This window comes from Clarias gariepinus, chromosome 1 (genome assembly GCF_024256425.1).
Source record: "Clarias gariepinus isolate MV-2021 ecotype Netherlands chromosome 1, CGAR_prim_01v2, whole genome shotgun sequence".
In the NCBI taxonomy this organism is placed as follows: Eukaryota; Metazoa; Chordata; class Actinopteri; order Siluriformes; family Clariidae; genus Clarias; species Clarias gariepinus.
Genome location: NC_071100.1, coordinates 23815318 through 24086721, shown reverse-complemented (window position 1 = coordinate 24086721; position 271404 = coordinate 23815318). Strand labels below are relative to the sequence as shown.

Sequence of the window (271404 nt, the reverse complement as noted above, 5' to 3'; positions counted from 1 at the left end):
TTACAGTTAAATCACAGTGAAGTGGCACAAGCATAAACAGACAGCAGAAGCGATTCAGCTCATTTCCTTCTCTAGGCCTCAAGACCAAATGGTGTGTGAGTGTGTGTGTCACAGCCAGGCAGGATATACAGACAGCACTGAGTCAGCTAATGATGAACTAACAACGTGTGATGATGTCATACCTGCAAAAAACACAGATGGTTCAAATCATTCCATTCTGACTTTCTACTTATGAAAGCAGGTTGCCATTCATCTCCATGGGAGGGGGAACTTTCCTCAAAAAAAGTGACGATTTATACGATTTTATATCATTTTTAGGAAATTATTGGTGTTCAAGCTTTCAAAAAAAATGGCAGACAAAGTGAATGTTTAGGTTCTTTTACTAGCTGTGGATATTAACATCACTCTCCAAAAACAATGGCTTGAATGACAATGAGCTCCAAGACCGTGTTAATGCTCCAACTCGCTGCATCCATTTAATTTCCACTTAGTGGCAGGGTACACACATCACATGTCTCAAGACCTTCCTAAGATATCCCTCCCCCGTTTCTGTAATGCTGGCTTTCACTATTACATGTCTCAAATTGGTAACTCTGTCTGCCGCTAGAGCCGCAACAGTAATCAACTTCCACAAATGTCCAACCCTGATTAACAGTGGCATGACTCAAAATCAATGTTTGGCCAATTAAAAAGATCTCTGGCCTAAATTAAAGAGGATGCATAATCACAAACCTAACAACATCAAATAACCAGAAAAACACACACACACACACATATACTGTATATATGCACTTGCAAATTTCTTTGTTTTTGTTTAGTGATTTATTTTCTACATTCTACAACAATACTGGGGATTTCAAAACTATAAAATAACACATATGGAATTAGGTAATTACGTAACAACAGTTGTTATTTTAAGACACAGAGGTCAGCCTTTCTGTAATAGTTCTTGCAAGAACAGTATTGTCAAGTGCATTTTCAAAAATCAGTCAAGCACCATAATGAAACTGGCTCTCATAAAGGCCATCCCAGGAGGGCGAGACCAAAACCTACCTCTGCCACAGACGAGAAGTTCATTTAGAGTTATCAGCCTGAAAAATGACCAATTAACAGCACCTCAGATTAGACGCGTTCAGCATTCCTTTACAATGTAGAAAGAAATAAAAATCAGGAACGATCATGGAGTTAGAAAGTGACCCCAATCTTTTGAACGGTACTGTATATATAACGGTAGTATTATATATATATGAGGCATCTTGCTTGGGCATATGTAACCAAGACAGCAAGTGATGTATGAAGCTTGTGATGTATCAAGAGCCAGAATAATGTCAGCATACCACCAAGAAGGACGAACCACATCCAACAGGTGTAACTGTGGATGCAAGAAGAAGCTGTCTAAAAGGGATGTCCGGTTGCTAACCCAGATTGTATCCAAAAAACATAAAACTACAGCTTTCCAAATCACTGCAGAATTAAATGTAATTCTCAACTCTCTTGTTTCCACCCAAAACTGTTCGTCAGGAGCTCCACAGGGTCAATGTACATGTTCGGGCTGCTATAGCCAAACCTTTGGTCACTCGTGCCAATGCCAAAGGTCGGTTTCAATGGTGCCAGCAGCGAAAATCTTAGGCTGTGGACCCAAGATTTGAAACATGTGAAAACATGTATTGTTCTCTGATGAATCCACCTTCACTGTCTTACCCACATCTGGGAGAGTTACGGTGTGGAGAAGCACCAAAGAAGCAAACCACCCAGACTGTTGCATGCCCAGAGTGAAGCATGGGGGGGATCAGTGATGGCTTGGTCTGCAATATCATGGCATTCCCTAGACCTAATACTTGTGCTAGATGGGTGCGTCACTGCCAAGGACTACCAAACCATTCTGGAGGACCATGTGCATCAGGATGATAATGCACCAATACATACAGCAAGACTGGTGACAGGGTGATTTGATGAACATGAAAGTGAAGTCTAACATCTCTCATGGCCTGCAGAGTCACCAGATCTAAATATTATTCAGCCACTTTGGGGTGTTTTGGGGGAGCGTGTCAGGAAATGTTTTCCTCCACCAGCATCACGTAGAGACCTGGCCACTATTCTGCAAGAAGAATGGCTCAAAATCCCTCTGGTCACTGTGCAGAACTTGTATCTGTCATTCCCAAGACAAACTGATGCTGTATTAGCTGCAAAAGGGGGCACTACACCATACTAACGAATTATTGTGGTCTAAAAACAGGAATTTCAGTTTCATTGTCCAACCACCATATATATGTTCTTCTGTTTGTTTCATGTTCTCAGGTTTGTGATTCTGCATCCTATAGCAATATGTTGAGCTTAATGCATTAATGAAAAGTATATGAAAAGTATATATATACAGTATATATTTGTGTGTGTGTGTTTGTGTGTTTGGCTAATTCCTGTAACTCCTTTACTTCTGCTAAGGTGTGTGATAACTATTTAGGACAGAGGACACCCTGGCACAGAGTCCTTGTTGCCTCACACACTCATCTCTTTATCGAGTGTAGGAGGATTTCTCACCCAGTGAGTCATCGATACTGCAAGTGTGTGGGTGTTCACAAGAGTATGTGTGTGTGTGTCCATTTTCTGGTTTGTGGGGACGCATTTTGCTCCATAATGCATAATGTTGAATATATGTGACAATTATGACCTTGTGCCTGGTTGCCAAGAAACAAATGCTGTCTCAATGAATGCATGAATGGGCTTAGTGCAAGTAAAAGGAAATACTGTACAATATCACTGTGTGTCAGGAGGTGGCGCGCTCTTTCTCTCTCGGTCTCTCTCTCGGTCTCTCTCCCTCTCCTTTTCCCTCTCGCTCACAAGGCTCAGTGCAGAGCTCATCTCTCTGTAGTCCTCTCTCTCACTAACATGATGACACTTCAGCGGGGGTAGCGCCAGCAGCAACTGTTTGTATGGTTGCTACAAATTGAAGTGATAAAGCACTTACTTTAAAGGGCTTTTTTAAACACCTGATGGACACTTCACTTTTAAGATTCCTTACGCTGTTTTTATGAAGATGTAAAAACTGTCTAACTGGGACTTTTGATGAAATTTCTTCTGAATGAAGGCATAAACCTGATGGGAATCTTAGCCGCAATAAAGTGAAACACTGGGATAAGTGTATTAGTGTCTAATGGGATTATAAAGCGAGTTTTTACTCTTATAACTGTTTATCCTGATTTTGATTGTGTTAGTCTGAGCGTATGCTGTTAGGTGTTAGATAAGGTACAGTAACATTTCAGGTGTTTTGTTAAAGACTCATTCTGCTGCATTTTCACAGTAATGACTGAACCACCTCTGAAATTTTTGTAAATAATTCGATCATTTCCTGTGCATAGAGGATCACTGGCTCGTCACTTACGATATCATTTTAAAATGTAAGCACACTCAATAAAACAATGGAAAGTTGTGGCACAGTTTATTGTTTATTGTTATCTAAAGTGAATTCCCAGAGCTTGTGCTTTTTTTTCTCTACAAATGTGCAAAATCAATGCTCTGTGTGAGCGGTAAATGCTGGTATTTTATTGGTCCGAGCAGTTCTTACTAAAAAGAGAATAATCTGTTGGGATAGTTTATTATTGAGATAAGCACAACATACCAGCAACATGTAAAAAAGTCAACATTGCTTTCTCCAGTGATACTTTTATCTATTAACAGTGATAATTATAGTATCATTTCTACTTTTTCTGACCTTCTGATTTAAGCACCTGTTGTTACACTATTTTGTCAAAACACAGTATTGGTGTTGATTTTTTTATGTTATACATATAAGACAAAAAAGTTAACACATACTGTACTGTATCACGTTGCTAACTTTAACTGCTTTGGATGTATGATTTGATATGTTCCCCAAAAATGATCATTTTTCAGTGTTATACAGTCTCGCTTTAAATGCTTTAAAAAATTGAAATATTCATATTTGAAATTGAGTATTGATACTAAAATTGGTGTAAGCTTCTAGAAGCATATGACCTGTAAAAAAGCTTGAAAATAAAAGTAAAAAAAACCTGTAGTGTCCGTAACTCTCAAATTCATGTTGCAATATCTTAACGTTTTTTCGCATTTATTATTAAAAAATGTTTCATTTTAGAATAATACTTTTTTTCAGGTTTATGTCTTTTCATGTGAAATCTAAATCGGTCAAATTTCATCTAAATGACAATTAAGATCGTTGAACGATTTGAATTCAAAAAAGTTACAGACACTACATAAAAGGGCATGAAATTGTATTTAGTAATGTTTTGGGTATTAGGTTTCTTGAAATGTTACACTGCTAGGTTCCTTGTTCCTTAAACTTGAGGCATGAACCAGTGAGAAACAGGTGCAGGTGATGACAGATGATCAGGCTGGTGATTAGTATACTGGTGATCCTGAATGCTAAGTGGTTGGAACAGACGAGAGGGAAATCGAGGCTGCTGCTGAGATTTTTACATAAACAACCATTTTTTTTTTTATCTTTAGGCACTTGTCAGTAAAACATGGCGATAGAAATTGTGCAATAAATTCATTAAATTTAATATCAAGAAATAAGGGGTGTCCCAAGACTTATACACAGTACTGCATTTTCAACACACTCCTCTGTAAGTCGAGAGATTTATAAAATGAAACCATGTTATGCATTGCACATTTTAAAATGCTAAAGCAGTCGTCTCAGGAGGATACAGCACATTTTGGACACAGCTTGTGGATTTGGTAGACGTTAAGGTCGTGAGCACTGAAGGTGGAGTTGCGTAGGAGTTTTGGTGAATCGTTACCCACAGTGCGGGTTACATAAACCGGAACACTTTAATTATTCATGTGTGGACCTTTTAAGCTCAACCTGAGCTAGGGTGTGAATAAATCTCTCTCTCTCTTTCTCTCTCTCTCTCCACACTTATACACCAATCGTCCATAACATTCAAAGCACCTAGGTATTAGGTTCCCTTTGTGTCATTAGGACAGCTCTGGCTCCCCAGGGCATGAACCACAAGACGTTTAAATGGTGCCTTTCACTAGGACGTTGGCAGTGGATCCTTTGGGTCCTGAGGTGTTTGGCTTTGTGGTTTAGACTTGCTCCCATTGCTGATTGGGATACGGGGAATTTAGAGGCTGGGTCAGCAGGCTTGAATTCTTTGATTCTGGCATCAGGTCACCTCTTAGTGGTCATAATGTTATGGCTGATGAGTGTACATAACCACACAGTCTTTAATTATTTTATAATTTACACCACTATGCTAGTAAATTATTAAATATGATCAGTGAGAAAATGGAAGGAGTCTTCAGTGTCAGGGCTTTGTCAGGAGTTTTACACCATGAGAATACATGGGAATTTTTAGGACAAGCTGCAATTTTTGAACCGAAACTTGTTTCTCTGATGTTCCACACCTACTGTAAATAAAATTTTAAAAAAAAGGATCGTTCATTAATAAATTAAAAGCTGTAATCGTTGGCACAGATGGCTTCAGTATAAGAGGAGTAGCACATACATATGACATACCTCATGGTGGTAACAGTGCTGTACCTCTTTCACCTTATTGACTGTTATACTGTAACAGCATCCTCAAAGTGTTTGGTCTAATTGCATGTAGTCTTCAGTTACATCTTAATTACACATAACCAATTAACCATAACCACATTTTAAAATAGTACCCCTAACACCTAACACTAGAGTTCCAAACTGTATAACCCACCATGTTGAACAGGATATAAATCGTATATCACACACAGTCCCCATGTCCACAACACCATAAAACACAGAGATTGCAGGTGGTTGTTGAGTTTTATTTCGCAAAGTATTTTCTTCATGTACGTTTTTCATCATATATGTACAGTATTAAAAAATAAATCCTTTTTCGTTGAGGGATACATTCCACATGTACAGTGCAATGTGGAGCATGTCCCGCTCATAAAGTGCATCGTACTTGTCATCAGATTTAAATTCACAATACAAAGAAAGAAACAACAACAACAACAACAGAAAAGAATACAGACAGTAACTGATAGTTTACATCACAGTATTGTTTAAACCAGTGAGCGTCCTCAGCCGGCCACTTGTTTATCCTGTATGACATACAATTTTCAATCAAAACAGATGCCTGAATTGTGCTGATTATTTTTTACGGTTTCTATTTTCACTCCATGCATGTGGAAGAGTGAAAAGAAACGAAAAAAAGTTGCTGGCTATTAAGGGGCATCAGTCACCAAAAGGACTAATGTGCATATCAATGAGTCGCATTGGACGTATGTTTATTTCTAGTAGACTAATGATTCACTCTTTCTGGAAGTCCTCTCCCTCTAATGTCGCTCTCTGAAGAAGAAGAAAGAAGATGAGCTCTGCTTAATGGCCCAGAAAAAGGATTTCAAGTGCTGCGGGATAAATTTAACATTACGCGCCCTGCAATTCTTTGAGACGCTATTTTTAGAACGGCCAGATTTAGGTGTAATAAAGCACCCATGTGGTCGGGTGCTGTCTTTCAGCCGTCCTTTCTTCCTGTTTGGAGATGCAAGTGGCAGCGTCATCCAGCCAGCCCACAAACCACGAGTCTGAGGTATACAAAGCTATTTCTTTCCCTGCCCCTTTGTCTATCTTTAGGCTAGACTGTAGTGCCTCATATTTACACCTCCTTGTGAGATGAAAAAGCTAGAAAACCTAGACAGGTCAGGGTTGAGCAGGTGGCAGGAGGTGGACATCCATCTGCCCAGTGTCTGACTCAGAGAGGACACTCCAGATTGAGGGATGAAGCCAGTAGGACACTGTGTGGAAAGAAAGCGGCCGAATCACGCGCGAAGGCTATTCCCGGTTTCCAGAGGGTGTCTTGATTTATTCAACCAGAATGTAGATTCACGAGATCATGATGGGACAACATTATCAGTTCTGTCGGAGGATCGATTATAGAAATGAATCTCAATGACGATCATTGGGTATTTGGGTGCAGCGTTGATGAATAAATACGAATTGATGGGAGTCTGATCTAAGATCATCACAGTTGAGCAAGTCTTGGGTTGTATCCCAAAACGTACATTCTTTAATCTAACACTATAAAGGGATAATTGGCCAGACTTTAAGCTATTTTTGGAAAGTGTGCTAGTTTTCTATGTAAAGCTGCTTTGCGGCAATGAAAATTGCTAAAAGCGCTATACAAATAAAATTGAATTGAATTGAATTGAATAGTTTTCATCATCACTTAACATGGCCAGTATTCTTACTTTCACAATATGAGGCAATGTAACATGACAAACGAATGGATTTAATTCAACAATATCTTCAATCTCTTACATCTCCACACGTCTAGAGAATGCCACCTTAAAGGCTGTACGTAGGACACGATTAACCCCTTTAAAGACCCTTTTGTAAAGAGCGCACCAAGTATCAACAGACTTTTAAAAAAAGATTTTTGTTCCATATACAGTGGTCCAAAAGTCTGAGAGCAGGAGTGAAAATGCTTCCGGTTTGCTTTCTAATCTAATCTAATCCAACAGTTTTCATTACAAAGTCCAATATGTACAGCAACTTGAGTGAAAGTAAAAGCGTTCAAGTGTGCACCAGTGCTGTCATGGCCTCCACAAGTTTGTGGAAAACCTGATGAATCATTTAAGATTCATGTGTCATCTGAACATGTGCTTCAGTAGAAGAGATTACCCATGAGGAAATTCTGACCTTTTGTACAAAGAAGTTAGCAACATGGTCAATCTACCTACATTTAAATAAAAACCTAGAAATAGTGCAGAATCTTTACAGTTCTTGAACATTTACTTTATTTGTTGTAAGTTTTCTAAAAATTTTAAACTTTCTGTTTATTTCCCATTTTAAGTCCCAGATTTTCAACATGGTCTCAGACTTTTGAACCACTCTCAACATGTAGATATTACAACATAGACTTAAAAATAAATAAATAAATAAATAAATAAATAAATAATAAACAGTTTCTAAAATGGGTCATTAAATAATTCAGTATTCTTAGATTCCATAATAGTTTTGATTTTCTAATGGAAAGATCTTCTGAAGATTTTCCATTTTGTTTTGTTCCTCATAGTCTATAATAGAGGTGTTGATTAAAAAATATAATCCTTGCTTGTATTCTTTTCTAATAGTTAAGTAAGTAAGACACTAATAAAATTATGGCACTTTTTGCATCAGCGAGACTCATTTTGCTTGTTTTTTTTTTTTTTAAGAAACCATTTACAAGAAAACGGATAATATATACATACAGACACATTGACACCACCATGTTGTAAAACTCATGCCCTGATGTGTATAAAAATAGAATGTATCTATACAGCATTGCATATGAAAAATAACCCTTAGTGCCCCTGAAGAAAATCAATCTATGGCATTCCCATTAAGTATACTTTTGGAAATATGATATCAAACAATAGAGACTGGCATCAAAACATTAAGATTTCAAGCGGAATTGGACACTGATGCCCATTCAAGATACATGTGAGTGAAACATACAATTAGCTTTTTCTTTTCACACACGTTAAAAAAATTTAATGAAATAAAAAATCAAACTGAATGTTTCTTCTGAGCATTCAGATTGTAGGACAGCTCTGAAATAAAGTCCATCAGATAAGGTGTAGGTCACTATGTGTCTGAGGTTAATCAGTGTGTGCGTGTGTGTGTGTGTGTGTGTGTGTGTGTGTGTGTGTGTGTGTGTGTGTGTGTGTGTGTGTGTATTTTATAGGGCTTTCACCAATCTTCAGCCCTCCAAACTTTCATAGCTCTGATTTTAATAGCAGAAACTTGTTCGCTGACCTGTTTGGCATCTTCAAGTGTCAGGGTTCAATTAGCTCTGTTCAGGATTCATTTAAAGTTCAATTAGCTCTAGTTAAGTTCAGTTCAAGGTTAAATTCGCTTTGCTCAAGGATAAATTAGCTCTGTTCATGGTCGGTTTGATGTTGAATTAGCTCTGTCGATGGCCTCCTTGAGATTAGCATTATCAATGGACAGCGCACATTGATAGATTATTGCAGTTAATAAAAATTAAGGCCCAAAACAACATCATATTATTTTTTAGACTTAGGAGTGAAAAGGCTTTTGTTCTCCCTTCTCGTTCCAAAATGAAATGTTTTTACACCTATTTCCATGCAACTTGTTGACAACAAAGTGTACACTTTACTATTTGAACAAAAAAAAGCACTAAAAGTTAAAATGCACAATACATACATGTATGTTCTATTAATAATTTATACATATGATGAACTGAGATCGGTGAGCTGATCGGGCAGCTGTAATGGCATCTGAAGTTTAAGGGGATGAAGGTTCCAGTGCCGTAAGTTGTTGTTTTGTTTTGTTTTGTTTTGTTGTTGGTTTTTTTTTCGATTTTTTTGTCCTTTTTTCACATGGGAAACCATTTTAAATGGCTAAATCTTTAGCTAGTTGACTACATGTCTTACAGCTCTGGGTAGATTTAAGACACAGCCGCAATTTTGAATGACAGCACATGGTCCATTTTCATTAACCTCAATTCAGGAACATTCAGTCCAGTGCCTGCTGCCCCAGTTACCTGATACCAATATAAGCTATTAATATATTTATATCTACACTATGCTCATGGTTTGTGTGTGTCAGAGTTTCCATGGTTTCATAAGACAGCTGTCTTATTTATTGATGATCTACACTCGTAAGAGCCTGATTTAATGCAGAGCTGTAAACTCACAATTACGATAAAAAGTTTAAATTAAAAAGGTAGGACAGGCTTTCTTGTACGGTAGTTGAACAGAAATCCAATAACTTAGTTCATTGTAATACTTGTAAATACTTTTGTGTCAGCTTGAATTAGACTGCTGGACGAAAGATGGTTTTGCATGTTTTTATCAGTCTAATTTGAGCCTAATTTTCAATTCCAATTTTAGAATTAATAAATAAATGAAGCAGCATATTCATTCTACACTTATGGTATCTGCTATGGTTTTTCAAATATACTGTTAAACATTTATATTTCGTATCAAGCTCTGCACTTTTGGAAAACAGATTTAGTCTAGAATCTTGAAGGGTTCCACAGACTGTCCCTATGGGAAAACCCTTCAAGATTACAGTGATAAAACACTGTAGCATACATTTTCCCTTTTCAAACAGGGTTCTACATTGGGGACATTGTGACTTGGTGGATAATGCCTTCAAATACTGATACTGGATAGATGTCAGTACAAATCCCAAGACTACTGGGCTGCCATTGTTGACCCTTTACTCATAACTGCTCAGTTGTTTTCTGTGACAATTTTTAGACACTTTAGCTAAAAGCACTGGCCAACAGAGTGCAACAGTAAATGTAAATGTGAATATTGAATAAAAATGAACCATCAGCTACAGAACACCGAAAACCACAGAAAAAGCAGATTAACTTAACCTGCCCTGTCTTTATCTGATCCTAATAAAGCAATGGAATTAACATCTGGACTAAATAGAGATTGCAAAGTGTGTGCTGAGTTTGCACATTCCTACATTACACTGGTGAGTGCACTGGTTGCTCTCCATGGTGCTGAAGGCAGTGCATATACATATACTGCATCTATGGCAGTGTGTTTATACTATGATCATACCAAGACATTTCCATGGATTCTAAACCGACGAGCAAAGTTAACACATGGATATTAAAATATCTGTTAAGACAGTTACAAAGTTGGTCTCAAATGCCAGTTTCTTTAATCTTTAGTGCCTTTCATTTCGCTATAAAGCTATTCTTCATATGAAGGCCATTCGAAGGCACAGAGACCAACTCTGCTGTCAACTAATAAAGAAAAAACATTCAAAACAGACTTTCTGGTGCACCTTATTTGATTGATATCTAGCGCTAGATGTGTGTGTTTAGGGTGCCAAAATTTAGGCTTTTGATTGAATATATAAAGAATTTGTCTTCTCTGTGAACCTTGCCTACTGGCTAGATATGATGAAGTTTACCACACCAAAAACATAGGTTTATACTACAGTGACACTGATCTTCACATGATATTTCACCCCAGTAGCCATATAGCATGATCAAATAGGTACCTTCTGTTTTCTGTATTTATCTTGTTCTTTTTGTTTTTGGTGGGTGGATAATTTCCATCACCTACTATGAAAGTGAAAGGTTATATAATCATACGGGGTCTGACCTATACATCACTTGATGTCCTTGGGCGTTGAGAGAAATTGGCTGGGACACATCCGCAGCAGGCCAGCCACAGGGATTTCTGAATGTCTGGGTTTCTAAAGGCATAAATGATTGGGTTTATGACTGAATTGCATGTCGCTGGCAGTACTGTGGCATATGTGTAGATCATTGGGTAGCTAGAATCTGCTACAATCGAATACATGGCGAAGGGCATCCAGCACACAGCGAAAGTGCACAGAATGGCAGAAAGTGTTGAGACCCCTTTAGTGGTGGAAATAGCCATGAACTGGTGCTGTACGGCAATCTGCTGCGCGTGACGAAAGGCAATCTTACAGATCTGCAGATAGAGCTGCATTATGAGCGCGAAAACGAGCAGGAAAGTCACTGCGAGGACCACAGCGTTGTTCTTGGTAACCGGCCGACAGATGCTGCAGTGGACCTCGTCCTGGAGACAGTTCCAACCGAGCACAGGCAGCAGACCAAGTGTGATGCACACCAGCCAGATGAACACCACCATCACGTAGGTGAAAGTCATTGTGCGTTCCGTGTTGTAGGTTAGTGCATTATAGAGGGACAGGTAGCGGTCCACTGTGATGGCCAGGATGTTGAGCACAGAGGCAGAGAAGGCAGCAATGAGCAGCCCGACTGACACCAGCGTCACAAACTCCGTGTTAAACATGTAGATGAAGATAAAGTTTAGAATCAAGCCGAGGCCCGCGAGAAGGTCCGCGAAAGCGAGGCTCCCTATCAGGACGAACATGGGCGCCCGCAGGGTGGGCGTGTAGAACAGGATGGCTATCACGATCGCATTCTCGCAGGAAATGAGTGTCCCAGTCACACACAACGCAATGTCCCAAGGGCTAACAGTAAGTGGCTGCAGGTCTGCAGTGTGCACAGGAGACGAGTTGTGTGCATCCTGGAAATTCCACACGCCGACTGGGTTGAGAGAGGAGCTGTTTTGAAGTTGGTTGCTCATTGCTGCTGCAAGAGAGTGAATCATAGCTGAGAGAGAGAAAAAGAGAGAGAGAGAAAGAGAGAGAGAGAGCATATCAGAATGACCTGTTTAGGACAACCTCCAAAAATGACCAAAATAATGATCAGACTAAAACTACATTCACTATTTGCATCATCATCATCATCGTGTGCTATAGCTGAATACAAGAATCAACAATTTTTGTAAATCATCCCATCATGACCCATGAGTGGCACACAAAGCGACCTCCACCCTTCCCGAGCAAACACGTCGTATCCACACAGTATGGAAATGACATCACTTAGAGGTCACAATCGCTCTCGTCGGGGCTCGTTTCTCTTAAATCTGCGTCAAGACCTTGAGGAGGTCTTTCAAAAATGCACCGTTCTCACTCCGGGACTATTTTTAGAAATCGTCTAAAAATAACCAGGGTCTCCTGTGCAGCAGGCGTCGTGCATTGCGCCTCCACGATCTGACACGGCGCGCGGCGCACCACTCCGTCCATTCATAAATTCTGTTCCCAGTGACCCGTAAAGAAAAAAAAAAAAAAAAGAAACCTTCTCCAGTAAAAGAGACTGGGGAGGACAGGACGGAGGACAAGCCTCCTGCGTTAGAGTTAAACGAGACAGAAGGAAGAGCATGCACAGAAGAAACATCACCTCGTACCTCAGTGCCATGAAGCTGCAGTGTGGTTCCCGCTCATGAGCGCGCGCGCCTCACACCACTCACACACAGAGAGAGAGAGAGAGAGACAGAGGGGGGACAGAGGACACAGGACAGAGACGAGGGGAATAAACTCATCAGCTCCTTATCCCGTCCTGTCCATACTGCACTCTGCGATCGTGGCGCTTCTTCTCAGTGCGAGTCCTCGGCAGAGGTGCAGCAGCCGCTCCACGCGCAGCATCGCGATCAGTGCGTGAAGCTGAGCCGCGGCGCTGCCTGGCTTTGATATGACCCCGCCCCTACACAGGCCACGCCCACGATTCTCCCGCTTTGACGTCAAGCCGCTTCACTACAGTCATGATCGAGTTTGTGAATCAGACAAACCTCTAATATTAATGTAATATATACCGACATCACGAGTCCGCAAGCCTTCTGTTCGGACACAAATCCCAGCTCACCTCTAACATTAATATATATAAATTATTATTATTATTATTATTATTATTATTATTATTGTATGGGCTATAATAAAGTGGCAGTCCCCTTTTAACACTGTTATATAGATTCATATTATTTTGGTTATTATGATGATTATAATGATCCTCCTTCTTCTTATTCTTATGATGATGATGATGATGATGATGATGAGATTTATTATTATTATTATTATTATATAGGCTATAACAAGGTGTCAGTTCACATCTAATATATAATAATAATAATAACAATAATAATAATAATAATAATAATAATATATTATTATTATATAAGCTTTAATATGGTGGTAGTTCACATCTAACATTATTATTTCTAGATTATAATAATAATAATAATAATAATAATAATAATAATTATTATTATTATTATTATTATTATAGGCTATAATAAGGTGGCAGTTCACATTTAACATTATTATATATATTAGTATTTTTATTATGATTATTAATGTTATGATGATGATGATGATGATAATATAATAATAATAATCATTATTATCATCATCATCATCATTATTATTATTATAGACTATAACAAGGTAGTACTGTGGTCCCGCACCTTTAGGGTCCGAGTTCGATTCCTGCCTTGGGTCTGTGTGCATGGAGTTTGCATGTTCTCCCCATGCTTGGTGGCTTTCCTCCGGGTACTCCTGTTTCCTCCCACAGCCCAAAGCCTAATTCGGTTAACTTGTGTCTCTACAATTGTTTGTGAGCATGAGTGTGTGTATGTGTGATGGATTGTCACCCTGTCCAGTGTGTACCCCGCACATGCCCTATATCTTCTGGGTTATAGTCTCCAAGCCCCCTGTGACCCTGCTTACAGGATAATTAGATGATGATGAGTGAGTGAGTGAGTGAGTGAGTGAGTGAGTGAGTGAGTGAGTAAGTGAGTGAGTGAGTCTTTAATATAAAAATATTATACCCAGGTCTCTCACACACACTGACAGCAGAAGGTGTCCTCTCAGAGATGTCTTTAACACCTCCACATATGCTTTTCTTTTCTTTTCCACATTTACTTTTCAACAATGACACACCATTGCCTCATTATTGATGCTTGTCTTCCGGGATTCCCAGATGCCTACTCTTCCTGTGGCATTTCATCAGTGACTTGAGATCCTTCCCGCTCTCATTTAGCATGTCCTCAACAACTTGTTTGCTTTAATATTCTCTTTCCCCATCTGTTTTTGTCTGGGTGAATCCTCTCCTGTGTTTTATTATGCAGCAGCTTGGCTCTACCCTAATGTGTCCGTATGACTATTGTCCTTAGTGAGAAGTGAGGAAGAGGCAGGTGCGTGTGTGTGTGTGTGTGTCCTTCACACTCTGTTCTGAAATCCCTCGAATTTCCCCTGTGGGTGTAGTTCACTCACTGCTACTCTAGTCTCATTACACTGAAGTTAACTGTGTACTGTGGGTGATGCAGCTGATTTGTCACCTTTTGTTCTTTTACGCTGTATCTTTTTTACATAGAACAGTGGATGTAGGGGCCCATTATGTACCTCAAGGCATTTTAAAGTTACATTATATTCACAACAGGTGGCATTGTCATCTCACAGGTTCAGGGTCCCCAATTCAATCCCAAACTTAATTTAAGGAGATAGTTTTGTTTTTGCCTTAAATTAAAAGTGATGGCAAAATGAATGTATAAGTACATTAGCATAGGTCTTAGAAATTATAGGTTTTCCTGCTCTGCACACTGACTGTGAAGTTTGTCATGCTGAAAGTGAGCACAATGTAAGTAATTGGGGCCAAATTCTGCAACCCTTGTTCCATGCAAAAATTCATTCCAAAGTTCTGATGAGTCTCTATATGAAGCTTTGGCAGTCTCACTGATCTAAATTGACTTCTTTTAAAGTTATTGTGCATTTAGTACAAATATAACACTTCATGACACAGAACAAGGATTTTGGAATTCGGCTTCATAAATAGGAATTTTCCAGGAAAATCTGCAACAAACATAACCTATTGTAATGTAATAAAAAAAATCCTCGTAAAGTATGTGTGGAGTTCCACATGTTATTCCTATAGTCTTGATAAGTTCCTTTTACATTCCCCGGTTTCCTCCACCAGTAGGTGGATTTGTGACAGTCTGGCCCCAGCATGTGAATGTGTAAGTATATACTATACTGTATCTTGACCTGCAATAAACCAGTGTTTTACAAATGAATGCATTTGTACATACAGAGATTTATAGTTTTTTTATATTCAGTCATTACTTTGAGTAATTAGAGGCATTACTTATTCTCTAATTATAATATTGATAATCTCTCTTAAAGAAGTGAGATTTTATAGATAGTGGCAGAAACAGAGAAGGTGGAAGAAGCGTGGAGGACGAATAGATAGTGGGAGAGTGCTGGACAGACATGGAAGGAGAAAGTGAGAGAAAGTGAGTGGGAGAAGAATAAAGGTGGGAGACGGCGTGAGAGACATGGACCGAGGATGAAAGAGAAAGAAGGAAGAGATAAGGCAAGGAGGGTGAAAGAGAAAAAATGGTGAGAAAGAAAAATATGATAGAGTGAGAGGGAGAGAAAGAGAAAGCAGAGGTAGAGGAAGACAGGGAAAGCGAGACTTCGCATTGAGCTGTCTACAGGAATGCTGTTTTATTGCTTTCTCCCTGGCGGCTGCTGTTATGAATCACACAACCTGATCAGAATGACAATGAGTCTGAGCCCCAATTCATTGATGAAGCTCCCGCCAATCGCCCTCGCTCACACTCCTCCATTCATCTTCAGCGCATGGCACTGTGGGTAAACCTATTACATCACCTCCTTCACCGTGCATTCACATATGCACGTGACTGCACAGTTATACAACAGTAAAGCTACACTCATACACACAAATATGGCACTGAGGGCTGCAGGAGCATATGTTGGATGTGAATATATAAAAAATGCATGCACATAACAGACATTGTGCTGAAGCATTATAAATTATTTTAATAAAGGCTGCTCTTCTCAGTCTGTTTGCCATGCTCTGTATTTTGTCAGGACTTGTACAGTCCTGTGAACAGAGATTGCAGAGACTGTCACACTTCCTTCAGCCAAGGATCTCTTTTTTCTTAATTCCAGAAATGCTTCAATACATTTGTTTTTACTTTAGATGTACAAATAACAGATTACCTATGTAAACACCTGCAGTAATAATGTGGATATTTATTTGATCAATTTTAAAAATCAGACGTTTTTATTGTCACGGTGTTGACAATAAAATACTCTATCATTCGTTTACTCACCAACTTTATATACTGAACCATTTTGATTTTACTAAAGTAAACGGTCAAACCTGCTGATGTGTATATGAACTCAAAGAGGAATATAATCCCTGTGATAAGGATAGGTTGGGATTTCCACCACTGTAACATAACCACAAAAACCCTTGTCTATGATTTATAGACCTCTGTGAGAACCATCTGTGAAAATGTTGTGTTGCACTGTGATCCTGCAGACATGATTGCATCCTTCTATATTACAGTAGATGATATGGATAAGCGGTCAAAAAAAATCTATTTCACTATGGGCAGACAATTCATTTCCCTTACATAAAGTGCAGCATGCAATTTTCATGATGAATGCTTGCCATGGATTAAACAAACAAAAAAAAAATGCAGTGTGCATATTTATAAATGTATTTTTTGCACAAATCACTTTAAATAAGACACTTTGCGAAGTCACTTTTTATGCATATTTGCACACCCCAGCCATTTCAAACTTCTAAATTTCTGTTTTTGACAAATTTCTATTTCTATTTTCTTTTCTATATTTCTGTATTTGTTATATTGATATTTTGTTCTATATTGATATTCCGTTCTTATTTGTAAAGTATATTTTACCTTGTACAGTACATTTCACCAGTTAATCTTATTTTCAAAGTATTTTTTAAGGCCACTGGCAGTCGTGTAAGCATTTCCCTGCATATCGTATTGTGTGTGACGTTGTATGTAACAAATACAATTTGAATTTTGAATTTGAATATTCCTAGACCTATTTTTCCCTTTGCTTTTTTCTCTTTATTATTGAAGTCACCACAGTGGATCACTTGATCCACAAGATTTGGAACAGGTTTCACACTGGATACCCTTTCTGTTCTAACCTTTCCAATTTCTATGTGCTTGGGACTGGAACTGAATGCATTTGAGCTGTTAAGGGGTTAAGGTCGTTTCTCAGAGGCCCAATAGTGGTGACCCGGCGATATTTGGGCTTGAACCCATGACTCTCCAATCAGCAGCTCAGACCCTCTAAGCCACTACTGTGCCCCCCAGTACCTCTTACAGTATATTTTAAGGAAAACTCCTTGTCTTTTATTCAGCATTGCGTGAGTTGGCTCCAGATCCCACAACCCTGATCAGAATAAAGGGCTTGCTGAAAGTGTTTAGTAAAAGTGTGTAATAAAACTATTTTATTCATTGTGAGTACAGTATCTGCTTAAGGCAGCTCAATGATGTGATGGATCTAAAGCCTATTCTGGAAACATACGGTAGTGTGTATCAGGAAGGAACACACCCTAGGTGGGACACCATTCTATTGCAGTATTTGTGCACTAGGGGCAATTTAGAGTCACTAATCCAATTACTGGCATGGTTTTATAGGAGGTGGAGGAAAACCAGAGATGCAGAGAACATGTGAAATTATACACACAAATCATACAGTTACTGTCTCATAGAACATCATTAAACCGGGAGGGCAGTTCTACACTGTCACCGAGAGACACTACATCTTATACACACAGGATTGTGTTTGTATTAAAAGTTAACTTTATGTAAAATATTATGTTAAAATGATTATTTAATGTCTGCTTAACATGCTTAGCATGCTTAATGTGCTTTATGTAGCAGTTTAGTTAAGAAAATACATTATACTGTAGCTTCTGAAACCTGAAACATGCATAGAGGTAAAATTTATTGTCCAGTTAAAGGTTGGAAAAGGACCAGGTGATGGTTTAACTGTTCGCTGAGTCATTCTATATTTTGTATTACAGTACATATACGCTAATGATAAGTATATCGGTATCGGTCATGGCCCGGGTTAACAATACCCACCACCGGTGCTGTTGCCCTACTGACCTTCCACCTGCTGGTGGAAATTGGACTACTGTTCAAAAAGGAGAGGAGGAAGGCATGTTTGTAAGCAGAAAGAAGAGGAAAGGCAAGAGTTTAGGAGTGACAGTAGAGACTTCCAATGTTGGGACCATAACAGGGAAGGGAAGAGAGTTGGTTGACATGATGCAGAGAAGGAAGGTGGATATATTGTGTGTCCAGGAGACCAGGTGGAAAGGTAGCAAGGCTAGAAGCTTAGGATCAGGGTTCACGTTGTTTTACCATGGTGTGGATAGGAAAAGAAATGGAGTAGGAGTTATCCTGAAAAAGGGGTTTGTAAGGAACATTCTAGAGGTGAAGAGAGTATCAGATAGGGTGATGAGTCTGAAGCTGGAAATTGAAGGGGTGATGTTCAATGTTGTTAGTGATTATGCCCGACAGGTAGGATGTGAGTTAGAAAGAAGGAGAAATTCTGGAGTGAGTTAGATGAAGTGATGCAGAGCATCCCCAGAGGTGAAAAAGTGGTGATTGGTGCAGACTTCAATAGACATGTTGGGGAAGGGAACAGAGGTGATGAAAATGTGATGGGCAGGTTTGGTCTTCAGGACAGGAATGTAGAAGGGCAGATGGTGGTGGACTTTGCGAAGAGGATGGAAATGGCAGTAGTAAATATTTTCTTCCAGAAGAGGCAGGAACATAGGGTGACATATAAGAGTGGAGGCAGAAGCACTCAGGTCGATTACATCTTGTGTCGACGTTGTAATCTGAAAGAGATTAGTGACTGCAAAGTGTTGGTAGGGGAGAGTGCAGCCAGACAACACAGAATGGTGGTGTGTAAAATAACCCTGGTGGTGAGGAAGGTGAAGAGGACAAAGGCAGAGCAGAGGACAAAGTGGTGGAAGCTGAGAAAGGAAGAATGTTGTGAAGTCTTTAGGGAGGAGATGAGACAGGCTATGGGTGGTCAGGAGGTGCTTTAAGTTGACTGGACAACTACAGCCAATGTGATCAGGGAGACAGGTAGGAGGGTACTTGGTTTATCATCAGGTAAGGGGAAAGTGGACAAGGAGACTTGGTGGTGGAATGAGGAAGTCCAGGAGTGTATACAGGGAAAGAGGCTAGCTAAGAAGAAGTGGAAAACTAAGAGGACTGAAGAGATTAAACAGGATCTGTACAGGTTGGCGAGGCAAAGAGATAGAGAAGGAAAGGAAGTGATTAAAGATAGAGATGGAAATGTACTGACAGGTGCCATAAGGGTGATGGGAAAATGGAAGGAGTACTTTGAAAAGTTGATGAATGAGAGAAATGAAAGAAAATGAAGAGTAGAAGACGTGACTGTTGTGGAGCAGGACGTAGCAAAAATCAGTAAGAGTGAGGTGAGGAGGGCATTAAAGAGGAAAAGGAGTGGAAAGGCAGTTGGTCCTGATGACATACCTGTGGAGGTATGGAAGTGCTTAGGAGAGGTTGCAGTAGAGTTTCTAACTAGTCTGTTTAACAAGATTTTGGAGAGTGAAAGAATCCCAGAGGAATGACGGAGAAGTGTATTAGTGCCAATCTTCAAGAACAAGGGGGATGTGCAGAACTGTGGCAACTACAGAGGAATAAAGTTGATAAGCCATACAGTGAAGCTGTGGGAAAGAGTAGTGGAAGCTAGGTTAAGGGCAGAGGTGAGCATTTGTAAGCAGCAATATGGTTTCATGCCTGGAAAGTGTACAATGGATGCAGTATTTGCTTTGAGGATGCTGATGAAGAAGTACAGAGAAGGTAACAAGGAGTCGCATTGTGTTTTTGTGGATTTAGAGAAAGCATATGACAGGGTGCCAAGAAAGGAGCTGTGGTATTATATGAGAAAGTCTGGAGTAGCAGAGAAGTATGTTAGAGTGGTGCAAGACATGTATGAGAGCTGTAAGACATTGATGAGGTGTATTGTAGGTGTTCAAGGTAGAGGTGGGTCTGCATCAAGGATCGGCTCCAAGCCCCTTATGTTTGCTCTGGTGATGGACAGGATGACAGATGAGGTAAAACAGGAGTCTCCATGGACTATGATGTTTACAGATGACATTGTGCTCTGTAGCGAGAGCAGGGAACAGGTGGAGGAAAATTTGGAGAGGTGGAGGTATGCTCTGGAAAGCAGAGGAATGAAGGTTAGCCGCAGCAAGACGGAATACATGTGTGTAAATGAAAGGAACCAAAGTGGAACGGTGAGGCTACAGGGAGCAGAGGTAAAGAGGGTGCAGGACTTTAAGTACTTAAGGTCAACAGTCCAAAGCAGAGTGTTCAAAGGTGGTGAAGAGGCGGGTACAGGCAGGTTGGAATGGGTGGAAAAAAGTGTCAGGTGTGTTATGTGACAAAAGAGTATCAGCGAGAGTGAAAGGAAAGGTGTACAGGACAGTGGTGAGACCAGCAATGCTCTACGGCTTAGAGACAGTGGCGCTGAAAAAAAAGACAGGAGGCAGAGTTGGAGGTAGCAGAGATGAAGATGTTGAGGTTCTCCTTGGGAGTGACAAGGATGGATAGGATCAAGAATGAGTTCATCAGAGGGAGAACCCATGTTAGATGTTTTGGAGATAAAGTCAGAGAGGCCAGATTGAGGTGGTTTGGACATGTTCAGAGGAGAGATGGTGAATATATCGGTAGAAGGATGCTGGGGTTGGAACTGCCAGGCAGTAGGTCTAGAGGAAGACCAAAGAGGAGATTTATGGATGCAGTGAGAGAGGACATGAAGTTAGTTGCGGTGAGAGAAGAGGAAGCAGAGGATACTGTATGGTTAGATGGCGGCAGATGATTTGCTGTGGAACAGCTGAAAGACAAAGAAGAAAATGTTATAATGTCAAACAAACATTCTCTACATCCTGTTCTTCACTTGGCTTGAAAATTCTCTTCATTTTGCCAAATTGACCATTTTTGCTTTAAATAATAGAATGACTCAGCTGTCTGGGTTTGGTAAGTCTGTATGTGAGTGGTTAACTATGTTACCACTTCTAGTGATTTAGTGGTAGCACTGTTAGCTTGCAACTAGGGATTTAAATCTTTATTTATGTCTTCATTTTGTATGTGTGTCCTCCCTATGTTTGCTTGGCTTTTTTCCCCAAACGCAGTGCAAAAACATGCATTGTGAGATGACTGGCATTTCCAAATTGTTCATACTGGATGTGTGAGTATATGTATGCCTGGTGGTCCTCAGTCACATAACCTCCCCATAAAGTAATGGCCGCTGGAGTGAAGTCACAAGTCATTGCAGCCACCCATTGAATGATGACGGTTTACGTTTTCTTATTATCAGGTTGATTCTGCTTGATTTCTCTCAATAACAAACACTATGTACACATTACAAGGAACATTGTTCAATTCAGATTTTTTTAATCAGAGCTGATTTGCACACCATGATGGTTTGCTTTCATTATCTGAGTCTAATGTAGATGCGTCTGTCCTCTAAAACGTTGTGCATGTGCACATCATTACATCTTTGCTCAAGCAAAGATCCATTGTTTGCATTCAAACAATGAATGCAATTTTAGCAGAAATGTGCTTAGGATTTTGGTCAGGATGGCAAGAAGTTATCTGGCAATTTTACTTGGTATCTGGTGAGATCCAGAAGTAGGAAGAAAGCCAGACACCTCCCTTTAGCTGTTTTAGCAGCTGCTGCTAGCTCTGCTGAAATCCCAGCGCTGCCGTCGCCGACCGTCAGCGAGCCCCCATGCGTGTGCAGGGGCAAAAAAGTTGCATGTAATCAGGTTAGCATGATCACGTATCTGATAAATAGCCAATCTTGCACCATATACAGTATAAAAATGATTCAGATCGAATTTTTAAAACATCTGATTTGTGCATTGAGACAGTCTGAAAGAGTCAGATCTGTGTCATATTAGGGAAAAAACATTGTTTTTTTCACCATTCTGTCTAAACTTCAAAGACTATTTGAGAAAGTCATTGAGATAACATATCTTTTGTATTATTCTGAATTTTCTAATTAAAATTGTTTTTTTATGTTTTGTCAGGTGTTAACCATGCTTATTTAAAACCTGGTGTCAATCATCAGCACTCTAACATTTGAATAAATACAAATAATTAATGTAAGCAGTTTTGACATATCGGTGCCTAAATTCTCATTTTCAACTGTACTATTTTTTATATGAAGAGGAAGAAAATGATCTACAGTAGATACAGTAGATACAATTCTATTTAGTCCCAAAAATGGTGAATTCTCCTATACCCACCTGCTTAGATGATCTCCTTGTTTATTTTAATGCGATGAAGCTTAAATTTAATAAGGAGGTGATGGCTCTGTTGTGGCGTGTGATCATGTGTTTTCTCTAACTAAGCGGTTTACCTATCTGATTGTCTGTATTGATGAATACATTGCAATCATGCATGCAGCCAAGTAAGCAATTCTACTTCCATAAATTCAACAGGCAAGTCCTGCTGACACTAATTCAGCAGAGGAACTCTCTTGTCAGCATTGTGTCGAAGTGTGCAGAGGCGTTTGTGTGTTGAGATATTTTTGTTTAACAGGAATAAGAATGTATTTCTAGGAACTAGTTGCTTGACAAAGCTGGTTTGAGTACAGGACTATAAAACTGTATAATAATCCAGGTCTATTGAGTTTCTCTCCATTGCTTTGTATCCCTGATCATCAGCTGAAAGCAGGTTTATGTAGTGACACATGATGCCTGGCACTAAAGTGTTATTGATTATTGGAGGGATTTATTGTGATGGGTTTACAAATTGCTATACACACATAATCAAATTGGAGAGTGTAATTTTTTCACACACCTTGGCATAATTTTAAATACCTCGGTCTTACTTTTTTTCTTCTACTGTACAGTACTGTATGATAAATGAAGTTGTTTTTAGACAAATCCTGTTCAGTAGTTAAAGAAGAAAATGTATAGTAATTGCAATTTTTTTTATTTGTTCTTGTTTTAACAACCCTACCTTTAACATCACAGCCCTGTTTTTAATAAATAATTGTATAAAATTTTGTCCAATATCTTGTATTGATGATGGAAGAGTCGAAACACTCTATGAAGCAGATTCCCAAGACTTTCAGTGAAGAATAAGTGGTGGCATGTCTCATGCTCCCAGAATGACTCTTTCACAGTTTGAGTCCTGAAATATGTCTGTGACATCAGGAAAGAAAAGTTTCATAAACGTGATAACCGGCTCATTCAGTACATTCAGGTCGTCAGCTGACTTTATTTTATTGCCACATACCATTACAGAGTCTGGATCTGACCAACTGAAGCAACTCCAGATCATAACCCTGCCAGAGGCTTGTACAGTTCACACTATGCATGATGGGTGCATCACCTCATGTGCTTGGACTCTGGACTCATTAGACCACATGACCTTTCCCTATTGCTTCAAAGCCTAATCTTTATGCTCCCTAGCAAATTGTTACCTTTTTACTTTTTTCTGATGAGTCTCACTAACAAGTGGTTTTCTTATGGCCACACAGCTGTTTAGTCCCAGTCCTTTGAGTTCTCTTACATTGACATGATCTTACTTTCACTATTAAACATAGCTATGATTTCTACTGTGATTATTATTATTATTATTATTATTATTATTATTATTACTGTTATTATTATTATTATTATTATTATTAATATTATTATTATTATTACTGTTAATTAACTACGCTTAGCCTTTAAGTTATCTCCAATCACACAAAATCATGATTTTTTTTTCTGATTAAATTTCTTTGGCAAGCTTGATGATTCAGCAATATTTACAGTTTTAATAATGTCTTGGATAATCTCTTAACCCAATTCAAGTAATTTCAAATCTCCTTAGCAGTTTTTATTGCTTGATGCAGGATAATAATTTGGCCCTTCTGGAACACCTTAACATTTTTTCTATGACCATGGATTACATATTAATCATTGAAATAATTATCCAATCAAAGGCTATTAAGTGTTTATTTACACAGTGATATTTTTATGGCCATGCAGTGTATATGATATACACTATTTACATCCCATCTGATGTTTAAGTCCACCTTTCTTCATTGTTACACTTTGATGCATCTCTAGGCTCTGATACTGATGCGACTCTAGTCCATGTTTCCTCCTAAATAATGTTCTAAGTTTCTGTGTATGGGCATGGCTGCTTTTCTGTTTAACTCCATAGGATGTATTGTGTGCTCAGCAGGAGCCTTGGAATAGCAGAAATAGCCTTGAGGGTTTTCTATTAGTTCTAGCCGAAGAGTGCGACATGGCTATGCTGCTTTAGCACGAAGGTCTTCCGACTGACGGGAGCACGTCATATCATATTAGCAATCCTTGGGTGACAACAGAGCCATGGAGAGTATAAATAGATGTGGGATATTTGTGGAACAAGTGATGCTGAGAGGGATGGAGAATAGCTATGTGGAAATATATTGACCAGAAAAGGTGAGTGACGACAGGAAAGGGGGGGGGGATTAGGGGGGTATACGAGAAAGTTGTTTTCGGTCAATTTGGTCTCTTAGGACACAAAGGTTCTGTTGTTGATGTTAAGAATGATAAAAAAAGAGCTGTGTGTGTGATGGTTTTAAATCCACTAGCCAGTGCAACAATGAAAGGCTCCTTTTCATTCTCAATCACGCTGCACTAAAAGCCTTCAGTCGTGCTGCACAAAGAGCAGCAGCTTCATGCCAAACCTTTCATCTAGAGAAGAGTTGCTTTCTGTGGAGCAAAATATGGCTCGTAGAAAATATAATGAGTTCATAATGCGAATGCTCACTTACTCTGTGAACCCAGCAGTGCTCCATCTAAAAGTCAACTGCATTCCAGCTTTCCAGAGGTGCAGAGTGTGGCTCAACTACAGTATCAGATTCCCCTTTCTTCTATTTATAAACTACCTTCACATTTCCCTTGGGGCTATTCCTAACAGCATCACACATACTGTACGGTCTGTGATTTATTACATTAAGCCGAGGTTATTTTTAAAGTTTAACATACAGCACAGGGAAAGGCTGTACTGTACATCATTCAGGTCATCTTTCAAAGCCATGGTCTTAAAACAAATGTCTGGCCTGGGAGTCCACTTTTTTTTTTTTTTTTTTTTTGCTTTTGCTTAATTTATTTACTCATTATTAAGGTATTCTGCAACCATTATGCTTGTCCTAGATTCAAGACAAATTAAGTCCAGCACCTGCAGCACTTTCCTCATACACTTTGTGTTGTCTGCTGTTATGCAGTGTGATCGCAAAAACAGGATATTTGCATAGATGGGATACCAGGGAATTATTTCTGTCTGAGGAAATATGGTGGTTGTTTAGAAAGTTATGGCTTTGAAGGGAACGGGTTATAACACTGTGGTAACAAATTAATATTTCCAAGTGTCTCGTGGTGAAGAATATGATGTTGTGACTCAGAAGCCTGTTAAACTGCACTTATAGCCGAACATGTTGTGGGGACGTCATCGATCCATCATCTTCATGCTCAGGCTTCTGCACCCACAGTGGTCTAGTACACTTTATTTAGTTGTTTCCTGGGCATTTTGAAATCCAATACTTTTGACAGGTTTAGTGTTTTGGGATATGAATATGTGTCTTATTTAAACACATACCCAGCAGTGGATTGTTATACATGTGCTGGTGGGGACGTCCAGCAAACCAAGGCAGCTGTACTAAACACAAGTGAGCAAAAGTACATTCAAACTCAAAACTCTCATTACTTCATAGTTGCTTCCAAAGAGCCAGACCTTTTATTGTAGTCTGAAGGAAAAGTTCTCAAGGCTTCCTAAAGGATGTTTTTGGCCTTTATTTTCATTCCAGCCCCTGCACCTGAGCAGTTTCAGAAAAATGATTGTTGTTTTTAAGCCACACAGTGACCTATGAATCATCAAGCATTAAAAACATCTAATAAGGCATGAACCAGTGAGAAACTGGAGCAGGTGATGACAGATGATCAGGCTGGTGATTAGTATCCTGGTGATGCTGAATGCTGAGTGGTTGGAACAGACGAGAGGGGAAATGAGGTTGCCGTTAAATTTGTTACATAAACACGCAGTTATTAAATTGTATATGTATATGCACTTTCTAGAATGTCACAGCAAAACATTTGTTTCCATTTCCTTAATTTCATCCACATAGTTTCCTTTAGTTTAACATGAAGACATGAGAGGTAGCTCAAGACCTTTGCACAGTACTGCATATCTAAAATTGGTTGCTAGGTTATGCAGTGGATATGTTATACAACTACTTATCACATGGTTACTTTAAAAAAAGTCACTAGATAGTGGCTGTCTCAGTGCTCAAGTGTGACATTTTATTTGAGGCTATGTCACTGTTATGTCGCCCTGTTTTACCAAAATCTATCTCATGGGGTGGTGCAAATTGGCTCAATACTGTCTTTCTTCTACTTACCTTTCAGCAATTCTTCCTTCTCCATGAGAGAGAGGGAAAGAGTGAGAGAGCGAGAGAGGGATCGAGAGCGAGAGAGAATTGGTCTGCATTTGTCATCCCATATAAATACATTTGTGACATTAACTTGTGTGACATACTGTAGCAATGACTGAAAGCTGATTATAGTTTTGGCTACTGTTTAAATTTACATATATATTAATAATTACATAAATGTTGCATTACTTTAAATTTTTATAATTTCTAAGACTGTGTGGTTTTTTTTGTTGTTGTTTTTTTTTGTGCTGGATGATTTAAAAATAGCTATTGAGTTTTCATGCATTTCACAGGCCTTCCTAGTGTTTTCCAAAAAGGTCTCAATGGCTTAAAAATGAATCACTAGTCACTCAGTCAGTGAGAGTCTCCGTAAGCATGTTCTCATGGTAACCAGAATCTCAATACCTAAATTATTCTTCTGCATAAATCATCTGATTGTGGATTGTGAATGAAAAGTGCTTGTTTATGCAGCTAATTGATTTGACATAATAAGCAGGCAACTGTAAAACATTTATGAAAATAACCTGACAAATAACATATCCTTGTAAACATGCAATATTAAAATGAAATCAATGTATTTATTAATAAGCCTACATTTTTACCTATTTACAATATTGGAATTTGTTTGCTACTTTCAGTATAAAGGCGATACTCTTACACATACTTAATCTACACATGCTAGCCTGAGTTTCCGCTGTTTATCTAAGTAAGGAGTGTTAGTTTCTGCCTTTATATTCCTCAGATAACCAATACTGGGAAAAGGGGCGGGGGAGGGGGGCATCCGGCTAGTCTTGACTTTTGCTCCTATTAATATTTACATTTAGGCATTTGGCAGACTCTCTTATCCAGAGCGACTTACATTTTTATCTCATTACACATCTGAGCAGTTGAGGGTTAAGGGCCTTGCTCAAGGGCCCAACAGTGGCAACTTGGGGGTTGTGGGGTTTGAACCTGGGATCTTCCGAACTGTAGTCCAATGCCTTAACCACTGAGCTACCCCTGTATATTACTGTAGTAATTGAATTCTGTTAGTTCTTTAGTTATTGAATGTTAAGTTCTAACATTACATAAACCTTCTTTATGTTCTGTAGCTGTTTAAACACATTATAAATTGTCAATTCCCAGAGCTGGATTTAAACATGGTGTTTATTGTAAATCACTGCAAGCAAAATCGCAAGCAAAACCAGACATGTGGTCAGGTGATCAAAGGAATACTGAAATATATTGAACAGGATGTTAATGAAAGAATGTGATTAATGCTTTGACTTGGGCAACTTTTTTGCAAATTGTATGCAGGTTATTTCAGGGTGTTTGTAAATAGGAGATAAGTGTTCATTATTAGTACACAGTAGTAAGAATAAAATGTATAAAGAACTTAACTTTAGCTTAGCTAATATACTGAGGTTGATAACAGTCATTTTCTATACAAACCTTACTTCGCATTTGATTGAACTTCATCATCACTACCCTACATGTTGTCCCATGCCAACTCCTACTTTTCTTGTGGTAAGTTAAACTACTATGATTCCAGTTATCTGGTTAGCTAAAGTGATGCATAGCAGACAGTAAGACTTGCAATGCAGCTGTTACTCAAATCGGCCATGCCCTTAATGATGCATAATTTCATGGATTGATATCATTTCAACTGATGCGTAACATAACATAAAATCGCCCTATACAGTTGTCATGAAGGGTAAATCTAGCGATGAAGACGAAAAACATTTAAAGTTTCAATTTTTAACTGATTCCTTCCTACCAGGCTGCAAACATTGATTTGTTGGTTTTGACTCACTTTTTTCGAGACTGTTGGTCATTTGAGAAACTGCATGTTTTGACTGTGAGTGAACGGAGTCATGTGACTTTGGGAACTGGCCACCCAGTGAGGTTCACTGACCTTGTACTTGTACTAAGTGAAATCTTTAAATACAGACAATAATGTAGAATAGAATGTATGATTGCCTGGACAGTAATAGAGGAATTGACTAGTTCATACAGAATCCCACAGAATTCATGCAAAGCTGTTTCAGAGGGACTGAAGGCAGGAGATAACGGAATATGACCGTGACCTGGTTTAGTCCTTTGTAATGAATACGCGCCCTGGAAAGAACCTAGCCAAGGCAGATGGAAGGATATACCCCTGCAAGATGGCCTCGGTGTGGTACTCATCCATGGCCTTGTTTTTTGATGCTCAATAGACCATGAATCTATAAATCTATGTAGGGTTGTATTGGAGGGTAGGTTTCTTGAACAGTCTGTGTGTATACTTCTTGGTTATTTAAAAAAACTCAGCATATTTAGTTAAACAAGTAGGCACTTGGGACAAGGACACAATCTTACAGTTTCCTATATTAGGTGAGGCTAGAGTGTAGGACACTAGATAATGTCAGGTAATGCTTTTATCATGGACACAGGAGATGTAGGAGTCCTTCTCTCACAGACATTGAAAGAAATGGAGTAAAGGAAACTCAATGAGGGCTGGTATTGGCCTCCTTGGGATTCTGGGAGTTTGAGGAAAAGTAGACAAACGCCAGACATAATACAGGTAGTTAATAAACTACATAGTAGCTCAACTTGCAACAACTTTGTGCTTAGAGAATTTTTTATTCTGATAGTTTGGCAAAAATTTATTTGGAAAATTTGATCACCTAATAAAAGTGGTATTATTCTTGCATTTTAAAAACATGAAGAAAAAAAAAACCTCTGAACAATTATTAGAGCCAATAGTCGCATGTCACCAAACTCAGGAATGAGGAGTGATCTAAATTGGTTCCCATACCCTGTTTACAAGTTCACTCACTCTCACTCATCTTCTACTGTATACCGCTTTATCCTGTATTCAGGGTCGCAGGGGACTGGAGCCTGGAGACTGGAGCCACACACATACACACACTCACACCCATTCACACACTACGGGAAATTTGGGAACGCCAATTAGCCTAACCTGCATATCTTTGGACTGTGGGAGAAAACTGGAGTACCCAGAGTAAACCGACCAAGCACGTGGAGGACATGCAAACTCCATGCACACAGAAATGGGAATCAAGCCTGGCTGGGAATCGAACTGACAGTGCTAGCCACTACACCACTGTGCCGCCGTTTACAAGTTCAATGGTATGTAAATGTCATACTGTGCGCACAAATTTCAAATACAAAGAAAAATAGGTGTTCATTCAGCATGAAGCTTTTGCTGTGTGTGATCGCACTGAGGCCCTGTTTCATAACTGCTTTAAAAAAATACTGGTTGCCTTGCCCTAGTTTATCCCCCTTAAGGGAATACCTGATGCCATGTTGAGGGGCTGTTCTATTAGCCCATTTTATATTCCTAAGTCTGTGTGTATCCAATTCTATAGCAACTATGAAGCCAGTGCACTAATGTTATAATGTGGCCACTCATTTAGGATGTTCTGTGTAAAAATTGCACTAGTTTGATCTTTAAATGGATTCTCCATATACAGTGTACATATGTATAGTATACAGTATCCGCTCCAAATAATCACCTTTGTGTCTGTTAGTTAGATTTCAACCTAAAATAATTATAGACTAGGTGTAAGAATTCTGGATCCTCAACCTCAGCTATTCTCAAGCTATTCGGTCCCATTTAGTCACTTGCTGTCCCATGTGTATCATATGCCAGCTACAGTACCAACCTGGGAAGGTGAAGGCTATACACATATGAGGCTTGCCAACGGCATTTTTAAAACTGTTGTTCACAGAGCAACTTACTTATTTACAACACACTCAGAGGAAAGTGCTATCTACCCTCTTTTGCAGACATCAGCTGACAGGTGCTGATGAGAGTATGCCATATAAACCAGAGAGGGCAAAAGCTACCACACTTTTCAAACTGCTGCCCTTGCATGTCACTATGCATCCCTCTCCACCTGCATGAGCTCACAGACACCCATGATTGGCTAACATTGCCATGATAGATGCAGGAGTCCAAGTATGCCACCCCTCCCCCCTGAGAGCACAGCTAATTTTGCTCCATATGACTTCTAACCATGGGTGGCTATAGCATAATCAGACTACGCTCAGGAGGTCTGTAACACCTGCCAACATAATAGTCCACAAACACAATAAACCACAAATAACACAAATTTGCAGCTTCTAATGTAATAATCTCACAAACTAGGGTTAGGGTTAGGGTTAGTATACATTTTACTTTACATTTCTCTCAATCTCAATAGTGCTTATCCGGAAGCCTGAGGCCTATCCAAGGAGACAAAGGTGGGATGGAGTGCCAGTCCATCACAGGGTACAGACGCACATACTCACACACTGCGGGTAATTTGCATGAACACTCTGTCTGTCTTTGGACTGTTACAGGAAACCAGATGGAAAATGCCATGGACACAGACCTGAGGAGGGAATCAAACCCTTGATCCTGGAGGTGCGAGGCCACAGTGCTAACCACTATGCCACCATGCCACCCATATTACATTCGTGGGAAGTTATTACACTTTTAAAAGCTAAAGATTTGCACCATCCCACAAAGGTAACAAATCACTGCAAATCTGGAAATTTTGGAAATCTGGAATTTCTTTTTTCTATCTATCTATCTATCTATCTATCTATCTATTATTTTGTGGGAAGTTTATTTAGCTTTTCTGGGGTTATTACAATAACAGCTGCAAATTTGTTTTATGTTTCTGATGAAGAACTGCAGAACTGCACATTTCTGTTAACAAGCCACAAGTAAAAAAAAAAAAAAAAAAAAAGTAAAAAAAAAGTCTAATTTGTTTTTGAAGCACAGTTAACACAATACAGTTGACCAAAGTATGCTGTACAGTCCTAACATAGCTGCCAAAATGGAAACAGACTATAAAAACAGACAATAATAAGAAAAATAAAATGAAATAAAATCCAAATAAAACATTAAACACATTACGAGCAAACAATCTATTCCAAACAGATATGAATAGAAGAGTTTGTTTTTTATACTTTTACAAGGCTGGGAGTCTCACATGGCATATGGTTGAGACTTGAGGTGGTCACTCTTGGGGACAGACATGGCCCCTCTTTGCATTTGACCAGTTCATAATACCTTGATGAAATAAAAATCTTGTACTTGTATAATCTTTTTGTGTGTGTGTGTCCAGTGAAATCCCGGTCCCAGTTCACACCTCTTGCCTCAACCATACGCCACGTGAGCCTCTCAGTCTGTCCTATTTGTATCTGTATTTAAATCAGTTTGGAACAGATTGTTTGTCCATTCTGAATAATGTGTTACATCAGTATTCTATGAATGCAATGCTCTGCCCTCTAGATAATCAGGTCAGCACTTAGTGTGCTCTTGTCCAGCTTTTTGCTGTCCCACTGGGGTTTTCTCACTTTGTACACACGAGGATACTAATCAGCACATTATTAGGCTGTGTTTTGGGTATTAAAAATAAGTAAATTTAAAAAACAAATAAATAATTAAATAAACCCTAACTCTGCAGTTCTTTTGCCCTGCAGCTTCGTGCCTCTGCATGCGCGTGCCCTGCCAGCAGCAGCAGCGTGGGCTGAAGGGTGATGCCGGCGATGACGTCATCCCGGAGTGACGTCAGCCGGACAGCGCAGTGACTGTTCATCCGAGACGCGCATAAACTGCCATTGATTCATAGAGCGGGTTATTAACACGCATTCCTCTTACTAATGCACTGATGAAGCCTTGTGCTGGATGCATACGCGTTGCGTGCGTGTGAGTGTGTGTGAGTGAGTGAAGATTTCCAAGTGCACAAGTCGTTTGCAGGAATCATGCGTCTCGCAAGTGTAATGAGCCAATGTGAAGAGACACGGCCGCTGGGTGGCAGCAGAGAGCCGCACGCTTCCCGCGCTGAAGCCTGCGCATGGCAAAGTGAGGAGGCTGAAATGCCCTCCATGCTTTTCACCAGCCACAGGTGGTCCATGTTATACAACTGGGGAATGAGTCACACACACTAAGAAGTACAGGGAGCACATTAACAACCCTTTCCCAAAATCTGCACTCTTTTCACTGACACTTGATTATTGAGCTTCTCAAAAACACATGTTATGGAAACAAGTGCAGGAAACCCCAAGAGTGGAACTGAGAACCACTAGATTACTGGTCTACTTTACTAAGCACTTGTTTATCTGCATGTGTGTGGGTGTATGGGGTATGATATTATATCTTGACGGATACCAAATATACCAAATAAGGATAGGAACATCTGACAGTTTAGATCTTGAACTGACTGACATATGGCTAGGACCCGTGAGAAGAAAAAAAAAAACGTAAAGACATATTGGTATCATTAATGATGGTTAGATTTAAGTGTAGCGCAGCCTTACATTTGTCAGTGAAAGGTCTTGGCAGGTGTAGTAAGACAGTGTGTACATGTTTGTGTTGGGAGGCATGAGACCAGGTGAGTGAGAGTAATCTGTAAATAAATGCCATATTAAATATAGATCTGTTGGCTCAGCAGTCAATACTTCAGCTCTTGACGCACCTTCTAATAAGGCCCATCGAACCATGAAAACACCCTGCAATTCGTTGCAATTTTGCTCTCCCCTGGCAGTGTGGAATAATAACTGCTTACTGTCACAAAGCGAATATTGTGAAAGATCATTTGGATGGTAAAAGCCCATTGAGGTTATTAAAGCGGACGATGTCTGGCGGTCCTTAATGCACCCCGGATGAGTTGCAGCTTCAGCTTGAAGAACTTGCATCGAAAATGAGGAAAAGCATTCGACGTGAGCTTAAAAGCTTCTGAAATGAAATGTGGAGAGAGCGAGGAGCTAAAACATACAGTGAATCTTTCCCTTCGATTGCAGCACTGGCAAGGGTTATCGTTCTGCTGAGAGAGGAGACTGTACACTGATCCAAATGTAGCTTCGTCGGCCGTATGCATGTAGAACCAGTAAGAGAGGTACTGTACAAAAATGCTCCCAGGTCAGCAGGAAAAGACCTGATTGCCTTGTGCTTTTTTATAGCATTTGGTGAGTGGAGGTGTGCGTGGCGAGGGGGGCGGGGGAGCATGCGATGCCTCCAGCCATCTGCAGTTAGTGCGTCGGAGGAAGAATGGAGGAGAGGAGAAAGAACAACAGCAGAGTGACTGGGAAAAATGGAAGAAATACTGGATCCGCTCACTTACTTGTAATGAAAAGGCCTGGGGAAAGGCAGGTGAATTTGCCAGGGCTAAATTAACACCTACTGGGCTCAATTTAGTTCTGCACAGTTAAACAGCTTCCATTTAACTCAGTAGGGGTTTATTTAGTGCTGCTGATTTTGTTCTGGAAACCTGTGGCATGAAAAGGGGAGAAATGGGTTTACAGAGGCACAACACAACAACGCTTGTGAGGCATCTTTCTTCGAACAAACCTGGTATAAGCGTCCCGTCCAGACTTGATACTTCATATCTAAAGAATCATGAGATTTCCAGCATAGTAGAATGGAAATCTTATTCTTAGTGATCAAGGGGTTCATCACTGCATAAAACAAACGCCGGCTAAAAGAATGAATATAATAAATAATGTAAGGATAGGTATTCATAACCACAATGAAAATTGTTAGTAGCTGGTTAATACAATGCTGACACAATGGATAACATTTCAGATCCTTATACCCTAAGTCTCCTGGGATAGGCTCTACGATAAGTGTATGAAAGTGAAAGTGCTAGACAAACATTTAACAGTGTTTTTAAATACATACTCAACATGTAGCTAATGTATATGTAAATAATTTGAATATAGCATAGTGCTTTATGCTGAACATCTTATGCTGGCTGTCAGCAGGTGGGTAAATAAACAAGTAAATTAAACTACACATAAATGGATATGAAAAAAATATTATATACTGGTTAATATTGGGAACTGCCTTTTTTTTCTCACTCCTTTTCTTTTTCTTTTCTACCACTGTGGTAGCATGCCTAATACAGTCCAAGCGGGGAACACAAGAAATAAGCCCAGACAACTCTTAATCTAAAGATGACCTCAGTGTGGCTTGTATATTGTTCTTTTGTGGTTTACTTGATTTGTGTTATGTGAAAAGAAAAGTTTGCTTCCAGTTTGCTTCACATTTTTCTTTAAGGCTGTAAAACTGTCTTATGTGGCTGAAGATTTCTATCATTTATACTACTTAAGTATTTAATAATTATAATAATAATAGTAATGTTAAAAATACAATCTTTTGCTGCTGTAGCTCATGTTTTCAGAGATATTTGTGTCTATGCTGAGATGCTTTTACGCTCACCACAGTTGTAAAGTGTGATCATATGAGTTGCTTCAGCTCGACCTCTCTTTACAAGAAGGCATTTCCACTGACAGAACTTTCACTCTCACTCAGTGTTTTTTTGGTTTTCACAACATTCTGTTTAAACTCTAGAGACAGCTGTGTGTAAAATTCCTGACAGAGCATCAGTTTCTAAAACACTCACAGCAGTTCCTCTGCTATCGACAGCCATACCAGGGTTAAATTAACTGAGATCAGATTTTTCTCCATTCTGATGTTTGATGCGAAATTTAATTAAAGCTTGTAACCTGATTTTATGCACTGTACTGCCACCATGTGATTGGCTATTTGGCTAAATGTGTAGGCGTGCATGTTTCCTGTTAAAGCGGATAGTGGGTGTATGTAGGTGTATGGATTTTGTCCTTGCTAGCAACTTACGTAAGAGTCTCAAGCAGAACCGTGTTATTAAGCTTGATTTGCTGGTGATAAATCTATAACAGAATTCCCTTTGCTTACTCTTTCTGTTATTTAACTTCTGCTTCATTGGTCTATTTTGCATCCATAATAAAATTTAACCATTGTGTAAAATAACCACTTTGATTGACAAAACAGCTGCATTCTGGTGAGTCGGTGTGAAAAACAAGTGGTCTACTGTACTGTTTTATCAGTGGTAAAAAAAAATTTATAAAGAGAACTGAGTCCCTTTTTGATTCCACTTCTATTGTGGTCGCCATGTATTATTGTATTGTATGTATTATTTCTGGATATTTCCCTTTTGGGTCCACTTTAACACACCTGATTCTGGATTTTTACAGTATATATATATATATATATATATTTATTTTTTTAAGGAATTTTATGTGATAAAATCCAGTAAATCACTCACTCTCTCACTAATTCCTTATACTGCTTATCCTGTACTACAGGGTCATAGGAGGCCTAAAGTTTATCTGGGGCACTAGGTGGTGCGCATCCTGGATGGGGTGTCAATCCATCTCAGGGCACAATCATGCACACACTCACTCACTATGAGTGATTTAGAAACACCAATTAGTCTCATCTGCATGTCTTTGGACGATGGAAAGAAATCCGAGTACCCAGAGAAAAACCATCATGCAAGAGGAGAACATGCCAAAACACCAAGGAAACAGAAAGTAGGACTTAAACCCTGCTGCAAGGCCATAGTGCTAACCACACTGCCACCAGGCCACTTCCAGTGAATCAGTTACATTATATTGCACCAGTTCTATATTGAATTAGCGCTCTCGCATTGATACTGTACAGTATGTATTTTTACGCTTTGTACTGTGCACTGTGTGACACAGTGGTATAGGAGGTGGTGTTGCCATCCCATACAGCCAAAAATCCTAGGTTTGATCTTGTGCTGAGTTTCTTATGTTGTGCTCCCTCCTCCCAAAAAAAAACCCAGCTGGGTTTATGCTCTTGGTATAACTGTGTGTGTGTGTGTGTGTGTGCGTATGCGTGTGTGTGTTGGGGTGTGGGTGCATGGTCCCTTATGATGGATTGGTGGAATCTCATCACGATAATATCCCTGCATCATGTTCCTGGCATACACTCCGGAACCCACACAACCCTTCCCAGGAAAAAGCGTTTACTGAAGATGATTGAATTTAACAGCACGAACTTGACTTAATAGCAGATTTGCTTAAACACTGTGTAGAAGCTGATCCTGAATAAGATACTGGTTCTTTGTAGGCTATTGTGTGTATCATGCGTGTATCATGTGTGCGTACTATTTAACCAGTTAACTACGGTACATACTATAGTTAAACATATGACCTTGATTACATTTTTTTTCACATTTAATATCAAATCTCAGGTCATTGATGTATGTAGATGTGTATAGAGCAGTATGAGACTGGGATTCCTGTACAATAACCTGAAAGCTTCATACCCAACTATACATCCATGCATCTGAGAACCTCTGTAGTCCTACTAGCAACAGTTGAGACCAATGGTGACCATTGTATTTATTCCTCTTTTTACAACAGTGGTAGGACTTTCATACACACATTCACACACTATGGGCAATTCAGAAACGCCAATAAGCCTATTCTGCATGTCTTTGGACCGTAAAAGGAAACTTGAGTACCCAGAGAAAATATCCTACCAAGCACGAGAAGAACATGCAGAATAGGCTTATTACAAACTGACCACAAGGCAGGAACCGAACTTATACCCTGCAGTTGCTTCTGCACTGAGAGCAAAACGCATGTTTACTCACAGCTCTCTAAAGGTGATAGACACAAATCTAGTCTCAGTTCAGCCAAGACACGCAGTGGCATGTTTTCTTTTTCACCCATTAGACAGTTTCTCATTGTGGTTAAAAGAGTTTAATAGGGGAAGCTGCTCCTCTAACACTTCTCCATGTGACTTTCATTCTTGTGCAGTTTTTTTTTCTTTAATAAATGCAGAAAATGTGCATTATGATGTTGGATGGTACTGTTTCACTGTAGCTTGGTGAATGTAATTGCAGAGGATTTTTTTTGTAAAGTGGTGAAGCAGATGTGTGTGTAAATCAAAGTGGCACTACTATTTCATGCCATGCAAACACGTGGGTTAGACTGCACAAAATGAAAACGTGCATTAAACAAACATTCCTAAGAATTCAACTTTGCTGTAATCATAACCATCTCTCTCTCTCTCTCTCTCTCTTTACCCCTCCCATTAGTTTCAAATCCGATCCGAGGCTATGCGTGCGCGCCCGCGCGCCTGTCTGTCTGTGTGTGTGTCGGAGATTTTCACACTGTCCATCAGCACGGCCGCGCGCGCAGCCTCACGAGCGACCGAGAGCAGCACAGAGCGCGAGCGCGAGCCACGGCGCGGGGAACGCTACACGCCGAAGGTAAACGCGGAACCGTTCAGCGGGGTGACCCGATGTTTTCCTTTTTTTCCCTCGTTTAAGTCGCGTTAGTCGAGGCTTCACACAGTAACCGGCAGTGAGTGTGTGTGTGTGTGTGTGAGCGAGCTGTGCACGCGCGATTCCGCGAAATCCGCTCCGCCAGTGCAGCGTCGTTCATGTTGGCGCGGTGAGATCTCGCTGAACGTCGTGCGCGAGCGTGTGATCCAGTCGGCAGACGTGAAAGCGGATGCTGAGTCAGAGAGATGCTTTAGACAACAATGTGCAGTGTGTGTACACTCACACACACACACTCACATATACGTACGCATGAGCTTTTTTTTTTTTTTTTTTTAATTCCAGGAGCGTTGAATAGCGCGCGCGCGATCGCATCCTGTGCCATGTGCTGATTAACGCAGGGGGGAAAATCCGCGCAGGTCAGACATGATGGTGTGTGTCTCTATGTAGGAGTGAGACTGCTGTAGGACTGCTGACAGGACAGCGCGAGTGTATCAGGATCAGAGCGCTGGTGTACAGCGCGCGCTGGTGAACGCCTGTTGCTTTCGACAGACCTTCTGTGTGTGTGTGTGTGTGTGTGTGTTCCTCTAACCCAAACCCTCTGAACACGTGAGACAGCTCAGCACCGCGCGCGCCTCTCCATCAGGCGTGTGCAGGTAGAGACACGTGCAGATTCGGACGCAGCACGCAGGCTTTTTAATTTATTTTATATTAAAAAAAAATATTTCCTGCCCTTGCGCATGTGTCTGTGTGTTTGCAGAGCAGAGGACCGGGCGGTGCAGGAAGGCGCGGAGTGAACAGCAGGGTGCCTCTCGGTGCCCGCGTGCGTCCATGGCGGCGAAGCTGAACCCGAACACACTGTACGTGCGCGAGCCGGAGCGCGCCGACGCGGGGGACGAGTCATCCGACAGCGACGGCGAGCCGGAGGAGAGCTCCCACAAACTCATCCGCAAAGTGTCCACCTCAGGCCAGATCCGCGCCAAGGTAGGCCACTGTGCATGCTCTCTCTCTCTCTCTCTCTCACACACACACACACACACACAGTCAGAGAGAGAGAGAGAGAAAACCATAATTTATTGCTACAGGATAATAAGCACTTTGCAATGCTTTTTATTGAAGCCCTGCTGTGCAAAATAAATCAACAAGCAATAAACAAACAAACTTTAAAGCAATTCAGAGACCGAGACTCATTCAACACCTTCAGGGTTGGGGTTCGAAAATCTTTTCCCTGTGCTGTCTGGGTTTCCTCTGGGTCCTCTGGTGTCCTCCAACAGTCCAAAAACTTGGTGTAAAAGAAAAGGTGAAAGGATCCATCTGCGGGAAATTCGGGAAATCCGGAGACATAGTATGAGATGAGGAAATATACAAACATTAATATATTATAACGAAACTGGACTCTATTGTAACTTAAACATGTCTCCTGTTGTACTGAACTTCCTGCCGAATAACACACAGTATGACTGCAAACCAATCCGTGCTATTCATTATCACACAAAGATGACGTGTTGCCTGTTGAGTCTGGTTCATAGTTTTTCCTATGCATCGGGGCTTGAACTGGGGACGTCTTAATCAGCAGTTCAGCACTGTAACCACTGAGCTACCCCTGCTCCTTTTGTAGGGTGTAGGTGTTTCCAAATACAGCATAGTGTATGATTAGGAGTGTGAGTACCTGTTCAATGCTATGGGTTGGCACCCTGTCCAAGTTCCACTCTGTGGAATACACAGGGTAAACAAGATGTAAATAATGAATGAATATAACATGTTGTTGTTTCTTCTCACATATTAACAAGCCACTAGCTAAAACGGTAAATGCAAGGAAAAAAGTGTGTAAGAAGAACCTGGTTTGCCTCTCCATCGCATACACTGTGGACGATCTAACAGAAAAAGTTTTGAATATAATGTGTTTTTTTTCTGTGTTGCACTTTTATTGTGTTCCACTTTAGTGTCTTTTCCTCATTTTGTGTGTGCATGTGTAAAATGCATCTAGCACAAATGAACTCTTTTGTGCGTCCTTATGATATACAGTATAATGTTTACTGAATAAAGCACAAAGCCGTTCTTTGAGCGCGAACAACAGAACAGATTATAACACCAGTTGCTGTATAAGTTATAAATAAGTATTTTAATATATTATCTAAAGCAAAAATGTAAATAAAGTTGTCCCAATAGCTTGATAGATATTGTTTAGAACCGACTCGATTCACTTATCCAGGCTATATTTCTACGACTCCGAGGGCAGAGAGGTGATTCAGCGGTCATATAAATATATAAATGATTCATTAGTGGAAAATAATAAGTGGAAGAACAGCAAGGCTGCGCAGCGCGTCACAACCCACAACATGCAAATAGGTGCAAAGCACAAACACTCATGGGCCACTTCTATAATTAAAAGTTTGTTCAGTTCTGAGCTAGAAATATCAGCTCGTGGCTTTGAATTGCTGTTGTAGTTATAGATCCGTTTTCTAAAAGCAATTCCCCTGCATCTGTGCTTCAAGGGGTATTATTTTTACGTTTACAATGAATGCACGCGTCTCTCAATCAACAACGTCATTTTAAAAGACTCAAAACGTGCAAACAGGAAACATGTTTCCTTGAGCAAGCACATTTTCAAGCAAAATCCCCAGTGATTAAAAAAACAACAACTCATATGATGTGTACTGTAAGTGACTCAAATAAGACTAAACTTATATATGACTCGCTCTGATGTGCCAGAGATTTCTTTTTGTACATTTAAGATGACTTGCACATTTATTTCTTACAACTGAAAAACGGTCCGGCTCTGAGCGCTTGCAACACTAGCTTGTGTAACATACGTTCGCTTGCAACACTGAGCTTCTTCTTCCCTGAACGCAACCCGATCCGCAGATGGACGAGAATTAGCGTTGTAGTTATGGGGGAAATATGATACACATTGATTCGGAAGATGCACACATCAATACCTGGCCTGCCGAAATCAGCTCGCGTGTGTGCGTGTATATGTGTGTGCAGTGTGCCGTGTGCTGTGTCATTATCACTGCAGGTCAGTGTTTGTCTGAGAGTCATTAGATGAGCGATTAAGCTGCACATGAAATCAGATATGAAGAGCGGGTGTGCAAACGGTCTTAATTAGCCTCACAGTAATGAGGGAAGGGTTCTGTTCACTAGCTGCGTCTACGCTGGAGACGGCTCTTTTAGGTGGCAGCAGTGTGTGTGTGTGTGTTGTCTGTGTGTGAGACCTAAGGCACTTTTCAGTTTTGATATCTTCAAACCTCATACCCCTGTTTGCATGTACATGTTTACTTAGATAGTTTGGTTGTGTGTTAGATGAACCTGTTTAAGCGCAGCATGAGGACGATCACACACTGTTTTTCTTTTAGCATCCATGATAACGTTTTTACTCACTAACTGAGTGCACAGAGACATACAAGCACTCACGTCTACAACATATCTGCTCCACCCAGTATGATCGGACGGAAGCTTCAAACCCTCTCTCACTGTTACACATGTACGCCCCCACACACACCCACACACGCACGACTGCACACACAAACATACACAGGCACACATGCACGCTCGAGTGTTCGTCATTATTAAAATGCTATTAAAATGCTTGACTTTTTCAAAACTGCCTGATATATTTTCCTGACATGAATTTCCCAGGTCTGGAAAACGTAATATATCAATTTTTTAACATGATGGTAATTAATAGGACTTTCTATTTTTTAATACGATAGGATAAGATGGGAAAGCACCAGTGGCAGTCTGATACAATTCTATCACGATATTTAGGGCTGATTATATAAGTATTTAGATTTTATACATATCTTGATTTTATATCAATTTTACAAGAATGTTACAATGTTAAACAATCTTAGTCTATGATTTGCTCCTACCAATGTGTAAAAATGTAAAAATTAATAAACTACCAGCAGGATTATATTGGAACTGCAACATTTCACCACCTCAAAAGCAAACATAAAGTACATAAATAAAAAAATCCATTTTTGAGTCAGCGTAGCGATACATGTATTGACACACAAATGAATCATGATACAGCACTGAATCGATCCCGCCCCACCGACCCCCACCCACCGCCTCCTCTACTCCGGGATATGGTATTAACGTCCAAGCTTAGTGTGACAGCGCGGAAATCACTTCACTTCTGTTGCTGGTAATCCATAGTCTCATGTCGGTGTTTGTCTACACAGCACTTTCAGAAACACTCAACGCTGGGTGCGGTGCGTTTCTTAAGAGGGAAGCTCAGGTTTAGTACTGGTTCTGCAGCTTAATGCTAATTGCACTATCAAGACCAAATATTACAGAATTGATACTAATAGTATTTATTATGCACTATGTAAAAAAAAAAGAAAACAATACTTATGGTCTGTTGTGGTTAACATTTTTTGTGGTTTAACTATTTAAGAATGAAATAAAGTAGACTGAAGTGGCTTTTTGTTATTTTTATCTTAAATGTGAGGCTTGTTCTAATCATTAGAGTAAAGACTTCCTTTATTTCGCTATATAATCTCCTGCTACACTTATCCCAGTGTTTCACTAGTGCCTAGAGACCATCAAGAAAACAAATTCTCAGTACGCCGGAGCCATTATACGCTGGCCTCCCAGGAGCTCCTTTAATGGCTCAAACATGTGGAAATGGTTTGAAGTGAGGTCAGGACTGTACAGCAGATGTGTCAATCAAGAGTTTCTGTAACGTGCAAGTGGTGTTTGTGAGTGATTGTATGTACAGTTTCCCAAGAAAGATGCGTCTCTTCGGCAAGTTGCTGACAAGTTATCTGTTGATTTTTAAGGAGCAGACGTTCTCCTCGCTGAATGTTCACAGGAACGACTCCAGTGAGCTCTAAGCCACCAATGCCAGGATACTCATCTGCAGTTTAAAGTCTCATCCTGTGTTTGAAGTCTTTTGTAAAAGACAATCGCTTGTACAGCTTCATTCACAAGAAATTTCATCACAAGTCCCAGTTTGACTCGAACGCCCCTTGTACTAGCATTATAAATATGATTATCCATTATAAAATAGTAAATCATTCGAACAAATTTTTATTAAAATATATTGCCCAGACAGTTAGTCATTTCACACACACGCCTATCCAGATGGCAAACAGTTAAAGGAGCAGCGATAGAAAGATAAAAGATAATAAAACTGAAGCTATAAACCAGCGGGATGTTGGGTATAGACGAGTCTAAATTCTAGTTTAAGACTTTTCCTGTTTTGACGTGAAAGAAGAAAAAAAAAGCCTGTTTAAACTTATTTAACACCTTGAAAGGCTCTTATTAGCATCTCTTTATAGTCTGTTTAAGTCCTGATTAAACTACAGTGGCACCGTGTTGGAAAATAGAAGAAGCTACCATGAAGATTACACAGGAGCTGCCTCCTGCATTGATAGACTGCATGTCTATCTTTAGTTTTCCTTTGAACCTCTTTGACATTCCTTTCCTTAGTGCCAGATGACCTTTCACCTTTGACTCTCATCAGATCCCAGGAATAGAGGGTTGTTTCGAAATTACAGGAGCTGTGTTTTCCCCAGGCTGTACATTCTGACCGTTACTGTGTTGTGTAACGTGGGATCTTTTCTGATCTACATGAATGAAGTTAGAGGCAGGATGTACAATAGTGTTAAAACCCTGGACGCAGTTTGCTCAGATCTTTACTGTGTTTGATTCTATGACGAGGACCAGAGGTTTTGTGGAACATTTTTTCCATGATTTGCATAATTTATAGTTTGCTTTTATGAGTGTCTGAGACCATGTTCAAATCTGGGATTTTTTTTTTTTTACATTTTTATATAATATTGGAAATAATCTGAAGTTTTTAGAATTTTTAAACATTTTAAACAAAGGAAGTGAAAGTTTAATATGTTTAAAAAAAATTTTTTCAAGGCCCTGCACTATTTCTAGGTCTCTTTTTGAATGTGAGCAGATGTATGATATTGATCATGTTGTTAACTGCTTTGTACAAAAGGTCAGAGTTTCCTCATGTCTAATCCCCTCTGTTGAAGCATGTGTTCAGATGACACTCTGATGAAAAATGGACCATCAGGTATTATATAAACATTGAGGCTGTGACAGGTCGAGAGCACACCCTCACACATTAAAGCTAAAGGGAACACACCAAGTACTAAAACTAACCTTATAATTCAAAACTTAATATTCTACTTTCAAGATTCTACTTTACACTCAACTTGAGTTCAATCGTATAATTTGTAAAATGTAAAAAATTCTGGATTAAACTTGAAAATACCGCAAAATAGAATAGAAAATAAAAGTCTCGTACAATCTCCCAACGATTCCCTTTCCCTTAGGTTTATCTCCTGCGCTAGAGACCTACCATAAGGCTGTAAAACGACATCATCGGTGAACAACACTTTGATCTGATAGACTGCAGTCTGATCACGAGAGACCAAATTGTGCATGCTAAGGAAGAGGGTCATTGCGAGAAAGTCCTTCTTATCATAGCAGCGAAAAGTTTTTGTCACCACTTATTGCGCAATCCTGATGTCTTTACTGTAAATCTATTAATAGATAGAAGAATTAAGCCCTCCCTCCTAACATCTTGACCACTTGTCAAAAAGGAAGCAGCACACCAAAAGAAACTTTTTTTTTTTTTCTTTTTGCCTGACAGTTTGATGATGAACTGGCACTCACTGGTACTTTAGAAACAAATTGCCTCGCTCTCATTAAAGCCCTAAAGAGAGCGCGGATTTCATCCTGCTGATGAGATGCTCATGTAATGGGGTTAACGGTCAGCTCAGATTCTGCACCACTTACAAGGCACTTTGGATAAAACGTTAGCTTCAGAAAAGGAATGTACATTTAAATGAATATTACCTAACATCAGTATCATAGTAACATCATTCAGTAATGATAAGTTATGGATTAAGGAAGTCTGACCAGGCAGTTAGTTGTGTCCGGTCCATACAGGCGTACTACTGTACTTACTGGTAGGTTGTGTTGAGCTGTATGATGTGTTCTGCAAATCAGAAATGTGTGAAATTGACAGGCTTGTAATAGACAGAAATAGACACAATGGACTGTAAACGAGTGCCAAGGTTTATAGGCATCTTCATAGCCAGGTATTGTGTTTCAGTTTTGCAGACAGTTGTAGAAGTGCTTGACATTTGCAGATTGTCTGGTTTTGATCTCGTATCTGATCTGTAATTTCTTCAATAGCAACAGGCGTCATGTAGACTTGCGCTTCTCACTTTGCTGCTTGTCTTACAGAGGCTCACATCACATTGAAAAAGAAAACAGGAATTGGCTCGAAGAGAATTTATCTAAACTGAATTTGAGCATTGCATTTTTTTTTATTTAAGGCAAATCACAGGATTAGATTAAGTGCTTTTGTAATATGTTATCATTCCTATAATAACTTACACAGAGCCTTGTGTTACTCCATAACATGATTAAAATACACTAAAAAGACTTATTCATGTATCACTGTTTTAATTAAGGGCAGAATTTTCACTCAATGGAAATTCCACTTAGTTTATCTATTATGCATGTTAAATAAAGTGGCGTGTTTAGGTTAAACCAATTAAATAGAAATTCATTAATAATTTAATTAAAAACGCAGTATCTTTTAGGATCCTTTTCTGTGTATGATAAAGCTTTCACTAAGGAGATGAATATAGTACTTTGGAAGGAGTCTCCAGTGTCAGTGCTCAGTAACTTGTACCTGTACCATGACAAGCTTTAAGAGAAGGAAATAAGGGAGTAAATGGATAAAATCTTTTTAAAACTTCAGAACTGTAACTCTTGGCACAGGGCTGCCTCGCACCGTCAGCCTATACCACACCACACTGGAGATGTGTGATTTAATCGTGTGATTGTGTGATTATGCAATTTTTTTTTTATTCAAGATCGATTCAGGTTGTCAATTATTCAGGTAAACTTTTAAAGGTTAAATGGCTTATAATTGAAAAATTACTTAAAAATATAGCACACCTTTTAAAATATGATATAGAATTTAAAACCGCTTTACAATAGTATTGCTTCTTCTTCTTTTGAGTTTATGTGCGGTTAGTTCGATACCGCTGCCTACTGAACTGTAGTGGGGAGCGTGATTGTCAGGAAATGATATTTATGGCCCGAGTTGGGGTACATCCTGGACAGGGCGCCAATCCATCGCAGGGTACACACACATACACACACTCACATGTTCATTTACAAAATACGGGCAATTTGGAAATGCTAATTAGTCTAATCTGCATGTGTTGGGTTCATGGGAGGAAACCCACCACACACGGGTTCCTTAATTACCCTAGTTACTGTTACCTGTGTTTTAGTCAAACAGGGACTTTTGATTGAGAAGAATAACAGAAAACAGTTATTCCAAACAGTTAGTCCTGGTTTGACTCGAACGGCCTTCAACGGCTTGAGACAGTAAACGTTAGTGCTGCTGAATTGAATCACAATGATCAAATATAAAATAAAATGTACTCTCCAGTTTAGCTTTCATATACAGCTCTGGACCACATCACACATGTCACACCCTCCAGCATTTTAGTTCTAACATACTGACTGCAATAACATGAACGTCACTGACTGTAGAATCATTTCCAGTTCATTTTGTGGTGTTTGTCTGTCTCGGTGTTGTTAGATGTACCTTAAAACTAAGGAGGTACCAAAACCGAGTAAGTAGAACCTTAGTTACTATGAAAAAAAACTATTCTGGTGCCAGAAGATCTGGTTCTTTTTTTAGGAAGAACCCTACAGATGTGATGGTTATCAGATGTGATATTAATCAGCATTAGCGTAGTAACGAGGCTGAATTTATTAACTCAGGTTATTACATTACAGATGGCAATTATGTGAACTCTTTGGTACTGCAACGCACGTTCATTAACACATCAGAGCGCTTAGTGACAGTTACACAGTTGGAGATTTCACTGGTCTTAGAGGAAGTAAAGGGAATAATGTGTTGTACGTGGTGTATGCCCGTGTGTGTTGTCAGAGCTGGGGTTCTCTCATTATAATCCAATAGTCGAGCTGTGTGCGAGCTGAATACAGTGCAGGCTCGTGCTGCTTTGTAGAGTTTGACCTTTCGACAATTGCTTGGATATATTGCATTATGGGTGTGTGTGTGTGTGTGTGTGCCATTCTGTTAGTGTGTGTGTGTGTGTGTGTGTGTGTGTGAGACAGAGTTGGTGTAACAGATTAATACGTGAAAAAAAAGAACACATTTCCACCTCCTGTTCGTTAGTGATTTTCCCTTCATTTGCATCCTCATTAATACCGCTCTAAATGTTATCAAGTGTGACATGCCACTGAAGCATTATTTAATTAGTTCATTCATTGTTTAATTAGTTCAAGTTACAGTTCAGATTATGTTAGATGACGACAGGACAGGTTGGTGTGACGTCTAAGGGGGAGCAGATGGAAAACGTTTGAGTATGTCTGTGTGTGTGTGTGTGTGTGTGTGTATGTATGCAAAGAGGCATGTACGTCATTTATATGTGCTTACAATTAAAATGAAAGTGATTGAGAATAGGAGGATTGGCAGTTGTGTGTTATATGAGATCTCTCTAAAGATCATCTCTCTCTCTCTCTCTCTCTCTCTCTCTCCCCCTCTCTGTTGTCTCTACTGTGAATGTGAGGCAGAGGACAGAGAAAGCCGGCGTGCACATGCTCCTCAGAGGGTTAATATAAAAGTCAGCGAGGCTTAATTAGCTGCCGTCCAGCTAAGAGCAGCACAAATAAAGGAAGTAACCCTGCTACGAGTTGTGACAGGAAGCCAAAAGACCAGCGTGAACATCCCTGTAATCAACACGACAGAAACGAGAGATGTGCAGGAGGATAGCAGAATGTTGGCAAACGTGACCATGACTCTGCTGAAGCTGAAGACGTCTATAAAAACACTGATAGAAAAGAGTTGTATAATCAGAATGAGCTCACAAGCCCGGTGATGTCATAGGTTATACTTATTCTGAGTCTCTGCAAGCTAGTCCAATTGAATTATCTCTAGTAAATTACAAACCCATATATGACTTCAAACCAGTGAATAAGTACATAATAAGTAACAATGTAACCCATGATTAGAATTTTTACTTTTTTTCATGTCCTTGACATGGACGTGCAGGACACTCATTCAGCTGCACTGGTGAAAAGAGAGAAACAGAAAGACAGACTGAGAGAAGGTGAATGTGAATAAGTAATAGGTTTGCTAAGCACAAAGAGAGATAATATAATAATGAACATGCATGAGTTCTGGAATATTTCATATGCTTTGCATATCAGGGAGCTTCTATAAATATGCGGGAGGCTCCTGGAACTTCTGGGAGGGGTGGGATTTTTAATTATGCGACAGTATTAGGTTGTTAAGGACGTTTTATATGTTTGGGTATCAAGTATTTATTTATTAAGTATTTATCAATTTTATGTTAACCTTGTCATAATTAATTTGACTAAATCATCAGAAAAACCCAAATCTTTAAGGTATTCTAAATGGAAGCATGAAGCCACACTCTCTGGAAAGCGTCACTGCTGCATTCAAGCAGCTGTTCCTACACTGTATGGATCAAAGCATTTGGCCAAACCTGCAATGACGTTGTATCCAAATACACATACTTCAATATGGAATAAGCTCAATTCTCTTTTGCCGCTATAACAGCTTCCACTTTTTTTGGTTGGCTGTGCCTATTTATTCTGCAGAGCTTTTATAAGGTCAGGCACTAATGTTGGACGAGAAGGCCTGGCTCGTAGTCTCCAGTTTTTCCCAAAGGTCCTCGATGGGGTTGAGGTTAGGGATGAGTATCAGGCGATACCGATAACAGTCTGATATCAGTGGGGGTATTTTAGCCTCAAAACTAAGGAATGTAGATAATTCACTTTGTCATTAAAATGTATTTGTTTTAGGTATAGAAAGAAATACCAAATCTAACTGCATATTGTTGGATGAAAAAGAGTAAACAAAACGAGATACATGATATGCAATCTACAGTATGGTAGACAAGATCACATGCATTTTGGATATAGGAATTTTCCATCCATCAAGCATTTATTTGACTCTAAAGTCGCCCTGCTGGTGTGTGACCCTCTTATTTCCTTTACATGTAGCACAGCGCTCTGCAAATCGCAAAGCTTATAGCACCTAGTATTCCCAGGCGTTCTCCCATCCAAGTACTAATCACGAGATCCGACGCTCTCAGACTGGTATGGTCGTAAGCATACGGCCTTAGACGGGACATGGGGCACATGTCGGAGCTCCAAATATCTATGGTAAAGCTGAAGGACCGAACGTCTTTTAATTGGTCTGCAATATGTAAGGAAACTCTGAAATACAGCTTAGTCAAAGCGCTCTCAGTAACGTGTGTTCGAGATGGCAAACCATATCGCGGTTCCAGATGCTCCATGAGGCCACGGAAACCAGTGTTTTCGACAACAGAGAGAGGCTGGTCATCTAGAACAATGACTTCAAGTACCTTTTCTGTTACTTTTACAGCTTTAGGGTACTGATGTGAAAGTTTCTCTTGCCTCTAAAACGCATCTGTCAGGGTCAGCTGCTTTGACTCATCCTTTTTCCGTTTGATTTGCGCGAACTCCTCGTGTTCTTTTGTGTGATACTTCTGAAGATGCTTGAGGTATTGTAATTTGAAACACTACTTCCACCTCTTGAAACTTTCGTGCAAATATTTCAATTTGCAGTGCTACTAGCTGCTGTATGGAGAGTAAAATATTTCCATATCAGGCACATGTTTAACGTGAACAATAATTAACAGGTTTAGCCAAATACTTCTTGTCCATATAATGTAACTAAATCATCAGGATTACTGTAATATCATTATTAAGTGTTATTTATTGTAGTTCAATAATGTTGAATGTTAAAGTACAGTCTATGTATATTTCTGTATATATTTATATATATATATATATATATATATATATATAAATAAGTGTCTTGTTTAAATGTGTGGAAAATGAGCAGAGCATTAACTAAGACCTAACTGGGGGTAAACACCCTTGCAAAAAAGGAAGCGTGTTAAAACAGATAAAAAAGAAGCAGAGAGCAAGGAGGACACGCTGCACCCACTGAAGGGTGGTGCAATGGACAGACGTGTAAAAACAGCTTCCCCTGAACGATGTGTTTGTTCTGGACTTGCTTCACATACCAGCTCGTTCAATAGGATCAGGTTCATTTATCCAGAACATGTTTATTTAAGATATACTTTACTAAAGGTACTGTATGTTGCACCAGGGTAGTTATGGTAATGTTGTTTTATTTATTCCAGTGAGAATCCAGTGGGAGCTCACATACAGCTGGTATTTATAGAGAGGTTGTAAATCAGATACTCTTCTGGATGAGCTTTTTAGGGCAGCTAGTGGGGTCCATATGAAGAGGTCAAAGGGCAAAACTGCTTTGTTGGATGTAACTGGTAATACCTGCTCAGCGGGAAAGCTGCAGGTCAGAGCGGGTCAGAAAAGCTGTGGCAAAAAAGGCTGCATTCTCGGGTTTCACGCTTTACACGGTGTCAGTGCTGTTATTCTCCTCTTTTCTTGATGTGTACGTACCTAAAAAGATATTGTAACAGGTAGTTAGGTCAGTAATAGACGATTATTACGATTTTTGTTTTATTCAGTTATTTTTGCTAACATGAAGTGATCTGATTGTGAAATAACTGGATTCTCTGTGTGCATTTTCTTCCTTGTTATTTGAGTTGAAATTTTATTTTTATATTCATATGATTTGACTTAAGCATCTTTTCCACAATTACAAATTTAATCCCCAACCACTATGATTTCAAGATCATCAGAAAGTTCTTAGAGTAATGCAGTTGCCAACTAAAAAAAAATACATAATATCTGTTTTTTGATAGTTATTCAGAAAGTAATACTTTCGAAATTATTCGAGAGTAGATCTTCGATGCATACTGTAGCTGGATTGTAGACTTTGCATGTGGCTTGTGCCCTCTCATAATGAATCACTAATATGCCAAATTCTTTCTTTAGCGCTGACAGAGACAGCTGAGCTGTGACTATCGGAGCGCTTATAAAAACTCCTATACAAGGGGTGGAGCAAATCCACTTACAGTAAATGGTCAAATCCAGTCATGTGTACTAAACCATGAAACTAAATAAATGCCAACACGGCTGTAATATATGTCAGGCATGTTGGCATTTATTTTGGAAGCGCATGGCAGGTTCACAGCTTCCGAGGCCACAAATGTCCAAAGCATGTTGCCATTGTTACCAGGTCAGAAATCCCAGCAGCTCTTGAGCAGCTGAAGTCAGCATGAGTTCTAACACGGTTCGTAGTTCACAGTTCATAGCAACATAGTCAAGGGTGATTACATTGTAATTCTAAGAACATCATTAATACATTGTACCATTGTGTAGCTAATGAGGAGTTAATTTTTAGGTGGTAGTAACATGTCACTGAAAGTACCAAAAGTAATGCGAAAGTGGGCATGAACTGATATACAGTAGGTTTAAATTGCCCCTCTTTATTTCAGTTTGCACATGTTGGCGGTTGATGTTCTCCCACTGTGTGGTTAAGCATTAAGGCTGCCTTCCTCCTCTTCATCCATCTGTGCACATTGCTGTTGTAAATGGGGTCATCTCCATGAACATTCTTTAGTGCAGTGGTGGAGGATGATCAACTGGGACAAAGGGAATTGGGTTCATTGATGGTGTAAATGCACACTAGAAATTATGTTGAGTCGTACCTTTATATACTGTAGATGAATAGTTACTCTACCAATATGTGCAATTGGAACAATCTATGTCAGTTAATAAAACAGTTATGCCCATTTTTGTGTTACTTTTGGTACTTTCTGTGACATCACGTGAACTCCTCATCGGCTGTGTCAAGTATTAACCAGTTATGCACATTTTTGCATTACTTTTAGAACAGACATTGCATGATAATAATAATAATAATGATGTAATATGACATATAATAACAAAACATAAATTTTTTTTTTTTTACTTTTATGGTGCCTGCAGGATCAAGAACATATTTTATATGATATTAATGTGAAAAATATTATAGTAGTCAATTAGCTTAAATTGTAATGTATGTTTTTTTTTCCATTAAATCAGCTTCGAAAGCATTCGATATTACATAACATAAAATAATATCCCGACATTACTGTAGGACATTTCTACATATATCTTTGTGTGTGTGTTTTAAGATTCAAGTGTTCTTATTCAATATTTCTTATATTTGAGCTTATAAAATGCCATTAATTTCATGAGCGCCCAATGTCCTCATATAATAGAAATGTGGTTCCTCTGTATTATAATGGGTGAATGTATGTAATGTTTTGTCTTTATCTTTGTATATAGGAGATTCTCCTATGTCAGGTACACTTTTACCAGATTTCTTCCATTTTGAACATACTGATCAGTTTCAGTAGTTATTACCAGGTATGTAACATTAGCGTTTGTGTCTGGGCAGGGTACAGCAGTCAGAAGCAATTATGATGATCATAAGAAATACTCCAAGCAGCCAATGTTTCAGTTGATGTCTAAAACTGTAGCTTATCCATGTGAAACATGCTGCGTAATTGTTCTGGCAGTAATATAAAGAAAACACGCGCGAGAAAGAAAACTTTAAGGCCAAATTCAATTGTCAGGCTTTATCTCTTTCTCTCTAACTTAGAAAACCGATATACAATTTCTGTTGATGCGATGTCTGACTGGAGCCTGCTGATCTGCAGCTGAGTCTGCCTGACCCACACACACACACACACACACACACACACACACACCATGTTCATTGTTTTTTCTTGCGATGTGTGTTCTTTTCTTATTCTTACTGTCTTCTTACAGTAAATAATACCGTTCTTTGTCCAAACTCACCTTTGCTATTCCTCTCATCCCTTTTTTATGTCCTTCACTCCTTTTTCCCCATTGATCTATCTCTTTTGTCCTTTCCTTTCATCGCTCATGCCTCAGTTATCCTCTGTCTCTCTCTTTCTCTCTCTATCTCTTTCTCTCTGGACTGAACTTGAAAACCTAATTAGAGAAGTGTCGTCCATCATTGCCTTCTTGGGCCATTAAGGCAATGGAGTGTAGCACAGGAGAAAAGAGGAGATGAATAGAGGAGAGAAAGCTAGGGGAGAAAGGGGAAAAAGGGATGAAGATATAGTAGTGTGGGTGGGATCCGCTTGGTCCCGTCTGTACTCCAGGCCAGTGTGGGTGACAGAAAGAGAGTGAACTTTTAAAGAACAGGACAAAGTGTTAGGTCTGGGTTTAATCACAGATGTAGTGTTGAGGTAAGTGTTTGCGTGTGTGTGTGTGGATGTGGCTTTGCATGTATGCATGGTGTGTCAGTATGTATGAATGGGGTGTATGAAGTTTTCAGCTGAGTTTCTTTACCGCTTTTGAGCTTTCACTTTTCAGACAATAAGAGTGAGCAGGTTGGTCATGTTACAACCTCAGATTGTGGTCAAGTTAAACTCTTTGTAAATTCACAAGTGGGCATGAGGGCGTTTAAGGCATTAGCTGCAGCCCTCTTACTCTCAGTAGGCATATTGTGTTTCTGTTCACCTACACACACTCTTAGCTTTTTTAAGCAGCAGTAGTGAGAGTGCACGGTGCAGTAACAAAAAAAAATCGAAATCTTTCCATTGCATTTGTTATGATGAAGCAATTACTGTCGACAACTATTTTTCCAGTGATTCCCTATACTGGTACAAAAAAACAATGAATTCTGTCAATAAATCCTTACAGGAAGTATGTGAATTGTTATGTTTGGTGAATTGTTTAGCCTGAGGTATTTTTTCAAGGCCCATTTTTAAATCATATGATATGATAAGTTTTGTCTATTTAAATTTCAAATTAGCATATCTTCTCTTCCCGTGGGCCGACTGCGCTGAAACAACGCCCATATGTTACTTCAAGCTTGGCCAAATACACCTGTAGAAACCCTGTTAAAATTCATTCAGTAGTTTTTACATGATGCGTGCACAAATAAACAGACTAAAATTCAGTAAAACATCCTGATGTGTTCTATTACTCATCTCACGTCCCCTAACTTATTTTTTCACAAATATCTTTAATGTACAGACATGCCAACTTTAGTTTTGTTTGTCTATTTAACCTCTTTATATATTCAACTCATTTTTAAGCTGAAAGGATTTGCCATTGTGTTACCAACTTATTACAAAGTTCCACCAGAGTACTTTCACAATTACTGTAGACCTCGATATACTGTATTAACTGCAGAGATGTGAGTCTGTTGTAAGAAATCGACATGGTTTTAGAGAAATTGTCTTCAGATGTTGTGCGCAGGCTTATTTCGCTGTGTCATGCAGACGGCAGCTGCAGCGGGGTGAACTCACTCGTCACAATGATAGTTATAAGATTGTGAACCCAGGGTTTTGGATTCTCAGAAGCATTATCGCACTGAAACAGCACGGAGACCTTGTTAGAGTTACTGTTAGAGTTAGGGCCATGCACTTAAATCGGTTCGATATATGAAATCGATGGATTTTAGATTTTGAATCTAATCCCAATTTTTAACTTGCAGATGTTAAACAGTCTAAAGGTGAGTAACTCCTTAAAAAATTACAACAGCTTACAAACAACAAGACTGACATCTTCTGAAAATACTCGTTTTGTGAGACTATGACAGCTTCTTCTTTTGGGTTTATGTGCGGTTGGTGTAATAGCACCACCTAGAGGTCTGGAGCATCAAGCAGTTTTGGTATATATATATATATATATATTTAGAAAATATACAATGCCCATAAATTGAATTGAATTAATAGTGTACCTTTAATTCACAGCTCCAGTTAGAGTGTAACTTTGCAGAAACATCAATAGAAAAACAAGCATTGATGTGTGTTAGAGAAAGCGTGTAAACCATCAATCTCCCCTCTCCCACTCGGACAAGAAAAGTGTAAATTTGGCAAAAAAAAAAAAAGATTAAATTGATGCAGGTGAGTGTAAAAAGTGGTATTGATTTTCATTGTTGTATTGTAAATGGTTATTGACAGGTAACAGCTGTCCCTTGACGACTTGCATTATAAACAAGCCTTTTCACAAGTACACACGATAGAGCTTATGCTGAAGTATTCCTTCAAGAGGTCACATATTGCTTTCTGCATCTGCTTGAGCGATATATCATTAACGAGATCAAAGCACATGTCATGTTAAGAATTTCCTTCAACATTCTCCACTGAGTGCTGGGCTTAGATCCTCGGCTAGCTTTATGCTCATAATGCAACCTCTACCAACCAGATGAAAGTGCTCGCTAATGAGAAGGACATGTCCATAAATACACCGGGAGAGAAAAAAGGAAAAAAGTGACGGGAAGACGTCACAGCAACAAACACACACACAAAAAAAGCATTTGAACTAAACAGGAGTCTAAAGGAGCATTAGTGGCATTAGTGGCTTTAGCATCACGAAGCCAAAAAGCTCAGAGCATTACCCATTGACTGGGACAACTAAACAGACAGTCATTAAATGCGAACGTGTCAGCATGAGTGAGAGAGAGGAAGAGAGAGAAGGAGAAAGGGTCATGGGTATGCAGTAAGATAAACGCTATCCTCTGTAGGCCAGTCTTCCTCTTTCCTCTAATGGAGATTGATAGCACAGGTAGAAGCACTGAATATTTCCCTAAACTGAGCTGCAAATACGCTCACATTAGTTCTTCCTTCTCTTCTTTTTTCTTTTTTGTTTTAAGAGCAAAGCTGAACTGTATTTTTCTTCTTTTAGACTGAGGTTTTCCACTAAGCTTTTCTTTTTTTGTTTTCAGAAAGCCAAAGCACCGGCCCTTTAGACAGAAAAATGGCTCCATAGGCGACACCAACACTCTGCTCGGCCAGAACAAAGAACCGCTTACAACAGGGTCTGGAGGGCAGGATTATGACTAAAAAGTTTGTGACCCAGTCAAAATGAACTCAATATGTGATGGGCAGCTCAAATGCTTTCTAGTGATGATAAAGCTCCTTAAAATTAGCCATTTTTGTTGTTGTGCCTGCAGCTAGCATGTTTTTGCCACTAGCATTCTCACTAGCATTGATGCTAGCACTAGTATCGCCACTAACTTTGCTGTAAAAGTAGAGACGTACACAGATGATGTATACAGTGATGTAATGATGTGACTCTCTACCCATGGAAAAGAAAAGCTAGTTCTTAGGAGTTTTGCTATTAAAACGACTATGAACTAGACATGAACTAGCACCTGGTGAAGGAGAGGGCTTTAGACTGATTACCTCAAGAGATGAATATTTTACCCTACAGCTCTACAGAGGTATAATATGTGGCATGCAGGAGGAAAAAAATAGCATGATGTCACATGTCAGTACTTGTGAAGCTGAACCTTTCTTTCATTTATTAATCAACACCGGCTCATTTCTTTTGCATAAATCATCATTACACACAACTAAAAATAAACATTTCTCTGTGCGCTTTCATTTCACGTAGTCAGGACGTCTCGTCCTCTCTCGTCTATTTCTATCTCTCAGAGTTTAAAAGAAGAAAACAGAAACAGGAAGGAACTCTTGTTCTGTGTTTCCTCTTTTGCGCCTGCTTTATTTCTCGGTATATTGTGTGACACCAAAAATATCCCCTCTGCGTGTGTTGTTGTTGTATTTTTTTGACACGAGCTCGGCCGCAAAACAGGAAGCAACCGCAGTTCTGCTTCACCATAGACATGAGAAAAAGCGCAACATGATTGTAGTGTGTCATTTAATCTGCTGTGCCACCTGCACATAAAGTGCAGGTGGCACTTTTTCTTCACCTTTTTCTTTACCTTTTTCTTCAAATCTGAGCAGTAAAGATGGATTCCCCAAAAACTGACTCATATAGGAGGTTCTGTGTAGCTTCCGGGTCAGTTGTTAACACCGCTTTGGGTGGAACGTTGTGTAGTCAGATCAGCAGACCACAGTGATGACGATGGTGAAGTGAAGTGAAGGGTCTGGATGCTCTAACCCAACCCCCCCCGCTGCTGTATAAAAAAGGGCTATTGATAAAAAAAGAGAGAGATGGGGAGAGATGCCGCATCTGTTCATGACAGTTCGAGATAGACAGGGTGGAGATAGAGAAAGACTCATCCCAGTGCCAGCTGTGTCTCCCATACACACTCCAGCAGATAAAGGCGAGATCTACAGACAGACTCTTCTGTGTAATCAGAAGCCATTGTTGTGTTCAGCTCTAGCAGGAAGCGCAAATAGGATTGTGTCAGGCGTTTTTCAGATGCAGCCACTTGCACTGTCAGAGGAGCAGACCACAGAATAACAATAGCATTGTGCTGATACACACACAAAGACACAGCAACAGGCATATGTGCAAAACCACATGCAACACACACACACAAACACACACACAGACAAAATGAGATCCTGGTTCCGGTTTTTGATTGTGAAATTTTCATATATGAAATAGGGAAAACAAGAAACCAGTTATAGAAATTAAACAATAAATTCAATTAATTACACATATGAAATAAATTATTTGAAAATGACGTATATTTTGACTCTTGTTGTTTTTAAATTCTTCCTACTTGATTCACCACACATTGCATAGAAATCAAATATTCATGAATCCAAAAATAAAATTGCAGTGCATTGCAGTATATTTCAGCATGAAGAGAGTCATTCTGGATGTGCAGATGATGTGGTTATTGTGTGGTTATGATGTGCACTCTTGAGCTTTTTTCTTTTTTTAGAAAAGTTCGACTAAATATAGTTCTCATCTCCACACTATGTGTCCATTCATATACAAACTTCTGACTGATACTGTATATGTATGTATTCTTCTGAACATCACAAGTGAACAATGCTGTTGTTATTTTTGCTCACACTGCAGTTACAAAAAAAAAATATATGTCAGTTCATCAATCACAAATTGACATATATTCTTTTTGACTCCCCCTCATACTGTATACTGTATGTAGACACACACCAGTCAGCCATAACATTAACGCATTAACTTTGACAGGCTTGTGGGCACCCAAGGCTCTCCCATGTGAGCGGGTACCGTAGGCCAGCATGTTCAGTCAGAGGTCACGGAAAAGCCACAATGTTCTACAATGTTGCAAAAAAAAGAACTCCCATTCCAAAGATAAAAGAAAGCATAATTTGCAACATTTTCATCCAGAACCTCTTGCTACTTTTTTTCTGGCCCAGAAATAGGCTCCACCCACTTTCAGAGCATGGAGCTTCTCAGCTTATCCTTAAAAGTAACTCCACATAAAGAGAATGTTTAAACTGCATAGATATAAAATAAAAAACTTGACATTGGTTATGTCACTATCATCACTATTAGAGTTCATTTCTCATGCCGTGCTAAAAATATCATCTTTAATCTAGATGAAATAAATGACACTGGAGGTGATGCTGCATGATAAACTTTGAGCACGAGTGCATGATGGTTGGTTACTGTGCACTACAGTTTGTAGAGCGACTTTATTTGATAACTTTTGATCATCAGCTTAGCGTTTGAAGCCAAATTTAGAAACATGTCTACAAGCTATGAGTAAAGATCTAAACAAGATTAAGATGTGAAACTGGAAAGGTCTTACTTTGACTTCCTTAAGGTCGTTTGCATGCTTCTTTTACGTTCATTACCAGACTGACTAGTGAAGGAAGTGGTTTCTAGAGCAGTTTCAGATTATGTGTCTCCACCTCTCTCTCTCTCCCGCTGCCTCTTTCTCTGTCTCACTTTGCAGTTTCGGTAAACCTCAGTGACGGTTTGTCCATTTTTAGGTCACCTCAACTCTATTTTAGGCTGCGGTTAGATGTGTAGAACGATTGCACGAAACATTTTCTTCGCTACCTCAGCAGCGGAAAACAAAGTTAAGGGTGAGACTTTATTGAAAGCTGCCATCCCTCAGGCTGAGTGAACCAGACCCACACCCGCTCTGCAGATGGATTAAAAATGAATGACATTCGCTTCTTTTTTAAACAACTGCGGGGTTTGCAGAGAGTGTGTCCTTATAAAGAAATATCACAAAGTGGCCTAGAACTTTCAGCCTGCAGGAGGGAGAAGAGATGCTCTGTCAGGGAGAAAGAGAAAAGGAGGAACAGATGGTTAGAGGGAGAAAGAGTTGCACAGACAGAGTGACTTACCCTTATTCTTGCAGGGTCAGCACTACCAGAGCAGATTGTGTGTGTGTGTGTGTGTGTGTATATGTGTGTGTGTGTGTGCTCATCCTGTGGGCATATAGGTCCTTGGGCAGGGTTTTAAGATTGGCCCCTTCCAGCATGATGTTACCCCAGTAAGTGCCAAAAGAACAGTTTATATCTGCTATAATGTAATATTTAGGCAATAACAGGAGCTGACCTCCTCGTGGATGTCCCACAGCATGAAATATACTTATAAATAGTTAAATTATGTTCTGGTGCATGCTGTGATAGGGAAGTAATCTACCTTTTTAGCAACAATTTGTGGAGTATTCTCCTACAACAGTACTCCCTGTTGTGTTTTATTGCTTATTCGTTCCAACTTTTGCACTGACCCATAACATACTAGTATAATTTTAGCAAACTTATGCAATAATTGGATAAAAATAAATAAAAAAACAACAACTAAGATGTCCTCTCATTGTCAAACCATTCTTATATATATATATATATATATATATATATATATATATATAACTGTGTTAAGACAGGAAGTAAGTTCGATTTGATAATAAAGGTATAAAAAGTGGTTTAATCCAATATTATTCATGTCAAGTTCAACAGTTCTCTTGTCACGGCCCTCTATGAGTCTATTCTGTACAAGCTAAAAAAGCTACATCTGGTGATCACAGCATGACAGACTGTTAATGGTAAATTCCAGCCAGTCATCTATAGGTGGCGTTCAGGCTTGTGTACAGGATAGGGGGAAGAGGAGAGATTAAAGGGGGGGTGGGGTGCTATATGCTGGATATGTAGCTGGGCGGGATATTGTCAGTGTAATTTGGCAACCCTGAACATGGCAGTGCAAGTGTTTTTAGTTGCTTGGAAGGAAGTGAGATTATTACATTTACTGTACATTTAGGCATTTGATAGACGCTATCCAGAGCAACTTACCGTACATAAGTGCTTTAAAGATTTAATCATTGAATATATCTAAAACACTGATTCACTAGGTTATGAACTCGATGTACCACCAGTCAAACACTGATAGGACTGATTTATTTAACCCAAAAACCTAATAAACATATAGGTCAATGAATGGCGCAGGTTAAAGTTAGGCAGAGAAGAATGCTGCTTTAACATGTAATTATTTAACAAAATAATTATTTATTTAAATAATAAAATAAAGTGTTACAATTTACAATTTAAAAATAATCTAAATTAAATTACGTTCATTTGTATTCGTGTACACGGGGCATTGGACAAACTAGTGTTTAAAAAGCATGTGACTTGAGGCTGAGCTCTAATTGGATTTTTTCAAATCATCCTTGGGCGCAGCACTGTGCGCACCGAACCCTCCCACTTTTGTTTTTACATATTTGGGCTCATGTGATTGGACCATTTTCAACGAGTCTTATTAACTCAGCAGTTTGTTAGTTATGTTTTGAATAGTGATTAATGTGGAATCCAGCTAAATATGAGAGAAAATTCTGTAATTTCTTTGCTAAAATACCAAGTCGATCGGTCGAAGAAAGAAAAAAAGTTAAAAAGCTTGGACCAGATCGACCTGATCTTCTAATTAAGCAGCAGTTACGTGATCACGGCCGAGCTTACACTCTGTACTTTTCCAGCACTTCTTATGGCAAGCGGAGCTGCGGACTGGTTGGGATCTGAGTCATGCCTTTATTTTATGCTAGTAGTAATGATGTTTAATCACCTGATAAATTCCTATTTACAGACGTTTATTTAATGTTTCATTTCGATTTTTGTTTGCGCCCCTCCAAACATTTTTTGCCCCAGCCACCACTGCTAGGTGCATGTCCTTCTAAATCCCTAAGACATACTGCTGTGGGTCCAGTAGAGCAGTGCTGGATTGACGTGTAATTCCTAAAAGCCTGTGCTGGGTAATTGAACCTCCCATCTTAGCTTAACTACAAACTCATCGATCACTGTAGGTAGGCAGTGTGAAATTATTCACTTGCTGGTTTTTACTTCCTCTTTGTCTAATTATAAGATCCTTGATGGGTTGGTTTGTAGTTGATGAGCACCAGAGCTTATTCCCGAGAACCAACAATCTCTGTTTAAACATGCTGTTTTCCTGTCCATTAAACTTTCTAGCAATTTACCATCCCATGGATGCTTCTAATTCCCCAATTATCCCACAGTTTAAATAGTTTGTGTGCTTCAACACTTCTTTGTCATTAAAGCTAACATAGCTTAAAAAAGTGGCAGGACATGGATCACAGTGCAAGGATGACTTCCCATTAAAAAGACTACTGTTTGCAATTTGTAACTATTTCTTAAAAGTATCAAATGTTCAATCAAGAGATTTAATAGGATCCATTAAACCTAAACAACAGGAGGTTCATTTACTTAATTTATTGTAGTAACATAGACATTTGATCAATATGGAAACGTAACACAATATGCAAACGTAACCATAATCACTTCTGGGTGTATGATTACAGCGCAACCAAAACCAATGATAATAATAATAATAATAATACCAAAGACTCTGACAGTGCTACTGTAGGCTACATACTGACAGTGTGGATCTCAGATGAGCTGATTTTTCGACATTTTCTGAAATTCATTCTGACCTCCGACAGCTCAGTGGAATACATTTATTTACCCTCTCACGCCGCGCGATTCACGCATGACTTAGCCCTGATTACAAATTTGCGATGACAGTGATGGGAAAATTGTGTCCAAATCATGGCAACACGCTGTCCTGCAGAGAGCAGCTAGGTCTTCCCACTGCTGACAGAGATAGAGTGTGTTTTCTGCACGGTCCCTGTTAGCCATCAGCCTTCTACACACCCCGTGGAATAGTGTTACGAGTCACCCAGCCTTGTGTTTACAGATTAATAGTGTATCTCAGTACTATATTGTTTTTATTGATTGTTGATCTGTATGTTGCTGTCGCTTGTGTAGCTCAGGATTGCTGTTCTTTCCATTCGAAATTGAAATTCATTGTTGTTGTTGGTTTTTTTATTTGATGCACAGACAGGCAGGAAAGAAGAAATGAGAAAGACAATGCTGGTCTCTTAATGTACCATCTGGAGCCTGGCCGAAAAGAGAGTGAGCAAGACTGTATTATTAGACTAGATATACTGTAGAGCTGTGTAGAGTAAGTGGCTTTGCTCCTCATAAACACGGAATTAATATATTTCTTTAATTTTATCGTGGTAAAACAAACTGTGTACATCATCCTCTTACTTTCCTTTATTCTTTATAGACCCGTGAGTCACGACTGGCAGCTATAACAGGAAATATTGGAAAGCATTTTAGTGTAAACGCCTGGACACAGATTTATTTTTAATTATATAAGACCTAATGTCTACTGTATATATTTATTATTTCTTTCCATACTGTATCTGTCTTGTTCCCGCCATCCATCTGTTTTTCTCCTTCTTTCTGTAGGCACAATCCACACAGGCCTACAGTTTAACTTAATAGCTATTTCATCATCAACACATGTACACTGATGTGTATTTACAGTGGAACTGTTTAATGCTGTTATTAAACTATTAAGGAACTGAAACAGTGCTGTAGTGAGGGTGTGGGTGTGACAAAATTAGGAATGCAAAAACAGACAACTTCTCATACCCTCGGTATAAACGGCGGACGAGCCAATCACGTATGAATCTTCGATGATTCGCAAAAATGTTTCGAGCGCTCAGATATTAACCGATATCGCTTGGAAACCATCTTCCTGCCCCCCTTTCCTCATATCAAATAACTGATGAATTGACTAATGCTCTTGTTTTGACTCAGTTTTTCCTCTTGAACTTTCTCTCATTCACTTTCTGTCAAGGCGGATCAAATTACTGGGGCTGCAACAAGGTGAATATTCTTGGATCTTTAAAATTACTCAAACTTGATTTAGAACTGTCGAGCACATTATGAAAACCTGGAAGGACAGCGCTAACCTGGCAACTCATTAATAAATGATGAATGGAGATCATTTAAACTTGGTTTAGTTGCATGGTAAAAAAAATAATAAACAGTAAAAAGCATACTGTAGCTATGTTTAATAGTGAAAGTAAGAGCATTTCCATACTTACACACGCACACACACGGTGTGATGAGAACTCATATTTCTAGCCAAAAAATGTTTCATTCAGTCACCTGAAAAGATAGAAACATAATCACAGCGCCAAAACTCGCGGTGAATCATGATGAATCGTACTTACATCCACCGCGTAGGTGAGATAGGGGTATTAGTAGATAACAGATTATGAGCCAAACTTCACTGAGTGATGATGGTAGAATAATTATAAAGGCCCTGACTAAAACAACATGCATGAGGAATCACGAAGGAGTTTTCATTTTCTGCAATGGAAAAGTACTCGAACTAGTTACTTTTATCAGAAAGTAACGCTGTAATGTAACTGATTACTTTTTAATGACAGTAATTTTATAACGTAATTAGTTACTGTAAAAAGCAACAAGTGTGTTTTTTTATGTTTTTTTCCAACAAAACAGCTGTGTGGCCGTATAATCAAAGGTGTGTGGTCTGATGAGTTCAGACTGACCAACATTACTGCATGTGGCAACATCAACTTTTTGTGGCAGTATAATTAAGTTAGCTGATGACATAAAAATACTGTATCACCAAACGTGATTGAACAGAGGTTGATGAATTTTCTACAACTGCAACACTCTCACGAGGCAGTGAGGGAATGATTAGCAGTGTAATTAACAACATGAAGAACAAAACAAGTTAGCTTGTTTAGGGGCTGTTCCTTAACATTGAAGCAAACTATAAACAGATAAAAAGTACTTTTCTAACAGATGGTACCAGATTGTAACAGATTGCACCACTTCGCTGAAGAAAATTCTCCCGTATTAACAGAAATCCTCAATCCTGAAGTGTTTTCTTTTTTGATCCCATTTGAGGTAGTAAGAATTGCCACATAGTACACAAAATGCGCGGTATATAATTTTATATCACGGTATAATTAAATAAATTGATACATATCAAGGTGTAATTAAATAAAATGACTGTGGAAAGCGCTACATGTAATTGCACAGTTCTGTATTGTGTTCTTTTTGTCATGATCATCAGGTTTCGCTGCTCGTGGTTACCAGTCATGCCGTGTAGTCTTATAGGCCTGATGACAGGATCTTATGTACACACACATGACGGGTGCTGGGAATCGACGTTTGGGGGGATGTGGTCTGAACAATACAGAGGTTGTAATTAATTTCTTACCAAAAGAGGAAACAGATAAGCGTGTGTGTGTGTGTGTGTGTGTGTGTGTGTTTAAAATGGGGTGTCTCAGGTGTAGTAATCTGCTGAATACACCAAGGTATGTCTTTTTTTAGAATAGATAAGCCTTTGTTTTTAAACAATAGAGGTGTGGAATAACGGTGTGTGAGAGAAAGAAAGAGACAGAGAGAGAAAGAGACAGAGAGAGAGAGAGAGAGAGAGAGAGAGAGAGAGAAGAGCATGAAAAACCAGTATTCTGTTTCATGGACGGAGTATTAAGTGAACTTGTGTATGTACAGTGCGGTATATATTATTTAGGTCAGTGAGAGGAGATTACAGTGTGATGTGTGTTGTTAGAGGAAAGTCCACATCTGGAATGATTATCTCTCCAGCTGTAGAGCTCCAATGATTTTCAGTAAGATGATGAAGGACACAGCGCTATCTTATCTATACGGAAATCACATTTAATTAGCCTCGGTTAATTCACAAGACAGATGAGACGTGATGGTGCAGGGATGATAAGAAAGAACACATGTTTAGGGACGTAGACTCGAGTTAACCCAAAAACACAATTTTGGGCTGGCATGGATCTGAATTGCCTGCCTATGAATTTCCTTTTATTAGTTTTTGTCACTGGATCGTTGATCAAATCAGAGAAGATGAAATGAAACCATCATTGATCTTTGTGTGTGAATTAAAATATAACTTGGTCATTATTGCTATAAACAACCTGGAAGTGTGTGGTGACTTAAGTGTTCCCTCTTCACATGCACCCAATCAGCCATAACATTAAAGCATTTAAACATAATGCGCAATATTGTGTAGGTTAACATTGTAGCACCAAAACAGGCTCTGACCCCTCGAGACAAGACCGCTGAAGGTGTGCATTGCAGCTTGTAACAATATCTTCTACTATGCAATCTACTGTAAAATGCAATCTGTATCTTCTGTTGTGCAACCTACTGAGAATGGTTCCACTTAGAAAACAAAATGAAAACCTAGAAAAGCATGAAAATGGCTTTGGGTTGCATGTTATTAAAACAGTTTTGCCGTGATGGCTCCATCTTCTCTGAGAATTTTAACTGAGCGGTGAGTAACTTTAACATACTGTATTGGACGTCATGCTAACTAAAATCAAAGTTCTTATTTTACAATTGCACTTTTTGACTATGCTGTATATCAGTATATAAATAAGTGGGAATTTATTTATAGTCATGCTATGTGGCGTCACCAAGGTGAGTATGGGTTCCCATTTTAAATCTGGTTCCTCTCAAGGTTTCTCCTTTATGTTCATCATTAGAAATAAGTATATATATATATATATAGTGTATATATTAATTCATTTATTTATTCATTTTTTAATCAAGAGTCTTAGGCACCATATTATATGCTGTACCTATTTAGTTATAGTATATATGTTCATCATAATTGTGTACAAAATCATTCAGTATTTCTTAAAATATAAGAATATAACTAAGTATATAACTTAAAAATGAATAAATAAAAAACATTACAGGAAAATATATGCATGGCTGTAAAGAAACAAATATATAGTACAAGACGGACCAGTTTTTTAGATGGAAACAAAAAACCTAATGTACGCTCCTGGGATTTAGATAAAAATAGAAAGGAGCGAGTGTGACAAAGTTACCAGAAGAACTCGTATTCTCCAGCAAGCTCAGTAAAACCTAACAGCTGTTTTTCTTTTAGTCCTGTGCAAAAGTCTTGGGCACATACAAAAATAGGGCATAAGCAAAAGATGCTTTTAAAAACATTTCTGTATAAAAGAAACTTCTATAAAGAGCAATAAAGAGCAATAAAATAAACAGTCAGTATTTGGAGTGAAAACTCATTGTTTACTGTAAATCAGTAAAGTTTTAGACACAGATTTGTGCAGTTTTATAAGAAAACAGCTGTTAGGTTTTCCTTTGCTTTTTTAAAGGCTACTTTGCATCGATGTCTATTGTTGAAAGTGGTACACAAATACATGTCAGTCATGATTTGAACCTATATCTAAATCAATATAAGGATTTTCCTTTACGTATCTCAGTTATCAGAGTTATTAATTAATTATGAATCAGAATGCTCTGTCACTGAGCTATTTCCTTTACAAGGGCCTAATAAATATTTAATTCATGTCTCCTTTTACATCCTAACTATGTTTTGTGGTGTAACTAAATATTAAGTCATGCAGATGGCTGGATGCTGTGCCTTGACTTTTATGGCTACTTATTTTCTTGGCTTTTCTCTGCACTATTAAACAACAATGGAAATGCAAATGTGCTGACTACATCGCCTGACATAATAAAAATACTATCATTTAGACCTACCTAGAGATTTAATAAGAATTTTATCACTTGTCCTGATTTCATTACCTACGTTGTTATTTATGGCCCTCCTTGATCGTCTGGTGCCTGTTTTTAAAAACGTCATTTAAGGCAAATATCAAACAGAGCAGAAATGAAATCACACATCACACCCCCCTGTCACTGATTATTTTCTCATAAGAGAAAATGTAATTTATGTAAATAGACAGGAAGGCAATGTATGTCTAGAATCTTTGCAAACCAGCTCTAGAGTTTCCATGCTTTCATCAGACCTACAGGGGAAATGTACACATCGACTGTTAAAAACAGCTTGTAATTAAGTAGTCATATTTTTATAACAGTAATTGTGGAAAAAAAAAAAACTTTTTGAATAACTGGTCTATGAAAAGCCAGTATAGTGACGAACCCTGCTATACCTCGCCAGTGAACTCTGCAGTCCTGTAGTGTAATGTGAAGCTGCTTGGTGTGATCTGATCCTTCTACAAGAGAGTTGTGTGCATCCTGAGATGCTGTAAATAAGCTCTGAATTGGGGTTATACAGGCATGTTTTTTATAACATTAGTCAGATGAAAATAATTGCATGCTCAGGGATCCTAAGTACGGTTTTTATTCTGGGGAAACAAACAGAGCCAGGATTTAAAAAAAAAAAAAAAACATGTAAAAAAGGATAGTGGAGTAGTGTAAGATTTTGAATACACTGTATAATCTCTTGTGCAATGCTTACTAAAGCATAAAGAGGAGAAAAACATTATAGAAAAGACTATACAGTATGTTAGCTTCTGGTTCTTATAATTACTTTAGTTTTTCCTGCTTTAGTGTCTTTAGAATTAATACATGGTGCTTTGTGTGTAGTAAGCAGGGGTGAAAAGAGTAATAAGATTTTGTACTGAAGTAAAAGTACTGTTACCTCAGTAGGTTTTTACTGAAGTACAAGTAAAGTTACCATTACAAAAATCTACTTAAGTAAGAGTAAAAAGTAGCTCATTAAAGATTTACTCAGAGTAAAAGTTACTGAGTTACTTTTTTAACAGCGGGGGGTGGGATGGGGGATTCTAGTGTAGTTCAAAAAAGACACGCGGATATAAATCTCAAACTAGTTGTTGTTTTTAACTGAAGGAACACATGACATAATAAAGCTGTTGCCTTTCTCGCGCTTAAAATCAAAGTGATCGCTTAAATATGACCAGGGCTTTGCCTTATGAGAATTCTTTGGCATTTCACTTTTAGCTGTGTCTGTATCACTGGCATCTGTTTTGTCCGTCTCCATCGGTCTCGTGAATTTAGCGCGTTTGTTCTCCATCGGTCAATCAGTGCAGTGGTTTCCTGGATGCAATTTTTTTCCTACCTCGTTGCATTATTTTTATTATTTTTTATTTTCGTCCATTAATTTTTTACTCAGTAGCGAATATGATTTAAAATGTAGCGAAGTACAATACTTCAGACAAAACATACTTAAGTAAAAGTAAAACTTAAAAAAAAGTAGAAGTACACAAAAAATTTTTATTACATTAACGCGAGTACGTGAATACTGTTTGATTCGTTACTAATTAATGAATGACTAAAATACTAATGATTCGTTACTTTCTACCTCTGGTACTAAGACTACTGTATGTTGACACATTATTAAAAAGTCTTTACTTTAAAAAGTATTTACAGTATACCTTAATATCAATGCACAATGGCTTAGTCATAAGTGATGTCGCATTGCACCTCCAGGGTCTGGGTTCGATTCCCGCCTCAGTGTGCATGGGATTTGTATGTTCTCCCTGCGTTTAGTGGCTTTCCTCTGGGTGTTGTCTAAAAACACGCAGCTTAGATTAATTGTCGTTTTCAAATTTCCGAAATTATTAGTTTTAGTGAGTGTGTGTATGTATATGTGTGTTCCCTGCGATGGATTGGCACCCTGTCCAGGGTGTACCCCCCTTGCATCTGTAAAATAAACATTGGACCGCTGCTGTCAACTTAAAGCATGTCATATGCACCTTCCATTATAAAAGGTACAGTATAGAGAAGTACCCTTGATGGTATCAGCTCAGTGAGGGAGTGTTGTAGAAAATCCATTTTGTCATTCCAAAAGTCATGAAACATGAATTTCTTGCATTTTGGAACTTAAGAACCTATGAACGAAAAAAACATTTCAGCACTATTACTGATGCACCTTGATGTTCTGTTTTTGCAAAAGGGTGAGTTTTCAGCTCAAGCTTGCATGAATTTCTTTAGAAGGTGACAATAGAGGTGTAATTCAGGGCCAGGCCTCACATCCGGTTGCGGCCTGTGTTTCCCAGAATGCAGATCATCATATCGTGCTTCACGAAGTTCCGATCTCATTCGTTAGAGAAGACGCAGTCAATTCGAGATGTTTATTATGGAGCTGAGATCTTCGGGTTTTACGCCCCAGTTTCGGAGGAGAGCTCTGCAAAAAACAACAAGGCAAAGAGAGAGAGAGAGAGAGAGAGAGCACCCGGAGCCATGGTCGCTGCTTTTTTTAGACTCCTTTTGTGCATTCTGAGATCTTCGTGTAAGAGGGAGCCCACATGTACACTTACACACATACACACACATACTGAATACACACACACACACCACAACAAGAACAAAACGTGCAGGTGCAAGCAGGAGAGGGGTGGGACTTTGTGTCACCCTGAGATGAAAGCTCAGATCAATCCTCGAACACACAGACGTGTGTGTTAGCGGTGTGTGCGTATGTGTGTGTTTGAATTGTGGTGGAAACAGAGACTGTACAGAGATGACAAGAGCGATATAGAGACAAAAAGAAAGAAAAGAGAGAAAAAAAAAGAGAGCAGAAGGGAGTGTTAACCCCAAAAGATGTGAAGAGATAAGGGTTTTGTTCCTCGCCGTATCAATTGTGTGTGTGTGTATATATATATGTGAGTGTGTGTGCTTGTAGCCTTACTTCACATCGACTCACCGCATCCCTGCTCCCTTGTCTTGAATTACACCCTCTTTTCTCTGTCTATAGCGCAATCTGAGCCGGCCTCGTCTCATTTTAGAACGTTTCTACACAATCCAGTGTCTGTATTGTAATCTGTAAAGTCGACAACTTTGTATTCGATATATTTTAGTGACTGTAAGTTTCTATGCGGCTTAGTTATGACGCATTCGTCAGCGTGCTAGATTAAGACCATTCGGACTAGTGAAGCTAAGGAGAGAAGGACACAGGTTGGTTATTACTCAGAGTGTGCTCACTTTAGGCCTAGTGCCCTTCTGCCCACTACAGCAGTCTGATATCACAGCCTCTTAAAAGACACTTGCTTAAGAAACATGCTGCGTGAAGCAGATATTACTGTCTGTACCATGTCTCGCATGTTGCAACAGGTCTTTCTCCACCACTGGACCCGTGGGAAACTCGACCACTTCATCATAGCTGGGATTTTTCATCCTGTTCTTCCTTTTTATATTTAATAACGTAGATCACATTCAGAATGAATGGTGCTTATGGACTGATACAGGACATCAGTGAAGCGGGACATGCTAATTTTTCTCCTTCTGCGCAGTACTTTTCATTTTCATGTTGTTCTACATGTAGTGTCCTGTACAGTTCGTCCCGATTTCTCAATTGTCATCACCCCCGACAGCTCACACTCAAATCTTGCGCCCAGTCAGGCTTGTACCAGTGAACTTACGTTTTCTTTTTCATTTCCCAAACGCTTACAGGATAGCATGTAAGCGTTCGTTGTCTTGGTTTCTATGGTTACCAGGAAGTGTGACTCTGAGATTTTTTTGACCATCATGGGAATGAGCTGTGTCGTGAGCTTTGTGTGTGTGGCTTTGAAGACAGAACATAACTGCAATCCTGATTCACTGGTTAATGCAGTTCAAATAAATGTTAAATTTAATAATTGTTTATATGAAAAACTAATTATATATTTGACACTCACAGGCACAGAGGACACGCCTCCATCACTGGGCCTGACAGATACAGAGATGTTATAACAGAATCTGGGTTTTAAGTGTGGCTAATGCATGAGTGTGCGTATGCATGTGTGTGTACATGTGTGTGTGTGTGTGTGTGTGTGTTGCCGCATTACGGCAGTTGCACAATAGTGCAGGCTGAGGGGGCGGCCACACATAGAAGCCACTCATACTGACCCGAGCAATCTGTGGGGGAGAGAACACGCACACACACACACACACACATACACGCACACAGTTTGACAGTGTGGTTTCGGGCTGCGCTTATTTTAACACGCTTTCTGGAAACTTTCTCATAGTGAAAATGGATTTTTTCCTCTTTCAGCAGAGTTCATGTGAAAATCTGTCCTCGTGTATAAGAGCCCACCTGCGCTCTCCAACCCTAATCTCCCAGCTCACTCTCCAGCCCCAATCTCCTACCTCAATCTCCTACCTTAATCTCCTACCTCACTCTCCTACCTCACTCTTAAACCCCAATCTCCTACCTCACTCTCCAGCCCCAATCTCCTACCCCAATCTCCTACCTCACTCTCCTACCTCACTCTCCTACCCCAATCTCCTACCTCACTCTCCTACCTCACTCTCCTACCTCAATCTCCTACCTCAATCTCCTACCTCACTCTCCTACCTCAATCTCCTACCTCAATCTCCTACCTCACTCTCCTACCTTAATCTCCTACCTCACTCTCCTACCTCACTCTTAAACCCCAATCTCCTACCTCAATCTCCTACCTCACTCTCCTACCTCAATCTCCTACCTCACTCTCCTACCTTACTCTCCTACCTCAATCTCCTACCTCACTCTCCAGCCCCAATCTCCTACCTCAATCTCCTACCTCACTCTCCTACCTCAATCTCCTACCTCACTCTCCTACCTTACTCTCCTACCTCAATCTCCTACCTCACTCTCCAGCCCCAATCTCCTACCTCAATCTCCTACCTTATTCTCACACCTTACTCTCATACCTCATACAGTATATATACATTACTACTCACTCACACACACATGGATGGACCCAAAAATATATACACACCTCAACAGTTATCTATGCCCTTTTTGATGATCGGTAGTTTCCAGCATTTAAAAAAAAAAAAAAAAGGATATTCTTATTTCAGTTTTGATTTTTGCAACACCATAATTTCATGGTAAGCATGTGCCTTGGGGACACATTTCAGTCGCTGGGTTTTTCTTTTTCCCTCGATTTCATCACTGAGTGTGTTATTATTAGAAACCAGACACGTGCTTTTGTTGTGTAAGCGTTACGTTAAGAATATTCCCACACACTCATCGTTTTCTAACAGCCACCATTTTCTAAACTCCAACTCTTCACATCAGTGTGGCATGGAGAAATAGAAATACTGTAAAAACACCATTGTTTTATCATTTATTTTTTGTTAATACGCCTATTTGTACAATATTTCCCCTCTCGAGAAATCCAAAGACAAAGCATGAGGCGTGTGTGCTCTCTGCTCATTTGTCACATCTTGCAACTGTCTCTGTAATTGAAATTTGACTGGCAAATTGATCTGGTTTGCATGTTGAGGTACAAACAACAAGCAAGAGCAGCTTATCGTTCATCATTACTACACTATGCATGCCGAGAAGAGTTATATTTAGAAAAGTCACACACAACTGACCACAGATATTCAAATGCCCCAGCCATGATTTGAATATCACAGGGATTGATGAGATGTGTGTATGTGTTTCTGAGGCGTTGATGGTGCCAGAAAGAGACATTTGAGGCGAAATGAGAGGAGACGAGTAGAGGAATAGTTTATTGGGCTATGAATTAACATATAACACACACACAATCTCTAACCCCAAAGCAAACAGCACATGGTATGTATTGTTCTTTGATAGGTCACGTGCTTGCCCAGGCTCCTCAATCAGCCTGTTGAGTGCTGAGCCAGGAAAGCTGAGATGTTCTTCCGAGCCTCTAGATAGCTATTGAAATGTAATCCTCATTTCATTTGATTCAATTTCCTCCTTTCTCTCTTTGCTTCTTCTCCGTGCTGCTTAAAATGCGTGTCAGTGGGCTAAACAGGGCTGTGCGGACTGACACACACAGAGAGAGGGAACAGGACAGAGTACAGAAGCCTGAAACCCAGAGAAAAATAAACAGAGAAAATCAGACATGGCAGTTTAATAAAAAGAAAACCCGAGCACATAAAAACAAATCTCAACAGGACTTTAAGAGATTTAGGTCTGTCTTGCTCATGTGCAAATTTGACTTACTGTCACGATGTTCTGTATCTCCGCTGCACTGACAACATGCTGCCATTGATGCCAGTTGGGCATTTTTAAAGCTTTTTTTTTTTTTTTTTTTTTTTTTGGTCAAAATAAGAGAAAGCAGCAGTAAGAATACGAGCCAGAGTAGATACACGATACCAGCGTGCTCTGAAGTCTTCACTGATAAAACATATTTTGGTTACCATTTTGTCTTCGGGAACATGATGTCCTTAAATACTGCTCATTACCTTATCAGCCACATGGCTCCCTACATCATTTAAACAAACAGTGGAAACTGTTTTTCTTTTAAAAAAAAAGATTATTTGGTCTCCGAAATATGTCTGTTCATCTTCCAGCTAAAATAAAACTCAGGTTGTACATTTTACATCCGCATGCTCGGATTTCTGTTTCACCCCTTTTCCAAACATGCTGTTTCAGTGTCTGTAGCTTTAAACAAACTGCTCATTAGCGGAAGTGCACCTTCCTAGCCAATCAGAACGCAGAGACGGGAAGTGCTAGCCTACATACTGCGAAAATGTAAAACGACTTTCACTTCTGGATGTGGGGTTATCAATTAGTTCAATAGATCTAAATAGCTTTGTAGTTAAACTAAGTAATAACAAAATGAAGGTATATAGCTTACTGGTAAGTACTTTGATACAACATTGTCTTAAAATTTACATTTGTGGCAATTGGCAGATCCAGAGCGACTTAGATTTTTATGCCATTATACACCTGGGCAGTCAAGAGACCCACAGTGGCAACATGGTGATTCTGGGGTTTAAACCCGGGACCTTCCAATCAGTAGTCCAACATACTAACTGAGCTAGCACTGCCCCACAGCTCTATTGAATTAAAACATAAAAAGTAATGTATTCACTAAACCAATATTCCACCAAGAGGCTGCTAGTGTAGTACATAATCTGTATGCCACCCTAACTAACCTAACATAATCTAGATAGCTAGCAAACACACCCATGCCGTTTGGATGCTGTAAGGATATTATCAGGCCGAGCAGCTCGGCGTCGCGCTGGACAGACCTACGCTGGTGCATGTGGTGCACAAGATGGACGGTGAGGCACTGGGAAAGTGCACGAGAGTGGGAGGAGGTCCTGTTTAAGTGTGCGTTTGAGTGTATAGGGTTGTGCGTAAAGTGTTTTAGAGAGGTGTGTTTGTGACATTGATTTATATGGATGGGAGTAAGAGCCTCTCACACCTCCGCTAAAGCACCTCCTGACTGAACTGAGAGCTGAAACAGCATTCCCTCGCTTTAGGAGAGATCCTCCACGAGGACACATGCACACACATTTATGTGGACGCACATTTAATGAGACAAGACCATGTAACCCTCAAATACTTTTTCTCCGGCTTATTAATTTGCAGCGAAGCAATATTCAAATCGCACAGAGGAAGCTATGCTTGAAATGACCTTAAATTGTATCACCTCAACGCAAACGACTTGGTGACGCCTGCAGACAAGTGGCTAATGAGTTGTGGCATGTTTTACATTTGAAAATGTCTTCCTCTACACACCAACCAGAACAAAAAATGTGCCCGTGTATCCATTTAGAAACAGTGCTGTAATATTCGAATGAGGTAAATATAAACCATTAGGATCTGAGTGCACTGCTGTGTAATGTTGTATATTATTACAGAGATTCTATTCATGTGCATAATGTTTTCAATAAGGTTAGGGAATGGCTGTGGCATATCTACAATGTACAGTTTCTGTATTTGGCCCTGGGACGGACTGGTGTCCCATTCAGTATACTGTATATGTGGTGAGACTACAGTGATCATAAAGACCCAATGAAAATAGAAAAAAGATGGTCAACACCCTTAGTTAAATAAATAGCATTTGTCTAAAAGTGTGGGAATGACTCACAGCTCCAGGCTCTCTGGTTTGGCCAGGAGCTGTGGCTGAAGTTGCACTGAAATGTGTCAATGATTGATGCCGATCTTTTCTATGCTAAACGAGAACAAATCACCCTGCTGATGTTTATACAGTCTTCCTATTTTAAAAGGACCTTTTATTGTCAACTTTTTAGTGCACACATTATTCAACACAAAAATAAACCCATCCAGTGTGTATATTCACGAATGATTGTTCTCTGGCACACAAGGTTGTCTAAAACTGCTACATCACCTTCTATTAAAAGTTTTTGGCAAACTAGGCTGAGACAATTGCGTCACTTCTTTTCATCACATGATCAGTGAAGCGGAACTACTGTAGCATCTTCGCAAAAGACCGGCTGCCTGATATTTTTATGTTGTTCTTGCCAGTGAAGATCCCCCTGTGTTTAAGAACCATAACATTAAAACACAAAACAGTATGTCTTATATAGCGTAGGTTCTGCTTCTGCCTCCAGAGCTGCCCTGTCCCCTAGGGGAAAGACTCTGGGGGTGTGATGTGGTGTCTGGCACTGGTACATTGGTGGTGGATCCATCGGTTGCTGTGGATTGTGATGTGGGTCCTCCTTGGATCACACTTGCCTGCCCGGTGCGTTCTAGGGGTGCTGGGTCAGACTGGTCAGAGACCTATGGGGTTCAACAACCTTGTAATCTTTGCTTTCTAAGCCCTATACATGGCAGGCTGTGATGCACTGAGTGTTCTGATATCTTTCTATCATGGCCAACTTTGCCTTTTTTGTGGGATTCGGCTGGGTGGGCGTTTGCTCCCCACAGGTGTAAATGAGCTTTGGGTGACCATGATCCTGTTACTAGTTTACTGGTATAGACAGTAATTGATAATCAATGCTATTCGATTCAGTGGTATTAGTGTTGTGGTTGATTGGTATACATACAGTACACGTTATTTGTATACAGTACATTTATTTAAACAATATAGAGGAAAAAAAAACTAAAATCGCTATAATTATACAATATACTGTACATGCACCAGAAGTTCACCATTTACACTTGCTACAAGCTCCATTGGTTATTTATGTGTTAACTCACATAACAGATTTGCCCTTTAGGTTCACCTATCTTTTATAAAAGACACTTTTATGAGCAGACAATGACTAGTCAGAATATGATCTGACGGTTTAGGGTTTTAGAGTTATATTCTGTATCATTTGTTTGGTCTGTGGCAACAGTAGTGATTCAACTGATATAAAGCATTAACTCAAAAATCCTAATGGACTCTAAATGAGCTGCTGAGCTTCATGCTAAAGAATCCAGTAGCGGCTCTTCATCAGTCCTGAGACTTCACAACGTTCTGGTTACCTTAACCACCCACAACTATTGCCATTGAGTTGCAAATTGGAATTAGAAAGAGTTAGCTGACCAGAGGGCCAGTCTTGATTATTAATGGGCTGTTCGTTTCGAGGGCAATGAAGGAATCCATCACTGTAAAAAGTGCCGTTACCCAGAGCCAGGGAGAGACGAGGGAGGAATGTGATCAACTTTCAGGAGCGACGATGCTCTAACGGCACAATAATCAGAAATCAGATGCACCTTTATCATCATCACCATCATCGTTTCTCGTTAGCCGAATCCTGATGCCATCTGAGACACACACGTGCGCACACATACACATACACGCACACTTACAGGGTATATAAGCCAAGCCCTAGTTGTATTGAAGCCAGAAAAGATTGAATAGAGAGAGCTTGAGTAATTGAATTGGAGCAGGTTATATGAGCCTCCGCGTCTACAGGTTACACTCAGGAAAATGAAGCCACAATGGGTCTCGCTTCACAGAGTTGAAAGCAGGGAAGTGATGTAACTGTCTCCCTCTCTCTCTCTTTCTCAAAGACACACACACACACACACATTTACACACTTGTGTCTGTTTGCTTATCATAGGGATGTCAGAACACATTTTACCATTTAAACATACTGCTGAAAAAAAAATGAGTGAACGCTAAGTTCTGGGTCAACTTGAATAAATTATGTACATAGGAGGGGTGTTCAAGTCAAAGTAATATTTTTTTATGTTCCTGAGCAGTATAATTTTTACATTTCTGTAAATGTACAAAGATTTAAAATTGACATTTGGTTTCCTGATATAGCAGCATTAAAGTGGAAGATATCTTTTTTTTTTTTCTTTTTTTTAAATAATTATGCTGTTTGATGGGTCTGATTAAAAACATTTGAATTGAATTGAGTCGAATTAATACCATTTCAACATTCCCTTTCTTGCATCCTTTTAATTCGTAGGTTTAATTTGTACTGTAGGTTCTACGGTATCATCAACTGCACTATGTAGTGAGCATGTGTAGTGATTACGAAGCTGTTTGATAAGTCATACCACTTTTTTCTTTAATGCTAAGTTGAATAACAATGCCCAAAATAACAGTCTTGACTTTATTATAAACTATGATAAACGAGCCGTGTGCAGTGCTGCAGTTACTGTAAATCTCCATCACCTTTGTAGCTGCATCTATAAAAATAAAGGAAAGGTTTTGTCTGTACATTGGACAGAACTCGTTCTCCAAACCATATATTTTTCTTTCTGTCTGTATGTCTGTATGTCTGTCCAGCCAGATTTTGTCACATCATTACGCAAAACTGCCTCTACAGAATTTAACGAAACTTTGCCAGTCCTTCGTTATTTATTATCTGATGTTAAATCTGCACCATGAATTAAATCAAATTGTTGAGTAGAAGGAAAGTTACGAGCAGTTTTGTGTCAGATTACCTCACAGCAGACACCGATTTTTTTTTTCGGACAAATACAGCGCTTTTGCCCCTGAGGTGGGCGTGGCTCAATGTGTCAGTCAACGCAATGGTTTATCGTACTGTAAATGCACAGAGTATGCGGAACACACAGAAACAACTGTAATGCCCCTACAAAACGCAAAGAAACGTGTGACACGCCATGGCTTACTCCAAACAAAGGTCCAGTATGTAACTTATAAAAGGATGTATGGGCAGATCACTGTATGTTTATTCTTCCTGCAGGAAGTTTAAAACCAGTTTTTCTCACATATTCCGAAACCATGGTGCTAATTAAAGCAGTATTGTGGAACGGCACCATGAGATAAAACACGGGTGATTACAGTGAACTTATACAGCTGGAATGAAAAGTGATGTCATGAACAGTTGAGTTTACAAATGATTTCATTAAAGCTGATCAGCTTGATCAAGCTTTTTAACTATCACTAAAAACTCTTTATCCATCACCTGAAGGTACTAGCGCTAAATGATTCATATTTAAACGTAACTTAAATCTATAAAAGGCTGCTTGATTATGGCAAAAATCATAATTTTTGGTTATGGTGGTCAATATTGAGATCATGGTTTTTGAACATGATCGTTCGTGGATTTTGGAGACGTCATGCATTTATTGAACATAACAAAAAAAAAGTAAAATGTAGATCTAACAATGAAAAAATTAATAAATAAAAAGAGTGTTTAAAGCACGCCGCTGTAAAGCAAACGGATGAGCCGGATTTTAATAATTGTTAAATCTTGTGAAATAAATGATCTTGTTTTTATAATAGTTGGAAGCCGAAAACGTAATCGTAATTGTACACAAAATCTCTGGTTCGAATGCAGGACTTTGTAAAACACTGTGACAGTTTTAAGTCTTTCCTTCTTTCTTTGTGAAATTTACCGACAGAGCGGACTAAAAATGAAAAAGAGAAGTGATTTAAGAAAAAGCCATATTTAAACGCATGAGAAAAGGAGATACAGTAGAGGAGTGGAAAAAAGCAACCACAGTATGGGTGTGTGTACATTTGTGCTCATGCAGTACTGTACATGAAGGAGACGGACAGATGTGTGTGAGAGCAAGTGAGAAATGATGGTGTGATGTGTGAGACAGAGCCAGAAAAATGCTTGTGTGTGTGTGTGTGTGTGTGTGTGTGTGTGTGTGTGTGTACTTTATGTGAATATAAGTGTTTGTGTTTCTAAGTAGCCGTGTGATCAATGGCCTGCCTTGGCCCGAGTTTCTGTAATGAGGCAGTGGAAGGGCGAGTGGGTGGCGTGGGTTGTCTCGGGAGCTGATGATTGATCACATGGGTTACACATACAGTAGTGTGTATGTGTGTGTTTGTGTGTGTGTGTGTAGAGGTTGAGGTGCTGCCTGGTCATATGAGCACAGTTTGTGATTGAGCGCAGTCTCCTATAGCTCACCGCTCAATTATTTCAGCCTCGTGGACTCAGCTACGACTTTTCACCTTAGAAAGCTTCATCTCCGTAATGATGTATAACATCCATGTGTTTACACGCCTGCATATACACACACCGTTTATTGGGAGCCTCGCTAAGCACCATTTAACACCCCGTCTCCTGTGTCAGTCGGTGGGAAAGTAGTAACACCGAGGTGTTATTGGTGAGGTGCACATTGTCAGCACAGCAGTGTGTGTAGAGGTGCTGTTAGTGGATAAGTGAAGCAAGTCCACTATCTAACAAGCAGAGCGTGGAGCGAGTGTGTGCGTGCGTGCGTGTGTGTGTGTGTGAATGTACTGAAGCATCACTCTTCTGATATGCATGTTCATTGGGAACAGTATGTATGTGTAGGTGTGTGTATAGACACACTGTCAGTCTAAGCAGCTGTTTCGCGTAATGTGACTTGTCTATTAAGACTGCAGAGAGAGACAGAGAGAGAGAGACAGAGAGAGAGAGAGAGAGAGAGAGAGAGAGAAGGCAAGAAAACATCCAGCATGTGCTAATGGATTTTTTTATTGCCTTAAAAACAATCAGTTTAGATCTTGAGTTTGAATTTTATTTCCTTAAAACAAACATAAAGAGCTCTATAAACCCACATCTAGCAGCCACAACATTAAAACCACCTCTGGCAACTCTGCTGCCTCGGGTCATGACTCCACAAAACTCCGCATGACTCCACAAGACCAGTGTAGTGGCTGGCACAGGATGTTGACAGCGGATTTTTAGGGTGCTGTGGGTTGCAGGGCGCAGCCTCCATGGTTCAGACTTGTTTATCCGGTGCATCTCCATGGGTGCTCGATCAGATTGGGATCTGGGCAGTTTCAAGGCCAGCTTGGCCAGCCTGTGGTGCACTGGGAGTTCTGGTGCCGTTCTATCATGCTCAGAATTGAGGGGTTTCAATGATTTTGTGCTTTTCAGTGTAGTCAGACTGGAGAAGCTGGCCTTTGGTCTGAGGACATGGGTGAGCTTTGGTCCATGAGGACATGGGTGAGCTTTGGTCCATGAGGACATGGGTGAGCTTTGGTCCATGAGGACATGGGTGAGCTTTGGTCCATGAGGACATGGGTGAGCTTTGGTCCATGAGGACATGGGTGAGCCTTGATCCTGTGACCAGTTTGCTAGTGTAAAGTTGGTGTTCAATGTTGTTTCATTCTGCTGGTTTTGTGTTAATAATAATGTTAAGGTTAACACACACACACACACAGTGTGGGGAACGCCACTTAACCTAATCTGCATGTCGTTAGACTGTGGGAGGAAACCAGAGTACCCGGAGGGAACCCGCCGAGCGCGGGAGGAACATGCAAACTCCACATACACAGACCCGCCCTGGAGGTCCAATGCCACAGTGCTAACCAGTATGACAACATGTCGCTGTAATGAATATATAAGTAGTTATAAGTAGTACTTTTTCTCAAAATGACACGTTGGGGAATTGGTGGTTGGGGAAGTGGTGGCTCAGTGTATTAAGGCTCTGAGTTACGGATAATAAGACCGGAGGTTCGAGCCCCAGCTCCGCCATGTTGAGAAAGACCCCTAACCCTGTCTGCTTTATGGCTGACCCTGCGCTCTGACTAACAAGAGAAGCTGGAATATGTGAAGAATAAAGAATTTCACTCTGCACATGTGTGACGAATAAAGGCTGAACTTATTAAAAGACATTTTGCACAAAGCTTGCTCTTCCTAGCGAGCCATCAAATGACATGTTTAATACACTATGTGGGGAACATCACTTCACATCTAGAAGCTACATATTTGGGAGCCAGTGTTCTAAAATCAGTAAGTGTTCCTGTTGAAGCTGTTTCAGTTCACTATAGTGTGAAGGACGCTGCCACTGGTCATGTACACAGACAGCGACTCTGTGTCAGTGCACAGGTGTGTGTGTGTGTGTGTGTGTGTGTGTGTGTGTGTGTGTGTGTGTGTGTGTGTGTCGGTCAGTGACACTGCCTGGCCTATTGTTCTGGCTGGCCTTCTGTACAAGAGACAGGTGTTTGGAGTGTGTGTGTGTGTGGTGTTCATGCAAATTCAGAGGTGTCAACATGTTTGGTTTAACTGTAGCATTTGTAACAAGTGTACTTTCCTGCTCTTACAGATAAATAGCAAGGCACTGTGTGCTAATCCACACGCACTCAAACTCGTAAAACTGTTTGGATACGACCTCACTGCTACTACGCCATGGCAGAGACGAACGCCACACTACACAGCCCCTATGGACAGCCCGTCCTATCCCTAATGTCGAAATTGTTTTACAATTTTGAAGAGAGGATGAAATGATCACAAAAAAAAACAATCTGGAGAGCTTGTGTTTTCTCCCCTCTTAGTTTAATGTCAGTAAGGAATAGCAGGGTTAAGCTTGCAGTGCATTTCTCTCTGGTCTGGATAACCCTAGCAGCACGTATCTGGGTGATCTGTGTATTTCTTGCTTGACAGCGATTGTGTTCCTCGGCAGTACTGATAAAACTGATTATAAAATACTGTATACTTATTTCAAATAAATAGTTATAAACTCCAGCTTGGAAAAGGTAATCTCATTGAGCATGGAAATGCATTTATATGTGTATGCACGCCAAATGAAAAACTCATCCCTACATGACAGAAACTGTGCTAACACAATTTAGATTTTCTAAATTTAGATTATTTTTTTTCTAATTTTTTATCCTTTCCTTTCAAACAATGGTGAATGCATGTCATTCCTTATAGATGTGTAACAAACAGAAATACAAACAAACAAATAAATAAATATAATATTAAATCGTTAAATATGTTTTGTGCAATTCTTATTGCAATTCTGTTGTTTTTTTATAAGCAGTGGCCATAAAGAACTCACAGAGGGAAGGTAGGCAGTTTTCTTTTCTTATATCTTGAGGTATAAATCTCCAAGCTTTCTGGAGGACGTTTTTTTTGGTTTAGTTTTTTGGCTCTCATTTTCAGTCCAGTCCCTGTACCTGAGCAGCTTCAGAGAAATGTGTTTTGTTTGGGGCAGCACAGTGGCTTAGTGGTTAGCACCTCCAGGGTCCAGGTTCGATTCCCGTCCCGCCTCTGTGGGCATGAAGTTTGCATGTTCTCCTCATGTTTGGTGGGTTCCCCTCGGGTACTCCGGTTTCCTCCCACAGTTGAAAGACATGCAGATTAGGCTAATTTCATTTCCATGTTGCCCATAGTGTGTGAATGAGTGTGTGAGTTTGTGTATGTGTGTATCGGGTGTACCCCGCCTTGATCCTCCTGGGATCGGCCTCAGGCTCCCAGCGACCCTGCATACAGGATTAAGCGATATGGACGATGAGTGTGCGAGTGAGTCAGTGTTTTTGTTGTTGTTAAGCCACACAGTGACCTATGAATCATTCAAGCATAAAAGCATCTAACATAAGGCATGAACCAGTGAGAAACAGGTGCAGATGATGACAGATGATCAGGCCGGTGATTAGTATCCTGGTGATGCTGAATGCTGAGTGGTTGGAACAGACGAGAGGGGAAATGAGGTTGCTGCTGAGGTTATTACATAAATAAGCAGTTTCTACATTCTTTTAAATTGAATCAACATAATTTAATTTAAGATGAAGAAATGAGGAGTGGCTCAAGACTTTTGCACAGTACTGTATGTGGCTTTAACTGCAAGCACATAATACTGTAAATGCTTACGAACATAGTGTACAGTGTCAACATTTTCAATTCACATCCATTTTATTCATGTAGTTCCTTTACCAATGGTAAAATCGTCGCAAAACATCTGTATACAACCAAAAAGAAAATGACGGAAATGTGTACAGTATCTATACACGGATAACATACATATTATACATGTAATGCTCATCACAAAAACCTGAACCTGAACCTGAAAACACACATAAACAGCCTGTTGCATGTCGTTTCATCACTGATATTAGGAGTAGCAATGCCGGTCTAATGTCTCTGATGAGAGCATTAATATAGCAAAACTATACTGGGTGTATTTGATGATATGCTTCAGACGTGGGGAATTTCGAAAAGTTATGATCACAATATACCCTGGAACAACTCCAGATACTTCTTATAAGCAAGCATCTAAATGCACCTCGGTCTGATCGGGAGTGGTATTGGGATAACGAAAAGTGGTATAGATAAACAGTAGTTTTTAGCCTCTGGTTGTGGTTTCTTTGACCTCTGAAGTAACTAAACTCTGCTGTAAGGCAACTGAATCCATGTGTATCACCACCAACACATAGAAGTAAACCTGTCCGACTGTACAGTAAATCTGCTCATTACATTAGATTCTTGTGAAACATGAACATTATTCAACATTGTGTGCTATCTATTTCTTAGAGCTTTTCCCAGCATAATAGTATCTATTGACACAATATATACATTATACAGATGGCACAGTGGTGCAGTTTACCGTTCTCACTTCTCATTATCTTCTATCTTCTATAAATCAGAACTGTAGGTGTCGCTACACACCCAAGAAGCAAATCGGAGACGACCCCGGTGGCGTGCTGGTGTGAGCGCGGGGTCTCTTCCCGGTCTGAATATTACTCCCAGTGTATGTTGCTCCTGCTGTTCCGGTCATGAGATTTATAATTCAGCTCGCTGTCACCATCAGATGCCCGTGTTCTGTCACGCTGCTGTTGTTTTACACTGAAACAGTACGGCTCATTGTACTGATGATAAATAAATCAGACTGGAGACACGTATTATGTGCTATACATGTACATGTGCTGTTGCTTGGAGAAAATGCTCTTCATCCGCTCAGTAAAATTATATTCACAATGTAAATGTCTTGTGAATGAATGAATGAATGGATTAATTAATTAATTTGTAAAGCAGTCAAGCTTCTCATTCCTATTGATTTTTATTATGCAGTATGTCATGTGCATTTTATAGTGCGTCCGTCTGTCTGTCTGTCTGTCTGTCAATGCATAATGTATATCGATTTATTTTTTTTAATCTCTCCGATGACCTTCTTATTCTTGGTGAAGGTCTCTTCAAGTCCGTACGTTTGATATTAATATAATGAAGATTTAAAATGTGTGTGTGTGTGTGTGTGTGTGTGTGGATGCTCGATTTGCACTTCAATCATGTGCAAAGCTTTCAAAGGGCAACAAGATCAGCAGGTGGAATGTCATCCTCCTTCCTTCATTGCTCTCGTCTCCTTCTCTCTGTGTCCATCTTCATGCTTCAAAGGAGCACCGTGCATCAGAAAATAAGCCTTGGGGTCTTTCTCTCTCTCTCTCTCTCTCTCTCTCGCTCTCTCGCTCTCTTTCTCTTTGTTAGGGATTAGCACAAATCAGTAGCAGATTTATAAGGCACGCTCGAAGCAATCAGCAGCAGTGCACAACCAGACCAGAAACTCTATGAGTCTGCTCTGTGAGCATTATCTCTCTGACCCACATCTCTGTGTGTATATGTGTGTGTACACATGCCTAGTTATTTGGTAGTCTACTTTTAATAGAAAAACAAACCCCGGATATGAGTAGTGCCGTAATAATATACAGTGGCTTGCTTTTGTGGATAAATCACATTTACAGCCTTGATTTCAGTGTTGGAAACAGTCACAAGTGTACGACAGCTACACAGCCTCATCTCAGCCTTATCGTATGTATATATATATATATATATATCTTTAAGACAGCCCAGAAACACAAATGCATTTCCTTTTAAAACGGGTCGGACGTAATACCCCTGAACCACCATCCTACAACCACTAAGTACATGTAGGCGTCCATATTTGCTCATCGGTCGCGTTATCTGCCATTACACTAGCGTTTAGACATTCTAGCCTAAAAATGGTGACATACTTAAAAAGGCCCACCATATATGTGGTTATCTGGGTGTAAAAATAATCTGGTATGTGCTTTTTCTAGTACATTCACAGCAAAATGACGCAGAATGTTTTTGCAAAACATGGTTAATTAAAAAAAAAAAAAAAAAAAAGCTTTCTGTGTAAAAATATATATACTGTATTTTGTCATTGGTGATTATTATTATTATTATTATTATTTGTGTATCTGGCTCAGTTTGAGCTGCTTGTTAAGCGAATAATCCAACGAGTAGCAGGAACGTGTCAGGGCGGGGTGTCGCTTATGTTGCTTAAAGTGAAGAACTGAGAAATGATAGTGAAGGCTACGGCCTTTTGAAGCGATCATGTGATATTTATATCAGGCATGGTCAAAAAAAAGATGTTGTGTCTGCAAACCTGGCAACGCATCAACATGCAACCTGAAACCACCACACCTACAGTAGCACGGTTAAAGGATGCCTTTATTCTTTTTAAGTGAAACATTTCTTTACATTGAAGAATACCGCCGGCTGAAGGGAGACTCAGTTTCCATCAATTATTCCTTTAGGGTCAGACATTACACAAATGATATCCAGTACCACAGACATGATTCGTCTGATTTTACTTCCTTATACATGTTGTAAGGCTTAGATTCGATGGCTTTCTGGTCAAGAGAGTACAGTAGCTGTTTTATTTACTCCATCAGTGATATAATATGAGGGTAAGTAATATGAACTGAGTGACTCGAGACACATCATCTCACTAACACCTCGCACCTCGTGAGAACAAGATGAAGAAAATTATCAAGGCTTCCACAGCAAAAAAAAAAACTAGACATTTCTAGACTTTATAGCAACATTCTTCTAGACTGTGACAATGTGTCTAGCGTCAGTCAGTTAGGTTGTGTGTCATTCTAAATGCCCCTGTGAATACACTCCTATATGTGAGTGATGTGAGTCATGGAATATTGTTGAAAAGAAGGTAATCCAATCCTGTGGTTCTACACAGTTGGGATATATTTGGCATGGCGGTGTAGTGCTTAGCTCTGTCACCTTGCACCTCCAGGGTCCGGGTTCTGGAGTTTAATGTTCTCCTCCTGCTTGCTGGGTTTCCTCCGGGTACTCCGGTTTCCTCCGGCAGTGCAAAGACATGCTTATTAGGGGGTAAAATTGCCTGTAGTGCGTGAATGTTGACTGGAGGTCCTACCACGGTTACCACTGGCCTCCACGGCCAATCCTAGTTGGATTACAGAGATTCCTAGATGGATGGATTATACTGTATGAACAGCAATTGCTGATGACATCGAGCTTTGTTTTTATATGCAAAAAAATATCCATTTCATATTTCGCTCATTTGTTTATTTTAAAGCCTCCAGTGAAAGGCGGGTTTGATCTAAATTTAGTTCTGGACAGATGGAGCAGGGACGATTATCTGACACATTCAGGCTCGAATAAGAATCCTGGTGTTAGTATTAAGCCGGCTCAAGAGTCTGACTGCGTTATGAGACGGTTGATGTATAGAGGCTGTGTGTGTCTTCAGGCGCAGGATTCTGTAGAACGGGATTAACCTGCGAAGCCCCATATGGTTCTGGATGCTGCCAGAACTGCGAGCACAGATATTTTATGCCCACTCAGGAAGTGACATGCCGCCTCTTCAGTACCGGCCTGCGTGTGCGCGCCGAGTGTTCGAAACAGACCGCGGTGGATTGTGTTGTGTATGTGTGTTAATGTGAGTGCTGGCAGCTTCATCTTTGACAGTGCCCAGTCAAGGGGAACTTGGCCTGTTGCTATGACAACCCTGCAAGCCATCAAGCTGTCACGGCCCGCCGCGTCGCGTCAGCTGCGTCTGAGCGAGCGTGCGCGCATATGTATTTGTGTACATGTGTTCCACCACGCTATAGTCTTGTCCTCCTGCGTGTGCAGAGGTCTGACCTCGTCTTTGCATGTGTCCTCTGTGTGTATGGATGTGCAGTGGAGCTGATCGAGAAGAGGCAGTTACAAATGACTGCAGCATTCTCAGATTCGTAATGCCAACTGCTCCTGCTGCCCCCTAGTGGCTCAGAGAGATGTTAACGCTTCACCGAGCCATGCTTGCAGAGTCGTATAGGTGCATATTCTGCTCGTTTTACTTTGTAGTTTTATACATGACTATTTTGATCAAATGCCTTCATGTAGGAGGAACCACGAGCATCATCAGATGGAATATTCAAGCGCGACAGTGTGTTTATCTAGTATTTATTTTCCTGCTATCTACTTTTTCCCCAGAATTTTACTCATCGCCTGGACAGATAACAGGAATAATAAGAAATTTTTAACTACTGTATATTTCCGGCTCAGTGCAATGCTCTCAGTTATTCTCTTGGTGTGTTGTGCTGCTTCAGTCCTGTCATTAGTCTCAGTCATATCCTGACAAGAGCGGACAAGACAAAGCAGACAGCCGCAACAGCACATCAAACTAAGCCTTGTGGTTTTGTGTGTGTGTGTGTGTGTGTGTGTGTCCTTGTGTTTGCTCAGCCCTTTTTTCTTGCCTTTTTTTTGTTCCCCTTGTTGCTTAAACATATCAGTCAAATCTGTTATCCAAGGCTAAACACACACCCTACATCGTAGACTACACACGTCTGTCAAAAGCATGGCAGTCCTTCACAGGACCTTTCTGAATGACACGGACACATCTTTAATGGATACATGTCAGGCGGTGTGTAAATCACAGTCGTTATACAGCAGAAGTGGGAATAAAGGTGTAACAAGGCTTGAATACAATCGACTGAGCAGGTTTTTAGACACTGGGCTTTATGTGCTCAGTAGGTTAAATTGAATCTAGTGTAACATAGTGGTATAAGGTTTCACGTTTGAAGCTTTTAATGAATCAGATATCTTTAGTAGGAAATAAGTCAAGTCAATAGTCTCAGGGCTTTTTTGTGAGTCTAACATACCAGTGATACCCGGAACTCATCAGACTTCTTAGATTACATGCAGATCCGCAGTTGGAACATTGCGAAAAATCACCAGATAATAAATGTAATAAATATTGACGTATCAAGTAAGACGGAGCTTAGAGGACGCTATATTTAATAAAGAATTTTTAATGCACAAGCAATTCATTATACATACTTATGCAGTAAACTCATTATTTAAGTGGAACACTAATTAAAATGTCCTACTGTATAGACAGCTTTGAGTCATTGGGAATTAGTTTTCAGACCGAGACATGATGGTCTAAGCTTCTTTTCTTAGTTATGTTTATCTGTTCCTCGCCAATGTTGAGGGTTTGATCCCCGCCTCGCGGTCTGTGTGCATGAAGTTTGCATGTTCTCCCCGTGCTTAAGGTTTTGTCTCTCAGTCCAAAGACCTGCTTAGGGTAATTGGTGTTCCAGATTGCCCGTAGTGTGTGGTGTGTGTCTCTCTGCCCACAGATAGATTGGTACCTTGTCCAGGGTGTACCCACCCCGCCTTGGGCCTGTATAAGAAAAGTGGTATAGAAGATAATAGAAATTAAAATTAATTATTATCTGTGCATGGAGTTTGCATGTTCTCTCCACCTCTGGGTACTCCGGTTTCCTTCCACAGTCTAAAGACGTGCAGGTTAGGTTAATCGGCCTTCCCCTTATTGCCCATAGTGTGTGAATGAGTGTGTGAGTGTGTGTATGTGTGTGTGCCCTGTGATGGATTGGCACCCTGTCCAGGGTGTACCCTGCCTCATGCCCTAAGCCTCCTGGGATAGGCTCCAGTCCCCTGCTACCCTGAATTCAGGATAAAGCAGTATAGAAGATGAATGAATGAGAAGTGAGAGTATTAAATGTGAACGTGTATAAATCAAAATGATAAGACTTTCCCTGATAAGCAAGCCGAGGGCGATGGCAACAGAAGCAAAAAAAAAAAACTCCCTGAGATGGCAATAGGAAGAAAACCTTGAAAGGAACCAGATCCAACAGAGAACCCATCCTCATTTGGGCAAAAACGGATAGCAGGGATTGATCTGCAGTCATACTGGGTGTTAGGAGGTGGAAGTTACATATGCAATACGTGGTCTTGTGATTTGAATCAGAAGGAGCAGATCAGGAGGCGACTTGTTGCTTCCGCGCATACAGAGGACGCACGCTTGCTGACGTCATCAGTCATCACCGAAAGCGAGGGGATTTCAAAGCAGTTTTCGCGACAACTGATAAAACAGTGATAGCGAGGTGTTTGGCTTTCTTTCTTTCTCTTTTTTTAGTTTTGATAAAATCGCCTCTATTGTCTGCACTGAAAGTCAAATTGAAACTAAAAGATAAAAGTCATTTGTAATGATGAACCGTCATGACATGCAAATCTGATCTAACCGAATCAGAATTGAGCAACGTGGCTTGTAAAGTAAACGTGGCTTTTCTTGCTTGTCAGCTTCCTGCTTGGTAAAATATCACCTTAGATACCAACTGTTCAAATTCCAGCTCCAACAGCATGACCATGAAATGACACGTGACACCTTAGGTTTTTTCTTTCTTACCCTTGCGTAACTGCATTGTAATGTCTATGGTCTGCTGTTTAAGAGCCAAGGGCCGGTAGCAGTTCCTTGTGCTCCTTATATGTTCGTCTGTCAAGCCTTGTCCAACCAGTTCACCTGCAGTTATTTATAGTCTTTTTGTATTCACGCCTGTGTTTGCGTGTGTGTTACGCGGCTCGGAGGGGGCGGGCCCAGGTAACAGTACGATCCTTAACTGCACTTACTCACCTGAAAGAGGTGTTGCTTCCTCTCCAGAGGGTGTGTGTTCAGTAGGGGAGAAGTCAGAGTGTGTAAACTTGCTGGTGTGAGTCTATGGGTGCACGTTAGAACGTGGCCATGGCCGGGCCGTGTCCGGGTGGTGTGTGTTGCCTGCCGCTCCCTTTCGCATGCATTAGAGGGGTTCAGGGAGACCAGGGCTACCTGAATGAGGAGGATTATTTGGAGCAGTGCTCTGGCAGCAGCGTTCGCTCCACCGCAGAGAGAGATGCTGACAAGAACACACAGGTTAGAGCTGGTGGAAATACCTGCGTCCGCTTTTATGGGTGCTTTCAGTGTACAGCTAAAAAGTTGAGAAAGTCTTGTGTGTGTGTGTGTGTGTTTCTGTGGGTCCCTTAAGCTGAAGAGCAAAATCATGCACTATTCATTCTCATCTCTCCTGCTTTTATGTGTGTAATATTCAAAATAGTTTCCAGGTGAGTTAATTGACTTGTGTGTGTGTGTGTGTGTGTGTGTGTGTGTGTGTTAAAGTATGCATGTGATTAAATCTGCGTTTTTCAGACAGTGTATAATCACACTAGCATTATGTCTGCAACCATTCTCATAATAACCAACTACTTAATTATTAATTGTTAACATGAGTTAATGCCATGTCTAGAACAGGATACCTCATAACCTAAACCTCTTCTTTGTAGAAATGATCATAAACTCATGAAGATTGTTCCTGCTGAGGTCAGTGATTCAGTAGAGCTACCTGACAGTGACAAATGAACAGAGATAGACGTGATAAAGAGTACTGTAACCCTCACTAACCTTCGCTCAGAACAGCTACTTAACTGCTTTATTCTGCTCAGAGTCTCAGTGCATCTGTAATCGGTCCAACAATGTCTGGTCAGGTTCCCATCTACAGAGCGAGCTGATGTTTTGATTTTGTGATGTTTAGAGCTACATCTGCCCTTGACATGTCATGTCTTCTTTTAAAAACCTTGATGAGACAACAGAAAAATACAATAGCATCACGTACCAGTGTAGAATCAGTAGGAACAACTTGATTGTCATTGCATGATTGCATGGTACAGGTACTCAGCAACAACATGCAGTTTAGCATCCACTATAGTGGTATTGTGTATGTACGTCTGTTCGACTTAAGGGCATTGTTTGAATTACAGTATAAGGTGCATGTTAAATAAGTAGAGTTAGAGCTACTGTATATACACAGTATGCTATAACTACAAAATAGGTAATGCTATGAATATTCAGTTGTGAGATGTATTGCAGATACTTTATGTAAAGTAGTTTGCCTGGTTTAATGGTGTGTTGTAGAGTTCAGCGATGTAATGGTTGTGGAAAATAAGTTGAATGTGCTTTAATAAAACAATAATAAACAACCTTCAAATGCAAAAAAAAAGGCCAGTCTTGTCTTTGGCCCATAAAACAACAAGAGATACATTTATTAATCTGTTATTTGACGTTTTTATCCATAATGACTTTTACAACTAAGTCAGAATCTAGTCCTTGCATGAATAGTTGGAAGATAATGGGCTACCTTCTGCTCTAGGGAACGACATTGACCGTCCAATCTTGTCTTGTCTTGTCCTTGCCCTGGGACCTGGTTTAACCTCTGAGCCACCACGCCCCCTACTGCACCCTTACTCTAATGTACAGTCTACTGTTGGGTTAGAAGGTGTTGGTTAATTGTCTATAACAGCAGGTCTGACAGTTCTGTACATTGTCATTCCTTGTTATGTTTAATAACTGACACTAGGACTAGGGCAGTCTATACAAGAATAATAATAATAATAATACAGAATTGATTGTCTGGGTACCTCCAGGTCTCAAGTACTTTGACACTCATCTAATAAGATGTGCTTTTATATCCTGAAAGGAATTTAATCAGAATAAAACAGTTTTTTTTAAGTGTTTTTAAGTGTAGCTTCTCTTTTTTTTCCGAAAAATCCTGCCTTCCCACCATTCTTATGAAATGCTTCCCGCTATTCTTATATAATGATTGTTTACAAGAATAAAGTGCTCTTTCTTCTGGCACAGACCCAGAGGATAAAGGATAGACAGGTGGGAGAGAGAGTTGTTCTCACAGTTCCCTCCCGGAAGCTCATCCCATCACCTAATGTTAGGGCATTACATGCAGAAAAAGAATATATTTCATCCAAAAAGGGAAAAACTATCAGATCAATTGCTTAGATGGCTAATATTTACCTTACTGAAAAGTTTACACACCCCTCTCATTAGCATCAGGGCGGATGTTGCGATGGAGAAGTTTACATGATGCGTGTTTATTTTGAATGGGCAATTATTCTGGGTATTAAGGGACATGTACAGTACACACACACACACTGTTTTGGACCCAGTGAAGGTTCAAGGAACCAGCACCTTGTTTGGAAGAACTGGTTTAAATATGACACATGCACTTTAAATGTATTAATAGCCACAGAGGATGTTGCGTTAGGGTTCTTGCGGACCTTCTTCGAAATGTTTTTGAAGGAGCTGAGAACTCATGTCAAAAGCAGCAATGATGTCCCACTCTGTGTATGCTCGTACTGTAACTCCAGACTTGACTTCAGAGATTTCCAGACGTGTTGGGATCATCTTAGACATCTCTCTTTAGAAAATAATCTCTAAAACACAAATATCGAAAACACACATTGTTTTGTTACTACCTTTCAATATTTTTTATTGATTTGTATATCATAATTTTGGTTACTGTTTTAGATGTTTTTAAACATGAATTATTTTGCATTAAACTGCAAAATGGATTCAAGTGAATTGAGTAGGTGTGAAAGTAAACATAGCTCTTCAAACATTATTAACATGAAACCCGTTAGGATGCAGATTGCACTGAGGTGTGAACTAGAATAGTCCCTGTGAATTCTTTAGCTGGATTTGTTGTATAATTCAAGACGCGGAAACACTACAAAGAATTGAATGGACACGTTTAAAAAGCAAAAAGCGTGGCTCTTACAGCTCGGACTGCAGGATTAACTGGATTAACACTGGAGTAGGATTAGCACTGATCATGTTTTGTGCCAGCTGCTGATCAGGTTCTTGGCTTAGCAGTCTTATTATCTGCTCCACTAGCCTGGAACAATGCTCATACATAAACTGACAAAGTGTTAAAAAGCAGTCCATAATGTTTCCTAGTGTATTAAGATAGATATAGGCTTCCGTTTGCTGTATCACAGATCAACTACTAGAAATAAAACATTCTAGCCTGCATCATAGCCATCCAGGAGAGCTGCTGATGGTTCGTTTAGCTCTTCAAAGGCAGCACTTATGTAGTGCAGGTTATGTAATGTTTAGCCTCTAGGGACAGTGTATGGATCTATTTAGAACCTGAAAGCATTTATGACTCCTCTCACCTGGGGCAAAGACACTCAGGTCAACTTTAGATTCAAGGCTTTCTCTGAGTGTGTGCATTTATGGTGCCCGGTAATGGGTTGGCATTTCGTCCAGAGTGTATTTTCTATGCCAGCTCTGACCGGGATTAAAGTGCACACTTAAGTTGGATGAGTGTGGATGTCTCTTGTACAGACACAGACTGTACTGGTAAATGAATTTGCAGAAATTCATTATGAATATTCCAGTGGCTGCAGACTCTCTCACTCAGCAACTGGCTTGGAATCGAATCAGTGTCAGCTCTCAGAATGTTTTTTTTTTTTTCATTCATTTATTTATTTATTTACCGCTGAGGCTGTAATGATCTCATTAGCTTAATTACTTGCTGACGAAGACCGAAGATGTGGACACTTTGTCTAATTGTTTTGGCTTTAACCTCAAATTCCAGGAGATGCGATATCATCTGAATACATACTGTAAAACCAGCACTAAGGGAAGCTGCTGTCTGTCCTGCCAGATGTGAATAGCTTCATTATGGCAGAGCTGAAAAAGAAATGGGATAAATAAACAGGATAGATTAAGTGAGTCTTTGTCGAAATCATTACATGAACAAAATGCAACCTGAAAACTTTACAAAATGCGAAATCTTCTTTGCTGAGTCGAATTAATTGATCTTGCATATCTCAGAAACGACAACATTTAACCTTTGCTATGCAACGTCATTATGAGATTTCCTTTGGACATTTTGTGTTGTAGGTTTATCGTGACCGGTTATACAATCAGCAGGCTTGCTCATAATATCACTTGCTACACAGAAAGCATCAGTTCAGCTGTAATGGTTTTACGTGACTTTTAGCTCACAGACTAGATTCAGACCTATATTAAGTAAATGCTTTCCATTATCAAATGTCATTCCAAAAAAACACACCATGTTCAACTCTGAGCCCAAGTACAAATCAGATTTTACTCTTAGGGAAAATTAGACTTGATTATTCCTAGAACTCCACGGCACATCGACTTAAAATGCTTTTAAGACATCTAAAGGGAGCCCACAGAGATTGCATCTGCATACTGTATGGATCGGAAATGTGTCTGACGTTCCTGCTAGACAGCCGTGGTGTAGCTCCATGTCCAGGTGCATTAACATTAGCTTTGTGTCTCTGCACATTAGCATGAGCTCAGTGTCTAACAGTGCCAAGGAAAATATAACTCATGGCACAGTCACTGGTCTGATTGACCTGCACCATGAGTAGATTCTTAAACAGCGTACAGTTCGAATGCCCTTAAGGCCTGTTTTTGTTTAATTTCTCCAGTTCTCACTCCAAATGAATCAAACTCGGGTGAGCGATCTCTCACAGGCAAACCCGGAACTGCACTTCATTCAAACGAACTAAATGCAGACCATAATACTGTACAGTATGTGATGTAGCCGGGAAAAGCGTCAACATTTTCTTTACATAGTTATGAAAATGAACAACACTTTAAGCATGAGAAGATTCCAGATCAACAAGAGCAGCGCACGCATTTCTGTTTTGATTGTGTCTCTGTTATGCAACAACCTGCCACTTTACATATTGCCAGATGGTCTCACACACACACATTTAAAAGCACTTTTAATAAAATCTGAGAAAAAAAAATGACGTTAAAAGCACTTGAAGAATATTCATTTTGGGTAAATATTTGCCGCGCTGCCATTTAGTAATAAAGGCCAATCAGTAAATGGACTCAAGTGTGAAATTTCGCTCGCAGCTTTATTCCCAGTGCGTAATACTGCTGTGCTCAGGTCAATCAGCCTCGCTGCAGGTGCGAAAAAGCGTATAAAGTACACTTCATCAAATATTGCCTACCAAGGTCAAACAAAACTCTTATCACACAATCCAGGTGATTATAATAAAGCCATACAGCCCAGACAAGTGTAAACAGTTTAGCTCACTACATTCCTGCACTGAAAAAAGGAGGAAAACTCTGTCCTTATCGTGATCTCCTTCTGCACTTTAATCCACTGCGATTGTCAGTAAGAGTCTACAATGCGGTTCAGTCCTGGGACCGCAGCAAGGAAGTCGCAGTTTAACTTAACATCTTTATCAGTCTTTGATATTTGTCTATGTAAAGGGCACGTACTTTATATACAGGTATCCGGATATGTGGAAACACAGTTTAGACCTAACATGCAGTCAGAGCTTTGGCTTTGTTGAAGTGTAACTTGTGTGTTTAATATACCTTTCCCCTACAGGTTTGCCCCACCTCTTCCCTAATGCACTGATTAAACAAGCGACGACTGTGTTTATAGAGAAATCATTGGTGTTACCATGGTAACTCAAAGATAAGAGTGGTCAGCTGACAATCAGCTATCAGAGAGCGATTAGATTATTGGTTTGTGCATCTTGTATAATGAACCGCCAGAAGAGGTGTGACCTTTTATAGACCATTATAGCCAACCGCAGGATTGCTGGGTGGGTTTGGCTACTAAAATTAGAATTCAACAAAAACAGTAAGTGATTAGTGTGGTGGAATGTACACGATAGACAAATACATCAAAACGAAATTACTGCAGGGTTTCTCTCAGTGTAGGTTTAGTTTTAGCTTTGGAATTGAGATGAACTAATGATTTTTTAAATTGAGTGGCATATCTCTATCTCTTTTAAGTGGCAAATATATCGCTCACTCACTCACTCACTCACTCACTCATTGTCTATACCGCTTTATCCTGTATATGATCACGGGTTACGCTTTCTCCTGTATATGATCAATGTTTTATATATATAAAACAATGAAATTATTTAATATAATAAAAAATTATAATTTCAGTTGTACTGGTACTGTATTGTAAAGGAGGAAGGAACGCATGTTGGCTACATAAGCTAGCAGTCAAGTGGAGGAAAAATACACTAACCTGAATAGAAGTTTTAGCATTTAAGATTATTAATATACTTGGTCAATATGGTTGTTTGTTTAAGCTTCTCACAAGAAGCTAGATGATTGTTTTCCTGTCTAAACAGACAGTGCCCTTGCTGATTCTTTATGCTAGCTATGAGTTAGCATACCAAACACTCACTGTATGGACCACTGTGAGCCTGTGGTAGATTAAGACTAAATGTTTTTTAAGATTTTTTTGATAAGTATTTTTTTTTTTTTTTTTTTTTCTGTTTTGGGAAACAAACTCAACACACCTATGAGATGCACGCACATACACACACCTACTGTATGAGATGCACACAAAGAAAGGGAACTGTAGTGGTGTAGAGAACAAGTGAACAACGGATCTTCACTTTAGCGGAAAAGAGAAGGAAAAATTTCCTATCAGTCATTACATATCGCTGGAGTGTGAAAAAATTGATCTAGAAAAATTTATTATTTATTTATTATAATTATTATCGAGCACAACATCATATAAATATGACACAATAATTAAAATCTTTTTTATTATATAGGGTGTTAATCTGTAAAAAAATAAATATATGTGTATATATCTCCGTACATCTTGTAAATTAATTGAATCATTTATTCATAAGTTATGTTTCAATACATTATATGTATTTTTTAATGGTATAAGTTTTTGTTGCAATAAATATTCTATATTTAATGTCCGTAGCGTGAAATTTGAATATGGACTTGCTGAGTCATTCTCCCTGGTTAGTAGTAGCGTTTTTTATTTATTTATTTATTTTTTTAATAGACCATTATTGGACAGTTTAGAAGACAGCGAGTGATTTTTTTTATTATCACCACAAAAGTGGGTTGTATGGAGGGTCGGAACAATGTTTTAATTTTCAAGTCTGTATTGGATTTGATCGAGCCGAGGGAGTCACATGGGATTCCGATGAGTTAGTTACTCTTCATAATAGCGAAGAAGAGGAAAGCACATTTCACAAAACAGTAATTGCGAGAAAGGGAGAATAAAGCGAAAAGTCCGTCAAGTCCGTCTACACTGAAATTACTTCCTTTTACACTGAAATGACTTTTTTGTTTGTGTGTATGCGCAAGCATGACGAAGCACATCAGACAAACCTACTGGTCCATTTATACAATTTGAAACCTAACACTAAGATAAATGGATATGCAAGCTGTTGCCAATGTGTTAAAATGTTCAGCACCATCTGTTGATGGCTTGCAGCACAGTATATACCTCTTTAAAGTCTCAGAGTTATGTGTATGGAAGCATATTAGCATTATAATAATTTGAAATAAATCAGCCATTGAAAAGCCATTTAAATTTTATATCACTGTTGAATCTATAGATTTGAAATGTAAACACTACTGAATTTATTCAACTGAAATATTTGACTTTAAAAAGCAATATCTCTGAATTAATGTGCACTGAATTTCACATGAAATTCTCAGTAGTCCATTTCAAGCTGTAAAATTTCAATGTCTTGATTTAAATAAACAGTTAATTTAATATTTTCAAATTCATATAATCAAGGGCTGATATAATTCTAATTATTATAATGCCAGTTTGCTTCCATATACGTGTTAGGTTTAAGCAGCTTTCTTTATTTCAAACATTGTCCTAGGCAAAGACAAAACGCTGAATAAAAACTCATTTAGTTAAAAATTCAGCAAAAAAAGTATATAATTAAAAAGGAAGATGTGTTGAGCAATTGGGTTTGTGTCTGGTGATGATTAGTTCTGGCTGCAGGAGCATGGTTGATGTAATGGTTTGTTTTGCACTGCTTTATTGCCTCTGAGCTGGTTTCCTGTGTGAGCTGTACTTAAAGAGCATAATTACGTCTATTTTTCTCTCAGTTTTTTTTTTGTCTCTAGGTCTCTCATTTTCTCTTGCTTATCTGCCTTACAATAAAAGGCGGAGTAAAAAGATAGAAGCTAAAGCTTCACACTGACTTTTGTTTTCTAGAATAATTGCTCATAGCTGTGTGCGCTAAGCATTTTAACTCCAGCTAGCTCTGACTAACTGCACCGGTTTAACAATCTACTCACATGTTCCCAGTGACACACACTCACCTCCACATGCACACATGCATGCATATATACAGTATATATACAGTATATATATATATATATATATATATATATATATATATATATATATATATATATATATATTATTTTATTTATTTATTTATTTATTTTTTGGTATATATATACAGTACATACATACCAAATTACATTTTTAAAATCCTTTTATTATGCAGGACTGCAAAAAACAACAACACATAAATCAATACAATGAATCAACTTTGTTAAACATTGTGGGATTTTAAGATTCAGCACCATGAAGGACATTGTGGATCAGAGGAGACAGCTAGAACAGCGAAGTGGATGGGGGAAATGAGAGATGAGAAGAAGAGGGAAATGTTTCAAAGAGCAAAAATGAGGTGCAGAGAGATGGGATTGAGGAGGCAGAAGCGAAGGGCAGAGAGGACACAGGAGGAAGTGTAAAGATTAAAGGAGTTTAGTGCGTCATTCCGAGTCTGAGTCATCATCTGACGTCATATAGTTTGTGTGTCACAATTTATGCATTTTGTCTAACATACACATCCAGTCAAAAGTTATCCTCCAATGTCTTTTCAATACGGTAGAAAGACCTGTTAGTTCAGGTGTCCTGAAATTGATCAACATGCAGTATGAGACAGGATTAAGTGTATTGTGTTGCATCCATTTGGGTGCATTTATTTCCAAGGCCATAATCAAATGAAAACAGAGGCATTGTTTCTCTAACAATCTGGTGTGCTGGCCTTACGGTAATACGTTTTCTTCAGGAATGCTGACTAAATAATTGATGTATTAAAATTTAACTGTGGCATACTACTGTATATTGCTTCCTTTCCGCAAATTAATCATAACCGCAGGAATGTTGCAAAGTGACATGATCCACATTTCCCACTATTGCTATTAAACGTGATTATATCAAAATTAGAACTTGTCAGGCCATAGTGTCTGCACTAGACATTTTTATCTGTGCTGCTGTGGACTATGAATAAGCTGCTGTATGCATGTCTCTCATGTTATGGTATTTAGACATTTCACACACAGATATCACATACTACCAACATGGGTCAACATGTACTTTTTCTTTTCTCCACTTGCCCTGTAGAAGAGTGTGAAGGAGGGCATCCTGTTGAAGCAGACTAGCTCCTTTCAAAGATGGAAGAGGAGATACTTCAAACTAAGGGGCAGGACTCTCTACTATGCCAAGGACTCTAAGGTAATAGCAATAATAACTCACGTCTAGATGGAGCTGCATTTGTCTGACCTTGTTTAATAACCTGCTTGTTTTGTTGCAGTCTCTTATATTCGACGAAGTCGACCTTTCGGATGCCAGCGTGGCAGAGACAAGCACCAAGAACATAAATAACAGTTTTACAGTAAGGACACACACAGCTTTAAACTGAATAAACACAGCTTTACAGTAAAGGAAACACAGCTTTACAGTGATTACACTCAACTGTACAGAGAGTACACACACCTTTACAGACAACAGTCACAGTTTTATAGACAATGCACACAGTTTTACACAGATTGCATGAAGCTTTGCATAGTTTTACAGTGCATACATGCACATTTACAGTGAGTACACAACTGTACATAATACACAATTTTACCATAATTCACAGAGTGCGCAGAGCTTTGCAATGAGTACACAGCTTTACAGTGTGTACAAGTAGCTTTAAAGTACCTAGACACAGCCTTACAATAAATATACACCACTATACAGTGTGTACATGCAGCTTTACAGTAAATATACACAACCATACAGTGTACATGCAGCTTTACAGTAATTATACACAACTTTACAGTGTGAACATGCAGATTTGCAGTTAGTTCATAGAACATCGCAGTAAATGAGTACACTGATAAGTATATAGCTTTACAGACTAGACACCGCTTTCCTGTGTGAACATGTACTGTAGCTTTACAGTAACTATATAGAACTTTACAAAGAGTGCATACATGTAGCTTTACAGTAAATATACACAGCTTTACAGTGCATACATGTAGCTTTACAGTAAATATACACAGCTTTACAGTGCATACATGTAGCTTTACAGTAAATATACACAGCTTTACAGTGGGTGCATGCACATTTGCAACTTTACATACTTTAAAACACTCTTTACACTGAGTACACACCCCTGTGTAAATAGTGTATTATGTAAAGTTGTATAATAAACATTACAGTGGGTCTACTGTATGTACCTTTACAGTAAATAGACAGAGCTGTATTGTGAGTGTACACAAGTTTACAGTGACTGTACATATACGGCGTTACAGTGCTGCCAACTCTACTTACTTGCTCAATCTTGTGTGTTAATTCAATCACTCAGTCCCTCCCTTTAACTTACTGACCCATTATCATTTGATCCAATTACACTAATCTCTCCCTGACGTTCTTTTATATACGTTTAAAGCTATTTACTGTCACCTCTACTGTACCTCTTCACACATGCTCTGTCAGCTCTTTCACCTGTTCACCCGACCTGTTTTTAGGTGATCACGCCTTTCCGTAAGTTGATGCTATGTGCGGAGAGCAGGAAAGAGATGGAGGATTGGATCAGCGCCCTGAAGTCTGTACAGAAATGGGAGACATACGAGGTCAGTGTTTGATCTTTGTCCTTTAACATAATATAACCATAGCAATCCTGTTTTTACAATCAGTGGATTTCTTGTATTGTTACATGCGCACATATATAAACACAAAGGTGCAAAGTGTTTTTTTTATCACAGATGATATTTACATGAGTGTATGGTGATGAAGTGTGTGTTGTTTGTGATCTCAGGCCAGCCAATTTAATATGGAGCACTTCTCCGGGATGCATAATTGGTATGCGTGCTCTCATGCGCGCCCTACATTCTGTAACGTCTGTCGCGAGGCATTGCCCGGAGTCACCTCACATGGCCTGTCCTGCGAGGGTAAACACGCAAACAACAATTCAAACCCACAGTGCAACATAAAAAACAACCACGCACTGCCATTATGTTCTCCATTATGAATCTTTCATTCTATATAATCTCTCACCATCTCATTTTTGGTGTGTTACAGTGTGTAAGTTCAAAGCTCATAAACGGTGTGCTGTCCGATCCACTAACACCTGTAAATGGACCACTCTGGCTTCTATTGGAAATGACATCATCGAGGATGAAGATGGCGTGAGTTCCTGTCTTTAAAAAGACTTTTTTTTATTGGTGTCACTGTGTATTAAGTGGATGCTGTGTGTGTGTGTGTGTACGTGTCCAGGTGGCCATGCCTCACCAGTGGCTGGAGGGGAACCTGCCGGTCAGTGCTAAGTGTGTGGTGTGTGATCGGACATGTGGCAGTGTGCGCAGGCTGCAGGACTGGCGCTGTCTCTGGTGCAAAGCCATCGTAAGTCGTGTTCTGGACTTTAAAAAAGCAATAATAATAATAATGAGATTGTAGTAAATAATAAGCATAATATTAACTGATCTGTGTGTATGTGTGTGTGTAGGTACACAGTAGCTGTAAGGAGCAGTTGGGGAAGGTGTGTCCACTGGGTCAGTGTAAAGTGTCCATTATTCCTCCCACAGCTTTAAACAGCATTGATTCAGACGGTAAGCGATGCACGACAACCACATGTTTCCATTCAGCATAGAAATTTGCTAAACCTGAACCTTTAATCTGACAAACCTTTTTATTTATTCATAAGTTTTTTGGTTGATTTAACATTTTCAGCTTTTCGTCCTTAATAATACTAATTAGTAATGGCATGATGCATTGCCCTGAAACAACTTTTCACATGTTATAGTCTATTTTTGAAAAATGACGTTCTCCCTTATCTCAGTGATACAAAATCAAAGCATCATCTTTTATGTTTGTAAAAGGTATTGCTTTTCAGACCCTGCATGAATCATGAATGAGTCAAGAAAAAATCCACTAATTGTTTATTAGGGATTTGTCATAGTGCGTAATCAAAAGCTAATTATTTTTCCATGTTTATCTTATTATATCTACATAATACAGATGGATAAAATGAATGATTTTAGGATTTTGTGTGTTATAAAATGAGATATGAGAGTTCTTTTGCCTCGTTACTCAAAAAACTAAATCATTTTTTTGTACAGCAACTAATGACTTAAAAGCTGCAGGATATAACTTAGGGATTCTGAAATTTAATCCATAGAATTCGTAGAATAATGAATTTAAAGTTTGTTTTAGTATTGTTTAGTACAAACTATGGAGGAAACCTCTAGTTCTGAAAAATGAAGACTGCATGGAAGTGCCAAAACATGTGAGCATTAGGGGCTGGCTCCAAAACTGGGTCAATCCCCAAAGACACCATCTTGGAATGTCCACCTTTAAAACAGAAATAAATGTGTTTACAGACTGGTAAAAAACAAAACAAAAAACCCACATAGCTATGACAGCTTATTGGGATAATTTTTTTATGTCATTATCAATTTATATTATACAGTATATGCGACCTGGAATCTTTTTTGTTTAATTTACCCAAGAAATGTAGGAGTTGACGCATGTAGGGTGTCGATGACGGAGTTTATTTAAACACAAAGTAACGTTATTATAAATTATATAATAACATTAGCCACCTTAGCATTGTAGCTAAGCTAAAGCTAAGCGTTCTAGCTTGTGGTAGCTGAAGTAAGTAGGTATGTTCCAATTAGCAGCCATTCTCCATTTGCTCTGATCATAAGCCTGTTTATGGATTGAGCATTGTTTTAAGTGGACCCAGGTGCTGTAAAGATGGCGATGAACAGAGCTCCTACAGCTGAGCTTCAACCCCTCTTCAGAAAACCCATGGTTTGTGTCACGGAGGGTTTATCCAGCTCATTTTTATACAGTCCATGCTACCAACCCAAACTAAGTACTGTAGATTTACAACATGTAGAAATTATGATATGTGTATATTTTTATGGTTGATATTGACTAGGTCTTGGACTTAACCCTGACTTGGCATCTTGCCTCTTAAAGACTGACTCTCAGCTCCTCTTGGTCTTGGCATTGTCCCGACCCTTAACAGTGGCGGTATTGACTACAGGCTAATGTCAAACACAGCGTGAAATAAGGACTCACCTTTTACGAGCGTCTGGCACAGCTAGTGTTGATTAAAGCATGTATAAAGGCGTATAAAATATAGCTCTTCTGAAAAGTATCCAGTGTGAATTGGCCTGAATGGAGCCAGCAGTGTGTCCAGTGTACACGGCTTATATACAACATTGCCTCGGTATGAGAGTGAGTTCTTGCTTGTACACCAACAAACATGTGAACTTTATGCTTAGAAAAACACTCCGAGGCTGCTTAGATATCAAATATCCATTAAATACTAAATTAGTTAGACAGATCCAGTACACATTAGTGGGGTCTGCCTTATCATCGGAAGACCTAGAATACGGGTCAGGATTAGGGGTTAGAATTAAGCAAAAGTTTGTTGAAATTAGATGTTCCACAGATTTTTCTGGTGATATCATGCTCATCTCTCTGTGTCTCTGCAGGCTTCTGGAAAGCCACGAGTCCATCCTGCTCCAGTCCTCTGCTGGTGTTGGTGAACAGCAAGAGTGGTGACAACCAGGGAGTGAAGTTCCTGCGCAAGTTCAAGCAACAGCTCAATCCTGCGCAGGTCTTTGACCTCATGAACGGAGGACCACAGCTGGGGTGAGACTTTGCACGTATTTCATTAGCATCCAGCTCATTCTGCCGTATGGAGATCGGTCAGGCTTTGATTGGTCATATTATTTTTGTGGATGCTGATGTGTGTGTGTGTGTGTCTAGACTACGGCTGTTCCAGAAGTTTGTAACATTCCGTATCCTCGTGTGTGGAGGTGATGGCAGCGTCGGTTGGGTTCTGTCTGAACTGGATAAACTGGGACTGCACAAACAGGTTGGAAATAATGAGCACGTAATTATATCACAATAAGGCAAATTAGTTCTTCTTGTAAATTGTGCATGTGCTGGCGCGCACATGTTCTCATTACAGTGCCAGTTGGGTGTGCTTCCCCTGGGCACAGGAAATGACCTGGCACGAGTGCTGGGTTGGGGGGGTTTGTGTGATGATGATGCGCAGCTCTTGCAGATCCTGGAGAAGCTGGAGAGAGCTACCACCAAGATGTTGGACAGGTAACACACACACACACACACACATACACACACACGCATTCACTAGTACATGTGTACTGTACGCTTGGATTAGTTGTTCTATTTCTGTGCCAGATTAAACAAGATAGATTTCCTGCAGCGTGAACAAAGACAGAAAAGTAAATATTAAAAAGCAATCACGTTTGTGTGAGGTTTTTAATTTGATTAAAAGTAGAATCCTGGTCTTGCATCTCAATCACACTAGTCATATTTATTTTCATTCCCTATTTAATGTCTTTTTTTTTTTTTTTTTTTTTAAATGGAAAAGCAGAATGAGGAAGTGGCCTTGCATTTCCTTCTTTGTGTAGAAATATATTTTTTACCTGTTTCCACTGAACAGATTCAGAGGTTTGGCTCCGGTCTGTGTATGGAGTTTGAGTGTTCTTTGTGGGTGTTTTGTCCGGGTTCTCTGGTTTCCTCCCCCAGTCTAAATAACGTGCTGTAGTTTTTCCAAATGGCCCTGTAGTGTGTTTGGGTGTGTGACCCTAAGCAGGGTGTACCTCTGCCTTCTGCCCTGGGTCCCTGGGATACATACATACACAGGATGAGCAGTACAGATGGCAGGTGGATCTTGATACTAATTCTCACATGTTCTACACGACTTAGTGTCTTTTAGCAGCATTAATATGATAAATTACGCTACATTTCAGGTACTCACACTGGATTTCATCACCTTTATGAAAACCTATGTGAAAAGGAGAGGATTTAGACTAATTTCAGTAAATTAGAACAAATTTGAACAGTTTTGAATCTTTCTGTGTTTGTATGTGTGTGTTGTGTACTCAGATGGAGTGTAATGACATACGAAGTTCCCACCAAAACTGCACCTGTTATTGTTAAAGAAGATGATCCTTCAGACTCTCCACTCCAGGTAGAAGCCTGGTGCATCTACAGTATCTATCTATCTATCTATCTATCTATCTATCTATCTGTCTGTCTGTCTGTCTGTCTGTCTGTCTGACTATCTGTCTGTCTGTCTGTCTGTCTGTCTGGCTTTAAAAGTGTTTAATCTTTCTTTTCCTCCTTCAGATTACTCATTATGCTGACTCTGTCGCCTCTCATCTGACAAAAATCTTGGACTCGGACAAACACAGTGATGTCATATCCTCTGCTAAGTGAGTGTATCTGTGTGTGTGTGTGTGTGTGTGTGTGTGTCACATCAGAGTTTGCCTGTCAGGCATGTCCAGTCTAGTTAAAGAAAATAATGAGGCATGATGACAACAGAAGTTTTTTCCCTAGTCATAAGCTGTGTTGCACTTTTGCTTTAGTAACCTGGTCATGTGATCATCTGACATCATCAGATGTAAAGAGGTTGTTCAGCTACCCCAAGACACAGTGTTCAGTCCCTTTGCTTTGGAATAAATCCTAAACTCCCTTCTCTTTTCTGTGTCCTAAAGTTAGTTCTTGAGGAATTGTTTATACAATTTATACATAATGTTTCTAATAGTTTGTTATTGGACGTGGATTATACGAGGTGTCACTCAGACAGGAGACAGAATGCCGTATTTGAATTAACACAGAAAGAATAAATACAGATGAACAGATGTGCAACAGACACGCAGTTTAAAAAACATAATAGTGTTTATTACTGCACCGCTACATGATAGAAGAAATTTACTTTAACTAGTTTCACATGACTTGGTTTAAAAATGTTTTTTAAATGTTACCACCAGAGGTACTTCGTTATTGTACTTAAGTACATTTTTTATGTATCTGCATTTTACTCGTGTAGTTTTAATAGTGGATACATTTTTTTTTTTTTTACTTTTTCTCTACTCAAACGTACAGCAAATATCTGTACTTTTACTTAACTACATTTCTGCATGGCGTTGCGTTACCTAACCACAGTGATGCGTAGTATTTAAAGCGGGAATTTCGCCACCTGCTGACTACTAAGTGCCTGACTGACTCGTCTTTCCTTTGAGACACACCTAATAACAAAACAGGTGTTTAAAATCAGAACTTGATTTGCAGAACTGGTTGCAAACAGCAACGCAAACATGTTTACTATGATAATTGCTATTGTGAGCGAGTACAAGCTCTGTACTTTTAACATTAAGGTACATTTAAATGTGAGTATTTCTTTACTTTTACTCAGGTACACAAGTAAATGCAGGACTTTTACTTGAGTAATATTTGCCCTAGAAATATGAAATATGAAAAAAAAAATTCATCAAAAGTACAGGATTTGTGTACTTTGCCCAACTCTGGTATTAAATGTATCAATATAATCACTATGTATTAAATGTAGACACTGTACATGCAGATCAGGTGTTATTCCGTTATCAGATCATAGATGTGAATATGTGACTTATTTTTGTAGTTAAATTATTTTATTGCTGTACCATGAAGTTTGTCATCCTACATTTCTAGTTTGTTTTTTTCCCACATTTTGAACTATATTAAAATCGATTATTCCTGTTTTGTGTGCACGTGTGTGTGTAGGTTTTTGTGTGGGACGGTCAACGAGTTTGTAGCCGAGGTTGGAAAAGCCTATGAGAAAGCAACTGAAAACAAGGAGGAGGCTGATGCTATGGCTAAAAAGGTGTGTGTACAGTATGTGTTTATGTATGTGTGTGTGTGTGTGTGGGAGGTGGACTTGAAGTGGATGTGTGTAGGGGCTGGTTAAACAGAGTGTGTTATGTAAAGGTTGTATAAGTGACAGTGTAATAGGTGTATTTGACATTGGTAGGCTGAAGCCTGATGACTCAGTGGCTCTTCAATACTTTATTCTCAGATCTGTAATATTAAAAGCATGCACCATCATGTGTGTCAGATCTCTCTGTGTGTTTATGTACAGTACCTACTTATCCCACATATAAGACACTTAACACTGTATACGCTTGCTGCTGACATGTCAGTCTTGGCATTGCCTCGTCCTCACCTGTACCCTAACACCGTCTGCCTCCTCAGTGCGCCATGCTGAATGAAAAGCTGGACTCTCTGGTGCGGGCACTGAGCGAGGAGGCTGATGCTCAGCTCGTACCCGCAGGCTCTCAGCCCCCTGAACAGGAGAGCGAGTCGAGCAGCCCGGATGCCCCGAGTGTCCCCAGACCCTTCAGATCCAAAGAGCAGCTGATGCTGAGAGCCAACAGCCTGAAGAAAGCACTGCGGCAAATCATAGAGCAGGCGGAGAAAGGTCAGCACTCAATAATGCTCACAATAACGCAGACCGGAATTATTTATGCATGAGGAGAACATTGATTTGTTTACACAGTCTTATCTTAACTGAACATGTTAAGCTCACTGTGTGGAATTATTCATTAAAATGCTTCTAATTATCACTTTTGCATGATCTTAAAATAGATCCCAGCATTAATATATTATTATTAACGATAACATTACAGCGTATATACTAATCCACATTGTATGGAATGATACTAAAACTACCTGCCATCTATGATACTGACTCCATCCTTTGTCCCGCCTCTTGTCAGTGGTGGATGAGCAGAACAGACACACCCAGGTACAGAGGATGTCCTCCTCGTCTTCAATAAAAAGGAGCAGCAGTGAGGACCTCAAGGAGGCGGAGCCACGTGAGTGACATTTCGAAACTATTCGCGTACAGAAACACAGTTCAGTCTTTTCCTTATTATAATACAGGAATAACAGGCCACCATGCCAACGAGACTCCTATCATGCCGATATGGTGTGCATTTTTTTTTTATCTAATCCTGCCCATAGAGAGAGAGAGAGAGAGAGAGCGGATACTGATTCATATGGTACAATGTAAACCTACAGTATCGTTATTCTTAGTGGGAAAGGCTTAACATTTAAGCTCTCTGTCTCTCTCCATTCATCCAGTTGAATCTTATGCTCTCCCGCGACAAAAAAAGCAAAACTGCATAAATGCCGTTCACCTGTAAGTACAGTCAGATGTCCTCCTGCTCATAATAGCAGTAAAAATAATGGCAGATTTGATAACTTTATTTTACTCATTGCCCATTGTCAGTTTAATGGCTGTAAAAGACATGTGATGGGGAATTTAACAGTCTCGTTTGTTCGTTAGCACTTAAAGGCTAACATCATTTGAACTAGCTGACTAGCTGCTACTCTGTATTGACGTCCTGTGTAATGAGTTCGGACTTCCTGTTTACTTGGGTAAAGGTCAATAGAATAGTATAAAAACAACCCAATAATTATAATATAATATAACGACGCGCAGTGGTGTGGTGGTTAGCAGTGTTGACTTGCACATCCATGGTTGAGGATTCGATTCTCACCTCAGGTCTGTGTGTTTGTGTGTGGAGTTTGTATGTTCTTCTCGTGCTTGAAGGGTTTCCTCCGGGTACTCCAGTTTCCTCCAAAAGTCCAAAGACATGCAGATTGGACCATTTGGCCGTGCCCATTGTATATATGACTCTATGTGCCCTGCGATGGATTGGCACCCTGTCCAGGGTGTACCCTGCTTCGTACCCTAAGTCTCCTGAGATAGGCTCCAGGCCTTGTATACAGGATAAGCAGTATAAAAGATGAATAATATAATATAATGTACTATGCCCTATATGATACATTTTCAACATGTATTGTTTTTGGTTATTTTTCTTAACGTTCTTCAGTTGTGTAGTAATTGGAAGCTCTGACAGATATTCGTGTGCAAGAAATAAATCATATTAATTCTCCTTGCTTTACTTGACCTTTATAAGGAAATTACCAACCAGACATCTTTTGTTACACGAGAAATACATAACCAAAAATTTATACTGTGCCTGAAAATGTTTTTGGGGGAAACGCTGCAGTTTAAGTCCTGATGATGATGAATAGCACCAGCCATTAATAGGTGTTTAAGAACTCGTATATGTGAAGTTGTGTCCTTCTATCGGCTGCTCCCGTTCAGGGCTCGCCACAGCGGACACTTGGTCTGCACATACAAGCTTGACACAGGTTTTTATGCTGGATGCCCTTCCTGACACAACCCTCCTATTTTACTGGGGCTTGGGACCATCACTGTAGCTGGTATTCGAACCTGTCCTTTCGCATGGAAGGCGAAACACCTACCAATGACGCAGCACTGTGGAGATGTGTTGGTGTGGTGGTGTTCTAGCTTCACATGTCTTGGAGGTATAATGTGTAACTCTGACCGTTTTGTAGCTGTAGGAAGACAGAAGGAAATGGCTGGTGGGTAATTTGGCCATGACCAAGTTAGGTAGTTGATGGGGGAAAAAGAAATAAGGATCATTTGTTGGCATTTTTATGACCACAGGTAGAAACACTATGAAGATTGTGTGATGGTACAAAGGTTAATATGGTTAAGCTGTTGCTCCGGCAGCCAGGCAAAATAGATTTTACTTCTAGATTAAATTAAGGTTAAAAAAAAAAAACCGCACTGGCTGACCGAGCTTGTGCTCATGTCTGGATTTTTTTTTTTTTTTCCTCATATACTTTCAAATACAAGTCTGTTATTAATATGGGGCATTTTTATGTGCATTATGTATTTAGCTGTATGATATTTATGTTGATTCCGATGTACATTCAACTTCGTTATGGATAAATAATTCAGTCTTCTGTGTTTATTAAAAACTCATGGGAAAGAAAACAGAAAGGTCTTTCAGTAAACTAAAGTTTTGATGTTTTTTTGTGCTAGGAGGGAGCTCTCGGTAGGTGGTGGTGTCTATTGAGCATTTATAAAAAGCTCAGCATGCTGATCTTTGAAAAGAATTTACCCGGTCTCTTTATGTTTGGGAATAAGGACTATGAATGCAAAATATAAGCCAGTACAAAGGAAACGTAATAGTGAAGACTGTGTGTTGTTTATATCCAGCCATTTTTATAATTAGATTTTTCTGTCCCTTTTAGGTCAAAGTGCCCAGACGCCCAACATCCCCATAGTGCTGGAGAAAGCAGAGAGCTGCAACAGTACCCCAGCTTTTACTGAGGAGTATGAACACACACACACACACACACACACACACACACACACACAGTCACACACACACACACACTCACACAGTCACAATGCCTATCACATCAGAGCCCTTCAGGATGTTCCAGAAGATAAGAGAAGATGAATGCACTGTCACACTGATATTAACTGTATAAAAAAGTAAAGTGTAAGGAAAGTGACGCATCATTTCAGATTTTTGCCGCTGTACACCACCACAGTGGATTTAAAAACAGAGCAATCAATACGTGATTTATTAAAGACTTTCAGTTTTAATAAATGAGGTTTAACAAGAATGTTGCGTTACTAGTTTAGAAATTAAAACCACAACGTTTTGGGTTGAGTCCTAACACAACCATTACAATGATTCCCCATCTTCCCCGGCTTAAAAGTAATTACACAACTGACTAAAAACTGTTAGATGGCCAGTCTAGTTGTTGGCTGTTTTTTTTATTATTTTATGACATATGACGGAGATAAAAGGTCTTATATCAAGTGTTGAATTTGAATTTGCTTACTCTTTATAGCAAACTCTTTAAAAAGCATTTCTTTAGGAGACACACTCTAAAGAAAATACAAATCTAAATAGCCAAATAAAATATTTGTTAGATGCTTCATAGGAATAAATGTACTGATGAGCTCTGCAGCAACAAAAGGCTGGAGGGTATGTGTATAATTGTATACAATCAAGAGATGCCTTCATGACGTAAAATCCAGAGGGTGGTGCAAACCACTGGGAACAAAAATTAGGGTTTGCGAAAAAATCTCTAAAAAGCCGGTCCTGTATTTGATACAAGATAAATTTGTTCTAGAATGATTGGAAAACACGAATATGGGGAGTAGAGGAAGGGCTCATGATCTAAAGCATATTGCATCATCTGTGTTATGGCATGGATGTGTACAGTTGCCACAGGAAGCACTGGAGTCACTGGTGTTTATTTGTGATGCGGCTGCAGAAAGAAGTAACAGGATGAAGTGTATAGAGCTTTACTTTCCTGCTTAGAATCAGTCAAATGCTGCAGAATTGACAAAACACTATTTTACATCAGACAAACACTTGGCAAATTCCCAGATGAAGCATTCCCACTAACAGATGGAGAATTCCCTACAACATGGAGTAAAAACTGTCCAAGAGCATCCTAAGACAAGAGAGGTGCTTTTCCTATACTGAAGAAAATCGAGACAGAAAGACGCACAAACAAAAAGCAAATAGCGACAGCTGCAGTAAAGACCTGGCGAAGCATCTCAAGGGAGGAAATGCAGCTATTCCCATAGATGTTTATTACTTTCTTATGGTGTCAGAAATAATGGATATACTGGGATAATGCTGTTAGTGGTTTCTCACATTAATTTGAAATAAAATCAGCAATCATGGTGTCATCGTTTGCGTCTGTATAAAAATGTCCCGCTGATTTGTTAATGCAGACTGATTTATTCTTGTGCCCTCCTTTTTCTGCTGGTCTCTGTTCACACACAGGCAGTGCACAGAGAAGTGTGTGATGAATAACTACTTCGGAATTGGCCTGGATGCCAAAATCTCCCTGGAGTTCAACAACAAGAGGGATGAGCACCCTAAGAAGTGCAGGTGCAGTAGGAGGCTATTTTCACTCTCTCTCCCTCTCTCTGTCTCTCTGTCTCTCTCTTTCTCACCTGCACACCTTTATATACTGTAACTGTCTGGTGCTTTTTTGAGAGCACATTGGTATCTGCATAGTTGTGAGTCTAAGGGGTTTTTTCATTTCAAATTTTATTTGTCACATACAGTCATCATATAACATTATATAAAATACATGATCATATACATTATATAAAATATATTTTAAAAAAGTAGTTTCATTCAAATCGTGAACAAAAAACTTCTGCACACACACACACAGTGCAGGTTTGCAAACAGATTTTTTTTATGCGCTCTACAGTAATATTTTGGTCGATTTTTCATATCTAAAAAACAAAAACCATTTCGTTCATTCGATTTTCTCGTTATATATTTTCTCGAGTATAACAAAGTGTTATGTGTAATGTGATAGTAGTAATGATGTTGCGTATTAACATGTATTGATGGTGTGATTTCCGTCTCCCTTTACCCTCAACAGCAGTCGCACGAAAAACATGATGTGGTACGGCGTCCTGGGGACAAAAGAGCTCGTTCAGAAAACCTACAAGAACCTGGAGCAGAGAGTGCAACTGGAGGTGTGTGAGTGTGTGGGTGGAAAAGCGGGGGAAAGTACTTTTACAAGTTTGGACTTGATTTTTTTTGTTGTGGGTGGTGTGGTGTTTGCGTATGTGTGGGGGAAGAAGGGATCCGATTTTATATAGTTGAGCCAACTTTCAGTTATGCTGAATTGAAAACTCTCTTTCTCTCTCTCTCTGTCTCTCTGTCTCTCTCTGTCTCTCTGTGTCTCTCTCTGTCTCTCAGTGTGATGGGGTGCCCATGTCTTTGCCCAGTCTACAAGGCCTGGCCGTACTCAACATCCCTAGTTATGCAGGGGGCATAAACTTTTGGGGAGGCACCAAGGAGGATAATGTAAGTCACGCTCACAGCTGCTCTATTGCACACAATCACTCAGGCCTAACCTCATTTATCTGGAAACCTGATATAGAAAAATCATAGAGGAAACCTTTTTTGTTGGTGACTGTGAAGGTTAAGCAAGAGACTGGAATTTGTGCTTTTGCTCAGATCAGACATAAAGATTATTAAATGAAGTCTGACTGTGTGTTTGTGATAGATGAAGAATGCTGATGGCGCTGATGAAGATTTCCTCTAAATGACGGCTTAGTGACGCCAGTCATACGTCCTGTAGATAAGACACTTTCAGTTTTGCGGCTAACTGACAGATTTGGGTTAACACTCATTTGTCTTCCTTCACATCTAGAATGAGAAAACATTGAGTCAGCATACTAGTGGAGACCTGTGTAAGGTATATCATGGTGGTTTATGAAGGGCTGAGCCAACAGAAACATACTTTTACCTGCAGTTGAAATGAAATCTATGGTGTAAGAAGTTATTTTAAAGGTCCTCTAGTGTCTTTATTGTGAACAGCACACACACACAGCGCATTTTCCTGATATCGATCTTAGTTATTAATGCGTGCATATTTCCATTATCTAATCTCTAAACATCTGCACACTTCCAGACACAGCTTAAAAACAAAGAAAGTTGCACCATAAAAAAACGAAACAATCACTCGAGCAAAGTAAATTATTTCTAGACGGAAACAGTGTGCTAAGGTGTGGCCTTTTATATCAGCAGAGGTGTTGGGATTTATTTTTTACAGTAAGTTGTTTTTATGTTGGACATGACAGCAAAATGAGAAGCAAAAAGTCCCAAATTTAAAGTTAAACAAAATATTAAATAAGTAAATAGATAAATAGATAAATACAGCCCTGCAGAAAGGATTATTGCCGTTGTCCATTGAGAAAGGAACGATATCAGTATTTCCATCTCAGTTGCAGTTCACAACACGAAAGATTTACTTTTGTTCATGCAGAATTTTGGAGCGCCGTCGTTTGATGATAAGAAGCTGGAGGTTGTGGCTGTGTTCGGCAGCATGCAGATGGCCATGTCCCGCGTCATTAATCTACAGCATCACCGCATCACGCAGGTATACACAAATAGACAGGTACAAGCACACACTCCTCCAGTATGTGTTGCATGTGGGACCTAATGTGTGCGGATTTGTGTGGAAACAGTGTCGGCAGGTGAAGATCATCATTAAAGGAGATGAAGGCGTTCCAGTGCAAGTGGATGGAGAAGCCTGGATCCAACCGCCCGGGATTGTCCAGATCATCCACAAAAATCGTGCTCAGATGCTTACCAGAGATCGGGTCAGTGTGTATGTGTGTGTGTGTAACTTGAAATTTTGGTTATTAAACAAGTACAGTGTGATTGAGCAATATGCAAGGCCACCAGAGTAACGGAAAAAATATATGCAGTGATTGCAATTTTAAAATTTAGGACTTAAAACTTTGTGATGTGAGACAAATTCAGCTGAAGTATTAATGTGTAAGTTTAAAATTAGTGAATCATAGTTCGTCAAGTTCCTACCAGGAAAAATCTGGTGGTGTGTGTGTGTGGTCTTCTATGTAGGAGGATGTGTGGGAAGTAAACCAGCTGAGCTGTAAGGAAGTATAGTAGGGAAGTGCATTGAACCACGTTGTGTTAAGTGTTTGTGTGTGCCTATGTTTGTGTGTTGGCACTTTAGGCTTTTGAGAGCACGCTGAAGTCGTGGGAGGATAAGAGGAAGTATGACAGCTGCCGTTCTGCTCGGCCACGTCTCAATTCGCAACAATCCATGGAATACCTGACTGAGGAGGAATGTGCCCAGGTGCAACAACTTGGCCTGGTGGCTGACTCACTCATTAACAGGTATTGGAGTGTATGTGTGTGTATGTGTGTGTATGTGTGTGTATGTGTGTGTTTGTGTGTGTGTGTGTGTGTGTGTGTGTGTGTGTGTGTGTGTGTGTGTGTGTGTGTGTGTGTGGACATGCATTTATTTGGAAATTAAGAAAGAATCGTGAGCTTCTAGGTACAGGAACCCATAAGGAATTGACTGAGAGAAAGTTTACACTAGAATTAGTGTTGTGTTAGGATTTGCGTCTACAGTATCAGTGTAAAATTTATACTAATATAGAGATACGTAAAGAATAGGTTAAGGTTAGTGTTTTATTATGAGGGAAATTTACACTAAAATTAGGGTTGTGTTAAGGTTAGTGTTATACTGAGGAAAAGTTTACACTAGAGTAAGGGTTGTGTTAGGGATAGTGTTATACTGAGGTAAAGTTTACACTAGAGTAAGGGTTGTGTTAGGGATAGTGTTATACTGAGGTAAAGTTTACACTAGAGTAAGGGGTGTGTTAGGGATAGTGTTATACTGAGGTAAAGTTTACACTAGAGTAAGGGTGTGTTAGGGATAGTGTTATACTGAGGTAAAGTTTACACTAGAGTAAGGGTTGTGTTAGGGATAGTGTTATACTGAGGTAAAGTTTACACTAGAGTAAGGGTTGTGTTAGGGATAGTGTTATACTGAGGTAAAGTTTACACTAGAGTAAGGGTTGTGTTAGGGATAGTGTTATACTGAGGTAAAAGTTACACTCGAGTAAGGGTTGTGTTAAAGATAGTGTTATACTGAGGTAAAGTTTACACTAGAGTAAGGGTTGTGTTAGGGATAGTGTTATACTGAGGTAAAGTTTACACTAGAGTAAGGGTTGTGTTAGGGATAGTGTTATACTGAGGTAAAAGTTACACTCGAGTAAGGGTTGTGTTAGAGATAGTGTTATACTGAGGTAAAGTTTACACTCGAGTAAGGGTTGTGTTAGGGATAGTGTTATACTGAGGTAAGGTTTACACCTGAGTAAGGGTTGTGTTAGGGATAGTGTTATACTGAGGTAAAGTTTACACCAGAGTAAGGGTTGTGTTAGGGATAGTGTTATACTGAGGTAAAGTTTACACTAGAGTAAGGGTTGTGTTAGGGATAGTGTTATACTGAGGTAAAGTTTACACTAGAGTAAGGGTTGTGTTAGGGATAGTGTTATACTGAGGTAAAGTTTACACTAGAGTAAGGGTTGTGTTAGGGATAGTGTTATACTGAGGTAAAAGTTACACTCGAGTAAGGGTTGTGTTAAAGATAGTGTTATACTGAGGTAAAGTTTACACTAGAGTAAGGGTTGTGTTAGGGATAGTGTTATACTGAGGTAAAGTTTACACTAGAGTAAGGGTTGTGTTAGGGATAGTGTTATACTGAGGTAAAAGTTACACTCGAGTAAGGGTTGTGTTAGAGATAGTGTTATACTGAGGTAAAGTTTACACTCGAGTAAGGGTTGTGTTAGGGATAGTGTTATACTGAGGTAAGGTTTACACCTGAGTAAGGGTTGTGTTAGGGATAGTGTTATACTGAGGTAAAGTTTACACTAGAGTAAGGGTTGTGTTAGGGATAGTGTTATACTGAGGTAAAGTTTACACTAGAGTAAGGGTTGTGTTAGGGATAGTGTTATACTGAGGTAAAGTTTACACTAGAGTAAGGGTTGTGTTAGGGATAGTGTTATACTGAGGTAAAGTTTACACTAGAGTAAGGGTTGTGTTAGGGATAGTGTTATACTGAGGTAAAGTTTACACTAGAGTAAGGGTTGTGTTAGGGATAGTGTTATACTGAGGTAAAGTTTACACTAGAGTAAGGGTTGTGTTAGGGATAGTGTTATACTGAGGTAAAGTTTACACTAGAGTAAGGGTTCTGTTAGGGATAGTGTTATACTGAGGAAGAGTTTACACTAGAGTAAGGGTTGTGTTAGGGATAGTGTTATACTGAGGTAAAGTTTACACTAGAGTAAGGGTTGTGTTAGGGATAGTGTTATACTGAGGTAAAGTTTACACTAGAGTAAGGGGTGTGTTAGGGATAGTGTTATACTGAGGTAAAGTTTACACTAGAGTAAGGGTGTGTTAGGGATAGTGTTATACTGAGGTAAAGTTTACACTAGAGTAAGGGTTGTGTTAGGGATAGTGTTATACTGAGGTAAAGTTTACACTAGAGTAAGGGTTGTGTTAGGGATAGTGTTATACTGAGGTAAAGTTTACACTAGAGTAAGGGTTGTGTTAGGGATAGTGTTATACTGAGGTAAAGTTTACACTAGAGTAAGGGTTGTGTTAGGGATAGTGTTATACTGAGGTAAAGTTTACACTAGAGTAAGGGTTCTGTTAGGGATAGTGTTATACTGAGGAAGAGTTTACACTAGAGTAAGGGTTGTGTTAGGGATAGTGTTATACTGAGGTAAAGTTTACACTAGAGTAAGGGTTGTGTTAGGGATAGTGTTATACTGAGGTAAAGTTTACACTAGAGTAAGGGGTGTGTTAGGGATAGTGTTATACTGAGGTAAAGTTTACACTAGAGTAAGGGTGTGTTAGGGATAGTGTTATACTGAGGTAAAGTTTACACTAGAGTAAGGGTTGTGTTAGGGATAGTGTTATACTGAGGTAAAGTTTACACTAGAGTAAGGGTTGTGTTAGGGATAGTGTTATACTGAGGTAAAGTTTACACTAGAGTAAGGGTTGTGTTAGGGATAGTGTTATACTGAGGTAAAAGTTACACTCGAGTAAGGGTTGTGTTAAAGATAGTGTTATACTGAGGTAAAGTTTACACTAGAGTAAGGGTTGTGTTAGGGATAGTGTTATACTGAGGTAAAGTTTACACTAGAGTAAGGGTTGTGTTAGGGATAGTGTTATACTGAGGTAAAAGTTACACTCGAGTAAGGGTTGTGTTAGAGATAGTGTTATACTGAGGTAAAGTTTACACTCGAGTAAGGGTTGTGTTAGGGATAGTGTTATACTGAGGTAAGGTTTACACCTGAGTAAGGGTTGTGTTAGGGATAGTGTTATACTGAGGTAAAGTTTACACTAGAGTAAGGGTTGTGTTAGGGATAGTGTTATACTGAGGTAAAGTTTACACTAGAGTAAGGGTTGTGTTAGGGATAGTGTTATACTGAGGTAAAGTTTACACTAGAGTAAGGGTTGTGTTAGGGATAGTGTTATACTGAGGTAAAGTTTACACTAGAGTAAGGGTTGTGTTAGGGATAGTGTTATACTGAGGTAAAGTTTACACTAGAGTAAGGGTTGTGTTAGGGATAGTGTTATACTGAGGTAAAGTTTACACTAGAGTAAGGGTTGTGTTAGGGATAGTGTTATACTGAGGTAAAGTTTACACTAGAGTAAGGGTTGTGTTAGGGATAGTGTTATACTGAGGTAAAGTTTACACTTGAGTAAGGGTTGTGTTAGGGATAGTGTTATACTGAGGTAAAGTTTAAACTAGAGTAAGGGTTGTGTTAGGGATAGTGTTATACTGAGGAAGAGTTTACACTTGAGTAAGGGTTGTGTTAGGGATAGTGTTATACTGAGGTAGAGTTTACACTAGAGTAAGGGTTGTGTTAGGGATAGTGTTATACTGAGGAAGAGTTTACACTTGAGTAAGGGTTGTGTTAGGGTTAGTGTTATACTGAGGTAAAGTTTACACTTGAGTAAGGGTTGTATTAGGGATAGTGTTATACTGAGGTAAAGTTTACACTTAAGTAAGGGTTGTGTTAGGGATAGTGTTATACTGAGGTAAAGTTTACACTAGAGTAAGGGTTGTGTTAGGGATAGTGTTATACTGAGGTAAAGTTTACACTAGAGTAAGGGTTGTGTTAGGGATAGTGTTATACTGAGGTAAAGTTTACACTAGAGTAAGGGTTGTGTTAGGGATAGTGTTATACTGAGGTAAAGTTTACACCTGAGTAAGGGTTGTGTTAGGGATAGTGTTATACTGAGGTAAAGTTTACACTAGAGTAAGGGTTGTGTTAGGGATAGTGTTATACTGAGGAAGAGTTTACACTAGAGTAAGGGTTGTGTTAGAGATAGTGTTATACTGAGGTAAAGTTTACACTAGAGTAAGGGTTGTGTTAGGGATAGTGTTATACTGAGGTAAAGTTTACACTTGAGTAAGGGTTGTGTTAGAGATAGTGTTATACTGAGGTAAAGTTTACACTAGAGTAAGGGTTGTGTTAGGGATAGTGTTATACTGAGGTAAAGTTTACACTTGAGTAAGGGTTGTGTTAGGGATAGTGTTATACTGAGGTAAAGTTTACACTAGAGTAAGGGTTGTGTTAGGGATAGTGTTATACTGAGGTAAAGTTTACACTAGAGTAAGGGTTGTGTTAGGGATAGTGTTATACTAGTGTTATACTGAGAGTAAGGGTTGTGTTAGGGATAGTGTTATACTGAGGTAAAGTTTACACTAGAGTAAGGGTTGTGTTAGGGATAGTGTTATACTGAGGTAAAGTTTACACTAGAGTAAGGGTTGTGTTAGGGATAGTGTTATACTGAGGTAAAGTTTACACTAGAGTAAGGGTTGTGTTAGGGATAGTGTTATACTGAGGTAAAGTTTACACTAGAGTAAGGGTTGTGTTAGGGATAGTGTTATACTGAGGTAAAGTTTACACTAGAGTAAGGGTTGTGTTAGGGATAGTGTTATACTGAGGTAAAGTTTACACTTGAGTAAGGGTTGTGTTAGGGATAGTGTTATACTGAGGTAAAGTTTAAACTAGAGTAAGGGTTGTGTTAGGGATAGTGTTATACTGAGGAAGAGTTTACACTTGAGTAAGGGTTGTGTTAGGGATAGTGTTATACTGAGGTAGAGTTTACACTAGAGTAAGGGTTGTGTTAGGGATAGTGTTATACTGAGGAAGAGTTTACACTTGAGTAAGGGTTGTGTTAGGGTTAGTGTTATACTGAGGTAAAGTTTACACTTGAGTAAGGGTTGTATTAGGGATAGTGTTATACTGAGGTAAAGTTTACACTTAAGTAAGGGTTGTGTTAGGGATAGTGTTATACTGAGGTAAAGTTTACACTAGAGTAAGGGTTGTGTTAGGGATAGTGTTATACTGAGGTAAAGTTTACACTAGAGTAAGGGTTGTGTTAGGGATAGTGTTATACTGAGGTAAAGTTTACACTAGAGTAAGGGTTGTGTTAGGGATAGTGTTATACTGAGGTAAAGTTTACACCTGAGTAAGGGTTGTGTTAGGGATAGTGTTATACTGAGGTAAAGTTTACACTAGAGTAAGGGTTGTGTTAGGGATAGTGTTATACTGAGGAAGAGTTTACACTAGAGTAAGGGTTGTGTTAGAGATAGTGTTATACTGAGGTAAAGTTTACACTAGAGTAAGGGTTGTGTTAGGGATAGTGTTATACTGAGGTAAAGTTTACACTTGAGTAAGGGTTGTGTTAGAGATAGTGTTATACTGAGGTAAAGTTTACACTAGAGTAAGGGTTGTGTTAGGGATAGTGTTATACTGAGGTAAAGTTTACACTTGAGTAAGGGTTGTGTTAGGGATAGTGTTATACTGAGGTAAAGTTTACACTAGAGTAAGGGTTGTGTTAGGGATAGTGTTATACTGAGGTAAAGTTTACACTAGAGTAAGGGTTGTGTTAGGGATAGTGTTATACTAGTGTTATACTGAGAGTAAGGGTTGTGTTAGGGATAGTGTTATACTGAGGTAAAGTTTACACTAGAGTAAGGGTTGTGTTAGGGATAGTGTTATACTGAGGAAGAGTTTACACTTGAGTAAGGGTTGTGTTAAGGATAGTGTTATACTGAGGTAAAGTTTACACTAGAGTAAGGGTTGTGTTAGGGATAGTGTTATACTGAGGTAAAGTTTACACTTGAGTAAGGGTTGTGTTAGGGATAGTGTTATACTGAGGTAAAGTTTACACTAGAGTAAGGGTTGTGTTAGGGATAGTGTTATACTGAGGTAAAGTTTACACTAGAGTAAGGGTTGTGTTAGGGATAGTGTTATACTGAGGTAAAGTTTACACTAGAGTAAGGGTTGTGTTAGGGATAGTGTTATACTGAGGTAAAGATTACCACTAGAGTTGTTGATGTTAGGGTTAATGCTATGTTAGGCTAATGTTTCACTGGAGTTAGGGTTGTGTTAGGGGTTTGTTAGGGTCAGTGTTATACTGAGAGAAAGTTAGCTTTAGAGTTAGGGCCGTGTTAGGGTTAATGTTATATCATGATAAAGTTGGAACTAGCGTTAAAGTGGTTTTAGGTTTAGGGTTATAATGAGGTAAAGTGTGCACTACAGTTAGGGTTGTTAGTAAATATAAAATCCTTTGGTTTGTTTTTGTTTTTTTATGTCATTCATTGTCTCAGAAATGATATCTTCACCTGTTGTTTGTTTGCGTGTGCGTGTAGGATACGGGAAGTGGCCAAGACCCATAAGGTGGTGGAACAGGAGTTGGCTCATGCAGTAAATGCCAGTGCTGCTGTCCTCACTGAGGCATTTCCCTCTAAACCCTCCAGCCCAGAGGTACAGCGGCTGAGAATTATATATACTCAGCAAAAAAAGAAACGTCCTCTGACTTTCAATAGTTTTTACTTTCAGTAAACTTAATGTGTAAATATTTGTATGAACACTAAAAGAGTCAACACCATAAACAGACATAAACTAAAAATGTTGCACAATGTGTCCCTGAATGAAGGGAGGCTCAAAATCAAAAGTACCAGTCAGTATCTGGTGTGGCCACCAGCTGCTTGAAGTACTGCAGTGCATCTCCTCCTCATGGACTGCCTATTGCGGACAGTCTGAGCACTGATGGAGGGATTGTGTGTTCCTGGTGTGACTCGGGCAGTTATTGTGGCCATCCTGTACCTGTCACGCAGGTGTGATATTCGGATTTACCGATCCTGTGCAGGTGTTGTTACACGTGGTCTTCCACTGCGAGGATGATCAGCTGTCCTTCCTGTCTCCCTGTAGCGCTGTCCTAGGCGTCTCACAGAGCGGACATGGCAATTAATTGCCCTAGCCACATCAGCAGTCCTCATGCCTCCCTGCAGCATGCCTAATGCACGTTCACGCAGATGAGCAGGGACCCTGGGCATCTTTCTTTGGGTGTTTTTCAGTCAGTAGACAAGTCTCTTTATTGTCCTGCGTTTTTAAAACTGTGACCGTAAATGCCTACTTTCTGTAAGCTGTTAAGGTCTTAACGACTATTCCACAGGTGCATGTTAATTAATTGATTATGGTTAATTGAACATGCATGGAAAACATTGTTTAAACCCTTTACAATGAGAATCTGTAAAGTTATTAGGATTTTAACAACATTATTGTTGAAATACACAGTCCTGAAAAAGGGACGTTTCTTTTTTTGCTAAGTATATAATTAACTCATCAGAGAACCCAGAAGTTATACTGTATGACAAAGCAGTTCCTACTGTTACTACATAATATTTATTACCCCTAATGCATTGTGTTTATGTGTAGAGAATACAACTTTACTGTACTGTAGCTCAACATCTGTATGGCTTTAATTTGGATAAAGACAGTTTAATAAGATAATTTTTTTTTATTCTATGTGGAAACACTCATCCATGTAGCATACAGTACTTCACACATAAGTGCTGCTGCTTTAGTGCTGAAATAATATTGTTTGTGTGTGTGTGTGTGTGTGTGTGTTTAAGAGTGAAAGAGTGTGGACGCGAAGGAAACCCATTTTGATCCTGCTGAATGCTTTTTGAGCTCTGCATTAGAACCGCTACTCAGTGTGTGTGATGTTAAACAGCAGGAGTTTGAAAAAGGTCACTCTGAACAGACAGGTTTACACAGGTGTGTGTGTGTGTTTTGTTACCAGTGTCTGAGTCGCAGCACCGCTGTGGAGATTGTCAACAGCAGTAAAGTGCTGCAGCAGGAGACTAAAATGCTGTTAGAAGGGAAACTGCTGGTGAGAGGCATTTCATTTTTCTTCTCTTTCTCTTCACAAACTCGCACATCCACGTTCGTAAATCACTCCACTGGCACGGAATTTAGCTGTATTTATTTCTAACCGAGTCAGGATTCCTGCACAGTGTTAGAGCCTGTACCGGTTTACGTCACGATGACGTTGGACACGCACGCACACTGTTAGTGAAAAAAGACAACAGGCGTAAATGGAGCTTGACTAATAAAAATGGATATTTGGTTGCATTCCTTCATTAAAAAATGTCATGCTGTAATCAAAAGGGTGTAAAGGCATATATTCTTTCACATTCTTACACCAAGTGTAGCAGACTAATGCCATGTCTGATCAAAAGTCCTGGTTATTTATTTGAATATTGTTGAGAATCTTTTAGCGATTGCAATGAAATCAAAGTAAATGATTTGACATGAAAAAGTCTGTTTTTAAATTAGCTAGGATTACTTCTCTGGTAGGAAGTGTACAATGTTAGGGGCTAAAAGCTTCTACTGCATCTCTCTATTTATAAAGCTTCTGTATCCTAGTGTGACATCTGTGCGAGCCGTGTTTACTGTCTACTGTTCTCCGCTATTTCCCTGCAGGGACTCAGCCTTGTTTACTTGAATAAATAATCTGTCCGAGACAGAGAAAACTTATTCTGTTTTTGTGTGTGTGTGTGTTTGTGTGTGTGTGTACCTGTGCTCCTGTGTTGTGTTATAGCAGTTAGAGGCTCCTCAGGAAGAAGATCTGCTTTCCACGCTCAACTCTCTCAGCGCTGAGTTAATCAAACTGGAGGACATCCACTGGATCTGTCCCAGCATGCATTGCTCCGAAGAGGTGCGGTTGGACATCAGCTCACATAAATAGCGTACAGCTGACACACCTTCGAGCTCAAGTGATGTTCAGTCTTATTTGATCTGCATTAAATGCAGAATGTTGTAAATGTATATTAGGCTGCAGGCATTTTAAAGGTCTCCTATTTTACACAGGTGTCAAAGCTCCCCAGTGTATATGTTAATGCTCCAGCTCAAACAATCCTCAGATCATTTTTATTTTATTTTATTTTATTGCGCCTCTGCAAAGGTACACCCCATCAGAGAACACCAGAGCTGAGCAACATGCTGCGCAATGGGATCTACTTATACGAGGTCACAACAGGGGAAAAATTGACTTGGCTTGTTTAAGGCCCAGACAATATAAAAATGGAACAGGAAAATATTGTGTATTATAAACGACTAAAAATAACTAAAATTGAATATTACATTATACGCCCCCTTAAGGTGATTAAATATTAAAATATTATTTTTGATGGATTATGCTAGACATTAATAGAAGATATTTTCACAGTTAATAATACGGGCTTTGTTTATACATGACATGCTAGGTGTTTACATGTAATGGACATTCCAATCTTTAATTAACGGTTTTGATTATTTGAACATGCATCAATTTTTAGATCGTTAGTAAAAAAAAAAAAATTCTTTTTTTGCTGTATGTTTTGTTTTTTTAAGAAAAAAGTTCTCAAAATTCTGACATAAATGTTTAAACAACAGGGAAATCCTGTGGAACCATTTTACAGTTTAGGAATGACGATAATGAAAATACACTGTATGCTTTTACTATTTACTTTTAAAAGAGCTTAAAGTTCAACTTGTTAAAAATGATAATAAGACAAAACCTGAATGAGTTAAATGTGAGAGTCATTTATAACCCAACATACAGCAGTAAAGAAGGATCATTAACTTCTACTCTATATATATATATTATAACTTTGTGTCTCTGTTAATCTTATGTTTTATGTTTTTTTGGTCTTGACCACAGGACTCATCCAGAACAAGCGCTAAGAGCAGCAGCATGAAGCTGAAGATCATCCCCAAAGTAAAGAAGGAGAGAGAGAAGCTGCACAAGCAGCGCTCCAACAGTTCTCTCTCAGGTCAGATACACATTATAGAAACCCTACTATAACCAAAAGTTCTCTCACCCTTTTTTTTTCGTGAAACAGGAAGTCACTGTACACCCTGTCTCCTAACTTGAACGTTACAGTACATTGGTCACTTCTTACATCAACTTTCATAGCTGAACTGTCCCCATTGCTGTTTCCATGTATCTCAGAGTAAGAGGACTGATTTGTGTGTGTGTGTGTACATGTATAAAGTTCACTAGATCAGCGATTAAACCTGATCTAAGATCAGCAGTCTTACTCTGATGGGCCTGTCCTCATGTTTGCTCTGTGGCTTCATAAAGTTTGTGTCATACTTGGTTGTATGTTCACAGGCATTTCATGGAGTGAACATCGGTTTTGGCCTGAAATCTGATAAAATAATGACTTGTCCAGTGTTTTCTATCTGATCATTAACTAGCACATTCACCATGAGCAGGAAATACTGGGAAATCATTTTATCTGAAATGTATTAATCAAGGAAATTACATTCTGTATGTAGAGAATAAATCATACCTACTGTACTGTGGTTGTGTGCTGTTAGAGGAAAATCATCTCTGATTACGATAGAGTTATCATAGACGTCCCTGTGAGGCGTTTGTTACGTGAGAAATGAAAGCATATTGGAATAAGGACATTTATATAAACAAATCGTTTCAGTGTTAGTCAGAGCAGCTGTTATAGAAAATAAAGACATCCAGAGATAAGAATTCAACAGAAAACAAATTAGGTATAAGGATTAGAGGGATTAGACATCCTGTAAAGTCCAACCAAAGCAATTTTTACCAAAACGCATTAATCTTTTAAACTTTCTTAAAGCAAGAGCAATGTAAGGAAACGTTGCTCTGGTTACTTGAACGTCTGTGTGTTAGTCATGTCAGTGTCGTGTCACACACAGATGGAGCACACAAATTCTTCCATCTGGAAACTAAGACACCAGATTTTACAGATGTAGCCTCATTTACACCACTGACTAAAGACTGAAATGGACGTTTTATTAAATGATTTCCTCTGTAGAATTAGAGGTATGACTAACAGCATACACTGCAGGTGTAAAAGATAATGATTAGATAGAAAACCACTGGGAAATCTCTTACCACTTTCACTCCAGGGATGCTGGCCAGTGTCTATGCAGGCTTTACGTGTTACTGGGTCTGTTTCATTCCTGTTTCATTCCTCTGTTTGTGTGTGTGTATGTTTATGTGTATGTGTGTGTCTTCTTGGGGGCTAGCAGAGAGATGGGGTGCAGAGGAGGTGGGCACGTGGCTGGATTCGTTGGGGTTAGGGGAGTACAGGGAGAGGTTTGTGGCCCGGGACATCCAGGGCTGGCAGCTGGCTCAGCTCCAGAGACAAGACCTGAAGGTACAGCGGGACGACGAGCGCTCAGACAGCGGCTTCAACTGCAACACTCACACACAAGCAAATCACCAGCTGTGTCTCAAATCCTGTCCTGGAGTCAAACGATTCAAAACATGAATGAATCTAGAAAAACACGGTTTTTACATGGGACCGTACAAATCAAAGCAAAAGTTTTGGCACCTTTTAGGACTAAGGGAAATTCATTGTCCAAATGCAATTCAGCACAAACCGAATTTTTTTATCTGAAAATTTTCAGATATAAAATGGCCGTTAGAGCTTTCTTCTGTCCAACATTTCCTAAAAGTCTCCACTGCTGTGGTGCAAAATGGGACAGGAAAGTATAAAAGATGTCCATTAATTTCTGCCTTTTGTTTTTTGGTTTGTTTTTGTTCTATACCTGTTTAACATCTAACAGTTAATAATAATAATAATAATAATATGGGTATGTGATTTGAGACACAGACTGTAGTCAAGGTCAGGGGTGTCAAACTCACTTTAGCTAGTGATATGTATATATAATAGGAATGTGTGTATCACTAGCTAAAGTGATTATATATATGCATACAAAGGAGCCCAGTAAAACCCACTTCAACAGTTTTTTTTTTAACTTTTTTAAAACGCAAACTTAATAATTACATCAATGTGTAGTGTTATGCTTCCTTTAAAGATATTAATCACACTATCATGGATGCTATCATGTGATATATACAGTATATAATATAAATATGTATGTATCACTACCTCAAGTGATATATGATATACTGTAAAGAGAGAGAGATGCATAGACAAACACACACACACACACATATATATATATATATATATATATATATATATATATATATATATATATATATATATATATATATATTGAGTAGCTCAGCATAATCTCCCCCATAGCTCTGTCTATGTCTTTAATATTTCGGGTTTGTTATCACACACTAAAATGTCTATTTAGAACGCAGATTAAAAATTTCGAAACATTAGGTTGCATGTTTGACACTCCTGGTCCAGACTATTCTGATTATCATTAGAAGGGCAGTGGAACCAGCTGCCTTTGCACTGTAGAACGCATTGTGCTTCATTCAGGCCGGCGCACTCATGTCAACTCTTGGTTTCTCCTCCCAGGATCTTGGGATATCAAAGGTGGGTCATGTGAAGCGGATCCTGCAGGCAATTGAGGAGCTGGAGGGTATGCTGTAGTGGACACGCCACACCACACCACACCATGGGAATCTGCCTTTCACCAATGAAGAGGTGTTCAGGGCTCACTATCACACACTGCGTGTGTGTGTATGTGTGTGTGGGCGGCTGTGAGAGGCATGACATCGCACTGCACTGCATCGACATTCCAGTTACGTTCTCTGTCCGTCCTCTGTCTGCTGGTGCCCTTGGTGATCAACAGACACTGGGAGTACACGACAGTACCCGGAATCTTTTTCTGCACTCTTTATTCGTTTTTATGACCCGTATGATTTCCTGTGCGCTTCTTCTCACGCATGAGACAGATCTTTCTTCCTTCCTTCCTTTCTTCCTTTCTTCTTTTAACGATTTCCTTTTTTTTCTGATCTGCTTTGAAAGCCAATTGGTGCAAACTGGTATTTCCAGAAAACTCTCCTTTCGAGTCATCGGAACAACGTTAAACGAACAAATTTTAAAACGCAACAAAAAGAAGAAAAACGCATCAGAAGTGTATTGTGGAATTTGTATTAGCTGTCAAAACTACGCAATGTAAGAGCTGCATTCTGTCTGATTCACTCTCAATGTATTTAAAGACAGTCGGTGTTTCTGCATGCCTTTTGCGTCCACAATCCTTGAGCAGGAAACAAAAGCTGTTAGATTTTTATTATTATTATTATTTTTAATTATAATAATAGCAGACGTATAGTGCTGTTGTGCCGCTCGTGTGCCAGGTGAGCTGTGGTTCTTCAAGCTATAGTGATGTACATTTGTGCCAATTTCCTCAACAAGTCGCAGTGGTTACAGTGAGCTGATATTTTTTTGCCTTGGTTTTTTTTTTTTTCCTTCTTTAAAGAAAAATGAGGGGAAAATGCAACATCGTACATTTCAGAAAGTGTTAAATTTCATTGCCTTGCACTTTAGTGAGGAAAACGGTCTTTGAAAAGCAAACTTGAAAGTGGTGTGTTGTAAAAAAAAAAAAAAAATCCTTTTTTTTATCATAAGATGATAAAAGTGTATCCCTATTTATTGCAAACCTATTAAGAGATGTGTGATAGATAATATATTGTCAAACTATGAATGTTAAACCCATGTGTCTGTTGTCAGAGTTAGAGCTCATAGTCGTACACTAGAACAAGACATTTCTACATCCCATAATCTACGACTCCCACAGTCAGCTATTAACAATTAAAGCTTGAACTTTGACCTTCAGGTTTCTCCTAATGAAGCTGGACAGAGCCCTCGATGACTGATTAAGATGTACATCTGTGGGGGAAAAAGGGACATGCAAAAAAAAAAAAAAAAAAAACAATTCTCTCATTGCTCGGTGTGAGCCAAAAGTGTAGGAGTATTTTAAAAGCTCGACGGTAAGATTTGCACGTCTTTGAACATCTTCTCCAGTTAATGATTCCCGCTGTCTGTTGTACAGTCGTGAGAATATTCCAGCGTCGCTTTTTTGTGTCCTCAAAGTGTCAAACTACTGACTGAGTGTTATCAGGGACAAAGGAAGAGCCTGTGGATGTGGACGCCACACAAAGCCTATGATTTTCAGGTTCTTTGAAAAGAAAAAGGGCCTACTTAGCTTTTTTTTTTTTTGTCATTCATAACAGCATTGATGAGACTACTGCTTACTCTTTATTGTTTACTCTTAAACTATGTAATTTATCTTTTGAAATTATTTAATAATTTTATTTGAATGCTAAATTTTACTTTTCACGGCTCTGAGTTTTGTCTGTTGGCTGCTCTCGCTCTGATTCAGGATTATCGCTGTTTATTTGAAGCAAAAATAAAGTTTGGCCATCGCTGTTTGCCTTTTGTGCGTTTGTGACTTAAAAAAAAAAAAATCTAAATATATATTATTACAATTGCTTATGATCTTCCACTGATTCTGTTGAGGATTTCTAACAATTTTATTTTTACACTATTCCTTTATTTTTACTTGGGTGCCCAATTCACAGTGAGTGATCTAGGACTATTTTTTTTATTGTGTGAAATCAAACATTTTTAATACCACTTAAAATTAATTAATTATTAATAATAATTATAATGATCAGAGCAGCTTTGGTTATAGTGACTGCAGTCATTTATAGTAAATAATACTTATTTATATAAGCAAAGGCTAATAATAACTATAAAAAAAAAATATGCATGCAAAGTGGTGGACAAGACAACATCTATCATGTATTATCTGTAGCTCCCCTGTGTACAAATAAACTAATTAGCTCTAGTCTATCTAGCTGAAAAATTGGATATATGACACTACTGAGCCTCTGGAGCCATGTCCTGGGTCATCTTCAGACCTAAACCCGATAGAAAACCGTGGGACAATAATAATAAAAAAATAAAAAAAAGGCAGTAGCAGTCAAGAAACCGTCTTCTGTACATGATCTTCATTTACATTTAGGCATTTGGCAGACGCTCTTATCCAGAGCGACTTACATTTTTTATCTCATTACACATCTGAGCAGTTGAGGGTTAAGGGCCTTGCTCAAGGGCCCAACAGTGGCAACTTGGTGGTTGTGGGGTTTGAACCTGAGATCTTCCGAACCGTAGTCCAATGCCTTAACCACTGAGATTCAGTAGGTTTTGAAGAGTAAATAACTTTATGTTAAATATTGATTGTTGGAGAGCAATTTCATTGTTCTGATTATCTGAATTGTCAAAAACTGAAAACTTTTAACAGTGAGTAAGTCACATGTTCGGGTTTCGGGATTTTGATCCTTATGTACATACAATTTGGGTCATTTTGACATTTAAGAGAAGAAAGAACAACCGAATTTACAAATAGTTTTGGCTACATTTTATCACTTTTTCGCAAATTAAACTAAAAGAATCAGTTGTTTATTTTCCCCCAGGTAGCAGCTACTATTGTTTGTACACTGAGATTATTCCAGGTTTGACCCATATATATATATATATTTAGAAGCATTTTAAGTAACCGGGAGGTGGTTTTGGTGAGTAAAAGTACAAAATTGGCCTTGTTGTGTGGTTCAGTCATTGGAACACCAGAGTTCAAGGGAAACCTTAACGCTGTATTGAGGTCTGCCTGTGTCCCATTCGCCAGGATTCCCAACCATTACTCACCCCCACACAAAGAACCACAAAGAACCAGGAACCCATCAATTCCCAGAAACATTCCACACAACCGGCACTGTTCAGATGCTGTTTTGTGTTTGTGTGTGCATGTCTGGGGAATATAAATATAATCTGTGCCCCTATAATTTGGTCTGATTGGGTAAAGCGATGATAACTATGATTATCATCTCCTGAAGAGAAACCACACCATACACACGGCACAGTGTGGAGGAGCAAGACTGAGCTCATAATTGAAAAACACCTTTCCTTGTATATAATGAAGGCCACAGTATGTAAAGTACTGAATAGTATGTAAAGATTAAATGCAAGTATAAAGGGGTAAAAATCATGAAGATGTTTATTAATAAATTATAATTGTAATCGTTGGAGAATTGTTCTGGGATAGGAGAAACAAAACACTTTAGAATGGACTGTTATGGAAAAATAACCAATTCATACATAATTTTAAGATAATGTGCAGAGCCTGAGAACACCATTTTCAAAGCATTATTTGTATTACACAATTCATATTATTTGTATTTATTTCACAATACACGACAATGCACATCCAACCCCTCCTGTCACACTATAAAAACAATCTCGCTGTCAATCTTTATTGGCGTTTATTTCTTTGGGGGAACGGGTTTGGGTTCCTCCAGCAATGGCGGACCTTCATCATCCTGCTCTTCCACTTTCTTACCCCCCTCCCCAGCATTAGCATCAGCATCATCATCCTCCCAATCTGACTCACTAATGTCATCGTCCGAAATGTACCAGTCTGGTTTCTCCTCTTCTTTAGTCTCCTGCTCCGAGGTGCTGATGGTCTCCGTGGCCTGAGGTTCTGGTATCTGTTTGGTGTCCTCCAGTTTACCCCAAGCTACAGAGTTGGCCTTCTTTAATGTCACTTCGACTTTAGAAGGCACCATGTTCACAATGCTGCTCTTCACATCCACTACCTAAAGGATAAAAACAGCAAAGAAGACTTAATATGTATGCTTTTAAACTTTGGAAGTAGAAGCTTGCACCCTGCGGTGCTGATGAAACATGATATCTTTCTTACCCCCCACAGGTAGAAGTCCTTGTGAAACTCCTTGTCATTCTCAAACTGAATATGGCACGTCAGCTGTCCGGAACAGAAACAGGAAATACTGTACTGTATATTCTTAGCGTTGAAAAAAAGCAGGTTATAAAAAAAAAACCTTCCATCCGGTCAAAGCAGAGTTTCCATTGCTTACTTATGTGCAGCTATAATCAGATAAGGAAACTAATAGCCTAAGTTAACCTAATGAACTCCATAATTAATCAGAAAATGTAATTCTCTGAGAAGGAAAATTGATTCAGAAGTGCAAACTCTTGATTTTAACCTTTTATCCATTATCCATGAACCGTTATAAACCAAATAACCAGCTTAAGTGTACCTCACTTTAGAGTGAGATTTCAGCCTTGTCCAACACCACAGAGAGCTATTAGGGGTATGAACAGGCCGTGAACTCACCACTGTGCGGTTGGCCTCCACATAGGAATGCTCAGGGTTGGCGTTCTTGGCATAGATGGTGACCACCACCTGGTTGCCCGTCTGGTGCCAGTCATGTCGACATGCAACCTTCTTCTTGTCCTGTCAACAGCAGCGAGATGGCTTAATCACCATGAAGCTCTTAGGTTAAGCTTATTTTGCCTTGTACCACAGTACTGTCAGACTCTTGAAAAATCTTGACTGGTAAAAAAGGTGTTGATTAATATACTATAACAGCAGCTCTGAGAGTAGTTATGACTGCAATTTCAATAACAGATTTATATGAATGCAGATGTTCATTTATTGTCTCTACTATACGAGCAGCTAAGTAAACAAGCTTTGTAAACCTTCCATAGGATTAAATATAACTACTTATTTACAATATGTACAATTTTTTATTATAGTAATGGGTATAAGAGGGGAAAAACACTTGTGTAGCAATGGATCACACCAAGCTGTTGATTATTTCCTCCAAACACAATATCTTGTATCCTGAATAGCCCTTGAAATACGTCTATTGTAATATAATACTATTATGCAGATGCATAGTAACATTGTAATGTTAAAATAAATATCTCGTTTTGCAAAATCAGCTCTCCATCTGGAGTTATTATACATTAACAGATTGATAGTTGTCATTTTTTTTTTTTTTTGGGGTAATAAATAAAGTAAAAAAACACCTAAATAAAGTACTCCTAAAGCAGAGGCAAATATTCTAATATTAAAAGTAAATATAAGAAGAACTAAAATAAATGTCCTAAGCAGACACTAGATTCCCCAAGGCGTCTGTCTGCGTTTCAGTTCAAATTGAAGTTATTGCTATGAAACTTTGGATTCTGCGGCAAACATAAACCCTGAACATAAAAGGTCTATAGAGAAGATAAAATGTTTGTACCTGTTTTTGGACCCAGCAGTGTTTGCCTGCAGTACAGCCTTTTTGATCCAGGAAAGCGTTAAAGTCGATGGTCTTTATGCAGCAGCAGCTCCAGTACTTGTATCTAAATGTTGATTGAACCAGTTTTTAATGACTTTTAAAGATAAGTTGACGATTTTCTGCTTAGTGCACAGCATAACCTGCTACAATATGATGTTAAATAGGTGGGGACAAATTCATATTATAATCTTTTTCAAAATTTATTTTTTATAAATAAATATATAAATAAATATGTAAATAAAAATATACACATTTGCAGTTTTAGGTGGTAAAATGTTTCTCTAAAATTCTACAGAGCGCAAACTCTAAACTATTCACACAATACAGTATCCCATGTACACCTACCTAAAGGATTATTAGGAACATCTTTTCAATTTCTCATTAATGCAATTATCTAATCAACCAATCACATGGCAGTTGCTTCAATGCATTTAGGGGTGTGGTCCTGGTCAAGCCAATCTCCTGAACTCCAAACTGAATGTCAGAATGGGAAAGAAAGGTGATTTAATCACAATTACTGGGATTTTTACGCACAACCATTTCTAGGGTTTACAAAGAACGGTGTAAAAAGGGAAAAACATCCAGTATGCGGCAGTCCTGTGGGCGAAAATGCCTTGTTGATGCTAGAGGTCAGAGGAGAATGGGCCGACTGATTCAAGCTGATAGAAGAGCAACTTTGACTGAAATAACCACTCGTTACAACCCAGGTATGCAGCAAAGCATTTGTGAAGCCACAACACGCACAACCTTGAGGCGGATGGGCTACAACAGCAGAAGACCCCACCGGGTACCACTCATTTCCACTACAAATAGGAAAAAGAGGCAACAATTTGCACGAGCTTAACAAAATAGAACAGTTAAAGACGGTTGAAAATGTTGCCTGGTCTGATAAGTCTCGATTTCTGTTGAGACATTCAAATGGTAGAGTCAGAATTTGGCGTAAACAGAGTGAGAACATGGATCCATCATGCCTTGTTACCATTGTGCAGGCTGCTGGTGGTGGTGTAATGGTGTGGGGGATGTTTTCTTGGCACACTTTAGCCCCCTTAGTGCCAATTGGGCATAGTTTAAATGCCACGGGCTACCTGAGCATTGTTTCTGACCATGTCCATCCCTTTTTTACCACCATGTACCCATCCTCTGATGGCAACTTCCAGCAGGATAATGCACCATGTCACAAAGCTCGAAGCATTTCAAATTGGTTTCTTTAACATGACAATGAGTTCACTGTACTAAAATGGCCCCCACAGTCACCAGATCTCAACCCAATAGAGCATCTTTGGGATGTGGTGGGACGGGTGCTTCGTGCCCTGGATGTGCATCCCACAAATCTCCATCAACTGCAAGATGCTATGCTATTAATATGGGCCAACATTTCTAAAGAATGCCTTTAGCATCATGTTGAATCAATTCCACGTAGAATTAAGGCAGTTCGAAAGGCGAAAGGGGGTCAAACACCATATTAGTATGGAGTTCCTAATAATCCTTTAGGTGAACGTAGTAGAAGCATATTATTTGCTAAGCTTGTTTAGAAATGTAAGAGATACTGTAAAGTCAGAGAGGCCAGATTGAGAGAGATTGTGAATATATTGGTAGAAGGATGCTGAGGTTGGAACTGCCAGGCAGGAGGTCTAGAGGAAGACCAAAGAGGAGATTTATGGATGCAGTGAGAGAGGACATGAAGTTAGTTGGTGTAAGAGAAGAGGATGCAGAGGATAGGGTTAGATGGAGGCATATGATTCGCTGTGGCGACCCCTGAAAGGGAACAGCCGAAAGACATAGAAGAAGAAGTTTAAAAATGTAAGAAAATCTAAAAATAAATAAATAAATAAATAAAATCAGCATATTTATAAAATGTGATTCTTACAGAGTTATAATTTAATTCAAATCAACTCCTAAGTATCGTGATATTATTATATCAGATGACCCCTGATGATTCCCATCCCTAGTAGAAGTGTCTATGTTGAACCTAATATGGTTCATTTTAACTGTGCATACTAAAATGCGTATACATTTTTTCTAGATTGATTTTTCTTTTAAATGTTACAGATAATTTTTTAAAGTCGATTTCAGAGCTCTATGCTAGTTTACCGCGTTAGAGAGGCAATATTCATGCAGACAACAGGGAACGTCTCAAAACAGCTTGAGAACCTTAATAAGAAATCCGCCTTGTGTGTATTCAAGTAATAACAAAAGATTTCCCGAATTACAGACTTTCAGACCCAAACATGAAGCCTGAGTCTATTAAGGTAAAGTCACAAAGGGACAAATAAAAAATGTCTTAGTTAATTGTCACAAACACTTTACACACACAAAACCAGTAGCCTCACCCTTCGTGAAAGACCGGTGCTCCAGGGTGATGTGTACAAACCTCAGCATTCGTCTCTGGACCCTGGTACATCTATAAACCATCACACACACACACACACACACACATGAAAATCAACCTGTCTCATTAATAAACCACAGTCTCTCTTGACACGCACACACACAGTAGATGGACTCAGCGGTTTTAAAATGCATTACTTGCGTCTGCCTTCAGATCTCAGACAATGCAGTCCAGTGACTCAGCACTCACACAGACTGAGAGAAAATGGTCAAGAGTCCCAGTGTGCCTAAAAATGCTACACCGTTATATTTTTAACCGTCTGGTCACAGCCATCAGGGACAAGAAAAATCTATAAAGCTATTTCACTTTGTAAAAGTGAACAAACTCAGGCTGAGGAGCTGAATAAAACCTGAGGTGTCTGCTTGCGTAAGTGGACAGAAAGAACAGCGTTATGGCAGAATCAGGCATCTATTCCAATTACCAGTGACAAGGGTGACCTAATAAGCAAATCTTTCTAAAGTAATGTCTAAGTAAAGCCTGCCTACACACTATTACCCATCATCCTTCTCTGGTGCCTGGCTATTCAAAGACAGCAGAGATCAGATCAATGCCTCATTCTATAAGGGTCTGATCTGGAGGTTTAGCTGATAATGAGATTCGTTCTTGTTAAGACGAGTGCAGGGTTTCTTAGAAGAGCTGAAGGAGCAGCGTCATCAGTGTGTGTGTGTGTGTGTGTGTGTGTGTGTGTGTGCAGGCCCAGGACACAACTGCTCTGTGTTATCATTTAGACATTAAATCCAATCTTATCTGACCCAGTAAGATTCTAAAGCCTGTCCTAAAAACTCCCACTGACAGAAGCTGAGGGTTTGAATCTCGTCTCGGTCCTGTGTACTGTACATGGAGTTTGCTTGTTCTATTGTGCTTGATGTGTTTCCTCAAACAGTCTGGAGACATAAAGTGGAGGCTTATTCATGTGATTTAAAATTGCCCAACAGTGTGTGATTGGGTGTGTGAGTGCCTGTGTGTGTACCTGTGTGTGTGCCTGTGACTTGCAATGAGTTGGCACCCTGTGGGAGTCCCCTACCTTGTCCACTGGCTCCAGACCCCTTGTAACCCTACACAAGGATAAGTGGTATAGATACCTTACTCAGCCAAGGCCAATAAGAGATCCAATTCAAATCTTGTAATAAAAATAAATAAATAAATAAATAAATAAATAAATAAATAAAGGGCTAAAATAATTTGCTGTGTGCATTTACACCACCAGAGGGCAGACTTTTACTCCAAACTAGGTTTTCAGGAATAGCATTGAAAAAGATCAGGTTTATGAACATGACGTGTCCTGGGTCTGACGTGTAACAGGAGGGACAGTTTGATTGAATCCCTAGTGGAAGCTTTTTATCCTGGTTTGTAATGCTAATCCATTTGGCATAATCAAACAAATATGATTATTATAGGAATTATTATTATTATTATTATTATTATTATTGTCATCTACTGTACAGGCAGTGAAAATGGTTGTTTTTTTGGAATAAGTGTGTTGTAGTCAGAATGGACTTGAGTGTGGTCTGAATTGGGTAGAATTCCTTCTAAAGTGGGTAATACAGGCCAAAAATATATAAGAAGACAAGATTGGGATTTGTTTTACTGAAATACCTTTTCTTTTTTTTAATTTAAGCTTGTCTTGACTGGCTGATTGCGATTGGCTGCATAAGTGAATTTTCAAGGTCATACTGTGAGAAACCCTAAATCAACGACCATTCACTGCATGCAGACACAAAGACACACAGAGGAACACAGAGCCACCTACTGTTTTGCATCCTGAGTTTTTACACCTCGTCCCCACGATGGTACCCTGGCTCTCTGCAACAGACGAACAGAGTGTCTGATCACGTGACAGGAAACAAAGTAAACATCGTGTACTAAGCAAAAAGGAAGACGACGCTTCTCCACCTCATAAAGCTGCTATTTATAAAATCAGACGAGAGTGAACAATGCTGAGGTTATCACACTGAAACTGTGACACACTGCTGATGCGTGACAGTATCGATACTGGCCTGTGTATGCACAATGAAACATAAACTAGGACACAGATATGTATAAAAGCACAATACTAAATTCTCACTTATGTGCATGTGTGCAATACATACAGTACATGACTAAACACTTAGCATAAAGCAATGGTTATTAAAGTATGGGCGTAAAGAATGTTAGAATGATGGAAACCACATCAGCTCCCAACAAAATCGGTACAGCTAGTATTATCCTATAATTGTTAAGAGCCCAATTTGTCTAATGATAAAATGGGTTTTATTAAAGGGAATTCTAACAGCTGTTTCAATAAAACTAAAAGATTTGGAATATGGTTTGGGTTTGAGAAAAAATTAATGAAGTCCAGTAAGGAACATGTGCATCATATACTGTAGGTGGATCACTGCTGAGCCAATCATGTTGGAGAAGGAAGAAGGGAATGTCCGGATAAGAAGATTTCCGATCAGTTTCAGTACATCGTGATTATTAACGTGTGCAGCAAAGCTGAGTGATGAGAAGTGTCAGCTCACCGAGCTTTTCATGTTTCTCCTTCTCACTGATCTCCATTTTCTCTATGATCTGGGTCAGAGAAGGAGACACCATTACATTCAGCCTGGACTTCGGTTCATCAGAGCTGATAAGAAAAAAAACAATACAGAGTAATATTACGTTCTTTTACAAATATTTGTAGAAAACATTTTTTTTATTCAATTCCATTCATTTTATTAAAGTGTAGCGCTTTTAACAGAGGTCATTTTTGCAAAGCAGCCTTATAGAATGAAAAGAAAATTATGGAAATGTGTATGAAATGGGAGAGGATATGTAGGAATTAAAATGATCAGTTTAGTTCCTGATATATACAGTATATATACATATATATCATCCATAAATCAATCCATCCATATATATATATATATATATATATATATATATATATATATATATATATATATATATATATGTAAATATATATAAACCCTGAAGAGAAATGGCATTTAGTTTCTGCTGTGATGCAGGATTTAGAAGACAGAATGCCTGCTAGATGAACTTTTGTGACATTTTACAAGTCCTGCTCTTTTCTCTTCCACTCTCTGAGATTCCCAGGAGAGACGCAGACAGAGAGCGCGTATGTGACAGAAATAAAGGAGAGCAATCTTAAAGTGTGTGTGTGTGTGTGTGTGTGTACCTAGGTCTCTCTCTCTGCAGAGCCTCGGCAGATTTGGGGCCCTGGTAGATGATCTCCTCGTTGCTGTGGAGCTTCTGCTCTCCTTTGTCAGATGTACACTCGGGCTTGAGCGGCTCCTCAGGCTTCACATTACTGTGGTGTCCTCGGGAACAACCCTGAGGATCATGGGATACGCAAGACACAGAGTTCGATAAAACAAGTACTAATCATTTGTATTTGTGTCAGTGTGTTGTCGATTGCTGGATTCTGATTGGTCAGAAGCGTAAGATTACATGTCCAGAGCATTTAGATGCTGGATATTAAAAGTGCTCGATGTAATATTTGAGCGTCTCTTTAGTGACCATTTAATAGATCCTGTTTGACAGACACGCTACATATAATAAACAAAGAAATATGTATAATTATTGATGTGGTAAGGTTTTCGATAAGGGGCGTTCAAGTAAAACTGGGACTACTGATAAAATTTCTTGTAAGTAAAGGTGTAAAGGCGATTGACATCTGAAGAAGACATCAAGCACAGTACGGTGAGGAGACTCTTAGCTGCAGTAAATTGTTTGAATGTTTACATATTAAACACATATTAAAGAAGACCATACGTTCGTGAATGATGATCTCAGCCGAGGTGGCTCAGTCGTTTAAGAAGTTCTAGTTCCAGGGAAGCTAGCCTTTCAGACATGAAGCAGGAAGTCATGTCAATTTGAGAATTTCGCTACTTCAATGGTATCCAAGCACTAGTGAAACTCTGGGATCAGTGCATTATGTAGCAGGGGATTATATAGAGAAATAAAGTTAGTTTTTACTATCATAACTGTTTTCTGTTGTTCTAGGCCTTTAAAAGTCTCAGTTTGACTTGAACGCATGTCATAGAACTCATCACACAAAAACCTGTGTGAACATATACACTGGAAGTGGATCAGCTACCTTGATCGAGAGAAACTCTGAGAAGTCTGTTGTTCTCTTCTTACAGCAGGACCAGCCCTGAGGACAGACACAGATAACGTATATTTACACTAAAAGCCACTGAGCAGTCGAACACGCTGGAAGCAATGCATTCATGCATTAAAGGGGAAAATGTGGAGAATTCCCAATGACATGTTTAGAAAAGTTGCAATACTCTTAAAAAAGTGATATATAGCTGTGTGAAGGAGCTCTAACTATTTCAGCAGAGTTTAAATGCTGATAACCTGTACAGTTTATAACTGCAATAACACTGTGTGTGTGTGTGTGTGTGTGTGTGTTCACCTTCAGGGCATCATGGAAGATGGGCACTCCAGGGTGAAAACAACAGGCATCTGAATGCAGAAAGAGAAAAAGAGAGCACATTACACACACACACACACACACACACACACACACACACACACACACACACACACACACACACATTACACACACACACACACACACACACACACACACACACACACACACACACACACATTACACACACACACACACCCACCCACACACCCACACACACACACACACACACACACACACACACACACACCCCACACCCACACACACCCACACACACATTACACACACACACACACACATTACACACACACACACACACACACACACACACACACACACACACACACACACACACACACACACACACACACACACACACACACACACACACACACATTACACACACACACACACACACACACATTACACACACACACACACACACACACACACATTACACACACACACACACACACACACACACACACACATTACACACACACAGAGACACACACACAGAGACACACACACACACACACACACACACACACACACACACACAGAGTGAATCTCTGTCCCACTCCTTCACACACACCCGGTGTTAGACAGCTGTCCCCAGCCAATCAGAGAGGTGAGCAGGGGACATTTATGGTACTGAGGAGCAGCTGTGTGGAAGCGTGAGGGTCTATCAAGCACTCCGTACAAACACATGGAATAAAAGGAAATAGACTTTTCCCAAATAAACGAGTAATTTAATAAATAAATGGATGCTGCATTTCCTTTCTCTACACTTCTTCAGCTTACTGAATTAATCTGCTGTCGAGCCTAAAGTTTAAGTTTAACTTCAAAGAAAAGATAAAAGTCAGCACTGTAATGAATGAAACATTGCAACATGACTGTGGACCTCTCTATAAGATCAAATATCAAATAGAGAATTCAGCTGAAATGGTTCATCTTCAACACAGACTATAAGTAAATACACAAGATTTCATGCATGAATAAGAAGTGGAATAGGAAATCCTACCATCTGTGTTGTTCTCCTCATCGAACCTTTCGCCGCAGCCTCTGTTATAACACAGCAAGGCCATGCTCGTCTGATCTGCACTCTTTACAGAACTCCTCTTCGGAATTGAACAGTTGTTCTTCTGGCCCTCTCCTGGTTGGTCACGGGCCCTTAAACACTCCCTTCCTGCCTTCTTCACTCTCCTAGAACGTTCAGTCACAAAGAAGGAGAGATCCAGAAAGTGCGATGGAAATCAGAGAGGCAGAGTGAGTACAAGAAACATGGGAAAAAGAAGGAGAGAGAGAGAGAGAGAGAGAGAGAGAGAGACTGAATGAAAGCTATAAATAGTCAGGGGGCTTGCAGCTGTTGGGTTTTATCTGAAGAGTCTGACACTCCTGATATCCGAGGCAGCAGAGTCCAGAGCCATGGAACAGGGGCACGAGATTGAGAACAAGCAAAACAAGACTGAGGAAAGATAGTCAAGTTATTTCATTACGGAAAGAATGGCTAAAGTAGTATAAGGTACGTTCATGTCAAACCGGGACTTGTGATGAAATTGCTGTTAAATGAAGCTATAAAACCTGACTGACATTTACAGAAGACTTTAAGCACAGTACGGTGATGAGACTGTACAGGCCTGACCTCACTCTAAGCCATTTCCACATTTTGGGGCCATTTAAGGAGTTTCTGGGAGGCCAGCATTTTAAATGTAAATCATGGCTCTGGTGTCCAGAGAAAACGTTCTACCTTGAGGTTGTACAAGAACTAGTAAAAGGCTGGAATGAGAGCATTAATATAGCAGGGGATTATATCAAGCCATTTTTTACACTTATAACTATTTAGTTGTTCCGCACATTCAAAAATTCCAGTTTGACCTAAACGCTCTTCGACATTTTATTTTGATGTTGATTAAGTGTAATAGCATATACTATTGGGAAACTAATTACAATCTTAAACCCAAAGGTTTCCTAAACAGAGTGCATCTTCATCAGACTAACTTCCATGTAAAGATACAGTATTTATGTAGAAAGCTACAGTAGGAACCCACAAGTGTCCCATCAACCCTAAAAGAACTACCCCCCCCCAAAAAAAAAAAAAAAAAAAAAAAAAAACGTATGATTGTAAACACTTTTTTAAATCTTAAAGAGAATTCCCACTAGCAGGATTATGAATTAGCTCTGGATGATCAGATGTGATCATAGTATCTTAAAGGACATAAGTGATTGACATGCTGATAAATTTTGGGATAAACATAAAGTGCATGAATAACTCTACACTAATAATTATGCTACACTAACAGAAGTGATATCTGCTTCATTTTCAAAGTAATTGAATCAATGAGCATTAGCAATATAAAGCAATAACTTAGCTAGAAATAGAAGTATGCATCAGACTTGACTAAGAAGCCTGTTTATAGTGTGTAGTGGCACAGCTTGCACAGTTGATCCAAAGCGTGCTGTTTCTATGGAAATGGAGGCTTTAATGATCATTAACTGATAAAACCGAGCAGTGAAGCACATCAATACTAATAAACCCAGTGACCGAATTATCACCATTTAACATCTTTATTACTAATTAAAGCAACCTTTTTACCCATCTATCTCTCTATCACTTACTGATTTATTCTGCTCAATCCAGAATTCTTGGTGTTGGGGGTAAATACACACTGGCTAGGATGCAGTGTCTCCAGAATAATAGCATTTTAGGGTAAATTATTGAATATTAATCATTTGATTACCGAGGCCCAAACCACATTTGTAATGTATACCTGCATCTACCACAGGAATTGCAAGGGATCCCAAACAGTTGTTTTTAACCATCGATTATCAATTACATGATGGCACTGTGTCATAGTGGTTAGCACTGTCGCCCTGCACCTCCAGGGTCAAGGGTTTAATTCTCTGTGTTCGATCGGTTTCCTCTGGGTACTCCCTGTGGTTTCCTCTCACAGTCCAAAAACATGCAGATTATGCTAACTGACGTTCCTATATTGCCTGTAGTATGGAAATGTTGACCGGAGGGCCTACCATGGTAGTAAAATGGGAATAAATCCGATGGTCACCGTTGGCCTCCACGGTCCCTAGTTGGACTGCAGAGGTTCCTAGATGGATGGATGGATGGATGGATGGATATTATAACTGGGCTACACTATGCACCACTAGCTACTACAGCTAGGAGGCGACAGCGGCATGAAATTCTCAGTAGAGATGTGGATTGGTACATTTACTACAGATCTAGGATCAGCTCTCAGCAACATGTAATGACAAAAAAAAAATGAGAGAGAGAGACCACTGCAAGCTACTGGAATGTCACAAGCCATCAAGCAAAGCTGAGCTGTTTGCTTTTTTTGCATAAAGAGTGGTATAAAGTTACCCAACAGCAATGTGAAAAACTGGTGGAGAGCCGAAACACATGAAAGCTGGAATTGCAAATTCTTTACTTTTCTTTATACTTTTAAAAAAGTTTAAAATTAGAAATTAGGAATAATAGTATATATATATATATATATATATATGTACACACACACAGTGCGGTCAATAAGTATTTGATCACCCTGTGTTGCAAGGTCTCTTACTTGAGAGGTCTACAATTTTCAGCATAGGTGCACACAAATCACGTTGTATGATTTTTTTTTTACAATTTATTTGTGAATTATTGTGTCAAATAAGTATTTGATCACTTGAGTCAAAAAATTGTACTATTTGGTACCGAAGCCTTTGTTAACTATTACAGAGGTCAAACGGTTCTTGGAGTTCTTCACCAGGTTTGCACACACTGCAGGAGGGATTTTGGCCCACTCCTCCATACAGATCTTCTCTAGATCTGTCAGGTTTCGGGGCTGTCGCTGAGCAACACGAAGTTTCAGCTCCCTCCAAAGATTTTTTCTTGGATTTAGGTCTGGAGACTGGCTAGGCCACTCCAGAACCCTGATATGCTTCTTACAGAGCCACTCTTTGGTTTTCCTGGCTGTGAGCTTTGGGTCATTGTCATGTTGAAAGACCCAGCCACGACCCATCTTTAATGCTCTGACTGAGGAAAGGTTTTTGCCCAATATGTCACAATACATAGTCCTGTTCATCCTCTCCTTAATACAGTGCAGTCGTCCTGTCCCCTGTGCAGAAAAACACCCCCAGAGCATGATGCTTCCAGCCTCATGCTTCACTGTAGGTATGGTATCATTGGGATGATACTCATCATTCTTCTTCCTCCAAACACGGCGAATGGAGTTAAGACCAAAAAGTTCTACTTTGGTCTCAACTGACCACAGGCATTCTCCCATGACTTCTCTGGATCAGTCAGATGGTCCCTGGCAAACTTCAGACGGGTCCGGACATGGGCTGACTTAAGCAGGGGAACCTTCCATACAATGCAAGATTTTAAACCATGACGTCTTAGTGTATTCCCAGCTCCTCCCGCGTAGTTGTTTGATGCCCCACGGGGAGGGATCTTCTGTGGGGACCCAGTCCGAGGGACATTGACGGTCATCATTAGCCTCTTCCATTGTCTGACAATTGTTCTTTTTTCATCAAGCTGCTCGGCAATTGCCCCATAGCCCTTTCCAACTTTGTGAAGGTCTACAATTTTGTCTCTTGTGTCTTTTGACAGCTCTTTGGTTTTGCCTATGTATCTACTTAGACTTTGGCTGATTGTGGGGTGCACAGGTGTCTTGATGACAGCTAATGACCTCAAACAGGTGCTACTAATTTACAATCATGAGCAGAATATAGCTGGACTATTTAAAAGCAAAAAAACAGGTCTTTGAGGTTTAGAAATCTGGCTGATAAGCAGGTGATCAAATACTTGACACAGTAATTCACAAATAAATTTGATTTATCATACAATGTGATTTCTGGATTTTTCTTTTTAGATTGTCTCTCACAGTGGAAATATACCTATGCTGAAAATTGTAGACCTCTCCATGATTTCTAAGTAAGAGAACATACAAAATCACAGGGTGATCAAATACTTATTGACCTCACTGTATGTATTTATGTATGTATGTACAGTATGTATACACAATTATTTATGTATACTTTTTTATTGTACATACAGAGACTCACATTATAATAAAAATACGATAATTATTGTATATCTGCCAACACTGCGCATCTCACACACATGCGTCTGGAATAGACAATCAACATACTGTAATAGTTTCAGGATGTGAGATGCAACCACAGAACCCAGACTTAAATTAATAGAAATACATTTATGCATCTTCTATTCTGCTTCTCCCGTATACAGGGGGACTTGGAGTCTATCCCGGGACACTTTTGGCACAAGGCAGGGTACAACCTGGACCGGGAGCCATTTCATCCATCCAAAAAGCTCTGCAGTCCAATGAGGGTTCGTGGAGGTCAACGATGACCATTGTATTTATTTTCATTTTACTACCATGGTAGGATTTCCGGTCAACATTCACACACTACAGTCAATTTGGAAATGGCAATTAGACTAATCTGCATGTCTTTGGACTGTGGGAGGAAAACCACCAAACACGGGAGAACATGCACCCTCCATGCACACAGTCCCCAAGGGGGAATTTGAACCCTCAACCCTGGAGACGCAAGGCCACAGTGCTTTTTTTTTTTTTTTTTTTTTACATTTACAAGCAATTAAACATGTAAGAAAAAACAGGGACGGCACTTCGAGTGCTAAAAAATGTGTTCTTTATTAAGAAACTGGCGAGCACGATCGACTTCACAAGGCCTTCATTCATGAAAAGAGCTTGCAATCACAAATACAGACAACATAACTGCCTAAAGAAAAAAAAAGGCAAAAAAAAAAAAAACTCAGACAAAAACACAACCACTGAGGAACAAGTTTCCAGAAAACAAGAAAAATACATAGAAGTCGTCAATTACATCCACAACAGATTGTTTACTCAAAGAAGGAGAAAAAGCACCATATTTAATGACGTTGCAAACAATACATGAAAGTCCAATTCCTCAAGCATGTAAGATAAAAAAAACTACACACATGCAAGGGGGGAGTAAAGAAAGAACTAAAGTAAATTGAAGTAACTGAAACTTGTCACTCTTCTTGGTCCTGAATGGAGCGCGTCATTGCTGGAGATTGTAAGGTTTAAACAGAAGCAGCAGCATCGCACCTTCAGCTTTCATGAGCGCCAGCAGTCCAGGAGTCTCTCTCTCACACACACACACACATTATATATATGCACTCACAAAGTCACTCACACTCTCGGGGATCGACGGGAGGAAGACCTGACAAGAACCTGATGAGAGACATGATGCAGAAAAGCACTTTTACACAATCTTAAGTGTAGGGTAGATGGAGAACCGATTTAAACTCATATTTGAAATGACAGACAAGAAAAGCAATTTTAGGAAAGGAAAATGATTTATTTCTTTTGGTAAAAAGGAAACGTAAAATGAAAAGCAAACAAAATAAGTCCATGATTTCATGTTATATGTATTTACCATGCGTATTAAAATCTTTATATTCTGCATAAATAAATAGAAAAAAAAATGTACAAAGGGGTTTCTCCACACACGCTCTCTCTCCCATTTGGCATCAATGATGTTGATGAGGATGATGAATTGAAAGAAATCTGCAGCCTTCCACCCCAACGCTTACACAGAGACAGTGTATGTATGAGTATATCTATATATCTATGTATCTATATATGAGGCAATTATCTTCAGTTCAGAAGATAGGAAGCAAAATAAAAAGGGATAAAATGAGAGCATGGGTATATACATGACTATGCTGGGCGAAAATGTCCAAAGAACTCACAAGAAAAAAAAAGCAACAAGGTAGCGGGCATGTGCATAAACTCTGACAACAATGACCCCCATTTAAACCACAGGTTTTCCATTTTCCCTTAAACGTGTCCTGATGACTGAAGTTGAAATGAAGAGGCCTGTATAGATAGAACAAAAATTCTCCGGAGTCGCACTCTGGAGAACGTTTGTTCTGTCTGTGTGTTTAGGTTCAGCACTGAGGTCAGGGTGAGAGCTGGGCTTCACAATGTGCGCAGGAGGTTTGGGCGACCAGGAGCCACCAGTGGCTTTAACTACAGGCCTCGCTCATATCCCACACAGCGTGAAAAGGATTTGACTCGAACACACAACTTAGGAATCATGTCAGAACAAATTTAAAGCTTTTACTAAATAGATCTGCTGAAGATACGCAGAGTTAAATCTTAAACCTAAACAGCAGAGGAGCTGCAACACTGCTGGTGTCCACTAGAGGGAAGCAGAGTAACAGGTGTGCAATAAGTGCTACAAGCTCAACTTTTTAATTTAGAGCAATCTGTAACTGTTATGTCTATCTCTGTTATGTTTACTCACCATTTATTATTTTGCAAAGCAAGCTCGAGTATATCATTATTATTATCATCATCAAAACGACCCATTTTACCTAAATTAGAATTCTTTACTTAAATTAGAACCACAAGAAAAAAAAAAAATCATAATTGCTTACCAAAATTATAGATGAGTCCAATGTTTGCTTATATCGAACATCTTTTTTTTTTTTTTAGCTGCTTAACGTCAATTAGAACCGTAAACACTACACCCATTGCTAAATAGCAAAAATAATGCAACAGTTAAAGGTCATTGGACATTTTTCAGATTTTTCTTTCACCACTATCAGATCCTCCAATCTCCTCTGGCAAAATTGTGTGGCAAAAAAAACCTACAGATAAGATCATGCTTTAAACTCTACTGACAAAACCACAACATTTGACCTCTTGCTATCTTCACCTGACGAAACCAGAAGTGCAAGATACTACACACAGACCTCATTACGCGCAAAAACTGCTAAAAACATGCAAAAACAGAGCGAACACATAGAAAAGGAGCATTTAAAACCAAATCAATACAAAAACACAGTGACCTTATACAATGCCAAACCACAAAATTTGCAATGTGTGTGTATGTTTCTGGATTTGATATAATCATAAGATTTGTAAAACTGGCTCTCATAATATTGCCATATATATGTTAATTTCACAGATGTGGGTATTGCTATGCTCAGTTCTGTTCAGTTCCAAGCTTCTAATGGCATTTTTCTGACCCAGAAATGGTTCAGATCCGCCACCACTGCAGAGCTGCTCAGCCCTTTTCCTTTTCTGTTCTTCCTATAAAGATAACTCACAGGAGCTTGTGGTTCAGGGAACTGGACACATTTTAATACAATTGTTATCGAAGGCTCTAAAATAACAAAGTGCTCCTTCACCAAAAAAAAAAGAAAGATCTCACCAGCTCATCATAAAACACACCAACACACAGACTCTTTCAAACACACACCTGGTAAAGAGCTGATGAGGAAATACCCAGGTGTCCTCAGCACACCTTGTTACACAAGCCAACGAGATCAGTAGCATGCGAGTATGAGATCACTTCAGTGTGCTTGAGAGCACTTACTTATTCACATCTTTTTACACACACGCACACACTGCAAATGATACAGGAGCATGCTGCTTAAACTGACACACACACACACACCTGTTTTTAAATTGCGCATCGCCTTTTTTCCATCTGCTACAATCCCAGAGAAAATTGTTTTCGAATTGCTGCCTAATTGCCTCTTTTTATAAAAACTGCTGGCCTGTGAGTAAAAAAGAAAATCAAAGCGAATGAAGAATGATCAACACCAGGGCGTCCTTACCCTGCACTCACACTGCGACAAAACAACAAGCAGGCAGTTTTTTATTCTTAAAGGTCATGACTAAGTTATTTAGTACACCGACACTAAAAAAAAGTTTGTGGTTGTTCTGAGGAATTTATTAGTTGATTCGCATTTGCTGCCCCGTAACTACATTAGCCTTGAGGAATTAGATAACACGGACACTATCCATTCTGCTTTAAAAAAAATAAAAACAATTTTTTACTAGTTTGCACAGTTAAAGATTCTCTACAACATTAGAATTTCCCAGGATTGCTTGGTGACAGAGTTCATTCAGGTTCCTCAGTCTGGCACATCCAGACATGCCGTCCCTACGCTTATATGTTAGTTTGATCATTTCAGAGTCAAGTGTCTTATGGTTGAAGAGTGTGTGTGCACCAAATGATTGCGACAAATGACCAATATATCTGGTTAGAGGGGGAAAAAACGTGCCAAAACCTGCAGTTCCATGAACGACCACTGGGGGCTCCAAAAATAATGAGAAAAAGCCCAATTTTACAACAGAAATAAACAAGTTTAAAACCTGGCACAAAAAAAAAAAAATTAATCTTAATAGCTAGATTTTTCATACATGGCAAAAGCGCAGAAAGTTAATTTCCATGTAACTTCTCAGTTAAAATGATATTAAGCTATAAAGTTATGCATTATTACAGGCGTGGCTGATGTGAGCGACAGCTGCAGTGCACTGGAATCATTATTATTAACCAACCACAAGAAATGTAGGAGTTGACCTGGAATGACGTGTAGGGTATGGATGATGGGATTCAACTAAAAAGCATTAGCATACATTAATGCTAGCCATCATAGCGTTTTACTTAAAGCTAAAGTTAAGCTCGGTAGCTTGTGGGTAAATCGGATGCGTTCCAAACAGCAGCGGTCTGTTTGTTCTGTCCATTCACATATTTATAGATTAACCAGGCTTTAGACAGAGTCAGCTCCCGCCAAGACGGCAGCAACCAGAGAGCTCCTACAGCTGAGCTTTAAAAAAAAAAAAAAAACGTTTGAGTGACATCACAGGGTTTGTCCAGTTCTTTTTATACAGTCTATGTGCATTTGGGCTTAAGCAGCTTGTCCTCTACTGTATCTTTTTTTTCCTCCAGAAAAATAACTAGCAGGAAAGTGGAGCCTTAAAAAAAAAAAAAAAAAAAGGAAAAAGAAGACCTTACCGAGTTGGCAGAAGAGTAACGAATAGAGTGAGAGCTTGACCCTGCATGCCTTTACGCTCACCACAGCGACTAAAGCCAGATAGAAACACAAAGCCCTTTAAACGGACATCGCCTTCTGCCTCTAACACCGCCACAATCCTCTGCCAGCGCTTCCATGACAACGCTTGCACTTCGCAGAGATTTGTCTGATCCAAGAGATAAAAAGCAAAAAAAAAAAAAAAAAAAAAAAACTGGCAATAAATATCAGCCACTAATTTCTCTGAATAATATTGGCACATGAAGTTCTTCGCGTCCCCCAAAGACAGAGAGAGAGAGAGAGAGAGAGAGAGAGAAAGAGAGAGAGAGAAAGAGAGAGAGAGAGAGGGAGAGAGAGAGAACTCTAGGTGGCCGTGTGCCTGGAAAGTGGGAGGAGGGTGTGAAAAAGAGATAGCATATGTTCACTGCAAATTGAAATCACAACTGTTAATTTGGCAGCTTTAATTGCTGGAAGCCGTTCGGGGACGTCATGACTGCTTTTGTTTAAAAGAACTTGAGGCATTCTGATGAAAATAACACATGTGCAGATTACGTGACATGACGTTGTGTTCTTACAGTTTCTATAGAGAACACTGCATGGGCTGAAACTTCCCCCCTGAAGATGCAACATTATTAGAAAGTTCAAGACTTTTTCCGGCTGGAACATGATTTAAAAAAAAGAACAAAATTACTAAAACAAGATTGAGCAAAAAAAAAAAAAAAGAGAAAATCTCATCTTGTTTATCCTCCTGAAAGCACACCAGTGAATAAGGAGCCAATTTAACAACCTGCGGACATCTTGTGATTGGACATCTCGACCTGTGGGAAAGTTGCATTGCATAATGAATTCAGGCTGCAATCCGATACCGACTGTCAACATGCCAATCTCACACGCTGGTGCTGCAGTCGGAATCAAATCTGTTAATGTGGTTTTGTGCCTCACTGAATTGTGCAGGTGAAACAAATCAGATTTTAAAATACTAGGAGATTGTGACTGAAATATAAGGAAAAAGGAAACGTATTTCAGTTCGGGGAAACCTGTAGTCATCTACAGTGGTAATAAGTACTGTATAGTAGAAAAGGTCAAAAGTTCACCGTGTGAGCATGTGCATGCCAGGTTTATCATTAATATCATTATTATTATTACTCATATCTTTAAAAAAGTGTAACCTTATATCTGAAATAGAAATATCTAGTCTAAATTACACAAATGGTATCAAACTTTAGAGCCCTGTTTCTTAAAACAAATGACTGGCAATGTTTAAAAAATCATTATACTGTATGTCTAATATCATTATTACCATGATGTTAAGACCCTGTTTACAGGCATATATACAGTATATACACACACACACAGGTATGCATGTAAGTGCTTAGATAAAAGAGCTCTACCTTTCCAAATCTCTTGTTTCCATGGAGTGGGCCACATTAGTTAGATATATTTAGGAGCTACAATTATTATTATTATTATTATTATTTTTTTTTTTTTTAGAAGTGGTGAAAGATATTAAAAGCAGCCACAAAAGCCCGTGAGTGGGACCGCCAATATGGCTTTCCAACACGTCCGTATGTCGAAGCAGCACATGACAGACAGACGGACAGATTACTGGAAGGTTTACGGTGTCAGCCGTGCTGTAACACGTTTACTATAACTGTAAAAACGAATAAGTGAAACCGCATCCAAACATGCAGAGACCAGCTCAGTGTATGAACACAATTCAGCAATAAACCACACACACGCAGAGTTAAAGTGCAGGCAAATGCCACGGATCAGAATTTAGCGGTGATTATAAACGAATTCGGTTTGCTTCAGAACACAGCCGAGACTCACTAAAGAATGATTCATTCTGCGTAGACTAACCAGACAGGACTAGCCTGGGTGGAGAACGGCATCCTGCCCAGGCCTCCACACCCAGCTCGAACCCAAACACAGTGCTCAGGGCCATCTTAGGAACATAGTAAAGTAACATCGTCATCTTCAGACATGAAACCTGATTTAGAAACAAATGATTGGCGAAAAATACAATCCTCAGGACATGATCAGATAAACCTGTGAGATATATATATATATATATATATAAAAAGCACTGACGAGCTGATGACAGGAACAAAAAATGGTAACAATAAAAACAAATTAGTAACAGGCTGATTTAAAACCCTGTTGTTTTGTGTGCGTGTGTGCGTGTGTAAAAAGAGAAAAAGCCATGTCATATAGTAATGTGAAGAGTCTTGGCAAAAATAATGTTTTTGCTTCTCCTGTTCTCCTCCCTTCTGTATTTCTGCTTCATCAGTCCTCCTCCCTGAATGTGATGGTGGGTGGTGTCTTCATTTCTTCTCTTTGCTGATTCGCTCTGGGATCATCCTGACGTCCGGTCTGGCACTCCGCTACACCACGCTACTACATAAACTGCATCTGCACCAAACAGAGATGGCAAAGGCTTAAACAGGGAGATTATTTTAAACCTGCATACTTTTCTGAACTAGTTTCCAACACCATACAAAGAAACACATCCTGAATATACGCTCGGTGTTCATATCTGTATGTATACACCATTACTAACTGTAGCCCCTGCACAATTCATCTCTTCCTCCTCCTCATATATCAACAGGAAAAGAAGCAGTGAGCAGATTTTATTTGCATGATGGATCCTCCGCAGCAGATGGTAATGTGTGCTGATGGTATTAGTGTTCGGGGCTTCACACACTTTACTAGCACTGCTGAGTTAAGAATAAGTTCCCCAAGCAAGAATTCACTTCAGCAAACAGCAGTCTTCAGACTCGAGGATAAATCGAAGAATAAGGAGTTGTAACAAGTGTGTGTGTGTGTGTGTGTGTGTGTGTGTGTGTGTGTATATACAGTACAGGTGTGATGCAATGCCACTATCTATCTGTTTCTAACATAAAAGTAGCCAAGCAAATTTAAAGCTCGGTGACCCTGAACAGACAGTTATTAATGTTAAAGTAAAGAGAAGCTTCATAAACGCTTGCATCGGCATTAAAAGGAAAACAGAACAAAAAAAAAACCTCTGCTGACTCGACATTTTTGTTGCTCACACATTTCTAGTCTTTAACCCTTCTTCCTTATAGTTTAAACAAACCGCTAAATGAAGAAAAAAAAAAAAAAAACTACATGTATTAATCACATTAGCCAAATTAGGAATCGGGTATAATATTATTACAGTCCTATTCATAGTGTTTTTTTTATTATTATTTTTTTTTATAAATACTCCAGCAATAGGTTGTGCATGTGTGAGGCTTTTGTCTTTTTTTGTTCTTTTTTCTATACACACTGTTGTTGAGTGTGTGTGTGTACCTGAGCTCCAGGAACCGGAGCAAACGGGTTGGTGGATCTGATAACAGGCTGGTACATCATGGGCTGTGGCGCCATCACTGGAACCCCTCCCATCTGGCCCATCTGAGGAGGGACCTGTTCGACACACACAACCTTATTGACCATCAATGTGTATTTATTTTTTTTTATAATGCTTGCATGTTATGGTTCTGTGCAGCTGAAGGAACTCACCATTCCATACACAGGCACTTGAGGTGGGGTCATGGGGAAGGCCATGGGAGCTGGAGCTGGAGCCTGCTGGGACAACACAGTACAGATGTATTGTTGTTAAAAGGTATAGACGTCAAACGTATGTGTTTGAACCAGAGTACAGGACACAGTAGCTTCCCACTGGCCCCGCAGGCTTTTACAGTATAGACAGGTTCGACAGACACACTAGTGCCAGAGAGAGATGAAGAGTGCACTGCTCTGTTCTCACCCTTTATTTATTTATTATTATTTTAAGCAGCTAAGCAGCTCTCATCCCTCCCCTCTGAGAGAGCTCTCGGCCAATCAGCTCTCTCTAGACCCCCGGCTGCGAGAGGTTACAGCATCACCTGGGAATCAAACTCTCGATCTCCGGATAATAGGGCAAGCACTTTACCACTGATGTTTTAATTAGCATCAACTTTAAATCATTCACACTAGCAAGCTACAAGGCATTTTAAGCTCGACCCTTGTGATATAAAGAGACCACCGTCACTATAACATACATTGATAAGCCTTAACATTCAAACAACCTACAGTATGCGGTGGCTGTTGGATATTGGATTTGTGCAATCTGAAAAGGGATGTCAGGAATTTTAAGCCTGGGTTGGTGGCCTTGGTCTCTTTACACTGACTTTTCTCAGCAGTCTGTGCTGCACTGGGGTTTCTGTGGGATGGGACTGGACAGGCTAGAGTTTGGTCCCTGTGCGTATGGGTGAGACTTGGATACCCATGATCCTGTGTGTGTAATTGTTATGGCTGACGGTGTAAGTGTGTGACCTGTCCAGTTACAGCAAAAAGTGATCATTAGTTGTTTTTTTCACCTGGTGATCTAACCGCAGCTAAACAAACATCATAGAATTAGTGGGAAGAACTAAAAAAAAAAAAAAAAAAAAAAAAAAAAGAGGAGAAAGTTGCTCCTGGTGACCCGCATCTCAAGCTTATATCAAAAGCTCACAGTCTCCTGTCACTTTGTAGCTCGCTTGTGTGAAAGCTGAGAAACCCTGCTGGTTTATTTGAATACTGCAGTCTGGAGGAGTAAATGTGAGTGGAACAGAAGCATTAGATAAGGTAGAACACGCACACACTTACAGTACATATCCACATGTACAGCAACATCAACACATGAAGGGAAAAGGCATTAAACGACACACCATGTCTGTGTATGTACTGTACGTCCAATTTCTACAGACATGCGTCAAGCAGCTAAAACTGGAAAAAACTCAGGATTTACATTGTCGCATGCAAAAACTAAATCTACATTTAGTTTGCATGACGTGAAGCACAAAGATGAGACGCATGCATGTGTGCAAAAGGAAAAAAGTAAAAAAATAAATAAAAAAAAGGATATGGGACTGATGGTACAGACTGCTCAATTACACGGGATACTTACATAACCGGTATAGAACATTCCACTCTGCTGGGTTAGGCACACAGGAGGGGGGAGAAAGAGAGAAAGAGAGAGACAGACAGAGAAAAAGAGACAGGGAGACAGAGAGCAAGACAGAAAGACAGACAGAGAAAAAGAGACAAGAAGACAGAGCGGGACAGAGAGAGAGGAAGGAATGGAGAAGGAGAAGACGTTAGACATGAGACATTTGCATGAACCAGTGCTGACCACAGTGGAGAAGGAGTAAGGGGGGGGGAAGAAAAAGACAAGGTGGAGAAGGAGAAGAGAAAAGGAGAGAGGAGAGGAGAGGACAGTGAGAGGTTAGTCTGAAGTATATACTTAAACAGACAGTGATGTATAGTCGTTCCCGCAGAGGACAGGTCATAAAACTGAAATTCAAGAGCAAGCGGAATGCGTACACAGAGAAAATCATAAAACAAACAGTCCCGGACGTGTAACTCCAAATACATAGAATAACCAAGCTGATGTACCATATGCATGTCCGGTCTACAACACACACACTGTTTAAGATAAAACCAATCTCCGATCCTCTCCATGTTACATTTGACAGCAGCATATAATTCTACAGTGTGACCCACCTAAAGAACAAACTGTCGACCCCGAGACGCTACACAATTCTATGTAAAGATCAGCGAATGTGACAGTCTAAAGTACTGATTAGAATGAAAGGATGAAAAAAAAAAACTGTCATACTGACTTCAAAATTATTATTATTTTTTTTTAAACTAAATCATTACTCTATATAGGTTGTAAAATGTTGAAGTTCCTCCTCAACACTGCAGGTGGCGCTGTCTAAACTATTCATTCTAACATTGGGAGGCAGCCCAGCATCATGTGCAGTGTATATAATTATATGGTACGTTTGTTTAGAATTGTGAAGACATCTAAAAAGAAAATGGACTCTGGAAATTAGTTTAAGAATATAGTAAATAAAAAATGATTACGAAACTTATAAAATCGCAGGACAAATCGTATCATAACCTACAGTAGGTATCATGATGATATCGTATCGGGTGACCCTTGGTCATTCCCATCCTCACTGATTAGACTCGGTGTGTAATTACAGTGAAGTACGTCTAGTGTTTAGTCAATGCCATTTACTTTAAATACACACACACACAAAATAAATATTGGCCTACATTACAAAAGGGTCATGTGTTTTAAGCTTGTTTTAATTTCCAGGATGTTTATCTCACTTTAACACGGAGCCGTAGCACTAACTAAAAGTGCTGTTCAGACCATTCAAGGATTTCGTTTGTATCTACTGAACTGTTAACTCAGAGTTCGATTTCCAAAAAACTACATCCGGATTAACCGTCCTAACATCTAGAGGAAAAAAAAAATATATATATATTATATATATATATATATGAAGGCGTCACACAGTTCGATTTGTCCTTTCACACTCTTATGACATGACGGGTTCTGATAGTGTAGCGACTCTACAGTGGAGCTGAAGCAGCTGGAGTTAAGAAGGTGTTTAGTAATCAGCTTCTGCAGCAAATACATTTATTTGCATCATTCATGGACTTAGAGTAGACAAGGTAAAATCTCCTTTTAAAGTGTATGTGTATGTGTGTGTGTGTGTGTGTGCATGTGTGTGTGTGTGTGTTCTCACCATGTGGGGCACATGCATGGCGGCAGGTGGCATGGGCGCAGGACTCCAGGCAGTCGTGCTGCTCATGGTTTTGGACTGCCAGTTTGTGCCGCCAGTCATCTTCTTTTCCCCAGGCTGTGTCCAATGCATGTCCGGTCTACAACACACACACACAGCTTAATATGGATATCATTTACTGCAGAGATAGGTGCTATGCTCATGAGGGGGAAATTTTTTTTTTGGTAATATTGAGTGCTACTCACTTTTTGACTGACGATCCACTAAACTGCAGATCTGTAACATAAAAGGAAAGAGTGAGCCAGAGAGAGAGAGAAAGGAAGGGGGAGAAAAAAAAAAGAGGTCTGTTAATGAAGATGTTTGGGGAGCTGCAACCCCCCCGGGAGTGTAACAGATTCGCGCCGTTTTGATTAAGACTTTCGTTTTCATTCAGCTGCATGTCTGCTGCTCCAACACACACACACACACACACACACACTCGTAAGCATTTGCTCTATAATCCAACCTGAGATAAATATCTTGAGCAAGACATACATTATCGGATGTCCTTGTTTATTCCCAAACACACCCTCACTCACACAAACTCTCTGCTTCACCTCATCCCATCCACCTTGTACATGCAGTTTATAAAAGAGCTGTATAACACTGCAACAGCTACAGTCGAAAGGTTTGGCTTTTCACAAAGCAATATTTTTAAAAAGTAACAGAAATAGATTATTATTGTTTTTTTAAACAAACATCAGACGTGAACTAGAGTTGAGATGAAAGTGTGGACAACAACAGAGTGTGTGCACTCACTGCCTACGAGGTTGGCCAAGGAGGAGTCGAGGTCGTTGGCCAGCAGCTTGCCCCCTGTGTGCGGGGGCATCATGGGAGCCTGAGTGTGAGCTGGTAATGTGGGCTTCAACAGGTCTCCTAGAGAATCAAACCCTGTGAGGAAGACGAGAGAGAGACAGAGATTCAGACGAGCTGTTAAATATTGAGTGTTAGAAGCTGAAGGTACAGAACAAAAAAAGTGTTTTGTTTTTGTATTCTGACAGAAAGCATGCAGAAGAGCAAACAGACAGGGAGCGAGCAGCAGAAGAAGTGTTTCCAGCACGGTCGAGCAGGGTTACACGGTGTTAAGCCAGAAGAACCGAGATCTGAATGAATGTGAGAGATTCCGTCATGTGCCGAGACGCATCATAAGGCTTTTACAAAACAGGTTGTCTTTACCTCTATATACTACGATTCATATTCAGAATATAAAATTTTCTTGCATTATTTGTATCATCTTCACCGTACCATCTGGTGATACCCAGAAGAGGATGCATTGTCTTTACGTCTGGCTGTCTGATTCCTCTCAGGATTTCCTCCTCATCTTTCTTATTGCCATTGTTGCCTCTGGCTTGTTCATTAACAACCTACATCCGTATTTCTAACGTATAGAAATTTGACGTGACAAATTTAGATACGTCTTTTGTTAAAACTGCTATACCAATAAAATCAAACTTTGTCCACCTGTCTATTTACTGGCCTACTTGTGCTCGATAGTGATTTATGGCTCAGGTAAATCATTTTGTCAGAAGTTGTTCACTTATATACTGTACAGCGGTAACACGGAATTCGTTATATATTTCCGTGACTTGAGTTTGAATTCCCTCTTTGTGCATTTTACCCAACGACAGCATTTCTTAGGTAGAAAAGTGCTATTGAGGGCATTGCGGCTCCTTCGCAGATTTCACAGTCCTGTTTCCTGCCTTTGTGAAACTTGAAACAGGAAACAACATGATGAGTTCAACCGTGTTATTCGCCACTCCACGTCTGAAGCAAAGCCGCAGCTGTAAATATGCCCCGAGACCAAGATATGATGTAAGATAACAAGGTATTGCCATTTAACTTAAATCAACGAAACATTTTTCCAATGGGTATTATTTTAGCTTTTGTAACAGGCTTTGGAAAAACACACATGATGTTATCAGTCAGGCTGAATTGAACTGAATTGACTCGTAAGGTCTGAGCATAGAGATAATTCATAGAGCGGGTGCTCACACGCTTGATTGCTGCTTTCGTGTTGGTCAATTGTGCAGAGTAATGCAGCAAATCCTCCTGTACACAATCCTCGGCAGTTATTCAGTGAATGGCACAGATTTGAGAGAGAGCGCGAGAGAGAATGTTGCCTGAGAGGCATGTTGTCCTCTTAAACCAGCCCCCGACCCCATGCTAAGAAGTCTACCATGAGATATATTTACAAGAGAATGACTGATTATTATATTCAACATTTCAGAAAGGCCAAATTATTGGTTAATTATTAAAATTACTGTTAAATAATTATATAAACTGAAATGACTGGAATTAGGTCAGGAACTGTTAAACACTGTTATTATTAAACCCTAAAAGGACAGCGCTGAATAATTATAATTTAATTATTTATTACAGATACCTTCCAGTAGACTGAAATAATTTTTTCGCATATTCTAGTTGGCCAGGAGTAGCTCAGTGGTTAAGGACTACGGTTCGGAAGATCCCAGGTTCAAACCCCACAACCACCAAAGTTGCCACTGTTGGGCCCTTGAGCAAGGCTCTTAACCCTCAACTGCTCAGATGTATAATGAGATAAAAATGTAAGTCGCTCTGGATAAGAGCATCTGCCAAATGCCTAAATGTAAATGTAGTTAGGGTCAGAAAGCAGGGTCAGCCAGGATACAGCACCCCCAGGAGCAGATCGGGTTAAGAGCTTTGCTCAACAGCAGCAACTTTGTGGTGCTTGGGCTCGAACCTCCGATTCTCCAATCAGAAACCCAGTAACCTACAGCCTTAACCATTTGATCCAGAAAAAAAAGGCTTTACGTTGCTAGCGAGCATAAAGAGTGGACTTTGGAGCGATGAAAAAAGGTTATGTGTTCTGATGGAGTAATGGGTGTGTCAAAGTAAGACGGGAAGTGAATGAAGCAATACAGCACCCACCATACAAAGCCATCTGGGGTCGCGTTAGTCAATCGGCAGCGTTATGTGGCAATAAAATGAAGTCAACCGATGACCTGAATGTTTTTTCTGATTGCATGGACGTATTCCAGGACTCAAACAGAGAAAAGGTCTGGCTCTGGGAGCACAAGGAATCATTTTCACATATGAACTGACCACCATGATTTGCACCGTAATCAGAGCGGTTTTGTTGCAACACTGTATCTGGCACGGTCGTGCTTGTAGAGAATTCAGACCAACACCCAACATTAAGATTTGACAAATTATCCATGACCGGTTATATTTTATACCAATTTTTACTACCATGCATGCTGAGCTGTACCAAAACTAAAAGCCCATGCTAAAGCCAGAGCCAAGCCAGGGCATAGGAATGATAGACATTCTGATTAATGTAGATTTGTACATTTTAAAGGGTAATCTTATGATTTAAAATAACAGAATAATCCTTTTAGTTTTACCTTTTAATATCTCACTATGAGCTTCATCTTGCCCCTATCGTCATCATTCTTTTCTTTACACAGGTCTTGTGTGTCGTTTATAATGTTGTGTAACCAACCAGGTAAATCTCTTTTACGTTTTTAAATAAATATCGTCAAAGGTATGGTCACGCTCGTGCATGAGAACAGCTGCTGCCTTTCTCACACTTAATAGTTCACTCCATAAGGGAAGCACAACAGCTTCAGCTGAATATAAGCAGTCAGAAAGAGAGAGAGAGAAAGAAAGCAAGTGTGGCTGTTGGACAGATTGTTGACACAAGACACCCTCACTGCTTTACCAGAAACATAGAAGTGTGTGAGTGAACTCACTGCACAGTCAGTACAGTCCAGAAGAGAGAGAGAGAGAGAGAGAGAGAGAGAGAGAGAGAGATAAAGAGTTTGAAGTACTGTGGTTAGTGGGAGCTGAGATGCATCTATCTGTGTCCTCCTGCTTTATTTGGACTAGCCCTCAAGTGAAAAAGCATCTAACAGATGGAGAAAGTATGAGTCAGCAACAACCCTTTAAAACACCACACACACTCTCGAACCTGCCAACAGGCAGCGGCACAGGTTGTTCTGTTACACTGAAATGAAATGTGGAGAGAGAGAGAGAGAGAGAGTAAGAGAGAGAGAAAGGTTAAAAAGGATAAAGAATGAGGAAAAGGGAAAAGGAAAAGTAGGAAAAACAGAATGGGGGGAAAAGACTGAAAATTACAGCAAGGAAAGGGTAAAAACAAAAATAAATAAATAAAAGTTGAAGCAGAAAAGGAAGCTTTGGCTTGGCTGCATCACTTTCTGGGCCTGAAGCCTGAAATGAGGAGTCTTAACATGAACCACGTAGGCATGAAGAGATTCCAGTCGTTAGAGAAACACTGTTTAAACACTTCAGTAGTTGCTTGTCTGGGGTGAGTCACATTACAACCTTAAAGCTGCATACACTGATATATATATATATATATATATATATATATATATATAATTTAAAATAAAAAAAACTGTAATCAGGGGAGAGATTCTCTCTTTAAAGACATTGCTTCCTTCTCATTGAAGCTGTGTACAAAAGGTTATAAAGTGAATTCATGCAAATTCAAACAGTTTATTTAGCTGCACATCAGACATGTCCTAAACTCATCTGTTAAACTGACTGGACCAGAATGCGAGGTCCACTGAGCAGAACTGAGCAGACTCGTAATGCAATTAAACTTAACCCTGGATGACTTCAATAAGACCTTAAGACATTAAAAGGTACAATATTTTATACATGTTTTTAACATTCTACACTCTTATACACGTGCTTCAGCTGAAATATCCCTTTGATAACACAGTTTTGTCTCCCTGATTCGTCCTCCAAACAGACTACTTCAGGCTCTCTGCATGTAAATAAGCTGCCGCTGAGCCACGCCCTCCAGAAAACAGAGCTGAGCAACACCTGGGAGAGGGGTCTCTTATTTGAGATCACAACAGGGAAAAAATCTAATTGCCTTGCTTTAAGCCTGGGGAGTACAGAAATGAAAAACAGACAAAAAGCAGGGAATGTTTATTATATATTTTTTTACACCCCTTATGTTCTGTGCACACAACCACACCGGAAATCCACCTAAAAGACTAAACAGTAAATTTTCCATAATAGGCCATCCTATTAAAGTCAGTGTCTTTTCCTCATCACAGATGGGGTGTTTATGTCCCTCTAGTGTCGCTGGGCTTTATCTAGTGTCCACAGCTGGCACGTGTGACTCTCCCATGTAGAAGTGTAAGGCAGACAAAAAAATGAAACAGAAATGTTGCCATTTGTCATTCAGAACAGGGGCCGGATAAACCTGTTAAAGAGAAGCGCGACACCCAGCTCTATTAAAGCACGACAAAGCAGAGAGGTTAGCTGAGCAGAGGGTTAAAGCGTTTTTTAGCTTGCTGACTGATACGGCAGTGGATTAGCTGCTTAAATAAGATCCTTTTGCGAGGATTTTACCAGCTGCTGGCTTCACATCGTTATTGGCACCTTGAGCCCCAAACACTGCATCAAAATCTACATTCATGGCGGAAATACGTGCAGCCTGCTGGGGAGTGCTGCCCTCCATACCTAAGGACAAAAAAAAATAATGATAATTTTTTTTTAAATGCGAAATGACAAGCATACGCACAACCTTAGTCCAGGCTCGAAGGTTTCATCCTGATTTTCTGCACAGGTAGATGATGCGTACAACAAGAAATCACCTTTCACTGCGTTAGTCATGTGCTCAGATCTGCACCTGGCACAGCTTCATTCACACCCGAGTGCTGAGATACACAGGACTCGTACTGATGCTTCCAAATTAAATTTTCGCACTTGCATAACGTTTAATTTAACACACCGGTTCGAGAGCTTTACCACGAGATATCATGTGACAAACCACAGCAGATCCAAACATTTTATAATCTGATTAACTAATTCATATATTTTATTATTATGACATCATCTCTAACGTCTACAACACAGTAAATAATCTGGTATAACACCTTCACTATGGTGCTGACAGCAGGATCAGACACAAGGTTTATGTTAATGTGCTTACTCCGATATATTGTCATTTAATCAAGATAACACTTCTAACTGTTGCTATGGTGATGGTTTTCCATAAGGAATGAAAAAAATAACTGTTTCTAGCTGCTGTAGTTTAAGTGTTAAAAGTGACTAACTTGTTAGATGGACATTGGGAAAACACTCTTATCCAGTGTGATACTTTGAAGTTATTTTATATATATATTATTATTATTTTTTTTGGTTAAACCAAATAACCAGGAAACAGTTGGGACTTTTTCTTATCATTAGTGACGCGGCTGTACGATGCTGGAATAGGATACAGTCTAGATGCAGGTCTTCCTCGATGGAGATGGTTAAGCAGATGGGAATTGACATGGTGCATACCTTCAGAATGTCATTTAAAAAAGTTTTTTTTTGTGTGTGTTTTTTATAAAAGGTACAACCATTCAGCACTGGTCAATATTTGCTCCATTTAGATCAGTACAAGAGGGACTAATTTAATGCGTCAACAGATGATCGGAGTGAACAAATGAGCGGGAAATGGATGAGTGAAAATATCAATAGCAGTATGATTGCAACCATCTCTTTCTATCAAATACGTCACAGTGTAATGCCGCTCACATGGATATTATTTCATGTGGGAATCTCACGAGTTTAAAACCCGATGACATCACAGCCAAGTGTGGGCCCGTAGTCGAACAGCAAGATGCTCTATGAAATCACTCTCTCCAGAGCAAAATGCGGCACGTGTGTGAGGTTGTGTATGTAGAAGGCGACGAACAGCACTTTTCAGCTGTTTTGTGATGTACCATAACCATTGTTTTGTGAGACAATGCTATTTTTTTTTTCTTTTTTTAATCCGAGAGTGATATGGAGGAGTCTTACCTCCCCAGGCACTGCTGGCTATGGATGGAGTGCTCTGCACGGCAGGGATGAAAGCTGGCTGGAGGTCGAACAGGTCGCTGGTGAGGTTTGGCACGCTGTGGATGAGATGCAGAGCCAAGAGGTCATTACAATACAGTCTACAACTGTCAAAGGAATAATGAGAAACGTCTGTAGAGAGTAGACAGGACTATGGAGAGTATGGGGTAAGTGATTGAAGTGAGAACAGTGTGTATATATATATGAGAGTGTGTGTGTGCGCGTGAGTGAGTGTGTGTGTGAGAGAGTATAAACCTGTTGGTGACAGGGGCAGTACTGTGGTTGGAGAACAGGTCCATTGCTCCACTGTGGTGGTTGGCACTGCTTGCAGACGGAGCACCCGGCGACGCTGAGGGAGTGTGCATGCCAATTTCTTTTAGGCGCTGATCCTAAACACACAAACACACTTTTTGTCACCTTACTTTTATACTGATGAAATATCTTTTTCAAAAAAGAAATAAATAAAAAAGGCGAAAAGCTTAAAGACGTGTCTGACAGCCTGCGGCGTGCTGCTGACAGCCTGCGAGAAAATCTAAATATACAGTAAACTCCACTGCACTGTTCACCCTCGGATGAGAAACTCAGGATGCAGCAGCATGCACGGCTGATAGCAGGCTGTGAAGGATTGCAGTTTAAACATGTTTACTAAAGGAACGCTTCAGCACATGCGTCCGATACATACACAGATCCTAAGAATGGACGATTTACAGATTATCATCAACACTAAAGACCTTCACAGCGACAGATTTTTCCTTTAATGATTTAACACTCGGCATTTCTCTCACACTCCTGAAATAGTTTACTGTTTAAAAATACATTTAAAAATTAGTTTTAGATTTTAATAGAATGCTGTAAACGTTTGCGTCTACTGAACGGACAGACATTTGTTAGCCTGGCAAAGTGCAAGACATATTACCCACTTCTTACTTCATGGATCTATTCAAAACCCTGACTGAGTCCAACTTTACTGAGACAAACAAAATAAATCAAAATGTGCAAATGGCTGAAAGTTGTCGGGGACAAGCTGATCAATTAAGCCTGAAGGAACCAGGTAAGCCCACACACAGACATAAACTCAGGCAATCAAAATGCAAAAACGATCCCACAGCTCTTATAAATGATTGCGCTGAAAACTTCACCTCAAAGTCAGACACACACACAAAACCCAGTGTACTGCTAAAATACATCATAACCTCTAAACAACAACATACACTACAGAACCAGACCCTGTGTAGCTTTGAAGTTCATACACAGACTACAGATAAACCAGGCACTAAGCAAACCAGATAACTGCCTTTATCACTCACACACACTGACAACATACTGTATAGTGTATACCCACACACACACACACAGCACTAGCATGTTCTACAGTATATTGTCAAATGTGTAGGATCCATTTATTTATTTATTAATTATAAACAGTCATCAGCATTTGGTGGTGGAGGGTGAAGATGGTGCCAGTGAAAACTACCGTAAATACAAGATCTACAACATGCTGAATAGAAACGACACAGGGCGTTCAGGTCAAACCGGGACTTTCGAGTTCCGTAACATGCAAGTGGTGCAGTCGCAGTAAGAAGTCGTATGTTGCCCTGCAATAACGGAACATCTTTAGTGATAAAACCAGGGCATTTTTCCATTAAAAGGAAAAGACCATTAAAGGAGGAGTTCCTGGGACACCGGCATTTCAGACGTAAAGCAGGCAGTCTGATAATGGTTCTGGTGTACTGAGACAACTTTCTATCTTGATGGTATCCAAGCACTGAGATAAGCGCATTAGTGCGGCAGGGGATTATATAGAGAAATAAAGATAGAGTTTTTAGTGCTTATACATTACGTTGTTTTTTTTTTTTTTTTTTTTTTTTTGATTCTGCATAATCAAAAGTTCTGGTTTTGACTTGAACACCATTATATTTTATTACTACCATTCCATTGCTGTAATGCAACTTGGGACAAGAAAAATCTAAAAGTCTAGTCTAAAGAGAAAACTAGGCCAGTTAGACGCCTCCTATCAGCACATACTGTAAAGAGCTCGAGTTTAGTGTGAAAGCCGCCTAAATAATTAGTATAAGCTTGGCATAAACTACTGCAATAACGGCATGCATGCAAATAAACAAGACGCTGATCCCGAAGGTGATCAATATAACTCGTTTCGACATCAGAGCTTCTCTGAACGTTCGCCCAGCCCCAGGTAGTATACTGAGCCTCTAAATCCAGCTTAACTAAATGCAGAGTGCGTTCCAGGACACGTTCTGGGTGTCCTGAGGCTACGGTGTGTGTGTGTGTGTGTGTGTGTGTGTTCCATACGGGATGAAAAAGTCTCCCGACAAAGGAGTTTGGCTAACCTCACGCTCCTGTCGTCGCCCCGGAGCTAATCATTGACGTTACTGGGACGTGCAGAGTAAACAAATGCGTTTGCGCGTGGTTCTACCTGAGTGAAGGACACCGTGTTCCCTGAGTGGCGCTGTTTTACACCGTCAAAAAACACCAAAGGATGTAGGCTAAGCTTTTTCTTATCCCTCACTGATCTGTAAGCATGTTTGTCGTTTTTCTCATTAGAATGAAAAGTTTCCAAACTGGGGTATAAAAAAAATATATAAAAAATAAGTCTAATCTTCTGGTCTGAGATCAGGTGTTTGGGGAAACTCTCAGGGGAAGAAGAAGAAAAAAAGAAAGAAAAAAAAAAGACTGGTTGATTTGAGCTACACTGCATATATATTTATCTCAGTGTTAAGTTCCCATGTCACTCAGACTTACTGAAGTAAAGCCCTAAATGATTATTACATATACCATGAATACAAATAGTGTGAACATAAACAGTGATTTAACAGTGATCTGCTGGGAACGGTTCCACCTAATGTCCTGTAGCTTTATCACACATGCAGATATGGATGAAACCCTTGCTCATGCACCATAGGAACTGGTAAAAAAATAATAATAATTTTTACGAGCATAAATGACTAACATTTCCCGATCAGACTAGCTGAATCTTCTATTACAACTCGAGCAGAAAGAAGCAAGAGGATGCTAGATAGAGAGAAATGATAGTAGAACCTTCTGTGTACCAGGACTTAAACAGGTTTGAGTTCTATGCAGATAAGCAAGGGCAAAATTGAACCACAAATCATTTATATCAATTATGTTCATAGGGCATATAGTCTGCATAATAGGCATAAACCTAATTTGAAAGCAATCATAGATTTAGGGTTCTGTTCAAATTATTTCAATACCAAAAGAATTGACTGCCCGAAGCATTTGTCGTCTCTTGTTGTTCTCTTTAAATCTTACTTCATCCGCACATCATAATGGCTGGGACTGGTGGGGACAATAAAACTGTTTTTATAGATAGTCTGTTCACTTATCATCCAGAAAGTCTGAGTCTTGATCATGCCACAGTTTTTTTGTGTGTGTTCTGAGAGAGTACTCACACTGCTACGTCAATCACAATCGCAGGTGTACGCATGTATGGGGAAGACTGCAGATGGTGCTTTCCTGTGTGTGTGTGATAGAAGTTTACGTGATATTAACTACATGCACAGAGAAACTTTTTTTTTTCTCTATGCTAAACTAAACTAAAATTGCATTCACTGATTGAAATGAGTGAACTTGTACAAATATGACTGGTCTAACCCAGATAGCATGAACAAAGATGTATTGATTTGTAAATATGTGCGGTTTGAGGTCAGACGAGTCTACTGTACATTAAATGAATGTGAACCGTCATAACATGCAAACCTGATCTGACCAAAAAATAAGAATTGAAAAATGTGGCAACAGCGTGAGCTGCCTGAAGAAAAATGCATGTGTTACTTTTCTCCGTCTTTCAGCTTTCAAGTTGTCGTTGTTAGAGGAACCAACAGGGGGGGGAAAATTGCAATACTGCTGTACTATTATTCAATTATACCACTGTACGATTATACAATTGACCTTAAAAATGTAAAAATAAAAAAAGCACCCGGGTACTTTATTGCTTGGCAGGTTAGGCACAGAGCTCCCAAGACACTTCACTTAAATGCCATCTCTGAAGTTTCTTGCCTAGTCAGTGCCCCTCCACAGCACACTCCCAATCAATTCTTATAATAAGCCATAAAAATCAATCAAAGTTTTCCCTGAAAGGTCACTAAGGACGAAAACTACTTGGAGCCCATGCTAGTCAGTTACCATGACAGCTAATCCCTTAATAAATATCTTATTATACCGTGCATAAAACATTAATTTATTTAAACAAACAAACAAACAAACACAAACGAAAAGCAAACCGAGGTGATTAAAGTCTGAGGATGGCAGAAGTCCACACCTTGAGAGCTTGCAGCCTGGCCTGTTCCTCCTCCAGAGCCTGCTGTTTCTCCTTCTCATCCACACGAGTGAAGGACATGCCCGTGTTCGAGAGGGACGACACAGCGCTGGACAAAGTGGTGGCTCTACAGACAAACACAAACACATATATAGCATTAGCATCTATGGAGAAGAGCATTGTTTCATTTAGATTTGATTACTATTGCGGTTTGAGAGCACGGAGTCTCATATCTCAGCTAATCACAGCACTTCATAATCAGATTCGAGTCCGTCGTGCTGTTAGATCCTTACGCTACCCAGGAATCTCCCGTTAAGCCTCGAGATTAATTCTGTTCCTGCTCACATCAGGATCCCGGGGGTGGGTGTTGAATAAAACTCATTATCATGACACTGTTAAAATTCTCCATTCTGACAGACAAGAAAGTCACGGGTTCATATGAACTCATTCTCACACGTCTGCGTTTCTGTAGCGATGGCTAATAAACGAGCACTTTAGCGTAGCAGGAACTCTGTATAATCCAAGGTTATTAATGCATAAACTTATAAATAAGGAATCGCATGATTTACTGTATATGCTGATATAGTTTTATCTAAAGTGACGACTGTTTAGTGTCTCCAGTAGCAGAGCTTTTCTGAGTCACAGATAAAGCTGTGTAGTTTTGCACAGCCTGAAAGTCTACAACAGAAAGAAAAACAAGATTTAAATAACGCAAATTGTTAAATTGCTGTAATAAAAGCATCAGATTTATTTAATTCCGAGACTAGTGTGATTAAACTCTTTAAAACATCCTGTAAAACCTTCCTGAACCTGGTCGTGACGGCTCTTTTACTGTTATACCAATGTACTGAACATTTGTCGTGATGGAAAAACCTCCAGCTGGTGCGTCTGTCTGGCGCTCGGTGCTGTGCCGTACCTGCTGTCTGCTGAGAACTCTTTGGTCTTCTTGCCCTCCAGAGAGGCCAGGTGCTGCTCCAAAGCCTCCAGCAGACTGCTGGGAGCCTGCAGAGATGCCAAGAGGGTCATGAGAGAAAGCCAGAATGAGTGTGGAGCTATACACAACAACCAGCATCTGCTTTTTTTTCTTTTAATATTGCATGCCTATACAGGTATCCCTCCACCAGTTCACTCAACCCACAGGTATAAAGAGAGAGAGAGAGAGAGACAGGAAAAAAAGACAAATTGACATGGGTTCTCAGTATGTGCAGAAACAGATACTTATGAGTGTTAATATTCACCACATTTATATGCACATAACGCCAAAAGTATGCAGACACCTGACCATCACGGCAATACGTGGTCCTTTTTCAAAACCTTTGCAACAATGTTAAAGCACCCAGTTGTTTAGAAAGTCTAGCATCACAACCGGTCGCTCAGAGGTTCACCCAGAGGTGTTGCGGATGAACCCTTGTCTCAAACGGCTGACCCGGCGCATTGACCCCAGCCTCCTATTAAAGTTTTTATAGACAAAAATTAAAGAATTTTATTGTACAGTATATGTGACAAAGACAAATTTAAAATGTAATTTGCCTTCATTGAGGCCCAAATGTGCTCCAGCATGACAATGTGCACAAACTGCCCTCCATGAAGGCATTGGTGTCAAAAAACTACTTGATTGTCCTGCAAAGAGCCATGAGCAAAAGAAACAACCCACAACCACACTAAGGAGGCTAAGGAAGTAAATCTGTAATGGTACGTTTAACAAGCAAACATGGGTGCGATGCTCAGGTGTTTACAATCCTTTGGCATCATGCTACAGACCACTAGATAGAGAATTAACGATTGCAGCCGATCTGTTAATATGCATAATGTCACCCTTCCTCTCTGTAGATAATGAAGTTCAGAAAGGCCGACAAGCTGCATAAAAAAATAACGCAGAAAACAAACTCGAAACACAACCTCTTAAAATGATTCAAACGTTTTTTTTTTTTTTAATGAAATATAATTTTTAGGAGTCACCCTTTCAGGCGTCTGAGTTAAGGAGGATGATGTGATTGCGGTCAGAAAGTTAAGAATAAACAGCAGACATTTAGTCAAACTATGATTTCATGTTAATAAACACATCACTGTCCATTACCCTGCAATATGTAACACAGTTAGTACTGATCCCCTATACATGCATCATCAGTACATCTTCAAAGAGAAAGATAAAAGTACACACACAAACACACACTACCAGTCAAAAGATTGGACTTGATCTTCTAATTAATTCAATGTTTGTGATAATTTTCTATACACTAGATCAATACTGAAGATTTCAAAACTATAAACCAACACACAGGGCATTAGGTAATTAAGTAACAGTCAGTCATGAAGACCATCATGAAGGGGAGACGTTCATGTAGAGTTACCAGCCTCAGATATCACCAATTAACATCCATCACCTCAGATTAAAGGCATTATGAAGGCTTATAGTATCAGAGGCATGTCCTAATATCAACTGTTCAAAGAAGATTGCTGCACAATTTGGATGCCTTCAGCATTGTTTTACAGTGTAAGGAGAAATAAAAATCAGGAGCGACCATCGAATTATAAGACGTGTTCAAACTTCTGACTGGTGTGTACATGTGCATGCATATATACATTATATATTTATAATGTATGTACGCACACACATGCCTTCAGTACTGTGCAAGTCTTTGATCAAACTCATTATTTCCCCGTTTTTTTGTTTTTTTCCTAATGTAGTCCTGAGGAATAGTTCTCCAGGCTCTCTGAAGGACTTTTTTGTCTCTCGTTTTTAAGTCCAGTCTCAGTACCTGAGCAGTTTCAGAGGAATGCTCTTGGCCCCTCAAGCCACACAGTGACTAATGAATCAATTAAGCATTAAAAGCATCTAACTTGAGGCCTGAACCAGTGAGAAACGGGTGTAGATGATGACCGATGATTAGGCTGGGTGATTAGTATACTGGTGATGCTGAGTGGTTGGAACAGGCGAGAGGGAAATGAGGTTGCTGCTACTGAGGTTGTTACATAAACTAATTTTTAAATAGCATGTTTAGGCATTTTGCAGCGTGTCACAGTCAACCATTTTCCACATTTCTTTAATTAAATTTATCAATTAATTCATAATATGACTTTTGCACAGTACTACTGTATATAGGGAAAAAGAAAGGGAGAGAGAGATATGAGAAAACATGCAGACTTGTGGATTGTGTGGTAAACTCGTCATGTCTCCGCCCTCTGTTCTTGCGGCACGTACAGATTGGGGAGCAACGCCACCAACACACACCGTCACTTATTTTAAAAAGACGGTCATATTCTTTTCATCACTGTTAACCGTATAGTGCATTGTGTTTGTCCTTTTATAAATGATCTACAGTACGTGTCTTGCAGTGAGAGCAGGCCTGAAAAAATTTATCCAACTATAAAAAATATATATATTTAAAAAAATCCTTAAAACTCTCAACACTTTATACTTCAATACTGTAAAGTATTGTACACAGCACTGTACTGGTCCAGTTAAACAGTGTCAATGTTACCGAGGTCAGTGTCCTCATTGTCTCACAGATGTGAGGAGAGCAGGGACTCTGTGCCAACTTTCATGGTCACATGACTAATGTATAAAGTGCACTTAAAGCAACTGAGAGAGCGAACCACTGTCTCTGAGCCAGCTGGTGCTGCTTTTCAACACACTCTTGACATGCTCCCGTTGGGAGAATCGCTATCCCGGTCTTAAGGACGCTTCCGTTACTTCACCAGCTCAAAATGAAGTTCCCTAACTGGCACGAGGAATCAAGTCGACTTTGGACTTCAGAAGCAGGACTTTTGAACAGCAGATGTTTTATTCCTTACTCATTCGTATATCAACATTACGAGCACGTACTTACTGTACAGTACGCTGGATCTACACAGTATATTAAAAATTCTTGCCGTTCAGCGTTAGACTTAACGCTCAAACCAAATATTCAGTTACTACTAAAACATTCTCCCCTTGTGCAGCTTCCAAGATGATGCTACTTCCTCTTACAACATAAGAGGTCTGAATCATGCGAGTTAAAACAAGGTGAAAACAATCACCCACGCATGGATGTGACTGAGAAATTAGTCTTTCCACAGTCTTAAACAGGAACCGAAAGCAGAATTTCCCAATTCTTTAAAAATAGGAAGGACTTTACTAAGAATTTAAAGAAATATCCTGCCAGCTTCACAAAAGGAGAAAAGATAAATAAAGCCACGCCAGCTTTTAATGTGTCGCTGCTTTTCTTTGGAGCGGCTTGACAAAATGAGTCTCAGACAGTCACACCTTTAATTTAAAGAGCTGAATAATGTAACCTCAAAGTGTCCTCAGCTACCGCGCGGGCTTACGCTAACGCATTATAAGAGTCCCGGTGTGAAGGATTTCTCCCAATACATTTAACTAAAGAAACTCGACTTCGCGTCTCTCATCAGCAGCTCGGACTGTCCAGATCATACGCGGAGAACAGCTGTGGTGTGAGGGCGTCATGCAGAGGAGTGGGGGCGCACTAAGCCTGTTTGAATTAGAAAGTGATGAGCTCACAATGATGCTGATCACAAAACCCATCACCTACAGCATAACAGTCTGGAAGCAACGAGGTGAAATCTGACGAGGTGAAATCGAACATTACATGTGAGCACGTATGAATCATACACACGAACACACACATTGGTTAATATTTCGTGTTGGTTTATTATAAAGGGAACCATTGTACACACACTAAACGCGTTCCATCTTCCCTTGACCTTCTACCATTGAAATGACTGGAACCATCCACGACCAACCAAACGTTAAATGAAAGAGAAACCACGTGATGGTGAGGGTGAAGTGAACAGAGAACAGAGAACAGGAAATGGAGCAGGAAGTGGAGATGAAATGTACACTGACCTGAGTGAGATCTGGGATGTCACCCTGATCAATCCCAACTTGCTGTGACATACGAACAAACAAACCAAATAAAAAACAGGCACATGAACACAGACACACACAAACAAAGGGGGAGGGGACAGTATAACAAAAGGGTCATTATTTCATGCAGTGTCTTTAACTGAAAAGAAAACAAAAAAATATTGATGTGAACAGAAACGTGAAGGTTGGCCATACTGCTGTTTACTCAGGAGACATGGACAGAAATGTGTATGTGGATGACGACGCTTTAATGATTTAGAGCTGAGGCTCGGACACAATTTAAAACGTTTAAAACTAAAAAGAAAAAGAAAAAAAAAAAAACACAAAATACACAATGAAGACCAAGTGTTTAATGATGGCAAATGGAAAGAGTCGAACCCCAACACGAGTAAATGCTATTCACAAAAAAAAAACAATTAAAAAAAAAATTCCCAGAAACACTCGCCGGACTTAAATGAAAAACGGGGAGGGAGAGAGAGAGAGAGAAAGAGAGAGAGAGAGAGAGAGAGAGTTCGAGAGAGAGTTCATGTGTGAGAAAGAGAGGTACAGGGAGAAAATGAGCAAATCATCAGCATGTGAAATATTCAGGAAGAAGGTGTCACAGCACTCTGACGGTTCACAACGCAGCTCACACCAAAGGATGAGCGAGTGTGTGGGGGGTGGGGGGGGGGGGGGGAAGCGAGAGACTGAACTTCTGAGAAAGCGTCAGAGACATAAATAGACCAAGAGACAGATTGCAAGAGTGAGGACCTTTTTCCTCTACACCGCACCACCAAGACGACGACCGCTTATTTCAAGATGCCTGAAGTTCTTCAGGTGAAACTTTAAATCCTGAACAGTGAATATACATGTTTCTGCGATGAGATCAGTTCCCCTAACAACCTGGTCAATTATTATACATAGCATACACATAGAAATATTACAAACGGATAAACAAACAGTGAAAAAAAAAAAGTGGATGACTCGACACTATATTTAAATCTGACATGTTTTGAAAGAATGTGATTAAATATAAATGGAAATTCAAGTCAAACCGGGACTTAACCAAACAAGCTGGTGAAGTTATGAAAGTAAAAAGCATGCTTAATTTCTCTATATAATTCCCATCTACACTTATGCACTGGCCTCCCAGGAACTACTTTAATGGCCCCAATATGTGGAAACGTTCTGGAGTGAGGTGAGTGCTGTACGGGGGACGTGTCCTAGCGAAGTTCTTGTAATGTACCAGTGGTAGTGTGTGTATGATTGTGTGTACAGTTCCCACAGACAGACGAGTCTCTTCTGTAGGTTGGTGGCGAGTCGTACACCGATTTTCAAGAATCCGCGGTTTCACTCAGTGAACAAAAGCAAGTCGCCTCAGGTGGGATTAATTGGATGGTCAGCCTACTTTAAAACTTTTTTAAATGTTTTATTGCGGCTAAGAGTCTGTAAACGTCTATCGGTTTACACTTTAACCATTAACGTAAAAGTCCCGTTTTGAATTGAACGCCCGGTATTAATATTTGCTAGCCTCTTAACGTGAAGAATTCCTTAACATATGAAATGTGTGTTTATCATTTTCCTTAATGAATGTTACGTTCTGTACTGCTGTCAATAACTGAGCTGAAGGTTAGATATACTGGAAGGGTTTTTTTTCCCCCCTTCACTAGAATGGCAAAAGAAATGATAAAACATGAGACCGAGAAAAACATCCGTCCCTCCGTTAACCCTGAGTCACGGTCAGCCTCATGCCTAAGAGCTTATTCACTTAACAAAACGAGAGGTGAATATCTGAGTCGTGCTTCAGTCAGTCTATTCAGAAGAAATAACACTGTACGTACCTCCGCTACTTTGAGAAACTCTGACAGCTTGGTCATCCTGTACAGGAACTTTTTATAGATGTCCAGAGCGTCTTTGCACTGGTTCTTCTTCATATCAAAATATTTTTCTGTGCAGACAAAAAGAACATCAGCCATTAGAAATCAGCGATTTGAGCAGAAGCTGTAATTTCCACATAACAGAAGTGTCAAAACACACACGGCAAAACAGGGGAGAGCGAATCAGAGGTGTCGGCTGCAGAAAGGTCCACACGCATCAGCTATTTAGTGCCTGTTTTAAGAATGGCTCAGACTTTTAATGACTGAGCTCCATGTGCAGAGGACAGCTTACAGGGGAGAAGAAAAAAATAAATTAAAAAGGAAAGAAAGTCAAAGACGGTTCTGGGGATTTGAGCCATGTCAGTGTTAACAATAGGACTCTTCTGCACCGTGTGAACACGCGCCGCTTCATAAAGACATCACGGCGGCGTGTAGCGAAAGCCACGGGAACCGTCAGCCTGCTCGATACTGCCTCTTACACGCCTAATGATGCAGTCACACACAGCAGCAACCTGCTGAGTGACAATGGGACACACTCTTCTCTCAGAGAATGGAGCGCAGGTTTATTAAAGACATGTCACCCTTCAGAAAGAGAGAGAGAGAGGGGGGAAGAAAAACGATCACCCTTCTCCAAGAGCGGGAATTCAGCACCGTTTCGGGCAGAGCAAGAATCGAGGACATTCCTCAGCGTGACGGAGATCGGGACACACCCCTGTGACCGAGAGTATGACGCCATTCTTTAAACAACAACAAAAAAAAAAAAAAAAAAAAAAAAAAGACTGCGAGGGCGTGATTGGGACACGCCCCTCTGAACGAGACGAGAGAGAGCTTTTTTCTGAGAGGGCTAGATTAGGACACACCCCTGTGCTATCACAGGGGCGGAGTGAGAGACTCACCCAGCAGGTTGATGACCCCCTCGTTGTAGGCGGCAAACAGACGGATGGAGTCTTTAAAAAGCAGCATGAAGCCAGCGTTGATCACACCGTTGGTGAGCTCGTTAGGGTTGGCCTGGAGACACACACACACACACATATATATAAGAGATTAAAGAAAAAATAAAGTGTTCAGGGTCAAACAGAAGGGATGCAGGGATCAGGCTGATGAGAACCAACAATGTAAAGTTTTTTTTCCATTCACGGCACGTTGTTTAAATAAGGAACACGATGTCTTAAGCGACCTAATCCTGATGAATAATTTAGCGCCTGGCACAGAGTTACCCGGCCGTGAATAAAGGTGTGATTTATGCTTTCGCCAGAGAAACTTGAGCTAATGTTAGACCTTAGGCCACAGCTCCTGCATCCTAGTGAGGAGATACACTGCCAATCAGGAGCTATAAAGATACGACTCATCTTTATTTCAGATGAGAGATGCTTAAAAACACACGGAGGTACCCAGGGGGCTGTTGAGGTTTTCATTGATTTTTTTTAGGTTATGAAGAACTTTCAGCATGATGATAAAAAATTAATAAATAAATAAAATCTCTCAAGTTAAATTTAAGTTAATGCTTCACAATTAATCGAATAAAATAGTTTATTAGCAATTTATGACGGGTAATACAGTATACGCATGGTTGAAAGTTTTTCAAAAAATTTTTAATAATTTGGATGTAATAAATATTGGCAAACATCCTCTTAGTGAGATAATTTGTCCAATTATTTTCTGTTCACTTAGGTTGAATACAAAATAGTACATTTAATAGTTAGATTTCGCAAATGTACTGTAAATCTCAACATGTGTCAAGAGTTTTTTTTTTTTTTATTTATGAAATCATCCAGCAATAGTTTAATCCCTAGTTTTTTTTTTATATATAAAAATAATTTTTGGATCTCATTCGCTTTCACAATTAAAAAACTTCACAGAAAAGTATGTGTGTAGTAAAACTAATCAAAGCTCCTTCAGACTGGTTGAAACAGCGAGATCACGTTCCACACGCAAAGTGAAACTAGCAGAGAACTCGTCCAGGTTTGTCGAACCATGTGCTGATCTAACTGCTGCTCGGCGTGTGTGTCTCTACCGTTATGTTTCAGAATGTTTAAAGAGTCTGAAGTGCAGTCGAGGCGTCATGCTGGATTAGAGTTTAAGTAGATATTTGTTCATGGTTACACTTTGTAAACTCACTTAACTTTTATGCAAACAAGAAAACAAAATCAGTGATTCACATAAAACTTTAAACTTCTATTTGTTTTTGTGTTGCAAAATAAAATACAAGGCTTTGAAACACACATTCAGCAAGATTATAGGGCAAGACACACGTATATACACACACACACACACGCAAACACACACCTGAAAGTCGAGCAGAGCGTCCAGCTGGTTCTGAATTATGGGCAGAGTTTTGATCAGCTTCTCTGTATTCATGGTGCGCATCACTCCATCAATACTGCACAACGCACAAACATGTATATCAACAAACAAAACACACACACACAAACACAACCAAGGCTCTGAGAGGGACTTCGAAACGAAAAAGGGACAACAGGGACTTCTCTACAGAGCAATATCAGTCACGCAGGACTGCACGTGTTGTTCCGTGTAGAGTTCGTGTCTGCAAAACGAAAAATGTCTGACAAAGATGTTCTTATAAGATGAAGGATGTACAGCATCATCATTATCATCATCATCATAGCACTAATAGAAACATTCAGGGTAATTAAAACACCGCTGAAGCTTTCAGAATGGCATTCTTTCCCCCACAACTATTAATGTTTGGAGAAGAGAAAGCGTGAAGTAATCAGGATAGCCGAAGGAAAAAAAGAAGGGGGAAAAAAAAAATGCACACGCTCAACTCTGCGAATAGATCTATAACAGTGAATAAAAAGAGACATGTGCTCTAAATATTAACATCACACTTGAGTAAAAAGGAAGCTCTGGAGGGCCATCGTACTCCATGCATCCAGCCATCCATCCATCATCTATATCCATTTGGTCTAGAAAGAAATAATTCAGGGTCATGGTGGTATCAGGAGGAGCAGAGATGCCCAGACATCCCCGCCTACTGCGGTCTCCTCCACCTCCTGCTCAACTGGTTCGTCTCGATACAGAGTATCGGCACGTCTGCTCCGAGCTCCTTCCACTCGTATTGTATGACCATTATGTACAGTATGTGCATGACCATAATTAGTTTAATAATTTTAATAAATCGACTTCATTACCGAGGTAGCTCTTACACCTGGCTCAACTGCAGCCCACAGAGGCCGAGAGCTCAGGCATAAAAGCTACCATGGCCAACTTTATCATTTAACTATTTATTAGTTTTTTATACATTGAGTATCATAAGCATAATCTCTTGTCACACCCCTACAACAAGATCTTATTATAAACGTTCATCTGAAAAGCATTTAGATTGTTTTAAATGCAGATCTCATGTGATTGTGATGTGCATGTGTCATGACGTTATGACATCTGGACGTTATAATAAGTCCTTGTTGTAGGGAGAACGGCCACACCTGTGCATTAATAGGTCACGTGACCATGGCAGGCATGTAGGCTGTACAAAGCGTCTTTTCTCTGACGATTTCTTTAATCATCATCATCTCCAATTTTGTCTGATTTGATTGATTTTATCTCGGCAGGATACGATAGAAAAGAACGCTTCCTGGGGAGCCTTTATACTGGAGAAAAGGCACAAAAGCCTCAGTTTTAAATTCTTATTTGAGACCCTGTTTTAAATTCTTGTTTTTATTTTGAATTTGTTTTTAAATGACTTTTTGAAAACTTGTACTGCATTCAAAAAACAAAAAAGTTCCATCTGCTTGGCTTACCCTCTTTTCATCTTGGTGAAGTCGACGGCTACGAGGCGATAGGACAGCGCCTTCTCATTCAGATAGCGACTGTAGCGCCTGATAAAGGTGGACATGTCATAGCCTGACGGAGACAGTAACCGAGAACGAAACATGGTGAGGGAAGTGTAATAAAATAAGTGTGCCCAGTACATGAGGAGATAAAACCTGTATTTTTTTCAAATCTTTGCTTGTGCTTGTTGCACTTATACGTACCTTGCAGTGCTCCTTTATCGAGGAAATTGTTCAGATTGAAGAGAGTGTTTCTTGAGGCCAGGTACTGAATGAAACGCTACAAAAAAAAAAAAGAAAAAAGAAAAAGATTATAACCAGTATTTTGTCTGGAGCTCTGGTACTCATGATGGAGCTGAGCAGTGCTGTTATCTGGAAGCGTGACGACTCGCCTCCCGAGGACGCTGCTGATAGAAGAGAACTCCCTGTTCTGGCTGAAGTGGGTCTAGACTAAGCTTTTTTTTTCTGTGGAGGATGATCAGACTTTTCTAGGCTCTTTGGGTTGGCAGACATTGCTATTGCTATCGCTGCTGCTGCTTGAAGGCTGACAGAGGAGGTGCTGGGAAAACCAGACTGGAAATTCCCAAAAAGAGGATCATGCAATTGTCCACGCAACACGAGATCTGCTCATACATGCATGAGAGGTGTGTGATCTTGTCCCAGCTCAATCAGAGAATAGGAAATTCAGGGGATTTACACCAAAGCATCAAAGACTAGGTACAAAGGTGAGTTATGCCATTTTAACTACAGTGACAGAAAGCTGACAGTTAGTAAAGTGAACTTCAACAGCATTTCACACATCTTCCATTAAAAAAAAATCAAACTAAAACCTGAATTCTTGCGCGGACCTAACGCCTTAGATTACTCGTTAAATTAAAAAAAGTTACACGTTACACCCACCACTGCCCAAGAGTAAACTGGCAGAGCTGATCAGCCGACCATCCGATTAGTACATCAGATCTTGAACTGGAAAAAGATGACTGAATCAGTGTTTCTCTACCATCCAAGATACTGAATGAACTTTGACTACAGAAGCCACGCCCCCTCAAAAGTACAGATGCCATACATACCACCATTTTGGCATTCTTCCCCATTCTGATTTTTTCCCCCTTTTTAAATTTGGAGCTTGACTAGAACTGTAGAGAGCGTGACTGGAGCAGTGGAACTAAGCTGTTTATTTAGCTTTAATGCCAGGGAAAGAGGGCATGAGAACAAGGAGTGCTCTCTGCAGTCAAGCATTAAAAATAAATCCTGCTGCCAAAGGCCAAAATTATTTAAAAGCTGAGGTACTTATTCCCCTCAAACTTTTTATATCCAGACTTGGATATTTCTTTTTTGCAGATTTTTCCTCTATAAAAGGAACGCAGGTGAAATTCACCTGAAATAGCCCAGAGCTCACTTCTGTGAACGCTGGAAAATAAAAATAAATAAACCTTAGATAAAGCGTTCTGTTTCTTGAGAGGCATTCAGTGACCTTAGAGCACAGAGAGGATGGTCATGTCATGCGCCCAAGTTCCTCTTTATCCCAGTTCCAAGGACTTGCTCGACTAAGACGGATATCCTGTCACAACAAGGAAGTAACGGCGTGCCCAGACGAAAACGAGAAGCTTAACAAAACTCGAACAATCACTGTTAATCAGATGAAGAAAGTCCGAACGTGTTCTTCAGATGACTCGAACAACGATTCGCCCTACAGGTGGAATTACACTGCCTGTGGCTGAAAGCCCAGAGGAACGATATTGACCGCATTTCTTTGGAAAGTGGCTAAAACGCGGCGTTCAATTGATGTTGGCAGGCGACTAGTTACACCGAGATGTCCACACGATAGTGTTAACGCTGTCAGATGCGCATAAAATGCGGAATAAAACGGCTGATGTTTTCACTCTTACTCATATTACATTAACCTCACTGAGAAAACCACACACACACACACACACACACACGACCAAAAACAAATAAAAATCTCCAATAAATAGAATACAAACGACTCCGTGTATAATCACTTCTAGCAATCAACTCTGCAGATCTCCTGCACAACAATAACTTGCCACACTTCACCTAGCTTTCGGGCCAATCTGCATATTACATTGGGGGGCGGGTAGGTGGGGAAGAAACACTGAATGCAAGTGATAAAATCAGCTTCAGCTGTAGGGAAACAGACTCCTCCCAGACAGCACTCATTCGGTGTGTTTTTTATAAAGCTGTTTAAGGTTTTAGTCATGTATTCCAGTTTCTCCTGTCCTAACATGAACTCTGTTTACAGCTAGAAGGTTTATTCGTTTCAGTTTCTAAATGTCAGTGATATAATAACCTCATCATCTTTTCTTGTACACAAAACATGCTTTTACTTAACTGCCAGACTCGGGAGGAGTGGATACAGGGTCGCGTCAGTAAACCAGTATGCCTTTATAAGATTTTTTTTTTTTTTAAGATTTTTAAGTGCCCCATGATTTTCTTATACCTACCCCTGATATCCTATACACTATAGTATTTCATTAGACAACATTCACTTTGGATTACAACATAAAACATGATGGCCAGTTCATGTATGCAAATGATACCCTCATGCTCCTCAAACCACTCTTTCATGATTTGAGTCCTGGAATATACCTGTGCTATCGGAGGAGAAAAAAAAAAAAAAAAAAAAAAAAGCATTGATGCATTGTTAAGTGCAATCAGGTCGTCAGCTGACTTGACTGAACCAAGTAACGCTGGTGAGTCTAGAACCGACCCAGTGAAGCAATCCCAGATCATAACATCGTTTCCAGAGGCCTGTACTGTACAGGGAACACTATAGCCCAATCCCAATTCTACCCCTTACCCCTACACTTAGCCCTACCCCTCCGTTTGGCGCGTTCACGTGAAGGGGTAGGGGTGTCTCATTTCTCTTTTGGTTGGAGGGGTAAGGGTAAGAGGAAGGGCCAGATAGCCCTTCATTTAAAGTGAGGTCCTGAAAAATCTTCGTTTGGAGGGCTAAGAGAAATTTTCAACATGGCTGCTCACTCGAGCAAGCAGACCCATAAATGTAAGTAATTTTTGCCATTAATAAGGATTTTTATGACAAGTTTTCATTATATGTACATTACCTTTAGTCTTGTGTTTATGGTGATGTTCTGTAAAGAAACGTTTGCAAGATAATCGCTAAAGTTTGCTAGCGGATAGCACTGATTGCGCGATATTACAAAAATATATTTTTATGTCATATACACTTTACTGCATGCTACAACAAAAATAAAAGTTCAGTAGCACGGCAGTTTGCCAAGCATTTGATAACGCATTGTTTGTTTTGCTTACGGCCATATGTGTACACGGATACGTATGATGACGTATAACAGTGTTGTAGTGGTGTCCCATTTCTTAGGGGAAATATTTTAACCCTTCCCCTTTCCACTTCGTTTCAAGGGACAAGGGGAACGGGCGAGGGGTAGTGGAAGGGGTAGAAAATAGAATTGGGATTGGGCTTATGAGTGATCGCTTCATGTGCTGCCCTTCTTACCCTGACGCTCTGGAATAAACTCAATCTGGACTCATCAGACCCCATGACCTTCATCTATTGCTTTACCTTTTCCTTTTTTCATACAGTGTCTCAGGACCCCTGACACACTGTATACAAGATTATGAGTAAATGAATGTGTGAGTGAGTGAGTGAGTGAGTACTTGTCACATAGTGTGTGTGTGTGGGATTGCACATTCACTATTAAACACAGCTGTGATTTCTACTGGGGATTTTTATGATGCAACTTCAGCAAATCATTTCAGTCATCTAATTTCATGATTTCTTTTTCTGACATTTCTCCCACCGAGTTGATGACTCAGCACTTTCCTGCCAGGTTTTTAATAACGTGTTTGACAGTTTTTAAACCTATTCCCAGTCATTTCAGCAATCTCTCTTTAGCCGTTTTCTTTGCTTGACGCCAGCCAATAATTTGACCCTTTTAGAACAGGATTTTTCTTTTTCTTTTTTTTTAGCAGGCGAGTGTATATTGATAGCATTTCTTCCAGACCAGGAACGAGGACATTATTTTGGGTACTTCCTGATACTGATATTGAAATGTGTGATTTTTTTATTTTTTACTTGGCATGTTCCCTCTAGTAGACCGTGGCCACCTGCGTGCAGAGAGCTAAACCAACAAGCACAATAAATAAAGAGCCCTTGTTTGTGGAATGGTTCTTAATTCATGAGCAAAGCAATAGGAACTCATTTCAGTTGTGTCTCATGCTCAGCGCTACCTGAACTGAAGCGCTCTGACTCTCACTCTAACATCCATGTTTGTGCGCATTTTTAACAGACATGCTCACTGATCCAGCTTTGCTTCCGGCCAGCTGTTCTTTGCTCTCTACTCAAGATCCAGGATCAACAGGAGCTTTTCTTAGGTAGCTCCTGGAGACAAGGTGTTAAGGCGAAAATTCGTATTGTGATATGAACGGTCCGATAAGAAAAAATGGAAATGCAGATAATCCGTTCTAGCCATCCCAAAAAACATTACCAATATTACAAAAAAAAAAAATGAAAAAAAAAACATAGCTTTTAAACGCATGCTGAAGGCAGAGTTGGTATCGTCAGTTGACTTTTTCAAAACAGCTTTTACTGACTAGGAGGAAAAAAATATAAAAATAAAAAAAATAATTCGTAACCTTGCTTGGCTTTCCAAGATTTGAAAATCTCCTGGACACACGAGCAACTTCGCTAATTTTCTTCCAAAACTTTAATTTCTAAGGCGGAAATTTAAAAGGGAGAGCATTGGCATGGTGAGATTCCACTGTATGGCAGCTTCTACAGAGCAGTGCCATCTTTATCATCTGGTATATTTCATAACAGTGTACTCTACGCTAACATCGCTCAATCTCAAAACGCAAGAATCATCCGTAATAACAGCAGAAACATTACAGAGAGATCACTGCATCACTTGGGTCTACAGCACTACAGCATAATTGCATAACTGGGGAGAAACAGTCGAGTCTTGTAAGCATTAAGATCCCCCCCTCCCCATCACCATAGCAACTCTGATGCATTTCCCATTCATTACTGACATACTCCTCATCTCAACCTGTTCTTATCAGAGAGTAAATCAGTCCCGCTCGATTGCATTCTGTCTTATTTAATATTCAGTCTGGTCTGTTTAAGGAAACGCACTGCAGCTGAGGAACATCCATGCGAACCCACACCAGGCTACATCCTCGTTCTGTTGATAAAACAACCATGTTAGATGAGAATGTAGGGAGACCCGGTGTGACAAACCCACAGCAACGGCAATAGAACTTTCCCCTGCGTGTTCCCCTTAATCCTGTGTCACACACTTCCACTCGCTGCTGCTTGAAGGTGTTTCTTTAAAACAGACACTATATAGACAAATTATCAAGGAACTAGGGATTTTCTACACTGCTGATAATAAATGGAGTATAAACCTTGAACGGTGACAGCGTCGACGCGCCATGCATTATTAATGTGGAAGCCTCTGGCCAGAGGAGATTTATTTATTTTTTCCCCTCTTCTCCACAAAGGCATCCAGGGAAGTGACTGCCGAGCCACGATGAGATTTCAGCCCTGTCTCGATCGGTTTACTGGCGAAAATCAAACCTGACCCTGGAGAAGCGTGACTGCGTATGCATGCGGATTTTCCACAGTCGAGTGAAGCACTTGTCTCTACGAGTTCTGAGTTACTATGGATACGGCTCATGCAACTAGTGCAGGAGGGAGATATTAAGGAAAAAACAAAAAAGGCAGGAAAACCCAAGCCAAAACCCCAGGATGCTTTAATAAAATTATAATAAAAAGGCCAATTCATTTCCCAATAACATCCCCATATATTTGAGATTTGATAAAGTCCACATTACACATGCGTTCCTTTACTAGTCATATCAGACAACATGCAGCACTCAGGTGATAAATAATCCACAAGACACACAGGATTTTCCTCAAAGGGAACAGATCTGCTAAATAAGCACGATAATCACTGCTTATCCCCTCATGTTTATCCTGCGCCTATGCTAATAGGTATTGATTAGCAGTTTCGCTCATGGGAAAGGGAGTTAAAGTGCGACGGTGAGAGCACGGGAATTGTGTGCGTGTGGGCTTATTAAAAAGGTAATTATTACCTTGGCTGTCTCGCATAACTCAAACAAACGCGGCAGCCGTTACACAAACAGCAGCTCTTACTGAGCGCGCTCAAAAAAAAAAGAAAAAAAAAAAGAAAAAGGCACGCTGCTGGAATGTTAAACAAGCCCGCATCCCGCGCAAACAGTCTATAGTCATACTAATATCATGACTGATATTAGTTTCGACCTCTGATGTCTGCTAATCCGAATCGTGCCGAGACGCCTCTGCTGGGACGTACCGTGTCTGGATAAAGGCTGGAACACCCCACACACACTGCATTTAAATCTAATAATTAACATCGGAGGCCTGCTTTTTGGTTTGTGTGTGTGTTTGAGGGAGTGTGCGTGGATGTGCGCGTACACGAGTGCCCGCATGCTCTAAGGCAGGTCTTGTTAAACGCAGCTATCAGCAGGCAGTTATTTATCTCTGCAAAACAAACACTATCAGCGCTCCACAAGGCCGACCCTCAAAACTTCCCCTCTACTCTCTCTTACTCTCACACACGCGCACACACACACACACACACACACACTTAATATGGCTAATTAACCTAAACCCAAGTACAAAGGGAAGCGTTTTTTCCCCGCACATTGTATGTGACCAGGCGAATACTGTATCCCAGCTTGTGTGTGTGGGTGAGTGTGTAGATCTCGAACATCTAACAAACACACATGTTGAGCACATTTAAAGGCAACATGCAATACACATGTAGGCTGTGTGTCAATCATGAATGCAGGTAGCAATGCGGTGCTGCAGCAGGTAGCTGGTAGTCAGCTAGTCCTGTTTTACAATCCTGAGCTTGAGTTACGGGAGATGCAAGGTTTGTCACTTCCAGTTCAATGTGGTTTCCCTTTATTTGTTTTGTTTTTATTTAAAGAAAAAAAATAGGTGGAGCAGGGGTAGCTAGATGGTTAAGGTGATCAGGAGGTCCCTGGTCCGAGTCTCTCCACCCCCGGGCTGCCACTGTTTCAACCCCTAAGTGCTAGGAAACAGCTGGGCGTCAAGCTGGCAACCCAACGGCGTAAGGAACGATGTGCTTTGTTGGATCCTTTTCCCCATCAAATCCTTGAAAGAAACAGCCAGGAAGCAAACAGACACCCGCATTGTTTAATGATCCAACGTACAGCATGCGCCAAAATTTGTTGCCATTATGACAACCATTATTTGTTTCCATCTTTACAGACTGGAATACACCAGTGTCTGAGTGTCTGATTTTTAATAAGGCTGGATTGTTTTTTCGAGTCTTAACAGAATTCAAGTTCATGACCTGGTTGAACTGAGCCTTCAAAAAGACGCATAGATACTGATGAAGACCTGTTGAGAACCATCGTCTCACAGGAGAGCTTCAAAATGGAAACCATCAAATTATTCATATCCCAGCAGGAGCTTTTGGTCGTCTACATGTTGTTAAGTTAATTTGGCAACGTTGTGGATGCTGAACCAGTGTTGGTATTGGGTTGTTTTTGGAAGTCAGAATTGCCTTGATGAAATGACGTTGGAACAACATTGACTGCATGACTATGGGATGACGAATGCATCCGACATCAGTCGTAAATGTGAATTCTAAATAATATTAACAACAAGCCGCTGTCCTGAGCGGGACCGAGTAAGAGTGCTGCGTGCTAACAAATGGAGCACTAGGGAACATGCTGTTGATGCTTCAAAATGTGTTTACATCACACCGAGCGCCACAAACACCATATAACAGCGGAGTACCCTGGGAGATATGATGTACCTCACTGTAATATTTTAACGTAAATCAAACAGAGGTAATATTACACACTAAAAGGTGTGTAAAATGATGTATACACATTCTGTCTTAATCACAGATCAGAATTCTAAACACCGTTAGAAACTTAAAAAAAGAGAAGGAGACATTGTGCAGATGAAGGTTGTCTTGCATAAATGCTCCAAATTAAGGTTAGTTTTGTTGTTTTGGAGGTTGTAACGTAGTGTTCGGGTTGTTCATTCAACATTCTCTCAATACCATTTTATCTTTCTAACTGCAAGTTTTGTCTCTTTTCTTCTGTGTATACTATACGGCCACCTGCTCCTCACACCTATGTGATGTGATTCTTCCCAAACTGGTGCCACAATGCTAGAAAGACACCATAAGTCTGTCATTCTTTACCGTAGTATTAGCATTACCCTTCACTGTGACTAAAAGTCCCGAACCTATTCCAGCATGAAGGAACAGGTTTGGAGTAGAAGAACTCGACCATGACCTCAAGCCTGGAGAACACGTTTGGGATGAAGTGGAACACTGAGTTTACCCCAAGACGTCAGTACCTGATCTCAGTACTGCTCCGGTGGCTGAAGAGGCACTAATAGTCATAGTAATGCTCTAAACTCACATGAGTGGAGGTTATTATATAACAACATGGATTAAGCCAGACTGGGATGTTTAACAAGAACATATGAGCGTTACTGTCAGGTGTCCACAAACGGGTGCACATTTGTGTGCATGACTGCCTGTTCAGGCGGTTTCTGATTGCCACCCTGACTTTATAGACACTGAAGATGAATAAATTACATTTTAAAATGTTTTTCACTTTATGAAACAGGCATACATTTCCATCTGAATGCATCCGCATAAAGAGAATCTTCTAATATGGCTAATACCCATACACACACACCCTACAGACATACAAGTTGCTCATATATTGGATTTGCAGCTTCCTCTCATAGCTCTCAGACCTCTAACCTGCTCTCTCACAAACAGTCTAACAGACACTATGTTCATATTCAGCGTCACACAATTTGCCTGGGATTAGCAGTTAAAGAAGACACTGGGACGTCCTGGTATGGAGGGATGACTCCAAAATCCCATTAGGAGAAACACACACCAACTGTTCCTTATCTCCCATGCTCAAAGACGAGGCATTATTCCACTGTCTCCCCGAGGGGAGGCATTATTCCACTGTCAGCTTTTTTTTTTCGTTCACTTCCTCTCTGCTACACACACAGCACATACACACGCGCACGCACACATACAAACTACTCCATCTATTAATCCTCTCATCTCCTCTTTAATAATCTTAATCTATAACTCCAGTGACATCAGAAAGCAAACTGTACATTTAGTATCTGGGCCACAGCTGGGCGTGTCTCGTGTACACTCCCCTCTCCACACACACGCAGGAGTGTGTCCTTAAGATCGGTGCTTTATCAGGGTTCCCTCCCCGAACCAGTACGCTCTCTACAGATGTCCTCGAGCTCTCCCTGATGTCCTTTCTGTGATATCAACACTGCTGAAGACAACTAGACGCAGCTTATATGAAGCATTACAACTCATGAATACTGTACTTAGTGTTATTTAAAAAGACATTAAAACAAAAAGGGTTAAACCTTGCTGAAAAGCATCACAGGATGACTAGTGAGTTGAGGAGTGCGAGTGCGTGTGTGTGTACACAGCATGGTCTAATTAATGTTTGGGTGTTTTACGGTGACTGATGATCACAATATTGATAACCATTGCTTTAACTTAATTACATTATAGATAAAGATTTTAATATACTTTAATGTGAGTGCATGTGCGCCCGCGGTTACACTATTCATCATTACACTATCAGTGTGTGAGATTGAGATGAGGCCATTTCATTATAGCTCTAAACTGCATAAAACTGAGTGAGTGAATGAGTGAGCGTGTACTGCATGCGTGTACTGTATGTGCGTGTGTGTGAGAGAGCACATTTTACCTCATTTCCGTACATCATTAGGTGGTGTGTGGTAATGAGGGCTTTGAAAACCACCACCCAACTGCTGTTGGCCGTGCGCTCGAACAGAGTGTCGGCCAGCTGAGGCACGTTCACGTTCATCTCATTGGTGCAGTGGATCAGGTCTAAAACAAAGAAAGAAGAAGAAAACGCAACACGTTCAGTTGTGTCTCGTACGTTCAGACATTCAGCTCAATAATGCAGCAGATCAGTTGCGCTGAGACTACAGTCTCTAGATACGACGATATCTTTAGACTGCTCGAAAATGCACGCGAACTTCAAGGCTCGTCAGATATTCAAAAAACAGGCGAATCCCTCCTTCATATCCAAAAAAAAAATAAAATATGTATATATATGTATATGTATATATATATATAAAATGTTCTGAAGTGTCATGTAACGAATATCCTTTTGAAGTCTGTAGTGAGATATAAATAGTGTCAGGTCCCGAGTATAAACCATTCCCAGAGCACATGCATACAAGCTGACGTTTAAAACAAAGAGACGCCAAAATAAAAACACAATCAGACTTGGGACACAGCTGTGTTTTAGATCGAATTTAATTCCCATTTGTAAACGTGACTCGGGTTTACAGATCCAATCATGGTTCGTTTTTTTTTTTTTTTTTTAAACCGTTCTGTATGCGGTGGTTTTTGACATCAAGGGGAAAAAATTTTTAAATAAATAATAAAAAGAAAAAAAAAAAAAAAACACAGCATGAAGCCTAATTAAGGCTGGACTTCAGTCATCACCAGAATCAACAAACTGTTTCTTAACAGAAGGGAGAAGAAAATCTCTACAGTCTCAAACAAATCGGATTAATGCAGAGTTCGGCTTGACTCGCAATCATGTCTTTTCTTACCTTCATGTGTGCAAATTATAAACTGGGGAACACACATACACTTCGTTTGTGTTTTGTTCTCCTCGGCTGACTGTGAGGAGAGATGAACTGCAGCATTGGTGTTAGGACTAATCGGTAGAACAGCACATCGGTATGCTGACTGGTGGAAAATAAATAGTAGTATACAAAATATTACTCATGATTTTTTATTTATTTTTTTTAAACCTGCTTCTTTGAACAGCTTTGCTTGATTAGATTTTTCTAAGAAGAATATCTAAGTTAAGCTGAGGCATTTCTTTTGAGTTTTTCTAGCGTAACAGTCGAAAAGATTTGTAATCCAGCAAAAATCTGAGACATACTGGACACAATAACTTACAAATATGATTTTAATAACAAGTGATCCAACTTATACTTAAACATGAGGGGTGTTTAAGTCAAAGTGGGTCTTTTGATTGTGCAGAATAACAGAACACAGATGTGAGTAAAACTTGCTTTACACTAATGCACTTATACCACTAAGGTACGCCGGAGCCATGATCAGACTACCTGCTTCACGTCTGAGACACAGGCCTCCCAGGAACTCCTTTAATGCCTCAAACATTTAAAAATGGGAAAAGTCTGCATCCTGTGTGCACTGCACTTTGTATCTGTCCGAGTACGTGTTAAACAAAAGCAGAACAGAGACAGGACACAGTATATTTGTGCATGTTTAGTTACGTCAGGGCTGTACGGGGGATGTGGTAACAACTCCCAGCCGAGTTCCTGTAATGCAGAAGTGGTGATGGTAAATGACTGTACAGTTCACACAGACCGATGCGTCTTATCTGCAAGTTGGTGACTTTTGATTGTCAAGCATCAGGTGTTCAGATTACTGAATGTTCACGGGAACGACTATGGTGAGCTCCGAGCCACCTTGGCTCGAATTTGTAGCATTCAAATGTCTCATCAGTGTACTGCACTTAAAGTCTTCTCCAAAAGGTCAACTGATTTTACTTCTTCATTCATGAGAAATTTCATCACAAGTCCTGGTTTGACTTAAACACCCCTGGTGTTCCAATAAATTAGTGTGAAACATTCATTCGCAATTCATTTTTAGTCTTTTGCCTGGTCCCTTTAGATATAAATTTCAAAATAAGCCCAGATGTCGGTCATAAGCATTCTGCAGTCTTACAGCCTGATGGATTGATGGTTCTTAAAGGCATGACCGAGTAACAATAGCTCAAAAGTTCTCCTTGAAAAAAAACGAACAGAGAGCAATCAGTGCTACTCAGACGAGGTATTTACATCAATACAGCCCCGTCATTTGTAATCTGCCTCGGTGTGCACATGGCAGGGAAACAAGGACAGCAAACATTTACGCTATGCAAGACTCCAGTTGTTTATTTTCAATCGAACGTTCGATAAATTCCACCTCCTATCCATGTTCATCATGGGCGAAGGTCGGCAGTGCGGCTGAGATCAGAGCAAACAAACATCCAGGATGGACAAAAACAAATCAAATGTTCTCAATGCGCATTATGAATAAGGTTAAGAGAAGTTCACGAGCACAAGACTGCGCCGTAACTCCAGTCACATGTCAGAGGGAAGTGAACCGGACACGGTGTGGGTGCTGCTAATTAATTCCACAAGCCTGTACGAAGGCAGAGCATGCTTTCCTAAATCATGATCACGCCAGGTTTCCTCGGTGTAAACTGCTTCTTTCTATCTGCACCCATTTTCTGGAAAAAAAAATATTACCTCCGTCTCTCTCTCTCTCTCACACATGCGCATACAAAATGCAGCAGCGCTCGTTCCTTTGGGCATGTGTTTTGTTCTAACTAAGAGACTCGAACTAGCACAGCTCCCGAGTGGAGATATGACTGATCATTGCTTTCACCCAGAAAACAGTGCATACCTCTACACCAGCTAGTGTGGAAAATGAAAGGTGGACCTGTAGACAATGTGTACAGCAAACAATATTGTACATATTTCTTTAAGAAGCTTAATGAATTAGTTATATATAAATCCTGTGAACATTCATGATATTCTGGATGCGGCTCTAAATTGGCTCGGATTTTGTAGTTTCACATGATTCAATAATGCAGCCTACACTGTGCCTCCAGCATCTCCCCGTGGCTCTCACTGACATGTGAAAAAGACATTATTGGCTCCATGGGGAGAGACAGAGAGAGAGAGAGCGAGAGAGAGTGTAAGAGAGTGAAAGAGGTGTGTTTAAAAAGGATGTGCTGACTTAATATGACAAAAGTAGAACACAATTGCATGTTCCTGATTTCACAGTGTGTTGCCTTAAAGACGAGCTCAGTGACACAAGATTCATGCTTTCTACAGTACGTTACACTCTGGTGATGCATCTAATTTACTTCCCATCATCATCCTCACTGTACAAACAAGACTTGCATGTCAAACTGAGCATTCCAGCCCAGTCTATGTATTTAAAGAGTGTGTTCGAGCAGGGACAGAAGCTCATGAAGCACAAGTGTCAGATCAGAGGATCACGTGAACGCAGACAGAGAGACGGAGCCCGAGCACTGAGGTCATGCTTTTCGCGCCGTGTTTCGGTGGCCCTCGGCGTGCAGCTGTGCCAGAGAGGAGCATTGTTGGGCCACACACAGAAGCTGTTCGTGGCGTCGGTGCCCGGTTGTTCCTGATACTAGACATAGGGACCTCTGCCCTCCATCTGCTACTGGCGGTGTTTCACAATAATCTGCTTTTGTTTTTTGCAGCTTGTTTTATAACCCTTGGTTGAAAAAAAGAAAAGAAAAAAACCTTGCAGAAGCCAAGATGGTTTGAAACTGAATCTGAAAACATGATTTTTATATGTAGTAGTATAAAAGTAGCCAAAAGTATTGGGACAAGAACAATTCAGTGTTTTAATGACATTCTCAATAAAAATAAATAAAAAATAAATAAATAAATATATATATATTCTTATTACCTTTTATATATATATATATATATATATATATAAAAGGTAATAAGAATAGATGGCCCAGTGGGATAGTGGTGGCCTCTTTAGTGGAGGGTTCGATTCCCACCTCAGGTCTGTGTGTATAGACTTTGCATGACGGTGGGTTTCCTCAAGTCCAAGGACATGCAGATTAAGAGTAAATGGTGTTCTCAAACGATTGTAGTGTGTGTGTGTGTTTGTGTGTGTGTGTGTGTGTGCGCGCGCACAGACTGTGATGGATTGGCACTCCTTACACCCAAAGTCTCCTGGGATAGGCTCCAGGAGACTTTCTTACAGAAACAGCAGTATGGAAGACAAATGAATAAAAAAAATAAAAAATAAAGAGTGTTAAGAATAATTTATTTCATGAAACAAATCTATTTTCTACACAACAATCATCAACTATTTAGCCTTTATACAAATATACTACTTAAATATTATAAGTCGTTTATTCCTTAAACCCTGCTGGATCCGGCTGGGCATAAAGTCAAAAAGACATCTGGAGTACTCTGGTGTCCCTCGCTCAATCCTTGCCGTCTTCATCGCTTCCTGAGGATTATGTACAAAATGGTTTTATTTGACTCCTACCGCCTTCCTCACTATTGTCCAACAGTTTTCTATTAGCTCCAGAAGTCAGTTTTTCACAAAGTTTAAATTTAAATTTTGAATTTGGTTTCAGTTAATTTCAGTTAAAGAGCATTTTGTGCACAGGGAGAACTACAGTATAATACATGTCATATGTGGGCTTGATACTTTTGACCACTGTGTTTATTTTTTTTTTATGAAATCAGTTCAAAAAATATAAAATTGGATTAATATTAAACCTTGAAAAACATTACATGCCGACAGAGTTCCTGTATATCGCCTCCACACTCGTAGATGTCCGACCGCACCGGTCTTTATGTTCCACGTAGTGGTACAGGCTTTCCCAAAGACGTCCGTGTAAACACGAATCATCTCCATCATGCCGTACTGGCACATGCAGTGATTGACAATAAACAAAATCTCGGACGTGCTGGTTTGCGTGCTTTCATACACACAGTTTTAATTCAGTTTCGATTGAAACCATGGTGTGGTTTGTTCTGGCAGATAGGAAACAGTAATCGTACTCAAGCGCAGGAAAACAAAACATTCGGTCTGAAGTGAGATGGTCTCGAGAACGCAATTCAACCTGGAATCACCCGAAAGACAAAGACGAACCACGGCGTGTATTTTTGGGTTGCGTGTATTTATTTTTTTTCCCGATGTGTAGATGCAAGCTTGTAAACTGAGCTCTGAGGCCCAAACTGAGTCGAAGGCCAGGGATATGGTGTTGCACAAAATCTCTGGACATTTGGACTTACAAAACAAAAACAAAAGGGAGGGGGGGAAAAAAAAAAAAGGGCTTTAAGCTAGTTATTTCTTTGTACTCATAAAACAGGTTAGAACACGCTCTTTAAAATGTAAGTGTTACAAGCTAAGCACTCGTATCCTACTTCCTAATTAGTGCACTCCTAAGGCCCGACAAAAGAAAGAAACCAAGGCAAATCAGTCACACCTCCGTATCCTCCGCTCTTCACAGTAAGAGCATCAAAAACAAACAGCACACTGAAATACCGCAGCGCCTGGACTACATGTGAAATTTCGCAGTCTGTATCAAATCTCAACTGGATGTGAGCTGGACACTCAGAATGAGTGATGTAAAGAAGAGGAAAGCAGAGTCGCTTTGGAGAGAAGATCAGCACCAGGTCCAGCTGTTAGCCACTGACCTCTGGAACTGCGACATGCTTCCTCATCATCATTAATCAATCACAGAGCAGAAGTCTGCAACAATAAACATGACACAGGAACCATCGATTGAGGATTGCTACATGCAAATTTTACCAGCACAACCAGTGCCAGCTGTAGTTACTTGTACAAGACAAATTTTACAGGTTACTACAAGACTTCAGCTTGGCAATGTTTGATTTCCCCCCCTTCATTGACCTACTTTTACAGATGATTTTGGTTTAAAGCACAGTGTTATGTAATGTCATGTTATTATAATTTTTTTTTTTGTATAGCGCTTTTTAGAGCAGACAGTGGGCAAAAAAAAAAAAAAAAAAACTCCCGAAAAGGGGAAACCCATACTCTACTAGGGAACTGAGATTTTAAATCTCTAGTCAATATTGGTGTAGATAAGCAAAGACAAACAAAATGATTTCTTTCTTTCTTTCTTTCTTTCTTTCTTTCTTTCTGTGTGTGTGTGTGCGTGTGTGTGTACAAAGCATGTTCATTGTGTGCTGGGGGGGTAATGATGCACTCTGGGCATCAGCCGAATCAATTCACATTCACTGTATTCGTGATTTAAATGATAGGAAACCAAAAAGAGAAACAAGAACAAACAATGCAGCAACATTTTTTTTTGTCAGAATACAAATAATTTTTAAAAAGTTTAATATTTTAAACAAAAATGCACTACATGCATTTTAGTATTTATCTAATAAATAAATACAACTGAAACTTTCTTTTTTAAAACAAATAGAAGGTTTGACCCACTGAGACATAATGAACTGAGGCAGAAATGGAGCTCCAAAGTCAGCTAAAATGACCGATTTCAGACTGTCGATTCGATTTGATACATCTTTTGAGGTTGTAATTTTCATTTTAATAGCATTAATGTTTATTGGCTGAAGTGTCTCCAGCAGCTAGGCTACATTTCTTACAGGAGTATTAAAAAAAAGATTTAAAACTTCTTTTGTTTCCGTTCCATACTCTGCCGTTTACTCTCAGGCTCGTAGTGATGAATCCATGTACCAGTAGGCCTGGGCGATAAAACGATAACGATATGTATCGCGATAGACATGTGATCGACATCATTAAAAAATGTGTTCGATAAAATGTTCGATCATTTTTATTCTTTTTGAAAGAAAACAGAGGTCGCGAAGCTAGTTTGGTTGCCGTCATGCGCACTTGCTCCGCGACCGGCACTAGGACCCTGAAGTAGTACGGTCGCGATTCAGGAAGTATAAAAGGAGACAAGATGGCGCTTCACATCACTCAGTCTGCCCATGTTGTTTCCGATGCTTCGCCGGATTTAATGTAGTTGTTCCTCAACTACATCAGACGCTCATAATGATAACAGAAAAAAAAAAAGAAAAAAAAAAAAACACATGCCATAGTTTTGTCCTTTGTAGCAGTAGCCAGTTTTGGTGTAACAAGTTTTACATTTTGCTGCCAATTATAAAATGTAATCTGTGTATTAAGAGGCTACTTCCCATTAAGCTGATCTGATGTGTGTTGGTCTGCCTGACCCCTCTTTTTTTGGGATAATTTTAAGTTACTTAAAAAAGCCTTATTTGGGAAAGATAGTCTACAGTAGCCTTAAGTTCTAATTTTCTAAAATAAACACTTGGTGGTTCTTAAAGATCTTGACTGTAGCCTATTTCTACAGTTTTCTTATTTCAATATAGTTAACTTAGAGTTCGTTTCATTTCTACAAATGGTGCAAACTCTGCTAGATTATAGATAAAAGATTCCCATCGGCAGATCATAATCTTGGTAATCGGTGATCGGCCCCAAAAATGCTGATCGGAGCATCTCTATCCGTGACGGTTGCATTAACAAAGGCATCGCTTTCTGGTAACCTAGCAACGTAGGGAGTGATACGCTAACGCCAATCATGTAACAGTATCATGTTTGGTTGTGCCATATTGTTGTCTCGTGCTGGTCTGCTGGATTCCTCTTCATAAGCAGAAAATGCACCCTGCACTATTTTATTACACTTTATTAAGCATTTCTTACATTTTCTTTCATTTTGCACCTTAAATGTTAAGAGATAATTGTTAACATTGTAATAATTGTTAACATTGTGATTTTAGACTTATGTTTACATTTTAATTATTTGAGTTTTCCATGGTTATTGACATTTCTGTCTGAATAACTGAGGGGACTACGATTAAAGGAAGGTTAAAGTTTAAAATAAAAATGTTTAAATGCAATATATTTTTCTCCTGCTCCTTATTTTAAATGGGTCATAAAAAATATTAATAATTATCGATATCGACCGATATGAAACACTGATATCGTGATACAGTTTTCAGCCATATCGCCCAGCCCTATGTACCAGTAATGATTCTCTAAGAAACTTTCACCTTCTGCCCATATTTTGTTTGCAGGTATCCAAACGCTTCTGTTCATGCTTTTCTGCGAGTGGTTTCGGCACGAGGTATACCCTCAGACCACAAAAGAAACGAATCTGTGCACGCTGCTTTTCTTTCGTGTGAATCACAAATAAGGGCATCTGTGTTTTGCTCACACCACAGTTACAACTAAACTACTGTAACACGTTGACACCGGCACAGCACTGACTGGGGAGACTGTAGCTTTGAATGGGGGGGGGGGGAACAAAAAAACAAAAGAGATGATACTGCTTATTGAGCTGGAGAAAGGTGTATAATATAACGTATAATATAAGCATATATCAACGTAACGGTTTCACAGCTTTTCTCGAATTAACCAATAACTAAGCAATAAACCTGACCTGGGACCTCATATGGAAATGTGACTTCAGATTAAAACAAACATGGCAGATGCCATTGTAGTGCAGTTCATATGCATGATGTCGAAACATTACAGGATGATTTTTTTTTATTTTTTTTTTTATAAAAATTACTGAAAAAAAATAATATTACAACTTCCAACCAGAACTTGGGACTAAAAGCGGCATCGCGGTGCGAACAGACTCCAGATAAGTGAGTTCTAGTGGCAAGAAAGACAAGACAAACAGAATGGTTTGCAAGGTTCTTTCTGAGTCGTGTTGTCGTGGTGCTGGAAATAAAAAGCAGATTCCCGGTGGCGCGTGTGAGAAGTCGTGCGAGAAGAGGAAAAGTGCTCGGGTTTAATGAGTGCACTGAGGAAGCAGAAGCAGCTGCCTGCTCGACACATTTTTGAAGGTGATGCCAAAGAGAAAGTCTTCCAAAAGCAGGCCTGCGTTCCTCACTGCTTTGACAAGAGCCACAGAACCACACATGCCTCAAAATAGCACCAGGCGTCTTTTTCAGGGTTTGTTTGCCGTCTGCCTCCCCTCCCTTCTCCTACTGCTCGTGTGCGTGTGTGTGCGTGTAAGAGAGAGACAGAGTACAGGTACAGGTTTGACTAGACGTGAGCCGTGATTTTCAGTCTAGCGGTTAGTGTCTCACAGCTAAGCAGCAGGTTTAAGTAGGTCGGCGCAGAAACCGGTGCAAATGCGATGACGAGTGCGTTTTTTTGGGGGGGGGAGCTCGGGTGAGATTCCTGTACAGTTAGCTCAGCGTCGCGGCTCTGCGCCTCGAACCACAACCGTTCCCCAAATCCCAATCTCACATCTCTGCCACTCTTTCTCCCTCCAGATCCTTTTTTTTTTTTTCATCTTTTATGCATCTCTATTAAACCTTTAAGTGAAAAGCCTAATTCTGTTTCTTATTAGAAAACATCTTGCTGTATTAAATATGCCTTGATATCTTCATTTGCTGAGAATTTAGAGCTCACTCAGCATTACACTACGAGCATCGCTTATAAGCTGCTTTTTAAAATGTTTAATTAGACAGATAAGCAATAATACACAATCACTAAAAATTCACTGTACTGTAATTTAATGAAGCAAAAGATTCACACTACCCTGCATAGGTATTCACACCCTTAACCATTTTCCACCAAGTCACAACCTGAAAGTGAAATTGAAACGATTTTTTATTTTAAATGACTGGATCTAGTCCATGCTGTTATTTCAAGGTTCAATTCAGTCACATACATGAACTACTTTTATATCACAATTCTTTTTCAAAGGAATTCATGTACCATCACACAGACTACAGAATATATATATATATTATATATATAAATAAAAACCAGTATTTTTTTTACATTTAGTTTTACAGCAGGTTAATTTGTTGTATTTTAACTTAATATTTTCTATGAATAATTTGTATATGAATAATTTTGGGTTGTGGAATGAATCATCCGAGTTTCCATGATTTCTTCTGGAGAAATTCGCCTTGATATAAAAGTGCTTTGCATTACAAGCATACTTTCCAAAACAAAATAACGCACATAACCAAAGGTTTAACAGTATACAGAAGGCACATTGACGTAGAAGTTGGCACTGTGGCCTCGCACCGCCAGGGTCATGTTCAAGTTTGTTTAAAAATTCTAAAAAACCTAAAAATAAAAAATAAAAAAAAAAAGAGTTATCTATATACATCTGTTTATTATATCCCTAGGTCCCAAGTGATTGCCTCCATATTTGAAAGAGGATTATATTAACACACTCACCTTGATTTGTTATTTCTGCTTAAACATTCCTCATACACAAGCCATGGAATTTTAAAATCAGTAAATTAAATCTCCGTCAAGTCTTCACATCTAACAAGTTTGTTTCTAGGTAAAATGGTATTGCTTTTCCTCAAAAGAGGAAGAAAAAGAATGATAATAAAAAAAAGACAGGGTGGCGAGTGAGATATAAGCAATAACAGGAACTAACGTGTCTTGTGGATGTTTCATAATGCTAAAAGTATCTTTATCGCTGACAAATTGCTGGGGTTTACGAGCAACACACTTCAGGGCACGCTGTTAATGGAAAGGAAAAATCAACGGTGGAGTAACTTTACGATGAGTAACACCAGTTCAGAGCGTGTCATTTTCCTAGAACAAAAGGAATTCTTTAATTCTTTCCTGATGACACAAATGTTAATTCAACAAACAAACAAAAAACATGCACTGTTTGCACAAGTATTCACTGCCATCAGACATCTTCATCAGCTTTGCACATCCGGATCCACATGTTTTTGTGCACACGAGGGGATTTTAAAGCTCACCGCGTCTTCGCTTCAAACTGTCTGCATCGGGGTTTTGATAAAACGGGTCAATTAAACTATGATTTATTAGAACGAGCTATTAAACAATCCCATTTTAGAGAAGTGATATCGCAAACTTTATAAACAATCAATTAATTAAAATGAAATGGCATCTGATTATTCGCAGGACTAAGGAGCACATCATGAGAACGCTACTGATTAAACCGATGTCATCGCACCCTCGAGCTAAAGAGGGACTCGGTAGCTGTGTGTGTGTGGTGTTTTTTTTTCTTGTGTTTTTGTTAGATACATCACCAAGAAAATTCTCATCCATACAGTGGAATCGTTCTGCTTTTTAATGAACATTATACTGTAGACCTCTTACGTAGACACTTTTCCAGGAGGATGTGCGCTGACTGAAAAGGGACTTTAGGAACAAGCCAAATCCCGGCGCCACTATAAATAACCCACACACAGAGCATGTGAGATTCAGAAGCTTTACACCACACACACACACAAACACATGCACACAAGGCTCAGATGCAAAACCAAGCTGTTTTCACACTGTTCAGAAAGACTTAAAGTGTGATGATGACGATGAGGACTGAAGCAGCCGGTTCAAGATCAGTGCATAATGCTGCACGGTGCATAAGAGAGGTCAGGGAGCTACATCTGTGTGTGTGTTGACTCAGTAAAAATCTCAGTGCTGTTTTTGTTCGAACAGGAAAGCACGAGCTCACTATAGGGGAAGGAGGGGGAAAAAAAACAGCCTTGTGTGTGACTTTCTGATGAGTCGACAAAAGGAACTTTTGAGTTTTCAGCAACACCGATTTCCTTGGATTTGGGACGACATGCCATCAGGTGAAGAGAACGCCCCGAGTGAACGGAGAGCGTGCTGGCCAGACGAGAACATGCGGCGTGAAATCAAATTCCTTACAATTTAATGGTGCAGTTATTTTGAGAGATTTCCCCGAGTTGAAGCGCTCGGCAGCAAAATCAAGACGAATTGCAGGAAGACGGCCAAGTTAGAGAACCAGTATTAAAAAGAAATCAGCAGCTCAAATGAAAATGCACTCATTTCCACACATTTCATTCTGTAAATGGTGGAGGTTTTTTTCCCCCCCTCTTTACTGGCTTCACAAGGCTTTTTTCAGGAACAACATGATTTCCTGAGCATTTATGTGCCCAAAGAGTGTACTGTATGTGCCTTTAACATGTGTGTGTCTTGCTTCACAGCTATAGCAACACTGCTTTAGAAACATTACCTTACTGTCACAATCCCATACGAAGCGATCATGGTGTGAGCCACCCACGATGACTGTTAAACCACAAAACATGACTGTTAAACCACAAAACGACAAAAAATAAAAGCAACAGAAAAAGGATGTGTCAATGACGACAATGTGAAACGTGCACACCCTGAATTATCTTCCCGTATCGGTGATCGCCATCTTCATGATTGCGCTGCTAATTTGTTTGGGTTTAAAAATTTTTAATCCTGCAGGAAAGTCTTTGTCTGTGGTGCTGACGTTACAGGAGGATGTCGCTGTACTGCACTTACGAAGGAGTTTGCACGGGAAAAACTTTTCAACACATGAGATAACATCAGATTTTAACGCAGACTCTTAAGAACACAAAAGTGAGGCCTTCTTATCTCGCTTTGCCGATTTTAAGACAACGCCAGTGCAGAAGAAGCACAAACTGTCGACTCAAAAATCCAGAATGCAATTCAGTTATAGGGACAATTAGACGTCTATGGGGTGAAGCGCTTAATCAGGATTGTGTCAGAATTAATAGTAATGAAAGACAAAGCTGATAGAGAAGGAATGGATATATTAGTAGCAGCAGCGGGTCACTCGGCATTGTGGGACATCGCCAACTTAGAATAATTAATTGCACTGCCATATTGAGATATTCAAACAAATGGATTGCCACAAGCCGACACTACACAGCATTCGACTTCCTCCTGCACTTCGAAACTAATCCTACAGCATACGGGAAGTATTTGTTAAAGGTATTAGTGACTCACTGATTTAATGGTTAACGGTCTGACTGACCCGACCTTCACGCCTTCTCACTGCAGCTGTACAGACGCCAGAGCTACAGAACAACACCAAAGCACTGCAGATAAGCAGCGTCACGGTAATAAGACACTAATGTCCATCATTACATCTCTAAGTGGCAAACTGTGATGCTACATGAGGAATAAAAAACGTGATGGAAAATTAATTAGCTTTAGGTCGGGTGGGGAACGTGACAGACGAGTTCAGCATCAGGTATCAGGCAGTACCTAGAATTCTGTACTTTTATGCCAAAATAGAAGATTATCTACATAAATCACCTTGTGCAGAATCATTCCTTCTGATGGGGTAATGCATCAAAACACATTAAAACTAAATTAAACTGTGACAGCAAATCAATAATAAACACTCAGCTGGGAATTCTGGACACCAAACACACCCCTAAAACCAGACACGGGTGATTTAATATAAACGGCATCATACATCAGTGCTACTTAGTGACACTGATAATGGTTACTGGTTGGCTCTCAAGTGTGACGTTTGTCTGTGACATGAAACAGGAAATTGGTGCATAAATTAACGCAAGACTGACAGTTGGATTTCTTGTGTGTGGTTTTGTCATATCCTGTATGTTAAGACGTTTAGTATTCAGTGATTGTGGTGTTAGATTTCACATGATGATTTAGACCTGTTTGGTAAGTTGCACTTGTGCAAGTTTAGAGTTTAAAAAGCCTGATCACTGATGCATCCCAACAACCCATCAATGATCATCATTACTTCCCAACAATCGCCGTTCCCAAACGGCCAACCACCTGATCGCCGCTGCTTCCCATCCATCACCCATAGCTGTTACCAAACAAGACATCACCATTACTAAACAACCAATCACCAATCGTTTCAAAAAACCTTCCCAACAATCATAGACCACCGTTACTAAATGGCCAATCACCCATCACCTTTGCTTCCTAATTATCAATCAGTGATCACCGCTGCCTCGCTATGCTCGAGCACCGATTACGAGTGATTATACCACACGCCTACATTTTTGTTCATTTTAAACTCTCTGCTTTGGCAATACTTACAAGATAGATAGAGTACTTTATTAATCCCACAGGGAGACTGCAAGTAATAAAAGCTCATTATTTCTTCCTCAGTGCCTGTTGCCAAACCACTCACTACCACTGCTTAGTTTTCTCTGCACTCTTGACAAACATGGAAGCATTTTGTAAACAAATAAACACATTCCTGCCAATTACCAAAGACTTCTTTCTTCATGAATATTTTTATCTTTCTATTCTGTATTACAGTGTCTCCCTTATTCGCTGGACACATAGACATGTAAATGATGGCGACTTTTCTGTGAATATGCAAAATGGTGCATGACGTCATTCGGTGACACTTGTTACCTACTTTGAATAGAAACAAGTTGGTAGCACTGACTATTTTGTGACATCCTCTAACAGGCGTGGTACAGGTGAGCTAAACAATGTTTAAACAATTAGTTCTACCTCATCGAAGTAATGATGGGAAATAACGATGACTATGTTTTTTTGTTTTTTTTTTTACATAAAAATCACATTCAGATTTGTGCTGCTTTGTCAACGTTATTAGAGTGATCTTATCAGCACTTATCAGCTCCAGTATTAAACTAAAGACTGTGTATGTGGGCTCCACAGCTCAATCTTAAGCGTAGTGGCTTCTTATCTGTGCTCAGGGAGGGGATCACTCCCTCCAGGTGCACTGGCTGGTCTAAAACGGCCCCTAGTTTCGAACAGGTGTGTGAATATGCGAGTGCGAGAATGTGCGAGTACATTGTGATTTTGCAGTGGACCGACCGGTGTCCCATCTAACATGAGTCCCTCAGAGTGTTCCTGAGACTGGGTAGGGGAAATGTCTTAAGAGGCTAAACTGAAGTGTGTGAACAGGGGTCAGAAGGTCACACCTGTCTACCTACCAGGTCTAGAGTAGGCCTGTGTCGATATGGACAAAAGAAACTTTTCACAATTTTCTTGAATATTGCGGTTTAGATTTTAATCACGATTTTGACACACACAGACATGTTTTACAGTGTGAATATAAAACATTTTTCCACAGGAAAACAATTAGATCTTTATCAAAGACATGTAACATGTCTCTAAAACAGACATACGGGCCCCCCGCCCAAAAAAAAATCAATCACTTAGTAAAGGTGTCACAAAATGTCTCTAGAACAGACTTATGGCAAAAAGTAAATGTATGTAATGTACAAGTCAGGAGCGCACAAAAAATCCTGCATATTTACATCGCGATTTCGATACGATTTCGATTAACCGCACAGCCCAGGTCTAGAGTGAGATGATTCTGAGCAGTGTATGTGTGTGTGTGTGTGTGTGTGTGTGTGTGTGTGAGAAAGGAGTGAGGAGATACTCACAGTCCAGGTGTTTCTTCTTGGGCCCGCTGACCTCATGCGTGGTGGCCTTACACACAGCCTTGTTGATGCTGGAGCCGGTCATGCTGTGCTGCGCCGCTGCGATGCGGTCTGTGATGCTCTGTCCGGACATATTTAACGCAGGACGGGTTTCTCTCCAAAAAAATGAATCAAAACAAAAACCCCGGAACTTAACGGCTCACTAATATGAGCGGATTTAGGAAAATCTCGAGTCAGTAAAGTGACTGCTTATAGATTTCTTTATTTTTAAAAAATCCACAAGATTAGCCAGTGAAATACTAATCCAGCCACTCTTTTCTTTTAATAGTGGATTTGGTGATATAAAAACAATCTAGCTACCTATCTAGTACAAATATTACCCCAGGTGTGTGTGTATGTGTGTGTGTGTGTGTGTGTGTGTGTGTATTTTACACCGGGATGAGCTGAGTGCCTGAGCTGATGTTAGCTAATATAACCATAACAGCGTTCAAACCGAGTCCAGGACCTAAAGCTGAAATCTGAGCATATAGGACGATTACAAAAGGACATAGCTAGCTATCCGTGCAGACAGGTCAGGACCAGAGACACAGAAGACAGAGAGGACAGAGGAGGAAACGCCACGTACCCCGGGACTGGTTAAACAAGTCTGTCCTAATCCGTGTGTGTGTGTGTGTATATATGTGTATATATGTATATAGTGTAAGTCTCTGTGTTTACCGACAATCCGAGTCTCTTCCTGAACAAACTACCAAGTTTAACGTCCGTCTTAAACTCTCTTCAAACTGTTCCTGCTAGTTCCTCTACACTCCTCTACTGCCATGAGACACACACACACAGCCCTGAGCTAACACTGGAGCGCGGCGAGCAGAAATGAAAGTGTGTCGTTCACTTGGAACCTGAAGCTTCTCACATCAGCTGATCCGCGGCTCAAACCTCACGTCCGACCTGAAGCTTACAGAGGAAGTCCACTAATCCAGCTGTACGACCGCGACGGGTGAAAAGGAAAAAAAAAGCGTTTTTTTTCCCCCGTCCTGGATCAATAGGAGGAGAAATTCCGGCGGGGAGTGTGTTTTATGAGCCCCCTCCAACCGCGTTCCTCCACTCGCCTTCGGTTTATTCCGGTTTGTGAAGAACAGCTCCGGACAAAATGGCTGCGCGGAGATCAGGTGATCCCCAGTGAGCGCTGATTGGATAGAGAGGGTGAGCGCTGATTGGATGGAGACAGTGAACGCTGATTGGATAGAAGGAATGAGCGCTGATTGGTCAGAATTAAGAACGCCGTGTGAACGCGTTAAAGTTCATTTTAACCCGGTTTAAAGATCCGTCCGAATAAATGTGTAATTATTTTCATCATGTCTCAAATTTTCAACGATAATTAAGATATTTTATTACATTACCATGACAGACACCCTCATCCAGAGCAAACTACATTCTTATCTTATTCATCTAAGTAGTTAGGGTTAAATGCCTTACTTAAGGGCCCAACAGGGACAACTTGGTGGTCATGGGGTTTTTGAATCTAGAACCTTCCAAACCGTAATCCAATGTCTTAACCACTGAGCTGAGTCTGAGTAAGGTAACCTGAGACCCTGGTTAGTTTAAGCAAGTTGTAAAACATCAATCCCAATGAAATAAATGAGCTAAAATATGCATTTATAATTTTTTTATATGCTATTCTTCAAAAAGGAATGCTTTACTTATCCTTACTGATGGTGTAAAAGCAGTGAGCGCTGATTGGGTGGATCTAAAACCGTTGTGTCAAAGAGTTAAATTACTAATTACATTTTTTAAATTAATTTTAACCCATATTAAAGATCTGTTCACAATTAATATGTACTTATTTTCATCAATAATTTTTTTCGTCAAATTTTTTAACAGTAATTAAGATACAGAATTTAATAACATTTACAGAATTTGCATGGCAGACATCCTCATCCAAAGCAACTTACATTTTTAATCTAATACATTTAAGCAGTTAAGATTTAAAAGCCTTGACCCTGACTCTATTTAGTTTAAGCAATTTGTATAACGTGTATGCGCTAAATTAATTCTTTTTTAAAATGAAAAGTAATTTTTTTAAAAGGCATTTTTTTCACTAACGTTTCCAAACCATGTGACTAAGCCTCATTATAATATTTGAGAAAGAAACAGGATTGAAAGGTAAGCGACATAAGCAACCAGTAACAGATCCTGCAAAAATGCACCAAACAATATTTAAATTAAAATAGAGTTCATGGTGGCTTAGTGAGTAGCACTGTCGTCTTGCACCTTCAGGATCCGTGTTTAATTCCTGCCTCAGGTCTGTGTGCATGGAGTTTGCATGTTCTGCCCGTGCTTGATGGGTTTCCTCTGTGTACTCTGGTTTCCTCCCACAGTCCAAAGGCATGCAGGTTAGGCTAATTGGCATTCTCAAATTTCCCTATGAGTATGTGTGATGGAATGGTACCCAATTCAGGGTGTAACTCACCTCGTTCCCTAAGTTTCCTGGAATAAGCACAGGATAAAGCAGTACAGAACATGGGAGACTGAGTGAGAGTTCACACTGAGCAGCAGCTGGAAAAGTGCACATGTGATTTTGTGCACTTTGCATGAATTTGCATTAATTAATCTTTGGCTAATGAAGCAAATGATGCACATTTAAAAATAAACCAAAAAAAAAAGTTATACTTCACATCTTATATTTATTGTGAACATTTACAGTTCCAAAATTTTATTCATCTTATGTCACTGTAATTTTTTTCTGATATTGTATGCAATGAATGTTCCATGTCTCTACATACATTAAACAATCCCCTCATTGTGCTTCCTCATGCTTTATATGGTAATACTTCGCATAGCCCATGTCTGTATGAATATTCGTGGACCCTTTGTCTAACCGGAAAACGCTAATGTCCTTCCTATCCTCTGTCTGTCTCTGGGTCTCCATATGACTTACTTCTTGTGTTCTTTTGATGTACCTGACAGAGGGCACCTGGGAAAAAAGAACACAGAGAGTGTTTGTGTTTGTTCCTCTCTACCCATTCGAGGCATGGTGGACTCATCAAGCAATAATTCCTTTGATTCTTTTATTCATTTTTTATACTACTTATTCTGTACAGGGTCTTGGGAGTCCTGGAGCCTATGAGGCCACAGTGCTAACCACTACTCCACCATATGCAACACTCCTTTAATTTATTTACAACCCAACTGTCATGTATAGAGTTTTGTATTTTCTTAACCTTTATTCTATATGTTAGTGAAGGACTAAGTGGGTAAGTACCAGTGGAGAACTTGCTCATTATCTTGTTGAATATTTTTAACAAAGTAGTAACCCCAAGAGCATGAGGTCATATGTGCGGCTCATAAAAGTCCCCTCTTCACCAGACTTTGTCTCTAGCCATGGGTGTCAATCTGAATACCCCCTCGGACCTCCACTTAGTTGTAGAATCATGATTACATACTGCACATAACCCACTATTCCACCTTTCTCTCTTCTGGAGAGTTCCCTGGAGGTTACCTGCTGAGCCAACATGCCCCCAGTTTATAATCATATATTAAATTAATGCATCATTCCAAACTGTACAGTTTTTTACATGCATAATTTGACTTTTGTTAAGCTTCAGTGAAGTGCACACGGTGAACAAGGAATACACTTTTTATAGCACTATCTTTATAATAGACTATTTTATAGTCTATCTTTGGACACAATACACACACATGCACACATATAAGCAATCTAAATACTGATTGCTCACAAGTAGGAAGACATTAAAAAGCCCAGAATAAACCGGCATGCTCATGGAGATCATATGTGAAACTCAGCATGGACATTAAGCTGAGTTTGAAAATAAAACATGGAACTATATGGCAGCAGTGCTACCTGCTGTGCCAACATGCCATCTCATTAATAAACATGAATGTGCAAATTGAAAAATAATGTCCTCCTGCCGTCCTGTGCAGCCTAATGGAACTTCGTCCCTATACTGTATAGATGCTGTCTGTATAAATTGGCTACCTTGGATACCCTGCTATGTCTTAATAAACTAGATTGCAGCTGTTAGAAGTAGACCAAAGTGGAACTGCAGTGGCAGACCATAGACCATTATTTTTTGTAATCATTATTCTACAAATGGGTGATACCCCGTCCAGGTGCTTTTCCTCTGAGCTAGTGGAAAGTTTTTTTTCGACACTTGCTCATTTCCTTGTTGAGTATTGATAGCAGAGTGGATGTCATGAGCATGACCTCATGTGTGTATCTTATAAAAAGTCCCCTCTTTATCAGGCTGCTTCTCTGGCCAGTGTCATCACCATGAATACCACATTGGACCTCCACTTTGTCATAGAATCATCATTAAATGCCTTGGCCTCTATTCTGGTTTCATTTGTTGTGCCCCATTAGGCTGGTTGTCACAAGCTTTGGTCCTAATGCTATGTCCTGATAGTGTTCTTTCTCTGAATAGAAATAGCCTGACTTAAAAATAGTGTCAATATTATGCTTGTTAAGAATTACTCAGATTGAGACATAAGTGCATTGCATCAAGTAACACATTTGATAGTAGCATTAAAAAAACAAACTCTAATAGAAAAAACATAAATTATTAGAATCGTATTTTCTCCAGGTAAAGCCATAACAATGAAAATGCTTAAAATAATTTTCAAAATATTTGTATTGTGAAATTATCACTTGCATCTTATTACCTATTACATTTACATTTAGGCATTTGGCAGATGCTCTTATCCAGAGCGACTTACAAAAAGTATTACTTATCTTGCATTACATCTTACTGTGTGGCCTTACTTTCTTCCTGTAACAGAGTAAATGTAAATCTGCATTTATCTCCCCAGTGTAAGGAAATGACCAAGGTAATTGAGAAAACCACAAATACAGAACACTCGAGTGGCTCTGCTTCTATACGCCATGCTCTAGTACACAATAATAAAAGAACAGCTCCATCTAGAGGCAAAAAGATAACACTATCTCCATGGCAACTGCCCCATCATGGCAACGGTTGCTGCAGGCCACAATTTATGTTATCAGAGATAATTGTCAATCAAAAAAGAGGGTAAAATCACAAATATCTGGTTTGGCTTTCATGCTGCAAAAGGCGCCCATAGTAACCACTGCCACAAATAAACAAATATAATTTTATGTAGCTGGGCCAATTATGGTTGCATTTTATAACAGCATGAATAATATAGGCTTTGGACCTTCCAACAGTATAAAACCAACAGCTGAAATCTAAAGTGGAATTGCTTTGTGTCAAACTGTTTAAATGCATCGCGGCAGGCTGATGTATGAACGGTAATCAAGCCTTTGAGCTGCAGGGACTCAGCAGTTAACATTCTGTGCTCGTGCCTGGAAGCTTGCCAGAGAGCCACTAGTGGACCCTCAAGCAAAACCCTTAACCATCAAATTTCCAGCTTGGGTTAAGACTGTAATCCTTTGGGTAAAGGGAAAATTAAAGGTGTAATGAAAATGGTCTATCACTGCTACCTTATCAGAATGGAACATAGCACTATAGAAAGGAAAGACATTTTAAAAAAATCAAATGTACACTGATCAACCATAACATTAAAACATTAACATTAAAGCCACCTAGGTTTTGAGTTGAGCTCTCGCTCATCGGGGTGTCGTGTGCTGTAGGTTGTGGCATGGTGCTCCCACTGATCGACTTGTTTGTCTGGCACTTTATATGGGTGCTCGTTCAAATTAGGACCTGGTGAATTTGCAGACCAGGTCAGCGGTCTTGGGGACAGGGAAGCCTTGGTGGTTAATGTGTTGGACTGGGGACCAGGAGGTCTCCCGTTCGAGCCCTGGTGCTGCCGGGTTGCCATTGTTGGACCCTGGAGTCAGGTCCTTTATCCCCAAGTGCTCAGATACATCCGGCAGTCAAGCTGACAACCCAATCATGTAAATATCTGCCACAAAAATGGCGGATGTACAGTATATCCGTTGCCCCATGTGCCGGGCGGCATGTAGACAGAGCCTCATCTCTCATTAGTGGCCTTGGGCTCTTTGCCTGTAAGGCCTGATGCATGGCGTGTTTTAGTGCACTGGACGTTCAGATGTTTCTCAATTTTGACCAGCGTTGACTTTTCAGAGATTTGTTCTGCATTGGCTCTTCTGTGAGATTGGACTGGACAGGATGGTCTGTGGTCACCATAGTCATGGGTGAGCCTTGAAAACCCATGATCCTGTCACCAGTTTGCAGGTGTACAGCTGGTGATCAAGGTTGTCTAACGATTTTTCATCACTACTAGCTAAAGTGAGTGTGAGCCTCTGACACCACACTCGAAGGTTCATGGTTCACCTCACCGCTTTGTTCATGGCCACTAACACAAGCCTGAATCCCAAATCTCTCTCGGCACTACTTGGTGTGTGGGACAAGGGATTGTGCACCCCAGTGTACATAGTGCAGTAGCTTTTCATTTTATGCTATTTAAGATTGAACCACAGGACATTTAGGGACTTTTTTTCCTTTTTAACAAACAGTTAGTTGAGGCTGATCCTTAGACATAAAGAGAAGCTCACAAGATTTACAGGACTTTGCATCACCTCCATGTTTTATTTCTATTCTTTTTTTGGTTACATAGTACCTGAAAGAATTTAAAACTACTTCCAGTCCTGTTTAAAACCTAATCCACATGAATAAGTAAAGCAGGCTAGCAAAGTGCAATTAGCCTGACATGATTTGGCCAATTAGCCATTAGCCTATCTTTCTTTTCCACGTAATGAATTGTTCATTGTAAGATGAGGCAGAATGTAAGCTTTTATTTCAAGGACCAGCAGAGTGTAAGTAATTAAATGTGTAAAAGAGGAAGCTTGTTTTCTTCAGCACTGCTAGTGTAAGGGAACGGGAAAAGTCACAATCCAGGGTGTTTAAGTAGAAGAGGTTTTCAAATCGCTTGGACTGAACTATGGAGGCAAGGAGACCCAGAAACACGTATTTACGAAATTCAAGAACAATACGTTGCTATTATGAAGATGAATATGAATAACCTTGTTTGAATATGTCTCGAATGATCACTAGCAGCTTAAGAAACATACCTGCTGTGGATTACTGAGCCTTTCAACAGCTGAGTTATTTTAAAGGATATACCAAATTGGGATTCAGTATCAGATAGTCATTTATTCAAAAAAGCAATACAAATCTCAATGAGGCATAAATGTTTGACATACTGAATAAATGATTTTCCCCAGGCTTTATTTGGTGATGCAAATGATGCCATTATGTCAGCTGAGGAAATGGCACTAAAAGGTCATTGAAACAGATGCTTGCCTATTTTCAGTTGACACAAAACACAGTGATTGTAAATGCAGGAATCGGGCCCACCGACATGAGACGATTTCAAATGACAGTTAAGCCACAAATAGACCTGCTGCCCAAATGCAGACATTTTAGTGCACGTTTGAGATACGTTTCATAAACACCTATTATTCCGTCTCCGTGGTGTATTTTTAGAGCCAGGCAACAGATGTGACGATCTTATAATTATGGAGGGCAGCGAGGAGGGACAGAGTGTCTGCCAGAGATAATTAGTTACACAGTGCACAGGGACATGTGGGTTATAACACCATTAACACTTCAGCAGAGGAGCTTTACCATGCATATATGCAGCATTAACAGCTTGGAAGCCATTTAAACAGCAGGTACACACCTGCTTAGTGTCAAGCATAAACACACACACACACACACACACATTATGAATTTAAACCTGGAGGAACATCCTTATAAATATTTACACAATACAGAATAGAAACCAGATCTATTTTGAAATAGCTACAGATACACCTTTTGTGCATTTGTATTAAAACTTAACCCCAAATTGTTACCTGAAACCTTCATTATGCATAAAAATTATGACTTTTTTTTGGTGTTGTTTACTACGACCACTTTAAAACATATCAATTTTACACATTTGGAGAATTAATGTTTGAGCAGTGTACAAGTCAAAAGGAGAAAAGGACTTCAAGCACCGAACTGTGATGAGCCACGGTAAAACATTTCAATAGTGCAAACGTTTTAAAAAGGCTGTATGTCCATGAATGATGGAGTCATTCCAGTGAATATTCATTTGTGGAACACCTGATCCTTGAACATTGACGCATAACTCGCCACCAACTTGTGGAAGAGACGCATCAGTCTGTGGGACCTGTACACACAATTATTCAGCAACACCACTTGCACATAACAGGAACTCAGCTGTGAGTGATTGCTGCATCCCCCATACAGTCCTGACCTCGCTCCAAGCCATTTCCACATGTTTGAGCCATTATAGAAGTTCCTGGGAGGCCAGCGTGTCAGACATGAAGCAGACAGTATAATCATAGATTTGGTGTACTGAGAAAACTTTTTACGGTATCCAAGCTCTAGTGAAACATTGGGAATAAGTACATAGGTGTAGCATGAGATTATATAGAGAAATAAAGCTAGTTTTTACTCTCAGACAGTAACTGTGTTCTGTTATTCTGCACAATCAAAAGTCCCAGTTTGACTTGAACATTTCTTGTGTTGACATTAACGCTGTTGTAAAGTTATGGGTTTGAACATAGATGATGTTTCAAGTCAATGATGTTTCGAGTGTTCTGTCCGCTGTGCTTCGATAAGCTTACTGACAAAGACACAAACATACACAGAGACACAGTCAAACTCGTAGTCTGTCAGAAATGTCTCTGTTTATTAACAGGAAAAGACAGTGTTTGTATATGTTTGGACGAACACCTGGTGTCTTGTACATCTGTTACTACAAATAACATAAACCATTTTAACATGTCCTGTGAAATCCTGCAGAACAAAGAGTGGAAGTTCTATAGATGTCCGTCCGGAGACGAACCAGAAAGTGTTCACTCGAGGGAGGGGAAGATTAAGGGAGGGAGAGAGAGAGAGAGAGAGAGAGCGAGAGAGAGAAAGAAAGCGTGGGAGAGTTAGCACGCTAATATCAGATCCAAGAGGAGACAGGAAGGTAGTAGCATGGAAGATTTAAAACGTTAATATCAGATCCATGAGGAAGAGAGGAAGAGCGTAGAATATATATATATATAGTACTATTAAAATTTTTACAAAAGGTCTGTGGGATTTGGAATATAAATAAATAATTAAATATGAATCATTTCTCCCTTTCAGCCACATAGCCGTACTGTTACAGTGTTGGCGGTGCTTCAGGCAGCATTTTTGGTAGATTTGTTTTTTAAGACAGAGGTGTTACTGGCTTGCCCTCAGTTTCCTCAACAGTCCTGCTGTGTTGCTTAGTTCAGCAAAACTAAAAACTTCACAACAAGTTCCTCTGTGGAAGCAGTTAACTGTCGTCCAGTGACCATTTTGACACTCAAAAAGTGAAACACCATAAAAAACACTATATAGAAAAAGTGCAGTGGATATAGTACATGAACAAGTGCTGCGGTATAAATAATAGCCGTCATGGCTAATAGCATTTACATTTACTTACACAAATGTAATGTACATATGTCTATTTCCTTTTAGCCGCTAGAATTGCTCAGGCTCTTTGGGAGGTATGTGCAGTCTGGAACAGCAGCTGGACTGTCTGCGTTCATGCTGGTTGTAGTCGGAGGTGGGGAGGATCACCCGACTGGGGTCCGGGTTCACTGCAGGTTTCTCACCAGCGCCTGCCATGATGTGCTCTACCAGGTGCATGATGGCTTTGTCAATGTTTGTGTTATCCTGAAGGTTCGATAGATAGATAAAGATAGGGAGAGAGAGAGAAGAAGGGAGAAAGAGTAAGCAAAATGAGTTTTACATCCTTGTGTCACCAGAGCAACACAGACTGTACGGCAAAGTGTTTGTTTTTGTGTTACATAATGTACTTTCATAATTCACTGAGCGAAGAGGTTTAACCTGCCTGACACAATTAATTAGTGCAATTTAATAATTGACACTTAATGTGTGGATAATGTGCTTAATGGAATAATGTTTTATTCAATCAAAATTCCATCTCACTGTATACTCTACAGCATTTATTAATTATATTAAAGTTTTTATTTTATTTTTTGGTTTCAATTGTAATAACAACATTAAATAACAAATCTATATCTTGAATCAGAAGATCTGGATTAATAAGAGGAGCATTCTCCTAACCTTAGTCCCGCTGTAACAATGTAGTTGTAGTTGTAGTCCTGCTGTAATAATTAATTAATTAATATAACAATTAATATAAACTTAAAAATGTATGATTTAGGTTTATATTAATGTTCTAATTTCAATGTATTATTGTTCACAGCTTGTTCAAAGAGACATGAATTTATGAAACATTATTAAAAGAAGTCTGAATTAATGCTGTGTGTGAAAAATAAGGAGTCTAATAAAAGCATGACTGTTTATAGCTGCTTTAAAATCAACGAACAGGAATTTACCTTTTTTATTCTGATATTGCATCATATAAAATGACATTATAAACATTAATGTATTTATAAATAAATAAAATAAATTAAAAGTTATAATGCTTTCAAAACACTGTGGTATAAGAGAAATAAATAAACTTTATTTTGTATTATTGTTCTATAAATGCAACTTTTTTTATTCTTTACCCAACATTTTCAATTTACTGTAAAGCTTCAATTTACACTAAATACTTTGTAGCACCCTGATAGTGTCTAAAATCGGACACAAATATGGTAAACCTCCGTTAATCAGATGGAAATCATGTGCAGTCCATTATATTTAAAATACACATTAAAGAACAAATATTCTGTATGCATTTGTGGACAATTGTTTGTTATTTCGTTTTCTTCTGTTTTTTTTTTTTATTATGATTGAAGCAACGATATCAGTACTAATATACTGATACCAAAATACTACAGTAGTAAGGTCTGACCTTAAATAAAATAAGGAATAATGAAAATGTCGGATTAGTAGAGACACATGATTCTTATGCAGTAAAAAAAAAAACGTCCACATTTAAACATTGTTCATCTTCTATTGTCACTTTATTATGATTATAGTTACAGTGGATCCAGAATCTATGCCTGGGAGACTGAGCACATGGTAGGGAAACACCCTGCATGAGATAATCGTCCACTGCAGGATTCATTTAGCATAGTCAGTCCACATACTGGTACGTATTTGGGAGGTAATTAGAAACTGGACGACATGGATGGAGGAAACCCACACACACTCAGTGAGAATATGTGGAACTTGGCACCAACCGTAACCCCGAGATACAGTAGCTCCTTACCTTAGCTGACGTCTCATACCAGCCGACAAATCCCTGTTCTTTAGTAAAACTCTCCATCTTGGGCAGCTTGGCACACAGGCCCTGTTTCTGCTGGTCACATTTATTCGCCAGCAAGACAGCGGGCAACGGGTACCCATTACACATGGCCACTTTAGCATCCAAGTCCCCTTTCCATTTAAGTACAGCTTGTAAAGTGGAGGCGCGGGTCATGTCGAAGACCACCAGCGCCCCTACAGCTTCACGGTAGTACACACGCGTCATGTTTCCGTATCGCTCCTGTCCTGGAAAAGAGATGGAAAAGATGTGGAAAAGCACTGAGCTCTAATGGTCACAAGATCACATGCTTCTAACCTGTTGTATCTGATTACTATAATCACATTAAACCTGCCTGGGTGATATCTGTGCCTTGTATATCAGTATGTGTGTGTACACTTGGGGTGTGTGTTGGTGATGTAAGCACTACAATTCCTCACATGAAACTAACTAATGAGTGAAACCAGCTGAAAACACTGTACAACTTCCATCTCAGTATCTCGGGCATTGACAGAAAGACATACACACACGTGCACACCCCAACTCAAATATCAGAAATGACACGTACTGTTTAAACAATGCATTCCATGGGCGTATTTGTGTAATCAGATAAGCTATGGCAAATAGTTAACTGTGTGTAAACACTGTAACTGCATTAAGAAACAGAAAGCCATACCATGTTACTATACTACAGTAAGTTTAAGCAGAATGCTGTGATACTTCGTGTTATTTTTATTGAATAGGAATGGGTTTAGAAATAAAGGTAACAAACTGTACATTACCATGTCATGTTCCATATCTATCATATTTTGTCGGGAAACATGGATTTAATATACTTTTAGGACTAAGTTAATGTATATAATTGCCATTTAATGACAACTAAGCTAATTAAAGACCATGAAAAGTTACAAAATAGGTACATTTGATAAAAGATATCCTGACCCGGTTACAAGCTACAGTATTAGTGGTTCGTTTATGTCTAATAATGTATTGCACATAAAGTTTGAAAGTATATTTACACAGCATAATTGTGAGTATACAGTTTACAATATGAAAGCTTTGAATTGGGGCATAGGCCTTATTATTCTATCACATTACACATCTGAGCAGTTGAGAGATAAGAACCTTGCTCAACCTGGTAGTGGTAGGGTTTGAACCTGCACCCCTCTGAATCGTAAGGAAAAAGCTCTAACCACTGAGCTTTTATTATACAATGGCCTTTATTATCAGATTGTTTGAATTCTGTGATTAATCAGATCACACACATAATGTTACCTCAGATTGATCAGGATATTTACAACAACCAATAAAATATCTCACTCACTTAATGTCTACACCACTTTATTCTGTGTACAGGGTCACAGGGGTCTGGAGCCTATCCCGGAAGACTTAGGGGTCAAGGCGGGGTACTCCCTGGGCGGGGTGCGCATATATTGCAGGGCACACATATATTGCAGGGCACACACACACACACACACACACACAAACTTATTCGCACACTACGGGCAATTTGAGAACGGCAATTAAAGAACATGCACGCACACAGACCTGAGGTGAGATTCGAACCTGGAACCTGGAGGTACAAGGCGACGGAAATAAAATACCACTAAAATATCTGTAGCTGTTAATCATAACTGTTTTGTATGTGTGTGTGTGTGTGTGTGTGTGTGTGTAAAATTACACATGGTATCTTAGTGATAGGTTAAGCAATAAAATATTATCTGAAACCTTTTTCTATTATTGTAGTAACAACAATGATCTCATGGAATAAAATAATAAAATGATCCAATGAAATGTTTTTGCATTTAGTAAGTAAGAGTAGATTCCCTTTCTGTAAAAGTTTCTCTCATTTCTGTATACAGTGATCACATGCAAAAACAAATGAATAATGTAAAAGATATTTCAGTCACTCAGACTCGTACAGACACTAAGAAAAGTCCTGGAAATGGCTTCTATCTACTAAAGAAGTTGAAAAGGCCACAGACGCATGGTTCTGAAGCAGATGGAGTGTGGCCAGATGTGGTGCTTACCGGCGATGTCCCACAGCTGGAGGCGGATGACGGTGCCCGGGTCCCACTGCAGCACTTTGAGCGCGAAGTCCACTCCGATAGTGGCTCGGTAATGATGAGAGAAGACCTGGTGCACATAGCGGCGGATGATGGCCGTCTTCCCCACACCCAGATCCCCCACCACTAACACCTTCAACAAGCGCTCCTGCTGCATGCTCTGTCAGAAACGGCAGTTAAAATAAATAAATAAAAAAACAGCTGGAGGTTGGCTGGATGTCTCAATCCGCCCACTGAATATGGAGCTGACTCCGCCCACTGAATATGTAGTAGACTCCGCCCACTGAATATGAAGTAGACTCCGCCCACTGAATATGGAGCTGACTCCGCCCACTGAATATGAAGTAGACTCCGCCCACTGAATATGGAGCTGACTCCGCCCACTCCGGGAGAGGCTGCTGTGTGGAAGGGCTGGGAGTTGGGACGCAGCCATGCTGAAGTTCACTGCCACGTTTCCTTGCCTGTGTCTTAAACACACCATATGCGTTCTTCAAGAAAATTTTCATATTTATTGTATAAAAACGTTTTATGTTAAAATCAGTAAAGCGTGAAAAATGTGCTTAAAATAGTCTTGTCTCTTATGTGAGAAAAAAGTAACACTTAATTATAGGGTTTTACACACCAAGTTTATTTTAGGCAATAGGACCGATGAAATGACTGTTGTTGTTTTTTGTTTTCTTTCTTTTTTATATCTGTGTTTACAAAGTTATTTTGTCATCATGAAAGCTAAGAAAGTCTAACCTATGTCAATCCACTAGGGGGCAGCAAAGAGCAATATTATGTGCTAATATGCACTGTATTTACTTATTATTATACAACCTTTGTATAATAATTTATTGGTTTCACAGCAACAAGATTTATAGACTTACGACTTGTGGAAATATGATCATAATTTGGCAAAAATATATCTATTTTTCCTCATTATAAATAAATATAATGCATATAAATTTAATTTATTGTGAAGTAACCCACTCTGCACTGGTGGCTCAGTGGTAGGTGTTTTACCTGCCATGCGGAAAGCCATTCCCAGCGGTTAGATTCCCAGCCCAGTGCCCAAACCCCCCAGCCACTGGATGCAGTACAGGTCCCAAGCCCGGATAGCAGCCAAAAGACCAACAACAATTGTGAAGTAACCCTTACTCACTCACCTGTGTTCGTGGTCTCGGGAGCCTGAAGTCTATCCCAGAAGACTTAGGGCACGAGACTTGGTACATCCTGGATAGGGTGCCAATTCATCGCAGGGCACACACAGCCGCAGTTTGGAAACACCAGTTAGCCTAACCTGCATGTCTTCGCGATGTGGGAGAAACCAGAGCACCCAGAGGAAACCCATGCAATCTTTACACAAACAGGAACCACACCCCATCGCCCTGGAGGTGCAAGTAGACAGTGCTAACCACTATGCCACCGTGCCGCCACAAAGAGCAATAATATGTGCTAATATGCATTTCATTTCTAGCAACTATTTTGAAGCTTCTTTGGAAAAGAAATTATTTAGTGGTGTCACAAGGTCAACAAGGTTAAATTCTTATGGAAATAAAATTATATAATTTTGCAAAAAAAAATATGTATTTTTATCCATTATAAATGAATTCATCCAACCATCTAACCTTAACCCTAGGACTATGGACCAGAAGGCAATGATGACTATTGTATTTATTTTCATTTTCACAATCATGGTAGGACCTCCAACATTCACGCATGCTTTTGCACACTACTGACAATTTGGGATTGCCAATTAGCCTAACCTGCATATCTTTGGACTGTGGGAGGAAACCAGAGCACTCATGTGAACTCACAAATTCATCTGTGTGACATCAGACAGTGCAGTTATAAATAATTCCCTTTTATAAGTGTGTGCTGTATTGTCAACGATGCTATTGTTTGAACAGGAAATTCATTATTCATTTTGAAGTTGAAATTCAAAGCCATTTTAGCAAAACTGCACATTTGAATAATTTGCTGTCCTAAGTTTTATGATTTCTATGCATACTATAGAGCCTGCATTCTTTTCAAAGAGGACCAAGTGAAGCATAGCATAGGGAAGTTTCTGTGAGCTGAGAGTTATGTGAATTCATATACAGAGTTTATTAAAATAAAGACTATAAAATAAATTTCAAGTCAGCGACATTTCGCGCACAGCACTCATCGAAAGGAATAATGCAAGGTAAACAGTGCAGAAAATACATTCCCCATTGTTGTTTTACCACATCAATATATTTTATAAGCGTCATTGCCAAAAGTCAGGCTATCACTCCCATATGTTGTGCCACAAAATTTAAAGCACACAGTTGTATAGAAGTTCTTTGTATGTTGTAGCATTACAATTTCCTTTCACTGGAACTTAGAGGCCAAAATCAGTTTGAGCTTGACAACACTACTGTACAGTAAACAAATTGAACAGTGTCTCCATGCAGACATGGTTTGCAAAGACTGATGTGTAGGAACTGTAGTGTCCGACACTGTGACCATAATGCCACTAAACACTTTGGAAATAAACTGAAATGGTGACTTAATGCCAGGGCTCCTCACATGACATCAGTCTGACTCCACTCTTGTAGCTGAATGTGGGGAAATCTTTATAGCAATGTTACAAAATTTGAGTGGAAATCCTTCACAGACGAGTACAGGTTATTATAACTAGCACAGCAGTCTGATAACATAACCAAGGTCCTTTGCATAATGAAAATGTAAAACTCGGTTATTTAAGTAAAAATTATTTCACCCAGTTTGTTTTAATAATATATCACCCATACAATCTGTCTCCCCTGTGTGCATGAATGTAATGTATGGTGTATTAAGTCAGTGTTCCTGTTTTTTTATGTAGCACGTTATGGTTTCCTGTTCTGGGTGGAACCTCAGGAAACAGACTAAATGTGAAACAGAGGTAGACATCATGTTTCTGGTACTTGGCTTTTGGTGTACCTACTGTATGCATTCGGGTACTTTACATTTCCCCTTCTTTTCAGCTATAATAATCCAGAGACCGGTGGCATCCAAGCAAACACCAGGGACTGCATGCAATGGGGCCTTTACCACTTCTGCTGTTACTGTGCAAGTTATTTACTTCAACATTTACTTACTATGATAAACACCCAGATGCTACACTTTGAAAAAGATTATTTATTTGAAATGATTATTCATTTATCTGGTGTCCAGTGAGACGAAGGGGCGACCTGAAAGAAAGATGCAGAGCAATGTTACTCTACACCTGTTTAGTTCTGTAGGAGTGTGCAGATATTAGATTTTTTTTTTATATATATATCACAATAATTGTTAAGGCTTTTATCATGGTTAATAATATTATACTATATTATCATTGCACTATTTTAGCCCTGTTCAATAGTAGGCTTCCTAGATAGTGAGCATAAACATTCTGTAAAAATTCACAGCTGTCCTTATAATGTTCACACACTATGTTTACACACTATGAACGATGAATGTAGCCTCTGTGTGGTCCTGTTTGGATTTAGTGGCTGTTCCCTTTGCATTTCTCATTTGGAAAGGAGAAAACCTTGTGTTCATTGGTGTTATTAACAATCAATATATAACGGCTTCCTCCCCGAAATCTTTCCATTCATCTCTTTAATGGCCAGTGTGGCTTCATCAGGAGATTATTATTGAACAAATCCTGCTCCCTGGGACCGGCTGTTCTCTATCATTACCTGTAGGGGTCAGCAAGAAGATACAGAAAGCAAAATAATTAGCATGACACACACTAAAATTTAAACAGAAGAGCTATGTTATGTTAGCATTAGGGCTCTGGTACTGCACACACATGCAAAGAAAAAAGGTATAGGAATTAGTAATTGCAATTGATCTTAAAAATAATGATTCTTCCAAACGTCAGGAACTCTTTTATAAAGACGCTTGTCATCCACAATGTAGACCAGATTTTTCACATATAGTTTGATCATCTACAAAAAACAAAGCAGAATCATCATCCAGTGGCTGAGTGTGTGCATGTGGGTGTTTGCACTGCCAGCTTTATTAATACATAATGATCAATGACTCAACATTAGGCCAATTATTAAACTCAAAATTAATAAAACAATAATGAAACGTTGGCATATTGCAGTAGGCGAACCACTACTAAACCATGCTGCCTAAATGCATTTTCTGATGGACTTATTTTGATCTGATCTCTCTGAACTAAAATAATAAATTAATATGTATGTTTTTATGAAATTATTTTGATATGCAACATGTATATGGTTATATTGTTTATTTATTATAAAATATTTATTAAAAAGTTTGTTTTATTTAAATCTTCAAAATTCTGTCATATTTCATATATAACTATGTTAAAATGGTGATTAACATATTTATTTACATTTGAGCAAGTGAACATTACATGACAGTCCCTGCAGAGTAAAAACAAACAAAAAACAAATAGGAAATACCATATGCCAGTTTTTATATTATAAAATATATATTTTTTTTAAACAATAAAATCTAAAATAAAATATAGTGGTATATGTAATGTAATGATAATAGTCTTTATCTAACATATTATTAGACAAACACTATGTAGGGGCAATTAGTGGCAGGGTGGGGCATTAGACCGCGAAGCTGACGCGGTTGTCGCCCTCCTGTGGCTGCGGCGGCAGAGTGCAGACTGGGGCCTTAACGTCGAGGCAGCGGCCGGTTTCCCTTCGGTAACCGGCTGTAAGTGAAAGCGAAAGCACCGGGGCAGTGCAGGGATGAGCACTCCTCAACACTCCTAAACATTATAACTCAAAGCGAGAGACTCAAACCACGCCCACTCCAGCTCAGCTCGCCACACTATCCGCCTGACTCCTCCCTCTTTGCTTCTTACTTCCCATTTATTACGGTTCATTATTAAACACCAGCCGTGTGATGTTTAGTGGCCCCGCCCCCTCACATTCCTGCTGATGCAGCGGCCGCGTGCCAAACGAGCTCGTGCTTGTAGTGAGCGAGGAGAGGAAAAAGTGAGTGCACGCGCCCGTCGCTGGACAACCCGTGACAATATGGACTACTATTAACAGCGATACAGTAATGCTGCTGGAAGCAATTTTAAAGGAAATCTGGGCAACAAAATACAGTAATTCATCTCTATACTCCATCACTTGTGAATTAAGCGATATCACACAAGAACAAGCAACAACTGAACCTATTAACCTATTATTACCTATCAACCTGTTATTCTTAAATGCAGCACTTTATATAGGCTACAGTATATAAATTATATCACATGTCATATATAAAGTTAGCAAACATGTTGTACTTAGGATTTACTGTATTTCTTTTAGTGGAAAAACAGCACCCCAGAAATTATTCTGAATAACTGAACAATGAGGGAGTTAGCAAACATGCTGTACCTAAAATGTATTTATTTAAATCATAAATCCTAGGTACATTATTTCTGCTAACTCCCTCTGAAAATGTGTCTTGTGTGTCGTAAGCAGGCTAAACACTGCCTCCGGTCCCTGGCGGTCGGCCGCGCCTCTCTTCGCTGCTTTACGGTAGTGGTGCTGATGCGGGATGAGTCAGGCTGTGTACTGTCTCTCACACTGCTGCCATTTCATCAGCACAATTTCTAAACATTTCACGGTGTGTTCAAAGCCTGGGGGATCCAACACATTAATGAGAAACTGAGCAGGGTGTGTATGTGCTGCTTTACCTCGTGATGTGTGCACGCGCTCTCTAGGAGTCCATCACTCAGTCAGCACCATGGCATTCGGCTTCACTAAGATCTGATCAACCGGACACCGTAAGTAAACTCATTTAAACCCGGTCTTGCATACTTTACGCATTAATCTTTGAATAAACGCTTATAATAGACAGATTATGGTAAAGTTATATGTAGGTTCTTATACATGATCTTTAAACGAGTTAGTAGGTGAATAGCAGTCATGGTGATGCGTGTTATAGTTTTTAATAGATTTAAAAGTAAAAAATTATTATAATCACAGCATACTTTTTACACACAGCTCTGAGCTGGGATCATTAGGCTAATATATCCCCAATCACCACTATAACCTCAGTGAATATATGCGACAGACTCCGTTCTAAGCTAAATATAAGATGAGTGTCAGTAACGGCTCATCCCACAGCGAGCATGTTGTTTATTTAGATCCAGGAGATAAGCGCATCCCCATGGCAACCGCCTCACTTCCGGTATGAGAGAGCAGGGCCGCGGCCGATCACTGCGTGTTGCAGTGCACTGTTTAAACGGACTCTTTATAATCCGAACACAACAAAATCATCAGCATCAAATTAAGATAACACATGCAGTGTTAAAAAAAGGTCTCAACTTGAATTAGAAACCCGACTTGTGAGTTTTTGCTGTGTAAGAGCAGACAGTCAGAGGCCAGGTTCCAGCCAGACAGCCATAAAACTGTTTCCCATTAACATGAAAGTATATTTAGAGCATATTTATGACTTTAGAACTATTTAATAGTTAGGAAAGGCTGCACAGTGGCTTAGTGGTTGAGTGGCTGTTTTCTCGCACCTCCAGGGTCTGGGTTCAATTCCCGCCTCGGGGTCTGCATGCATGGAGTTTGCATGTTCTCCCTGTACTTGGTGGGTTTCCCTCCGTGTACTCTGGTTTCCTTCCAAAGACATGCAGATTAGGTTAGTTTTTATTCCCAAATTGCCCGTAGTGTGTGAATGACCAGAATTCAAGGTTATAAATCTTGCCCCTGTGTGTGAGTTTGCACATTCGCCCTGGACTTTGTTGGCTTTCTCTGTTATACATATTGTGGGATGATGTTTTCCAATTTAATTGTAGTGTATGATGCTATGCATTGGGCACCATATCCAGGGTGTCATCTGGCTTGTGACCCGAGTTCCTTGAATAGGATTTAGACCCTCTTTGACCCTACACCACAATACAGGAATGAATATTAGCGCTCTGAACTTTTTTCTTTCTTTTTTTGGCAAGTTGTTCAAATAATTTTAGAGTTTGTAGACAAGTATTAAGAACATTAAAAACAACTGCCAGTGCATCAAATAAAATGATCAGAGTTTGTTTCTGCATTATATACCTGACTTAGATTAGTATATGACGGTATGGTGGCTTAGTGGTTAACACTGTCACCTTGCACCTCCAGGGTAAGGGTTCCTCCAGGCACTCCGTTTTCTTCCACAGTCGAAAGACATGCAGATTAAGCTATATGGCGTTCCTTAATTGCCTGTAGCATGTGAAAGTTGGCCGGAGGTCCGACCATGGTTGTAAAAAAGGAATAAATAAAATAGGAATCACCACTGACCTCTACAATTTGCAGTTGGAATACAGGGGTTTCTAGATGGATGAATGGAATATATACAGTAGCTTTTATTAATAATACCTCCACACCACATTACTACTCAAATTAAACACTTAAAGCACTCAAGTATTAACAGCTCCAGCAGGTAAAAAAGTTTCCAATAATTTTCCATGATCTGGAACTGGTGAAGGTCTGTACTATGAAGTTCACACTTCCATAATATAGCAAGAGAGCCAGACAGACAGATAGTATGTTTGTTAAGTGCCCTGTAAAGTAGACACTAGGCTTTGGGTGGATAGTAGATTTTATTTTATTTTTTTATCTGGAAAGGAGGTTTAAAGAAAAAATAGAAATGGTAAGCCTATACCAGAAAATTATGGCACAAGGTGGGTTACGTCCTGAATGGGGCGCCAACCCACTGCAGCACACAATCACACACTGTGGGCAATTTAGAAATGCTATGCAAGATTCGAACCACAAACCCTGGAAGTGCAAGGAGAACGTGCTAACTCCTAAGCCACCATGCTGCCAGGATGCAAAGGAGAAATTATAAATAAAACAAACAAATAAACTGATTTAGAGAAAGAGTCGAACGAGTTTAAGTAATCTGATGTGTATTTAGGCTGTAACATTTACTTTATGCTTGCACCAATAAACGTTTTACCCACTTGATCTCCACAGACAGACATGGAGACAATATGGCTTTACCAGTTTCGCCTGATCGTCATCGGTGACTCCACAGTTGGTAAATCATGTTTGATCCGGCGCTTCACGGAGGGACGGTTCGCACAAGTGTCTGATCCAACAGTTGGTGTGGATTTCTTCTCTCGCCTGGTTGAGATCGAGCCAGGGAAACGCATAAAGCTCCAGATATGGGATACGGCAGGTCAGGAGCGCTTCAGGTATTGCAGGACCTGATGGACACTTATTTAATGCAGTCAGAAAAGCACTGGAATAGTCTCCACTTACATAAGTGAACATACTTTATACATTTAGAGTTTTTTAATTTTACATAGATGAAAGCAATAAATCAACATCCATTACAAAATGACTTTAATCTTTTATCCCACTCATCTGGCCAACTTTATAGCTCTCTCTATCTCATAGATTGTTGTCCCCTTGGAAACCACACTGAGGCATTTCTCCTCTGAGGGTCAAATGTACAGTATGTTCACTCCTTCAGTGGTGACAAATCTGTTCTTACGTCAATGGGAGATATTTCTGATCAGTGTGATTCATTGAGACACATGTTACTTCGTTAGTGGGCGCCTACACAAAACTGTTTTTGTTGCTCACTAATGTCATCCTAATAACCTTGTAGAGAAGACAGCTATATATAGTTTTTTTAGCAGCTATATTTTAGGGCTTTCATGTAATCTCTTATATACTCAGTTTTCATACCCATAAGTGTCATGAACACATAAAGTCACTAAAATGTATCATATACAGGACAAAAAAAAGAGTGCAATGTTAATGAAGCAAACATCAGGCACTATATTTTTTAGCGGGTTAACTTCTTATGGGGTACACAATAAAAAAAAATGTTAACGACATTTATTAATTTTTCTGAGCCACACCTTTAAATTTGTAGTGCCTCATTTGTATCTGTTTTTGCCCATCAGCTATTACTATCTCAGATCATACCCCTTTCCTCAAACCTTTAAGTTTTGACCTCACAATGCACAGAACCTTCTTTCCTCACAACTCTTCTTTTTTTTTCACAGGTCCATTACTAGAGCGTACTACCGTAACTCAGTGGGAGGCCTGCTGCTCTTTGATATCACAAACCGCCGCTCGTTTCAAAATGTCCGCGAATGGCTGGAGGAAGCGCGCAGCCATGTACAACCACACACCATCGTCTTCCTGCTGGTGGGCCACAAGTGTGATCTGGAGGTGCAGCGTCAGGTCTCCCGGCACGAGGCAGAGAAGCTGGCGTCCGTTTATGGCATGCGCTATGTGGAGACTTCAGCGTGCGATGCCATCAACGTAGAGAGGGCATTCACAGAGCTGACGCGTGACATCTTTGATTTGGTCAAACATGGAGACATCACCATTCAGGAAGACTGGGAGGGCGTGCGGAGCGGCTTCGTGCCCAATGTTGTGCACTCGTCTGAAGAGGCAACAAAGAATGAACGCCGTTGCTTCTGCTAAGCCATCTGGAACTCAAGCGTCAGACTCAAAACTTCAAATCTCTCACAATAGAAGGGCAAACTTTAATCCTCACTCATGACATTAGTTTTTCCCTGCCTGCTTTACCCTCTGGTTCTCCACTAGTTACTGCTCCTTATAGCTAACCATTTACAAGACCAACAAGACCAACAAGTTGATGAGCACTCCGCTTAAAAAAATAATAAAATAAAAAATTAGAACCTTAGCCCAGCACCTTATACATCTGTTAATCACTTGAAAGCCATGACATGAAACCCTTGACATGAAACCCTTGAAAGTAAACAGCCTTTAGAGACTGAGTCTTCTTTAGACACGCACAGACATTTCTGTAAGAGAACCGACAAAAGCAAGGACTTTTAAACAAATGACTGAGCTCAGAATGCTGAAATGCTGCTTGAGGAAAAAAAAGACTGGACTACTTATTATTTAGTTGAGATGTATATGCAACAATCAGAGGCAAATGAAGGAAACTGGTGTCTTGCAATATAACCACATAACACAGAAACCAGGCCTGAATATTAAGGTGACAGATCAGAAACCTGCCTAATTCTTTTATTAGGACACATTGGTTTTGTTCGAGTAAACCCTGTTGCTTAACATATGACCGTTAAATGACTCATAAACTTGTGCTTTTATGGATTTACCAAAGGGATTTATGTAAGATTGTTAATAAAAACGAAAGAGGAACGTGGAAATGAGGTGCACTATGACAAATATGGTTGCAAATCATGAAAAAAGGGAAATATTTCAAATCGTAACCCCTTCAGCTTTACATATGTTACACAATAAATTACACTCCTAACAACTGAAGCACCTTATACGAGCAATTGGTTTGCACTGTTATTTTTTTACAAACACCATTTTTATCCCTATTGAACCAAAAAGCTTCTTTCCCTTTTTAAGTACAAACTGCCAATTATAACATGGATTCTCCCTATAATTTCATCATGAATTGCTCAATCAAGCACATCTACCCAAACCAGACAGTAGTACACATCACTGCTTTGACTGAATAAAGTCTGTTCCTCTTAAAGCTGTACAATACAATATTGCATGGTTATAATGATCACACTATCGTTCTTTACAATATGACAACTGGATGGACAGCGTTCATTGCATTTTGTTTAGTTTATGTATCCATGTTATGCAGCTTCAGTCATATAGTGCTGGCTTCAATCCTGTCAATTAAATCCTTGCCGCATTGGCACGCATTTTGATTCAAGTTCCATTATGTTTTTTTGGTACAAAGTAAATCTGTGCTCCTGAAGACTGGGATATTTGATGAGTGTGCTACAAGTAATATTAAAATCAGAACTATCTATCAGAACTTCATGTATTAAAGAATTAAAATACTATGACAAAAAAAACAGAGCCCTTTAAAAATAATGAATTTCTCAGATGGAGATATTAGGTCTTGTGTTGCAACTTTTTGTTTGTGTACCAGTGGATGAAAGACGTACAGATGTATTATTTCAGAGGTCTACAACTTTAACAGCATGCCTTAGAGCAGTGGTTCTCAAAGTGTGGGGCACGACCCACTAGTGGGGAATAGAGACATGACAAGTGGGGCGTAATGAACAGGAGGGAATTAGTGGAAAATAATAGGAAAGCACTTATTCTAATTTCTGCTTGTCTTTATTGATTTATTTAATCTTTATTTTCTTTATCGGACACTCGAAACTAAATAATGACACACAAAGAAATGAATCATTAATACAAGTAAATTAAAATAACATCAGAGAAAAAGTGGAACCATAGAGCAACAATAACGGTTTAACGTCGGCATGTTAATTGCAGAGGAACGATATACAGGTCCTTCTAAAAAAATTAGCGTATTGTGATAAAGTTCATTGTTTTCTGTAATGTACTAATAAACATTAGACTTTCATATATTTTAGATTCATTACACACAACTGAAGTAGTTCAAGCCTTTTAATTGTTTTAATATTGATGATTTTCTCTCAAAAAATCTAAAAAAAGTAGCATATTTCATCCGACCAATAAAAGAAAAGTGTTTTTATTACAAAAAGTCAACCTTCAAATAATTATGTTCAGTTATGCACTCAATACTTGGTTGGGAATCCTTTTGCAGAAATGACTGCTTCAATGCGGCGTGGCATGGAGGCAATCAGCCTGTGGCACTGCTGAGGTGTTATGGAGGCCCAGGATGCTTCGATAGCGGCCTTAAGCTCATCCAGAGTGTTGGGTCTTGCGTCTCTCAACTTTCTCTTCACAATATCCCACAGATTCTTTATGGGGATCAGGTCAGGAGAGTTGGCAGGCCAATTGTGCACAGTAATACCATGGTCAGTAAACCATTTACCAGTGGTTTTGGCACTGTGAGCAGGTGCCAGGTCGTGCTGAAAAATAAAATCTTTATCTCCATAAAGCTTTTCAGCAGATGGAAGCATGAAGTGCTCCAAAATCTCCTGATAGCTAGCTGCATTGACCCTGCCCTTGATAAAACACAGTGGACCAACACCAGCAGCTCACATGGCACCCCAGACCATCACTGACTGTGGGTACTTGACACTAGACTTCAGGCATTTTGGCATTTCCCTCTCCCCAGTCTTCCTCCAGACTCTGGCACCTTGATTTCCGAATGACATGCAAAATTTGCTTTCACCTGAAAAAAGTACTTTGGACCACTGAGCAACAGTCCAGTGCTGCTTCTCTGTAGCCCAGGTCAGGCGCTTCTGCCGCTGTTTCTGGTTTAAAAGTGGCTTGACCTGGGGAATGCGGCACCTGTAGCCCATTTCCTGCACACGCCTGTACACGGTGGCTCTGGATGTTTCCACTCCAGACTCAGTCCACTGCTTCAGCAGGGCCCCCAAGGTCTGGAATCGGTCCTTCTCCATAATGTTCCTCAGGGTCCGGTCACCTCTTCTCGTTGTGCAGAGTTTTCTGCCGCACTTTTTCCTTCCCACTGACTTTCCACTGAGGTGCCTTGATACAGCACTCTGGGAACAGCGTATTCGTTCAGAAATTTCTTTCTGTGTCTTACCCTCTTGCTTGAGGGCGTCAATGATGGCCTTCTGGACAGCAGTCAGGTCGGCAGTCTTACCCATGATTTCGGTTTTGAGTAATGAACCAGGCTGGGAGTATTTAAAAGCCTCAGGAATTTTTTGCAGGTGTTTAGAGTTAATTAGTTGATTCAGATGATTAGGTTAATAGCTCGTTTAGAGAACCTTTTTATGATATGATAATTTTTTGAGATAGGAATTTTGGGTTTTCATGAGCTGTATGCCAAAATCATCAATAATAAAATAATTAAAAGGCTTGAACTACTTCAGTTGTGTGTAATGAATCTAAAATATATGAAAGTCTAATGTTTATCAGTACATTACTAAAAATAATGAACTTTATCACAATATGCTAATTTTTTGAGAAGGACCTGTATAAGGAAACATTCGGTAATATGTATGTAATTTCATTTATTCCAATGTGTATTCTAATGTTTCTGTATTTTTGTTAAAAATGACTATTTTATCAGGCAGTACTAGTCTGGTATTTCTAGTGTCCAGTGTGGCAACAAAGTTGCTTTTTGATCCTTCAGGCGCTGAACAGAAGGGAAGATCAATTTCGTTCTACGCTTTTTGTTGCTGTGCGGCATTTTGCGATGATCCCTAAATCATTCGTTGCGCCGTAGAGAATAATGGTGTTTATGCTTTTAAACATGTATAATTTAAGGCGGATGGAGCTTAAACACAATGTAGAGATGAAATATATGTGAGTATCTTATTCACGGGTTTATTTACGCAGCTATTGAATTTGGAGATGCGAATATCAAACTAACTTTACCGCCGTCACAAACAGGTGTTATGCGCTAAAATCCGCCCTGCCACGGATTGCCCAAACCCATCCCAGCCCCAACACATACACACGTAATCTCTATCAAATATTATATTAGGACATACATTTAAAGGTTTATTATTATCAAATATATTATTACTATTATAATTAACCCTAGGCACGTGACACTCGTCAAGACGATTAATACAAATCCCAAAATATGATTATTTTATGGCAAATTTATTTTGCAGGGGTTTGTCAATGTACAAATAAATTATTTATCACAAATTACACTAAATAAATATTGTTTGTGGTGAAAAATTACAGGAAACAATTTTTCTTATAAAATAAGCAATATAAAATATACATTTTGTATATGAAAAACTATATATAATTTATGTATTTTTCCCCCATACAACATTTTTTTATATTGCTTATTTTATAATTAAATTCGTTTGTTATAATTTGTAAACCACAAACCTATGAATTAATGTTCTATATATTATTTGAAAAAGTTTGTGTGTGTGGGGGGGGGGGGGGGGGGGAAGCAGGTGATTCAGCACTATCAGCCTAATCAACCCAAAAGCCAGCCGAAAGGAAAACATGATGAAGCCTATGTAGTTTTTGGATTCATGGTGGGGATGGGGGCAGAGGAGAGACCCGTGTGTGTTTTGTGTCTTAAACCGCTGGCAGCAGACTTCCAAATTAGGAAGACACTTAGAGACAAAACACCCCAGTCACGTTAATAAGCCACTCGACTTCTTTGAAAGAAAGCTCTAGATAAGTGACGAAGTAAGCCTGTTATAACAATTGCATGTGTATTTTATCTGTTTTGAACCTGGTGTTATTTGATGTTATTGGTTTAGAAATTGATATTTCAATAAATAGTACACTTGCCCGTTTTCGTTATTATTTTGTTGACAAGTGGGGCTTGAAAATTCACCCACCGCCTTAAGTGGGGAATGACAGAAAATTTTTGAGAACCACTGCCTTAGAGACAGACATGCTGATGATTCATGCCTTAAGATGCACTTTGGAAGATGAATTTGTGGTATCAAAGCAAAAAAACATTGCAGGCAACCAGACACTGGTGAGCACTGCTTATGTTTTTAGAATTAAAACTGTTTTACTTATTAACAAGGTGTACCATTTTATCCATTTATCCAATTCCTTGACCAAACCCAGTGTTTAGACGAGTTTAGATGTATACTGTTCAAAATGTTCTTCCATACATAAAATTTTGCTTTATTTCCAAATTGGTTTTTAAGATTTAACACCTAAAAAGTCTTATACTTATTCAACACTAAATCAGTGCAACAGAGTGAAGCATGCAAACTTGAATGAACAACTAAATTTCAGCAAGGATGTAGTTTGGAAGGTATTTTGGACATAAGGTAGTGCCTGAAAACCAAAGACTATTTGAAATTAGGTTTATTGTTGATGTTGTACTTTAAAATATCATTTTAAAATATACTGCTCAGATTATTATGAAAGGCAAATATTAAAGTCTAATTGAAACAAGACACCTAGATAAATAGTTAGAATGTCTGATTAGTCAATCATGTGACAGCAGCCTAATGGATAAACTACTGTAATTCAGTATCAGGTTCCACTACTCTCCGCCAAAAACAAACATATGATACTACAGGGAGGAAGGACTCACCTGGACAAATGAAGAATTAAAAAATAATTAGGCAATATATTTTAAAACATCCAGTTTTGGTGAGTCGGTGCACAGTAAAGTCTCTGAGCATGTTCTTGGCTGACATGGTGGAACTAGAAGTGATCTGCCACTCAAAAGTAGCATTTGCTCCGAGATGCTTTTCTACTCACATGGGATGTAAAGAGTTTAAGTTACTACAGACTTCCTGTCAGCTCCAATGAGTCTATCCGTTCTTAACAAGGAGTTCCCACCTGCAGACCTGCTGTTCACTGGATGATTTTTGTTAATCTTAACGTTCTGTATAAACTCTCTTGGATGTTGTGTGGGAAATTCGCCAGTTAATACAGGACACCATTAAACATGTCATGGTCAGAGTCACCGAGATCACATCCATCTGACGCTTAATGGAAACATAAGCTGAAGCTCTTGAGCTGTGCACGTATGATTGTAAGCATTGTGCTGCTGCTAAATGATCGGTTGAATAGCTAAGTCCATGAATGTGCAGATGTACATGTGGTTTCCCATTAGAGTTGATGTTCAGTTCCAGTACATGATTTATCCAGGTCAGTGTTAAGGTGACTTCAGATTGCAGAACAGCTTAGTGCAGACCACTCTAAGCGTGCAAAGGCATCCACAGATGCAATGTAAAGTTAACAATCCTTTTCCTGACATGCTTTTGGACAGATGATTTAACTAGATACCTTGAATGTGGGAGAGGGCGACACTACTTTGCTGCACAACTTCTGTACCCAAATAAAGTGTAATACATAAACAAAGTAAGGGGAAGGGTAAAAAAACCACACGGACCACTTTCTTCACTTTTATGTCTTTCCCTAAAGCTTCATTGTGAGTTGCTCGTTCAGTTTTAATGAAAACAATTTGACAAATAAATACAGTTGAGAAATAAGTAAAAAGGGAGAGAAAAAAGCAGATGTAAGAGCCAGAGTGAGTCAGTCAAGAGAAGGAGGGGAAAGACAGACGCAAGAGGAGTCAGGCCAGATGGGAAGGTTAACCAGCGAACCCATCCAGTTTCCCCTGGAGGGTTTATTATACATACTTTTCCCCCTTTACAGCAATTCACCCCTTTGACCAGTCTTCTCACTTTGACTTTTTCAAAAGCAGTACATTTCTCCCATAAACAGGAAACAACTGAACTCTGTGTCATGAACACCAGACTTCGGTAGGAAGAAAATAAATGAACAATTGCGCAACATCCAGGTTAAATGAAGCAAATATCTACTGATTTATGGAAAAAAGAAAACTGACATTGTGATTTCTGTTTCGTTTCCATTTCCTTTTTACTTGAAAAAATACTTTAAAAGTAACAAAATCAATAGATAACAGTGTGGAGGGGAACTGACTGGGGCGTTTCACCGACAGGGAAGCGTCACGTCTCCTTTAAGACTTCTCAGCTGATTTAAGAAGGTTATCTTTGCTCCTCCTCTTTACATCCCAGTTATACACACGTGCCATGTCTGAAGAAAAGGTTAAGGCATACATATAATCATACAGTCGGCGTTCAAGTCAAAACGGGACTTCTGATGTCGCAATAACTCCCAGACGAGTTCCTGAGATTTTTGCAAGCAATGTTTGTAAATGATTATGTGTATAGTTCCCACAGACAGACATCTCTTCCACAAGTTGGCGACAAGTTATCCATCGCTTTTCATCCACAAGCTGAACGTTCACAAGAAGAACTGCAGTGTGGGCTGAGCCACCACGTTTGGGCTCGTACCTTACAGAGGTACAGCCTTCTTTAAAACATTTGCATTATTATATATATTTTTTTACTGCGGCTATGAGTCTCATATCACTGCACTGTGCTTGTGCTTTCTGTAAACTTTATTTAGTTTTACGGCTTCGTTCATGCGAAATTTCATCACAAATCCGGGCCTTATAAAATGTTACTCAGACAATTCTAAATACTGTAAGACTGAGTGGTTAGTGTCTTATTGTAATTGTTTTAAAAGGCCCGGTAAAATAGCCAACGGCAAAAGATGCCTAATCACATTTCAGCTATTCAGATTTAGCTCTATTCGATACCTGAAACAAAAGGAATTCCAGCAGCACATAAGTATTAACGATAACTACATGCAATATCAAAAACTACACAAAACAAATAATTAACCTCTGATCTAATTAAATTTCTATTCTTTGCTTGAATGAGTGTCCAGAGTGTAACCTGGCTGGAGACACAGCTTTGTAAGGATACTGACTTCAGTGGTTGTAAACTGATCTCGGAGGAAGTCCAGGTCTTCTTCTAGAGACTCCAGGTTTCGAGAAGCCGTACCGAGATTCTTCTCCAGTAGCGTCTGAGCTTCATCTATATCATACTCCAACATTACGTTGGCCTGTAACAGGAAAAGAAAAAAAATAAAGAATAAAGAAACCTGCTGACCAGCTACCACAATCATCACTGGTTTAAAAATGTTAGTACCCCAGAACTCAAAAACATGATCATACAGTAAGTGGTCTACACTACCGCTCTAACATACAAGTTTGGACACATCTTCAAATTCCAAATTCAAATTCTATATTATAAAACAATGAAATATCCGAAATATGAAATAATCTCCTTTGAACAGTTGACATTCAGATGAGTCGGCTATTTATGCTCTGTAACGCTTTCATAGCCTCTAAATGAATGTCTCCTCTGCAGCAGAGATAGATTTTGGTCTTGCTTACCTGGAGAGGCAGCTTCATCATGGTGCTCGGTAGGTTTGGCAAATGCACTTGACAATATTGTTCTTGCATGGACTATTCCAGAAAGGCTAAGAGACACGTCTTTAAATAATAACTGACTGCTGTTGTCAGTTAATTATCTTAATCCATGTGTGGAATTTCACAGTTTAAAAAAAATCCAGTATTGTTGAAAATAAATCGCTAAACAAAAACACTGAATTAGAAGGTGTGTCCAAACTTTTGACTGGTATATACACTGCATGGCTGATTTTCACAATGCAGAATAATTTGCATATATAAACAGTATACAGTGAGGGAGGTTGCTCAGTGGTAGGCGTTTCGCCTGCCATGCGGAAGGCCCTGGTTCGATTCCCAGCCAGTGCCCAAACCCCAGCCTCTCGATGCAGTGCCGGTCCCAAGCCCGGATAAAATGGGAGGGTTGCGTCAGGAAGGGCAATCCGGCGTAAAACCGGTGCCAAGTTGTAATGCGGACTGGGTATTCCGCTGTGGCGATCCCTTGCCGGGAGCAGCCGAAAGACCAACAACAACATAGACTTTCCTAAGAACTGAGTGAAACGGTGCTTTCTGTGGCACGCTCTGCATGTCACTGTTCTCTCCCACTCAGCTAGTTCAGACCAGACTAAAGATGGAGTCGAACACTGTGGTTTATTTTGGTTAACAGTCCCAGGAAGCAGCGAACATGGAAATGAAAGTGGAGCCTGTTTTTTACCCCTTTTCCACTGCTCTGGTTCCCGTGCCGGTTCCCAATTTGGGAACCAGTGCCGCGCTTTTCCACAGAAAGAAATTGGTCCCGGTGCCCTAAAATGAGCACCGAACCGGCCCCTAAACTCTGCTGGTCTCTTTGCGAGAACCCATAGGAACCATATAGGGAGCGTTTAAAAAAAATGGCGGAGACCCAAAGTCCGATAATGTGAAGCACGGACGAAACAAAAGCGCTTTTAGCAATTCGGACATCCGCCGAGATTCAGCAGAAAATCAAAAAACTGCTTTTGGATACTGAAATACATTTTCATAGTTTGGAGAATAACCAATAAACTGACTTCGGCCATGTTCGTTTTTGTTTAGTGGGCGTGGCTTGTGACGTATTATCATGCAGCTCCCGCTGAGCTCCTGTCTAGTGTAAATGCGGGCCGGTTCTCGGTGGTTCCCAGTCCAGCACCGGCCGAGCACCTGGCACCAGCACCAGTGTAGTGGAAATGAGGTAAGAGAGAACTAGTCCACTACTTAGGTAATGTCAAAGTCTAAAATGAGACAGAATTTAGATTTGTAGTCGCACTTTAATACGGTAAAAAAAACGGTTTACTTAAAAAAAATTTACTCTTTCTTTTTTGTCTGAATTGAAAGTTTTCATTTCTCCACTAATCCATCTTCATGATTTCGCCATAAAAAGCCATCAATTAAAAACAGAAAAGAAAACTGACATGATTTAGAATCGTCTGTTTAAAAACGACTTTAAAGGGAGTCATTGGTAAAAAGCTGACGCAGTCCTGCAGAAGTGTGTCCGAGGACTTACCCCAAGCCACAAACACACTTTATCTGTGGGCGGAACAGAGGCCTTGCAGTACACATTATCAGCCAATAGGAAGTGTGTGTCCATTGGATCTGTAGTGTCCTGTGTACAGACAAAGACATTAAAAAATATATGAACAAACAAGACAGGAACAGAAGGGAAGCTAGATGTATATAACACATGGAGACTGAAAAATAGATCAATTAATCTATAATCACCTTTTTCTTCTGCATGTGCCGTAAGATTTCTAACGTCTGCTTGATTTGTGGAATTTGGTTTTTCAACCTGAAATAGCAAAACAAACGAAACAAAACTTTAACATGCGTCTTAAACTGAAAAAGAAAAAATGCCATCTAATTTATCAGTGATCCTTGCTCACGCACATTGACTGACCGCTTTCACATTACAATATAATTCATGAACGTATTACAGCTTCCACAGGTTTAACATAAACAAATGCTTAATGAAGAGAAATAGAAAATACCCTAATAACATTTCAAATCCTTAAGAAACAGAGCAACATAACGTTAACATGATTGGTATGAAGAATTTGTGCCAAACAGAAAAAAAAACAAGTGGAAAAATGCATCAGACTGAAAAGCCACACTTAAAAAATTTTATAGGATACATTTAATAAGGAACCCCAGTTTAAGCTGCAAGTACTATAGTCACAAACACTTTTATAACAATTTAGTAATAATTCTGAGTTTAACAATCAGTGAAGTAGGAGTTATGAACCAAAAGATCAATAAGAGCAATTATAAATGCGCTCTGACCCCAGCCTACCAACAAAGCTGTGATATGTAAAGAATATAAATGTTGCTGTGCAGTAACGTACGTGTGACGGATAAAGTCTGAACTTCATTTAAAGGCCGTTTTTTTTATGGAGTGCAAGATTTATTTATAATTTTTTTTCCTTATTTATTACTTTTTCCTTTCTATTGGATAACAACTCTGAGCAACTGTAACCAAGAATAAGCAATTTCTCTCTGGGATTAATAAAGTTCTTTGAATCTTGAATCTCTTGGAAAAGTAGACTTTGTCTAACTACGCTCTGTTGTGATTAGACAATAGGTGCACTAAGTACACTGTGACTCTAATGCAGTGCCGTGATGGAAGAGAAATACAACAGCAAACTTCTGACATGAAGCTGTCTATAATAAATGAGAACTTTCTCATTAAGGCATTTAGAGCAGTGCAGTGAACGTTTTGTTTTTTAGTGTTTTAATGTCAGAAATTTATAATATTTGTCTATTAAATATGTTTTTTTATTTCCTCTGGTGTGATTGCTTTTAAATCCGGCAAAGAATCCTCCAAATCATACAATGACAGGCAGCCAATATAGTTACTGACTTAACAGAAATTATGAACAGTCTTCCGTTTGACAACATACTGTATTTTTAACTCATATGTTCTGTTCCATGGGATGGCAAAATATAAAAGCACCAGACTAACTAGATGAGAAATAAAAATTTCCTAGAAACCTAATCATTACCATATCAGACAGAACATTCTGTAAATACACTAACCAACTCAATCTGCCAATTATAAGCAGCCAAACCGGCCTTAGTCATGGCAGCTGAGCTAACATGTTTGCTGAGTTCATGCTAATTTACTACAAAGTAATACTTTGACCATGAAGCAACAATTCACGAGAATAACATTAAAATTCTTCAAACCTCATTTTTTTCTGAACCAGGTTTACTTCCATGTATTTATATTTCTGGTACTGTTCATCAAGCTTCCTCAGTACGGCATCCGCTGTGTCGTTGCCAGGCTGCTTCATAAACGAATCTACATCTTCCTACAGAGCCGAAATAAGAGTACAACAATCATTCAGCAAACATTCAGGATGTGGCATTTGTTAAAAATACAACACTTCTACAATAACACACAGTAGTGGGTAATTTGGGACACAGCCCATTGTGAATTATAAAAACATCAAGTGTATTTAAGAAAAAAATGAATTAAAAGTCACATCTATTTATTCCTCCATTCATCTTCTATACCACTTGACATGTGTGTCCCCCAGGACTAGACAAATGAGACTTAGGGCATAGAGCGAGACAGACCTAAGGCGGGAATCGAACCCCGCCACTACGACACCATGCTGCCTAGGTCACATTTATTACGCTGTGTGGCATGGGGAGTCGGTGGTTAAAAGTCTGATCAGAAGATTGCGAGATTGATTCCCACTAGTGTCACGCTGTCAATGTTAGATGCTTGAGCAAGGTCTTTAAACGATTGAGATGCTCAGGACAATTCTAAATTGATTTAGATAAAAACTAGCCTTCAAAAATAAATACATAAATAAAAATACAAGTAAGACAAACATCAGGATGTCTTAACTTCTTTAAACTAAGGATGAAAACATGACTTTGCACCAAGAAATTTAATCATCACTAATTTAAATTAACTGAATAAATCATTAGACTTGTCTTTCTGATGTACTCCTCTCTAACAAGGTTTCAGCTTCATATATACAGTAGAAGTCTTATAACCTGATCTTTATGGACCAGCAGGAACGTATACAGTAGATTTAATGAGAGTTCAGAGCAATTCTCCAGGTCTCTCAACATAAATACGTCATAATGTAAAATTTATAAACACTATATAAAATTATTTATAGGCTACAATTTTATTTTGATTACACCCGTACTAAATAAACATGGACTAGAATTCAGTGTTTGGTTCCCCCCATGATGTTAATTCTCTCATCAAATCATACACTTCATCACTGCTTAGATCTACAGAACAGCAACGTTAGCAGACTAAATAACATAAGAATATTCAGAAAAGCGGTTTAACAGACTTAAATAAGTTAATTATTTCACTTAAAGCGGCCACAAACTGAAAATACCCGCAGGACCACGCTGGTGGTTTATAATAAAGGCGTGTGTTAGCTTTAGCCTGTTAGCCAGCGACAGCCACAGCCTTAAAAGGACTCGGAGGAACCTCAGCTCCTGAACTGCGTTAGCACAGCTAATGGCTAACGGCTAACCTTCATGATCTCTACTGTAAATATAATAACATGCAGTGAAAGTCCGTTATTCAAGACATGTTGTATATCACTCTGAGCGGTGATTACTCACTACAAACACTGCTTCAGGAATCCCTAAATGTTTTTTCTTATTCGCAGCTCCGGCAGCGCTGTTCTCTATGGTGGCCGCCATTTTGGAAAGAGACAACGCGCTTCCTCTTTACGTAGATTTGCCTCAGCGGCGCGCGCGAGCCTTCAGCGTCAACGCTCCATTTGCGAGTTTATCAGTTTTATGAAGTTACCATGGAGACGGATTTAACGCCTGGGATTTTTGTTTTTAAATAACACGTCTAAGTAAAATAAAAAAAGTTTTTTTTTTTTTTTTTAAATAAAAAGATATATTTCTTTTAAATCAAAGTTTAATATTGCGCGTTGTTTATTCTGACTGATATCTGTATGTTGCTGGTGAAGTTTAAACTTATTAACGCTTATTAATATTCACGAGGGAAGCGATACCTGATTGGATATCCTACAGGTTTTAAAAATGCTTTCTTATGTACCATGAGAAACTTTGAATTTGAAAAATTTTGCAGAGAGAGCATTCATTTATTCATTTAATGCTTATCATTAATAATAGTAAAAAAACTTCACCGTTTTATTCTAAATAAAATATGCATTTTATTGTATTTACTATATTGTATTTATAATTTACTTCGGGCCCTCATCACTCAACTGCATAATTGTGTCACTGACATTACTAAATGGGCCCAGGAATACTTCCAGAAGCCACTGTCAATAAACACAATCTGCCGTGTCATCAGCAAATGCCAAATTAAGCTCTATCATGCAAAAAGGAAGCCATATGTGAGCAAGGTCCAGAAGCGCCGTTGTGTCCTGTGTGCTAAGGCTCATTTAAAATGGACTGTTTCAAAGTGGAAAAATGTTCTATGGACAGACGAGTCCAAATTTGACATTCTTGTTGGAAATTATGGATGACGTGTCCTTTGGGCTAAAGAGGAGGGAGATCTTCCAGCATGTTATCAGCGTTCAGTTCTAAAGCCAGCATCTCTGATGGTATATGGGTGCATAAATGCATACGGTATGGGCAGTTTGCATGTTTCGGAAGGGACTATAAATGCTGAAAGTGTACAGTATATATAGGTTTTAGACAACAACACCCTGTAATTTTACCAGCGAAGATGTCACTTCCTCTGTGTGTTTCCATGGTAACATATGCACCTTGGATACCTGTCACTGCTGCTGTGGAAATTCCACAATATGGAAATTTAGTATTGAATATTTATTGAAACAAAAACTAATACCATTATAAAATTTATACTATTGAAATGTGCATACCTTGTAAATAAATTATTTTATTAATTTACAACATATAATGAGATTTATTCATATATATATATATATATATATATATATATATATATATATAATTTTTTTTACAGATTACTATCCTATATAAAACTACTGAGCTCCTAAAGGGACATAGATAGAAAAAAATAAAGAAAAAAAATTCACTAAGAGCTACTAAAAATACATTAGCCTACAGGAAAAAAAAATTAAGCGAGGAAAAAAAATTGAAGGGGAAATGGTCTTTTTTTGTCATTAAAAAAAAAAAAAAAAGTTTGCGAGATCTTGCAAAAAAGCAACCTTTTTGCGAGATCTCATAAAACTTGACTCTTCAGCGCTAATTTAGTCCAGCAGGTGGCAGCAATACTCCGAAAAGCTAGATGTTAGTCAGTGTCGTCTCCTCAGAATGATTTTTAACAGCAGTCCACCATCACTGAACGATCAGGGCCCGGTTTCGCTAAGTAGTTCTTAAGTTGTACCTTAACCTCTCTTAACGCGATTCCCGAAACGTTCGTGTTTGTTTAGACAAAACTTCAGCCCTTTTCATATTTTGCCTGAGGTGGCTTCTTGACCTCCTCAGACCTGCGCGTGCCTGGCCAACGCGGCGGACTTACGCTCTGCGTCCCGATGTCCAGCTGCTCGCTGCTTTTTGTATAAAAAATGTCTCATTGATCATTAGCCATCATCCATAACTGGATGGACTTTTCTTTTATGATGAAATTCGATTTAGTTAAATGAGAAAATAAACTTGGGAGTAAACTTATAAAAATAAACTTCAAACCCCGCATCCTTTCATTTTTCTGAGTGATTGTAATGCTTAATACATCCAACTCACCTATGTGGTTTGACTCGCTGTGAGATACGGTCTTATACCCTACGCGGTTTTGCGCGGTGGCCGTCAGTACTCTTCACCGCGAGTTTTTGCGCTGTGATTACTTTTCCATCTTTTCGCGTGAAAAGTTAAAAATGTTAAATCTTTTTGGCGGTCCTCGCGGAAGCTTGCAGACCATGCAGAACTTTGCAGAACGTTAGCGAAACGTCAGCTCATGGTGCCTAACATCGCATCTTACCGTAAGTCAAACCGCATAGGTGAGATAGGGGTATTAGGCACCGTGAGCCGACTGCAAGATCTGCAAGGTCCGCGAGCTTTCGCGTGTTAAACATGTTTAATTTTTTTTGCGTGGTAAGATGGAAACGTAATCATGGCGTACTTATGGCCACCGCACGACTGTATTAAACCTCTACTCTGGCATCTCATCGTATTCATTCCATAGTGCGCTATACAGCCCCAACAACTGACATACTGCACATTGTTTCTGAAGCTGGCAAAGAGTGTTTTGTCAGCTGTTTGTCAATCAACTATGATTGTATACCCGGTTTGTTTCACCGCCACTACAGGTTGATATACATGAAAATATTAGTGACAGTTTGGTGATTTAATTTATATACAGTATTTGTCTATTATCGCATGCTATTGATAAGTTAACCCATGTCGAAATAAACGTTATTGGAATAATTTAGTGCAATGTTTAATTTGCATAGAAAGTGCACACTTAGAAAAGTTATCACTTTACGTAAGATATATCTTAAGAGTCTTCTTAGCGCGCTAAGAGTGTGCGTTATCGGGAAACCGGGCCCAGATAGTGTTTCCCTCATGATGAAGAGACTCCCTCTGCTGTCCAGTGTTAAAGACATTTGCTTTTAGTTCAGATGAGTATAAGTAGCAGCAGATGGCAGAATTTAAAAGAAAGAGAGAGAATTTATTTATTCTTACGGTCCTTTTTAAAGAAGAACCTTGATATATATATATATATATATATATATATATATATATATATAAATACAAACCTTTGATTATATTTGCTTTTAATGAAATTTTAAGGGGAAACACATTTTTGTTTGGTTTTATTTACACAGACACCAGCAGCTAAATTTAATATTTTTTATGATATTGAAATTCATTAATTTCTGTAATAAAACTGTGTGAACTGTAAATTATCTTTATTCATATTTGTAATAACAAAGATCCATGATCATACTGTGTATAAAGGGCATTACACTTAAAGTTAATTGTGTGATCTAAAACAAACAAACAAATAAACAACATGTATTAAAATAGAATGCATAGCAACTTAAAAAGGAAAATGTACAGAAATAATCAGAGGAGAAAATAAATATATTTTATTCACAAGATGTAATAAATGATTAAATAAGTGAATTTTTTATTCAGTCTTACACACAGGAGAGATGATCAGTGGTGCTGAGTTTTTACCTCCTTGGTTTAAACTGGGACTGAAGTATGGATAGAGTTTCTCAGTGAAAGACTGACCAGTGAAAGAGTAGATATGAGATCTGGACACCTTCTCCACCTTCTCTCTCAGTGTGAGGGGGACAGAGGGATCAGCACCAGCCTCATACTGATTCTCATTCCTCTCAGTACCACAGTCCAGAATCCATCCTGAGGCCTCAGTGTAATGTCTCCCTTCCTGTTAATGGACTCTGTGGCGACTCCAAAACTCCACTTATTTTTCCCTCTGACCTGCACCTTATAATAAAATCTTCCTTAGGAGAAACTTTGTCTTCCCAGAACTATAACACACTCATTAAACCTCTGTGGTGTATCAGGGAGATCCTGTCGTGTGTCTCCATGTGTCACTTGTTTTCCATCAGCAGACAGGATGAGATTGGGATGAGCTGTATCAGGATCCAGAGTCACATCCACTGAGAGAAACACACATTGTGTGATCTGAGTATGAAAATACAAAATATAAAATAATCTCACAGTAAATCATATTCATTAGGATTTTAAAAGGGTTTATAGAAGATTAAATCTATACTGTATATTGTAACAGAATATTTGTACATTTTATTGTAGGAGTTTGTTATGGATGAGAAATATTGATGAAAAATGCTTCCCTTCTAAAAAATTACTTTTCGATATAATTGTGTTTATTGTTCATTGTTTTTTATTTAAAAACATATGTAAGTTTGACAGAACAGAAGAGAAAACAGTTTGTTTTAAATATATTGATTTAAAACAATATATTGTACTTCTTTTTTTCAACTGCATTAGTGTAAAGCACTATTTTGCATATCATTAAAATTACATAATCCTTTAAAAAGAAAATAACTCAATGACTTTAGACTAATGCAATTAAAAAAAGAATAAACTTTTGTCTAAACATATAGATTTCCTATATTATTTTATTGGTAAAATGTAAATCAAAAAGGCTTTTGTTAAGTAGAAATAGATTTAATGGCTTTAGCACATGTCAGGAACAGGAAGCCATAGTGAGAATAATAATGAGAGACACTTCATTAGCTAGACAAATTAAAATGAGTCTGATGATGCAGTGATGTAATGCTAATATGTACATTATAATATGAGAGGAAATCAGAAACCTCACTGTACCTGCATACTGCTGAATCCTCTTCAGTTCTGTAGAAACTAATAACAACAAAACATCACTTTCATTAATAGGCAGATTGTATAATGGAATGTTTCATTCAATTAAAGCTAACAATAATAATCACCATTACTATTATATAAATAACTCTCTTAACTTGTATTTAACAACTCAATAACTTGTCATTGAGTGTTTGAGTGAGTTTCTCATTGAGAGACTGCTGAAGCTGAGACAGAGCTGTCCTCACAGTGTCCACAGTCAGATCAGTGTTAATACTGATCTCAGTCCAGTTCTTGGTGTGTGGAGGGCTGCACATGGAGGAGGAAATCTACAGTAGAGCAGGAGAGAGGAGAAATCCCTCAGCATGGTGAGTGTTGTTCTGTGATGTTCTGCATTGCCAGTGAGCAGAGAGAGGAACACTGACCTGTAGGAGGTGGAGATGATCCTCAGTGTGTGAAAGCTGAGGTTACTAGAAGGTTGTTAGGTACTATTTTTTACCCTGATGCACAAGCAATTACACTGACTGCATCTACGTAGATAATACCCCCTGACTAGCTAAAATATTGTCTTAATAGTTTTATATGTTGTTTGTCTTAATGTTTTTTCCTTTGTTTTACAAATATGACCCAATATATGTTCAGTGATACTTCAAATAATATGCTTTTAAAAAGCATTTATTTCTGTATTGCATTATATTTTTATACTAGTAAGTTGTGTTAAAAATAAGTCTCCACATTAATGAGCCCATGTATTATGATGTGGGCTGCTGTGAGCCAGGAAGTCCAGGGCCACTTTTTGGTCCCAGTCCGCCCCTGTTAGCAATCATAATCTAAAGCCATCCAAAGCGAGGTGAAATACATTAGAACATTTACAAACATCTGTAAACCCCATAGGGTATTAGCTTAGCCACCGGGAAATGTTAGCAGTGTTATCTACATGCTACACTAAACTATGTAAGTGGCTTTGAAAGACAATGTTTCACATAAGCTGACGAAAGCTACCCAAAGTGAGAAAAATATATACTAATATTAGTTTTATATTAGCAGAATAAGAGTTATATAAGACTTAGTAACTTACCCATTGTCATAACAGCTTGCTTGAATATCCTCTGCTGGATCTGTTCTCTCCTCAAAATGCTCCTGTTTGTCATCGAAGTCACAATCTTCTTCTGAGGGAAAAGTAAACTCCTCCCACTGTCTAGAACATTCTGAACAACTTCTTTGGCTGTGTAGCGCGTGCCATGTTTCAAATACGCAGAAAAGTCACTGAATCTGAGTGGAAACTGTTTTCAAGCCGGTCTGTGTGTGTGTGTGTTTTCAAGACGGTCACTGTGTCTGCTAGTGATGGGTCTTTCATTAACGTTTCGTTCTTTTTGAACAAATATTTAACGTGACTCAGAAGACAAGTCTCGTAGAGTGATTGGTTCATTTTCCACTGGGCGCGCATGCGCAATTTATCGCAAAACCCTCGTAGGTTATGTTCAGGAAACAGAATTGAGCGATTCTTTCTCAATGACTCTTCTACTCCGACTCATTTGTTCTTTTGTCACGTGACTCCCATAGACGCTATGCAGTGCAGTACACAGGAAACAGAATTGAACGGTTCTAAACGAATCTTCAAGTCCCGAGTTGTTCGTTCCTTTGTCACATGACTCCCATAGGCGCTATGCGGTGCAATAGATTCAAAAGAACAAACGACTCAGACTGGAAGATATGAGAGGTGAGCTACTCATTTTGTTTATTATAATATGTCTTTAGCTGCATTGTAATAATATAACATACCTAATTTGCTTTTGTTATATTGTGCTAATGTTGGATGCACGGGCGCTCGTGTGTGTGTGTGTGATGCATTTATCCCCTCGGGGCTTGCCATAGAAGAGCAAGGAGCATGCGCACGTCCTACTCTGGAGTGTCGTGAGTTTTGAGTTCATTTTTTGGTGAATAGTGAAAAATAAACAGTTAAAAAGGATTTCGTGTGCTCTCGTTTTTATTGTTTTTTTATATATAAGTGTTTAGGCGAACCCGGCACGAATGCTCGGTCACATTGGTGGCAGCGGTTTTGTTTTATTTGCATATACATTGTTCAGTGTGACGGCGGGTGTTTACCTAGTTAGTTAATAGTTGAAAGTTCTTAGCGGAATTATCACGCATGAGTTTAATGTTGGCACGGCCATCATGTGGTGTAAGGAAGAGGATGATTTATTTTCAAGAAGGGACTGCGACAAGAATAACAGACACGTGAAGATTGAGTTGCCGTCGCCGTTCTCCGGTAACAAGAAGCAGAGTTTTTTATGTTGGGCACAGCAGTTCGGGGTCGCGGTGAAAGCGCTCACAGGGGGAGATGACACTGCATTCTATAATTATAAACTGGCATGGATTCTACCGACGCGGCTGAACAATGCAGCATTTATTTTGTGGGACAGCCTCCCTCATACTTTTCAGGCGGATTATACAGCGGCCAAAGAACGGCTTAAGGAAGTTTTGGTCAACGGCAGTTTATGGCTCGCTTCAGAGCCAGCCTATTAGCCCGCCCTCGTGCCCCGGGGGAAAGTTTGAAAGTGTATGCTGCAAAGATCAGTAGGCTGGTGGACGAGGCTTTTCCTGAATATGGCGAAAGAGCCCAGAGGGGAGGAAAAATTTTATCGTTTCCTTGCTGGTTTGGATTCTGTGCTCAGAGCTAAATGTCATGAACAAGGAGCAACGGGGCCACAGAACACATAGCGTGGTTTCAGAACACGTATGGAGTAGGATTACAATACATTCTCATGCACACAAACTGAGTGTGTTCAGCCAACTCAGCTCTCAAAAAAGAGCTCACAGCCAACTAGCATTCAACACAAAACCTTTCTCAGCCTTTTTCAGCGTCACAAAATGATAATATAAAACATAAAACGCCTGCGCTCCTACTCCGTTCTCTCTGGATATATATATATATATATATATATATATATATATATATATATACAGTGAGGTCAATGAGTATTTGATCACTCTGTGATTTTGCAAGATCTCTTACTTAGAAATCATGAAGGGGTCTACAATTTTCAGCATAGGTGTATTTCCACTGTGAGAGACAGAATCTAAAAAGAAAAATCTAAAAAAACTCACCGTGAGCCGATGAAGAGGATGAAGAGGACGACTAAGAAGTTCTCCGTCGGCGACGAGTGGATCGAGATCTCTCGCCTGACATCTCCCGTTCACGGCGTGTTTCAAGAGGAAGCTCTTCCTGTCGCTCGGCTTGTTCCGCCGAGGTGCTGCTTTTAGAGGGGTCCGGCTTTTGTTCAGAGGCCTCCGCTTGGCCTGCTGTAGATACCTCGGGGGGTTCGGCCTCGAGGACGCTCAACAGTTCAGCATCATCTACTACCAAAAAAACAGTGTTCGTTATTATTTTAAAATTGCAAGGCACCATCATGAAAAATAATGATAATAAATAAAAGTAATAATAACCCACCGTAACTAGGATCAGACTGTAGCTGCTGCGGCCCGATAGGCGTAGACCGTGTCGGTTCAGCTGTTTTAAAAATCAGCGTTTCTAAATCTAAAAATAATGAAACTTTGTTTAGCTACAACACTTTCTCAAGAAGATAGAAATAAAACTGGATACATATATACATTTTCAAAAGAGATAAAACTCACCGTCTTGCCAGCCGGCTTCGGTTACGGTGTAGCGAGGATCGACAGTCAGATTGTTTACTGCGAAGGTCAGAACGATTTTTTTTTTTTCCAAAAAAGCAACTTAAAACTCGTGTATATAAAAACAAGTGAATCTAGTTTCTACCTGGAGCCATAGCGTTGATTTGCGAAGATCAGGTGTTCTCCGGACCCGCGACGAAATGACAGAGTTTTACGGTTTACCTTCTCTTCTACGTATTTTTTATACATCCCTCCTTATCGCACCCCAAAGAACAAACACACACACATACACACACACATACACACACTAATATACACACAGACGGTCGTAAAAAGCGTCAAGAAGTTTCAGACCCCTCTGGTAACTCTTTAACATACATAACGGTCATAAACACCCCCAAACAGCTCTCCTAACACAGGGTTTGTTAACTCTAACTGAAAAAAGGTATTTTTAAAAATCACCCAAAGATATAGGAAATAGCCTGTTTTTTTTTTTTTTTTTTTTACTCTACTTTTGACTTTATAAGTATAGGTAAAAACAGTTAGGCCTACAACCCATAGCCTTAGAGTAAAGTACGGCTAACCGGAACATTTCCGTCCTAGGCGATCGTGGGACATCATACGTTGATAACTCACTTTTTTTCACCATTATTAGTTTTTTATTTTATTTATTATTATTTAAAATGTATTTTTCTTTTTACGTAGCTACATTTCTAAACCTATATATTTTTTATTTATACGTATAAAACATTCGCTTTTAGATGAACGTTTCTAAATGTCGTACACTGATGAGGAGGCGTGACTAAGTCGTCACTACCATATCCACCCAATCACAACTTCCGAGGGGGAAACCCCTTTGATTCATTCACTCGTTTGACAAACTCAGCGCGCCTCCCGTACCAGTCGCGACTTCGCTGCTCAGACGCAACACTCTCTTGACATCGGACAAGCTCGCGCAGACCTCGCTTCTGTCTTCTTTAATCTTTTTCTTAGACTCGCTCGCGTGATCGCAACGCCGCTTTATTCACCTCAACGAAACCAACTTTTTCCTTCTTCAGCGACTCGGGGCTCTCGCCCTCTGGTAACGTTTATTCTTCTACTCTTTAACTAACTTAAAAACTAACATCTTCAACAGTCCTTTGTCATTCAAAACTCATCCAAGTTTTTACCGAAGTTAATAAAATGTTTCATTGTTCACCCTTTGGTAATAAATAAATTCACCCTGTCTTAATAGTTAAACACAAGCACCTTGAAATCGAGTCCCCTCACCAAGCATATTTTTCAAATAAAAACACCCTGAACAAATTCTTATAATAAATAAATAAATACATATATAAATAAATACGTATATAAATAAATACGTATATAAATGAAATAAATCTATGAAATAAATAAATTAAATAAATGAATGAAACGATGTCTAGCGCATAAGCATCGTTACCCCCCCCCCCCCTTTTTTATCGAAAACTCCAGGTCATAAAAATTCCTAAAGGTCATCCAAAGGTCAACTTAAAGGTCATAAAAGGTCATAAAAAGGGGCAATAAAACTGTCAAGATTGAGTTTGACGAAAGGTTGTTAGGTACTATTTTTTCAGGGTCAGTGATGATGAACCAGTGCCTGCTGATGATGACCAACACCTCTCCCCTTCTCTACCCAAGTGAAAATTATGCCAATAAAACTAAACAGGTAATATGGAATAAAATCAATAGCAGCATTAGCTCATGCTACTAATTATTATTGTAGTCAATATTAATTTAAAATAATATTTTCTCAGCCATATTTTGAATTAATATTGACTATAATAATAATTAAAAGTAGTAACTAGTTTACTAGCCCAAGCTAATGCTGCACTGATTTTATTCCAGTTTTTCTGTTCAGTTGATTGCCATCCTTTTCACTTGGCTCAGGTATAGGAGGGGAGAGGTGTTGATTAACATTATCACTGACTGTCACAAATGGGGTGTATTGGCGGATGTTGATCGCCGTGGGCGGAGAGAGCAGGCATAAAGGCAGAGGGGTAGTTTAACAAAAGAGTCTTTTAATAAGGGTTGTCACAGAAATAAAGACACAAAAACAAAGGAACAAACAAACTCAAACAATACTTAATAGCATGGGGTTAAACATGGGCTCTCTGGCAGGACACAGACAAAGGGACACCAACAGGCACTAATGCCTGTTACACTACGTTTAAGTTGGTAGCGAAACACAGGCTAAAGGGTGCCTAACACGTCCTGTGGCGAAACAGGCAGACGGAGGCCTAACACATGTCCTGTGGCGAAACACAGGCAGACGAACGACTAACAAACGTCCTGTGGCGAAACACAGGCAAACGGACGACTAACACACGTCCTGTGGCGAAACACAGGCAGACGGACGACTAACACACATCCTGTGGCGAAACACAGGCAGACGGACAAAACACGTGACAGGACACGCAAACTACGCGGGGAGCTGAAACAGGACACGTGACGAGACTAGACCCCCGACAAGACGGGAGACACATAGAGACGGGAGACCAGAGACACGGGACTAGGGCTAAAGACATGGCAATCAGCTAGACATGGCTTTTAGAGCACTTAACCATGGCAGTTAGCTACACATTCATCTAGCTAAGCATGTCTTTAGCCCGACATGCACTAAGCTACACTTACCTAATAGCTCAACACAACACTAGGGAATTGGGGCACAGAAACACAGAGACAGGATACCCAGTGGCTAGGCTAGGGGACACTCAAAGATTAGGCTAGGGGACACTCAAAGGCTAGGCTCACTGGGAAACTAGGGAGGCAGGAAACACAGAATGGCTAGAGACACAAAGGGGCTATGGCTAGGAGCATGCTAGCTAGCTTAACATAGATTTTAGCTAAACACACTCCTAGCCAAACACACACCTATCTACTTACCTGCTCTAGCTAAACACACAAGAAAACAGGGGGACAACAACCACAATATTCACAACACCACACATGACATGACTGAATTAGCTCCACCAACATAGACACACAAAACATATACAGAAAACATTGCCAATATGAGAGCCCAAGGGTCCGTTCTTCGTACGTCGCTAACTCAGTTAGCTGGATTTAAATGTTGTGGATTTGTCCTGATCTTGGATTGTTTCGTTCTTCGATGCGCTTCTCGCATTTGTTGTCATAGAAACATATCCGTAAGCTTGAACCTGCTCGGGAGCAGGTTTATTTCATGTAAACAGGATTTAGCCTGAGCTCCTGGCGGGTTATGATTGGTTGAAATGGCGAGGTCACATCTGATTGGTTAAAGAGCACGACTGACTCACGTGGAAAAAGAAAAGTATATGCCCCGTGCCATGGACTAAATACACACACACATAATGGCTATCAAATATTATATATGAACATAAATTCATAGGTTTATTATTATCAAATATGATATTACTATTATAATAAACCCTAGGCACGAGACAACCGTCAAGACCATTAATACAAATTCTTGTATAATGTTTATTTTGTAACACATTTATTTTTCAGGGGATTGTCATAAAAATATGCAAATAAATATTTATATATATTAAAAATAAATATTTTATAATGATAAATTGGACGAAACTAATTTTATTATAAAATAAACAATATAAAAGTATACATAATATTTTTATTTTTTCATATACAACATATTTATTTTCATATTGCTTATTTTATTTTATTGTCTCATGTAATTTGTAATTTGTAAACCATTAACTTATGAATTTATGTTCTAATATAATATTTGATAGCGATTATGTAGGGGGTTCCCATGTTTAAGTCAGCCCATGTCCAGACCTGTCTGAAGTTTGCCAGGGACCATCTGGATGATCCAGAGGAGTCATGGGAGAAAGTCCTGTGGTCAGTTGAGACCAAAATATAACTTTTTGGTCTTAACTCCATTCGCCGTGTTTGTAGGAAGAAGAATGATGAGTATCATCCCAATGATACCATACCTACAGTGAAGCATGTGGCTGGGTTTTCCAACATGACAATGACCCAAAGCACACAGCCAGGAAAACCGAGGAGTGGCTCCGTAAGATGCATATCAAGGTTCTGAAGTAGCCTAGCCAGTCTCCAGACCTAAATCCAAGAGAAAATCTTTGGAGGGAGCTGAAACTCAGCGACAGCCCCAAAACCTGACAGATCTAGAGAAGATCTGTATGGAGGAGTGGGCCAAAATCCCTCCTGCAGTGTGTGCAAACCTGGTGTATACACAGTATATATATATATATATATATATATATATATATATATATATATATATGTAGAGACTCAATACTATCATCCCAGTCATTCCCTGCAAGGCATTAAAAAAGTAATTTCCCAATATCTGCTGAAAGATTTCAAAAGGTATCAGTAATCATAAGAGAACAATGATTACAATGATTCTACCTTACACTGGCTTGATACTTATGTGCATATTTTCACCTGAACAGGTCTTCTGTCCATTAAGTCCCTAACCCAATTAAACAGGTTTCCATCATGTGGATTTTTATCAGTTCAGTTTAAATGAGTGTATAAATACACATGAGCAATGTGATCATGTGTCATCCTGCCCCTTTATCAACCAATGAGAAGTGAAAAAGGAAGTGACTGAAGTGAAAGTGAAAGGTGTTAGCTTATCGAAGATCACCCGTGTTTTCACATTAATTTTCGAAATTAACTGCAGGATATTCACTTGTTAATGTAAATTCTCTGTTCCTGAAAGGAGGTAAAGGTATGTTCATCTGTGGATCTTTATATAGTACTTTATAGTTTGGAGGTTTTGTCAGTGTGTGATTTATCAGGATAAACTGCTAACAACATTATCAATGTTAGATGGAGACAGAGTCTCTTAAACACTGCTGTAATACTGACACTGAAATACAAGCTGATTATAATAATTGTTAAACACATGTGTCCTTAATGATCAGTGATTAATCAAGACAGAAAAACTGATGAATAGGGTCAAAGGTTACTGTGTTTACTAACTTCTGGAAAGTGGAGTGTTGAACTGATTCCAGCATGAACACAAGTTACAATACAATTATTATACTTATGATGTATGTATCTAATGATAACATTTAACCAAATATGTGAGTTAAACTTAGATGGAAGAAGCTAAAATTGATTAACAAAAATACAGGTTTGTGTGTGTGTGTGTGTGTGTGTTATATCACAGTGTAAATACTTCCAGTGTCACTGTTTAACACTGTAGACAACCAGAGTCTAATTAATCAGTAACTACTAATCAGTTACACCTCATACTGTTACATGTCTGAACTGAATGACGTGAATTCTTTCCTGAAAAAGTTAAAACACAGGAGGAAGTAAATGGCTGAATCTTCATCACCAACAAAAAGTAGAAGGAGGAGGAGCATGGAAGAACAACGTTCATGTAAGTTATACAGTTTGTGCATGGAAAGCTTTCTGTTTCTGTAGTTACAATTAATTCACAAGAGCTTGTACTACATGATGGTCATATGACATTATTTAAGAAAAATTGTCTCTATGAAGAGATATTGATCAAATTATTTTTTCTTATTAACATGATCTCAAAACATGGTTTCACTGTTTTGTGTTAACACTCAATATTTATATTGTTTAATATATTTATAATAAGTGCATGTAATGCACACACATCTTATAAAGGCATAGACACTGATTACATAACTATAAAAGATTTGTCAGGCTAATTATTATTTATATAGTGCAATAATTTGGTGACAACATGATTAATGATTGTTGATGAATACAGGTAGGTACCTACGAACGAGTTCCATTCTGGGAGCACATTCATGAGTCAGATTTATTCTTAAGTTCGACAAAGTGAGTCTTATACATCTTTGACACGAATATACAATGTAAAGCATACCAATCCACTTAACTAAATCTCTGTCCCCTTTCCCCACACTACCATCATGTGACCAAAAACCGGAACGATGCCTAAGGAATACTTAATCTCACCCGTCAAATGTAACAGTGTTGTCTCTGCGCCTTTAAATTATGGGGAATGGCATTTTGTCTCAGAGCAAATTACCCTGTAAGAAATAATGGAAAATCAGATGATTTGTTCCACAACTCAAAAATATTTATATAAAAATTATTCATATAAAACATAAAGTAAAAATAAAACTTCTTTATCTGCACTTTACCTTTGAAAAGAATCGTAGCTGGTGTGAAGGAGACAAAGAGAGGAGATGAGGAAAAGGAATCATTTATCACATTCAAATTTCTTAGTATGTTTGCTTGTCTTGCAAAACAAACACTCGTAATCCAAGCTTTTACTGGTATGTGAAATGTAATAGTGTTGCATTTAAATATGCAAATATGCATATCGTAAGGGGAATCCCAGACACCATTTTGGTTTCCACTGTTTCAACCTGTGAACTGTTTTGTTGAGGATTTTCCAAAATTAGGATTATTCACCATCAGGACAGCTTTACAGGACAGCCATTTTCTATCATCGTGCTTCCGGACTGATTAATTGAAATCGGTCAAGTTATTACTCCAGCACCACCATACACACACACACACACACATATATACAATATACCAGACTTTGACATTTGACTTTTAGACATTTTATTAGACATTTTATGCATTCAATTACACACTTAAAATATTTTATATAATTGTTAATATTGGTATCTGGTGCACTGCACTGTATATTTTTGTACAGTACACGTGAGCCACAGTACTTCCTCAATTTGTTGGTATACGAATGTTCGTAGAACTGCGTTCCATTCATATCTGCAGAAATTTGTAATTCGAATGTTTGTAAGTCGAGGACTACCTGTAAAGACAAATTATAATAAAAGGAAAATATACAGTAAGGTCCAAACATTGATACTGTATAAGAGAAATAAAGCACTCAAGCACGTGATATGTAAAAAAAAAAAATGCTGAGCTTCAGGAAAATAACAAGTTTGTGTTATAATTACTCTGTCATTTATTATTTTTTAAGCATATGCTTCTGTGTTTTGTCTGTTATGTAAAAGCTAAAGTACATTTGTAAATACATTGGCTATAAAAATAATGGATGTGCTCCTACAAAAATGATTTAAGCAAATAATAACCACCAAACAAGTGTCTTTTTCCAATAAGTAGAGGAAAATATGTAAAATCTGGTTTATGCAGTGTATTGTAAAGAGACAGTAGAGACAAATTACAGTATTTAAAGACTATTCATGAACAACGTGCAACTTTTTTCTATAACACCTCTAGTTTCTCATGACTCCAGCGATCTCCTGTCTGAAGAGCAGCTGCTGTGTTCGATCTGTCTGGATGTGTTCACTGATCCAGTCACCACTTCATGTGGACACAACTTCTGCAAGAGCTGCCTTACACAGTGCTGGGAGACAAGTCAACACTCTCACTGTCCATTATGTAAAGAGAAATTCACCAAGAGACCTGAACTGAAGATTAATATAACACTGAGAGAGGTTGCAGATCACTTCAAGAAGAAAAGTGTTCCTGACAAACCTGAGGTTCTTTGTGATGCCTGCAATGGAGAGAAGCTGAAGGCCCTGAAATCCTGCCTGGATTGTTGTGCAAGTTTGTGTGAAACTGATCTAGAGTTTCATAATAAAATGCCCAGGAATAAGAAACACAAACTAATAAACCCTGTGGAGAACCTGGAGGACTACATATGCCAGAAACATGAGAGAGCTCTGGAGCTGTTCTGTAGAGACGATCAGACGTGTGTGTGTCAGTTCTGCACTGAAGGAGACCACAAGAATCACAACACTGTTACTATAGAGGAGGAGAGCAGAGAGAGGAAGGTGAGAAACACTGAATAGCATCGACTTTAGACATTGTCATAGAAAATGCAGACACATTTGCAGAGTTCAAATTCCAAGACAATGTAAATGTAATGCAAATAAAATATTTTGTCTTCTGCTCTGTCCTCAGACTCAGCTGGGGAAAACACAGATAGATGTGCAGCAAATGATTCAGGACCGACTGAAGAAGATTTATGGAATTAAACACTCAGTAGAGCTCAGCAAAGTGTGTGAAAAATAATTTATGCATTTTTAATTCCTTGTTAATTGTAGAAATAAACAAACTGCATTAACATTATTTCGCTATTCAATGTTATGATGATGGTGAAAATGTGTTCCTCCTTTAGAGAAACATAGAGAAAGAGAAAGCAGACAGTGTTGAAGTCTTCACTGCTCTGATTCGCTCCATTGAGAGAAGTCAGGCTGAGCTGCTGGAGGTGATGGAGGAGAAGCAGAAAGCAGCAGAGAGGCAGGCTGAAGGACTCATTAAAGAGCTGGAGCAGGAAATCACTGTGCTAAAGAGGAGAGACACTGAGCTGGAGCAGCTCTCACACACTGAGGATCATCTCCACCTCCTACAGGTCAGTGTTCCTCTCTCTGCTCACTGGCAATGCAGAACATCACAGAACAACACTCACCATGCTGAGGGATTTCTCCTCTCTTCTGCTCTACTGTAGATTTTCTCCTCCATGTGCAGCCCTCCACACACCAAGAACTGGACTGAGATCAGCATTAACACTGATCTGAGTGGGGACACTGTGAGGACAGCTCTGTCTCAGCTTCAGCAGACACTCAATGAGAAACTCACTCAAAAACTGAAGGAAACAGGTGAGAGTTATTAATATAATAGTGATGATGATTATTATTGTTAGCTTTAATTAAATGAAACATTACATTATACAATCTGCCTATTAATGAAAGTGATGTTTTGTTGTAATTAGTTTCCACAGAACTGAAGAGGATTCAGCGGTATGCAGGTACAGTGAGGTTTCTGATTTCCTCTCATATTATAACGTACATTCATCAGCATTACATCACTGCATCATCAGACTCATATTTTTATCTTTAGATCTCTCCAAATAAAAGGAAGACTTAAAGTGTATCTCATTTTCCTCCGCAATACAGCTCACTATCAGTGACATGCACTAAAGCCATTAAAGCCTTTTCTACTTAATGAAATCCTTTTCAATTCACATTTTACTAATAAAAAATGTAGGAAATCTTTATGTTTAGGCAGAAGTTCACTTTTTTTAAAATTGCATGAGTCTAAAGTCATTGAGTTCTTTTCTTGTCAAATGATAATGTCATTTTAATGATATGTAAAATAGTCAGACTTTTACACTCATGCAGTTGAAAAAAATAGTATAATATGATTTTAAATTTAAATGTCTCCATCATTAATATTAGAGTCGTGTTCTCATCCAAAAGCTAAAACCAGATATTTATAAACAGTCACTCATTGAACTCTTTTTGTCCATCAGAATTAAGTTTTTATCTCAAATGTTTTTTTTTCTTCTGTTCTGTCACACTTACATATGTATTTACATGAAAACAAAAACAATACAAACACAGTTATAGCACAAATGTAAATTTTTAGGAGGAAAGCATTTCTCATCAATATTTTTCATCCATGACAAACTCCTACAATTAAATGTACAAGTTTTATGTTAAAATATATCAATTTAATCCTCTACAATCCCATTTAAAATCCTAATGAATATGATTCACTGTGTGATTATTTTATATTTTGTATTTTCATACTCACATCACACACTGTGTGTTTCTCTCAGTGGATGTGACTCTGGATCCTGATACAGCTCATCCTGATCTCATCCTGTCTGCTGATGGAAAACAAGTGACACATGGAGACACGCAACAGGATCTCCCTGATACACCACAGAGGTTTAATAAGTGTCCTTGTGTTCTGGGAAAGCAGAGTTTCTCCTCAGGGAGATTTTATTATGAGGTGCAGGTCAGCGGGAAAACCGACTGGGATCTTGGAGTTGCCACAGAGTCCATTAACAGGAAGGGGAAGATTATACTAAAACCTCAGAATGGATTCTGGACTGTGATACTGAGGAATGAGAATCAGTATAAGGCTTGTGCTGGTCCCCCTGTCCCCCTCACACTGAGAGAGAAGGTGGAGAAGGTGGGGGTGTTTGTGGATTATGAGGAGGGTCTGGTCTCCTTTTATGATGTGGAGTCCAGATCTCATATCTACTCTTTCACTGGTCAGTCTTTCACTGAGAAACTCTATCCATACTTCAGTCCTTATTTAAACCAAGGAGGTAAAAACTCAGCACCACTGATCATCTCTCCTGTGTGTAAGACTGAGTAAAATATATTTCTTTTCCCCTCTACTTAACTCTGTAAACTTTCCTTTTTAAACTGCTAAGCATTTTATTGTAATACATGTTTGTTTGTTTTAGCTTACACAATTAATTTTAATTGTAATGCCCTTTATAGACAGTATGATCATGGATCTTTGTCATTACAAACATGAATAAAGATAATTTACAGTTTACACAGTATTACATAAATTAATGATTTAGGAATTTCAATAAAATAAAAAAATAAAAATCCAAATTCAGATAAAAAAAATACAATTTAGCTGCTGGTGTCTGTGTAAATAAAACCAAACAAAAATGTGTTTCCGCTTTAACTTTCATTAAACACAAATATAATAAAATCTTTAATTATATTGTAGCGTTTTTCACCGCTAAGAAGGCGAGATATATATATATATAAGTATAATAAAAGTGGACAAAGTAGTAAACTTAGGCCAAAAAACACATAAAAATAAACTACTGTACTCAATTTATTGCAAATGTTAATTTAAAATATATTATTATATTAAAATGGATACATTTTAACTACAGATAAAGTACTTTTTAATCTAAAACAAATAAACTAAACTATAGTTTGCAACCATTTAAAGTATGTAAAACCTACTTTGTGGGTGTAGCACTTTTTATAGTGTCTGTACTAAGCTCTATGTACGTAGCATCTGTTAATATATCACATATATTTAAAATATTGCCAACCCATTGCCATATGACTCACACCAGTGACATCATGAAATCTTAAGGATAAATGCATTGCATCCACATGCACTATAACAGCATTTTAAAATGACAAAGATCAGCAAGATTCATTCCCAAGACATCAGAACAATGAGATCTGCAGTATGTTCCACTCGAGAGAAACATCGCCATCTGAATTCTATTGGTGTTCACGCAGCCCTCTGCACAATCAGAAGACATTACAAAAAACAGACAGCACGCAAACATAATCCTTGCAAAATTACTTTGTAAGTTATTTACCTTAGCACTATCACAAATGATACAACAGTAGTAGTTTTTGTAGTTTTTTGCCTAACGTGTCAAGTATTTAATATCTTTCGCTTGTTTTTAGGGACATTGTCACAGCCATAGAGAACATCACTGATCAAAACGATTAAATGGCTGCAAGATTGGTGAAAAAGCAACTATTGGTGTGGACATTAGCGTGCGATCCATACGCAGTGTCAGACAAAAACTTGGATGGAGGTATGGGAAAACTCAACATTGTCCCATGATCCGAGACAAAAATAAAAAGCTTCGTCTTTAACAAGATCAAAAATGGATCGAAGAGAAAGAGCTGTTTGATGACGTCATTTTCACAGATGAAACAACGGTGGCTTTGAATCGTTTTGCCACAATGGCGTTTTGTAAAAGAGGAAGACGTGTGTTCAAACCAAAACCAAAGCATCCTTTGAAAGTTCATGTCTGAAGGGCAATATCCAGACTTGGACCAGGACCGATTGCAATATTTGAAGGAATAATGGATCGGTCTTTCTTTGAGGAAGTTATCATGAAAGAAACCGCCGCCCCATACATCAGGGAAACATTTGGAGTTCACCACTGTTTTTTCCAGGACAATGACCCGAAGCACACTGCTGCAAGAAAAGTCATTGCCGCAGAGGGCATTAACTGGGTGAAGACTTTAGCTGAATCCCCTGATATGAATCCCATTAAGATGGTATGTGTTAGAATTATTTTATATATAAAGGAGTTATTTCTACTCTCTTGCTCTCTTCCTCATAGATCTGATATTAACGTGTTAAATCTTTCCTGCTGCTATCTTCCTTTCTCCTCTTGCATCTGCTCTTAAAGGTGTGAACGCTCCCACGCTCACCTTCCCATACTCTCTTTGTCTCTCTCTCTCCTTCTCTCTCTCTCCCCCTCTGTCTCCTTTCCCCTCTCCCCTTAACTCGAGCCAACATCTTGTGATCTGTAGCTGGACGGACACCTCTCTATCTTCCTCTCCTTTGTTTCTTCAGAATCTCAGGACATTTACAATGGTTCATGTTCTTTGTAGTAACATATGTCGATGGCACAGGCGTTTGGTCAAACTTATAAAAACTCCATCTTTTGCTGTTAATAAACAGAGACCCTTTTATGGCGCCAGGAGAGACTCGGTCAAACACACACACACATTGTCTGTCAGCAACGTGTGTGTGTGTTTGACTGAGTCTTTCCTGGCGCCAGAAAAGCTTACTGAAGCACAGTGGACAGACCGAGCAACTCGCTTCTTCTACTACGCAACTTTAAAAACTTTACAGTATGGCATGCAATGAAAGACTATATTAAAAAACAAAATAATAAAAAAAACAAAAAGACTGATTTAATTGCTTCCATAGAAAAGTTCTGGTTTGAAGAACTAAAAGATACTATATATATATATATATATATATGCAACAACTACTGTACATAAATAGACTGTTTAAAGTTCTTCCAGTCATTTTTATGGATCAGGGTGGACATACCGGAATGTGGTAAATGTACAAAACACAAATTAAAGTGTAATCCATCTTAATCTGTATTTCTGCCTTTGTAACCACTCAATAAAAACCTTACAGTAATGAAAACGTGGTCTGATTGTATTAAATAGAAATATAAGTAAAAAAGTATCTTCAGCTTGCTCTTTTAGTTGGAAAATAGCATATTGAACTGAGTAAACTAACTAATGACAAGATTGTGAAAATGGTGGAGAGTTATCACAGATCATCTGAGCACCGGTCGAACCGGTTTTTACATGTAAATTACATTTCGCACCTTATTGGGGAAAGAGATTGTAAGGGACCACCACCAGAGGTCGCTGTTTGTTAGTTGTAGTTTTTGTTGGCTGACTCAGTTTCCCAAAAGGCACCTCGGTCAGGTGATGCGAGTGCACACCTGAGCCAAGGTAGCCATTAATCTAAATATAAATAGCTGTTCAGTCTGGGAAACTGGGTCGATGCGCTTCAGGTGGAAGCGGGAGAAATGCCATTAAACATTTGACGTAAGCAACTGATGGTGAATTATTGGATTATTTTAAAGGGACATAGAGACAATCACCCCACTAAGAAAGTATTACGAACTTGTTGGGAAAAGGAAAAAGTACAAAAGAATAGTTTTGGGTGGGTAGGAGATGAGTCAGCTAGAGATTTGGGGGTGAGTGAAGAAGAATTCTGTCCAACTGTGATATGGCCTGACTATCCAGTTTGGAAAATGGAAACCATGAAAGTTGATTTTAAATTGCGTCAAATCAAGTCAATAAATAATAATATAGACCTAGTAGATGAATTTTATAGATATGTGGAACAAAAGTATAGAGACCATATTCAGATTTACACAGACGGATCAAAAGAACCTGAAACTGGAAGGACTGGATCTGCAATTGTTATAAGTAACCATGGAAATAAAGAAAGCAAACGAACATCGAATAATCTGAGTGTGTATACAGTTGAACTGTATGCTATCAAGATGGCATTAAAATGGATTGGAAAGGAGGAAAAAATAAGCAAATACTTAATTGGAAGTGATTCATTGTCTGCACTGATCAGTCTCAGATCAGGGGTGTCCAATAGCCGTCAGGTTTTGGTATATACAATATTGATAACATATATAAGAATAAAAGAAAAAGGTAAAGAGATTCAGCTTATTTGGACGCCAGCCCACATAGGTATATTGGGAAACGAGAGGTTGAATAAATTAGCCAAGCAAGCAATTAAAAAAGATAGAATTGAAGTAAATATAAAAATGTCAAAGGCGGAAGGGAAATGCATAGTTTGGAAAGAAGCTGTGAGAGAATGGCAACAGCAGTGGGATAGAGAAATTAAAGGGAGACATTTATATGGCATTCAAAATAAAGTTGGTACTAAAAGAACCTGGGGAGGGACTAGAAGAGAGGAAACAATAATGACAAGATTAAGAATTGGACACAGCAACCTGAATAGTACACTATACATTATAGGGAAGCATCCCACGGGTTTTTGTGAGGTTTGCCAGACTTTTAAAACCATAGAACATGTACTTATAAATTGCAGAAGATATGAAGAACAAAGGAGGTTAGAACTAAGAAAAGGTGGATTGGTTGGAACAGAGATAAAAGAGGTATTGAAAAGTGGGATAATTGGGCGAGGAAAGAAAAATATCTGTAACTTCTTAGTTGCAACTGGTTTGATGGATAGAATATAAGCGATGAAAGAAATAATCTGGAAATAGAGTGAAGAAACATCACAGGAAAAGTAACCAGAAGGTGGCGGTAGTGCAACACGTACGGATGCAAGCCGCCGTAAAACTCCAAAAGAAGAAGAAGAAGAAACTGGGTTGAGCATTATTGGTTCAAGTGGTGCTCGCTGCAGAGCCAAATGGGAGGAGCTGGAGCTCTAGCTCCGCCTCGCTAGATCTAGTGGGCGGGGCTTGAGACGGTAAGAACACTGTACTTTAAAGATAAACTTTACATTGAAACATCTTACATTTATCGCTGTCTCGACATGACTATGGTTGCTATGTTATCACACCCTTGAACAGAAACGTTAATCAGTTTTTTTTCGCGTAACTAATGCTAGCATTCTCCCATCTCCCATGCTACATTTTAGCATGTGTAGTGTTTATATATAATCATAGTTTTTTTTATTATTATTTCAGATTAACCTGTACAGATGCATCAGACAATACTTTTGCGAGGACAGGATCCCCTGCTGTCTATCCAGAGATGCACAGTGTGCTGCCAAAAATACCACTGTACCTACTGTAAATCTGTTTACAACTATTTGCATGAGCTCCGGAATCATGTAGCTAATCACATGCGAAATGCAGTTCAAGAAGAAGGTATGTGTGTTGTGAATCATTTTAATTGTAGTACTGTGCGTGTGAGAAACACATCATGCTTGTTGAACCTTTAAGTTTTTGCATTGTCATTTCTTCTTAGCATTTAAATCTTAAATATATTGTTCATTTAATATGTCCTCCTGTTGTGAAACTTTTGGGAATTTTGAATTTCACATACTTATGTTTTTTAGTTTTTTTAACTGAAATGTGTAGCGCATTATGAAATTTATGGTGGATCTGTTTGAGCTCATATTTTTATGTTTCAGCCAGTTATGGTTTTCTGTATTATCTAATTATAATTTAATCATGGTAAAACACAAACCCCTGGCTCTAACATAAAGCTCCAACATTTTTATTGCAATATGGTCAAATACATCTTTGTTTACATGTGACTGCCTGTAATTCCTTTAGAAAACTGGCAAGTCACATTTACCTGGCCACTGGAACATGTCTGTACTGGCAGATTTTAAGGTACAGCTTTTTATCTTCTTTACTTGTGAACGTTTCATATCTGTAGTTGAGTGTTAAGAAAGAATGCAGTGCACAGATGTCACAAATAACCCGCTATGGGTGAACTGAGTTCAAAGTGCACTTTCTTAACAAAACTATAAACAGAGACAAAACAAAAACATTTACCAGACATGACAGCTATATAATGTTTTTATTGAATATGGTCTAACTGTAAATTGTCTAAAATTTACAGGGTGCCCCTCTTCAGCTTGGAGGAATTGATTGTGGGGTATTCATGTTGATGGTAAGTGGTTTTATAATTGCTATGCAGCTGTGTTTGTGTGCTAAACACCACATTGGTTAATAAAGTTTTGTTTTTGTTTTTTAGTATGCACTCCATGTTACGCTCTCAAAGCCATTTGATTTTGCTGCGGTGAGTTTGCATCAATTTATGGTTATTTATAAAGCAAAAAGGATGGTGAGAAAATAAAAAGTCTAAGCCTTTCAATTGCTATCTTTTATTAGTCTGACATGCCTATAATCAGGAAGTGGTGGTGCTATCAGCTAATTTAGACATTTTCTCTGACAAGGTATGGTACTGATAATCATACTTTTGATTTAAACATCCATACTGTGGATTTCCAGTGTGCAGACAATATATAAACAATGCATGCCTAAAACCATGCCTAATGTTTGTCACTTGGCACAGTCAAGTCCAACAACTAGTCACCCAGGAACAACTACCAAATCCAGATGACATGATGGAAGTCACTCCAGCTGAGTCAGATAGCTTGGAGATCACCCCATCCACAGGAATCTATGTATGTAGACACAATGTTTATGTATTGCTTGAATCGTTTATGCATTTACATTTTCTGTTTTATATAGGTGTTTTTAAGCAGAACTTCACTAATTACATTATTATTGGAATCCTTATATTGCACACAGGACTCAGCGGCGATGAAAAACATTTTGCTGGCCTGTAAGTGGGTGGAGGAGAACCAACACCAATTTGCTGGGAAGATTGAACTGCCAAAGATCCTGAAGATGAAGGAGGAAGATGTATTGTTGGCTATCACAATGCGAGACTTGTTCCTAAACACCATGTTTTATGAAGGTGAAAGGGATAAAGAAAAAATTTAGGCTCCCTTTCTTTTTACTTTTCAGAGAGTAGAGGACATGGACATTTTCTTGCAGGAAATACGAGACAAAAGAGACATCCGTGTGTCTTGTTTACACAACCCTCACTTGTGAATGTACTAGTGGGGTACTATAATGTAAAAATTGATTTTTGTTTTGTAAAATTTCTTTAATATTTTGTGTGAAAAATTAGTGTTGTGTTTTGAAATTTATTTATTTTAATATATTGTTATACCATTAAAATCTTGTGTGAAAAGAAGTGTTGTGTTCTTGAAATATATTTATAATTTTATGACTTATAACATTTTATCTAAATTTAAGATTTATTTTGTGTTTAGATGCACATTTTCCTGTTTTAGGTTAACAGAAACAAATAAATCCAGCAAAAAACTTGTAGGACAGTGGAGTATGTGACCATTAAATGAAGTTGCATGGCTGGTTTTAGGCTACTGGACTGGTCACTTATTTCCATTTAAAATAATAATAATGAAACATAAAAAAATAGCCTATCACATGAAGCCTATCACATGAAGGTGGAGTCTGTCTAAAATTATAGTCAAAATTCAATCTAAATAAACTTCATTATTTTTTATTATTATTATTTATTACATTATTAATCAGATGCTTTAGAATAGTTGATGAATTAAAGAGGGGTGCACAGAGAGTTAGCAAACAGTTTTATCCATAGCGCCTTATGTGAGGAAACTATTCATCCTTATAAATAGTAAATAAGACAAGCTTACATAAATACAACATTTAAAAAGGTATTAGAAACACACACATATATATATATATATATAGTGTGAGTAATGTTCTTATCAAGTATTTGTGTAAAACTACACTATTTGTGGGCAATAAAGCATTATTAAAATAAAGTATTTTGTCATGAACGGGGTGTTGTGGCAGGTGTTGAACGCCGTGGGCGGAAGGAGCAGGCATAGAGGCAGAGGTGTGGTGTAACCAAAAAGAGTCTTTTAATTAAGGGTAAACAAAGTATAAATTAAGATACAAACAAAGGAACAAAAACTCAAACAATACTTAACTTTGTGCTAACACACGCCCTGTGGCGAGACACAGGCAAAGGGAGACACGCAACACGCCCTGTGGCGAGACACAGGCAAAGGGAGACACGCGACACGCCCTGTGGCGAGACACAGGCAAAGGGAGACACGCGACACGCCCTGTGGCGAGACACAGGCAAAGGGAGACACGCGACACGCCCTGTGGCGAGACACAGGCAAAGGGAGACACGCGACACGCCCTGTGGCGAGACACAGGCAAAGGGAGACACGCGACACGCCCTGTGGCGAGACACAGGCAGGGGGACAAACACCTAACCGGACACAAACGAGGCGTGGAGCTGAAACTGGACACTAGAGAGAACGGGAGGCACTAGAGAGAACGGGAGGCACTAGAGAGAACGGGAGGCACTAGAGAGAACGGGAGGCACTAGAGAGGAGGGAGACACGTAAAGACTAGAGACGAGAGACCAAGAGAGGGACGGGACGAGGGCTAAAGACATGGCAATCAGCTAGGCATGGCTTTTAGCTAAACATGGTTAAGCACTGCTTAACCATGGCAGTTAGCTACACATACACCTAGCTAAGCATGTCTTTAGCCCCAACATGCACTAAGCTACACTTACCTAATAGCTTAACACACACTAGGGAATGGGGGCACAGAAACACAGACAAAGGATACCCAGTGGCTAGGCTAGGGGACACATCAAAGGCTAGGCTAGGGGACACATCAAAGGCTAGGCTAGGGGACACATCAAAGGCTAGGCTAGGGGACACATCAAAGGCTAGGCTAGGGGACACATCAAAGGCTAGGCAAGGGGACACATCAAAGGCTAGGCAAGGGGACACATCAAAGGCTAGGCACACTGGGCAACTAGGGAGGTAGGAAACACAGGACAGCTAGAGACACAGAGGGGCTATGCCTAGAAGCATGCTCCTAGCCACACACACACCTAACTACTTACCTGCTCTAGCTAAACACAAGAACACAGGAGGACAGGACTGAATCAGCTCCACTAACACAGACACACACAAGATACACAGAAACATTGCCAATAAGAGAGCCCAAGTCAACACAACTAAAATCAAAGTACAAACTTAAACAAGTAACAAAACAGAACAGAACAAAATGCCCACACAAATGACAGTGGTGTTTCCAAAAATGCTCGACCCAGTTTCCCAGTCTAAACAGCTATTTATAGATTGATTGATGGCTACCTCGGTTCAGGTGTGCACTGCATCACCTGACCGAGGTGCCTGCTGGGAAACTGAGTCGGCCAACAAAAACTACAAAATAAAAACAGTGACCTCTAGTGGAGGATCCTTACATATTTATGTAATGCCGTTAGTCACAAAAATGGTACTGGCCATGCTGAAAATAATAAATCATAATCATGACAAATATTAGAGAAAGATAAGCATTTACTTCCATTATGTTTGAACTTGCACTGACATTAACATCCACTTGGTAGCGCTTGATACCGTCTCAAGCCCCGCCCACTAGATCCTAGCACCAGCTCCTCCCATTTGGCTCTGCAGTGAGCACCCTCTCTATGGGTTTAGCCACTGTCATTTGTGTGGGCATTTTGGTTTGTTTTGGTTTGGTTTGGTCTGGTTTGGTCTTTGTTTAGTTTATATTTTGATTTAAGTTGTGTTGACTTGGGCCCTCAGTTTGGCAATGTTTTCTGTAGATGTTCTGTGTGTGTGGAGCTGATTCAGTCATGTCATATGTGTATGTATGTACTGTGGTTTTTGTCCCCTTGTTTTCATGTGTGTTTAGCTAGAACAGGTAAGTAGATAGGTGTGTGTTTGGCTAGGAGTGTGTTTAGCTAAAACCTATGTTAAACTAACTAGCATGCTTCTAGCCATAGCCCCTTGTGTCTCTAGCTATTCTGTGTTTCCTGCCTCCCTAGTGTCCCAGTGAGCTTGGCCCTTGAGTGTCCCCTAGCCTAGCCTTTAAGTGTCCCCTAGCCTAGCCTTTGAGTGTCCCCTAGCCTAGCCACTGGGTATCCTGTCTGTGTTTCTGTGTCCCAATTCCCTAATGTGTGTTGAGCTATTAGGTAAGTGTAGTTTAGTGCATGTTGGGGCTAAAGACATGCTTAGCTAGATGAATGTGTAGCTAACTGCCATGGTTAAGTACAGCTTAACCATGTTTAGCTAAAAGCCATGCCTAGCTGATTGCCATGTCTTTAGCCCTAGTCCCGTAACACCAGCCATTACACCCCGTTCGTGACAGAGATGGCGAGAAGAGATTGAGTCAAGAGCATACCAAAACTTCCCCCAATTTAATCCACTAACAAACATCATGCAGTCTACACTATATTGAAGCTGTGAAGCAATCAAGGTACAATATTAAATTCGATCAAAACAGATCAGTGTATCAAAACTATTATATTACGAGGAGGCTCCTGTTTTGCAAATCACTTTGGATAAAAAACATTTTTCAGCCAGGAAAGCATAGTAGCGGGCTTGGTCTTGGACACACACAGGTATTTTGAGAACAAAAATGAACACGTTTTATTTTGAACTTACAATATCAGTCTAAAAATATATCACCATAGGAGCATGCAGCTGAGGCATGAAAGACTTGCACTTTCACTCAACAAAAGACAGCGTTTTGATCAAAAGGATGATAAACGCGTGCGAGTTATCGATAAAAATGCCCCCCCATACACACAGAAAAACAACAAACAAATATATAGGCTACTTGCTAGATAAACGCTGGCTTTTCCAACACGCCAGCGCGTTCCGATGCGAGCCGATTTGTTCAAGTCATAATGAGAGAATATAGAGAAGGCATAATATGACTGTCCATGCAGTAAATAAAAATAACAGTATCAAATCCAACTATTAAGTCTGATTTAATTGCTACCATTAATCATTTTTATCTTTTAAATTTATTTTAGGCAGAGATGTCCGCTCTGTCTTCTTAATTCATCTAAACCTAAACCTAACAACCCCCCCCCTACAGTATTTGCCAACAGCGCACACAGTTTGATAACTTCACACCTATCGTGAATGAAAGGTGAGAAGAGATTCCGCAGAATCTTGGCACAATGCTTGCTCTGAAGGACTCGACAAGAATATAGAGAATAAAAATCATATTTATTCATTGTAAAGTACAATCGCAAGTAAATTACAAACTGCATGTAATGTTGTAAAATATGAATAAAACAGTATTAAACACAAATATATGATATGGTAGTATATAAAATGAAAAAGCTCAATGAGTGCTCAAATGTAAAGCAAACGTAATTATTAATTTATTGTGTGTATTTAACTATATACAGCCGTTTAAGTTATATGAAAAATAACTTTCCTACCAGCCCACTATTATTTTCTGTTCCAATTTAAAGATGCCCGCATGTTTGTGCAAAAAGATGAAGTACAACAAAGAATACAAAAGTAAAAGGTTGCCTAATACAATATTGTTTCCAATGATGAAGCAAACATGATTTTGTTTTAGTCTATTCACTACTCAGCAAAGTATTTTGTTGATGGTGGGGGGGAAGGGGGCTATATATTTAAATATATGCATATATATTAAAAGAAAGATTGAAACAAACATAATAAAACTCAACCCAGATCCAATCTAGTGTTTTTTTTTTTTCAAACTAAGGTGTATGAAGTCTGCTGTCTCGAACGCACCTGACTTTGCAACCAATCTAAAGCGCTGCTATTTTAATGTTATTACTTTTAATAGCTTTTGTTTTTTGTCACATTTTCACAATAAAACCTCACAATACAAAGTTATCATATTGAAAACTGAAAATATTGCAGTAAATATGATTTCCACATGTTTACTTTATTTGTTTTAATCTGCGCCTAAGAACTGCAACCTACATGAATGACACCTACCGGTCATGTGTTTCCTGTGACATCGCGTCTCTTGAAATCTCGCGCACTGCCGCGAGTCGCCATTAGATTCCTGTCTCTCTGACGCGCATTTTTTATTGCCCCATCTGTATATTGTCTATGCTCAACATGTGCTCTAGGCTAATGAATGATGTCACACGGTCTCAGAACTAACATGTACTGTATATGTACATGAATGTTGTGGTGTTTAACTGTGTAAGTTACAGATCTCACTAGTCACCGTATGTTCAAGAGAGATTCATAGTAAAGTTGCAAGTGCGACTAGATGAGTCAAATGTACACCTACAGTATGGGTATTTGTCTGTGCTACATTTTCAATGGTTATTTTTGGTTAACATCGTGTTAAGCATGAAGAAAACAATTATGTTTACATGCAGTGTAATATGTTTCCTGGTAATGTAAGTGACTATCATTTAATGTAAAGTAATTATGTAAGTTAACTTTTTTCTTTCTTTCTTGCAATATAAGGTGACCAATAATGCTAAAGCAATGCTTTGTCACTTCAAGTTTAGTTCGATTAATCTGTGTGACAAATGTAACATTATTTTAACTGTTTACATTAATGTCAGTTTTATTGATTCAAAAGAAATACACAGACTCTCGTTGTGAAGCAGCAGCTCTGTGTGGTGTGTGTTGTTTCTAACAATAATATCTACCCTCATCAGGCGGTGAGGGTGCTACATTTAGCTAAATGAGCACTGTGCTACGTCCGAACCGACTGCATTATTTTATGTTTACCTAATAGTATAACTGTTTTATTTTAATCAAATTTTAAAAATTAATCTTCAAAAAGTTTTATTGCTATTCTTTTCTATTTCATTTTATGATTCTTTTCTTTTCTTTCATGTAAAGCACTTTGAATTACCATTGTGTATGAAATGTGCTATACAAATAAGCTTGCCTTGCCTTGCCTTAATGTCCCTGTTCATGGAAGGCCAGTAACAAAATTGCCTCGCCCTTTCCCACATGCGTTTTGAAGAGAAATGGGCAGAAACTGGTGCTCCATGGAACTGCAAAAGTATGTCAGAAATCAGTGCAGAGGGGACAACTATTTGGACTACAGGTTTACTTGTCAGGGGGCAGCAAACTGAGCGACATAACAGTCCATCAATGATAGAAAAATGGTCAAATTCAGTCCAAAGCTTCCATAAACACTGAGAAGCCCCTTGTATTTTTCTCCTGGGAGGTCTTTGGGCCACTCAGCTCAAAGCAGTAATAATGTCAGGGTCAGCAGCTTGCATAGCCCTTCCTAGTAAAATAAATAAATAAAAATAAAGTATGCTAAGTATACTAAATACTAGCATGCCAAAGCATTTTTCATGTACTTGCAGCCAGACCAATGACTAGTATACTTGAAGTTTGCTATTTTGGAACAACTAATTTTGTACTAAGTGTATTTAAGTTGTAATTAAATTGTACAAAAGCACAATTTGAAGTGTATTGAGTATACTTTTGTGTGCTAAAGTGGAACAACTTTAAGTATACTTAGTACACTTAAATTATATGCCTGTGTGTGTACATACATACCTGACAGTAATTAATACAATGTAAGTATATATTTAATGTATTATAAGTACATTACAGCTATTTTTACTGTGTTACAAATACATAATTAATAAACTATGGTTATGTTCTTATTGCAGCAGTAACATGCTGTTATCCTGTGGTCAATTACTAAAAAGTACACTTTGTGGTTAATACAAATATACTTTATTATATCATACAGTACACACAACTTTCTATACTACAGTGTTGCAAATGTATTACCAGTCCACTAAAGGTGTTTGGGACAATTTACAAATGCTAAATGCATTTTCTACACTATACCATGTTTTTGAAAAGCATTACATCAAATTTAATTTGCACAAATTTACAAAAAAGCACTACTATAGTTTATTTGTGTTCAACAAAAGTCAAACTAAAATATGAACTGTTGTGTGAACACAGACATACATTAGTATTATAATATACAGGTACAGTATTAGTTTAAACCTGGTGTGTTGATTCTAGCTGTTACACAGAGACTGAAAACAGGCCGAGAGCTATGGAGCCATTAAACCACAAGCAAACTACATAAGATTGAGCAAAAACACATTAGACAATACATTCTATAGTTTAAAGTATGTACGTTAAATTTACCTTATGCCGAATAAAATAAAATAATAACGATACGAACTAACGCACGCGATGTTGCAGCTTCCAGCCGTAAATTCAAACTAGAAGTGGAGGACTGGGGAGCCAATCAGAGAGTGGACTTTCCGAATCTGCCCGCCTACAATCTCTGAGTGGCTCTGAATACAATCTCTGAATACTAGTCTATAGTTGGCTGAATAGATACAAAGATATGACACCGCTGCTGTGTGTCACTTTATTCTGTGAGCGCACAGAAGAGTGAGAGAGTGCAAACATAAATTATCTTGAACAGGAAAAAAATATTTTCAGCGCACAAAAACGAGTTTAAGATCGCGCGCGCGAGAGGGAGAGAGATTCAGCGCTCCCGCTTTTAGATACGAGTCTAAAAGCACGAGAGAGTAGTGCACTAAATATAAGTACATTTAAATTTAACTGATAATATACAGAGACTACCGAATATTAAAAATTGTATTCTAATGTATACTTTCTGTACATTTGTACAATGATTATTTCGAGCATATTTAAAAAAAAAAAATGCAAAAAATACATTGAAAAACAAGTTTAAATAAGTATACTTTGGAAATTACACTTAAAGTATAATTTCACTTAAAGTATATTTTCCAATAATATATTTTTGGAAAGTGTACTATAATATACTTATTTTTAGGTATATTTAAAGTTTAATTCCAAAATTTGGTAAAAGCATGATGTTAGTATACTTTTTATATATTAACTGATGGTACAATTTTTTGTTAATATATTTGCAATGCACTATCGAGGATTTCAATATATTTGTAATACATTAAAGTGTGTTTTTTTTCCACTGGGGCTGATATCTAATAAACTGTGAGATAAAACATTGGTAGGAGACATGCTCTCAGAATTTTTAAGTAAGTTCTCTGCAGTCATGTCACCAGTAGAATCCGTGCCAGTTTGTAATTATAAGATGCAGTGTCATCTCCCTCTTTGAGCGCTCTCACCGCGACCCCGAACTGCTGTGCCCAACATAAAAAACTCTGCTTCTCGTTACCGGAGAACGGCGACGGCAACTCAATCTTCACGTGTCTGTTAATCTTGTCGCAGTCCCTTCTTGAAAATAAACCATCCTCTTTCTTACACCACATGATGGCCGTGCCAACATTAAACCCATGCATGCTAATTCCGCTAAGAACTTTCAACTATTAACTAACTAGGTAAACACCCGTCGTCACACTGAACAATGTATACGCAAATATAACAAAACCGCTGCCACCAATGTGACTGAGCATTCGTGCCGGGTTCGCCTAAACACTTTTCAGCACACGAAAATCCTTTTAAACTGTTTATTCTCCACCATTCACCAAAAACTGAACTCAAAATTCACGACACTCCAGCTAAAAGCAAGATGTAATAACGTGGCCCATGAGAAATGAATTTTATTTGATGATTAGTTAAAAAGAGTGTATAAATACAGATAAGTGGTTATTTGGGTGGAGACACACTGCACTCTGATGATATGTGGAAATGCCTCTTTATCACTAATGCGTAGTGAGGAGGAAAGTGAAAGTAAATGGTGTTATCTCACATCGTGCAGACACCCATGTTTTCACATTAATTTCTGAAATTTACTGCAGGATATTTACTTGTTAATGTAAATTCTCTCTCCCTGAAAAGAGGTAAAGGTATGTACATCTGTGGTTCTTTTATAGTTCAGAGGTTTTGTCAATGTGTGATTTATCAGGATAAACTGATGATGTTAACAATGTCAGACAGAGACGGGGTCTCTAACACACTGCTGTAATACTGACACTGAAATACAAGCTGAGTATAATAAAAATGTGTTCCTAATGTGTTCCTTGGTTACAGGGAGTAACCAAGACACCAAGATAAAAATGTGTGTGTGTGTGTGTGTGTGTGTGTACACACGTATACAAACAAACGAACAGTGCAAAACTATGACTATACAGTTACTGATCTGAGAGCAGTTTACACAGTGTACATACTTTTGCTTTTATTGCTAAGGTTTAACACTACAGACACGCAGTCAGAGTCTAACTAATTAGTTATGCCTCATACGGTTACATGTGTAAACTGAATAGTGTCATTTTTTACTGAAGAGGTTAAAACACAGGAGGAAGTAAATGGCTGAATTTTTATTACCAACAAAAAGCAGAAGAAGGAGCAGCATGGAGCAACTAGATTCATGTAAGTTATACAGTTTAGGCATAAGAAGCTTTCTGTTTCTGTTGTTAATTAATTCAAAAGTGTTTTAACAGCAAAGTGGATCTGCTAGATGATTTAATGAAGGACTGTCACCGAAAGACTGCCTAAAGAGATTTAAGCCATTTTTGTTTTTAATAAAAATTATTTAAATTAAAGGTTTAATTGTATTTTATTGACTTTGTCAATATTTGTATATTCGTATATATTTATATAAGACAATAGGTGTAATGAACACATAACTATGGAGGATTTGTCAGACTAAGTATCATTATTATAATACAATAATTCAGTGACAACACAATTAATAATTATGGATTAAATGATGGTAAGGTAATATAAAATGTATGATATAATGCAGGACAGCATAATAAAAACAAAAATCAAGAGTGAGGTGCAAAAATCTAAGAGCATCTACAAAAGTAGATGGTAAACTAGAAATAAAGATTTTAAAAAAATATATGTTCACAGGGTAAAGTAACTAAAGAAGAAAGTGAGGCTTTGTTCGTGGAAATGTGTTCTCATTAAAACACTGCATTGATTCAGTATAAAAGGAATAATGTAACATTTTATGTGAAAAATAATCAGCTTTAGGAAATGAACAACTTTGTGTTATAATCACTGTTATTTATTACTTTTGATGCTGTGTTTCTGGGTTTTGATGTTATATAAAAGCTATAATACATTTGTAAATATTTTTGCTGCAAAATTAATGAATGTGCTTTACAAAAATGTTTTAAACATTCACAAAGAAGC

The 271404-nt window shown here is 39.2% G+C and overlaps 8 protein-coding genes and 1 long non-coding RNA gene across 18 annotated transcripts in view; 3 read left to right on the top strand and 6 right to left on the bottom strand.

The window, feature by feature from the left end:
• Positions 1–11091: 11091 nt before the first annotated feature.
• gpr185b (G protein-coupled receptor 185 b) lies at positions 11092–12090 on the bottom strand. Its single transcript, XM_053502750.1, has one exon. The coding sequence runs from the start codon at positions 12088–12090 to the stop codon at positions 11092–11094; it is 999 nt and encodes a 332-aa protein (XP_053358725.1).
• Positions 12091–37534: 25444 nt separating this feature from the next.
• On the top strand, positions 37535–127777 carry si:dkey-172j4.3 (diacylglycerol kinase delta). Of its 5 annotated transcripts, none has more exons than XM_053492643.1 (30): positions 37535–37674; positions 38447–38670; positions 98373–98483; positions 98563–98643; positions 99767–99871; positions 100057–100189; positions 100320–100426; positions 100515–100640; positions 100744–100846; positions 102743–102902; positions 103020–103128; positions 103225–103364; positions 104169–104253; positions 104412–104497; positions 105828–105927; positions 106296–106521; positions 106820–106918; positions 109179–109260; positions 110741–110848; positions 111357–111453; positions 111680–111787; positions 112752–112865; positions 112954–113088; positions 113466–113629; positions 119976–120090; positions 121412–121501; positions 122213–122329; positions 123314–123425; positions 124666–124793; positions 125919–127777. In XM_053492643.1, exons 2-30 carry the CDS (start codon positions 38518–38520, stop codon positions 125991–125993), a joined length of 3369 nt encoding a protein of 1122 aa, XP_053348618.1. In that variant the 5' UTR covers positions 37535–37674; positions 38447–38517; the 3' UTR covers positions 125994–127777. The 5 variants fall into 5 exon arrangements, with proteins under 5 accessions (XP_053348618.1, XP_053348589.1, XP_053348609.1 ...); XM_053492614.1 differs by having other exon boundaries at positions 124663–124793; XM_053492624.1 differs by having other exon boundaries at positions 37583–37674; positions 38452–38670; positions 124663–124793.
• Positions 127778–129389: 1612 nt separating this feature from the next.
• On the bottom strand, positions 129390–139571 carry zgc:92429 (uncharacterized protein LOC445063 homolog). The gene is made up of 11 exons (XM_053498791.1): positions 139322–139571; positions 138280–138329; positions 137959–138015; positions 137038–137192; positions 136382–136485; positions 135631–135683; positions 133822–133892; positions 131453–131555; positions 130540–130659; positions 130105–130167; positions 129390–130000 (listed from the first exon to the last, which is right to left on the bottom strand). The coding sequence occupies exons 1-11, from the start codon at positions 139383–139385 to the stop codon at positions 129668–129670; spliced, it is 1173 nt and encodes a 390-aa protein (XP_053354766.1). The 5' UTR covers positions 139386–139571; the 3' UTR covers positions 129390–129667.
• Positions 139572–148460: 8889 nt separating this feature from the next.
• On the bottom strand, positions 148461–202335 carry si:ch211-200p22.4 (phosphatidylinositol-binding clathrin assembly protein). Of its 4 annotated transcripts, none has more exons than XM_053515811.1 (19): positions 201212–202335; positions 186184–186326; positions 176593–176668; positions 176359–176461; positions 174884–174977; positions 173494–173605; positions 172562–172668; positions 170721–170762; positions 166791–166876; positions 165878–166001; positions 161833–161966; positions 161542–161636; positions 160105–160215; positions 155497–155628; positions 154944–154974; positions 154702–154837; positions 151658–151723; positions 151448–151579; positions 148461–150547 (listed from the first exon to the last, which is right to left on the bottom strand). In XM_053515811.1, the coding sequence occupies exons 1-19, from the start codon at positions 201339–201341 to the stop codon at positions 150533–150535; spliced, it is 1869 nt and encodes a 622-aa protein (XP_053371786.1). In that variant the 5' UTR covers positions 201342–202335; the 3' UTR covers positions 148461–150532. The 4 variants fall into 4 exon arrangements, with proteins under 4 accessions (XP_053371786.1, XP_053371960.1, XP_053371869.1 ...); XM_053515985.1 differs by having other exon boundaries at positions 151448–151561; XM_053515894.1 differs by having other exon boundaries at positions 151658–151720.
• Positions 202336–209844: 7509 nt separating this feature from the next.
• Positions 209845–214644, bottom strand: zgc:162171 (uncharacterized protein LOC565931 homolog). The gene is made up of 3 exons (XM_053498079.1): positions 214441–214644; positions 212378–212658; positions 209845–210867 (listed from the first exon to the last, which is right to left on the bottom strand). The coding sequence occupies exons 1-3, from the start codon at positions 214631–214633 to the stop codon at positions 210673–210675; spliced, it is 669 nt and encodes a 222-aa protein (XP_053354054.1). The 5' UTR covers positions 214634–214644; the 3' UTR covers positions 209845–210672.
• Positions 214645–219402: 4758 nt separating this feature from the next.
• Positions 219403–225186, top strand: rab39bb (RAB39B, member RAS oncogene family b). Of its 2 annotated transcripts, none has more exons than XM_053497530.1 (4): positions 219403–219541; positions 219903–220210; positions 222390–222610; positions 223433–225186. In XM_053497530.1, the coding sequence occupies exons 3-4, from the start codon at positions 222396–222398 to the stop codon at positions 223857–223859; spliced, it is 642 nt and encodes a 213-aa protein (XP_053353505.1). In that variant the 5' UTR covers positions 219403–219541; positions 219903–220210; positions 222390–222395; the 3' UTR covers positions 223860–225186. The 2 variants fall into 2 exon arrangements, with proteins under 2 accessions (XP_053353505.1, XP_053353504.1); XM_053497529.1 differs by having other exon boundaries at positions 219415–219541; positions 219906–220210.
• A 4990-nt stretch (positions 225187–230176) lies between these two features.
• On the bottom strand, positions 230177–236757 carry vbp1 (von Hippel-Lindau binding protein 1). The gene is made up of 6 exons (XM_053497531.1): positions 236638–236757; positions 235225–235349; positions 233764–233830; positions 233549–233647; positions 231545–231683; positions 230177–230807 (listed from the first exon to the last, which is right to left on the bottom strand). The coding sequence occupies exons 1-6, from the start codon at positions 236716–236718 to the stop codon at positions 230731–230733; spliced, it is 588 nt and encodes a 195-aa protein (XP_053353506.1). The 5' UTR covers positions 236719–236757; the 3' UTR covers positions 230177–230730.
• A 3507-nt stretch (positions 236758–240264) lies between these two features.
• Positions 240265–241746, bottom strand: LOC128530684 (uncharacterized). Of its 2 annotated transcripts, XR_008361144.1 has the most exons (4): positions 241722–241746; positions 241455–241625; positions 241303–241338; positions 240265–240611 (listed from the first exon to the last, which is right to left on the bottom strand). It is a non-coding gene; the product is annotated as an uncharacterized LOC128530684 (long non-coding RNA). The 2 variants fall into 2 exon arrangements; XR_008361143.1 differs by having other exon boundaries at positions 240265–240636; positions 241455–241739.
• Positions 241747–250219: 8473 nt separating this feature from the next.
• LOC128520802 (uncharacterized) overlaps positions 250220–271404 on the top strand; it is a 24509-nt gene continuing 3324 nt past the window's right edge. The window contains exons 1-13 of the mRNA XM_053495207.1: positions 250220–250309; positions 252139–252695; positions 252826–252921; positions 253043–253276; positions 253373–253523; positions 253637–253672; positions 254486–255029; positions 256469–256715; positions 260243–260302; positions 260535–260585; positions 260670–260714; positions 261230–261398; positions 270568–270633. Of these exons, the coding sequence (XP_053351182.1) occupies positions 250246–250309; positions 252139–252695; positions 252826–252921; positions 253043–253276; positions 253373–253523; positions 253637–253672; positions 254486–255029; positions 256469–256715; positions 260243–260302; positions 260535–260585; positions 260670–260714; positions 261230–261398; positions 270568–270633 (2320 nt within the window). The 5' untranslated portion in view covers positions 250220–250245. The remainder of the gene's footprint in view (positions 250310–252138; positions 252696–252825; positions 252922–253042; positions 253277–253372; positions 253524–253636; positions 253673–254485; positions 255030–256468; positions 256716–260242; positions 260303–260534; positions 260586–260669; positions 260715–261229; positions 261399–270567; positions 270634–271404) is intronic.

Coding starts and splice junctions, on each gene's coding strand:
- gpr185b (XM_053502750.1), bottom strand. CDS start 12,090: ATGATTCACTCTCTTGCAGCAGCAATGAGCAACCAACTTCAAAACAGC.
- zgc:92429 (XM_053498791.1), bottom strand. CDS start 139,385: ATGGCCTTGCTGTGTTATAACAGAGGCTGCGGCGAAAGGTTCGATGAG. Junction 138,330..139,321: donor TGAGGAGAACAACACAGATG/GTAGGATTTCCT, acceptor TTCTGCATTCAG/ATGCCTGTTGTTTTCACCCT. Junction 130,168..130,539: donor TGGAGGCCAACCGCACAGTG/GTGAGTTCACGG, acceptor TGTTCCGGACAG/CTGACGTGCCATATTCAGTT.
- rab39bb (XM_053497530.1), top strand. CDS start 222,396: ATGGAGACAATATGGCTTTACCAGTTTCGCCTGATCGTCATCGGTGAC. Junction 222,611..223,432: donor GCAGGTCAGGAGCGCTTCAG/GTATTGCAGGAC, acceptor TTTTTTTCACAG/GTCCATTACTAGAGCGTACT.
- si:ch211-200p22.4 (XM_053515811.1), bottom strand. CDS start 201,341: ATGTCCGGACAGAGCATCACAGACCGCATCGCAGCGGCGCAGCACAGC. Junction 170,763..172,561: donor AGTTTCTCAAAGTAGCGGAG/GTACGTACAGTG, acceptor CGTATGTCACAG/CAAGTTGGGATTGATCAGGG. Junction 166,877..170,720: donor ACATCCCAGATCTCACTCAG/GTCAGTGTACAT, acceptor GCATCTCTGCAG/GCTCCCAGCAGTCTGCTGGA.
- vbp1 (XM_053497531.1), bottom strand. CDS start 236,718: ATGGCGGCCACCATAGAGAACAGCGCTGCCGGAGCTGCGAATAAGAAA. Junction 233,648..233,763: donor GGCACATGCAGAAGAAAAAG/GTGATTATAGAT, acceptor GTCTGTACACAG/GACACTACAGATCCAATGGA. Junction 231,684..233,548: donor AAGTGTGTTTGTGGCTTGGG/GTAAGTCCTCGG, acceptor TTCCTGTTACAG/GCCAACGTAATGTTGGAGTA.
- si:dkey-172j4.3 (XM_053492605.1), top strand. CDS start 89,087: ATGGCCGGGCCGTGTCCGGGTGGTGTGTGTTGCCTGCCGCTCCCTTTC. Junction 99,872..100,056: donor AGAAATGGGAGACATACGAG/GTCAGTGTTTGA, acceptor TTGTGATCTCAG/GCCAGCCAATTTAATATGGA. Junction 110,849..111,356: donor GAGCACCCTAAGAAGTGCAG/GTGCAGTAGGAG, acceptor TACCCTCAACAG/CAGTCGCACGAAAAACATGA.
- zgc:162171 (XM_053498079.1), bottom strand. CDS start 214,633: ATGCAGCAGGAGCGCTTGTTGAAGGTGTTAGTGGTGGGGGATCTGGGT. Junction 212,659..214,440: donor CCAGCTGTGGGACATCGCCG/GTAAGCACCACA, acceptor TCTCTTTTCCAG/GACAGGAGCGATACGGAAAC. Junction 210,868..212,377: donor GGTATGAGACGTCAGCTAAG/GTAAGGAGCTAC, acceptor TCGAACCTTCAG/GATAACACAAACATTGACAA.